This window comes from Camelus ferus, chromosome 30, assembly GCF_009834535.1.
Source record: "Camelus ferus isolate YT-003-E chromosome 30, BCGSAC_Cfer_1.0, whole genome shotgun sequence".
NCBI lineage: Eukaryota > Metazoa > Chordata > Mammalia > Artiodactyla > Camelidae > Camelus > Camelus ferus.
Window position 1 is genome coordinate 13,479,263 of NC_045725.1, and position 260,045 is coordinate 13,739,307.

General features: G+C 49.0%; 2 protein-coding genes across 6 annotated transcripts; both read right to left on the reverse strand.

The window, feature by feature from the left end:
• Window positions 1–7,979: 7,979 nt before the first annotated feature.
• LOXHD1 (lipoxygenase homology domains 1) lies at window positions 7,980–160,626 on the reverse strand. The gene is given in 47 exon segments (XM_032470447.1): window positions 7,980–9,128; window positions 14,307–14,465; window positions 15,799–15,818; window positions 15,820–15,932; window positions 17,698–17,868; window positions 29,868–30,053; window positions 31,588–31,762; window positions 32,626–32,743; window positions 39,913–40,040; window positions 43,136–43,321; window positions 44,265–44,473; window positions 46,586–46,721; window positions 46,845–47,054; window positions 51,046–51,200; window positions 54,519–54,681; window positions 55,814–55,930; window positions 60,510–60,691; window positions 61,737–61,833; window positions 61,835–61,902; window positions 63,081–63,159; window positions 63,161–63,210; window positions 67,199–67,303; window positions 68,166–68,335; window positions 75,470–75,603; window positions 77,930–78,084; window positions 78,483–78,636; window positions 78,638–78,970; window positions 81,334–81,494; window positions 85,182–85,374; window positions 87,733–87,929; window positions 89,804–89,880; window positions 95,653–95,813; window positions 97,280–97,434; window positions 101,919–102,054; window positions 102,473–102,559; window positions 103,574–103,600; window positions 103,602–103,735; window positions 104,267–104,402; window positions 107,075–107,200; window positions 107,202–107,326; window positions 109,823–109,946; window positions 117,368–117,516; window positions 125,328–125,426; window positions 144,769–144,953; window positions 146,839–146,919; window positions 153,485–153,599; window positions 160,450–160,626. Coding segments are annotated over 47 exon segments (6,852 nt in total). The 5' UTR covers window positions 160,580–160,626; the 3' UTR covers window positions 7,980–8,647.
• A 19,042-nt stretch (window positions 160,627–179,668) lies between these two features.
• ST8SIA5 (ST8 alpha-N-acetyl-neuraminide alpha-2,8-sialyltransferase 5) lies at window positions 179,669–234,361 on the reverse strand. 5 transcript variants are annotated; one of them, XM_014558452.2, is made up of 9 exons: window positions 233,020–234,361; window positions 213,977–214,084; window positions 199,362–199,454; window positions 192,935–193,021; window positions 189,839–189,983; window positions 185,910–186,022; window positions 185,634–185,753; window positions 185,073–185,165; window positions 179,669–183,975 (listed from the first exon to the last, which is right to left on the reverse strand). In XM_014558452.2, exons 1-9 carry the CDS (start codon window positions 233,148–233,150, stop codon window positions 183,507–183,509), a joined length of 1,359 nt encoding a protein of 452 aa, XP_014413938.2. In that variant the 5' UTR covers window positions 233,151–234,361; the 3' UTR covers window positions 179,669–183,506. The 5 variants fall into 5 exon arrangements, with proteins under 5 accessions (XP_014413938.2, XP_014413940.2, XP_014413939.2 ...); XM_014558454.2 differs by lacking the exon at window positions 213,977–214,084; XM_014558453.2 differs by lacking the exon at window positions 199,362–199,454.
• Between the last annotated feature and the right edge of the window lie 25,684 nt (window positions 234,362–260,045).

A 260,045-nucleotide genomic window follows, 5' to 3' on the forward strand; every position in this document is an offset into this window, starting at 1 on the left:
CCTGTCCTCCTCCCCTTTCTTCCCAGTTCATCCTTCCCTCTTGCCTCTTGACATCACTGCCTTTGCTGGTGGAGAAATCCACCCTCCACATGCAGCCCCCTGGGATGGTGCTGATGGGGGAGGGAGTAGAGGCCCAGATTCGCCACACTGCCTGGCCAGGCTGGGAGGAGTGGCTGGGCCGTGCAGGGTCCCTAAGCCCCAACTTTGCTCTGGCTGGACTGTGGGTCCCATTCCCTGGGCTTCCTGCCCAGCTTCCCCTCTGCCTCCACCCTGGAGCCGTGCTCACCTGCTTTCCGCAGAGGCAGCCTGCCAAGCTGCCATCAGGCAGGACCACCACGCTGCCGGGCCTGGCAGACACTGCCCCTGGGCAGGGCTCCTGGGTGGACATGCCTTAGCTGCTCTGTGGGGTCAGAGTGGGAAGTACCCTTTGCCCTGGCTGGCCTGTCCCCTGACCCCTCCTTACCCTGGCCTTCCCCTCCCCCAGCCCCACCCCTGGCCTTGGCCTTGGCTCATTTCTCAGCTCTGGAGCCAGCAATGCCAGGCCCTAGAGGGGGTAATTTGGTTGCCCCTGGTAAGTGAAAGGATTATCCTCAGTGTTGATTGTCCGTTTTTGTAATCCTCCTGCTGTTCTGTTCTGTTGTGCTGTGCAACATTTTGCTACATAGACTATTTTATAGCAGAAAGCTAGAAGAATATTTATTATGAATATTAAAGCAATAGTGCATCAATGAAAAGGCGGAGACATTAGGAATTGTGTAAATGCTTAGATTCACTTTTGGTGGATTTTTTGTACTTTATTTATAACTAATAAAAATGAACTGCATTGCTAACTACACCTCACTCGTGCAGGGTGTTTTATTTCTATACACACCCAGGAAACAGTCTGAGAAAGCCGCTCACGGACCTGGGTTCATCCAGGACACACGACCGTGCAGGTGTCCTCTATGTCCTTCACCTGTTTCCCTCTCCCTCCTCCTCCCCTCTTCATCTTCCCCACTCCTCCCCCTCCCACTTCTCTCCCTCCTCTTCCTCCTTCTTCTTATCTATCATTCTTTTTATCTCTTTATCTCTCAAAAAATCTATTCTTTGATTTGATGTTCTTTGTTGCCTTGAACCAACTGTCTAATTAACCTGTTTTCTAAACTTTCGTTCATGAATCTTAAAGCAGAAAGTTCCTATGTTGGATCGATTTCTAATATAACCTCCTGTGAGGCTCCTCGGTGTCTCTGAAGCTCAGAAGGATTTCGGTTTTTGACAGTTTCCCTGGATTTTTATGAAGGAATACCTTCATAAGAGCCCAAATTCAAACACTCTTTGCAGCATCTAGGGTCTGTTCTCAGAATAGCGTGGGCCAGTGAACTGGAAGATGGCTTTCTTTCATAAACTGCAAACAGAACCCATATTAATGAGCTCTTTTTTTAAGTCATAAACTTTATTTTTCAGAGTAGTTTTCGGTCTACAGAAAATTGGGCAGGAAGTGCAGATAGTTCCCATATGTTCTCTCCCCACCATCCAGTTTCCTCTATAATTAATGTCTTGCCTTTGAGGTACATTTGCTCCCAGTGATGAGCCAATATTGATATGTTATTAATAGCTGAAGTCCGTACTTCACATCAGGTTAATGAATGCTTAAATCCCTAGTTCTTGTTCAAGTGACGTGACCCAAAACGCGGTCTGTCATTTTCCATATAGTTCTGTCCGTGTCTCTGGCCCCAGGAACCAGGGTTCCCAGTCCTTGCTCCACCACTGGCTCCTGATTTGCCAACTGTAAACACGTGGGTGGTAATGTAGGCTCCTTCCCGCCAGCATCCACATGTCTCCACTCTGGGCCCTGCCTCCCTCTGATCTTGGCCAACTTCATCTCTGTTGGGGAGTGGCCTTTTGAGGCTGGAGGAGTGGCTCTCTTTCCTTGGATTTTGTGCCCCCCCCGCCAAACACAGTCTTCTCGATCTCTACCCCTCTGTCACCTCCTATCTCAGTGCCCAGGAGGACAGACTTCTCAGAAAGCACCCTGCTTTGTGCAGGCCCGTGATTCCTGGTCTCTGTAACCCCCAGGAGGTTACGGAGGACAGAGTCTGGCTGTGACTGCCAGGGCTCTCCAGGGAAACAGAACCTGTAGGATATATAATTGGATATTTATTTTAAGGAATAATTGGCTCACAAGATTATGGCAGCTGAGCGGTCCCATGATCTGCCATCTGCAAGCTGGAGACCCAGGAAAGCCGACAGTATAATTCAGTCTGAGTCCAGAAGACCTGAGAACCAGGGAACTAACGGTGAAAACCCCAGTCCATCTGGCAGGAGGAGACTGATGCTCAAGCTGGCAGGCAGGGAGCGGGCACCTTCTTCCTTCCTCTGCTTTGGGTTCTCTTCAGACCCTCCAGGGATTGGATGAATTGGTTGCTTGGAGAATAAGTTCTTGCCTCACACAGGAAAGGATTCAAGAGCGAGGCATAGTAAAGTGAAAGCAAGTTTATTTAGAAAGATACACGCTCCATAGACAGAGTGCGGTCTGTGTCAGAAGGCGAGAGAGAGCAACCACGAGGTGCAGAGCTGTTAGTTTTTATGGGCTTGGTAATTTCATATGCTAATGAGTAGGAGGGTTATTCTATTTTGAAAAAGGGGTGGGGATTTCCAAGAATTGGGTCCCCCCCTACTTTTTGACCATTTAAGGTCAGCCTAGGAACTGTCATGGCATCTGTGGGTGCGCCATGAGGCTCAAGGTCTACTGGAAGTCGAATCCTCCACCATCTTGGTTCTAACCAGTTTTTCCCGTCCTCAATGGCTGTGTCATTTCTTCAGTGGTTGTGCCCTACCCCTTTCCCTCCTGTCTCACACCCACACAGGCAAGGGCCAGCTACTTCACTGAGTCCACCAACTCAAATGCCCATCTCATCTGGAACACCCTCACAGACACACCCAGAAATTATGTTTCATCTGGGCGCCCTGTGGCCAGTCAAGGTGACACATACAGTTAACCAGACCCCATCCTCCCCTCACTCCCAGGCTTCGTGGAAGTCTCCCTGCCATGCTTTTCTGTCTCCAGCCTCCCACCCGAATGTGGCACTTGGCGTCTTGCCCTCCGCGTCTATCCCGCATTCTCCATTCCCGGGAAGCAGAGAACCAGAGCCTTCTCCTGCGAGGCACTGTCCTTCCCTACTCCCCTTTTGCCCTATTCACAGCCTCAGCCTGCACACATGCCCTCCTCTACCTGCCCTGCACCTCCCAGGTGGTGTTCTGTCTCGGAACCGCCCCCTGCTCCCCAACCTGCCTCAGCTGTGGTCCTTTCACCTTTAAACACCTCTGTCTTCCATCTAACATTTCATTTAAGGAAAACCCCTGCCCTTGGACTCCTTTGTGGCACCTGTTAGCAGAGTGACTTTATGCAAGTTACTTAAACTTTCTGTGCCTCAGTTTCTCCATCTATAAAATGGGGAAAATAATGGCACCGCTTCACAGGTATGGAGTCAGTGAGCTCACCTGTGTACAGCACCGTGTGGAGTACAGTCAGCACTCTGTAAATGTTAGTGATGAAGATAATGCTGATGATGGTTTTTTTTTTTTAAATTCCTGCTTTGCATAGTCTTTCTCCTCTTGTTCTCTCCTCCCTCTCCTTTTCCTAGAGTCTCCCAGGCACCATCCATGTCTGCTTTTCCCCTCTTGCCATCCCAGGCTGTGGTCAGCCACCAGCAGTTGGCTGGAGGCTGAGGCCTCAGAACCAAGCCTCCAGGATTCACTGCTTCATTGAACGTGCTTTCCACATTCAGCTGGGGATTCTAGAAGAAAAGGCACACTGAGGCCTCTAGGCTGGAAGCACAGAACTCGTCTTCTCTCCAGCATAGTAGTAACACTGCCTCCCTCACCATCCCAGTGACACTGCCCAAACTTCCCCTTTTAAATTTAGGGCTCAAGTGTTCTTCCCCTCCTTAAAAAGTCACTCACTCTGGCTTGGTGAGTTAAACCTCCTTTCCCATAGGCTCTGCTACTCTTTTTGTCCAAGCCTGAGGGCCCCCACTTTTCCCTGAAGCCCCCTCATCTCGCCCTCACTCGGGGGGCACTTGGGTGTCTGCAGTGGGTGATGCCTGGTACCACGCTCCGCCGAGGGTCTGGGAGTAATGGGGGTCCCTGTTCAGGACAAACACGCAGCACTGTGGGGCACCCATAGTACTTCTGACCTCTTCCCGTTTGGAACCCATATAATCAGAATTCAGAAGGGGTGTATCTGAACTGAGCTGAGTTTCCTTATATCAAAATCTTGGAAGAAAAATATTCTTCAGCCAAAGTGCTGAGGAAATAAGATTGAAGGCTTTTGTGTAAGCTGCTTAAGAGCAAAAGTGTTTCTTAGACTTGGGTGCAACCGCGCCTGTGTAAATAGCTCATGAGTGTAATTGCGAATGAGTGTCTTTTCTTTTCTGTAGACCCCGGGGATTTTTTTTTTTTTTTGAAAATACTTTGTTAGTAGTTATTCACAGCATTATAATTAAGGTTCTCTCCAAACATTCTTTAACGCAGACTTGCCTCCAAAGCAGGTGAGGAAAGATGGTGCTGATATAAAAACTTGTCATTCAAGAAGCCATCCTTATAAAAAAGAGCTTTCCGACAGTGTGAGCCATCAGTGCCAAGGGCGGTTTGGGGAAGCAATGAGCCGGTCTGGTGAGAACCGTAGGAAATAGAACAGAGATGGGGGTGGTGGGGGGTAGAAAGAGATCATTCTTTCCTTTGTTTTCCCCCTGGAGCCCTAGTGAGGGGTTTTGTCTTGGCTGGAGGAGACGTGACATCCAGCACCACTGCCACGGCTGCCAGGCCCCAGCAGTGACCAGGGGCCATGTCCGCAGGAGGGGCCTTAGGGAGAGAGGGGTTCAGGAAGCACCTTTCCGAGGGAAGGGGCTGGCTCACCTTCACCATGGCTGGTTGTTGAGTCTCAGCCTTGAAATTAGGATTGTTGTGATACAGAGCTTTGGGGGGAACTTTGGGTGAAAGAATAACTTTCTTCTAGAGCCAGGCCTGAGGGCGAGGCAAGCCAGGGGTCCTGGGTGCAACGCTGAAGGAAGCCCCACTCTCAAATGCCAGCCCTGCCTTTGCACAAGCCTGAGGTTGAGTGCCTCCTTTAAGTCTGCACCCTGGGCTGCCTGCTTGCTTCTCCCAATCCCAGCTTTCCTTCCGGCCCTGCCTAGAGGGGGATTCCTGTGACCGCCTGCAAGGGGAGACAGAAGTCGGGAGGTAGAGCCCAGCCCGGGCGGGGGATGGGGTGAGATGCGGAGCGAGCCCTCCCTGGGGGCTTCTCCAGGGTGTCCTGCATTCCTCCCTCAGGGGGGGAGGGCAGGCTGGGGGCAGCGGCAGGTGGGAGCAGCGGGCAGCAGGGACTCCCCCTCTCTCTGCTCTTCTCCCCAACACCCTGGTAAGGAGGTCTCCCCACTACACTTGCCTGCAGCCTGGGTGGAGGAAAAAGGACGGAAGCACTCCAAGGGAAAGGCAGTGTTCAGCCCAAAGCAGCAGGGCTGTGGGGATGGGACCTGCCACATGTGAACTCTGCGAGACTCCCAGCCCCCTCGCTATTCCCCCCTCCACCGCCAAGCACATCTCCCCCCAACCTCCTCCGCAGAGTGTGAAGGGCGGCAGACAGCCTAGGACAAGCTCAGCTTTGCCCTGTGGGACCCTCGGTGAGTCAGAGACCCGCTCTGGTCCTCAGTTCCCGCCCCTACAGGGCGGGGAAGCTGGACCAGCCCGGGGCCTCAGAATGTGGTGGGAGGGAGGGGTGGATGGCAGCGAGGAGACTTGGAGCATCAGGACAGCCCCAGCAGAGGCACAGCAGAGGGGACGGTGTGTGTGGCGTTGCTGGAGGGTAACGCTGAACACGGAGCTGTGGGCAACCCGCCCAAGTCTCAGGAACATGGGGGACCAGGCGGGGTGGGGGGTGCCCTGTGGGAGAGAAGGCACCCAGAAAGGACAACAGTTTTTGTAGGGCTTTCAAAGCAGGAGTTTCATTCAATCTTGAGTCCTTTGTGAGGAAAGCAGAGGAGGCAGGGCGGGTCAGGGATGGAACGCGAGTTGACTCAGGGGATGGGGTATGTCGCCAAGCCAGGCCTGCCTCATCCCAGTAAGAGCCAACCTGTACTGAGCACACCAGCAGCTGGCCGCCACAAGGGGCCTCTCCTGCCCCAATCTTGGCTGGACCAACAGGACAGTAGACGTTACCTTCTACAGGGAGATCACGTAGCACTGGCTGGAGGGCGTGGCAGAAAAAAAATTGATTTTGACTTTGAGCTGACAGACCTCCTGCAGGTAGGACAGAGGATGGAGAGCCTGAGATGGGGCCATGGTCTGAGGGCAGGACACTCAGAAAGAGCTGAGGGTGGGCTGGGAAGTATCCCTTCCTTCCTTCCTTTTGGTTGCCTTTTGGCCCCAGGCCAGTGACTGAGGTTTCAGTGGGGCTATTTGGAGAGGGGGATGTGCCCACCGCAGTTGAGGACACAGTGCTCTGCCTTGCCCAGAGAACTTGTGGGGATGAGGGGGTGGGCTGGCTGGCCGGCCGCTGATGACAGAGAAGGGTGTCCGAATGCCCTGAGTTTGTCAGAGCAAAGGACACCAGAGGAGCTAGACAAGAAGACAGAGTGAGGGTGAAGGGCCTGAGATGGAACCAATGCACACAAGCGCTTATGGGAGGAAGGCGCCTGTCCAGAAAGAGGGACACAGACCACGATAGCATCCCCTACCGGAAGCTGCCCCCTCACCTCTCCTCCCTCCCTGGAGAGGTGGGTAACGGGGTCAGCAAGCAGGGAAGCAGAAGGAAAATGCAGGGTGGAGACAAGAGGTGAGGCTGACCCTGCACTCACACACACACACACGCACTCACACGCACACACACATGTATGTGTGCACACTCACACTCACACCCTCAATCTTCCCTCACTATGGTTCTCGCCCGTGCTAGGGCTGAGCTGGGGTGTGGGGTGCGAGGAGACGCAACTCTGAGTAGGATGTTTTGAACTTTGTATTGGAGCAGAACATTCAAATTACAGAACTGAGATGGACTCTGTGACTTTAAAGTGACTACTGGACATTTTACTACCTAAGAGAGCCCAGAAGAGTTATGAGGCTGGCCTTAATTTTCATCCAGACACAGGGGAGGAACCAGCTCCAGAAAAGGATACAAATAAATCTGTTTAAGGATTACATTTCCCCCACACCACCTCAACCACCTTGAGTCCTGCTTGTTCAACATGATGGACACAGCCCTTCGGCGCAGGTGCTGAGTTAACTGCATTTTAACTCGCTTAATCCTCATAATGACCTACGAGGTTGGTATTATCATTCCTCCTATTTGAGAGATGAGGAGACTGAGGCCCGAGGGATGAGATAATGTGCCCAAGCTCTCTCAGCAGGGAAAAGGCAGAGCTGGGACTCAAGCCCAGACAGGCTGCCTCTGCACCTGCACTTTCTGCTGCAGCCTTTCTCCAATGGTCTTGGAGGCCACAAAGCTTCACTAAGTTTTCTGTCTGGGCCAGAGGGCTCGTGGTGACACAGCAGCAGCTCTGGTACTGGGTGTCCTCTTACAGGAAGACTTCCGAGCTTGACTTCCTGCTCAGTCACGGCTCGCCCTCCGCAGGAAAATCAGAAGTCACGGGTTGAGTCCTGTGGCACTCTTGCTGTGATCATCCCTCAGGGAGTGTGTGTGTGTGTGTGTGTGTGTGTGTGTGTACGTGTGTGTGTGGGTGCAGGCACATGAGAGTGTGGTTCTCCTGCTGCCTCTCCATCAGGGTCACATCCCTCTTGAGGGCAGAAATCACGTCTTTATTTTGTTCTGATTCCTGTCAGCTCTCAGTCCACATTGCCCACAGTGAGCCACAGGTGACACTTGCTAAAACAATGCCAATCCCCTTCCCGCCTCCCAGCCTGCTGCAGCAGGGACCAGGCTGTTCCAGGCACCAGCCCTCCGCCCCCTCCCCTCCAACCTCCATCACCTGCTCAGGTCTCCAGGTCTTAACTGTGTCATCATTGGCTGGGGCAGCCAGTGGGCACTTGGCAATGCGCTCTTTGTAAAGTGATGGAAAGAGTCGTGTACCCTTTCGCAGGCTCACAAGGCCCCCAGCTGAAACACTTCCTCCTGATGTTTTTCTCCATTTGCCACGGGATTCATTGAACTTGGGGGACAGGATGCATTTCTAAGTGAGCAGATGCCAAGATGAGTTCTTTGCAGGGTGTGGTTGGTAATAATTTAATTAGCCCAGCTTTTTTGGGAAAAAAGTGTTAATTAGTTTTTGCCTAAAATACATCATCTTGACGGTCTCTTCTTCCCCACTTCCATCCCCTGGGTGAAGCCCCAATTTCCCATCCACACCCGGCAGCAAGTCTCAGCCCAGTTCACTGCTGCTATTCAAAGAGAAAATGCCCAAAGTTATTTTTGTGCAGCCTCCGACTGTGACACATGTTGTTGGATTCCTGTCGATCCAGGAGACCCAGGAGTGGGCAGGACCCCACAAGCAGTCACCCACAGTGGCCTCTGAAGGACCACGGAGTTCTGGGCCCCCATCCCAGCTCCAGGAGGCTTTCAGGAAAGGACTGCTGAAAGCCAATGTCGGCGGGGGTGGGGGGGGGCAGGTGTGGGCGGGACAAGTTGGCAGGAGGGGAGAGGGAGGGCCTCCGGCCCTCAGACAGAAGGGAAGAGGTCTCGCCAGGTGAGCCCATCGCCCCGCTTCTTGTCCAGCCACCTGCCGCAGGTGAAGATGGTGGCCACGCCGGTGCTGGTGTTGGTGACCTCCACCTTCTCCACCAGCCAGCCCGAGCAGTGGCCGCTGCCGTCATGTTCCAGCCGGACCTTGCGCAGCTCGCCCAGCTCCAGCGTCTCCACGAAGAAGCGGTTGGTGCTGCCCCGCTCGAACAGGTTGCGCATTTTCTGCTTCAGCTCCCGCTTGCCCGTGTCGCCGTTGGCCCCGAAGATGGTCACGAAGACGTTGGCATCAGTGCCCGCCCCTGGCTCGTAGCCCGTTGTCACAATGACCTCGTACTTGACCGGCACCAGGCTCTGGACCTTGCTGGCAAAGCTCTCGGTCGTCTTGGTGACCTCGAAAACCTTGAAGTACTTCCTCTTCCTCTTGAGGGGGATGAGGCAGTCACAGTTAAAGAAGTACCTGGGGGAATGGGTGACAAGGCTCACACCCTCCCCCAGGACCCCGTTATCCACCATGATTCCTTCCCCAGTGACAGGGCATTGGGGCGGGAAATGTCTGCATAAAATGTGAGGATGGGTCTCGCTCATCTGAAAATTCTTTTCTCCTTGATTCTCCTTTTATTTTTCCTCTCACACTCCATATCTGATCCACCAACAAATCCCATTGAGCCCATCTTTAAAATAGATCAGAATCAGGCCTCTTGAAAGAGGCAGGCACCATCTCACCATCCTCCCTGCCGCCCAGCTGGTCCAAGTCACCACCATCTTCCACCTGGGTAGTGTCAGCTTCCTAACTGGTCCCCTGCTTCTCGCTACCTACAGTGAATTCTCATCCCAGCGACCCTACGGAGGTGTAAACCCAAGAATGTCATTCTTCTGCAGACAACTCTCCACTGGCTTCCCAGAATATATAAAAATCACCACCTTACAAAGGCCTTCAAGACCTGACATGATTTGACTCTCGTCCCAGCGTGTACCTTTCTGACCTGTCACCTTCCCTTCTCTAAGCTCACTCCACGTCAACCAGGCTGGTCCCCTCGGTCCTTCACAGGGACTGATGAGTATTTTTACCCAGTGTTGTCACCTCTGAGGAGCTATGGGATCCAGAACAACAATCCCAGGCAAAGGGCACTGTAAAGTGTATGCACCCAAATCCCTCGTACTTGGCTGAGTTGAACTATGAGTGTGTGTTTGTGTATGTGACACACATGCATGTGCTCGTGATCACACAATACAAAGGGGTAAGACCAAGTCCTCTACTGAAGAAGCTACTGCAAGCAGAAGCAAGTCTAGGGCCAAAAGAAATGGTCTTGGACCAAAAACTTCCTTCTCTACCCTTGACCCTCAGTGTTAGCTTCTGGGTCATGACAGTGAATCCAATAATTACCAGCGAAGGAGGCAGAGGGCACGGGAGGAAGCACTGCATAAGGGTGTAAGGAGCCTCAGTCCTGCCGCCTACCACCTACGTGACCTTGGACAAGTCCCATCCCCACCCTGACCTTGATTTTCCCGTTGGCAATGCGAGAGGTTTAGACTGAACAGCTGCTATGTTTTTTTCCCATCCAAATCGCTAATGGAAGGGAGTTTTTTTTTTTTAACAGCTTTGGAAGGGAGCAATCCTGGCACTGGCTAACGACTTCAGAAATGTAGCTCTGAAAGGGTGTGACCAGGAGTGCAAAATCAATTTTTGGCTGGAAATCCATAACAGCACAAAGAGCTTGGTTTTCTGTGTGCTCACTGATGCCTGGGCTCTGCACCCTTGCATCTCATGAACGCCTGCTGTAGACTTTATCCTCCCATTTCACAGAAGGAAAAATGATGTCTTGGGGAAGAGAAGTCACTGCCCAAGGTGACCCCGAGTTGGGACCCAGAGCCAGCCTGCCTGGCCACCTGAAGAGCTAGCCATTTAAAGACACTTCGCAGGAAATCCTTATTCTGTCTTGAAATCTCTCTTTCCCCAATTTATCACCTGGTAAATCTGGATTGTTGTTCCCTACTGCACTTAGAGGGAGATATGATTGCATTCTTTGCTTAAACACTCACTTTAAATGCATGCAAATGCCCCTAATATACATAATTCTACATCAGTGCCCGAATCATGTGATCACACGTATGTTTTTTCCAAACGCTTTCTTTTTCTTTTCCTTTTTTGCTTGGCTCTATCTCCTTTTTCTCCCTCCTTTCCCTTTCTGCATCCCGTCTTCACCTCAGATAACTCATGTAGCAGTTGCCGACGAATTTTGCCACATTTCCGTTCCTTTCACCCAACCCTGCACAGGTAGACCTGCACAGACAGACACACGTGGGCAGCAGGCGTTCCCTTTACAAAATGGCACAATATAATACGTGCTTTCCCATGTCTGGCTTTTCTCACTCAACAACACTTCCTGGGAACTGCTCCAAGTCTTCTGGGACATATTTAACTCGTTGTTTTTAATGGCTGAAACACATTCCCCAGTGTAGCTTGCTTCCTAATCGACATAATTACAAGGTCACCAAAATGTGGAACCTCAGGATATTGTGAAGTCGAGGACATTGTGGAGTCAAGACTCCAGCTGTGGAAGAACATGGCAGGCTGCTCCCACTGGCCATGGCGGGCAGGGTCATGAGCAAGGATAAAGGCAATGCAGATGATAACAAGCAAAACAATAAATATATTAAAAAACATGTACCCACAGGGGACAACTCCTAGGAGCCACGTAGAAGGTGCCTTAGAATCATGCAACCAAAGGATGGAAAAAGGGGGGTATTTACCTCCCCCCCAGAAAAAAAAATGTGTAGAATATGGTCACTCTTCTGTGAACAGAATGCCAGACAGAACGGGGTCACCAGATACTCAACATGGGAGTCTCTGACAGGTAGGGCTTTGGGACTTTGTACTTCTTTTTACACAAGGGAATTTTTACTTTCTTTTATGCACTTTTTTTGGCCTTATTGAATTTTTAAAGTGATTATGTTTACATATGATAGGTGGTGGAATAAAGCAATGATTCTGTTTTTGGTTTGAAAACAAGAAACAAAGCCTCTCTGTGTGTCCTTCTACGGAAACCCCGAGGATCTGAGTGACAAAGAAGGACTGCTCAGAAACGTTGTAGCAGAGCAGTCAGGACTGGAAACGCTTGGAAGATGAAAATTTGAGATTGTCATGTTTATAAGAGATTGAGATGAAATTAATTTGTATTTCATGGAAATCCAAATATTATGGCCAACGTGCTGGTTAGGCAGGAACGTATGTGGTGCTAGGTAAGTGGTCTTTATATGGCAGAATGTTAATGTACTAGAATGGTGATAGGTAAATAGCCACAATGCTGGGACCTGCCTGCAAGGTCCCCCCTCTGGATAGAGGTGATATTTCTGGGGGAGACAGGTTCTCATCCAGCAGAAACCATAGGCTTGAGACCAGCACAGGCAGGTAGACTGGAGTACGACTTCTGAGCACCGCCCCCCGCTTCCACCCAGGCTGGAACCCCTGCCATCCCTCCCAACTTCCCCAGACTAAGAGCATCCAGCTCCTCCCAGATGGAGAGAGTGAGGCACAGAGAGGTTCTGGGTTATCGCCCGAGGCCACACGGCTGACTGGGTGACAGCTCTAGCCTGAGGGGGTCCAGACTCCCTGTACCCCGCTCCCTTTTGGAAGAGCCCTGCTCTGCGCACACCCCTTTCTCCACTTGCAGCCCGAGCAACATGCTGACAACAGGCCACTCTCGAGAGAGTGCAGAGAAAGGTTCTTCACGGGGAGTGGCAGGTTCTTCCCGCCGGATGACAGACCCTACCACTCGGCCCCGGGACTGCGGGGTGGGAAGGCCTTCACTCCCCTTCCTCCTGATGCTGGAAGGTGCTGGGTGGCACTGAGGTCTTTGGCTCCCTCTGTCTCTCAGCCAACATTGTGGGTTTAAAGCTAACTCCAGTGATGGCTATTCTATTTTATTATCGTATGGTATTGTATTGTTTGTTTGGGGGGATTGCGGAGAAGCAGTGTCAGCAGCCTTGTCCCTTGCAGTTGGGAGGCAGTAAGGGCTGCAGAAGGGGCTCTGACCTGGCCCCGGCCTGCTGGGTGAGCTGGCGATCTTCCGGGCCCCTGTCTCCCAGCTCCCAAGTCCTCACCTGTCCTGCTTCTCATGGCCAAGCCCAATGACTTAAAGGATGTATTGTACCCCAGCTGGTTTTTCTCAAAAAAAGCAACAAATAACATTGCAGCCTGAGAGGTAAGTTGCTATGAACTGAACTGTGTCCTCCCAAATTCATACATGAGGGTCCTAACCCCAAATGTGATGGTATTTGAAGACGGAGGCTTTGGGAGTTAATTAGGTTTCCATGAGGTCAGGAGGCTGGGAAGCCGTGATGGGATTAGCATCCTTATAAGAAGAGGAGGAGCCGCCAGAGCGCTCTCTCCGTCTCCCTCTCCCTGTCTCCCTCTCCTCCTCCCTCTGCCATTCGAGGACACAGTGAGCTAAGAAGAATAGCCTCATCAGAACTCAGCCCTTCTGGCATCTTGACCTCCAACTTCCAGCCTCCAGGACTATAAGGAAAAAAGTCTGCTGTCTGAGCCACCCAGTAGGAGGTATTTGGTCATGGCAGCCTGAGATGGCTAAGCCACAAGTTCAGGTGTCAGGACCCTTTCCTGCTCAGCTCCCAAAGGGGAAGCCTGGTCAGAGGCAGCCACTTCCTGGAAGCCTGCAGGTCGCAGGTCGCGTGTGGACAGACATTGCTCTGAGAAGCTCCAGCTCCCGAGGGCTGGATCTGCAGCTGGGACCCGCCTGGTCCAGCAGAGCGGCTGCTTCTGTCCAGCGCGCTTAGCTTATCGTGAAAAGCATTGCCGGGAGCAGGGCCAGCCTGGGAGGGGCAGGAAGAGGGGCCAGGAGGGAAGGGCAGCGGTTCTGGGGGGATCGCCCAGCTGCCTCTCACTCGCTCTTTGGGCCCACCCTCCCTGAGGCACGTGTTGCCCTCAACTCCCCCTCGCTCCTCTCTTGATTCATTCATCGCATCTTTCCTGCCTTCCAGAGCCTCAGGGCTCTTTCTGACATCCAATGTGGTTACCAAGTGGTTTTAATTAGAAAAACTGCTGCCTGTGTGCTGTTACCCAGTTAACTAAGACCCCTAATCCTCCAGAAATGCCCAAGTCCCCAGAAAGCTCTGGTGGGGGAAACACAAATCTCCTTATCTGGGGTCCCCGGGCCGGCGGGCCATGGGAGTCCTCCAGCTGGCTCGTGTCCCTGCTCTGCCACCCGCATGGCGGGCTTTCACTCTGACTGCAGAGCAGCCGGCTTCAGAGCTGTGTCTCTTTGTCATTATGCAGTGATAACGGGGAAGGGAAGGAAAGACTCAGCTGTCTGGCGCTGTCTGACCGGCTCAGCACTCTTCCAAAGATGCATTCCCGGATTAAAAGGCTGGGGCACCCAAGGTCATCTGGTCCAGTCCCCTGCCTCTGGGCTAAGCCTCTGGTTCAGAAAGCTCGAGAGCTAGCACAGCTGCCTCCTCTCTTCCTCCCCTTCTTCATAGGCCTCCCGAGCGGGGTGACCTCAGCCTGGACGGGGACACCTCCCCGCACCCTGCCATCTTTTGCATGGTCGGGCCTCAGGTCCTTCCCAGGGAGGGCGTGGCACCTGCTGGGGGAGAGGGCGGGAGGCCCGGGACTTACACATTGCCATACTCCATCTCGGTGATGGTGATGGTCTTGACGTGCCAGACCAGCTCTCTCTTGGGGATGAACCGGTCCTCCCTGGCGAGGTGGCCCACGCAGAGGGAGGCAATGTCCCCCAAGTAGACGCTGTCAAACTCAAATGTGTCTGTGGTCCCCCTGCAGGACACAAAGGTACGGCCAGTGAGAGCTGCCCATGTTCACTGTAGGAGTAAGCATTTATTGAGTGCCTGCTGTATTCTAAGCACTGATCTGAGGACTAGAGATAGAATGACAAGCAAGATCTGATGTCAGGCCTCCTTTGCTTGAGGGGTTCGGCCTAATTTTGGAACAAGATACTTACAACCATTAAAAAGCCCTGCCTGCTGCCTGCTAATGTGGGATGGTGTTGGAGGAGGGTGAGGCCCTGGGCTCTGGGCCATGGGCTGGGGAGGGTGGTGAGATTCAGAGAGCAGAGTGAGGGGGAAGGGAAGCGTCCTTTGACATGACCTGACTTGGCAAAGTTACGGGATGGGGATAGTGGAGTTGGAGATGCAGACATTTCTGGGGGCAGTGCTGGCTTGGCTGGAGTTTGGGTTCAGTGAGGCAAACAGCAATGGAAAAGAAGTGGGTGGGGCAGCCTGTGGTGGTGCGTCAGCTCAGACCATCCTCACACAGAGGGAGTTTGTAATAGAAGGTGCAGTGGGGTTATGGGAAGGGGAGATGTGACATAAGCAGTTCTGGAGGGAGTGGGGAGATGAAGTGGGCATCTGAGTGGTTCCAAGGCAGCCCTGCTGTGCAGGAGGAGGTGAGATTTCCAGGGCGTGGCAGGCAGCCGGGGAGTGCTGACCCGAGGCACCTAAATTAGACTCAAATTTGATTTTCCTATAAAGCATCTTAGTGATCCTCCCCTCCCTTCCTCCTTCTAACTAGAACCGAATTCTATGCTGTCTTTAGAATTCTTTAGGGTGAATGTCTTCCTTTTCCATTAGGCCGTGAGCTCCTCGTCTGCACGGATGCAGGATAACATCTATGTGACTCTGGGTCCTGCCGACAGTAGGCTTGCTTTAGTTAATTAGTTAATTAATTGGCTTTTGTTGTAGTTTTCCATTGACTTTTTAAAAAGTGAAATACATTTGACATATATCATTGTGTAAACTTAAGGTGCACCACACGTTCATTTGAAACTTAGGCTTTGTACTATGATTGCCATTGTAGCCATAATTAGCACTTTTATCATTTTACATAATTATCCTTCCTGTCTAGTGGAATAATTAGGTTCCAGTCTCTTAGAGGGGGCTCTCTTTAAATGACAGTCCCCTCCCTTCCGTTTTCTAAATCTCCTGTTTCATCCCTAGGAGCTCGTGTGGGCTGGCACACAGCAGGTACTTAAGCCCTTGCTGGTTGGGCCCATTTGTACATTTATGGCCCCCACTAAAACGGTTGCTTCTTGGGGTCCCTCTCTTACCCACCCCACCCGTCACCGTTCCTTGACAGGCACCCATCTTCCTACTTCCTAAAAGCCCGCTGCCTAGGAGGAATTTTCCACGAGAAACTCTTTGGATCGGTTCTTCCTGCCCTCCAGGATGAGCCAGACGTTCTCCCTGGTTTCGCCTCCGTTGCCGGTTTCTATGGCGATCTCGTAGGCTGCGTGGAGAAGGGGGGAGAGGGTCAGCGGGGGGAGGGGGGATGTGCCCAGCCCCGGGGCAGGAGCAGACTGGCCACACCCTCCAGGTCCTGCCCCTGGTCTCAGACTGCAGCCTGAGGGGTGGAGGGGTGGGGAGGGGGTTAAAATCACTACCGTCCAGGCACTATGAATAGAACCTGCCCTAATCTGGGGGTCTAGAGTGATGTCCCCATTTTATTTATAGAAGCAACCTCTTTGCCTGGCGAAACATGGGAGCTGCTGGGAGTGAGGCACCAACCGCCACTGCCTCCTGAAATGTTCTGTTTGACGCCATGGGGACTGCCAAAGGATAGAAGCTTCAAGAACATAAATATACAGTGGAATTTTTAAAAACAGAGCTGTCTGGTCGAGCAGGGAGCCCTCATCCCTGGGGAGCTGACCATCAGGCTGGACTGTATTTGGGCTGGAAATGTTGCAGATAAGGCTGACTGAGCAGCCCTCAGACGCTTCTAGTGGGGTGGTGGTGGGGAGAAGGAGGAGGCTGTAGAGAGGGAGGAATTGAGGGAGGAATTGGTCCTGATGAAGGGTGTCCCACGGAGAGAGCTTTTTGTCCAAGTGTGTTTGTGTGTGAATGCATGTGTGTGCGTGTGTGCGTGCATGGGGGTGTGCGTGCACGTGTGTGCGCAGGTATATGCTCCCATACCAGTGCTCACTACCTCGTGGAGTAGCCAAGTCCATCGCTGGCATGGCGGAAAAGGTTGAGTGGCTTTCCACCAAAGATCCACGTTTCCCTTCCATCGCACAGGGCATGGCAGGGAGGGGCGGTCCAGCCTGGTACTACATTTCCCAGGAGCCCCTGTATCTAGGTGGAGCCACATGACTAACAGAATGTGAGTTAAGCTGTCAAGAAGGGAGGGGAGTGCTTTCTCCATGCTCTCTTTTCCTCTGCAAGAAATGTGGGAGCCACGTGTTGAAGATGGCAGACACAGATGAGAACATCTTCGGCCCCTGAATCGCAGCACGAAAGGCCTCCTGACAAACACCCACACTGGACTGGTTGTCACATGAGTGAGAAACAAATTTTGTTGTTTTAGCCATTGAGGTTGGGGGGTTTATGTATTACTGCAGCTAGTGTTAGCTTAATAACTAAGGCTGGAAAATCCTTCCTTTACATCGGGCTCTGCTTTTAACAAGCCTTCCTCAAAATTGTTGGACTCAGATACTGGTATCTGTTTTAAATAAACACTTCCCTGGTGCTTGACGGCCATCCACCTTAGGGATCAATTACTCTTTCCCTGTAAATATCCCCTGAGGAAGGAACCAGAGAGAAAGTGGTTCATGGAGATGCTGGCTCCTCTTGCACATTCTGTTTCCAGAAAGGCTTGATTTGGCGGCTGTTGCCATAGACATCAACTGGAGAGATTCCATGGCAAAATCAACCAGAGAGAGCATCCCATCAGACTGCCCAGTGCAGCCCTCAGGGCAGGGAGAGCTTGTCCCCTGCGGGTTTCCTGCTACCTAATTAGTCCCTGTGATTTGGGGCCAGGAGCTGGCGCCAGTATTTTGACTGTTCCAGCTTCACAAAGCAACATTTAGGGTGTTTCCTTATGCACCTCTCCAATATTATGTTTTTCATTGGGCATCTGATTCCCCTCTGGCTCTGAGTTCCTTCTGTAGCTTTTCCAACATCCTTCCCCACCTCCCGCCTGAGCTAACTCTCGTTTAACTCTAAATATTTTCAGCCCAGACTGAATCTAAGCTGAGCCCACCGGTCTCCGCACGTACTGGTCTCCTCCAGCTCATCGCGGATTTCATTGTTGGCACAGGCAAAGTCGCGGACCGTCTGCCTGTCGCCCTCACTCTTGGAGAGCCAGCAGTCGCACTGGAAATGGAAGGTCTCATCGCGGGAGTTGTCCTTCACGTCCACATAGCTCAGGTGCCAGCCAGGAAATATCCCTGCAGGAGAGAGACCACGCGGACTGACAGCTGAATGGGTTCTCCCTTGGCTTTCAGACTTCTGCTCCCTGCCACCCACTGGCTGTGTGGACCTGGACAAGTTCTCTGTCCTCTCTGGATCTTTGTCTTGTTGATGGAATGAGGGGTTGAATTAGATGAATTCTCAGATACCTCCAGCCCAGAGGATATAATTCTCTTTGCCATAACTTGGGCTCATGAACCCGAAGAGGATTTGTGTATGTTCTCTAATATGCATATATCCATCCATAAAAACGTCCGCAAGGCGACCCCACCCGGTTGTATGTACATGCTCTTCTCTCGCATCTGCCCCCTTGTGCGACAGTCCTATTGTCCCCACCCAAAAGCCATTCTCTAGGTTGAGACACAAGTCTAGATCTTGCCATTGGTCTCGAGAGTTATAAGCACAAAGAAACACACAAAGATGGACACATATGCAGCCTCCCAGACTGTAGGGAGTGGATATTAAGGCTCATGAACAGAGCACACACATGGGCGGTCTTGGTGTAGCTTCACTTCCGGTTTAGAAAGTACTTCATATGTTTTAAAACATAGATCTTTACTGAAAATAAAAACCAGTGAGTCCTAAAACAATTAAGTTAAATTTTAACTCAACATTTCTGTTGAGTTAAAAGTGGTGAATTATTTTATCAACAAACTTCTTTTGCATGCATATTCTAAGTTTTATTTAAATTCAAAATGCAAAAAAAAAAAAAACAAATGGTTAATAATAAATGTAAATAACAGACTCAGAAGCAAGCTGTCTGAATTCACACCCAGAGCTGACACACACATGCTGTATGACCTTGGGCAAGTCACTTAGCCCCCTTGTGCCTCATCTTTCCAGAGTTACATAGAATATAAGTTCCAAAAGATTAAGAGATGATGGAAAATATTTGACCAGCAAGAGTTTGGATATTTGTTGAAGTGAATAAATGAGGGCATTAAATTGTTCAAGTGTTTTGATTCTATTAGATACATTTAAATGCTGGAGAGGCTGTGGAAAAAAGGGAACCCTCCTACACTGCTGAGGGGAATGCATTTTGGTGCAGCCACTGTGGAAAACAGTATAGAGATTCCTCAAAAGACTAGGAATAGACTTACCATATGACCCAGTAATCTTGCTCCTGGGCATATATCCAGAAGGAACCCTACTTCAAAATGACACCTGCACCCCAATGTTCATAGCAGCACTATTTACAATAGCCAAGACATGGAGACAGCCTAAATGTCCATCAACAGATGACTGGATTAAAAAGTTGTGGTATATTTCTACAATGGAATACTATTCAGCCACAAAAATGACAACATAACGCCATTTGCAGCAACATGGATGCCCCTGGAGAATGTCATTCTAAATGAAGTAAGCCAGAAAGAGAAAGAAAAATACCATATGAGATCGCTCGTATGTGCAATCTAAAACAACAACAAAACAAACGAACATAAATACAAAACAGAAACAGACTCATAGGCATAGAATACAAACTTGTGGTTGCCAATGGGGAAGGGACAGACTGGGAGTTCAAACTTTGTAGATACTGACAGGCATATGCAGAATAGATAAACAAGATTATACTGTATAGCACAGGGAAATATATACAAGATCTTGTGGTAGCTCACAGCAAAAAAAAAAAATGTGACAATGAATATATGTATGTTCATGTATAACTGAAAATTTGTGCTGTACATTGGAATTTGACACAACATTGTAAAATGACTATGACTCAATAAGAAATGTTTAAAAAGTGTTTAATTTAAAATGTCAATACTTGTGACAGACTTTAAAAGAACTCAATATTTTTATTTGTCTGCATTAGGGCCAGTTTCATCTGTAAGTTTGTAAACTGGCTGCTTTCTGAGACAGTTCCTAATAGCATCATATGCTGATTAAATTGCTGAAAAAGCCTTGATGTATTCAGTCTAAGGTAAGACCTGCTGAGGCAGGTTTTGACAGAGGAACAGAGGAAGGAAGAGGCAAGTGAAGAGGGAGGCAGAGAAAGAGAAGACAAATTCCAGGCATAAATAGTCTTTAAAGCTTCCCAGGTGATTCCAATGTATAGCCAAGGCTGAGAACTTGAGCCTGCTTCACAATTACCTGGAGGGCTCTTTAAAACACAGATTGCTGGGACCCTCCCCAAGAGATTCTGATTCAGTAGGTTTTTAGTGGGGTCCAAGAATTTCCATCTCTAATCCATTCCCAGGTGATGCTGGTGCTGCTGTCCCAGAGCCACATCTTGGGAACTACTGCTTAATGTATCAGGAACAGAGTCATCTCTTCTGACTCCAGGATGATGGCCTTTCATCCTGTCATCACAGCAGAGCAATAACAATCAATGGGGATCAATGAGAATTGGAGTGTGTGAGTGTGTGCCTGAGTGTTAGTGGAGGGGGATGACATTAACTGGAGAGAATGGGTCATCGTGAGATCATTTCTATTGCTGGAATGTGCTATTCACCCTGCTCTACATCCTAGGCAGGCTTTCACTCCTGAATTATACTTCCTGGGCTCCAGGCAGGGTGGCGACAGAGGAAAGCAGGGAGCTGAGGGGAAGGGTGGACTCTGTGCTGGCTTTAACTTTATCCACAAGTGATTCAGTGCCCCAGTGCAGGGGGTGAAGACAACCAGAGAAGGAGCCTACGTGGCTCAGATCACCCTGGTGCTTGGTGACAGGTTGCTCCTTCCCCCTGTGTCCCGTCCCCCTTTCCCATGTTCTCTGAAGGCACAGCATTGTCTCACTCAATCTTCGATTCTCTTTGCAAGTTAGATTCCGCCAAGAAACCTATTCCATGGTAAATAGCAGGCTACCCCCAACCACTTTGAGACTAAAGCAGCTTCATCCTCAGCTTCATGCTCACTGCTCATTTAGTTGCCTTGTTTTGGAAATGTTGGAAGTGATTAACAGGGGTTCTACCATGACTTTCTCCACTAAGAACCTATTAAACAAGGAAACAGGCCTGTTCTGGGCAGGCTGATGGCATGTGGCTGGTTTTTTAAGGTGAAGACAGCAGAGAAGTAAACAGACCCACAGTTACAGCATGGCTAGCTGTGCGGCCAGCACCAGCTGGATGGTCTCCACCACAAACCAATAGGGAACCATTTGAATCTCCCACTGTTAGAGAATCCAACTCTTTACAAAATCTGTTGTAATTTGTTCAGTATTGTAAAAGCTATCTGGGTAACTGGAATTAAAGGGAAGAGCTAATCATTTATCACGATTTTCTTTGAGCTATATTTCACAGTAATTAAATAGCCTGAGGGACAATTTTTTAACAAAAGAATTCTAGCTAATAAGTGGCTAAGAGATAACAGTTATAAAATTATTTGTAACCCTAATTGATCATCACCAGGTGAAGCTATTAGATGAAGAGTGATGGGGGTACTTTACAATGGAGAAATCAAGAAGACAGCCCCTGGATCCACCATTTAATGTCAATGTCAGTAAGCGTGATATGGCTGTGATGTAATATGAAGTACACAGATCCCATTTTAAAGTAGGCCTGATACCATCTATAAAGTCGTCTTGCCAAAGAAACTTGAGCCTGAATCTAATCAACCCTTTAGAACTGACTTCCAGATTGCAGGAAATATGGGGAATAAGGAAGCAATGACGCTACAAAGAAGCAAACAGATCCAGAGTGTGGAAATTTTATATATCACTGGACCCAGTTCCTTCCACAAGTCAATGGCATGAAAAAGAAATAAAGGGATTAAGTACTGCTCTGCCTTAAAGGAGACTAAAGAAGCATAACAGCTAAATATAGTATGTGGACCTTGTTTGCATCCTGATTCAAATAAAACCAAAAGTACAAGACATTCTTAATGTCTTATTAAGGAAATTTGCAGATGGAATGAAAATTGGATGGCATAAATAAATCATTGTTAAGTGAGACAACGGCATTGAGATGTCACAAGAAAATATCCACTTTTAAAAGAGAAATATACCATATGTTTAGGTGAAATGACACGAGGTTTAGGATTTTATTTTATATCTTTCAGCAACCAAAAAGAAACTAGGAAAGGAAAAAAAAGGTTAAAAGGGTAAATAAAGCAGGTAAGACAATTGTAATTGTTGAATCTATGTGACAGGTATGTGGAAGTTTATTAAACTAGTCCCTTTATTTTTGTGCATGTTTACATTTTTCATAAAAAAGAACTATTGGATAAACAAAAAAAAAGATGGAAAGGTAGATTTAAGGAAAGAGAAGATTGCTATGCTACTGTTAATTAAACATTTGTAACCTCTCAATACAGCATTTGTTCAAGCATCCACAACTTTTTTGTGGAATACTCTCAAACAAAATATATTTGTCCTTATAAATTTCTGTGCAAGGGAAGCATAGTGCAGATTGAATATTTTAAAACTAAATATTTAAAAATGTGTCATGAAGAGAAGTTAAGAACATGTTTAACTGTCTTAACTTATATTAACATCTAAAGTTTCATCTCTGGAGAATAAGTTACTATAAAGAGAAAGTTAGACATAGAACTTTGTTCCTCTCTGGACCTTAGCATCCCAACCACTTGAGCTCAGTGAGGACAAAGAAATCTTTCTTTCCCTGACAATGATAGGATCCTGCTTTCAGATCCAAAGTCTGGTTGGAGAGAAGATCACTTATTTGCTTACAAAGGGAAGAGGATAACATCAGTGACTCAAGAACCATTATGAGGTCAAGGCAACCAGAGAATCTTGGGCTATCCAAGGGATAAATCAAGCTCTTTGAAGAGCGTGATATCTAAACCATAGCAACAAATGATGGCTGGACCTGCTTAGAGCTGTCCGTGGTGCTGAGCAGTTTCCTGTTTCTTTCAGGGTTTTGACAGTGATGAAGTAGAAAGATTTGGCTGTAGCGTTTTCCCAAAGAAGAAAAATGCATCAAGAAAGCTGAGAAAGTCTAGATATATGTACAGAGTAAAGAGGGTGGAGGAAACTGGTATTAGAGGACCTGCTCATGACCCTGAGGTTCATGGCCAGATCTCAATTTTTGAAAGTAAGAAGACACAAGGGAAAACTCTGATTAGGAGAAATCCGGGTTCCCTCTGACTGAGGCATAAAAAGACAGGGATAATCTCAGGGACTGAAACAGGGTATAAATAAATCCTGTATTAAGTTCCTACTATATTATAGGCAATGTTATAGGCATTAGGAAAAGAGCAATGAATATGACAGAATGGTACGCATGGAGCTGATAGTTAAGTAAGAGACAGAGAACAAGTATGTCGTTGCAAACATGGTGATTTTTTTGGGAGGGGGTTTAAGTAAGGTAAGGCAATAGGAAGAAATTTCAGTGAGGGGGTGAGTACATAAGAGAGCTTGTTAATCATAAACAGGGAGATGTAATCATGGCAGGGTGCATGTTGGGAGTTAAGTCACAAGGAAGAAGTCTCAGTGGCTGGAGTGAAATGACAAGCATACAGTGGAAACAGAAGCTAGTCTATGATGCCTTTTAGCTCTAAATTTATCCTCTTTTTCCTGCTTAGAAGAATAGCTGGCTTTTGAGCCCCAGTTACCACTGAACTGCCTGCAGGGCTATGGAGACCCCAGCTGCAAAGGTTAAGAGCAATGAATCTGTCAAGCAAATCTCTACTTGACACCACCCCAAGAATTATAACCTTGGATCACCTTGCCTCACTGTACTTTAAGCTGCTGCAGTTAATCCCACTGACCTTAGGCTGTCTGATGGGACTGGACTCTGATTTGGTGTGTTTTATCTTGGCCCAATGGCCTTGAATATTTTTCCAACCAGCAGCAAGTCCTTAGGCAGATTCTTTGCTGCAAAGAGGTGACTGAATTGGAGCCCTCAGGAAGTCTTCATTATTCCCCAGAAGGACCTTCCCTACTGTGTTAGGTTTTTAGGGATTCTGTAACAAATTGCCATAAACTTGGCTTAAAACAACAGAAATTTATTCCCTCACAGCCCTGGAGGGTAGAAGTCTGAGAACAAGGTATCAGTAGGGCTATGGCCCTTCTGAAGTCTCCAAAGAAGAATACTCCTGGCCTTTTCCTAGCTTTGGGTTGTGGCAATCCTTGGCAGTCAATGTCTGTGAGATGCTATCTCTAGTTCCAGTCTCTGACTCTATCTTCACATGACCTTCTTCTCTATATGTCTCTTTGTGTCCTCTCATCTTCTTATAAGGACAGAAGTCATTGGATTTAGGAAACACCCTAAATCCAGGGATGATTTCATCTCAAGATCCTTAACTAATTAAGCTCACATTCTGAGGTTCCAGCTGGACAAGAATTCAGGGGGAACATTATTCAGCCCACTAAATCCGCCCTTAGAGAATGACAAATGCTTTAATAAGAGTGTCTGATAGGATGTGCTGCATCTGGAGACTTATAAAACTCTTAGAGAGGAGAAAGGGATCTCCATGGAAGTCTGGAAAAGAATGGCATTCTGGAGACATCCATTTAGGATCCAGAGGCTGCTACAAGGTGATGTTTGACATAAATTTAGTCATTTGGTCACATAATTATTAAATACCTACTAAGTGCAAGGCACTGAGAACCCAAAATTGAATCAGACAAGGTCTCTACCCTTTAGAGACTCAAAATCTGCCATTTGTTAATTGGCAAGACAATTATAATCCAGCATGGTGAGTGCTACAAATAGAGATATAAACAGTTCAAGAGTGCCAAGTAGGGGGCATCTAATTCCATTTCATGAAAAAAAAGTGGTAGTTAATATGGATTTTGAAGGATGCATAACAATTTATCGGGGGAAGGAAATTTCAGGTGCAAAAGTCATCCCCTGGGTATCTATTTATAAATGATTGTTAGCTCAGCCAAAAGAAAAAGTAAGTTATTTCATGCCAGGTAAAATTTAAACAAGGGCTGGCCTCAAGGTTTAGAGAGCTAGGAAAGAGAAGAAAGTGAAGAGAAAAGAAAACCTTTTTAATGGAAGTTCACCTTAGAGATTTCTCATTACTACAAATTCATATGCACCACACCATTCTCCAGAAGGATTGAAGCAGTCAAGAATAAAAAGGTAATTCCACCTTATAAAAAGGACCAGTGAACAGAGAGGGTGAGGCTAGGTGAGAAAAGTTCTTTGACATTTTGTCTGCTGGCGAGGTGTGGGGGGCAGGTGGGGAGTACTTAGCAGGCAAGAACATTTTTGCCTTGTAAACATGAATCCATAAATGACAGAAGGTTTTCTTTCCCCCTGTTACAGTGACTTAAATGTTTGGCTGCATAACAAATTTCTCATCAAGGGATTCTGGGAATTTGCTAGGGAGAAATAAACATTTTAAATAGTTTAAATTGCTTTGCTATTTGGAAACAAATGTGGTTTCATATTTCCTTTATTAAATTTTTGCTCAGGAAACTATGGCATCAGGAACCAACACACCACATCTTGGGATTTCATGGCCAGTGAACAATCCTCAATGTTATGTAGTTCCCCAGACAGGGTCCATCTCCCCAAACACATTCCCTTTTGGAAATAAATAATGTTGAGGCAACTCATTTTCCTCCCCTTTTCCTCTTCCTCCTTTTTATTCCCTTCTATTACCTAATCTCAAATGCTGGAATTCTCAGGAATCTGCTCTCAGTCACTCTTATTCTACAAGTTTCCTTCTTATAGTACTTTAATAAGTCCTCCGCCTTAAAATTTTCTAGAATCTTTTCATATTTTCTCCATTCCCCACTGCTACCATCATTGTACAAGGCATCATTATCTCCCATTATCTCCTAGCCAGTCTTTTGATATTTGTTTTATTTCCATCTAACCTATCCTCCACAGACACTACAATAATCTTTCCCATGTGACTACCATTCCTGAGATCCTCTGATGGCTTCTCAGGACAGCTGGGATAAAGTCCCAATCATTGATATGGCTTATGATATCTTGCATGGCCTGGTTCCTGTCTACTTTCTAGCTCCCATCCCCATTCCCTATTTTGCAGTCATTTGGAATTCTTCTTTCATTTTGGCACATATCAATATTTCTATTTTGGGGCTTTTATATTTACTATTCACTCTGCCTCAAAAATGCTTCTCCATTTTTAGCAAACACCACACATCATTTTATGTCTATCCTTCAGGTCTTATTAATGTCTACTTCTTCAGATCTTAGTTTAAATATCATTTCTTCAAAGTCAGATACAGTTGAACCTCATTATTTGCATATTCATATCTGCAAATTCACCTACTTGCTAAAATTTATTTGTAACCCTAAAATCAATACTCATAGTGCTTTCTCAGTCATTCATGGACATGTGGAGAGTGGCAAAAATTTGAGCTTCCTGATGCACATGTTGCCAGCGGAGGTTAAACAAAACGATGTTCTACTTTCTTGTTTCAGTTCTCACACTATAAACAAGGGTCCCTTTTGTGGTCTATTTAGTGCTTTTTGTGTGTGTGTGTGATTTTGCTGCTTAAAATGCCCCCTAAGCATAGTGTTGAAGAGCTGTCTAGTGTTTCTAAGTGCAAAAGGCTGTGATGTGCCTTACAGAGAACATAGATTTGTTACATAACCTTCCTCTAGGCATGAGCTTTAGTGTTGTTGGCTATGAATTCACTGTTAATAAATCAACAATATATATTAGATGAAATGTCTTTAAACAGGAACACACATAAAAGAAGGCTATGTATTGATTGGCTGATGAAAATGCTGTGACTAGAAGCTCGCAGGAACCTAACTTTGTGTTTTCCCCAGGAGCAATGGTTCAGTGTTTGCAGCAACTTTATAGACCATAACTCCTGAGAATAATGAGAATCAACTGCATTTGATTTATTGACTGAAATCAATATAAAAATTAGGGACTGTTAGGACTGCAGGAGTAGAGGAGCTGAATGGCTCATGTTGTCTGGGGAGAGGACATGTCAGACAGGAGGAGAAAAAAAAGAAAAGGGGAAACATAGACATCACTAAAGACAAACATTAACTTTGACTTCTGAAATGTTACTTCTTGACTTTCAGGAACATTTTTCTCAAGTATGTGAGCCTTTGCTTTCCTAGACAGTTTGGAAGGAGGGGTACAACATGGAGCAGGAATCCCCAAGAGGACTTTCTAAGTTTGTGATGAGAAAAAGTCTGGGATGGAAGGAGAAGGCAGACAGTTAAGGTATGGCAGCAACAGAAGAAGTCATCCAAGGGTCAAAGAACTAGTAAAATTTCAAATGTTTAGTCAGGTGGAGTTGGATAAGATGGAGCTGGAGATAGCAGCCTCTGAAGGCTGGAGACAGAGATGAGCTCTGATCTCGGATCAGCAATTCTCTCTTTTTATTGCCATGAACTGAGGGTGGGCTGTATGATAATTTGTACCATCTTACCAAGCTCGAGGGGTCTATAACAGGCCTGAAAACAGACGGGTCCCAGGGTGTGAACCCTGGAAACAGGCAGCAGCGTCCAGGGTTGAGAAAAATCAGAGAAGTAAGTACCCTGGACAGCTACATGGCTCCAAAGACTGTTCAGTGTTTCTGCACAACTGGGGTCTTTAACACAGGCATCCTCAGTCTTCCTGGCCATCCCCTCCACCCTCACCAGCCCCGTGAGTGAAACATTCATATTAGAAATGACCCTGACATTGTCCTCCTTTCTTGGAAAAGGGAGGGTAGTCATCAGGATCTACATGAAGTTCCTCCCTACCTAATTTTCTGGCCTGGCCAGGAGGTGATCAGGGACCTCTGACCCCATCAATGTGGTTGAACCCTGAGGGGATTGTTCAGACTGGCTGGGAATAATATTTCTTCCTTCCCATTGTTCTAATCCCTTTGCTTCTCTGTTGCTTCTGAGGTACGGGCTGTGGAAGAACAGAATTAAAGACCTGGTATCTCTCAGCTCTCTCTTGGGGGTAAGGGAGTAGAGTTTCAACTAGGTTAAGATTTAGCAAGTTTCCACTGTGCCAGAAGCTCTTTAGCAGGCAGTTATGAAGATAAATATGAATGAGGCATGGCCCCTTCCCTCAAGAGTTATACTTTGTGTGTCAGTAGCCCAGCAGAGAGTTGGAAGCCCAGAGGTAAAACATGTTTCCTTCTGATAAAGGCAAGGGCACATTTCTTGGGAATACACTTCCTAAACAATGGTTTGCCTCTGGTGAGAACATTATAACAGGAAACGGTACGCATGGATGTTCATGTAGACAGACCCCATCCGCACCCACCCTCATCAATCTGATCTGTCAAATCCTTCTAATTAGGTTTCTAGTGACACACACAATGGGGCTCAGTGATCTTACTGAGCCACTGGCAGCCCGATCCAACACTGAAGTAATTGTCTGGATGTAGTGATCTACTTGTTGAGTGTCATGGGCAGTGGCTCATCCTGATCTTATGAACTTTCTAGGGCAGAAGACGATCTTAATAAATCTGACTCCTATTACTAAGCCAGACTTTCAACCACCAGCCAAGCTGCTACTAGTTCTAAAACAACCATAACGGATTACAAGAGAGAGAGAAAGAACTCAAGGGTCTTTGTTTTGTTTCCTTCTTGGGAAAGAGGAGAGATTCATTAGGGATATTTTGAGAATGTTGTGCAAGCACGTTTCTTTTCATAGACTTACAATGGCACCTGAATGGACAGGTGAGGAAGAAGCATCTCCTTCCACTGCACCTTTTTCTGGATAAGACACCCTCCCCTTACACTCTGGTAATAAACATCTATGAGGGACAGAGTGGACAGAGATAGAAGAAGCTGCCCTCATTGCCTTGTCTTCTTTTTTTGACCAGTTGGCACAGTGGCTGGGTGAGGGTGCAAAATGGGACTGGCAGGATGGGCTGGCACCCAGCATGGTGTACCAGAACGGGCATCAGATCTGGCACCAGAAGACCCAGATCTGAGTGTTGGCTGTGTCCCTATCTTTCTGTGTCTCCCTCTTGTGGTCCTGAGTAAGACAGTCAAACCTCACAGGGCTGCAATACTCCTTGGTTGTAAAAAAGAGAGATAATAAAGTGCTTTTGTGGTAGTAATTCACAAGGTTGTTGTACGGATCGAATGTTTGTGTCTTTAATACTTAACAGAGCACTAGGTGACTGCTGTAAATGTTTGCTTAATGAATAACTGAATGGGTGCACTGAGATTTGAAAACTGAGGGCTGTGTGAGTCTTCATTATGGCCTTACTTTGAAGACTGAGTACTTTCTCTGTGTTTAATCAGAGCTGATCCCATGATATGAGGAAAAACTCAGCTGTTTAACCCATGCTAAAGCCGCCAAGTCAGGCTCCATCAGTCACCGTGGCAGATATACTGGTCCCCTGTGAGGATGTGGAAGAAGTAAGGACAAACGCAATACTCGACACCTCTGGGCCACTTGTGCTGGACTCAGAAAAGCCTGGAGAAGCCTTTGAGCAAATAGCTTTGTCGAGGTTCATTTCAACGGAAGACAAGAGGGTGAGTTAGAACAGCATAAATTAAGAAACTAATGTGTCTCAAGGAGATGAAATTTAGTATTTAACAACTCTTCTCTAATCACATAACATATAACTTAAAGGCCCAAAGCCAGGAAAAAATGGTCAGAGTGGCCCAAAGACAACAAAAGGACAATGAGAGAAACTCTGAACATGAACTTCATCACAGTTACAGGTGCGACAAAGCATTCCTTAGATATTTTGAAGTTTAAAATAAATTTCTCACTTGGCTTATGTCCTATCCCATCACTTACATTTGTAAGTGAATTCGACTAATTTTAAACTTGTTATTATAAACCAACAAGCATAATTTTTATTGAAAATCCATGGAAAGTGAATTTGGTGATATAATCTTAATTTTTCCCTAATTTTTATGTCTGAACTAAGAAGAATTAATGCCCTGACATCACAGAAAATTAAAAGCCACTCATTACCCCAAGGTGGTGGGCAGGGAGCAGGAGGAACTAAAATTTGTCCAGAAACATTGGCTTTTCTAACTGATGGAAGCATCAAAATGGTGACAATCAACTGTTTAGGTTCCCTGCCACGCTGGGAGATGGGGAGAGGCTCAGGAGGAGAACTGGGGCCTGCCCTCCCACCCCAACCCTGACCTTGACCTTGAGCCCGAGCTACCTTTGTTGTCATGCCAGACCCGCAGCTTGCAGAGGTGGCCCAGGCTCAGCATGTCGGGGAAGTTGAACGTGTCGGTGTTGTTCCGCTCAAACTTGTTCCAGTTGGCCGACTGCTTCAGGGCCAGGGTCCCGCTGTCCCCGTTCTCGCCAAAGATGATGATGAACACGTTGGCATCCGTGCCCGCTCCTGGGAGAGCACAAGGCAAGGGCTCTGGGTGCCGCCCGCTCTGAATCACAGCCTTCTTGCTCTGGCCTCACTCCCAGGACCCTGGGAGGAGCCAGGGGTGCACACGGGCAACTTCAGAGTGAACGAGGCCGGGGTGAGGTGGGAAAGGGCTGGTCAGTGTCTCCAATTCTATTCTCTCTCTTATCTCTGTGCCTTGTAAATGCTGTCGGGCTGACTGGAGTCCTGGTTAGCAAGTATGAATGGTTTGGTACAAGGATTTACCTAGTGCTGGGAAATACTTAAAGGTGTGCCGTGTAGACTGGCTTTACAGTTTAGAAATAAACCCCCTCCTGCACAATGTGAAAGCCCCTTGTTCCCAAATCTGCCTCTGGTTGACATTCTACACAGGACCTTCACACGATGTGCTTAAGCCAAACAGAGGTATTGACCCCAATGAAAAGAAAAGGCTTCTGGGAGAGGTGACCCCTTGAAGCTTTGCTGATATGCACGCCCTGCAGTTATCAATGAACTTATTATTTCCTGAGAGCACATCATGAAGGGATGAGGGGCTTGAAAACATGTGAACACTGGAACTTTAGGCAAAGAGAGTGAAGGCTTCACTCTGAGGAGAAAAGGAAGAAGAGAGGGGCCGAAAAGAAACTTTGGCAGCTGGACTGACCCCATGCATGAGGTGCTACCATGAGAGCTTTGTCTCTTTGGCTGAATGCTTCTCTGTTGAAAATGTAAGCTCCCAGAGCCATCATGGTACTCCTTCCCCAGCCATTAATAAGTAGTGTGAGCGAGTTTGTCAGACTCGTAACAGCTCCTGGAGAACAGGCTTGGTGTAGGGGAGGGGAGGAAGGAGGCACTGCTTCCCTCTGAGCTGCAGGTCTCTGTGTTGCTAGTACGTTTGCTTAGAAGGCCCTTCCTCTGCTGTCCCATGTGCTTCACTGGCTTCTGTTCGTCCTTCTGGGCCGGACTTTGGCTCCACCTCTGGGAAGCCCTCCGTGACCCTTGCCCCTGATCTCCAGCCTGATAAGGCGCCCTCCTCTGGGTTCCCTAGCACCCGTGCCGACCCCTGTCAGAGCCTCACTGTCATTGCTCCACTCGGATGTCAGACACACACGGGCTCAGGAACTTATCTCCAGCCTAAGAGCCCAGGCCAAAGTTGGCCCACAGGAGATGGTGGCCAAGCGCAGGGATGTGGGAAGGAATCCAAGGGCATCTGAGATGTCCGGCACCTAGGTGAGGGGTGTCAGGAGGACAGAGGGCCTCTGAGCCAAGCTCCTGCACCGTTTTCAAAAGCACTGACCATACTGCTCAGTGACGTTCTCCCCACTTCCCTGATGCTGGAAGGACAGAGCCAAGTCACTGGGAGGACACTTGGTCAGGTAGAAGGTGACACACTGTGGAAAGGAGCTGAATTGACTAAGTTTTGGAAGGCCATCCAGAGAGCAATACCTTGACCAGAGCTCGGGGCCTGAGCCAGAATATGATGAGGAGCGGGGTCAGTGGGAGGCGGGCACAGGAGAAGGGAAGGACCTCCCTGACTCACCCAGGATGTTACTGGTCTTCACCGAGACGGTGTAGGAGGTCCACTCCATCATCTCCTCCCCGTCGATGACAGCGCACATCTCACACACCAGGGTCTTCTTGCCCTTCCGCTGGGACAGCCAGTCTCCGTAGTAGAACATGGTCAGCTCTCCAGTGTTCATGTTCTTCAGGAGGATCTGGGTGAGAGGGGCCAGTACAGGAACCCCCTCCTTCACCTCTACCGGCTGCCCACCCACTAATGCAATCCCCTGGTCTGAACCCCAGGGACCCACAATCCTAGCCCCAAGACAAGTTCTTCCAACTTAGACCTGAGGCAGGAGGACAGGGCCCTCTCCAGGACAAAGACCCTGCCCCGTGGGCCTGTCACAGGGTCTGAAGCCCCCACTGTGACTAGTTTGGGAATTTGGAAACAAACAATTCTTCTAAATATGTTTCTGAGAGGTGCCTATCACTGTGCACAAGAAATGTTTGCTGAATGAATGACCAAAAAACAGAACAACCAAAACACTGTCAGCCACAGACCCCTGGAAACAGTGTACTGAAGTCTGCCAGATTGTCCTTGGCGGGAGGACCATACTGTTGGCTCAGGAAAAATCTGCTCAAGGCTGAACAGGAGCGTAGGAGCCTGAGGGGATGCAGGACAGATGGCTTTTGGTGGACAAGGGATGAGACGATGACCCAAGATGGAAAAAGAGGCAGCCACCTGTGGTCACAGCGGCACTGAACCCCAGCACAGGAGTTACCACTGTTCCCCCAGACTTGATTCCTCCAGGAAGCCTACCTGGTCTCTGCCCACACTGCACTAGCAGGGCACACTGTATTCTCTGCCAGTTACTCAATTTTGACTGGAGGCAAATAAATAAAACTATGTTCCCTGATTAATTCACACGAAGGGCATATGGGATTCTGTGGGCCAGGTATGAGTAATAACCCTCTAAGGTGACATTTGCACTTTAACAAGGTCCACTGACAACCCAAATGAGCAGGAATAAGGGGCGGGCAGTGGGTGGAAGGGAGGGCGAGGGCCCAGCCACATTACCCTCTCCAGGAACCACTCGGGCCGGCTGCCCAGGCCGTCAATTCGGATCCGCATCTTGGTGAATGGAGCAATGTCCAGGATTTCCATGATGAACGTGTCATTCTGCTCCCGCTCAAATCTGGGGGTGGAGAGGCAGGGCATGAAGAAGGGAAGCTGGTCATTGGAGCGGGGTTGGTGAGGCCAGGCTGGAGACCAGATACGAGGGGAGGAGAGAAGAGGAGGCTTTTACTGAGTCCCTCTCAGCTCCCAGTGACTCCCCAATAGCCTGTCTCTTGCATCCCAGATGTGTCCCTAGACCACTGGGTTAAGTGAGTTTGGCTGGTAGAAATGGTCCTGAATCAAGAGCTACCAGTTCTGGGTCCTAATCTCATTCTGCTAACGTAGAATAGTCCCAGCAACTCTCGGGAACTTGGTTTCCTCATCTGTCGTCTGGAGGAAATTACACTAGCCCTGCAATCTCATAAAACTGTCACAAGGGCCGAATGGATGTGAAATCAACTTAAAATGTAAAAAGAATTCCACACCTGTAAAGCTTTAATTGAGACTCTCTGAGTGGCATGGCTGCCATGAATAGTGGGGCAGGTTGTGCACTGCACAACTCTAGATAGTGCTGTTCACATTTTTCTATACACAATATGCACACCTGAATGCAGTGACCCTCGCTCAGGGACTGCTACTAATAACTTTAAAATGGCAGGTAAATTGAAGGTAATGGTGGTTTTGTTGCCGTTACTATTTTTCTACCGAATGAACTCGTCAGCTCAGAGATGCTCTATCTTTATTTCTTACTGCTCTTCCCACAGTGCTGCATGCATAATACAACCTTCAATGCTGACATTGCCTGACTGCTGACTGATTCCAAATGCTGCTGCTGCTAAGCCCCTGGGGCTAACGCAGGTATCACTGAAGATATGACACTGTGTGGCAATTGTTACGCTTCCTTGAGTACAAGACATATTTTTAAAGCAGAAGCCACAGCCAGTGGGGGCTGGGACTGCAAATGCTGCAAATCAAGAACAAACTGTGGCTGGTCTTCAAGGCAGCGGTGGAACAGAGGCCTAATCCCTTTTGATAACTTGCTTATATGCACTTTATGATTATTAGATGCAAAAACGCTCTCCCAGAAGTCTGCCCTAAATCCTTCCTGCTCTGATTTAAGCCATCTATCCCTCTGGTCACGTGAAAACTGGAAGGTGGCACTCACAAATTCCCTTGTCAAGCTCATATCACATAGTGAGATTCTCTCCTATAATCTTTCAACTCATTGATTCCTTACTCTTGCCAGGTGAATAATTTTACAGATCAAAGGAACTTTAGAATTCTTCGCTTTGTATTTCTTTTTAATTTTCACCCTTTGAATATAGCCAAGTATCTCCATTTTATGGAGAGTTTATGGTGGGGCAGGTGTTTGGAAAGAGGGAGAGAGAAATAAGGTTTTCTTCTAGAACACTGAAGACTGGATTACGTTTGCCACCTCACCCTTCATTACAGGCTAAACCCCCATTACTCCTGGATAGACCTCCTCTCCTCAGGGTAAAAGGCCCACACCCAAAAGGGAACCCCCTCATTGGCCCTTCATCCCTCCATGATGTACCGGCCCTATCTTTCCTGCTGCCCCAGGCCCTTTCAAGACACCTCAGTTGACTCGTACGAGGGCTCCCACATTGAGGGGCCACTGTTGGAGAAATGGTCAACCTCCGATTCAGGTCCCCTTGCCTCTGGCTCAGAAGGGCAGGGGTGTCGAGGGGGCCCAAGCTTCACCCTGTCCATTTCCCCAGAGGAGCTCAGGGCTGAGGAGGTGATGTTGGGAGAGAGCAGCCTTTGGCTGCCCCTCACTCCCTCTCTGTTCCATTTCCTCCTTTTCCCCACCACCTCTCAAAGGCCATCCTTGGGAAAGGGTCCCGCACCTACTCCCTCACTGGTTTCTGTGGCTGAGAACAGTCTGAGGCCAGTCAGGGCCAGAGCCTTAGACTGGAAGGGCAAGGATTGAATGGAAGACTTTTAGACATTGCTGAGAGGCAGGGGAGGGTTTGTGGGGAAGGAGTCTGGGAAAGGGCTGGCTGGAAGATGGGGAAGAGAGGTGTGGGGTCCAAAGCCAGCCTCCCTGGGGCAGCTGCTCAGGCACTTTGCCTCTGTGGCATCTTAGAGGCATAGCTGGGGCTCCTGGAGTTGGCCGCGGTCAGAGGCTCAGCTGTAGCTTCACATTAAACCAAGCTCCTTCACTGTGGCTTCTCTGTCCCAGGGGCCACTGAGCCTACGCTTGGTCCTGTGGCAACTTGGGGCAGCAGCTCTTCCTCTCTTAGGACAGCAATGGCCAGTCCTTAATCAGCCGGCCCCAGCTCTGCCCAACAGAGCTGATGGTTTAATTGCCAGTACTTTGGCCAACCTCAGCGCCTCTGCTGTCTCCTCTCCCCAGTCCCTTCTCCCCAGTCCCTGGCAACAGCCAGCAGACCTCTCTTCTCTGGGCCCGAAGTGCTCGTCATTGGATCGCTAGGCGGTGACAAAGATGAGCAAATCACAGCCACACTCAGCAGCTCAGAGAAATCTGAAAAACCTAACATCGAGGCCAGAGTGAACACAGAGAATACCTGCCACCTGATAATCCTGTAATCCAGGCTAACTTGAGGCACACCTAGGATGGGGATAAAACAATAAAGGAAAAAAAAAGGACATGTTTACCTTAAAAGCCAAGATAATGGTTACCTCTGGGGGCAGGGAGGTAGAGTGATGTGGCAGTGTTCAGTTTCTTGGCCTAGGGGGCACATGTGTAAGTTTTTGCTCTATAAATATTTACGATTTATGTACATATATGCGTTATGCATGCTCTGTAGATGACTGGATAACTGGGCGTAAATAAATAAAATTGTATTCTCTGATTAATTCATGCCAAAGAGCATATTGAATTCCACAGGTCAGATATGGAGCTATATATAAAATAAAAGTGAAATGTTCCTGGAACTTTTGACTGTTCTCACAGCAGGGTTTTCAGATCCAGGCTGTGGGTCGTAGCCCCAGGGCTAGGCTGGAAAATGTCCTCCCCCAAGGCAGGCCTTAATGCGATCACAAGGGGGAGGCAAAGAGAGATTTGGCACATAGACTGAAAAGGACGCCATGTGAAGTCGGGCAGAGAGAGACTAGAAAATGCTGGCCTTGAAGGTTGGAGAGATGAAGCCACAGCCAAGGAGGGCTGGCAGCCACCAGAAGCTGGAAGGGACATGGGGATGGATTCTCCCTTAGAGTCTCCAGAGGGAGTGTGGCTGTGCTGACACCTTGATTAAGGCCCAGTGATGCTGACTTCAGATTTCTCACCTCCAGAAATGGGAGAGAATGTTTCTATTGTTTTAAGCAACTAGGTTTGAGGTACATTTTTATCATAATCTCAGGAAATTAATACAGTCCCAAGCGGCATGAATGGTGCGCTCTGGGACTGTAAAGGGGGCAGATGAGGGCAAACTGCCCAGGAACCAGCACAGAGAGAACTCCAGGGGCTGGAGAGCAGCGGGATGACTGACTCAGTGCGGGGATAGGTGTACCCAGGTGCTGATGTGACTAGGGGGTAAAAGACAGAGCCTGTGGGCCCTGGCTCCTCTGATCTGGCTCCTCAGGGACCATTAGGACCATGGAACCTGGTGCCTGCCCCCATGAGAGGGGGGCAACAGGGAGGAGCTGCATCCACCCGCATCTATATCTCACGAGCAGCCCTGCCATGGTTTGGGGGTGGGTCAAAGGCAAAGTCATAGCCAACAGATCCGAATCTCTACCATCCTCAGATGCCATGATCAGGCCCAGTGCATGTTCGAATCTGCCAGTGTCCTCTTCAAGGGAGGCCTCTAAGCTGAGGATGATGTATCGGGGGCATCACCCAGCAGTGGGTGCTAGGACTTTCCAACTGTCTGACCCTTCAAAGGCACCCGTCTCTGGAACTCAGCCGCCTTGCCTCTTCTCGAAGACTGCCATCACTCTTTCTCAGTCCTGAGACCTCCCTCCAAGCCTGATCAACTACAAGAGCCTCCCCACCAACTCCCCTGCCCATGAAGTCCCCAAAGATGATCCCTTTCCATCTTCAGAGCTTTACTGCCAAGCAGGCAGTGTGAGATCTAAGTGATAAAGAGATGAAAGGAAGATTCAAAACTTCCAAGCTTATCACAGCCCAGGCCACACCACTGGTGAAACAGCTCCCAGTTGCCTCCTGCAAGGACAACTGGAAAGCCCTTGGGCTCTGCCCTCTGCTTGTGTTCTCTTGAGCTCGGTCTCTTCTCGTCTTCTTTGCACGAAGTGTTAGTGGAAGCCACGGGGCCATCCAGTTGGGCAAACCCAGTGGAACTCCGAGAACCTGCTTTGCTTCCAGACCAAAGAATTTCCCAATTAATGGGGTCTCCGCTGGGCCTTGGAATAATTCCTTACAGGCACTTACTTCCCTCTAGAGAAAAGCCACATCTACTTGTCTAAAAATAGCCTTGACATCCAGTGGACACTAATTGCCTCAAATTCCACTGTTAGAGACTCATTCCTTGGATAAGCATTACCTTTTGAAGGCATCATTTTTTTCTAATGCCACATTAATTCACCAGCATCTCAGTGTGAATTAATTTACCAGAACAGTTTCCCCCAGAGTGGCAAGGTGAGAACTTGGGGACTTTAGCTGGGGAGTGGGGTTGAATAAATTGCTATTGAACTTGGCCTCTGGGCATAGCGCTTCACAACAGGGGCATTTTAGCAGGCAAACCTACACAATGTCTTCCGTGTGATACATGCACGTTTCTACCTCCATTCTGGTCACATAGCAGATCTTGGGAAAGGACTTCCAGTGGGTCTTACTCTCCGAGCCCCCAGGTCAAAATACTGACACCTATAACAAGGATTCCAAGACACGGGCCAAACCTCGGGCCACCTGCAAATGCAATAAAGCAAACTATGCATTGGGTAAGAGTCCTGAGCTTGCCAACTGGAGTAATAAAGAAATGATGGCTCCCCTCACAAAATAAGTCTTTATTCACAAAAATGAAATTCTTTAACTAACAAGGTGCCTTGAAGCATATACAATATGGTGTGACTTTAAAGCAACATTTTTGGAATTTATATACTACCAGAGAGGAGGTGTCAATCTCTCCCACCAGCAATTACGTCTGTGCGGCACGTCTATAAAATAAGGTGGAATGCAGGCATGGGATAATTAATCTGGGAAATTTCAGGAATTGGGGGTTGGGGTGGAGATTAGGGTCAAAGAACAGAGGTGGAGACTGTGAAACTGAAAATGCAAATGGACCACAGATGAAGGCAGAATTCTGACCCATCACCTCTGCAGCAACCGTCCCAGGAGGCCAGAGCACAGCCTCGCCAGCAGTGGGCGCACGATGGGCAGGACTTGGTCAATAACTGCCAGCTTCCCTGTATTGCCCCCACTTCCAACTCAGGACCAACCAGAGAAATTCAAATACGCTCCCCAGTCCAATCACATGAGATGCTCCGAATCTAGTTAGTTCTCCTTCAGCTTCACCACCGATGCTGCACTCAGAAGCTTTCCCAGGCTCCTGACGGCCTTTGGACTCTGCCCCACCGAGGGATGGTGCCTCACACCCTTGCTGTAAGCAAGCTGTCAAGAAACAGCCTCTGTTTGTTCTCTGTTGGCCTTCGTTTATTTCCACTGTTGCATGAGTTCAAATCTCAGCTCCCCTGCACTACCTGTGTGACCTTGGGAAAGTTACTTCACCTTTCTGAGTCTCTGGCAGCTTATTTGTAGAGAGCATACTACAGGGGGCGTTGTGAGTTATTATATGTTTAAAAAGCATTTACAACAGTGCCTAGCATGGAGTAGGTGCTCACTGAATGACAGTCATTATTATAATCACCATCATTCCTGTTGCTGGGGGGAGAATTCCAGGAGGAAACAGAAGCTGTACGAGAGAGCAGAAGTGCTAAGAAAGACAGGGAAAACTGTCCTCACCAGATGCCCCAGGCACGAGCTGCACAAGGTGAACAGAGCTCCCGCTCTCACGAACTCCTCTGTCCACGGGAAGGAACCTCTGCCCGGTCCCTGAGAGCTTCAGCGCCCTCATCCCCATCCCTACCGTCACCCTCGCCATTCTCACCTGCAACGCCAGGGTCAGGCACAGTGAGGACTCAGAGATGAAGCGTCTCTGGGTCCCGCCTTCCAGCCCGGGGAGGCAGCAGTGCAGCTCAGAGACAAGTGGCTTAGGGGGATGTTAGAAATCCTAGGCTTGGGCTCTGAATCGCTCCCCTGTGGTGTTAAGTCATCAGAGTCCAAGGACGGTTTGGGGGACAATGGCTGAACATAGGAAACCAGTCAAAACCCAGACTAAGTTGGGGATCCAATGAAAGGTGCAGACAGGAAGTACTCCAAGAGGTCCAGCTGCATCGCCATTACTGATAACCAGCATAAGAAGCAGTAGAATCTAATGCTTAAGCCTGGGGCCACCTGGGTGCAGCTCCCAGTGCCATAGCTTACCAGCTATGGGGCCTCGAACAGCATGTCTTCGTCCTGCTGTGCCTCAGTTTTCTTACCTATAAAATAGGGATGGTAATCATGGTCCTCATAACATTGCAGGGAGGACTAGATGTGTCAGTATATTCAGAGGGGTTAGGAAAAGGCCTGGCACCAAATAAGCCCACACTGGTTTTCGTGCTCCTGCTGCGGTTCCCTCAGGTGTGAGGCTTTGTGAGTTCCGGCATCTTCCCTGCCTGGTTGTACTCTGTCTCCAGTGTCTGCGACAGTGCCTGACAGATACCAGGTGTTCAATCGTTTTTTTTTTAACATTAAAAAAATTCTTTTAGCTTTTTTCCGCAATCATTTTGAACTTGCAGGCAAGTTGCAAAAATTGAACAGGGTTTCTGTGTTCCCTTCACCCGGCTTCCCCTAAAGTGAACAGGTTACAATACCACCGTGCAATGAATGACAGCAGGACATTCACAGTGTTGATACAATACAATACAGACCTTACAATAAACAGTTTTGAGTGATGGAAGGTATGAAGGAAAGGGGGAAGGAAGGAGGGAATGCTATGGGCTGAGGTGATCAAGAAAGGCTTCCTGGAGGAGGTAGATTTGAACTTAGCGCTTGAAACAGAGAGGTCTTGAGACAGAGTGGATGAAGGGCACTCCAGGAGGGAGGAGTCACGTGGACAATGGCATAGAGGCTGGGAGGCCTCAGGGTACGAGGGGAGAATGGGGAGAGCAGCCTGGTTGAAGCAGGATGGGGCTGGAGGGTGAAGGATTGGGTGTGGAGAGAGGGCTAAGGGCAGAGCCCCCCTTGTCCCCCTCCCACGATACCTGGCCTTCTTTTTGTCCAGCTGCACTTCCTCTGTGCTGCCATTGATGCCGTAGAGGGTCATAAAGATGTTGGAATCAGTGCCACCACCGACCACGTCACCCGTCCACACCGTCATTTCGTAGAGCACCTGCCACGAGAAGGACGTGGGTCCTGAGCCTTGGCCTCCATCACCAGCCCCCCCAGCCTGCCTCACCTTCACCCTCCAAGCTGCAATGCTCTGAAGAAAGCCCTCCCCCTAATCAACTGGATGTCCGGGGAGCAAGTGCCAGGTCTTATCACTGTCTTTGCCCTTGGCTGTGCTCAGTTCGGTGCTGGAGAGGAGCTCAGTTTCTCTCTCTCTTTATTCTTTTACACTTAAAGAAAAATTGAAGTATAGTCAGTTACTATGTGTCAATTTCTGGTGAACAGCATAATGTTTCAGTCAGACATAGACATACATATATTCATTTTCATGTTCTTTTTCATTATAGGTTACTACAAGATATTGAATATAATTCCTTGTGCCATACAGAAGAAACTTGTTGTTTATCTATTTTATATATAGTAGTTAAAATATTTGCAAATCTCGAACTCTTAATTTATCCCTTCCCACCCCCACCCCCCCAGTGACCAGAAATTTGTTTACTATGTCTATGAGTCTGAGTTCAGTGTCTGATCGAGGACACACATGCAATAAAAATACGACTGAAAGTCCCAGGATTCACCACTTTCTTTGTCCGTCGAATCCCAACCTAAGCCCACGTACTCCAGCAGCATGTGTTAGCCAGGCAGTGGCTTTGGGAGCCATCCAGAGAACCATTCAATCCCAGATCTGCCCCTCGCTAGCTGTTGAACCACGGCAGGTGCCCCATCGTCTCCAGCCACTGTTTCCTCCACAGTGAAACAGAGACAAACACTCTGCAGAGTTGTGAGAGCTTCAGACACTTGACTTGGTGCCTGGCACCGGGCCTGGCATCCAGGAGCAGCAATAATTACGGCTGACCAGCCCTCCTTCATGCCGCAGTCAGCACCCACCCTGCATGCTGGGGAGTGGAGCGTGCATCGGGGCTGATGTTCGAAGGCCCTCTGCCTCCATCCACTTGTGAAATGGGACAACTGCCTATTAAATGTGGTTTTCACTGTAGATTGGAATTTTGCTCCTTTGCCTGAGGTCTGCTCCAAAGAGGATGTATTCCCTTTGTCTCGGCCAGAGGGGGAGGGGGCAGCCTGCTCCCCCCGGGACGGTGCCCTCACTGAGGCCCCTGCCTTGGTTCTCCCTTCCACAGGCAGCCTCGTGGCAAGAGGGACCCTCTTCACCCCTGATCTGGGCTGTCTTCCGGTTCTGGTTTCTCACTCCATGGCGTCTCACCAGGTGTGCAAGGACTAGCAATTAGGTCTCAAGGGTTCAGGAGATGTTTGCACACACGGCCAGGGAGGTGCCTGGCTGACCGTCCCCTCTGCACATCCCCGGCCCTTTCCACCTCCTGTGTCTGCTGCACTGTGATATCACTCGTGCTGGGTCCCCACCACCCAGATGCCTTTGAACTCAGAACCCAAGTTATTCATGGCAGTGATCATGACCCCAACATTGCGGCTTTTCAAGCAGCACTTAGAATCTTCCCCATGACACTGCCAGGCTAGAAGCAGCATTCCTGGAGGGCATGTTTGCCGAGGGAGTGATGGAAGAGCACCTTGCTTTGCCAGGAAAATCCTCTTAGACCACCTAACAAGGCATTCGTGATGGGCACGGAGCTATTGGAAATGAAAGCAGAAATCTGATGCTTTTTTATCCAGCAGACATAAGAAACAGAATGATCAAAATGAGTGCCCGAGACCCCGTGGAGACTGGCACCTCAAGGCTCGTCTCTCCAGACTCCTGTGTTCTCTGTGTCCACCTTTCTCTCCTTTACACAGACATCTCTTTTTGTGTCATAGGCGTGTTTCCAGAAAGAGACACATTAACAGGGCTTTTGTAGTGCCGGTGTGATATCAGACGTCCTGGGGAGGTGGTCAGTCCAAAGAACCCTATGGTTCTTTGTAAAGTAACAGACCTGTGTTCTTTTGTAACATGAATAACTGCGGTATGGGTCTGAATTTCCACAGACTAAAGAGCTCAGGGGGAGATGCTGATACACCGAGTGGGGTGTGCATGTGCGCTGGGTGGGGGGCGTGAACACACGCCCATGTGCATGCAGGGAACCGGGTCAGGACAGGGGTCGCTGGATGAATGGTGGCCACCCACACTGACCGTCTGGCCACAGGTGGAGATGGCTGAGGAAGGGAGGGGCATCCATGCTGTGGAAAGTTCTGCTCTCTAGCTCTCAAGCAGGGAGGGGCAGGCATCCACGCTCCCGCCTGGCAAGATTTTCAGAGCCCGTATCTCAGCCCGTCCTTTGTTTCCACATACAATACAGGCAGGTCACCTCAGGTTCAGGGTTATTTCTTCTCACCTTTGTGGGACAGCTTCTGACCTAAGTCCAGCAGCACACTGGTTTGGATTTAGGAACAGAGATGAGGGCAGGGGCCTTCTGTGGACCCCACAGCGTTTCAGAGAGAAAGAGAGGCCTGCAAGGTGATGTGACACAGAGGCCCTGGGCCACCAGCTGGCCACGTGTCCTTGGGCCCCAGCATCCAGGCATCCTGCCTCCTGTCTGGCACCAACCTGTGAGTTTATACAACTTGTCCCAGGCCATTTGGCCAGTTAGAGGTGGAGCCAGAACAGGGGCACAGAGCTCCTGCCTTCCAGCCTCTTCCACTTAAGGGGGATCTTGTGCAGACAGCACTCTCTGCACTATGAGACCCAGAGGCTCTCAGCATCCCAAATGCCATCTGTCCTCATCACCAGCCGACTGGTGTCGATGGAGCATCCTTTGGAGAATAATGACTGCACGTCTATGTAGAGCCTGCAAAGCTTTTCACGGACTGTTCATGATCTCGTTTGTTCTCACCAAGATTTTATATGCAACAGGATAGGGAAGCATTATTTCCATGTGCTCTATGGGAAGACCAAGGCCCAGAGAGGCCAGATGACTTGCCCAAGGTCACACAGCAGCAGATAAGAAAAGACGCTAGTCTCCTGGCTCCTAGCAAAGTGAGTCTGGCTGGTATACTGAGCTGCAGCCCTCACCAACGCCCCAGTGATGAGTCTCCTGCCTCTCTCACCACCATCTCCCCTGCTGCTCGCCCACCCCAACCTGCACTGCCCTTTGCCATGCAGCGCACACACACAGGCGCCCTCCATACCTTCACCCCGATGTTCACCACCATGGCGTCCAGGAGGTCGAAGACACGGGAGGTGACGCCATCTCCGCGGTCCTTGGCGAGCCAGCAGTTGCAGTGCAATGTGTACTTGGTTCCCTGGGTGGGCACAGCCAGACACAGCTCCTCCACCAGCCAGCAGCTCTCGGGGGAGGCCCCGTCATGGCCCAGCTAGAGCGGACACACCAGGGCCGTGAGGATGTGGGCACTGCTGGGAAAGAAGCCCTGCTCAGCGTCCCTCCCTCAGTGTTTCCTTCTCATGTTCTGCGCACTCACTCTCTCATGAAGGTGAAGAGATTTTGCAGATATAATTTTTAACGTCTTTTTTTAAGTTCATTTATTTATTTTTAAGTGGAGGTACTGGGGATTGAACCCAGGACCTCGTGCATGCTAAGCATGCGCTCTACCACTGAGCCATACTTCCCTCCCTGTGGATATAATTAAGGTCTCTAGTCAGATGACTTTGAGTTAATTAAAAGATTATTCTAGGTAAGCCTGGCCTAATTAGGTGAACCCTTTAAAAGACGATCTAGATGTCAGAGATGAGATTCGAAACGGAGGAGATCCTCTCTGAATGGCTTTGAAGAACCAGACTGCCATGTGTTGGGGAAGGTCACATGGCAGGGAAAGCAGGCAGCCTCTGGACCTGGAGGCCTTGGTCCTACAACCACAGGACATGGATTCCCCCAACAACCACTGAGCTTGGGACAGGACCCCATGCCTCAGATGAGACTCCAGCCCTGGCAGCAACTTGATTTCAGCCCAGTGAGACCTCGAGAAGAGGACTTGGCTAACCCTCGCCTGGCCTCCCGACTCAGGACACTGTGAGATAAGATACTTATGTAGTCTCATGTCACTAAGCAGTCATTTGTTACACAGCGATAGAAGACTAATACACAAGGGGCCCCCACTGGATGGGGGTAAAATGGACCCAGAGGGGCAGGTGACTCATCCAAGGTCATCCAGCTTGTTAAAGGCAGAGGCCAGGAGTTCTTCCTCTGCTGCCTGCGCTGAGCAGGGGTCAGGTCGGGCCCCCCTGCCCTCCCCCCACGTCCTGGTCAGCTCCTTCCTTCCCTCGGGATGGTCACTGTCCCGAGACCCTGGGGCCCAGCACCTCTATTTTCTTGATGATGCCCACATCCAAGCCCGCGACGTAGAACTCCTCCACGGAGCCACAGCTGAAGCCCCTCTTCCCTCGGGGAAAGTCCAGCCAGATGCGGTTACTGCGCTTATCCTCCTCCCCGATGAGTAGAATGAAGGCCCGGCTGTCGGTAGCTGCGTCCTTGTGCTTCCCCGTGGTGACTGACACATAGTAGGGAATAACTGCAAGAGATCAAGGGTACCCCACCTCAAGAAGGGCCAGGTGGACCAGGGCGGGTGCGTAGACTTGGAAATGACCTCTGGAGGCACTGATCGCAGCTCCCTGCCTCCGAGACAAAGTGCAAGAGAGCTTTCAGACTGGCAAGCTATGGTTGGCGTCTACCCTCCAAGGAGGGAGGGAGTTAATAACTCCCAAGTGAAAATTAAAGAGAGCAGAACTGCTACATCTAAAAGCCCATGGGGGAGGGTACAGCTCAGTGGTATAGCATGTGCTTAGCATGCACAAGGTCCTGGGTTCAATCCCCAGTAGCTCCGTCAAAAATAAATAAATAAGCCTAATTACCAACCCCCCCAAATAAATAAAGGTTTTTTTAAAAAGTAAAAAAACATAAGTAAAAACCCTGTGGACCAATTATCTTAGTTGTACCTAGCACTCCCATGTAAAGCAGGGTAAGGGTAATAACCTCTACCCAAGTACAGGGGTTAGATGCCTGGAAAGCTTACCGTGGTCAGCAAAAATGGGGTTGGCAAAAGCAAGGTCTCATGGAAAGTGGGAACTTAGGGAAGAACAATAAAATAGTATTATATATGTAACATGGTGAATGGAAGTTCTAGAAGGCATTCATTTCTAAAATAAACCAGGTAAATCAGCATTAAAAACTTGCTTGGGTAATACATCATAGAGCTAGGGGTAGTCATGATATGTCAGATGTCGGGAAAATTTCCCTTGAAAGGGTCTGACTCAACTGGGAGGAGCACCTTTCTGCCCTTTATCCTTCCATTCATTCTGCTTGGAATGTGGATGTGATGTCTGGAGCTCCAGCAGTCATCTTGGAACCATGGACAACCTTTAGGATGGAAGCCATTTGTAAGATTGCCAGAGTGATCAGGTTGAAAGAGCCTAGATCCCCGACTTCACTGGAGCTGCTGTATGGGTCCTAACTGCTTCTCTTTGAACTTTTATGAGAAAAGAAAAATCCCTCATTTGTTTAAGCCACTATCTTTAGGTCTCTGTTACTTGCAGTTACTAACTGAAACCCTTGGAATTTGAAACCCTTCTCTTGGCTCATCTTCCTGAACAGCTTGGGAGCTACTGCCCTAGTGTAGTGGGTATTAGGTTATATAATCTGTAGCCCTTTGATAAGTTTCCAGACTAGAACTTCTTGGCTGGAATTACCCGCATTGTTTTCTACTAATGGCCTCATTTCATCTTTACAAGGAGAGTACCAGCAGCCCTTCCACAATTGATCATGGTGCTCAATTAAGGAGAAGCACTTTCTTGTGGGTCCTGTCTAAGCAGGTAGAGTATGAAAAGATTGGCACTCTCTGCTCAAACCCACAGACCCACCATGTTGTCTCCTGGAGAAAACTATTATGGTTGATGTGCACTTATATCTAAGAGAACTAAACAGAAAAGCAGTGGACTTAATTGTTCTAATCCATGAACATGGGATATCTTTCCATTTCTTTGTATTATCAAGTTTATAGTTTTCAGAGTATAGGTTTTCAAGTGATTATCAGGCTCACTCACACATGCCACTGTGGGATGTGGCAGTGCCATGAACTGGTCAGATGCCCAGACCTGGGCTGGGGCCAGATCATCTGAGTTCAGCTTATGGCTCTGACACTGACTAGCTGTGTGATCTTGGACAAGTTACTCAGCATCTCTGTGCCTTGGTTTCCTCCACCATAAAACAAGTTTGCCGAATTTAAACCTGGCAACAACTCAGGCAATTAAAAGTCATGGACTATTTCTTTACCATAGTCCTCCTGACTTCCTTTTCCTCTCTATAAAAAGAATTCTCCCTCCCTCGCTGTGCAGGGACTTGCATGAAGTTTCCATGGGTGCAAACCTCAAATTGCAATTCTCTACTGATCCCGAATAAACCCATTTTTCCTGGAGAAATAACTGGCAGTCTGTTTCAGGTCAACATCTCTCACCCCACAGGGTTGTCATGGGGATGGAAACAGGCAATAGGTGTGAAAAGTGTGTAAATTACAGAGCATTAAATGTAAGTCAAGTGATGGTGAGGTGAACACATGGCTGTCCAAGAACAGCTTAAACACATTTCCCTGCGCCCATGCCTCCTCTGATGAGCTCGCTGCTGGGCTTACCCGGGCCCTCCTGAACGTAGTCAGCCATGGGCCCCGTCACGGTGGCGACGTCGATGTCCGCCATCTTGGAGCTCAGCGTGATTTCCCAGAAGTCGGCGGGGCTGCTGCAGTTGCTGCTCCGGTCCCCGGTGTACTCCTGTCGGGAAGGGCACACCCAGGCCCATGTCACCCCTGGCACCCTGTGTTCCACGGAGCCACCCAGGTATGAGGATGACAGCGGGTCATGGCGGAACCAAGCGCCCGGCTGCCTTTCACGCACCTTCTCATAGAAGAGCCTCTCGAGCCGCCCGTCCTCCTTCTTCAGGGACAGCCAGCGCCCACACAGGAACAGGAACTCATCCTCGTTGGTGTCGTTCCAGATCTCCACCTTCTCCACGTACCAGTCGGCGCACCACTTGGTGTTGTCGTGGCGGAGCTTGATCTTGTAGATGACGCCCAGGTCGGCAGCCTCAATGATGAAGGTGTCGGCCTGGGGAGCCCGGACGTGGAGACTGGGGAGGGGGTGCTCCCCACCCCCACCCACTCCAACCCCATCCATCCAGGGTCATCCACCCCCTCAACTGTTGTGTTGAACACAGCTTCCTAGCTGGGAGTGGGGAGCCCCCCCGGCCCAAACCCCCTAACAGAGAGATACTGGTGTTCCAAGGCCTCACAACGGCTCCAGTTTGCAGTCCAGCTCCTCTTGGGGTAACCTCTGTGAGTGTTTGGAAGATGGACCCTGCCGAGTGCTGTGAATGGGGGTGAACAAGCAAGGGTGCTCCGCCCAGTCCTGGTACCTGGACATCCTAAGTTATGCTGAGTATTGGCATGAGTTCAGGCGGGAGGCTGGAGGGTAAGAGCCATGAAGAGGTGAAGTCTTTCTGAATAATGAGAGGGGTCTGGGAATTCCCAGGGGGAAGCTGGCAGTGGGAGGAGCCGGGCCGCAGGAGAGCAGGCAGAGAGGAGCGGGGCTGTGGTGGAGGCAAGGCTGGGGACAGCGCAGGGGACAACACCTGGACTGTGGGTTCATGAAGGTTTTGGTGTGGGGTGTGACATAAGGCCCTCCTCTGTGTCCCTGATTATATCTTTAGTGAAGTGACCCTTGAGTACTTGCATTGTTTCAGGATTGCTTAGTGAGATACGGAGCTCCAGGCCTTGGGGGAAGTGGGTCAAAACCCAGGTTGAATGCAGCAGGCAGGAGCCTAGGGAGGCAGAGGAGGGACAGGTGACCCTGAGTGACACTCACTTTCCCTCCAAAAGATATGCTAAGTCACTATGCTGAGTGCTAGGAACCCAGGGAGGACAGGATGCTCTCTGCCGTTCCTTGGAACAGCGCAGGTGGTGGGAGCAGCCACCTGCCTGGGGACTAGAGGCAGGGCTCGTGAGACATGCCAGGTGGCAGCATTAAGCTGAAGGCTGGGGGCTGGGCCTTCCAGGCAGCCGTGGCAGGTCAGGCTGCCGGCTGAGGAAACCGCAGGTGAATGGCATGATGCTGACGGCAGGTGTGGACCTGCGAGGCCTTGGGGCGCCAGCGAGTGGCTGAGTCCATTAAAGCAAAAAAAAGCACACCCTATTACATGGCAATTCCACTTTGCATCTGGGGGTAACCTTCATATGTGCACAAGGATGTGTGCTGAGGATAATTTTACAGTGGAAAATTGGGACTCACCTAGGTGCCCAGTGCTTGGGGAATGGCAAATAACTGTGGCAATGCTGCGTACGGAATATCACAAAGAACAAGCCAGCAACCTGTACTTGACTCTCCTGACAGAGGATTTTGAAAGTATCCCATCGTCTGCAAGCTGAGGAAGTAATCATATAAGGTGATGCCTTTTATGTGAAAAGTTAAAACCACAGAGCAGCACTGTGTATTTCCTCTGGGCATATGTGCATGGATGCAGAGAAGAGGCTCAGAAAGACTTGGAGACAGAAAAGAGTGGGGGGCATTGGAAACTGGGGCCCAGGGGTCTGCAGGGGATAGTCCTGCGCAGGCTGGCCAGGCAGGCAGTGAAGGATCGTGAATCCCATGAAGGGCTCAGGCCAAATCTGGGATCGGTGGGGATCCCTGATGTGTTGGAGAGAGAGAGTGAGTCCACCACCTTTGGAGAGATTAATTGGGGAAGCCTGGAGGGTGGATTGGATTTCAAGGGACTGGAGAAGGGAAACCAGGCTGGTTCAATAAACAAGGTGAGATAAGAAAGGGCTGAGTGGTGGCGGAGCTGATGGAGATGATTCGAGGGTTATTCAGAAGAGAGACTCTCCAATACCTGCTGATTGCTTGGATACGGGTGTTGGAGGGTGATGCTGACAGGGAGAGGGGTATTGAGGGCGACTCCTGGATTCTGGAGCAGATGGTTAGAGAAGTGAAAGCTTTTAGACGCTTAGCAGTGAACTTAAAGTCCTACATCATCAGCAACTGAGCAGGAAGTAGCTCCATCTCCCAGGAAGGGATGGAAAACTGAAGGCAAGGAGAAGAAAGCGACAGGGCACAGTGGGGCAAAGACTTTCCTGATGTCACAATTGCTAAAAGAGAAAAAAAATCTGAATCTGAGCACAGAGGAGCATGGATTGCATCAGCTTCATTTATACTTTCATTCATTTACTCACTCAACAAATATTTATTGTGCCTACTCTGTGCCAGGCTCTGCGGATTTAGCCACGAACAAATGTCCGCCTATCAGCTGTGTGGCGCACACTGCCGTCTGATAGTGCATTTTCCAGGTACTGTGACAAAGGCAGAGGAAAGGTGGGCTCTTCCAAGCCTCAGCGACAGCCGGCACTAACAAGGAGCTAACTACATGCCAGGCATGGTTCTAGGCACTTCATAGGTTTAAATTCAGTGAACTTACTTTATGGCGGAGGAAACCGAGGCACAGAGATGCTGAGTAACTTGTCCAAAATCACACAGCTAGTCAGTGTCAGAGCCAGGAGCTGAACTCAGATGGTCTGGCCCCAGCCCAGGTCTGGGCATCTGACCAGCGCATGGCAGTGCCACGTCCCACAGGGGCGTGTGTGAGTGAGCCTGATAATCACGTCCCTACTTTAGGATCAGGGACACCACATGAGTCTCTTGACCTCTTTGGAATTCTATTTCTCCAAAATGAACAGACCTCCTATTAGGTACCTTACAAGTGTGGCAAATAATTGTATCTTGTGTGTGTGTGTGTGTGTGTGTGTGTGTGTGTGTGTGTGTGTTGTTAATTATTTCTCCCTGATACAAAGTGCTCTTATATCTCTTGTCCAGTTTTTCAGTCTGGGGGTCTCAGTAGCAATCACATTACTATCCACACTGCAGAAGCCGTAAACCAAAGCTGAAGGTAAACTGGATGATGGAGCAAAGGCAGCCCTGGGGCCTGACTCTCGTGGGACCTCGTGGCCAGGCTGAGACTCCTTCCAGGTGGCCTGGCTCATAGGGTCACCCGCCCGCTGCAGACCCGTGTAGATGACATCTGCTTTCTTTATCTCAGAGCTATTTCCTTCCTCATCAAATGGTAGATGTCTTGACACTAAGGGGTCATGCCCAGCAGAGGCTCAGGCTTAAGGAGACCCCTGATAAACACCTGCTGGTTGGTGCAGAATCCCCACGTGCGCACGGCCACGGGCAAGCCCACAGGCTGGGTTAGGAGCCAGTCACCTTGCTCTGATCCCCATGGACACAGCGCTGCCTGTGGGGGGTCTCTGGCAGATTTAGGTGACCAGAGAGGAGGCAGGGAGGCTGAGGAGTGGTGAAGCGGGGACGGCAGAGGGGCCCGGGGGAGAAGATCTGGCAGGGAGAGGGAGGCCAAACTGGCGGGAAGGGAAGTTTGGACGGATACCTTCCTTTTTGTAAAACTAGTTAGGTCAAAGCTGGCAGGGCCTTGGACACCAGCCAGTTGTGTGGTTTTCAAGGCTTTTTGTAGCCACAGAGCTCCCTTGCTTCACAGAAGGCTTGCCTGACACCCCAATACACAGGCCAGGCCAAAGTGGGCCCACGTGGGAGGAGTGGGGTGCCTGTCTGGCGCCCCCACCCCTCTGTGGCTCCTGTGGACCCTGTGCTGCCCGGGGCTCTGCACAACATAGTTTAGCTGATTCACATCAGGCTCTTTATTTCACAGCTAAGGAAACTGAGGCCAGAGAGGCTCAGTCATATAAGAAATGGACGGCAGAATCTGGCCTCCCAACCCCCGTCTCAAGCCTCTGTTGCTGCAGCCCCTACGTGCTCTGTGCTCCTGACCGGCCCGCAGTGAGCTGGACTCTCCAAACACAACCCAGATCCATACAGCCAGCAACCCGGGGCTCAGACGGCCTCCTGCTTGCTCAGGCCCCAGCCCCACCTCACATGCAGGACCCAGCGCTCGTGCACAGGCTGCATGAGGCAAATGCCCACATGAGGGTGCATGAAATCTCACAAAGTTCCCAGACAGCCTGGGGGGACCAGAAAGGCTGGTCCTGGGATGATAGGACCCAGAGGAGGCGCGGGGTAACTTGGTGGCCCCGCCTACCGTTCCTTTCTCGAACTTGTTGGTGCGGTTCTCTGACTTGCTGAGGTATCGCTCCCCGGTGTCCCCGAGGTCCCCGTAGATGGTGATGTAGACCCTGGCGTCTGTCCCTGCCCCAGGAACATTTCCTGTGAAGATCTGCACCGAGTACAGCACAACTGGGCGGGCAGTGGGACAGACAGCAGACAGAAGGACAGACAAAGGGAAGAAGGGGTGGCACCATTTAGGTTTGGGGAACTGGATTTGTGGGAGGTATGAAGCTTGCGGCTCAGTCTTCGAGGAGAACTTAGGGTTCTCCTTTTGTCCACTCGATTACGAGCATTCTGCTACAAGTCTGAGTGGATTCATCATTGGGAAGTTGGCCCATCTGATCTGGACACAGGTGGCCTTGAAGAGACCCAAGGGAGGGAGACTTTTCCAGCCTCCCTCAAACCATCCACCCCTCCAGCCGCCTACAGCATCCAGGGCTGGGGGGAGACTCAGGAAACTGTCACACGTGCACACCGTGGTCACTCAATCCACCTGCCATGCCACACTAACAAGAATCTGCCTTCCCATTTGAGGGTGGCAGGCCTCAACGCCAGATCCTTCTGAACGGTTTATGGAAAAAAATCAAATATTTCTGAAACACTAGCTTCCCCTCGGTGTCCATTTCCTTATTTTCATTTATTTGTCAACCCGCCACCATCCAGCGCCTGCCCCCAGGGAAACCCCTCTCACCAAAGCCAGCGCCACTCTCTCTTTTGTCTCCCATGGCCTTTGGAAAGGGCTCAATAAATACTGATGGGACAGTTGTTAACAATTAGTAAGGAAAATTAAAACGAACATGGGCATGTTTTTGTTTTGCTGCTGTGGACGCATCAGGAAAGAGTAAAGTAGCTTCGTCCTCAGCCTCCAGCCCAGGGGGAAAGGCAAGTCTCTGCTTTTAGGAAACTTAAGAAGTCTTCGTCCCCTCTCCATATTCCTTTGTCCTGGGAGCTTTGGAGTTTCAGGTGAGGAAGAGGGGCCTTCGCTGCATTGCCCGCAAGGGGAGGGATCAACGCTGTGGCTTGGAGGTAAAAGGTGGAAGTGGCCCAAATAGGAGGAAGCCCCGGTTCCCCAGCCTGGGAGCAGTTTCCCCAGCCAGCTCCAGAACCCCTCCCTCACCTGCACACAGAAACCCAGTAAGGAGACGGCTGCCTGGCTTATCAGGGGACTTGAAGCAAGGAGGCCTCAAGGCTGAAGAGAGGGTCATTTGACAAAGCCAGGGTCCATGGAGAAGCGTTTCTGGCCACCCAGAGAAGTGGCATCTGCTTGTCGGCAGACAGCAAGCAGCAGCAGCGCCACCATGTGGCAGGAGGCCACAGGTGTAGCTGGTACCCACCCTGGACTAGAGCCTCAGGATTCTCATAGGACCCTAGAAAAGGAGACCCTCCTTCCCTGCAATGAGGGAGATGGGCTTCCTTACCAAACCCTTGCAAGCGGGCTCAGGACCATGTATGATTAAATTTAGGAGAGTAAGGTGATGTAAGCTGTTCATACCCAAGGGTATGGAACACATTCATGCCCACAACATGGTGCTTATTATTTGCCTCCTTTTCTGTTGAATTCCATGGCATTATTCTCTCTTGCTCTCTTTCTGCCTCTCTGGACACTTCCTGAGCCACTGAACAGGTTCCTAATGGTCTGCCCACCCCTGGATGCCGCCATCTCCGGGTTCCATCCACTTCCCGCCACAGCTCTCATCCTGGGTGCCGACCTCTTTGTGTTCCCCGAGGCTGTGTCTCCAACCCAGTTCCCTCCTGTGCCCTGGATCCACACCTGCATCACTGAGGGGACATGTCCACCTTGACTAAGACACAGGTCACAGACTCACATCCAAATCTGAACTCTGTCCCCTCTTCACCCCCTTTTGCATCCTCCCCATCTCAGTCACCCCACTCAGTGCTCTGCTGCCCCAACCTCCTTGGTGTACCATGAGAGCCGCTCTCACCCGCCTGTCCCCTCCAGGGCAGGAACCAGCCAAAGGCACAGTGCACCCCCTCCCACCTCACTCAGCTCAGTGCAGAATCCAGCCAGCATTTCACCTGTGCGTTAATAATGAAAATCTCTTTGTTATCTAAAAGAGTCAACATTACCCAAGCCTATCTGGCTAATACCGGTGCAAAGTAATATTAGGAATCTTGTCACAGTTTGTACACCACAGGGGACTGTTCTCATCCTCCTCATCTTGTCTCCCCATCCATTTCCTGGCTGTGCATTCAGCCCTGCTCCACACCTGGGCGGGACCTTTTCCAGGAGCCCTTATCCCAGGGTGGGGTGCTGTGTCACCAGGGTTGTGATTAAATGGCCTTCCCGCTCCTCTTCGCCCACCGCCACCACTCTCTCCAATTCCGTGGGAATTAGGGAAACTTACTCAGCTTCTGGGAGCTGAGCAATGCGGTTGTTCAGTCAAATCCAGCTATTTCTGGATCCTCCTCCCTCCCCGTCCCACCAAGGCCACCCAGCTCTCAGTGGAAAGACGGTTCCCTAGAAACGCCACCGAGCACAGAGTGGTCTGTGGTGTGTGACTAACACAGAGCAGTCAGTGCACTGCTGGGATGACTTTCCCGGGCGTCCTCTGGGATCCAAGCAGAAAAGAGAATTACCCCCCAGATTCAACAGCAAAGCAAATTTGGAGAAAGGGAGATGGGCAGGGAAAGGCACATTTCTGAGGCAATCTTTTTTTTTTAAATCTCTAAGCAAGTGGCAATTCAGATGAAAGGAAATGTGAGAGCTATGGCGGGGGCTTAACTAAGGCTGAAGACGGAGCCGGGAGCGATAAATCCCACCCGACAGGAGACGGGAAAACAGGGGCTCGTCAGATGGGTTAGAAGAGACAACCAGAAAATGGTGGTTCAGAAGCAAAGGAATGAGGGCAAGAAGTGTGGTCAGGCTGGTGCAGATACTGCAAAATAAACCTCGTCAGTGAGGAACGGGCAAGGGGAACTGGCACAGACAGAAGAGAAACCCGTGACCTTGGCCGCGGAAGCTGCAGCCAGCCCCTGAGAACAAATACACCTCAGTTCCAGTTACATGTAAGTCCAGGATGCCTTTTGATTCACTCCCAGTTGGGACAGCTGGATCCAGCAAGAGCAGAGAGGACCAGGCCCTGCAGATTAGTAGCCAAATTAACCAAACAAAGGGAGAGAACAAGGGCCGGTGTAGGCCAGGCACAGGAGAGCACATATTTGGATGTATGATCAATCGTCAGACCAGGAAAGGATCTGAGCGCAAACCTCAGAGTGAGATAAATGGGACATTGCAGAATAGCCCTGCCGTTTATTAGCTGAGTGAACTTCAGCAGGTTATGTAACTTCTGTGAGCCTCAGTTGCCCTCTCTACGGAGTGAAAATAATAATAAACTCGGCCCCTGGGTGCAAAGGCTCCACCCTGCACAGGGCAGGTGCCCCGCAAGCTGCTGCTGACGGAGAGGAAGGCGATTGCACCACACTTACTGTCCAGAGGCTCCTCCACTTCCTTGTAGACTTGCCGTAAGGACCCGTCTTTCATGTACTTCTCAGTGAAGATGTCGTAAGGGACCAGTTCTCGAATGGTCTTCTTGTCATCCTCCGAGGTGGCAAGCCAGCGATCACAAGGGAAGGTCAAGGTCTCCGTGCCCTGGAGGGAGGAGGAAAGAGGCAGCTGAGCCCTTAATGTGGACACTGCCAACTTCACTCGCTCATCACCATGTCAACATTCACAGGGACCAAGGGCAAGGGTGATGGAGCCCCACTGACAGTGCAAAAGCCACAGGGGAGCCCTCCCAACCCTGCCCCGATTCTGGCAGACCCAGTCTTACTTAAAGGACTTCCCCACCCCATCAACGGTAGGCTCATGAAGGTGGAGCTCCCCAGGTCACTTAAAAATAGATACACAAACCCCATCCCGGAGACACAGACTCAGCAGGCGAGGGGAGGAGGCTCTGTATTTTTAAATTGCTCCCAACTCACACATACCACGGCCGTAACTGAGAGCTGCCTCCCAGGTTTAGAATCCTGTGGTTTTGGACTGTTTTCCTAAGTCATTTGGGTGTATTTCTTTCTCAGAGTTGCCCTTGAGTCACAGGAAGGGCACTCATTAGTAGCATGGCCTTGGGGGTGGGGAGCAGAGACATGGGATTCCCAACCCTCCTCTGTCTCTGGATTTGTGCCCAGGAGTGGGATTGCTGGATCATACTGGTAAGTCTATTTTCAGTTTTTAAAGGAACCCCAAGGCTGTCCGCCATAGTAGCTGCACCAAATTACATTCCCACCAACAGTGTAGGAGGGTTCCCTTAATTTTTTTAATGATGCTCATTCTGACTGGTGTGAGGTCATACATACTTCACTGTAGTTTTGATTTGCATTTCTCTAATAATTAGCAATATTGAGCATCTTTTCATGTGCCTGTTGGCCATCTGGATTTCTTCTTTGGAGAAATGTCTAGTTAGGTCTTCTACCCATTTTTTGATTGGGTTGCTTGCTTGTTTTTTTTTTTTTTTTTTTTTGATATTAAGCTCTATAAGCTGTTTGTACAGTTTGGAAACTAGTCCCTCATCACAGACCCTCCTCCTTGATCCATAAACCATGTTCTAAAAGATCCTGCCTTGGTCCTGAGTTAGTTTCTGCACTCTGAGTGAACAGGGTACATTTTCCTTAGATGATTTTTATCTCAACATTTATAAGGCGGCAAGTTCTTATAAGGAATCTGCTGTGAATCCCTTCTAGAAAGGGGCAAAAGAAACAGCAGGACAGATCAGTCAGAAACTCACATCTTTATCTGGGAGGAGCCTGCGGATGTCCACGTGGGAGCAGTGCCACCCAGGATTTATGCCTGTATTGTTATGGCCAATCCGAATTTTTTCAATGATTTCTCCCACGTCTTCTAACTTTGGAAAGGAGAAAAAACACCAGATGTCGGCTGAAGGGTCCAGGAAAGCGCACCCTCAGCAAAACCCTGCCTCCCCAGGGCATCCACCCTTGAGTCTCTTTGAATTTCCTGGGGCCACTTTCTCCCAGTAAGTCCCTCCTGTCCAGTCAAGCCAGCCCCGCTCTACCCTACGCATGCCACACTCATACCTCCCTCCCTTTCTCCCCACTTAAAATCAGCCTAGATTTCAGAATTCAGTTTAATCAGCCTCAGGGAGACTATCTCGCCTTTTCAGGGTGGAGTCCAGCTCCCTGTCTTTTACCACTTACCATGAAGTAGCTGCTTGAGAACTGGCTTGGGTATCAGAAGATGAGTCCTGGTACCACCCATGCCCTGTCTTGCCAGCCTGCCCTTCTCCTTGGCCCCTAAGAACCCCCTCCATCTCCAGCCACTCCTTTTCTGTATCAGTCAAATTCCAGTCCCTCAACCTTGCCATTCTCTTGCCACAGGGCCTTTGCATATGCTCTCTCTGCCCCTTCTCTTTCCTCTTCTTTGCCTAAACCAGTGTTTGCTCAACCTCATGGTTCAGGTTTCAGGCTCAAAGATCACTGCTTCAGGGAACCCCCTTGACCACCTTGAGAAAGTTAAATCTCTTTCTGGTAGCTCCGGCAGCATCATACAGTCCCCTTCCCCAGCACTCCTCACAGTCAGAAGTGTGCGTTTACTTGTGAGGTACTTTCTCCTCCACCACTGAAAGCCACAAGGGCAGGCACCACATCTGTTTTTGCTCACCACTGTATCCCCAAAGCCCAGAACAGAGCCTGTGATCCAGGTAGTCAGTTGGCAGAAAGGATGAAAGAATAAGTGTTTCCTCATCTGTTAAATGGATGTGACAAGGTCAGCTGGGTTCTCTCACACCCAGGGTTGAACCTTAACCACCATGGTGTCTGTGAAAGTCAGTCCTCTTGCATGAAAATGCTGATACGTCAGTGCCAAAGTGAGTCCCTGAAATTCAGGAGCTGTCACCTCTTGTCTCTCTTGCCTGAAGCCTATGGGCACAAGGCACAGGGGAGGGACTCAGCAAGGAATGACCGATCCCCTGATCCTTCCCTCGGAGCCCTCTAAGGAAACGGTGAGGTGGACAGACACAAGGCAAGGCGTCCACTCAGCTGGGACCTGCCACCATGGCTCTCTGCCGGGCTGTCCTCCGTCATCCCACCAGGTCCCACTCCAGGGCCTCTGGGAGCCTCTGGGGCCTCTCCCAGTGAGTTCTCCTGTGTCATGTTCTCCTCTGAAATGGTGCTGGCGTTCCGGTTCACACTCTGCTCATCCCTATGGGGATCCAGGCAATGACAGACAGGAAACAGATGAGGAAGTCAGGGCAAAGGGAAAAGAGGGCAGGGAAATACGGTAATAGCTAGGTGCCCTGGCTCATGGGTGGTCCATGGAATGCATGTCTTGAGGTTCACTTTGACTTTGGGGGCGAAGAGGGGTGTGCAGACTTGAGTTCCCTGGCAGCTCCTCTGCACGGCTACCTGCCCGGCCTGCTCCATCAAGTTCTCAGTACTGCAAGGAGAAGGCACAGCCAGCTCCGGGTGGATACAGGCCCCTGATGAGTGACTGGCGTCTGAACAATTGATTGAGTCGTTCATGAAATGTGAAGCCGCTATAACCCTAGACAAAGGTGACCTGGGAACGAACTGGAACAGCTCCCCCAGTGCTTTCCTCTCTCCCCACAGACCACCCACACTCAGCAGCCAAGGGGGGCCCATTAGCACTGCTTGAGGAACCTCCCCTGCTCCCATCCACATCCTCGTCATTCCCAGTGGCAGCCCTACTAGCCTGTGTGATCTAGGCCATCACTTGAACTTCCAGGCCTCAACTGCCTCATCTGTCAAATGGGGAGAGTAACATCTGGCTCAGCTGAAGGCGGGGGTGTAGGCAGGGCAACCTCTCGAGGTCAAGTTCTGGCTCTAAGATTGCAGATGTGCTTCCGTGGCCAACGATTCTCTCCTTGGAAGTAGCTGGCGTGGTGCCCCTTTGCTGGAGACACTGTGACTTGCCAAGATGCTGCAGCTGCTGTCGCCTCTGCTGCCCCAGCCCCTCCTGGCCAGCTCGGCCATGCTTTGTCAGAGAAGTGCTGTCCCCTGAGAGCCCTGGGCTTTCTGAATTATTAAACAGACATCCCTGACTTCACCAGGCCTCAGTCTCTCACAGCAGGAGAAACAGAGATGCTTCACAGAACGGAGATGCTTCTCAGAACCCATCTCTCCCTCTGTCCAGGGGCCTCTCTTCCTCCTTCCCTGTCCCACCTCTGGGGTTCGAGTTGTGTGGACCTCAACTTCAATGGTACTTTTTTCACCTGAATCATCCAGTCACTCAGTCGCGAGCCATGACCCCTCAGAGAGCAAGGAGGCCTTTAGGGGACGGCTGGCTGTGGATGGCAGACCTCGGAGCTGAACCCTGATGTCTTCAGAGTCAGTGGGAACCTTGGGGTTCTCCTGAGAGGTGAAAGGGTTAAGCAGGGAAGGCTCTGGAACTGAACAGCTTGAGTCCCAAATTGCGGTTCTGCCGTTCGCTAATTCTGACACCGTGAGCAACTTTCCCAGGCTTCCTGCGCCATTTCCACCAGAAGATGGGACAATTATACTACCTAACGCTTGGAATGGTGATGAGGGTTAGATGAGCTGATCCACATGAAATGCCTAGAACAAGTCGGCACATGGGAAGCGCTCAGCAAATTTTGCTATTACTGTTATTTCTCCAGCCAATCCCTGTGTCTGAGGATGAGGCCGTGGCGGGGAGCAGGGAGGCGTGCTGGCTGGTGACTTAGAGGCCGAGCAGAGCCAGAGCCCAGGGTCATGGGCTCACAGTCCACCTCTTACCTGAAGATCAGTGGGAAAAGAGAAATGGAGACACAGGGACACAAAGCGATCTCATTTGTTCCTAAACTCTCCTACCCCGCCTCCACACCCAGATAGATTTGAAAAGAAAAAAAAAAAAAAAAAGGCAACAAATTACTGGCAATTTATAGCTGCCTGTTGGCGGGTTTCATTGATAAAACTCGCCGGAAGTCGCGCTGGGGTGTAATCACGGCTCGGGCCGCTGCCGGCATCTGGCTGGGATGACTCAGGCGCCGTGACATCTTTGGTGGGTGAGGCGTTGCTTTCTGTAGGTCGATGAATCACCCTTGAATTTTCCCTGTTAAAAAACTCCACCAAGGTGGCAACCTTCCCACAAGCGATGACTGTTTCCAAGAAGGAGAGGAGGGAGCAGGGAGTCCCCAGGACAGACGCTGGCTGAGGAAGAAGCAAGGGGCTCTGGGCTTTGTCTCCTACCAGAAAACAAGGGGCGTGTTTCCAAAGGCCCCCACTGCCTGGCATGTCCAGGCTCCCCGGGCTCCCAGCTCCTGTCCTCAGAGTCGTCCCCCTTCAGTCCTGCTGTGTCCGGTCCTCTATCCAAGTCACATCACTCTCCTTCTGTCCCCTCTGACCAAGTGTCAAACCACATGCTGCGTTTACATCCACCTCCAGCCCTTGGCTACCACGGTCCCCTTGCTAGGCATGCCTTCCCTCCTGGTTCTTGCTTATGCCCGCTTTCAGGGTCAGCTCAAGGCCACCGCTTCCCGGGAGCCTTCTCCCTTCTCTGAACACCCACAGCAGCCCAGTCAGCCTCACCGTTTGCCCCCTTCATGATAGGCTGGTCTACTGCAGGGGCTAGGAGCACATATTCTGAGTCAATCTGCCTGGCTTTGAATCCTGCCTTAGCTGTGTGATTTTATGTAAGCTACTACACTCTCTGTGCCTCAGTTTCCCCATCTTTAAACAGGGATAATTACAGGGCAGTTCTGCTATGAGGGCTAAGTGAGTTAATACAGGTAAAGCCCTATGACTGCACCTTCTTACCCTCATGTCATATTGTGATGATCACCACACTCTCTCATTAGCCTCATAGGAGGCCTGGGGTTCCCCAGCTGGACTGCAGGCCCCTTGCAGGCATAGTCTGGGTCCTTTTCTTCTCTTGCGTCTCCCACCCAACTGGGCACACAGTGGAGTGCACAGGGATGCACTGGACTAAGTGTACAGAATACCAAGCTGCCACGACCTAATTCCACAGTAAGCATGGAACAGCAAAATCCCCAGGTCGGGGCTGCGGGGGGACCCGAGGAACATAAGGGATGCTCTTCTGCATCGGGTTGTTTGGCCACAGCTTGGCAGATGAGGGGAGACACAGTTATCTGATGACCAAGTCTGGAAGCCAGCTCTCCTCATGGATACTTGTCTGTTGTTAGTAGCCCTGGAGATGCCCCAGTGGAACTGGAATTGTGTATCTAGTCTCCCCAAGCCCTGCCCACTCATTACTGCCTTTGATCTGGACACTAGCCCTGCAGGGACAGGGTGAGGTTCACGGTCCTCCTGGAGACTCGGATGTGCTGAGGCTCAGAGAGGTTGGATGAACCGCCCGTCTCTCACTCACTGCAGCCATCAAGTGAAAGGTGCATGCTGGGCTCTGGATGAAGGGCTTCTCCTCCTCCCCGTCTTCTGCCTGCCCCCTCCCCCAAGTCCTGGCTTCCCCAGCAGCCTGCTGAGCCCAGGTACCTCCACTATGAAGCGGGAGGCGGACTTCCTCTCAAAGAACAGCTTCTGCTCCCTCTTGTTGGTGCACAGATACTTCTGCTGGGTGCGCACGGCATCACAGCCATAGATGACGAGGAAGATGTTGGCGTCTGTCCCAGCAGCAAAGACGTCGCTGGTGTACAAGGTGATCTCGTAAGGGACAACTAAGGGTTGGGGGCAGAGAGCAAAGTCAGAGAGGACGTGAAAACAGGAAATAAATGCAGGCAAGGTAAATTTCTTCACCAGCTGGCCCCTTGGCCAGGGAGCTGCTAACCAGGTACCTGAAACTTCACGCGGCTGCCTAGCAACCACAGGGTAGGGGAAGATGTCCTGTCCTGCCTAGCGCCCTCAGACCAAGGGTCTCTGTGCCTCTCACATCACAGAGCTAGTAAAGCAGACTGGCCGGAAGCACGGGCTCTAACCTGATTACCTTTGTGACCTGGGCAAGTCACTTACAAGCCTCGGTTTCCTCATTTGTAAAGTATTCCCAGTGTGGTCCTTAGCTGTAGACACTCTATACACAGGAGCATTATATTTCAGGGAACAACTGCCAATCGGATTAGCCAGTCTACAGTGTGAGAATCCTTTCTCTTCTCTCCCCAACCCCTGCTCCCAGCCTCTCACTCACTCCACACTGGCCCCCCTGCACCCCCCAACACTGGACTTCCTGATGACATTAGTGGAAGGGAAGTGTCAAGACTTCACCAAATTATTCTGCTTCCTCCTTTTCTTTAGCTGGTAAGGCAATTACATTGATCTTCTTTGCAAGTTCTTTTTTTCCCTAATCAGGATAAGATCATATAGAGATATGTTAATGACGGAGGGAGGACTGGTGAGGGGGATTGATAACGACCCCTCACTGTTAGACCTTTATCTTCCCTGTTTTGGGTCTTACAACCATCCTGAATTACTATCTCTATTTTGTAGAAGAGGAAACTGAAACTCCAGACAAGTCAGGATCTCTGCCTGTTGTCACCAGCTGGTTTGGGGTAGAATTTGGAATACATCTCCTATTTCCTTTCCCTGACTCCAGGGCTCTGTGTACAGCCAGCAAAGGGCCTAAGGAATTTATAAAAGACGAATGAGACTCCAATCACCAAGGTGAGTCCTGGCCAAAGGTCAACAGTGGATGAGGGATTGGGACCAAGCTGGGGTGGTGGGTGATGGGGTCCAGGAGGAGGTCCAGGCTCGCCATGCAAGATTCCTTACATGGTGTGTACCGCCTTGTCTGAAGCTCTGCGTGGAAGAGGTCCCTGACGATGGCCCCATCATCTTCATTCTTGGCCAGCCAGCGGCCACAGGGGAACAGTCATGCACTTTCCAAGAGATGGGGCGTCCACCTCTACCCAGTCTACAAACCAGCCTGGAGCCTTGCCTGGAGGGAAGGAGACATGGAAACCATCAAAAACCTCTACACAGATGGTTTCCTCTGCATAACCTCAGGGACTCCAAGCATCCTTCCTTACTTGACAGCTGGTGCCCACAGCTCCACTGTGAACATGCCATCCCTTTTGCTTACAGCACGGCTTACATCATTCCTGTTAAAACACGCACCCAGTTGAAGCTGGGTCACACTCCAGGCTCTTGTCAGAGAAATTAGCAAGAACCAAAGAGCAAGGGGACGAGATGACAGGAAGCAGAGTCTGATGGAAGAGAAGTAAGCCCTTGTCCAGACTTCCTCTCAAAGAACAGCTTCTGCTCCCTCTTGTTGGTACACAGATACTTCTGCTGGGTGTGCAGGGTGGAAGGCAGTCCAAAAAAGGGTGGGAGGTAGCCCCAAAAGGGAGCCCAGAGATGACAGGGAGAGCCCGCATTAACGAGGACTCTATAATTTCACCCAGTGATGGGTGACACGCTGAACTCCCTGGCCCCAGTTCGTGATGCATGAAGGGGAGGGAAATCAGGGAAGGACTGACGATCCTCCTTGGGGAAACGAGCGCTCAGTCCCGGGGCAGAAGGCAGGCCTCCTTCCTCAGGCTTAGCAAACATAGCTTGAAGACCAAGAAAACGAGTCCTACTTTACTGAGTAAGAACAAACTTGGGCAACTCCTTTGTCTGGCTGCAGTGTCAGTGGGTTCTGGGAAGGACTGGCTCCATCAGTGGTTTTCAAAGTGGGGTCCCCAGACCAGTAGCTTCAGCATCACTTGTGAGAAACTCTTAGGTCCCACCCCAGGATCTACTGAATCAAAGACTGTGGGGGTGGAGCCCAGAAATCTGTGTTGTAACAAGCCTCCCTCGTGGTTCTGATACACACTCAAATTTGAGAATCACTGTTCAGGGATTCTCAAATCTGGCTGCACAGTAAAGTTTCTGAGGGTGGGGGTTTGGGAAAAGCTTTAAAAATCGCCAGTGTCTTGGCCCCACCCTGACCAATGAGACCAGAATCTCTGTGTGCAGCAGGGGTTCCACCAGGCTGAAGGGACCAAGGAAACCGTATCAGTACGGAAGGCAGGTGACATCCACATCTATCTCAGATTCTTTCCCAGACACCCTCAGGGACCTGTCCATGGTCCTCATGTTCTTAGCTGGGAACAGAGGGGAGGGAAGTCAAACCTGAGTTGTCATGGCCAATCCTGACTTTCCACAGGTCTCCCAGGTCCAGGGTCTCCACTGTGAAGATTTCGATGCTGTCTCCTCTCAAACTTGTCGCTGTTGGTCTTGGAGGATTTCAGGAGGGTCATTCCTGCCGACCACATGAGACCTTCAAACATAAGTCTGATCACTTCTTTTTTTGTTTGTTTTAATTCTCGGCGTGGAGGGTAAGTAACTAGAATTTGTTTCCTTGTTTATTTTTAATGGAGGAATTGGGGATTGAATCCAGGACCTTGTGTACGCTAAGCACGCACTCTACCACTGAGCTATACCCTCCCCTTCTGACCACCTCTTTTGGTCTCTCCTCATAATGACCAAATTTCTGAACTTTCATCATATTTAGACTGTGCAATTACCATCCACTGGGCATTTTTGGCACTTTGTGTGTGTGTGTGCCCTTTTATTGAGCTTTGCAATAACCCTTTGATGTATGTATTTTTATTTCCAGTTTGCATCTGAAAAAAGGAGACTCACTCAGAAATTAAGTGTCTTATTCAAGATCATCCAGGAGAAAATGGTGGAGTGCAAGTCACACACTTCAGTGACAGAGTCATCCTCCCATGATCCCGGGGGAAACAGGGGTTCCCCTGTTGGGATGGGGTACGTGGGAATTCTCTGGAGACTCTTCCTTGGATGACAGGAGGTCCCCCACAAGCCTGGTCCGTCCTGGGACTCTGGCTGCGGTGTCGGTCTGAAATTTAAGGTTGTCTCAGGGTCCCTCGCCATCCCCTCCTGCCTCAGCATGCACCACATTGCCTTCAAGTCAGTCTCCTTAACCCTGTAAGTCCCAGCCCTTGTAGGAAGTCTTCTGGTAATCATAGACTCACTGTAGACTGGTTTCAGTCCACAAAGAGTCAGACAGACCTTGGTTCAATCATCTGGGTAGCCTTGGGCAAATTATTTAATTCTCTGAGAGCTGGTTTCTTCAAATGTCAAAAGGGGTGGTCTTGGTGCCTTCCTCATAGAGTTGTTGTGAGTCTTTACTAAGACAGTGACTGTCAAATGTTCGAGAATGTGCCTAACACATAGAAATCCCTTGGCAAATAACAGCAGTTGTTAGGGCCCCTCAATTTCATTGACCGTGGTTCAGTAACTACTCCAATGACATACATTTGTAAGTTTTGACCAAGTTCACTCATTATATCTGCATTATCTAACCTATTAAATAATAATAATAAATGTTTTATTGAGTGTCATTTTGTCTCAAATATTTTACAGTGTTCAGTTTCATTAAATGCACAACTCTATGAGGCATGCACTAGTTTAATCTCCATTTTACAAGTAGAGCAAACTAAGGCACAGAGAGGTTAAACAACTTGCCCAAGGTCACACAGCTAAATGGTAGAGCAGAAGTTTAAACCAATCAGTCAAGCCTGAGTCCCTGCGCTATCACCACACCACTGTATTAGCAAGTGGGCACCCCAAAGTCGGGGATTAAGCTCCTTCATTCTACAGCAATTCTTGGCACAAAGCTGCAGACCCACAGGATTTTGAGTACATACATGATGACCACTTGAGGGAATGGTTCTTCCCTCTGAACTCTGCAGAATGGCTGGACAGGTGGTCCAAGTGGATGGCTGATGCCAACATTACATGCCCTCTTCTCTGACTACCCTGACCAAGATTCCTAGAATGACTCCAAGATTCCTTGAGCATCTCATATTGAGAGTACCATGGAACCTACTGACTGAATCTCATTGGAGGTTGGGAAGAGCCACCATTGCCCAGGTGGTTACTGAGGCAGACATAGAGATGCTTCTGTCCTTTGGAACAGAAGAAGCAAGCTGGCAGAAGAGACCACTCACTGTCTGGACTGAGGAGCCCCTTCATTACAGTTTTGAAAGGCAAACAGAGTGACATCCTCAAGGAAGGGCACAGGAAATGGTGAAAACTTTCAGAAAGACCTGGACAAAGAATCAGCCACCATTACCAGGGGGAGAGGATATTGAAGGGAAGATAATTCTCATGGCTTCCAAACACTTGTAGGTGGGAGAGGTGGCAATGAGGGCAGGAGAGAGGGCAGGGCTCTCTGCCATCAGAGTGCAGTAGGACTGACTAAGAGTTTAGGAAGAAACTCTTACAAGAATCAACATTCACAACCAAGGTAGACAAGTCACATCACCCAGAGATTTTTAAGAAAAATGGAATTGCCTTTCTCTGATGGGGCTGGTTGCAGTGCAGTCTTTCAAGAGTCAGAGGTGTGCAGCAGCACCCAATGGAGAAAGGCTAGCCTCCTTAATAATGGCGGGGAAAATGGATCTCTACACGTAAAATGATTAATTTGCGTCCATATCTCACTCCATACACAAAAATCAACTCAAAATGCATTACAGATTCAAACGTAAGACCTGCAATTGTAACTCCTAGAATAAAACGTAAGGGAAACACATCATGACATTGGTCTTGACAATGACTTCGCGAACAGGACACCAAAAGCATAGGCAACAAAAACTCAAATTAACAAGTGGAACTACATTAAACTAAAAAATTTCTGCACAGCAAAGGCAACAATCAACAGAGTGAAAAGGCAACCGGCAGAATGGGAGAACGTATTTGCAAACCGTGTACCTATGAGAGTTTAATCACCAAAACGTACAAGGAACTCCTACAACTCAAAAGCAAAATAACTCATAACCCAATTTAAAATGGGCTAGGGATTTAAACAGACATTTCTCCAAAGAAGACATAAAAATGTCCAACAGAGCATGAAAAAAATGCTCATTGTCACTAATCATGAGGGAAATGCAAATCAAAACTACAATGAGATGTCATCTCACACACGTCAGGAGGCTACTCTCAGAAAAACAAAAGACAAGTGTTAGTGACGATGTAGAGAAGTTGGAACCCTTGCACACAGTTGGTGGGAATGCAAAATGGCGCAGTTGCTATGGAAAACAGTATAAAATTTCCTCAAAAAATTAAAAATAGAACCACCATATGAACCCACAATCCCACTTCTGGGTATATATCCAAAAGATTTGAAATCAGGTTCTTGAAAAGATATTAGCACTCCCATGCTCATTACAGCACTGCTCACAATAGCTAAGATGGGGGGGGGAACCTAATGTCCACTGACAGATGAATGGATAAAGAAAATACAGTATACACATACAGTGAAATATTAATCAGCCTTTAAAAAGGAGAGTCTCCAATATGCAAAAATGTGGATGGTCCTTAAGGACATCATGCTAAGTGTAATAAGTCAGACACAGAAAGACGAATACAGCATGACTTCATTTAAATGAAGTATCAAAGAGACATAAATCAAAGCCTGGAATGGTGGTTACCAGGAGCTAAGGATAGGAGGAAATGAGTTTTTAATCAACTGGCATAAAGTTTCAGGTTAATAAGCTCTGGAGATCTGGGGTACAACACATACCTATAGTCAACAATAATGTATTGTACATTTTGTCTACTGAAATAAATGCACAGCCTAAAAGTTGAAAGTTATGTTTTATTCGGCAGGAGGACTCGAGCTGGGATGACAGCCTCTCAGATCGCTCTGAGAAACTGCTTCAAAGAGGCAGAGGAGGAGCTAGGATTTGTAGGAGGCTTACAACAAAGACCAGGTCAGGCAGTCAGAACATTAAAAGATTACTTGTTAACTGAAGAAAACCAGACATCTCAAGTTAAAGAATTTAGCACTTTTCTATGTATGGGAGGCAGCAAACGTTTGGGATCATTGAGTTCATTCCTTTGACAAGCATCTAGCTATCTAGGGCCAGTGTCCTGTCCTTTCTTACTGAGTCCCAGCAAAGCACACCGCAGAGGCCAGGCTGTAGGCTTGTCTTCACTGGGGGGTGGCTGCAGCGGCTGATGACTTGATGGCTTCAGCATTCTTTGTTTACTGATATGGCTTGCAGTATTTTTTGCTCACAATTTAAAATTTGGTGAGAAGATAAGTTGCATGTTAAATGTTCTTCCCACAATAAAATAAAATAAAACAATAAAGGGAATTTTTTTTTAACGTTTTCTTAATAGAGAGAGACAGAGGCATGACCAGGATTTCCTTGGAAAGTTCCACTGAATCTCCTAGTCTCCCTGGAAAGGAAAGTCTCAGTCCTGTATTGCTTTCTTACCAGTGTCATCTTGAGTGCCAAAGAGCGTGATGAAGACGTTGGCATCTGTGCCCGAGTTCTTCTTGTCCCCAGTCTTTATGGTCACTGAGAATGTGGTAGATTTATCTGCCGGGAGAAGAGCGTGAAGTGAGTGGTAGATTGCACCTCCTGTGAAGGGAGGAGGCAGAAAACTTCCTGAGCACTTTTCCATGCTCACGCTGACCATTTCTATAAGTCCCTTTACTGCAGCATGCGCTGTTCTGCAGTTGCCTTTAGTCTGGAAAATTTCTGAAGGCAGAGATGAGGCCCCCCACATCCAGCTCACATAGGAAACCCTCAGTCAATAAAGTTGTAGGATACTTAGGGAAGACTTGGGGTGACTGTGAGGTTCAGAAGCTCACCAACCAGGAGCCCTGGCCTCACTCCTCCAGGGTGGGAAGTTTTAAGGATGCAAGTTTCAAGGAAGGGAGCTCAAGCATCATTGAACTATTGAAAGTCCATTCTTTCCCTTGACAGAAATATATTGAATCTATAATGTGCCCAGAAGAGAGGACACAAGACTAAGTCAGAACCAGCTATAACCCATTCTGTCCTATTCTGTCCTATTATTCTATTCTATTCTTTCTTTTCCATTCCATTCCATTCCATTCCATTCCATTCCATTTTATTCTATCCCATTCCATTCCATTCCATTTTATTCTATCCCATTCCATTCCATTCCATTTTATTCTATCCCATTCCATTCCATTCTGTTCCATTCTGTTCCATTCCAGTCCTGGCAATAACTTCATGCCAAGTCATGTACTTTACACCCAGCCTTACGCCCCCTTCATCTCCTCATTCTTGCCACGGAGAGGCGACTGGATAAACTGCCAGAGAAGGAAGTGCCCAGAGGCCCCAGGGGGAGGGAAGATGGAGACCTGGGGGAGTGGGGAGAGACAGAGGGGAGGGATGCTGGAGGAAAGAAATCAGCTCTCATTTAGAAAACCTTTCTGCTCCAGGGCCAAGTTGTCGAGGGGGTTGCTGTCACCACCTCCCCCGCCCTCCTCATCCTCGCTTGGTGGCAGCACATAGGACTCGTCTACTGGCAACAGCTCCCTGGACAGCTGGCCGTCATCCTCCTCCACCGCCAGCCAGCGCTGGCATGGAAAGTAGTACCTGTGAGGATGGGGATGAGGAAAGGTTGGGACGGTCTCCTTGCTTATTGTGTTTGTTTTATGAGGGGGTGGTAGTTGGGTTTATTCATTTATTTCTCTTTGGAGGAAGTACTGGGGATTGAACCCAGGACCACGTGCACGTCAAGCATGCGCTCTACTACTTGAGCTATACCCTTCCCACCGCTGGGGAGGGCTCTTTGGAAAGGTCTCCTGAAGGAGTGGTCTTGGGCTGAGAAATGAAAGGACTTCATGGGGCCCAAATGCCCTGTCTCCCCAACCCCACCTCCGGCATTGTTCTCCCATCCTACCGAGCCTGGGAATCAGCCCCATTAGAGCCACTTGCCTGGGACAGACAACACACATGAGGTGTGGTTTCCAGAAAACCTGTTGAAAATGGCTGTGCAACAGTACCTGGGCACAGCAGACCCTCAGTCAGGGTCATGTTGGAGGGACCTGGAAGAAGAGGGGCTTCTGGGGACTGTTCCTGCCTTTTCTAGAATCAATCTGTTAGCCAGAGCAGAGAGTATTGTACACAGCAGGTGCTTAATACCTAAGGATTGAATTTATGAGTTTTAATGGAATGACCCAATGATGCTTCTGGAAGGCACAAAGAGTATGGCCTAGGAGCTGGCACAGGAGACAGCTGGTACCATCCGGAAGGGAGGTTAGAGTCAGACTCCTCACTGTAGAGGCTGACCCAGCACAATGGCAGGAGACTGCAGTGACAAAGGACTCGCCTGCAGAGCCAAACTGGGTTTGAATCCTGGCTCCGCCACCTACTGTCATGTGAACTTGAACAAGTTTCTTTACCTCTTTGTGTAAGGGTTGCCAGACTTAGCCAATAAAATCACAGGACTCCTAGTTAAATTTGAATTCTAGGTAAGCAACGAATGATGTTTCAGTATAAGTGTATCCCATCCAATATTTGGGACATACTTATACTAAAATATTATTTGTTGTTTATCTGACATTCAAATTTAATTGGCCATTCTGCATTTTATTAGGTAACTCTCTGTGGAAAGAGGATAAAATTGCCTTTTGTATAGGTAGTTGTGAGAATTACATGAGTTAAAACATTTTTAAGTGCTTAAAAAATGTCTGGCTCTTGGTGTGCGCTCTTGGTTAAGAATTTACTAATACTGTTGTGCTTGTTATTATCACTATTATATTTCCTTTCTTTCTCTTCAGCCCATGCCTGGGATCTCGGGAAACTATGGGCTGGACAGTTCCCACGGGATCCCTAAGCTTCCAGAACAACTCAGCAGGTCTGGGAATGCAGCTTGTCTCTAAGTTGGGGCTGTTCCACCCCATCTGCACCCCTTCTCCACCACTGTCCAGATGCATAAGCTGCATTCAGGGACTGGTCGAGGTCTGGAGAGGTGGGAGCATCTCTGTCTGGGCTCCATATCCCCCCACAGTCCTTACTGCCTTCCCGTGTCAGCACGTTAGAGCAGCAGCACCAGAGAGCGCCCCCCACAGGCTCGATAGGACACAGAGAAGCAACCGTGCATTTAATTAGTTGTGGATTTAAAGGGTGGGAGGAACTCAACCTAGGGAGATATAAACTAAATTGCTATGAAATTAGTGTTTAAGTGAAAAATGAATATTGTTCCACTTCTCAGCCTTTAAATGCCTGAATGGGAAAGTTAAATTTTTGTTCAATCAAATAATTTATGAATACTAGTCTTTTGTTCTAAATTACAGCCAATTAAGGGAGAGAGAGAGAGAAATAAAGAAAGGAGTGGAGTCGGGACGGAGGCAGAGACAATGAGAGTGTGGGAGGTTGGAGGATAAGGACAGAGGGAGAGAGATGCATAAAGAAAGAGTTGGGAGACTTATTCCGGGAAAGAGAAAAAAGTCAGGAAGACCAAAGAGGGAGGGGACAAGCCGTCCCACACCTGTGAAGAGCGCATGCGTGCGGGGAATCAGGGGCTGGCTTCTTGGTGCCCCCATCCCTGCCATCCCTGAAACACCTGCACTGAGACATTAAAGCCCCTCTGCGTGGCCCCAGCTGCAGCCTCCCAGGCAGCTCACCTCTGGATCCAGCTCCCTGGGCAGGAGGGCAGGAGCCAGGACCGGCCTGAGTGCTGGGCATCCAGCCTCTATCTCCACAGCTCCAGCAGGCACCTGCTGGGTGCAGAGGACTGAGCCCCTTCCCCTTTCTCCCACAGGAGTAAATCCTGCTCAAGCAGGTCTGGGGACAGGAGTCAGTGGGGATGTTTTTAGGAGCAAAGGAGAAGAGAGACATTCGGGTCTTCTGGGTAGGTAGGCTCACCACTCCACTTAAGCAAGGGCTGTGGAAGGAAGAGCCAGGGCTTGGATCAGCAGGAGGTTTAAACTGAGCATTGAAACAAAGCTTGGGGCCACCAAAAGTACGAGTTTCACTTAAACATGAAACTGGAATGAACGGATTGCAAAACTGACATTTGTAAAATGTACATAACACATGGCCTTTCCCATTTTGTGCATAGAGACTGGAGCACGTCAAATATAAGTCTACTGGCGATACTGGCAGAGCAGTGTGGCAACAGACTGTGGCTCTGAGACCCGGGAACTTTGGGCCTGTGCCCCTTTTCTCCCCCTAACATGCTGCGTGGCCCCTGGGCCCGAGTTTCATCACTAAGAAGACTGGATGAAACCATTTGTGAGGTCTTTCCTGTCTCAACATTCTAGGACCCCCAAGACCCTGGAGGAGTGAGGGCTTCCAGAGAATACTTTCTTGTTAGATGAAACTTATGGGGGAAAATATCCACCAAATTCTTGTTCAACCCTTGCTTAAAAGCCCACCCAACATGTCTGCCAAATGTAATGAAATTCAAGACTAGTTATCTGTCTTGAATGATTAGGGATCTTATGGGACCCCCATCAATTAGAACAAGAACCTACGTCTTAAGGCTGAAAACAGAGGTGCAGAAATCACAGAATATCAGACTGAATGTGGACAAAAAACACCAGATACCTCTCTGAGTTTTGTGGCATTTTCCTCTTCCTCTTTGAAACTGAGTGATTCGATTGTGTTGCAGATCAAAAGAGCAGCTAGTTGAGTATTAGAGGAGGAAGGAAGATGAGGCACAAGGGAGGGGGTGAGACAGAATGACTTAATAAAGATGCACTAACTGAAGATCACAGACCCCCAAGTATCCCACCGTTTCTGTCATGTGTTCCAAAATCCAAACATTAAAGGCTCATAGCTTTGGATATGAGAAGGACTTGGAATTTTTAACTCCTTGCTAATGTACTTAGAAGCTCTGAGCTGGACGGGCTCTCTAAGAGCCAGGGCATGCTTTGACACATCTCCTTCCACTACAGGGATGAGCGTGGAAACATACACTGAGGGAAAGCCTCCACCGGCCTGAACCTCTGAGTGATCACAGGCGCGAGGTCCCCTGATGCCCAGCCCTGGGCAGGCGTTATGAGCAAGAAATAAGCTTCTGCGGTGTGAGGCCACTGACATTTTAGGCTGCTTGCTATTTTGCAGAACTTCGCCTATTTTGACTGATATGACTTGAGATGTCAATAAATGGACACTCAATGAATGTTCTCAAATACATGGTCACTGAAGTGATGAGAACAGAAGAGGTTGCCAGGAGCGTTTATTTCATTGTCTGTCTCCCTTGTTAGGCAAACCATATGCCCCATGAGCTCAGGGTCTCCTCACTCGCCGCCGTGTCCACAATCCCTGACATATATGAGCTCCCACAAGTATCAACAGAATCAGAAGGCGTCACCTCTCCATGGTGAACAGCTTTCATTTCCATCTTCATCATTCCTGCCATAACTCTTACATTTTTTAATCAGCTGCCATCCTTTTATTGAAGATGCACTTCCTTTTCTCTAACAATCCCCTTAGAATGTGATACCTCAAGCCAAGCCAAGGCTCCAAGAATTGTCTGAGCAGAGCAGAGGAGAGGAGGAGGACCAGTATCAACTTGTTCCAAATGTGATGTGGCTGTCAATACGAAAATCAATCTGACACTTTTTTAAACCATCATTTTCTCAGAGTGGCCTGGGGTGGGTGGATCCTCCCAGGCTAGAGGAGGCAGGGCGAAGTCCACAGATAAATTTTCCCAACCTTGCAATTTTCTCCCCGCCCAATGGACGAAAGGGATCCTTTTATGAGAGGATGTGAGTCTGGGTGTGAAGCCCCAGTCAACCAGTGAGAGACCTCAGATCCCAGGAAAGCCCACTCAAAAGCCATCCACAGCTGCAAAACACCATTGAAAAGGCTTTCCACGTCATTTGATCGCCTCCTGCCAGCTTGGAGCTCCTCTTAAGGACCTCAGGCACTTTCTATTTGGAAAAAAGGGTTTTTTTGACAATTGAATTAGTTTTACATCAATTAGCCTTCTGCACCCCTTTCTGCTCCTGGTATTTCCCCCTCACACTCAGCTGCTCTCCAGAGCAGTCTTGGCGGCCAGAAGGGCTGGAGGTGGTCCTGTGGTGGCTCTGCTGGGTGCTATCCATCTCTGGACATCAGAGCCTCTGCGACACTCTGAGCTCTCCCTGGGTGACCCCACAGTGGTGTCAGGGGCTCCAGACATCACATCCCCTCCTAAGCCCTTCTGCTCAGGCCAGCATCTCCTGCGGATGCCGGACAGCACCTGACCAGGGGATGCTGAGGATGGAGAGGTGGGGTCTGACTCCACTTCTGACAGAGGCAGTGATGGACTGGGGGTGGGGCGTGAACAGCAGAGAGGAGTAAAGGGCATCCGGTCCGCATGGAGGCAGGTAACTGGGTCCAGGGTAGTCGAGGGATGAAGTCAGTGTTAACTTATCCTTTTGGCTGCAAAGGCCTTATTAAGGCCCCAGGGGAAGATGGTACTCTACAGGAGAGAGCAGATTCACTACTCAGATTCTGTTTCCTCTGAATGTCCATAATTTTATGTCTACACCCCAGAGGAGGCTTTGCTCAGAGTCGCTCTCAGCTTGCAAACGGTTGGAGCCAGCTCATCACAGGGCCCTCACTGCTGCTCCAATACCAAGGAAGCGAAGAAGAGTCATCACACAGCACTGACAAGGAAGCGTAGCGAAAGAAGAGGAGGAGAGCGAGGAGTGGAGGAAGGAAGCAAAAAGAGAAGCAGAAGGGAAGAGGAGAGAGGAGTAACGAGAAGGTTCCATTCACAAGAGTAATAAACATATACATCACTTGAGCATAAACACAACAAGAATGTGCAGTCTGTGTGTAGAAAATGCACTACTGAGATCCCTCAAGGAACACTTGGGTCGATGGAAATGTGTGCCGGTGGGGGGCACTTCATACTCTAAATAAGCAATTCTCCGCAAAACAATCACAATTCCAACAGGATTTTTTTTCAAATCATTTAATATCTTGATTTGAAAAAAGGTAAGATTAGCTAACATTCTTAAAAAATCATGAAAGAGAACATGTACTGACAAATGTTGAGATAGATTATAAAGCTATGATAATTTAAAAATTGTTGGGCTGGCCCAGAAATGCCAAGTCAACAGAACAGAGTTAACTGACGCTAATCAAGCTGAGAGGGGAAGCTGGGGATGTTGACAGTTTGTCCCTGTCTTCACACTCTTTGCAGCACGTTATCCTGTCCCAGCCTAAATGCCTTAGGTTTTGAGAACATCTGGAGACGTTTTAAGTTGGGCTGGCATCTTTAAGCCCATCTTCAAGATGGAGCAACTTGTCAGGGTGGGAGGGTATAGCTCAGTGGTAGAGTGTGTGCTTAGCATGCACAAGGTCCTGGGTTCAATTCCCAGTACCTCCCTTAAAAAAAATAAAACAAATAAATAAATAAAACCTAATTACCTCCTCCCCCAACAAAAAAACCCCCAGCAATTTAAGATGGAGCAACTTGTCCAGGGTGACTAAGGGCAGAGGATCCACCCCAGGTCAGGACTCTACTTCCCAGCCATGGGCTTGGCGCACAGCCCTTTAGAGCCATCACGGTGACCTTATGGAAATCCATGACATCATGTGTGAGCTGTGCCTGAGTCCCCATCTGGAACATATCTGGGCTAGTGGGGCAGGGTGGAGGTGGGAGATGGGGTGAGCCCCATCAGTCCTTGCCCTGCACAGGGTTGAGCCCAAGAAGAGGTCATGTTCCTAGAGACATGTTTAATTCAACAAATACTTATTTATCGAGTGCTGGATACATTCCAGGCACTGGCAGGCCCTCCGCAGCTCCATAACCCACTCAAGATCTTGCCTACATTCCCCTCTGCCTCCCTTGGCCCCTCCCACCACAGCTCCGGGCCTTCATGTCTATTGCCCCTTGGCCCCTCTTGCCTAAAAGGCAGCGTGGCCTAATGGTGGAAACACACCAGCTTCATCACTGATGGTCTAGAGTTCTGGTCCTTGCTCTGGCACAAATTCACCCTAGGGCTGCAGCTTCACCTCCCGGGTGTGGTTCCTTTGTCTGTCAGGAGGACAATGTTCCCTTCCCACCCCAGCTCCTGGTGGTAGCTGTGAATCTGGAGCAGGGCCAGCAAACCATGACCCATGGGTCAAATCTGGCCCATCACCTGCTTCTGTATATCCCCCAAGCAAAGTGTAGATTTTATATTTTTAAGTGGTTGAAAAAAATCTGAAGAACAGTATTACTTTGTGACATGTGAAAATTACATGAAATTCAAGTTTTGAGGTCCATAAATTAAGTTTCGGTGGAACACAGCCACACCTACTCACTTAGGTATCATTCATGGCTGCTTTTCTGCAGGAAAGGCAAGGCTGAGCAGTTGTAACAGAGACCAAATGGCCTTGAAAGCCTGACATATTTGCTATCTGGCCTTTCCAGAGCAAGTTTGCTTATCCCTGGTCTAGAACATTAAAACTATGTCCTAGAAGTCACTTCATACATGGAGAGACTTATGGGTACGAAGTCTGGGCATGGAGACAGGACCACAGCAGGGACAGAAAACCCGACCTTCTGAAATGATGCAGGTCAAGAACCGGATTGGATGTTCTACCAGACTGTCACCTGTCAGGGCACGCAGCTGTAGGGGCTGTCCAAGGAGAGGGACGGGAGGGAGGAACGCGCCCCCAGCCAGCTCCATGGGCCAAACCCACGTCAAAGCCCCCCCACCCCTTCCCTCACTCATCACAGCCACCCCACCCCACCCTACTTTCCATGGCTCTCCCTCCCTCCCCTCCAGTCCCACTCACGTGATCTCATTGTTCATGTCGGTGATGTCAATTCTGTCCAGGAACCAGCCTGGTCTGTTGCCTGAGTTGTCATGGCGAATCCGAACCTTGGTCAGGGCCCCCAGGTCAATGGCATAGATGGTGAAGGTGTCTGTCTGAGAAGGGTCAGAGTAGCACTCAGGGGATGGCAGCCTTCCCCACCTTGCCATCAGCTTCACCCTCCCAGGACCTGGGGCAGCCTGAGGCCGGCTGTAAGACCCTAAGTCATTAAGGTGGGGGGCATGGAAAATGCAGCCAGTTGTCTTGTGTTTGCACTACTGGTTTCTGTTTTTGTTCTTGTTTTTGAGTTATCATAAACATACAATATTGTATTAGTTTCAAGTGCACAACATAGTGGTTCAATATTTTTATACATTATGAAATGATCACCACATAAGACCAGTTACCATCGTCATCACAGAGGTGTTACAACATTAATGACTATACTCCCTATGTGTATTACATCTCTGTGACTTATTTATTTTATAGATGAAAGTGTGTGCCTCTAATTCCCTTCATCAGTTGCACTATTGTCTTTTCACCCACCCCTGCCAGGGGGTCCTCCTGTGTCCCGGAAAGTGGAGGGAGGAGTAGGAGGCTAATGAAGGTGACCATGAGAGGGGGCAGAGGAGAAGACACGTTGGCTGGACCATTGCATTTGTGTCGTGGGGTATGTGTGCCTGTTGCTTGGGTGTGCACTGAGACCATGTGCTTGTGTGCACATATGTGCATAAACTCTTCCAACCACCAATTTTGATTAAATACTTACTACGAGCCAAAGTGCAAACCCCAACTGATTGACAGAATTCAAAGTGTAAGAGTTGGACTTGCTCACCATTCAGGTGGGAAGAGAGAATGTTTATGACCCAAGTGTATGCATGTGCACTGGACGAGACAGATGACACCAGGACCAGACAGATGACACCAGGACCCGATAAGTAAATGGGGTCATCTTGGCTATAACTTTTCAAACTATTTATATTGAAAAGCATTCCAAATCTACAGGAGATTTACAGAAATAGAAGAATGAAATTTTGTACACCCTTCACTTAGATTTTGCAACACTTGCTTTCTCTCTCATTCTTTCACTCTTGCTCATTCTCTATTTTTTTTCTGAATCATTTGAAAATGTATGGCAGGTATCATGCCTCCTCACTCCTAAATTCTTCAGCGTAGATTTTCTAAGAGCAAGGACATTCTCATAAAATCACAGTACAATTACCAAATTCAGGAACCTTAACATCAACACAATACTATCTAACATACAGTCCATAGTCAAATTTTATCAACTGTAACAGCAACATCCTTTATAACAATTTTCTTCCAACACCAACCATCATAGAGGCCATAATTTTTAAAGGAAAGGACTGAAACACAGAAATAAACCCTGATCCTCAAGTCATGGGAAGGTAATGTTAAAAGAAAAAGCAGGGGACATCTGAAATAAACCAAGCAATGAGTCCAGAAGTATTTTTGTGTTGTTGTTGTTTTCAAGTTTTTTGGGGGAGGATAGTAGGTAATTAGGTTTTTATTTCTTTATTTTAATGGAGGCACTAGGGATTGAACCCAGGACCTAGTGCATTGCTAAGCACCACTGAGCTATACCCTTCCCCCTTCAGAAGTATTTTTAGTGGGTTTGGTTTATTTCTGTTCTGGGTTGAAGAGGGAATCTGGCTTTGGTTCTCTGGCAGAAATGGGAAAGGTGAGATGGAGGACAGTCTTTTGGCCAGAGGACATTGTAAAATCTCAAAAGACAAGGATGACAGCTATATTTTTCCATGCTTTTCCTACTCTACCTGGAGGAGGGAGGTGCACGCATTTCTTTTAATTCTCAAAGCCTTCGGGGCTCCCACTGCCGCAGGATGTAGATTCGGCTTCTCAGCCTGTCTTTCAAGCCTCTCGTGCCCCTTCCCATCCCTTAAATCGGTCCCAGTAAGCTTCCCAGAGGCAGCACCCTCCATGGCTTGGCATTAACTACAGCATAGCAAATAGCCCCACTGTCCTCCAACTGGCCTTCCACGCTTCCACCCCCATGTCTTTGTTATGCAATCCCATCTTCAGAAAATACCTCTCGCTGTCATCTTGGACACCCACACCATACTCATCCACCAAGGCCCAGTTCACACCTCTCCTTCCTGCCAAGTTCTCCCCAAAGCACCATCTTACAGTTAGCACATCCTCTTTGAATCGCTGCTCCAGCCACTCAGTACCTGAGCATCTGCACCAAAACTGTCTGCAGTTAGTTCCTGCGGGCTTCCTGGTGCCGGACGCCCACTTGTACCTTTCTTATAAACTCGACCACAAAGTGCCAGGGCTTCCAGAGGAGGTGATTTCTTTATACTTGGTTGGCTTCAGCAGGGCACACTACTGGACTGGGGCTGCCTCGGGAATCATCATCTGAGTCCCACCCGCCACCCAAGGGCCAGAGAGCCCACACCCTACCTGCCCCTGCTCAAACTTGTTGGACTTGTCTGACTTCTTCAGGGGCCGCTCGCCCGTGTCCCCGTATTCCTCGCCATAGATGGTCAGGAAGACGTTGGCATCGGTACCGGCCTTGGGCACATTCCCTGTGATCACCTGGACCTCGTAGGTGTTGGCTGGGGACATAGGAAGATGCAGCATTGAGGACCCCGGGGCTCAGCCCCTTGTGTCCAGCGAGATGGTGGGAGCAGTAAGGAACTACGGGTACACCTATATCTATGCTAACCTGGAACCCAACCTGCTCCTCCCCCCTACCCAAGACACCCCTTGACTATGAAGCCCAAGAGGCTGAGAGTCATGGCAAAACTCGCCCTCAGCAGCCCTCCTGCTGATGTCCCCTGACACTGAGTAACAGCGAGTTCCATCAGGGCTCCTCCCCAGCGCCTCGGGACCAGGGCCGCTGGAACCCAACAGAGAACGGGCATTTCAGACCCAGGTCAGGAGAGCTGTGGGGCCCCTCCCCCTCCCCCTCCCTGGGCCCCCCAGGGGCCCGCTGACCCCTCCCCAGGCTTACGCTCAGGACCCCCTCGGCCCGCGGGCACCAGCTCCACGACCAGTTCATTGTCCTCCTTGCCGCGGGCCAGCCAGCGGTGGGCTTCGAACTTGTACTCCTGGATCACCTCCTGCATCCCAGGCCCCAGCTCATCCTCCTCCTCCTCCTCCTCCTCCGTCTCGTGTCTCCTCCTCCTCCTCCTCCGAGGACTCCTCTGATGAGGACTCCTCCTCCTCGTCCCCCTCCTCCTCGTCGTCGCTGCCCTTCTTCTTCTTCTTCTTCTTCTTCTTCTTCCTCTGCAGCTTGGCCTTCAGACGCTCCTTCCTGAGCAGTTGCCGCAGCTTGTCCCTCTCCTTCTTCTTCCGCGCCTCCTCCTCGGCCGTGAGGCTCGCCTCGCGCACCGCCAGGTGCCGCAGCCACACGGTGTCCACGAACCAGCTGGGCCCGAAGCCCTCGCCCGTGTGGCCGAGCCGGATCTTGAAGACCTCGCCCACGTCCGCCGCCTCCAGCTGGGCAGAGCGCGGGGCGGTGGCTGGGGTGGCCCGGGCCACCTCCCCGTGCCCTCTCCTCCCACCACGGGGCTGGGCGCCGCCTGTGCGCGGAGCCGCGGGATGGAGGGGCGCGGGACCTCTGAGCCCAAAGCCTCCCCGGCCCCTTCTCCCCGGCACGTCCAGCCTGGCTTCTCCGCCAGCCATCAGGACCTCTGGCTGGCGCCACCCTCCACCCAAACTTCCCTTTTAAACCCCTGTGATGCTCAGGATGGTCTCAATCCCCCTATCCTTTACACACACACACACACACACACACACACACACACACACACACACACACACTCTAATCACGCACATCACACTCATTCCTATTTTTCTCATTTCCATATCTTTGTTCATGCGGTTCCCTCCCCCAGAAGGCCATTATCCCCTCCTCTACTTTAACCAAAACCTATTCATTTCAATTTCTGAACTTTCTTACTACTTTTTTTCAGTTTGTGCTTTTCTGTGTTCTCTTTCCAAACATTTTTTCAGCATTAATCGTATCTAACTTTTGTAGTAAGCCAAAAAAAAATGTTATTTTTTCAAAAAGAAAAGTGCCATTCACACCCCCAGAGGCCCCGGGCCCGTCCCCTGCACCAGGCCTCTCGCGTCTGAGAGCTGGGAGGGGGCCCAGGGCTGGGATGGGGTCCTGGCCTGGCCTGCATGGCCTCTTTGCTTGCAGGCGCTAGTGTCTGCCCACTCAGGGGGCAATTCCTGAGGGCAGGGACCACTCCTTCTTGCCTTTCTCCCCCACTGGGCCTAGCGCACAGCTGCCTCAAAGGGTGGTGTCAGTGGATTTCACTTTCCTTCAGAGGATCAGGTCCTCAACCTCTGATCTGTCATTCTGTTCTGAGCCTCACATTAAGCGGAAATCTAGACCCCGCAGAGCCCAGAGGACAGTTCGCATGGAGTCCCTGCCTTTGGGCCACTCTTAGAACTCCCTGTGCTGACAGGCCCTTGTCTGGGGTTTGACACTCCCCAAAGCCCAGTGTCACCAGTTCTCTCACCTGTGTGCTGGAGAGACTGAGGCCTGGGGCTGTCCCCATGATTGGAGCCCACTTTCCCACCCTGGAGGCCAGACCTAGATGAAAACTCAGGTGTTCTGACTCCCTGTTCATGAAGTTACAATGCAGGCAAAACCACCTTTGTGAGACAATTATTAGCCAGAATGGAGCCCAGGACCCCAGAAAGGGGGACATATTCTTCTCAACTATGTAGGGGATGGGCTCTGGGTACGGGAAGCCCCTTCCTCAGCAGGTTCCACCTCCTCTCCTGCATTTCCCAGGTCACAGCATCCTTGCAATCAATCTCTCCAGGGGGGCTCGCTTGCCGTCCCCTCTCCCTGCATCTCTGCCCAGGTGGAAATGCATCCACCACCACGTCCAGCCACGTGGTCAGTTGGCATCTGCAAGATGCTCTGCTCTGTTCCACCTCCACGACTGGTCAGTTTCCCAAGCACTTTCCCTGACGTTGACTATTTTGATTCTTCCAGGGACCATGAAACAGGCCAGGCAGGTGTCACGAAGCTAGGTTTGAACTGCTGAAGAAGCTAAGGCTCAGAGAGTTCCTTCACCTGCTCAGCAGTGTAACGAGGCGGGTGGACTCCATGAGGCTCCCCCAGTGCCAGCGTTCCATACACCTGTGACCCTGGCCCAGCTCAGCCAGGACCCTCTCTGTGGGGCACTGGGTTAGGACTCTCTGGTGAGGGCCAAACTGCTTATGGCGCACAGACACTCACAGAGCACCCAGCATGAACATAATTCCTGCATACACATATCTGCAGACAGACACACGTACACACACACTCATATCCCACAGAAAACATTCATGTCCCCCCAAGGGCATCCTCCTCTCCTGCCAACAACATGCTCATATTCTTACCTCATTTTCTCATCTCTCAAAGGGAAGTGAGGAGGCCAGAGCACTCAGAACACAGCTAGGAGACCCCAAGCCTCCCAGCATCCTGCCTGCGAGGCATGGCCCTCCCCTTGGGCTGAGTGAGCTGTAGCATCTGGGGCCACAAGGCTCGGAGTGGATGGAGTATCCATGGACCTTGCACCATATTTTGCTAAACCAGAATCAGCCACTCCCGTGGTTCTCAGTGTTGGCAGCACATTAGTATCACTGGTAGCGCTCTCAGAAACGCACCCAGAAAACATCTCCCACCACGGAGGTTCTGATTCAACTGACCCAGGAGTAGACCAGGCAGCACTTTGTCCTTAAAGCTCCCCAGGTGATTCAAATAAGAAGCCAGAGCTGAGAACCAACCCCTCCATTTTCAGACATCGCTGGGCCCCCTCTTGGCACCCCTGCTGCCTTGCCCCCCACCACACACACACCTGGAATGTGTCCTTGGATGCCCGATCAAAAACTTTCGAGCGGCTGGAGAGGAAGAGCACTTCTGTCTTGCCTTCCTCGCCGTAGATCTGCAGGTAGACCCGGGCCGTGGTGCTTGCACCGCCCACATCCCCCGTCCAAATCTCAACCTCATAGTGGATCACTGCGTGGGCACACGGGGGAGAAATGGGACATTTAGTGATAAGAACAGTAGTAATGACAGTTACAGAGCAAACATTTCCTGAGCCTGCACCTTGTATCTGGTGCTTCTTAGGCATTATCTCATCCAGTCCTCCCACGAGGTCATGAATGAGTACTATCATTTCCATTTTGCAGACTGACAAACTGAGGCTTAGAGGAATTGAGTAGGGGGTGGAAGTGGCAAAGCCAAGTAATTAGACTCCAAAGCTCAGTTACCCACTACATGTATCCTCTGGAACCAGGCATGAGGAGCAGTCAGTACACAAGCTGGCACTCTCTGTTCTGTGCCTACCCCTGGGCAGGCACCCCAAGGCAGAAAGAAGCAAAAGGCTGTGTGTTTGGTTTTTTTCCTTATTTTCAGCAGGGGACAAGGGATCGAAATTACAGTTTTCGTCTAAGTATATGCACCTTTCAGATGAAATCAACAGATACAGCTACCCAGGGAGAACCGTCTGTGTTTTGAACCAGCGCTTTATGCAGCTGTTAAGAGGGTGGACATGTGTTATAAGTATTCACCACGAGAGGGCGCTTCCCATTGGAGAGCAAATGTCTCCCAGAACTCTGGGACCATATTTTTTCAAAGTGACTGTTACAAGACTTGCCCTCTCAGCAATGCTGTAGGACAAAATCGTAGTTTTTTTTCAAGTGAAGGCTGTTATTTTCATCAAGATGAGGGATCCCCCATTACCAAAGCAAGGTGAGAAACTGAAGGCTGAACACAAGAGGACTGGCTGAGAGCCTGAAGACACTGAACTAGAGATAACGGGCTCAGGAGGGAGTGAGGGTGGACTAGTAAAAGCTGGCATTCTGAATGGAGAGAACCCCAAGCCCCGTCCCCTTTCTGGGTTCTCGGAACAATAGGTAGTCAGGATTATGCAGAATTCTCTGAGCATTCAGAGAACAAGAGCCAGCTATTGAAAATGAACATATAGTAGCTGAAATAAAACATTCTGAAGCAAGGATAGAGTCAAGGACAGCTATAAAGAACAAAAAGGAAATTTCCCAAAAACAAGTGGCAAATGACAAAGGGAAGAGAACCAGAGGAAGTCGGACATCTAAGAGCTCAGTTCTAAAGAAAACAGTGGAGATAGAGAGTTGGAAATTGTCAAAGAAATAATACAAAAAAAAAAAAAGTCCCAGAACTAAAAACAATGCTTCTAGATTGAAGGAGCCTGTGAGTTCCCAGAACAATGGATGAGACTAAAATCACAAAAGGCAGTGAGGATATCACGAAATTTCAGAAAGCCAGGGATAAAAGCAGGATCCTCCAGGCTTTTAGAGAGAAAACCCCTAAAGGGTTGGACAGCAGAATGGTCTCAGGCTTCTTAACTGCAACCTTAGGAGCTGGAAGATGGTGGAATCATTCCTTCTAAGCTCTAAGGGAAAAGAGGTTCTAACTCGAATTCTCTAACAAGCCAAATCATGGATCAATGGTGACAGTAGACTAAAGACATCAAAGACATTCAGGGTCTCTACACTCCTCTTCCATGCACCTTTTCCCAGGAAACTACCAGTGAAGAATGTGTTCTACCAAAATGAGGGGGCAAAGCAAAGAAGAGCAAGATATGAAATCCAGGTAACAGGAGATCCAACCCAGAAGAGGGGAGAATGGAATTTCCAAAAAGAGGGTCCAAAGGAGGTCTCAAAAGGACAGGTTCATGGCAGCCTACAGAGCAGGCCAGACTTTCCCTTGAGGCAGGGACTGGGGGAGAAGGAGGTGGAGAGGAAACCAGCAGAACTCCTGTTGGGTTTTGAACATATGGAAAGAAGTTTAGTTCTACTGGAGAAAGGGAGATAAGATGGGGTTATGAAAGAACTGCATCCCACCCTAATGGTTGGATTCATATGTTGGATCCCTAAGCCTGGGTATCTCAGAATGTGACTATTTGAAGACAGGATCCTTACAGAGATGATTAAGTTAAAATGAGGCTATCAAGGTGGGTCCCAATCCAATATGACTGGTGTCCCTATAAGAAGAGATTGGGACACAGACGTGCACAGGCACACAGCAAAGACCTTGTGAGAGACGGTGAGAAGGTGGCCATCTCCAAGCCAAGGAGAGAGGTCACAGGAGAAACCCAGCCTGCTGACACCTCCACCTTGGACTCCCAGCCTCCAGAGCTGGGAGAAAACAAATTTTTGTTACTTAAGCCACCTACTCTGTGGTATTTTGTTATGGTAGCCCTAGCAGACTAAGATAGAGATGGGGATACGAATGGGTATTTAGAAATACAGATGGGTATATAGAAAACTACACCGATGAATCAATGAGGCTATTATCAACTCCAGAAAAAAACCAAAAAGTTGTATAAAGATGAAATATAATTATTATAAGTAGCTGTCTCAGGAGTGAATGATATTTAAGTCGTTATAATACTGTACAAATCAAATATTGATTGCTGAAGGCTGGAAGGAGGGGAAACATCTGTGTGCACGTGTGTGTGTGTGAGAAAAGCTAAATCCTCCTCTTGCATAATAGGAAGTCACTATTAATGTCTATGATGGAAAAATCAAGAAATTGATAAATATATTATTGAAAATATGGAGATCCATTTCAGAGGAAAAGGGAAAGTCATTAAAAAGTTGTTACCTCTGTGAGACAGGAGGTAGCTGAGGAACTGCTTCTTTTTTATCTTTATCTTGTTAACTAGTTCCTGTATCACTCTGATGGAGACCGAGTTTTAACTTATAAAGAGCGGGAAAGAGTTGATTCTTCACAATGGCAGGTACCATTGCCAAGTGTGTGAATGTGACACAGCCCTCAAGGAATTTACAGGTTAGTTGGGGAGAGAAAATGCACGCAATGAAAAGACACAGGGAGCTCTGGAAGAGGAAAAGGTGGGTTTGTACTGGGGTCCTTTCTCAGCAAGTTTCCTGCGCACGTGAGCCTCAGATGGCTGCTTTCGGGGTAGATGTAGAAATGCAAAGGGGAGGGAAGGGACAGTGTGCCAGGTTTTGGTCCCACCGTCTTTCTAACCCTCTAAATAACCTCTTGTTTCCTGACCCCTTCCTAATCTATGACGCTCACATCCTGTGCAATGGTGGCCAGATCGCCTTGATCTTCACCTCCACTCAGAGATGTCACCACCCTGTCCAAGAAAGTCCCTGACCCCCATGCCATTGCTAACCCCCATCCCACTTCATTCTCCTCATAGCTCTTACTTGGCATTATATTATGTATTCATTGTTTGCCTCCCCTGGTGGGATGTAAAGTCCATGAGGACAAAGATTTGGTCTGTTTTGCTCATGGTTGCCTCTGCAAAGCCTAGGGCAGTGCTGGCACAGAAGAATATTCAACAAACACTTATCGAATAAGAGAATGAACAAACAGCTTATCTCCTCAGCCAGTCTGCCCTGGGGGAAGACTTTTTCCCAAACTCCTCTGTACACAGGGCTGAGAAGGTTTATTTTTTAATAAAGTCATTTGCTGCCTTGATCCCAGAAAACAATGTTTCATCCATTGAGTCCTCAGTTTCCTCGTCTGTAAAATGAGCCCCCTCTCCCTTCCAGAGCCATGTACCAGGGGCAGCTGGAAGCTTCCCCTTTGAGACAGGATCCAAGTTGCCCACAGCCCCTCCTCCTTCCCCACCAACCCACCCCACCAGGAGCATTGTTGACCATCCCACCCCGGCCACCTCGGCCTCCATACGTTTCTGGATCTCCACAACCTCACTGGGGTACAGCTCCACCTCCAGGTGCCCGTCTGCCTGGTCCTTGTCCAGCCAGCGGTTGGCAGGGAAGGTGTACTGCTTGCCTTGGCGGGGCACGCGGATCTGGACGCTGCCCAGGAACCAGCTGGCGTGCAAGCCCGTGTTGTCATGCCCAATCACCAGCCGGTTGATCTGGAAGGTGGGACGCCGGTGAGCAAGGAGTCGGTAGGTTCAAACCTCCATCCCTCCATCCCTCCATCCCTCCATCCCTACTCCCCAGACAGCAGCACCAACCGTTCTCCCTCTCCTCAACACAGTCTTCTGTTCCTCGTTCGTTCCTCAGGACAGGCACACTCACCAGGAGAAGACTGGGTCCCAGTCCTGTCTACCATCAGCCAACAGGGGGAGGAGGGTACTCCTCCTGCCTGGAGGCTCTGTTGCCTTCTTTTTAATCCAACTCATCTCCTGGGAGAGTTGGGAGAAGCAAGTGAGGGAACAGGTGTGGTGACATGAGCTTTAAAAGCTCCAGTACGCTCTGCGTGTTAGGTGGTGTGCTGCATCAGAAGTGGGGCTGTACAGGCAAACATTCAAGTGTCAACCATCCGCCTCTGAGAGCTGCGTTCATGATTTGGCTTTGCTTTGTTTTAAACAATGGACTATCCTACGTATTTCTGCATTTCTTCCTTGACATCCCCATCCTACAGGAGACAGAATATGCAGACAGCCTCCTAGGGTTCTGGCCTTCTGGGTCCAATTCCTCCTCTCTTAGAACTAAGGTGCATTTTCCCCCAGTAACACTCCAGTTGCTTCGCTAGTTTACAGTTTAGCATCGTTGCCCACGGGCAACATAGATGAGTGCATAGGTGATTGTGTTACCATCCTTAAATGTACCTAGCTCTCAATGTTCAAATTACTTTGATTTTTTTTTTTTGAAAGGCTGCATGCAAGGCAGATCTAACACCAGATGGAAGTATCAGGTGGCCTTTAAGATCCCTTCCAGCCCCTCAGATACTCTCTCTGATGGTTTGGAGGGGGAATGCTAGCTGTGAGTCTGGCGCCCAAAGGCCAGATTTAGAAAGTTGTCCGTGTGAGCCCTGCTCTCGCTCTTACATGTGCTAAGTGCCCTTGGCAGCTGGTAATGGACACACTGTCACAGCTGAGTGCATGTACCTAATCCTTGGAGTTGCCGGAAGGAAACCAGCTATGTTTACAAACACAGCCCGAGAGCTTTTTGGGCGCGTGCCAAGGGATATGGGAGAGCTCTGTTGTCTTTCTGTGGCCCTGGGACTGTGACCAAGTGAAGACAGGCACAGGTGTTTCTACCTGACATGACGAAAGTTCCTTAATGGCAGGGACTCTGTGTCAGTTCCACGACACCTAGCACCCTACGCGGAGCAGCTGTTCAGTCAATGACAGCGAGTGTTCTACTGGACACTTAGTGCGTGCACGTGCGTGTTACTAACGTAGTTAATGCTAATGACAATCCCACTAGGATCCCTTTCGATACAAATGAGGCAGAGATTGAGTAATCTACACACGGCAGGTAAGTGGAAACACTGGGTGTCAGGCTCAGGCCGCCAGCAGCCGGAGCCCACACTCCCAACCTCTTGGCCACACTGTTTGTTGAGGGGGTTTCAGAAACACAAGAAGGGCCCATGCACCCTCCCCCTCCCCTCAGGCGGCTCATTTATTTGCCGGCTGCTGCCAGAAATCCTCAGCAAAGGCAACAGCCTTTCACTCTACAATTCTTAATTCAGCTTAAAATGCAAATACATTTTGATCGAGGAAAATCTTGATCTAAGCTCATTACCTTCAAGGTATAAATAACTGACGTGGGATTGTTCCCTGGAGCGTATTTTGAGGGGGCACCTGAAATAAGGTGAGGCTCACCAAGAGGGGAGGGGAGGGGTCAGGAAAGGGGAGTGGTCAACGTCTCAGTCTCCCTGAGAGGGTCAGGTGGTAACACACAGCCCAGCCCAGATATTTCTAGAAAAGTTTCCAACAGCTGAGTGAAGGCAGTCAGACCCAGGCTTCTCCAGGTGAAGGACCCAGACGTGATGGAGGGAGACCCTGGGGCCCCACCCTCTGAGGCCGAGTGTCTCGGGTGTGGCCTGGACACGCACACTGAAACAGACTTCCCAGGCGTCACTCTGAGACACACTTCGGTTTGGAATTGGGAAGTGTCTTCAGCCCCTCTTTATATTTCTTCCTTCTCTTTTCCTTCCCTGCACACCAGTGTACAGGAACCAAGCACATTGGTCCTGGCCACGGAGGTAAAGGAAATGTTGGGACTTCAGCCACTAAGAATATGCATTCTAGCCCAAAGAGAGACTAGAAGCTTGACCACTGTTCACATGTCTTTTGCTGCTCTAGGTCATCACTGGGAAACAGCGTACCTCACTAACCCCGAAGTAGGCATTTTTTTCCCTGCAAAATAGGTTCACCAATGTGTACGTGTGTGTGTGTGTATGTGTGTGTGTGAACCCATGTGCAAATACACACCAGGGAACGGGTGAGATTATGTCACATGGTCCCAGGAAGGACACTTACGGTTCCAATATTCAGGGTCTCCAGGGTGAACTCGTCCACCCGGCCACGTTCAAAATAGTCCTTCAGGTTGTTGTCAGAGACAAGGAGAACTTGCTTGATGGTGTCAGATTTGTCCCCATAGAGCTTGATGTAGACTCTGGAATCTGTGCTGGCCCCAGGGACGTCCCCCGTCTTCAAGCTGATGTGATAGCGGAAGTCTGAACAACCAGAGGGGGGAGGCAGGAAGGGCAGGGGGTTAGCGCAGGGAGTGGGAGGGGGTGTGGGGCAGGAGGACATGGGCAGCCAGGGCGGGGACAGTAGGCGGGGACAGTAGGCAGGGACACTAGGCTGGGGGTCAGGAGCCCAGGCTCGTGCTCTCTTTAAGTAGCCCTGTGACTGGAGGGGGGTGGTCCTGCCATCTCTGTGGAGTCCACTCACCTGCAAAATCAAAATTCTAATCCCTGCTTGACCTGCCCCACAGGGTACAGATGTGCTGGGGAAAGGAAGGCATGACACAAATACTAAGATTTAAAACAAACACCTCTTGCAATTTCTTGTCCGATGAACAAAGAAACTGAGGCAAAGGGACCATCAACCCTTGCAGAACGGTGTTTAGCGTGTTATGTGCACGGTGTTAGTGCTGAGTGTTCTGACCTCGGTTTAACAGGTGAGGAATCTGAGCCTCAGAAGATGATGTATTTGGCACAAGATGGAAACACTTAAGAAACAGCCAGCCACGAGCGAAATCCTAATGTGCACCCAAAGGCCCCATTTCTTAACCCAAAAGCCATTCAGGTGTTATTCCATCATATTACCCAGAAAAGTCTGTGTCATCTGTCCACAGGGAGGATAAAAATACCTGGTAAAGGCAAGTCCTGGGATACCCTAAGCCATGACCCTGAGTCCTATGGGTTTGTTCCAGGGCATGGGTCTTGGGAATGAGGAGGGAAGCACTGAGAAGCAAGTGATGCCAATTCCAAGGCTTGCCCAGCCAGTCACGGCTGTCTTGGGGCCTTCCTGCCAGCAAGAAAGACTCAGAGAAAAGCACCTTCCTTGGAGGCAGCCCTGCAGACTGGCCTGGCCCTGGGAGAGGCCAGAGCTGTGGGTCTGGTCCAGATCAGCTACTCCAGGGACAATGGAGGGCACTGAGGAAGTGGCTTTTGTCCTTCTTGCTGTAAAGATGCAGCAGAAACTGAGAAAACGACCTCTTCCTTACACCACTTTCCATCTAAATCCTTTCTAAGGCTCTGACTTGGGGAGCAGGGAGCCTGAAGGGCCCCGTTCACGTGGGGAAGCAGGGCTGGCTGGAGCGGGAAGAGCCATGCAAGAAGACAGAGCTCCCTGGGCGCTGGTCCCGGCTCCATCAGCAGCTGCAGACCTGGCTGGACTACAGGGTCCCCTTGCTACAGGCATGAGTCACTTGTCCAGTGAAGGCATTGGTTCATCTCCTCAGGACTGTCGCAGCTCGTAAATTCTGTAATTCTGCATCCAGAGACTGGATTCTCTAGTTCCAACTCTGCAGTTTGCACTCTGACCTTAGGAAGCTATTTAGCTGTGCCAGCTCGGTGTCCCCATCTGACAGATGGGCTCTGCCTCCCTTCTGGGGGGGACTGCCGGGCTTGCATGAGATAATGAGTGATAAATATGAGGTGCTAGTGTTTTCGGTATTTGTCTGACTTTCATGATCAAGGCACTGGAAGAAATATCAACAGTAAGGAAGACTGTAAGTTACTGCATAGCCCCTTTGGTGAGGGTTTTATCCTCACAGGGCCCTGAATGATGGGTGCCCCCAGCGCTGGGCAACGCTGGCCGGTGTTACTGCTCTTGCTACGCTCACTGACAGAGGTTCAGGTGCATTCGGGGCCCCTTGCACACACGTGGCCATAAAGAGACCGTGTGCGCAGATCAGACAGACAGAGATTGCCAGATCCTCCCTCAGAACCTCTTCCTCCGCACCCTCCCCAGTGCTGCCTCCATGGAGTGCAGTGAAGGACGTGTGCTTTCTCCAAGGGCTGGCTTCCCAGTAGCCGAGGGAGGGCGTCCGTCCTGCCCAGGGCACAACCCCCCCCTCCTGTTTCTCAGGACGACTTACTCTTCAATGTCGCGTTGCTGTCACTGGGCAGCAACTCTCGGACCAGCTGCCCGTCATCCTTATCCTTGTCCAGCCACCTGGGGGCAGACGAGGGGTGTTAGCTCTTCAAGTAGGGCAGCCCATCAACCAGCCATCACTCAAGTCATACAGCATCACCAGGAGGCCAGAGCTTTGAATTCAGCAAAGGAAAATGGTGCCACCAGAGCTCAGAATAAGAGACCCCAACCCAGACTGGAGAGGGAGAGCTCCCCTGTGGAAGTGATTTTTGGCTGAGACTAGAATGACAAGGAGTTAACCAGGAGAGGGGGAGGCACGTTCAGAGGGAACAGCACACAGGGACGGAAGGCCAGTGTGGATGGAATGGAGCGAGTGAATGCTGGAGTGCTGGCAGATGAGGCTGGAGCAGGGGCAGGGTCACTTGATGTGGGACTTCAGCAATCATGGAAAAAGTTTGTTCTAAAAGCCATGAACACCTATGTCATCATTATCATCAAAAAACCCCACCTCTTTTTCCGGAAGTCTACCGTGTGCACGGCAGTGTGCTGAGGGCTCAGGGATGGGGAGAAGGCAGAGAGACACTCTGATCAATAAGACGCAGCCCAGCCCTTAGAGAACCTATGGTCTAGTCAAGAAGACAAGGCAGGCTCGCTGAGGCACCGGAGACCAAGACAAGGATGGATGCTGCGCCAAAGTAAGGTCAATAGAAATTTAGAGAAATGAGAAAGACTCCTGGGGAAGGGGCTCTCCTCTGAGTCCTCAAGGATGAATGAGGTTTGCCAGCAAAGAGAAGCTGGGCCTGGACCCTGCAGGGCTGGGATTTGACGGCTGCGACTCATCGGGACATCGGGGTAGACAATGGCCCCTGCCCTCTGCTGGTCATCCACAAGGGGGAAAGACAGCGGACCAGTGTGCCTGAAAAGCACAGTTCCCGCTGAGCACAGAGACTCGGGTGAAGAAATCAGACAACCGTGCCAGCATGAGTTGTCCAGGTCCCAGCCCTCGAGATGGTCTGTGATATGGGGTGATGGCAGCAGAAGACGGCCCCTCAGTGTTCTCCAGGGCCACAGGGAAACCAAGATACTTGCCTCTTGACCAGAGCATCTCCCCATTTGCCTGTGTTGGTGACTGTCTTTGCAGCCCACTCCTTTTACACTCCCGAGAGGGAGGCAATTCCGCGGCCACAGAACCTATCAAAGAAGCCAAGGCATCGCCCCACCGAAGCCTTCCCCACCTGGAGCTCAGGCCTCCCTACACCACAATCCCCTCTTCCAGTATCCTGCCCCCTCCCCAGGGTCAATGCAGGCAACTCTGCGCTCTCCCCCAATCCCTGCATTCTCCCCTTCCCTCCCCAAGCACATGACCTTACATGCCCACAGGACCTTGCTGTCAGCCAGCTGTTAGCTAACACTCACTACTACACATAGAACAGATTAGCGACAAGGATCTACTGTACAACACAGAGAACTGTATTCAGTATCTTGTAGTAACCTATGATGGAAAAGAATCTGAAATATATATATATACATATATATATAACTGAATCACTTCACTGTGCACCTGAAACTAATACAATATTGTAAATCAACTATATTTCAATTTAAAAAAATGTTAGCCGACAACTAAGTTGTTACACTTCCCGTGAGCTCTGGTGCTGTGAACTGAGAACACCGAAAAAGGCTTGGGATTCTAAGACATGAAGATACAATTGCAGAATTCTTGGCTTTGATGACAGGGGCTGGGAGAGAGACCTGGGAGTGAGGGAGTGCTGGCTAGAGCCCCTCAAATCAACCTCTGATTGTCGTGCTGGGGTCACTGAGGCACGTCCCACAGACATGAAGACTGCAGGAGGAGAAGGCTGTGAGGCAGCCCTGGCCACGCATTCACTGGGGTGAGGAGGACGGAAAATCGGTGGCCCCCTTGGCCACTGCAAAACCCCATCTGCGCTCTCTTCTTTCTCCCCAGCACTTCTCCATCTCCAGGCCCTCCCCAGCGGAAAAAGGAAAGCATGACTTGTCATTTTAGTTGCCACCCAAATACTTGCAAGGTATTAATAGATATTTCCAAATATAGCCATTTTCCTGCAGCTTCAAACACGTCGGCCCAGTTTCAGAGGGACATGTTGCCAAATGGCTGAGCTAGTCTGCTGGTGATTTTATTGCTCTTCCCCTGGGTCACAAGAATGTGCAAGTATGCATGTGTGTGCACACACGGAACACGCACGTACACTGCATACATACGCAGGTAGACACACACCTACCACAGCCAAGATGCTCACCACTCCCTGATCCTGGCAGAGAAGTTCTGATTAATACGTCTGCTTTGTGCACTCACCACACAACTCAGCAAGGCAGAAGAATCCATTTTCTAGAAACTCTGTGACCTCTTAAGTGTTTGGGGGCAGGGAGGGCTCTGGGGTGTGTCAGGGGCTTCAGCTCCCAGTCAGCCCTACAATCAGTGGCGTTGGCATCTCCTGGATCTTTAGCAGACTTTGCTCCATTCACAGTGCAGTCCGATTACTCCCTCACAATCACCGTAAGACATTTGCTGGTTGGGAAGGCACGGAAGACCAGTGAAGTGAAGAGATTTGCTCAAAGTCACACAGCAGGTGCGCGGCCGGATTCCTGGTTCCTGCACCGTGTTCGGGGCGGTGCAGGCAGTGTGGACACTCCAACTTCTTCCTCATCCCCTTTTCGGGCTGCCCCTCCTCTTCCTGACCTGTCCCGGGCTTGGTCCTCATTTTCTTCATCCACACTCCCCCTAAAGGATCTCCTCTATTTTCCTGACTTTTCTTTGCATATATATTTTTTAATTGAAGTATAGTCAGTTTACAGTATTGTGTGAACTTCTGGTGTACAGCACAGTGCTTCAGTCATACATGAACATACATATATTCATTTTCATATTCTTTTTCACCATAAGTTACTACAAGATACTGAATATAGTTCCCTGTGCTGTACAGTATGAACCTGTTGTTTATTTTATATATATATATATATATATATATATATATATATATATATATATATATATTAGTTAGTACCAAGTAAATCTTGAACTCCCAATTTATCCCTTCCCACTCCCTTCCCCCACAGTAACCATGTTTGTTTTCTATGTCTGTGAGTCTGTTTCTGTTTTGTAAATAAGTTCGTGTGTCATTCCACCTCTATGCTCTTGTTTCCTGAATGTATTTCTCAAGGCCTGGCTTGGCCTACTGGATGCACAATCATCTCAAAATTAACCTACACCAACTCGACCTGCAGAGTCCAGCCCATGCCCACCCCGCCCCCAGTCCTTCCTCCCGAGGCTTCCCACTTCAGTGGAGAGCAAGACCTCCACCCACCTACACAAGGCAGAGCCCTGGGGCCTCCCATTCTCCTCCCTCTTAGTGGCAAGTCCTATGAACTCTACCTCCAGGATCCACCAGTGGTGTAGCCCTTCCCCTCCCGTTCATTGCCACCACCTAGGGCCAGGCTGCCCAGTTACAGGTTGAACTGTGTCCCCCTCTCAAAAATCTGTTGAAGCCTTAACCCTAGCACTGCAGAATGTGACTTTATTCGGAAACAATCCTCATAGAGATAATCGGGTGGCTTGTACCAAAATGGCTTGTATCCTTATAACAAGGGGAGAGATCTGGACACAGACAGACACCTGCAGAGGGAAGGCCATGTGAAGACCCAGGGAGAAGACGGCCATCTCCAAGCCCAGGAACGCCTGTGGTCACCGCAGGCTGAGAGGCTTGGAGCAGACCCTGTTCAGAGCTCCGTGGGGGGAGCACAGCCCTGCCAACCCCTGGAGTTTAGATTTCTGGCCTCCAGAACCGTGAGGCCAAATTCTGCTGTTTCAGCCACTCGGTTTGCGGTATGCTGTCCCAGCGGCCGCAGCAAGCTCATACGTACCGTCATGGACCCACAACACCCTGACTGCTCTGTTTCCCCTCTGGACCCCTTACCGCCTGTCCTCCGCCCAGAGCTAGAGTGAACTTTCTGAAATGGAAGCACCCCCCAACGCTGGAGCCCCCCCCAGCCCTCCTGATGCAGGCCTCTGTCCACCTCTGACCCCACCTGGTGGCTCTCTCCTTTGTCCACCTGCTTTGGTCTCAGTGGAGTTCTAGAACCCTCAAGCTCTTTCCCCTGGCACTCCCCTCTTCCTTGTACAAAAAGTCAGCCTGAGCATCCTCTGTGAAGACAGACCTCACCCACCCTCTCCCCATCAAACCCACCCATCTCAGTGTGGCAGCATCCAGCAGCCTCTGCCACCACTGCGCGTTCCCCGCATCCCACTCCTCACAGTGGGTGCCTGTCACTTTCTTAGTGTATTCACTTGCCCCTTGTTTAGTTCTCCTCTAGACCCCAAATGTCCCAGGACAGGGAGCACGTGTATAGTAAATGCTTCAGAAATATCTTTTGAGTGTATGGGAATAAAACCAGGCAGGCTGTTCCATCCAGCATCCCAGCCAGGCAGCCTCTGGGTCCAGCAGGGAGCAAACAGGTCCGTGTGGACTTGAGGACAGACCAGGACTCTCCCACCCCACCCTTCACCCTGCTCCTCCCCCATGTGCCAGGCACCCCTCGCCAGCCTCTGTGAGCCACCTCCTCAGTCCCATGCCTCACGCCACTTCTCCAGCCTGGATGACGCATCCTCTCTTCTCTTCATCGTCCCTCCACTCTCTGGTCTTTCTTCCCGGCTCAGGTCCTGTTCCACCTCTTTCTGGAAGCCTTCCATGGCTCCCCAACCCTTGCTCTGAGCCTCTGTCTGTCTGTTAGTACCACTCATTTGGAACCACCCGAATCATCACTTATCTTTTCGATGTAATCCTGTTAGTACTAACAGTGGCTATACTTTGGAGACTGTAGATGCCTTGGTCATGGTCAAAATCATTTCACAATCATCATCCCATGCGATCGCCCCAGTGGCCCTCCATGGCTGGGAAACTGCACTTACTTGGATGGGAGGGGTGGTAAGCAAATTAGCAGCAGTAAATGCATCCACACACAAGTGTGCACAAGGGTGTTTGTGTGGCTGATTAGAGAAAGAGCAATTCATTCCCTGCCGGGCTGTTGGGCAGTCTGCCCCATCCACTCCGAGGAGGGCTGTCTTTGGGCAAGAAGCCTGGTCCAGCTTGAATGAAGTGAGCTTGCACCTCGTCCACGGGGGCAGGGCTCAGCCTGGACCTGGGATTGGCAGAATCCAGCTGGTGCAAAGCCCCAAGTTAAGTGTGCACCTCCCATTCATGGCTGCAGGTGAATGGGAATGGCCAACTGGATGGCACAAAAAAATGCTGGTGTTGCCTCTCATTCTAAAAACGTCACTGTCAGGAACATTTGGTAGAGCCCAAACTGGCTGTGAAAGAAATCCAAATGCTTAGGGAAAAAGAGAAAAGAAATTTTACCTTATGAGTAAGCTGGGGAAAGGAAATGAAAACAAAGTAAGATATTAAAAGGAAGAAGATGTGGTGGAAAGCCATCCAAATGGAAAAAAAAAAGCAGCTTTAATTCAAAAATTTAATTCAGCATGTAACTAACCCTCTGAAGTAGCTCTCAGTTAAATTCTGAATATGAGTTGTCATATTTTATCATTAAAAAAAATCAACATTTTGGTACTGAATAGCCGTGGTAGCACCACACTGGGACACCCGGTGCTGGTGGTGCATCACCTGTGTGTGCGTATATGGCAGGGCGGGGATGTGTGACCCAGGTCTAAATGCCACCAGCAGGGCCACTTCATTCTTGCATCGACTACATCCTTAAGCTACCGTTTTGCTCCCTGGTCCTGGAGGAGGGCTGAGACTTCCCAAAACTAAGGCCCAGAACCTCAGCTGGAGAAGGTAAAAGCAGGCAGGGCTCGTGTACCTGTGACATGGGAACTCCACGTTGTCGCTCTCCGGCTGCCCCTCTTCTCTCACCAGCACACGCACCAGGAACCAGCCGCTGCCGCTGCCTTTGCCATCGTGTCTGATTCTCACCCGCCTCACCTTCCGCATGGTGACGGACTCGATGGTGAACTCGTCGGCCTTCAGGGGGATAAGACAGCAAAGGCCAGTTGGATGGTGGCTCCCCTGGGACCCAAACGCCAAGGAAAGACACAGACCCAGAAATCATAAAAGCTGTAGCTGATGGGTTGGGCTATTGGTCTTTCCCAGGTGGGCCAGGGGCTCCCTATAAAGGACAGTTTACCCCCTCTCCCAATTTCTCCCACGGACTATCATTCAATGTCAAGTTCCCAACATTTGATATCTGTTATTATTTGGTTAAACTATGGCCATTCCCTAGGATCTCCCTTTAAAAGGCAGATCCCCTGGGGAGGATCAACACATTAAGCTGTCATCAATCACTAACCATTTATCTTGAATTAACTCCTTGGTTAATCTCCTTGAGCTCCTTGCTACAGCAGGATGCTGACCTCCTTTTGAGAAGGGGAATGATTAGAACTGACTGGGGGGAACCAGTGATCTTGTTAATTTTACAGTTTTGCACACCAGTGAAGCAGCAGAATCTACGTGAGCAAACCTGGGGCCCTCCAGGGACAGGAACACAAGGGTGGGCTTGGTGAATGAAGGAGTCAGAAGATGTGGAAAGAAAAGGGTAAGAAAGGGTGGAGAGAGACCTCCACTCTCATTCCAGGGCTTACCCTTCCCTCCCCAAGGAAGGGGTGGCGGAGGAAGGAGAGGACCGAGGCTTATAAGCCAGCATTCTGCAAATCCCCTTCCCCAGCGAGCAACCTTGGGCCGTTCATCATGCAACTATGATTCTTTACTGAGCGCCTACTGTGTGCTACGGGCCATCTCTAATTCTCACAACAGCCAGCCACAGGTAGGCATCCTTTCCCCCATTTTAGACACAAGGAAACTGAGGCTCAGGGCATGGAGGGATCGGCCCTGATCGGGCTGGCCACACTCAGCCTCCCCAGTAAACCCATTTGATGGTTGGGGAAACCAAAGGGAACCCCCAGAACATTTGGAATGAGGCCAGGAGCAGAACCCAGTTCTCTCACTTCCATGTTTAGTGTCTTTTCTCGTTTCTCTTTTAAAAAGGAAACAAGCAAGTTCCTTCCAGTGGTCAAGCCTAATGGAGAAGGCAACGTTCCCAAGCTGGCCCTCAGTGTCCCAGCTCTCTGCAAACCTGCGTCCTCCAGTCCACATGTAAGGTGCTTAGTCTCCTTCCCCGCCTGCTCACCCCGAGGGAAGAAAGGTGCTGCTCCTAACCCCCAGGGGTCCTCCTGCTCTGCTCTCTTCTCAAAGCCCGAGGTGGGGAGGGGACCGTGACCTCACTAGGGTGGCTCTCCAGCTCCCGGCTGGATAGTCCTAGGAGCCTGGTGAGTGTCATGCATGTCAGTTCCCTGTTGCCTCACCCAGAGCCCGCCTCTCTGATGGCTGAGGTCCCAGTACCAGTGGTCATTTCTACCTGGAGCAGGGAAGACAAGGGAATGGGAGAAAGGGGTGGGGAGTGGGGCCCGGGGGGGCGCACTGCTGCAACTTACGTTGCCCTTCTCAAATAGGTCGGTGTTATTCCTGCAGTTGTAAAGTAGTCGCTCCCCCGTGTCCCCCACGTCACCAAAAAGGCAGAGGTAGACGTTGGCATCGGTTCCCGCACCTTCGAGCTCCCCCGTGCACACAATCACGCGGTACCTTGCCACTGGCGGGCAGAAAGAGGGACATCACTGGCTGACAGCCCCCCACTCTCAGCAGCCCTGGCCCTGCTGCCCCCTCTTCAAAGCACTGCCTCCTCCTCTCCCGCCAGCTCTCATCTGGGCTGACCTTGCTCCTTTCCCCAGCGGTCCCACACCACTCAAGGTTCATCTCATCTGAATATCCCTTGTCCCAGACAGACAAGAGGTTCCCAATCATTTTTTGTGAAGCACCTGTTCAAGTTTTTTGCACCTTTTAATACTGAGGTTGTGCCTTTCTCTGATTGATTTTTGTTCTTTGTGTACCCTAGATACAAGTCTTTTGCTGGATAAAGGGATAGCAAATATATTCTCCCACTGTATGGCTTAACTTTTTACTTTCTTAATGATATCTCTTGATAAAAATAATTAATTTTTAAGAAAGATCAATATAGCAAAATCAACTGTATTTCTATTCTTGCAATAAACAATCTGAAAATAAAATTGAGAAGACATTTCCATTCAAAACAGCATCACAAAGAAGAAAATACTTATGAATAAATTTATGAAAACAAGTAGAAATCAATTATTAAGTCATGGGGATGTAATGCACAGCATGGCAACCATGGCTAAAAATACGGGCACTGCATATTTTAAAACTGCTAAGGGTGTAGATCTTAAAAGTTCTTACCACAAGAAGAAAATTATGTAACTCTGTATGGTGACGGATGTTAACTAGCCTTATTGTGGTGACCGTTTTGCAATATATACAAATATCAAATCATCATCTTGTACACTTGAAACTAAATATAACATTGTAAGTCTATTATACCTCAATAATTTTTTTTAAAAAGTGAAAAAAACTAAGCTCTGAAAACTAAAAAACTGCAAAACAAATTAAAGATGATTTAGATAAATGGAAAAGCACTTCATGTTCGTGGATTGGAAGACTTAACATTGTTAACATGGCAATACTCCCCAAACTGATCTACAGATGAAATGCAATCTCTAGCAGAATCCTGGCTGACTTCTTTGTAGAAACGGACAAGCTATCTCTAAAACACATAAGAAATTTCAAGGGACCCAGAATAGCCAAACAACAATGAAAAAGAATCATAAGAACTACAAGTGTTGACAAGGATGCAGAGAAATTGCAACTCTCATACACTGCTGATGGAGATGCAAAATGGTGCAGTTGTTTTGAAAAATATGATGGCGGTTTCTCATAAAGTTAAACAGAATTATCATATAACCAGCAATTCAACTCATAGGTTTATATCCAAGAGAGTTGAAAACATATGTCCACATGTAAACTTATACATGAATGTTCATAGCCACATTATTCATAAGAGCCAAAAAGGGGAAACAACCCAGATGTTCATCAACAGGTGAATGTGGTAAAACCATACAATGAAATATTATTCAGCAGTTAAAAGAAATGAAATACTGATATATGCTACAAGGTAAATGGACCTTAAAAGCACTGTGCTAAGTGAAAGAAACAGACAGAAAAAGTCATGTATTATATGATTCCACTTACATGAAATGTCCAGAAGAGGCAACTCTATAGCGACAAAAAACCAGATCATTGTTTTAAACAGATAGATAAAGACAGAGATGAGGAGTAAGGTAGGGGAATGGATGTGACTGTTAGAGGATATGGGGTTTCTTTGGGGGGCAATGAAATATTCTGGCATTTGATAATGGTCATAGATGCATGATTCCATCAATATACTAAATCACTAAATTCGACACTTTAAATAGATGAATTGTATGGGACATGCATTATACCAGAAGAAAGCTATTTTTTTAAATGGACACTACTCATCGGTGGTCCATCTAAAATGAAGATAAAGTACATGAGGAATGAGACAAATCACCAGTAAGTTTAATTCAATGCACAAATTATATTTTCAGTAATATGCTCATTTTTATTTGGAGATATAAAGATATCTGAAAATTAAGTTTAATCATTAAATACACGGGTTCATGAAGATGGTGTCTGTAGCAAAACCACTTGTTAGAAGAAAAGGTCAAGGATGACTGCTCATACACAGACTTGCCTGAGTGGAGCCGACAGAGGCAGCCACTGAAGCCAAGAAGGGGGGAAGGCCTCCTGCCCCCAACACGGCCTCTTCAAAGGGACAGTGCCCAAAATTCAACCATTGCTACCTTCTCCAATCAACTCTGTTAACACTCAAAAGCTAAATGTTTTAAACTTCTAGCCTGTGCAGCACTGAAGCTGATGCTTTTGTGTTAAGCTCCCAGTGATGGACTGTGTTAACAGTCAGAGGAACAAATAGCATGAATTGGAGTGAGTACTGAAACGTGGGTGCACAGAAGGGAAGAGAGAACACCAACCTCGTGTCATTCTGAATTCTGATGAAGTTCAGTTTTGCTTTTTCGGCTGCAACTGTCAGGCCATTCCCAGAAGCAAGCTGATGAGGGAATTCGGAAATCCCTATGCCTGGGGATTCCAGCCCCTTGTGTTCAGGAGCTTGAAGGTCCGTTTGGCTGGAAGTTATCAGGGGTCCCTCCCAGCCCACCTGCCATTGAGATTCCAAGCTCCTTCCTGGCAAGAAGACTGTGGACCATTAGAGATAATTATATTGTTGGCCATCAGCAGTGAAAGACTTTAAATAGACGGGTAAGTATAAGAGTTTTTTTTTCCTCTAGTAAGAGATTCTTGTACTTTAATCTTAAAATTACAGCTCAGCCTGATTAGCAAGTAGCTATGATTTTCAGCCCTTGAGTCCAGGGGGCTCTTGCCTGCTTATCAGTGGGATCCCGCCCATCACTTCCACTGGGTACCAGTGGAGAATGCTGACCTCGTTGGTTTTACCATCTCACATAGGTCCTAAGGGAAAGGCAAGGTGAAATAAATTGTGGGCCAGTAAGTATTTTGTCCCTGTCTCCTGATCTGCGTTGATCAGTGCAATCACTCCCAGAAGCCTCTTGGCTCTCAGGTATGGTGTTAATTGCTTGCTTGACTCGCCCTTATTTTTTAGGTAAGTTAGGAGTATACAGTTCAATCTTGGAGAATTGATTTTAAATTGTATTTACTCATTTTACATGAGTCCAAGACTCTCCACTTGCAGGATTTCCAGGAAGCCCTACACATTATTCACAATACCCTGGTACCAAGTGGTGAAGTGAGACATTGCCACCAGCTCTATTTGCTGTTACAAAGAAGCACCCAGACCAGAAAAGGAGATCTGAGGTCCTGTAGAGGTGAGTAAGGACAGGAGCATGTTCCAAGAGCAAGAGAAATTTATTGGACCAGAAAGAACAGTTGGGAAAGAGAAACTCAAGTCGGTATGGGTTCCAAAGTACTGCCAAGGGCCCCCAGAAGACATTAAACTGCCGTTATAGCCAGGACAGGCAGCCCCTCTGTTACTGACCTGAGTCCTCGGACTCTTTAATCAATAGAAATTGATAAGAGGCCAGAGATGAGAAATTCAGGCAAGGGTTTATTGCAGCAAAAGGAAGTGAAAGCAAGTAACAGGTGCCCTTGCTCGCTCTCCAAAGAGGGCAAGCTGGTTCCTTAAATTAGGTGAGGGTAGGGGAGGATGAGTGGGTTGGGCAGAGGGGAGGCTTAGGTGTTCTGACCACCCCTTTTGTGGTGCTGTGGGCAGGGATCACACACAGGACCCTGCTTTTGCTCCCAGTGTCTCAGAAATGGCGGTTGGTTTTGATCTTTTGTATCTTATTGTTCCTAACTGCCCTGACTGCACATGCGTGCAGCTGTCTTCAGTCACATGCAATTTCTTTGTGTTCTGTTGCTGTCAGTACACGCACTCTGGTAAAGGGTCCCAGGTCCCAGCCTATGTCACTTCAATCCAATACTAGTCACTAGAGATTCTTGTCTTTCATTGCAATGTTCATTAATAGTATCACCGAAGACAAAATCAAACAAAAAACAGCTGTGATGGCCCCACATCTCATACAGTTTTAAATGTTACAAGCATGTTTTTATGTGTGATCTATAGAAATGCTCTGCCTCCCCATCCCACCCTCACTGTGATCGCTCTTTATCTATCAAGTCCCTGCCCATAGAAGACCTAGCACCAATGTCTGAGCAAAGTTTCTCCCAACTTCCTCAGCAGGACGTTTCTCTCACCACTGTGGCTCCACAGCATTCATTCAAGTCCTGCCACTTCCACCTTCACAATATTTCTTGAATTTATCTTCTCCTCTGTAGTCCACCCGGTCCCTGCCCAATTTCAGGACCACTTTTTCTCTCCCCTGGACGATTTATTAAAGGTTTGTCCCTAAAATCCATCCTCCACACATCCACAAGTCCTTGACAGACTAGGAGAAGTGAGGAGAGGAAGGAGCTGGATGGGGTTCAAGTTCAAGGGTGCTGTGGGTCATCAAGGTCATGAGGGGCCTGAGAGGGCAGGAGCCCGGGTCAGAGGCAGGGACTGAGTCAGCTCATGGGCCAGACCCCCATCGGCACATTAAGTAGGAGTTCCACCGCCTCCCCCAGGATGGAGAGCCAGTCAGTACTCACTGCCCATTATCCTCCGTACTGTCGGACCCTCAGCAGTCATTTCCCTAACGATCTCGTTGTCGTCCTCATTGGCATCCAGCCAGCGATTGCAATTGAAGTTATACTTGTCCTTGGTCAGCGTGTTCATCAGGGTCATCTGGAATGAAGTCCCGGGGTGAGCAGGTGGGTGCACCAGAGATACACATCCATGCCCTGGGGTCACTGATTCACTAGTTCATCTCAAGGAGGCCAAGGCCATCCCCTAGAGATGACTCTTATGGAAGGTGGGGTGCCAGATTAATATTTATGCCTCTGGTCCCCCGGAAACTCACACTTGCCCAGCAGCCAGGTGACTGGGGCACCATTCAAGTTTCCTGACAACCTGAGCATCTTCTTAGTCTACTCGGGAAGTCCTGCCCCAGCATGAAGCCCCTGTGTCCTGTGTCCAAATTCAGGTCTCACCGTAACCCTTCCCCACTCATACTCCCAACAGATAAAGGCAAACTTTACATTAGAAAAGGACCATTCTAGTTCCTCTCCCAACCACCTCCCAGCCTCAAGACGGTACATCTCACCCTTTCTAAATGCCATCCAGAACCAGGACTCCTTTTGTCATGCCATGCCCGAATCTTATAAAACCTGCCGAGATCTGGGAGCTCAATCTATGGTGAGAAATAACAAGGCTTGAGTGGACAGAACCAAGTGAAACGTGTTTATCCTCAGAGCTGACCCCTTGCCAGGAGGGCACCCACTTTGGGCTGCTTCTTCAGCATCAAGGGTGGGTTTGCTTCCAACCACCCTCATATGCCCTGTCTTCGATTGCCCCTTGTAACCAGTGGCACATGAGGGCGAGACAGCCATGTAGAGCTAGGGTTCAGTCTGGGCTGGCAAAGCTGACCAAAAATAACTGACCCACAGTAGGATCCAGACTAAAGAAAATCTTCCAAGCCATAAACTTTCCATTACAAAATCCATATGGCAGCCCTGCAAATTGGCACAGGCCCACGGCCCCAGGACTCCGCCGGGCACTGAAACAGACAAAAAGATCAATACAGCAGTCGTGCCCTTTCCCTAGGGGTTCAAAGTCTAGCCGGGAAGACAAATACATAAAAAGCAATGAACTGAGGATGTGTAATAGACAGGCCGACAGGGTGCTCTGAGAAGAGAGCTGCAAATCACAAATTATTCTTACCTAAAGGTCAGAGCAGAACTTCTGTTGGCAAAACAAGCCTGCTCTACTTACATACATACTGAAAATTTAAAGCTGAATTTCTTTTAAAATGTGCTAAAGTATATACTTTCTGTTAAATTTGCTCGCCAGTCTCTAATTCAGTCCAGATTGGCCAGTTTGGCACTGACTGTGCTCAGGTTCTCTGTTCCACAATGATTCCCCAAGGCACCGGGCTCCCGGAGGTCCAAAACCATCCCATACTTGCTGCTCTCCCTGGGCTCGGTTCTGGACTGTTTGATTCAAGCAAAGGGCCAGATCTAAACCGCACCCCATTGATAAATTGCCTGTAGATTAAACGTGGCACTCCCTGCCAGGGCCTGGGGTCTCTGTTTCACCTTTTTGTCTTCAGCCTTGATCCAAACTTGGCTTAGAAAACCAGAATCCCATGATAAATGCTTCTTACACCCCTTCCTCCTCCCCTCCCATCATCACACTTCCCTCCTACCCTAAATTTCTCAATTATGCCGGGCTTTGAACCACTTGTTGTTGGGATTCAGGAGAATCTCATCTGTCCGCCCCTTCTGCCCATAAATCTGGATGAAGATAGGAGAGTTGGTACCAGCTTTCTTCAAGTCGGTTGTCCAGACCCACAGGGACCACGGGAATTCTGCAGAGACAGGTCAAGTTGCACCATTAACTTCAAAAAGTAAAGAGTTTTTCATGCTACCAGTGAGAAAGAAAAGCAAATCAAAGATGATCAGGACTGAAATGCAGGTTATACACAAGTGTGTCCCATCCTCAGAACCCCATTATAACAAGTACCAAATTTGGGAATCCTAGGATTCCTTGCTATTTGGAAGAGGATGTCTTAACATTCCTTTTAATAAAGGTGAGGGTCTATTAGTATGTTTTAAATAGGAGAAAGAGTTGACTCCACCCACCCTATGTCCAGTATATCATGAGTGCACTGTGTTCAGCCGTTCAGTTTAACACCCAGCCCATCACAGCAGCTAATCCAATTTAGGGCCGTTGGAGTATCAGCCTTGGTGCCAAGTGTGTAACTTCTGTGTGACCTGTACTTCAGAGAAATGAGCTTCCTGGGGACCCCTTCCCTTCCCTTCCAGAGCAGAACTGAGAAGCAGGAATGCCCATGGGTTTGACATCCTGGCCTCGGCTGGCTCTGGGCCCCTCAACCTACTTTTTAGCCGCTTCTTCCTGAGAGACACCATCTCGTACAGCTGCCTCTCGATCAGCCCATCCACCTTCTTCTCATCCAGCCAGTTGCTGCAAGGGAAGGTCTGCTGGATGCCAGTGAAGGGGCACAGAATCACCACCTGCGGGAGCAGATCGTGTCTCCTGCAGCAGGTCCCATGGCTGGGACATCCTTGCAACGTTCAACAGCGTCCTCAGCCCCACCTTTAGGGTCGTCTGCCTTAGCACCCTCAAGGAATGGCACTTTTCTTCCCACTGCCTGTCTCTTTAAATCTGAGATCAAGAAATACCTCCTTTAAGAAATCTTCCCAAGTAGGTATCATCCATGCTCCAATCTACTAGCCCAAATCTCAAGCATTTTTCTGTACACACACACCCTCTTTGAACACCATATTTCTTCATGCACATCGTAAAATCTCAGATCGAACCAAATTAACTAGAATACTAAATTTATCCCTTATATTTGTCTTATAGGAAAAAGGTCAATCACAGAAAAGGTCATTAATATCTATAATTTAGATGTATCTGACATAGAACTAGTATCAAGCATATATAAAGAACTCTTATAATTCAATAATAGAAGACAAAAATTTTAAATAAGCAAAAGATACCTCACAAAAGAAGATATACGAAGGGCCAATAAGCACATTATAAAAGTTGTTCAACATAAAAATTGCTCATCAGAGGCTTGTAGATTACACCCATAATTAAACTCCACTACATACCCATTAGAGTATCTAAAACGTAAACTTGGCAAGAAATTTCTATAGACGTTAAAGGGGCATGAATAGGGTAACCTATCCCTGAGGGAGAAGATTAAAGTGGACAACTTTGCCCTAGCAGATAGCAAGACTCAGTAAAAAAAAGGTACAAAATGAAGACAGTGAGTTACGCATTAGTACGTTAATAAATCAGTAAATGGAACCGACTAGAAAGCTCAGAGGCAAATTATACATTTTGGGAATTTGATGTATGACATTGGCCTTTTCAGAACAGTGGGGAAAGAATTACTATTTAGTAAATCGGTGCTTCCCAGGCTTCCTTAATGATAAGAATTATCTAAAGCATTTGTAAATATCCAGATTACCCGGAAATTCTGACTCAGTACATTTGGGCTGGAGCCTAGGAATCTATTTTTGAAAAGAAATTCCAGGTGATTCTCAACTTGACTCAAGTTTTAAAAGCCCTTCAATAAATGCTGCTGGGACATTTGGATATCTACACAGAAAAAATAAAACTGAATCCCCACCTCATACAGAAATCAATTTTCTGGTAATTTAAGATGTAAATATATAAATGGGAAAACCAAACTTTATAAATTTTGGAAGAGGATATAGGAAAATGTCCATATAGCTTTAAGGGAAGTAAAATTTCTTTCAGTGATACAAAACACATTAACCATAAAGGAAAAGATCAGACAGATTGCTTTCAAATTAAATCTTCTCTCCCTCAAAGAATATTGTCAACAAGCTATGAGAAGATATTTGAACACATCCTATCAACAAAGGATTAATATCCAGATTCAGTAAGGACCCCTAAAAATAAATCCAGCAATAGATTAGTCAATAGAAAAATCAACAAAAGACATGAACAGGCATTTTACAAAAAGGAAACATGAATGGCCAATTAAAACAGCCAAGAGATGCTCAACTTCACTAGCAATCATGAAAATAAAAATTAAAACCACAATAAGATCACTTTACAATTGGTGATGATTTAAAATTCAGGCAATATCTGGTGCTGACAAGGATGTACGGAACAGAATGTCTCTCACACACAGGCTGACAGGGGAATAAAATGGTGCAACTACTCTGGAAAACAGACTGGAAAACTCCAGAAGTATAATTATTCTGCAAGGCTGAAGATTACCTTACCCCATGAGCTGGAACTTCCATTCTGAGAAGCGCCTGCACCTTTATACAAAGATGCATATACAGGAATTTCATGGTAGCATTGTTTATAACAGCAAAAAAAAAAAAAAAAAAAAAAAAGAAAGAAAGAAAGAAACATCCCCCAAATGTCCAGCGACAGAATGGACAAGTAAGGTGTAATTGATGCAGGCAATGGCATGGATGGAAAATGGAACATTCCACAGCTTCTGTTACCAATTCGGACCATCTCCAGAGCATAACGTTGAGAGAAAATGGCTAGTTACAAACAACTATACACGTGGACAAAATTCGTAATAGTGTATGGTCTTTGGGAAGGACGTAATGAGAGTTATAATCCATGCATGATTGTGGAAGGACACAGAGGAGTTTCAAAAGCCTTGGAAATGTTCTGTTTCTTAAGTTGAGTGATAGACAAAATTGATGTTTGCTTTTTATCCTTCTCTGTATTTTCCTTTTATTATGTGCGTTGTTTAAAGCATAAGTATTCCACATACATACATATTTTTATCCTGGTCCTGATATTTTATTTTATCTTTTATTTTATTTTTTCACAATACAAACATATATTTAAAAATATTTGTCGACTGAGAGATTTATAAGCTCGAGTGGAACACCACACCAGGAATCAAGATAGTCTATAACCCGCAACCGAGTCCCTCTGGATAAGCTACCCTGTGTTTGGCTGCTGGTTGCATGTACAGAACAGCCCCCATTCCTGACCATCAGTAAGACCAGATAGACAGGCATGTAGCCATCCAAAAGGCCCCATGAAAGGGACTTCCCATGTGCTCTGTAACTGGTCCAAAGGAAGCAGGAAGTAAGGATTCAGATTAGAGTTTGCATTTGCAAGTTAAAGGAGAGAGGGGTGGAATCAGGGAAGCGGCCTCCGCAGCCTCCCTTACCTTCTCACAGTACCAGCCTCTGTTGACGCCCACGTTGCCGTGTCCGATGGAGACCCTGCCCAGGGGGCTGAGCAGGGCAGCCAGCTCGATGTGGAAGATGTCTGTGCGGCCACGGTCAAACACTCCAGCCCTCCAGGAAGATCTTCCCGCTGTTCTTATTCCCTCTGGCCCCGTACATGACCAGGTAGATTTTGGACTTGGTCCCAGCCCCCTGGACATCCCCGGTGAAGACGGTCACAATATAGGAGATGGCTGGTGTGGAAACAACAGGGGAAAAGGGAAGCAGAGGCTTCAATGCAAGCTGATTACAATGTCCTACCCACCTTCTCCCCTACCTGGCTACACCGCCCTAGGCACCCCCCTCTTCCATACATCCTTCATTCCCCCAAGTCCTCCTGCCCCAGATGACAGCCAGTGCCCCTCTCCAGTTCACTTTATCTTTTTGACTTTGTGTGGCAGTGTGTCTGAGTCTAGGAAGGAACTACAGGTTAACAGGAAGCTGCCAGCCCCAATTACAGGAAACTCCCAAAGAGAAGGAAGAGCTTGGGTTGACTCTAAGAATAGTACTTGTTATTAATGCTAATTACCAGGTGCATATTATTAGTAGCTGCTGGATGAGTTCTATTATGTCTCATTTAATTATAATAGTCAACTCGACTACCAGGGGTTTATGTTCCTGGGCTCTGATTCATTTAGCTTGCTTCTTTCACTCATAGCTTAAAAACCTCACTCGTATCAGACGGCACAGAGTCCTTCTTTACCCGGGATGACAAAAAGTCGAGGGAGGAATAGAATGCTGTGGGTTGGGCCATTTGGGGTTCTGGTCAGTCAGAGGACAAGGAGTTCTGGGATAGAGCCAGCGAGGGGAGCTCAAACTCTGAGATGAGACACAGTAAAGGAAAACATTAAAGACAAACATTTGAACAGGAAACTACCGGAAATTCTGCTAAGGTCTGGCCCTTTTTTTTTTTTCACTCTGTCCTGGAGTCTAAGGCAAGTGGTACTTTAAGCCTTGTTAATTTCCCCCGCCTCCCTTTCATCCTGCCCCTGCCCCTGCCCTCATCCCCTGACTCCAGAGAAATAAAAATCCCCAATGTCTTCGGAATAGAACACATGCAACTACACGGATGTATCATTCGTTCAGACATTTGCACCTTCCTTTGTTTAACAAACATTTACTGAGTGCTTACTGTATGTCAGGCCTTGGGAGGATGTGAAGGAAAAAAGAAACAGCCCCGGCCCTAACAGAGTGGGTCTCCAGCTTTATTTTTCCACAACACGTGGACAGACTGGTACTCTCACACATGACATGGCCGTAGTTTCGGACCGTCTGGTTCCTCCTCCTCCTCCTCCTCCTCCTCTATCGCTGGAAGCAAGTAATAGTAACATAGTTGAAGGGAGCGCATGAAACCCACTCTAGTGTATGTTTCTACGAAAATCCATTTGCAAACTCTAGTTACAGATGACTTGTGACACACCCACGATGGTCAGACCGGGCCCAGGGCACACAAAGCCAAGGCTGAAGAGTGCTGGAGCGGAGGAGAATTCAGTTTCCTGAGCAATAAATAGCAATCAAGTCCTGCCCTAAATGTCTGGAGCAAAAGAAGGGAGAGACTGTCCTGTCTGGAGTGTGGCAGTGATGGGGGATGGTTTAGAGGAAATGACTGGAAGAAGGGATTTAAGAAACAAAAAGAAGAGAAATGGCAGTACAGGCTGAGGGGAGGCATGTTGCAAAGAGAAGGGAAGAGAAAGAGTGAGGCTAGCAGCTAAGGGGAGGGGAGAGGGGAGGTGTGCGGATGAGGTGGGAGGAGAGTGGAGGGGGCAAAAGTAAGTACAGACAGAGTAGAAGGCATGCAGATGAGGGGAGGGAGCTGGAGGGTGGGTGGAAGTGGTGGGAGAAGGTGTTGAAAGATGCTGCTGGGGGGAGGGTATAGCTCAGTGGTAGTAGCACATGCTTGCACGCACAAGGTCCTGGGTTCAATCCCCAGTCATAAACAAACAAACAAATAAATAAGATGCTGCTGAAATGGCCAACTGGGGCTCCATCGTGGAGCCATTTTTATCTTATGCCCCCGATCATGGGCTCCTTCTCCAGGCAGTGGGGAGCCATGGGAGGTTCTGCGGCGGAGCACGCTCTCAGCGGTGCCCATTCATGGACATCAATTTTCTGGAACATACCATGCTATGCTGGGAGTTTCAGGGTTTCCATGGAATTCACACAGGAGAGAGATGTCAGAGGCAGACTAAATCTTGGATCAGCTGTGTGACCTTGCACAGGTCTCTGAGCTTGTGACTCAGTTTCCTCACCTGTGAAATGGAAACAATAACCTTCCCCACCTTCTAGGGTTGTTGTGAAGATGAGAGGAGGTGAAGTGGGTCAGTGGCCTAGAGAGAGCCTGGCATAAAGTAAGCACTCAGCAGTAAGAAGAGTTAAGAGTGAATCGACATCCTTATAAATGTCCACATGGGTCAGGAGTTCACATCCTAGCCCCACCCTACAGATAACTTTCCTTGCCCTGGGAAGTTAGTGTCTGCTCAGGGGCACCTCTCCATCTCCTTTGGCATCAGCAGAGGCCCAGACTCCAGCCCAGGGGGGACAGAACACTTTCAGGGACAGGAGAAATGTTGTCTGAAGACACGGCTGGTTCCCAGTTGATTGCAGGCCTCCAGACCCGCAGATGAGAACACCGACCCTCAGGCAGAAAGTGAAATATTAGCCCACAGGGGGTCCCCTTCCTTCAGGTCTACCTGTGGTCTCAGCTCCGCCCACTAAGATGTCCCTCTGGATTTTGCCATCATCTTCATCCAAGGCCAGCCAGCGGTTAAGAGGGAAATCATACTTTCTTTTGTTCCCAATATCTTCAATGACAATCTGGGAAGGAGAAGAGAAGGAAAGAAGATTAAATGTCATTGAAGGCACACCTGATGACCGCATCCTATTCCTCCATCACTTGAGTGTACGCTAAGGGTATGCTCTCAGCGTCTTAGTGGCCCAAGGAAAGCTTATTACAAGAACACACCTGTTGTCAGAAACCTTGCTAAGCACTGAGAGTCACAGGGGTGACGACAATCACCTCCTTCCTGAATTACTGAGCCTTTGTTCCCCTACTCTGTGGCAGATCATTAAAAACAAAAAACTGAATGCAAGAAACTTGGCAGGGTGTGCCCTGTGAGCCTGGGACGCCGGAACGGGCAGCCTGGGTTTGCAGACGGCACCAAGATCATCATCCTCCTCACCTGGTGAAGGCTGGGATTCCGACCTTGCTGAGAAGCAGAGCCCATGCCAAGGGCACTACAGGCCCTGAATCTGGCACACAGAACCCCGGGACCGGGCGATCAGGTCGGAAAATGTCAGCCCCTGACAGTGAGGCTGGGGAGCTGGGCATCTCTGAAGCTGCCGTGGGGGACTGACATGTGAGCGAGGCTGGGGAGGCTGAGAGAAGTGTGTGTTCTAGAGCTCACCAAGGAGCCGGGGGGCCCTCCCCAAATGTCCCAGGAACACCCACTGAAAACTCACTCTAAGTGGGATCGTCAATAACCAGACCGACTCCTCCAGCCATAACTGGAGGGCAGAAGCAACTGGCAACAGAAAGAGGGAGTTGAAAAGAAAAAAAATCTGCCCAGGTGTGCCCAGGGCTGCCCGACAGAGGGGGGCTCTGATTCCCAGTGAAAGACTCACTTCCTAAGACCAAAGTGTTTGCAGTGTGGAAACAAGGCACACCCTGGCCTGCCTGAAGGCATCTCACCTTGTTCTGTAACCCAGCGCTCATTGAGGAAACTTCTGGACTCAGAGCTGGCCTCCTGAGGACACCACTCACCAGGGAGGGGCCAGTGGTCTGAGCCAGTGAACAGGACCAGCCATCCCACCAGGCTTCTCTCCCCAGATAAATCAGCATTCAGGCTCTGGTTTATAAATCAGCCCCTTGTAAGTTTGGTTGGTGTGAGTCACCCTCTAGGGCTTGCTGATATGATCGAGTCTCTTGTTCTTTCAGAGCTGAGTGCCTGGAAGCCACTGTGGCACTGTCCAGAGGGCACTCTGTCACGGAAGGCAGTTCATCCTCTGCCAACTTATCTGTCTGCACATGTCTCTGTGGCTTTCATCTCCCAGGTGGGGTGGGGGAGATCAGGGAGCCGCTGACAAGGATCTGGGCTACACCTCTTTACTCTGACCCTCACAGCGTTGGGAAAGCAAGGTGAAGAAAGAAAGGACTTAATCTATTAGATAAGCTGTCACATCTCCCAATAAACCTAAATAAACAGATTCACCATTTCTGTCTTTAAATGTTCGCAGACTGGTGTGCCAGCCATGACTCCGAGAGCAAAAGACAACCACCCTCACAGTTCACAGAGAGATGGCTTCCATAAAGGGCCTTCTCCTGGCCTGGCGTCTGATGGAAACTCCTGGCTTGAGAAATTTAGCTAATCTGAAAAATAAAATGTGTTACCATTAAATCTCTCTAGAGGACAAAGCTAGCCAGCACAGCTGAACTGCCAAGGAAAGAGACGACATGCGAATGAGTATTTGAGTAACAACTAAGACTTTAAAAATTAGACTTTCCGAAATGCCAAATCACAAAGAAAGGCCAAAACTTAAACGCTAGTGTAGAAAGCATACAGGTCCATGAAATAGTTCTGGAACTTTTCTGGATGTATACTGAAGTATGTAAACCATTATTTATGACATCTCTTGGTCCCAAGGTCTGCAGGATGAGGCTGGGGGAAGCTGGCTCCCGGAGGGTAGGACATTTTGGGACACACCTGGTAGCGAAGGAGCTGAGACATGAGAGGCGGCGCGAGTGATGCCAGCACCCAGCACAGAAAGACTGTGCCGGGGGCGGGGCGGAGGGCGCTCCCAAGAGCATCCTGGCCTCTGCTGATGTGGGTCCTGGTGCTTGGGACATTACTAAGGGCCCCTCGGGGGAGAGCAAGCAGCTTTCCCACTTCTGTTCACAGTTGCCCAGACACCCCTGGTTTTTCATACTGTTCCTTTGAAGAATTCAAGACATCTCAGCAATGGTTTTTTACCTTCACCTTGAATGACAGAAGCACACACCTGGAGTGTGTGGGGGAGAGACAGACAGACAGACAGAAGTAATAACCTAACGAAAAGCAAGAGCCATTGTCTCCCCGAGGAATGCTCTCCACCTGCAGACAAGCCCACAGGCTGGGAAACCAGGGGTCGTGAGCCCTTGGGAGGTGAGAAGGCGAGAAGGGAGCCTGTCCACAGTGGAGCTGCTCTGCTCTGCTCTGCAGCACAGTTACAAGGTGAGACCACCTGCTACAAAAAGCCAGGGAGGACAAACCACCCCGGAAGAAGAGGAGGAAAAGATGAAGTTGCCAAGAGCAGGGGTTCTTTCTTTCCTGTTCTTTCCAGATGGTTCACAGACACACCCAAACGATCTGGCATCTCCTCCCGCGCGGGGCAAACATGTCTGTGTGAACACATGGAGTTGGTCTTGGAGTCAATACATTGTAGATCAATGTAGAATGTCAACTCTGACTCACGGCAGCGCTCCTGCCTTGGTATGGGAATCACTTCCACCAACTTTACGTAACCTGATTGAAGCAGAGGCCCGTTCTGCGCAGAAGAAATGAACCCCACACACATAGGGCAGCTTGGAGAGAGGTTGAAGGGCCTCCTCCCTCCCGCCTAATGTGCCGAGATGCCAGAAATGCAGACAATCTGAGTGGTCCACAGTGATCCTTCTCTGAACCAGCCATGGGGCAGGAAGTGAACGTAAGACAAATCCCTGTTTCCAGTCTTCCTTTTAAAAATGCTTATATGAGCCACTACATATAAAAATAGATTTTAAGAGTTTCTTCTATACAGCGTAGGAAACTATCTTCAATATCTTGTAATAACCTTTAATGAAAATGAATATGAAACAGAATATATGTATGTGTATGCATGACTGGGACACTGTGCTGTATATCAGAAATTGACACATTGTAACTGACTGTACTTCAATTAACAAGAAACTAAAAGATGAAAGAAAAATGTATATATGTTATCCAGTAAAGGTGGCCCTTGACACATAAGCAGCCATCACCACATTCCAGAAACCACTGCTGAACTGTGGTTTCCCTTTAGAGTTCTTAGATCACAGGAAAGGGATGGGTAAGTTTTGATACGGGGAAAAAAGGTGGGAAAGACTCTGGAGCTTAGGAATCCACTTTGAAATCTCAGCACCCAGGGGTCAGCAGGGAAGACCTGGGCTCATGGAAGAATGAGGGAGTGTTCTATGGGGGGACTGAAGCTCAGAAAGAAGGGAGGGTGGTCTCCTCCTCCTGTCACAGGGCTGTCCTTCCCCACACGCTCTGTGTCTCACTCATCACATTGAAATACTGTGTCAATTGATAGGTGGCATGCCACAAATAGAAACTGACTGTAAATGACAGCATTTGAATGGTGACACCCTTAAGGCTCTAGCTCCTTCCTCCGCACTTCATCCCTCTCCTCTGAGCCTGCCCACACATCCACTCCCTCATCACTGCCTCAGGCTGCCTCATTCAGTAAAGACCTTTGATGGCTTGTTCTGACCAAGACCTGTGATGGCCCCGCCCTCACCCAACGCCCTAACATTACTTCTCAGTTCTCTGAGTCCTGTGCCCTGGCCCAGAGTTATTCAGCGTCCCTGCGCCACCTTCCAGCTGCCCCTCATCTGTCAGTCCTTTTGCCCAAAGGAGTTCTCCTCCCTGCCCCACCCCCAGCAAAACCCTCCCCGTCTTCACGATCCAGCTCCAACGGACCCTCCCTGAAGCACCCTCCGATGCCCACAGGCACAGGTCCCCACAACGATGTCTATTTGTGCCTCATACAACACTCATCCTGCTTTGCACTCAAGTTGGAGTGATTCTGTTTTCTGATTTTCAAACTGACAGCCCTGGTTCGATCAACTTTGGGACCCCCTAGGACAGAATGGTCATTCATTGAAAACTGGACTTTTCCTGAAGTTTCACAACATTGTAAACTGACTATAACCCAATAAAATAAAATTTTAAAAACAGTTTTGCAGTATAAGGTCACAGTAACTACTTAAGAACCTGTCTCATCTCTTTTGGAAGCAGAGCCACAGTCACTGTAACAGCTGCGGGTGCAGTGCGGGGCCTACGGTGTGACAGCCACTCAGTGAGTGTTTGCTGGACGTTGAGGGTAATTGGTGACCTGAGGCCATGGTGGGCTTCCTGAGGTCCCTGAAATCAGCTCCACCAGCCTCCGTCTCCTCTCCTGTCAAAGCCAGTGGTGCTGGTGGAACTTACACTCCCCCAGCACGCAGTAGGTGACCCATCTGATTCTGGACTTTCTAACACATGGCACAGTGGAGAGAATGCTGCCTCAGAGTCCAGGGGACCTGGGGCAGGTGCCCGTCCTGCCACTGAGGGGCTGCGGGGCCGTGGGCAAGTCTGTCTACTGAAGCAGATGGACCAAGGGTGAGGCCCACTGGCAACGTCATGTTCCATCTTGTGGCTGTTGCCCCTCTGACGTGGTCGGTGACCTGAACTGATCATCTGAGTCCATCACAATTCTAGGGCTCACCAGACATGAGGATCCAAGCCATGTGAAAGCCTGGAAGAGGGAGCATGCCAGCCCCGCTGAGAGGGTGAAGAATGGGGTGTCAGAGGTGTCGGTCACCCCGAGCACCACCAGCTGGGGCTGAGGAACATACATGGCAATTGACTAAGGAAAGAGGGAGATGACCCATGAAGGAACTAATTACACTAGCTTTTAGATTTATCCCACCAAGCCCTCACACGTTAACATGGAAGGAGCAGTTGTCACTTGACATCCAAGGCAGCCAGCCCAGCAACGTGGAGAATGGGAGCTCTTGCGGTCCAAGTGGCAAATCTGGACATGCAGCCAATTTAACAGCCCCTTCAGTTGGTGCCTCCGGGGAGCTGAGGGCCAGCAGATCAATCAGAGTGAGTGGAGGAGGGGCACACGGAGGCCCAGCCACAGGGAGGCAGGAGGCTGGGGCTCGTGTGCGTGGTGTCGTCCCAAAGTGGCGAGAGATGGCCCTAGGTTCCCCCTCTCCTCTGCTTTCAGCTTGTGCCCACCCTGCCTGGGACCTAAAACCCTCCTTCCTCCTTTCTCATTATAATTCTTCCCCCGGGAATATATCTAGTAAACCCAGGTGTGCTGCCCTGCAAAATGCTGTCATTATTTTTATGTCTTATCCCCAGGGAGCATTTTGGTTTGACTTTGATTTAGTTAAATGAACAGGCTGTTAGGGATTCTCCAGAAGCCAATGAACCTTTGGAGGGATACCTACCTTGGCACTGGGGGGACCGGCAGGGACCTGCCTACCAGGCCCTGAACTCACCTTATGCAAAATACTGGTCCAAAGAGAAGAAGCAATCTCACATTGAGAGTAGCCAGCTTGGCCTTCAGGTTTGAAAAAGTGTCTGACTAGCAAACAATAAGGAGAGGAAAAGAAGAGGAAGGAGGGAGGAAGGAAGCATCATTCTAAAGAAGCAGAAGAGAACTCTGAATAAAGGATACAGAGAAAGAGTTAAGAAACTGCTATGCTAAACAGAATACAAGAAGATACAGTCTTTGTGAAATAGCAGTAAACATCTTTAAGCATAGAAGGGGCTGCAGTGAAAAGGCAGTAAGATGATATGAAAAGAGAACTAGATTACTAGGTATCAAGAAAAACAAAAGTCTAGAGCAGCAAACATATCAAAGGTCTTACAGCTCTGCACGCCCTATAACCAGCTCCTAGGAATTCATTGTAGGAAATAATCATAGATGTGCGTAAAGATAAGAGACAAGAATGTTTGTCACAGCGCTATTTACAGTGTCAATCATTTTAAGGGGAAAAAATTGAAATGTTCAACAAAGGGCACTTGGTTTGATAATTCATACTATATCTGAGCAATGAAACACAATACTATTATAGTCATGAAAAATTGCATTGTGAAATATCAGTGTCATTCTATTTAAATAGCTTGGGGAAATATGCATATTATATTTGAAACTGGAAACAAAGCAGTTTGTAAGACATTGTATTTATTATGATCCCATTATTTTTAAATGATATATGTATATTAATTCACAGAAAAATGCCTGGAAGATACGTATCAAAACATGAACACTGTTATCTTCGGGTAGTGAAACCCTGGTGGTTCAGATTATCTTATTCTTGCTTATTTGTATTTCTTAAATTTTTTACAGTGAGTATGTATTACTTTTGTAAGAAGAAAAAAATATTTAAAAGAAACATTCAGAATTAAAATTCTCGTTCAGAGGAGAAGGAAATGGAACTGATGATATGGAAAAGCAAATCAATCATGAGGTGAGGGAATTTTACAAGTTCTTGTGGAATGCGGAAAAAATAGAGACGAAAGGAATAAAAGACAAGCTGAGAGCTTTGGAAAACAGAATGGAGATCCAATAAATGGACAGTTGGTGTTCCTGAAGACGAGACCAGAACAAAGCCATCCAAGCAAGAATTCAGTATATAATAGGAGACCTCTTTTCTGAGCTATAAATAAATAAATAACAAATATCCTATGCATCAGAGAAAAGACTCATCATGTTTCAGAGAAGTTAAGAAGGAAGGAAGGAAAGAAAGAAGGAAGGAAGGAAGGGATGGGGTGGAGAAGAGAGAGAAGGGGAGGGAAGGGGTGGAAGGAGAGGGGAGATAGATGAATTAACAAAGACCCTACACCTAGACATTATCTGGCAAGACTTTTGAATTACAAATAAAAAGAAAAAAATCCTACAAGCATCCTGTCTGGGAAAGAAACCCACAAAATAAGTTGTCCAGGAAGAAAAATAAAGTTGGCGTCGATATCAAATTTCAGATGGTAATGGAACAAGATTTACACGCACTCTATATCACTTGAGCTATACCCTCCCCCTTTCTTCTTCATTCTTAATTTGTCCCAGGCAGGTGAAATTACAAGGACCCATGGTGTAGAAATTTGAGGTACAAAGCAACAGCCCAAGATAAGTCAGGAGAAAGCTTATGATTAGGGTGACATGAATGCTACAAGCAGGCTGGGTTATAAACATTCGTGGGAGGGGGAGGTTCTGGTGGCCAGAGTCAGGGGATGCTTCGTGGTAGAGTCTTAGGAAGATCAGACCCTCACTGGGTGCAGATGAGAGTGGTGAGCTTTCTTGGAAGGTGATAACGTAGGCAAAGCCTTGAAGGCTGGGAGGAGGGCAGAGTGGTTGGCCAGCAGGCTTAGGTAGAAGAGTGGAGGCAGACAGATCTAAAAAGGGAAGTTAGAGGAATTAGATTTCCCCCTCCCGGGCCACAGGGACCACAGACAGGCAGCTGAACCCACCTTGGACAGGAACCAACCTGGAGACCCGCCCTTGTTGTTGTGGCCAATATTGATCTTCATGAGCTGCCCCAGATCTGGGGCATCCAGTAGGAACTTGTCTTCAGCTCCCTTTTCAAAGTTGTCCTTTTCGTTCTCCAGCCGACGCTCGCCTGTATGCACAGACCCACGAGAAGGTTACAAAGGAGACCAGAGGAGGTGAGAGAACCAGCTCCAAACTTTCATGGGCAACCTGCTGAAGGTTGGTCTCAAAGTCAACACCAGTGGAGGCTGTGTGGGTGGGGACAGGCCGTATGTGGGCACTCTCTGTACTTCCATGCCATTTTGCTGTGAACCTAAAACAGCTCCAGTTTTACTAATTTTAAAAAAGTCAAGAAGGGTAGCTTCACCCCAAGATCTACAGGCTCCTTAAATCCCTCTAGCCTGCAGTCAAGGCTGAGGCTTGCCTTGCGTGTGGCTTGTGCCTAAGACCCATGACTGGGCTTCTGATTTCTGCCTTACCCCAGAGTCCCCACCCTAGTAAACGGATTTGCCCCTCCATCCCGGAACTTGAGGCCCTGCCTTGCTCTGCCAGTTGCTTGTCCTGAACTAGGAGCACACCCATGGTCGTTGTTCCAGGGATGGTTGGCTGGGACCCTGACATCAATCAGCCAACAGGCTTCCTTGGGCCTGACTCCTTTTCTGGAAAACAGTGATGGGAACAGTCATCAGGAAAAAAAAAAAATAGACAAAATATGATCATATGTAGTGTCTCATGGATGATCAAAACACGTATTGCTGCTAATCCTTTTTGCCATGGAAAATTAAAAAGAAACTCATTAAGTGACATGTGACTCATTAAAACAGTTCTTATTTGTTAAAAAAAAAAAACCATCATGAGATGTTACGGGGTGTTTAGCATCCTTTTTGTCCCCTCATTTACTCCTCGCCACAATCCAAGAGGAAGCGATTGTAATTGTTTCGCAGATGAAGAAACTGAGACTTGGAGAATTTTAACAACTTGCCAAGAGTCACACAGATGTTAAGCACATAGCTAGGACCTGATCTAACTTGTTCCTTCCACTTTGCAGTTTTCTGTTACGATGTTCCAACATCCACTGGTCATATTAGCCCTTACAGTCCCAACTAAGCATTAGCTTTTTGTTTATGCTGTCCTGTCTTTTCTAAAATTTGAGTCTTTAAATTTTCTAAATGTCAAATGGCCACAATTCAAACATGGAAAATCATATTAGCTGTCCACTGTACCCACCACCTGGATGTAGGAGGTACAACAGCAACATTTTGTATAATTTGCTTAGGCCCTTCTCTCTCTCTCTTTTTAAATAGACTTTATTTTTTTTAGAGCAGTTTCAGGTTCACAGCAGAATTGAGTATAAAATACAGAGAGTTTGCACATAGCCCTCCCCACCCACACATACACACTCCCCTACCCTCGACATCGCTCACCAGTGTGGCATATTTGGCCCTTCTTTTTTTTTTAACGGAAATGAAACCCAACAGGTAGGTCGAAAGTCTTAGGTCTATCCCTTCCCCTGCTACTCTCTCCCCAAAAGAAACACTATTGTCAATTGGTATCCAGTAGTTCCTGAGAATTTCTTTGCATATGTATGTATCCATAAAGAAAATATACTATTTTTGCATGTTTTAGAATTTTACATAAACAACATCATAGTGCACATGCTCTGTCTCAGGTTCCTTATCTGTGCAATGGGGGTGATGAGAGCATCGCCTCCTAGGGGCTGTTATGAGGATTAACTGAACGAATGTGCGCAAAGCCCTCGGGGCAGCGCCTGGAGCGTGGTGAGGGGCTGTGTTCACGGCTGGGGTCTTCACTGTTGCTGCTGTTACAACCATCTTATCACTATCATCACACACCCTGTGCAACTTACTTTTTTTTCAGTTAATATCATGCTTTTGAGATTATTTTGTAGATGCTAGTAACAGAATTGATCCAACAGCTGTACAATAGTCACTGAATGAAGAAAACACTATTAGGTATGCATTTTTTTGCTGATGGACATCCAGGCTATTTCTGGTTGACTGTGCTTGTCAATAGCACTGAAATGAACTATTTTGTACCTTCCTTCTGCCCCACATTTGTAAGAACTGAACCAATAGGCACCTACAGAGTTGCTGACTCCTGAACTGTGTTCATCTTGAATGAATTAGATGCTGCAAACCTGCCTTCCAAAATGGTTGTCAACTACCACCAGCAGTGTCTGCAGGTTCCCAGTCCCCACAATCATTACTAACACATAGATTTAAATTTTTTTCTTTCAGTGTGTGTACAATGGTGTCTCATTATGGTTTTAATTTGCATTCCCTTGATTACTTGAAAATGTTGAAAGATTATTTGGAAGATGTTCATATATGTACATATATTTTGAGAGATTGGTTCAAATGTATATTGGCCATCGAGGACTTGCTCTTCCATAATTTTTCTGTTCATATACTTTACTATGTTTTTCTATTGTCTTTCTTTAATCTCTGATGTCTTTTCTCAGACAGTTTTCTTGTTTTCATGGATTTCATCAAAATTTCCCTTTATTGTTGGTGGTTTTAGTGAATTGTTCAAGAAACTTCATCCTAAATCGAGATTTTGAAAAAGACACTCGCTTAAAAGTTTCTCCTAAAAATTTCATAGTTTGCTTTTTCACATTTAAATCTCTCGACCATCTGGAACTTATTTTTGTGTATGGCAAAAGGTAAAAAGATCTACTTTTATCTTTTCTCATATGGTTAGACAATTGCTTAAATACCAGCAACTGAATATTTCATCCTTTTCCCTCTGATTTACAATGCCACGGTCTGTGTGCTTCTAGACTCTTTATTCTGTTGCTTCATTTGTTTATCCTTCTTTCATATCACACTGTTTTAATTTTTAGAGATCGGACTGTCTTAATATCTGGCAAGGTAAATATCCTCATATTATTAATATTGTCAATATTATTTCTGTTATTCAAAAGTGGCAATACTTGGCAATACTTAGCCCTTTGCAGATGTGAATTTTAATAGCTTAAGCTTTGGGGTGTTGCCTTTTGGGAATTTGACTGACATTGTGTTGCATTTATAGAATAACCTGAGGAATTTGAGCATCTTAATCAATTACGTCTTTTTTCATCCTTGAGCATGATATATCTTTCCATTTATTTGGGTATATTTGTATGTCCTTAAGTAAAAATTTTTATTTTTTCCAAAATGCTCTTTTGTTAGATTTTTTTCTTAAACACCTTATAATTGCTGTTGTAAATCATATATTTTAGATTAAATGTTTGCTTGCTGTTTTTATTGATATTTGTATATTAATCTTGTATCCAGCTTCCTTTATTAAAACTTTCTCATTAGTTCTAATAATTTTTAAATTCTCTTGGATTTTACAGATGATCATTAGTTTTTATGAAAATTAAAGTTTGTTTCTAAGAGGGGTCAGAGATTGGATTCTAATTTTACTGACTTATCAAAGAATGTTGTCTCTGTGATATCAATTCATTTGCATTTGTTTAAGACTTGTTTTGTGGTTTAGTATGAGGTGATTATGTGCTTGAAAAGAATGCGTATTCTCTACCAGTTGGATGCAGGAATCTACATTAGATCAAGGTTATTAACTGTGTTGTTAAAATCTGCACGTAAATACTAAATTTTTATCCATTTGACTTATCAGTTATTGAGAGTACTGTATTAAAATCTTCCACTATGATTATGTACTTGTCAAGTTTCTCCAAGAATTTTGTTAATTTCTGCTTCACATATTTTGAAAATATGTTGTTCAATCTATATAAGTTCAGAATTATTATATCTTCCAGGTTAATTGCTCTTTTTGTCATTGTCTAATATACTTATTTCTTTTTTTTAATTTTTAAAAAGTTTTTTAATTGAGGTATAGTCAGTTTACAATGTTGTGTCAATTTCTGGTGTACAGCATAATGTTTCAGTCATACATATACACACATATACATTTGTTTTCATATTCTTTTCCATTATAGGTTACTACAAAATATTGAATAGAGTTCCCTGTGCTATACAGAAGAAACTTGCTGTATATCTATTTTATATATTGTAGTTAGTATCTGCAAATCTCAAACTCCCAATTTATCCCTTCCCACTCCTTTGCCCCGGTAACCATAAGTTTGTGTTCTTTGTCTGAGAATCTGTTTCTGTTTTATAAATAAGTTCATTTGTGTCCTCATTTTTTTTTTTTTTAGATTTCACATATGAGTGATATCATATAGTATTTTTCTTTCTCTCTCTGTCTTATTTCACTTAGAATGACAATCTCCAGGTCCATTCATATTGCTGCAAATGGCATTATTTTATTCTTTTTATGGCTGAGTAGTACTCCATTGTATAAATATACCACATCTTCTTTATCCAGTCATCTGTCGATGGACATTTAGGTTGTTTCCATGCCTTAGCTATTGTAAATAGTACTGCTGTGAACATTGGGGTGCATGTACCTTTTGAATTAGAATTCCCTCCAGATATATGCAGGAGTGGGATTGCTGGATCACATGATAAGAATATTTATTTCTGATGAAGTGTTTTGTTTTAAAGTTTAACTTGATGGATATTTATATAGCTATACCAGCTTCTTTCCTGTTTTTGACATGTTTCTGATATACTTTATTCCATCTTATTTACTCTCAGCCTTTCTGTATCATATATTTAAGTTATATTTTATTTCTTTTAATTTAATATGAGGCTATTCTTTAGCTGATGAGTTTAGTTTATTTCTATTTATTGTATTATTCATACATTTATTTTTTGCTATTAGCCATGCTTTTTCTTTCCTCATTTCCTGACTTCTATTGAATTGATTGAGTCTTTATTCCCCTTTAATTCCCTCTACTGGTTTAGAAATTATACATTTCTCTTTCGGGGTGATTACTGTTACAATTTCAATATGCATGCTTGACTTATTAAAGTCTAAAGTTAATCAATATCTCTACTCTCCTAGGAATGAGCAATGGGCTAGAGCCAAGAACTTTATTATGTTCTAACTCTCATTATCTCCTTTCTTTCTCAAAGATTAGTGTTTTGGGTCCACATTTTCTCATGTCTTGATAATAATCATTATCAGTACTGTTTTATATAGTCAATGCTTGCTTAAACTTGTTACAGAATTATCATTTGGGGGGCTTACCTTTGTTTCCTGCATCTCACTCCTTTCTCCTGGGTACAATTTCCTTTTTTTTAAAGTATATCCTTCAATGGTTATTTAAGCATATGTCTGTGAGTAGTAAGACCTATTTCTCTTTGTTTACATGGAAATTCATTCATTTTGGCTTCACTCTGAATGATAACCTACAGAATTCTAGGTTGATGTATATCATTGCTCAGAAGATTGAAGATATTATTCCATGACCTTATATCCTCTATAGGTTGCTGATGGGAATTTGTTATCAATTTAATTATTGTTTTTGCAGAAGATAATCCACCCAATCTGGTTACTTTTAAGAGCTTTCTGTTGGCCTTTGGCTCCATCACAATGTGTCTAGATGTCAATCAGTTATTATTTATCCTGTTCAATATTTCTGCTACTTAAATCTGAAGATTCATATCTTCGCTTAATTCTGAAAAATGTGATCAGCCAGCATCTCTTCAAATGCTTCCTCTCACCTATTCTATATATTCTGTTCCTGAAACTCCTGTTCAACATGCCAGAACTTATTCCCTTCCGCATGTCTCATGACCCCTCATTGATATTTTCCAACCCTTTATGTCTCTGCTACATCTGCCTATATTGTTTATATTTCTCTTACAGTTCACTAATTCTCTATTCAACGGTTTCTAATTGTGTTGTTTAACTTATCCATTACGTGTTTATATTTAGTAACTGTGTTTTCATTTCCTGTATTTCTGTTTGCTATATTTTTCACAGTGCCTTGTTCTTTTCCTCAATTGTTCCTTTCATGTTTATAGTCAGTTTAAACATACCTAAGTTACAGCCTTGCTCTTCAGATGAAATTCTGGAGGACTTAATCTTATTGCTTGTTGCGTCTACTGGTGTTTAGTCATGGTGGATTGTGTCCTTGAGTGTTCTGTGGTTTTGGAAAGTGAACTCATCTCTAGTGCTTTATCTGTGGGAATCCCATAAAGTCTTGCAAATGTTTCTTTCAAGCACCAAAGGGTACTGGCATGGAACCAATTTTCTGTACCTGGGGGGAGTGTAAAATCAGACCTCAAGCCTACATGTGTGCAAGACGAAAGTATCCATTTTTCAGCAATTGTGTTTTTAATCTAGGGTTCTTACAAAGGTAAGTTTACTGTACTGATGAGCAGTTGTTTTCCTAGCCTATTTTTTCTCACTGAACCTTTAGGTATCTTGGCTTTATATGTGGTTCTAATATTGTTTGTATATCTTGCCTCATACAGTGCCAAGATCTCATTTTCTGACCCCAAAAGTATATGGAAATCCATCCTGTGGACTGTTGAACATGAAAGCTCCCTTCTTTCAAGATCCACAGCATCAATTCATAACTAATACTTTGGTCCTGAGTTCTGTCTTCATTCCTGACACTGGAGAGTTCTCTTTTTTTTCCTTTTAATCCCAGCAATGCATTTTTAATTACTTAATATATTGTGTCCAAAATTCATGTCTCTATAGCTTTTCTGACTCTGATACTATTCTCTTCAATTAGCAGAAGCAGGAGAGAGCCACTTGTCTCAGTTTTGTTGGCCTGAACTGCTTTCCAGCACCTGCAGCCGTGTCTGTGCCCCTAGTTTATGCTCCACCTATGAAGCCAAGCCTAAGTTATTCCCTGGCCCCAGTCTTGTCTGCTCCAAACCACTGCATTGAATCTGGCCATGACCAGTCACATCTCAAAATATAATTCAAGATAGGCATGGAGGTTAGGGAGATAGAGTAAGTGAAAATGAGCCCCCTGGAGATGTGGAGATTGGGTCTGTTCTAGGAGAAAGAACAATTTTAAATCAACCCCAAACCAATCACAACTTATTCTGAAAACACATCACACACATAAATTTGACAAGATGGGTACCATGCTGCCTGGGGAGGGCCATGCATGGCAAATCACATCACAAGAAGAAAAGAGGTGTTCAACAGAAGAGCCTAGAGGAGACTGGAGTTGCCTTCCTCTGCCAGGAGGGTGAGGAACAGTCCACTTAAGAATCAGTTCTCACAAATGATAAGAGCTGGAGAGGCTGTGGAGAAAAGGGAACCCTCCTACACCTTTGGTGGGAATGTAGTTTGGTGCAGCCATTATGGAAAACAGTATAGAGATTCCTCAAAAGACTAAAAACAGACTTACCATATGATCCAGCAATCCCACTCCTGGGCATATATCCAGAGGGAACTTTAATTTAAAAAGATACATGCACCCCAATGTTCATAGCAGTATTATTTACAATAGCCAACACATGGAAACAACCTAAATGTTCATCGACAATGATTGGGTAAAGAAGCTGTAGTATATTTATACAATGGAATACCACTCAGCCGTAAAATAGAATAAAGTAACACCATTTGCAGCAACATGGATGGAGCTGGAGATCGTCATTCTAAGTGAAGTGAGCCAGAAAGAGAAAGAAAAATGCCATATGAGATCACTTATATGTGGAATCTAAAAAAAAAGACTAACTTATTTACAAAACAGAAACACACTCGCATACATAGAAAGCAAACTTACGGTTACCAGTGGGGGAAGAGGATGGGAAAGGATAAATTGGGAGTTCAAGATTTGCAGATACTAATATATATAAAATAGATTAAAAAAAAGTTCATACTGCATAGCACAGGGAACTATATTCAAGATCTTGTAGTCACTTATGGTGAAAAAGAATATGAAAATGAATACATGTATGTTCATGTATGACCGAAGCATTATGCTGTACACCAGAAATTGACACAACACTGTAAACTGACTATACTTCAATAAAAATATATATGTACAAAAAAAATCAGTTCTGCACATGGCTTGTGAAGAAAGGATTTCAGATCCATTACCTGTGTCTCCATACTCGCCAAAGATATTGATGCAGACGTCAGCATCAGTCCCTGCACCAAGGACGTCGCCAGTGTACACCTTGACTTCATACTTGTTACCTGGAAATGAAGGCAGAGAAAGCCTCAGCTCATCAGCGTCCTGAGGAGGGAAGAGCAGAGGCCCCAGAGTGGCTCCCACACTATTCACGCTTCCCTCCAGCAATGCATGTACTATCACCATTACCGTCAATAACTGAGCAAGAAACAAGTCGCCTGACATTGGTTCCAAGTGTTCATCGCCGAACTGCACGCATAGCGCTAATCAGGAGTAGCAGGGACTTTTGTTTCCATCTACCAACGTGTTGCCTTGGGATGCATGAATCAACCCAAATGCAAGGTGCCACCCCGAGCCGAACCAACCCACCAGTGCATCTCCCCTGGATACTGAAATGACTCCAGCTGGGCCCCCTGCCTCTACTCTGTCTTCTCCAATCTGTTCTCTACCCTGCATCAGAGTACAAAAATTCATTGGGGAAAATTGATTATGCAAATTAAAATCAAATTTATATGTAAATTGTCAAGGCAGTAGCCAATGCAGTGACCAGAGGAGCCAATGATAGACAGCAAACACATGTTCCGGCGTTGCTTCGTTTACAGACCTGTACCTGCTTCCTGTGTCTTTGCTCCATTTATTGAACAGAATTCTATTCTCTGTAACCCCAAACTGCCTCAGCCTTGGCCATGGCCTCAAGGAGGGAAGGGGCTCAATGCAAACCTGACAACACGATGATCCCCACCCAGGTCTCCCCACCCAGAGCCTGCCTCAGCGTGGGAGCAAAAGGCTGGGCTTGATAAGTGGAGCAAAGCAGAGATTCCTGGAGAGTTCCTTTGGGTGCCAACAATTCCAAGGGCTGAGACAGCTTTCTCTTCCCTTTCCTCTTCTTGCAATGGCTTTCTATTTCTCGTGTACTAGCATTTTTCTTTTTCAGATGTCTTATGCCCAGTATGTGAAGCTGTAAAAATTAGAGCTGTTTTAACTGAGGCCCAAGTCCCAGCCTCTGTTCCCACATCCTCCCTGGAGCCTCCCCTGAGGTCCCAGCCCCCGGGGCTCGTTCAGCTCTGAGCTTCTTGGCTCTGCCACCTTGTCTGTGTCAATGATTCCCAAGTTTCACCATCTACCCCTTGTGCAGTGTGCTGCTTCCTGCAGGGGAGACTCCTAAGTTCCTTAAGAACTTAAAATCGACCTGGGAAAAGGACTTCCTTCTCTCATATAGTCTCCCCCACATCCCCCAGCCCAGTGCTGGGCCCAAATTAAAGTCCCACTGAGTATGTTGAAAAGCTAATTGAATTTCCTGAAGCACAAAGTCCCTGGAAGTTACTTAAAGCCAAGGACTGAGGTGTGAGGTGGGGAGATGAAAAAGAAAAACTGATTTCATCCCTTCCCATCTCGAGTCGTGACCAGCAGTCCGGGGCTGCCCTCTAGAGATGAGACAGTGCAGAATCCTGCAGGGGACCCACAGAGGACACCTGCCCGCATGGCCCTGAAGGCTGACCTTTGACCTGCTGAGAACCTTGAGCCGAGAGGGACAAATGTCCTCCATTTTCACTTGGTGAAACCCGTGCAGGGGGATCCCCAGGGGGAGGGAAGACCCTCCCATCTTCGCCCCCAGCTGAACGCTCCAGAAGAACAGTCATTCTCAGATTCCCACCCCCTCTTACTTCACCACAAAGACACCTCTAAGACAGGACCCAGAACCAGGGCCTTTACAAGAGGCCAGAGCCCGGCAAACCCTGGGCTGAAACTTGGGCCACATCCAGGCTCCCTGGGGAGGCTGTCGACAAGGCAGATTTCCATGTTCCCTCCCAGAGGCCCTGCGTCGCACGGCTCAGCCAGCAGCTCTGCTCTCGGTCATCCTCCGAGTGGCAGAGGCCCCCACCAGGGGCTGCTTCTTCCCATCTCGGGCTGGTCTGTGAGAACCACTCATTTGGGTTCAAGTCCTTTCTCAGGTCCAGTCCGGGGCTCACTTCACACAGAGGTAGGACCCCTCGGCAGGGGGTCTGGATGCCCTTGGCAGGCAATACCAGGGGAGCATGTAGATCGGGAGAGGCTGTGAAGGCCGCTGCTGAGCATCAGGCAGTCAGGGGGGCGACGGGACCCCAGAGGGGACTGGGCAGAGTGAAGCAGCAGAAAGGATGAGGGGGATGGGGGGGGTCTGTGGAAGGAGTAGCAGGCAGTCTGAATCATTCCAGAAGGCAGAATTTGAATCAGCGGAGTGAATTATAAAGAGGGAAGTTTTGGCTCCCCAAAAGAAACATTTTCTAGTATCAAGGGCCGTCCCACAAAGGCCTGGGATGCCCTTGGGGGAAGTGAGTTTCCCATCCGCAGCCGCATCGAGGCAGCCACGCTGTGCCGAGCACACGGTGCAGCGCCATCTGTCAGGGATGCTGTGGAGAAAACGGCAGGGGAGCGGAAACTTGACAACACTAGGGGTGCCTTGGACCTGTGATTCCGTGACATTTGACCAGGAAAGGCAGCCTTGCAGACTGTAGAGAGGGGCCCGGAGCACCAGGAAGCATTGCAGAAGACGGGGAGGTACCCGAGGCGCCTGCAGACCGCACCTGGGAAGCAGGAGCCCACGCGGGGCTTCAGGGACACACCTAAGCCCCGTCCCAGAAAAGTCCAGAGAAGCAGAGCAGCAGGGCCAAAGGGAGGCAGCGTGGGACACAAGCCAAGGGTCAGGGACCGAGAGGCCAGACGGAGCTTCCAGGCCTTTCCAGGTGAGGTGACAAGGGGCCCCTGCCCAGAGATCAGTAAGCCAGGTGAACGGAATCCCAGAGGAAGTCGATTCTGGAACAAGGCTGGACTGTCTTCCAAACTCCGTGGCACTTTCGGCAGCAAGATGAGGCCCTGGTCCCCATGCAGTTGGCCAGGTGGAGAGCAGGGTCCCCTGTCTCAGAAGACCTTTGATCACACGGAGGAGGGCCTAAAAATGCCTTGTAACCCACTTTTTAAAAGACCCCAAGGACAATGAGGCTTATTTTATTACTGTTTTCTCTGCTTTGCCCCCAAACTTCCTCTCCAAGCAGAACCACACTGTATCTGATTTGCCATTTTCCAAACAAGGTCTAGGGCCCAGGGCCTGTCCTAGGTCGTGATGAAGTGTGTATATTGATGGAAGAATGAGGCTGAATGAAGGCAGGGTTCCCTTCCCTCCCAGGTGGCCAACGAGCAGCGCAGTACAGCCAGCCTTCCTCTCCAGTGGTCACAAGAGAGAGAGCCCCCCAATTTCCTGTGATCAGAGCTTCAACAAATGCATGCTCGCTGTTCCGGTCACAGGGGGTGGTTCAGCCCAAGGGAGCGGGCAAGGGCCAGTAAAAACCCCTGCCCCAGAGGCCAAGGGAGAAGGCAGACGAGAAGAAAGGTGGAAAGCAGAGGCCAGGGCTGGCCATCTTCTCGGGCAAATAGCACTAAACCTCCACGCAGGCCTTGCAGCTCACGGGATGCTTTCACGTCCCTGAGGACATCTGATCCGGGCAACGTGACAACATTGCACGTGGCAACCACCTCGTGAGGCAGGCAGGGCCGGTACTGCCATCGTTCTCCTTGACAGAGGAGGAAACTGAGGCTCAGAGAGCAAGGTGGCTTGGCCGAGGACACTACAGCTGCTAAATGATGCCAGCAGGGCTCAAAGCCAGGTCTCCTGTCTCCAGATACAGGGCTATTTCCAGAGTAGCTCATGGGTTCCCATGCTCTTGGCCAGGGGTCAGCAACATTTTTTCTGTAAGTACCAGACAATCAGTATTCTAGGCCTGGGGGGCCGCTTGGTGTCTGTTGTCAATGCTCAGGACCAAAGCAGCCGTACACAGTACTGTGTAAACACCGTGTAAGCAAAGTGCCCAGCTGCCATCCAGGGAAACTATTTATGGACATAAACATTTGAACTTCACATAACTTTCCTGTGTCATGAAATATTACTCTTGTTTTGATTTCTTTTCAACCCTTTCAATAAGTAAAGGCCTTTCTAAGCGCACAGTCCACACAGGGGCAGGTGGCAGGCGGGGTCTGGCCATCCCCTGCCCTCTGTTTTCTTGTGCTCTCAGGCACTGTCCTGTGTGTTTCCAGACAGATACCTGCAGGGGAGTCAGCCGCTGGTTGCAGGATAGTCACAGCACATCCTAACCACTGGATGAGCGGCCCAGGGCTCTGAAGACTGGCAGACAATTGACCTTTCTCTATTGGGGTGGTGGGGCTGAGAAGGAGGGGGTCCTGTGCTCAGCGTGGGCAGGCAGGGCCACTGTTCCCTGCCCCCACGATGCTGTGGGACTGGGCTGAGTCTGATGTTCCCTTGAGTCCAATGGAAAAGGGGGCCTGGTCTGAGGTTTCCTGAAGGTGGGGACAGATGGCAGGTCCAGTTCTGCAAACTTGCGCATTGTGCCTTCAGCTCATTGCCCTCTTGAGAGCGAACAAGGAGCAGAGATGGAAAAAGAAAGGAAGGTCAAGTGAAGGGGCTAGTGAAGAGTTCATCGCCCTTCCTGAAGAAGCACGGGAGAAAGAGGGACCAGAGATGGCCCACCCCAGCCCTAGGGTTGGCCTGTGGTTTACTCACTTGGCATAGTAACTGTTATAAATTTCTCCCTACAACTGACTTCCCTCTGGCCTTCCAACAGGGCTACCTTTAGCCCCTACAGTGCTTTGTGCAAGTTAGATAAAGTGTTCCCTCCCTCAAGACACTTTACTGCCATCTGTTGGATAACTGTTGCAATAAACGCACCAATCTACAGCCTCTATGGTGTGAAAGAATCTCCTGACACAGCCACACTTGGGCAGTGCACAGCCTACACATCGGAACCCAGCAACCCTACCTTTCAGGTTTGAGCCTCCCTCCACTAAAGGTCAGTGTGAGCTCAAAGAGGCCAAACAAAGCATTGAAGCGTTGATCTGAATATACAACAACAGATATAGATCAGGGATTAAGCTAATTACACGGTGCCTTCCAAAGCCAAACAGAATTGAGCTGGGGTCCTGTACAGTTAGCATTATTTGCAGCCTAAAGATAGATTCTGCCTCAAGGCCACAGCATAGCGTTGTCTGTGTCCTTCCTGTCCTGCCCAGGGGATACACAAGCCCAGCCTTGCCCTTGCCCATTTTTCCCTCTGCATGCCCCATGGCAGAGGCACCAGGCTGCTCCTTCCAAACGGCAAATCTGTCCCCTGCAGACCGGCCGGAAGCTGCCTGCATGAGCTTCCAGAAAAGGCAGGCACTGGCAGGCCCCGGCTGCCTCCTCTGCCGGGTGCGCCCGCCGCCCCCACGGCTCCCCCACGCTCTGTCTAGAACAGTCAGCACATGGCAGTGACTTGACGGGGCACATCGCCAGAGAGCAGCCCTGGGCGGCAGGGGCAGGCACAGCCCTGAGGGGGCCGGAAGCTCCAAATCATGATGCTGCGGTTGCAGCTGAGCCCAGCTGTGCCCAAGAGCAGAAGTCAAGCAAAGACCCTCATAACTAAGCCCCTGTTCCACCTGCCAAGAAAGAGACCATCTCCCACCCAACATGGTTTGAGCTTCTCTGAAGTTCGCATGGTCCAGGCTTTTTCAGGGAGCGGAGAATCATGAATGAGCTGACGGAATGGAGTTTCTTTCCCTGGCCTTTCATCCATCCCCAGATCCTGTTTAATTAGAACGAGGCTTTGTGTATTTTGGCAGGTGAGAGGTGGAGGGGAGGTTATTGGAGCGAGGATGACTAGCCTTGATTTTACCACATCCCCAACCAAATCTGCCACATCCACACCCTGACACCCAGCATCTCCGCTCACCGAGACCAGGACGCCAAGACACAGAAGTGGGAACTCACAGGCGCTGCGCGGGAGGAGATGAAAATGGCAGGGAGAGAGATTCAGTGGGGATGCCCTGGGGGTGGGGGACCAGGGCGAATGTTCTCACCGAGCCGGGAACGCCCCAAACGACTCAAGTCTGCACGGGCGTGGGGAGGGCGTGGTCCACAGAATCCAAGCAAGGGCGGCGAGGCTCCCTGCTGGGAGCTGGGTCATGACCGCTGATCAGTGAATGACCTCCCAGCCCGCGGACTGAGTTCTCCCTCCCCGACGTGCTGCCCCCAGTAGGTTTCCTCTTCCTTCCCTCGGGTCCAGAGACCCAAATCTCACACCTAGATTCATCCTGTTCTTTAGATGGGACTGGGGTGTCTCTGCTCTCTCGAGAATGCCGTCCACCTTGCTTCCCCTGCAGACACACCCACTAGTCAAGAAAATAAGAGCCAACAGTGTTTGCTGAGCACCTCCTATGGGCCAGCACACCCATCATCTCACGTAATCCTCACGGTGACCACTCTCACCATTTACTGACCAGGCAATCAAAGGAAGCAGGAGGTTGAGACACTTAATCGAGTTTTCACAGATGGAAAGGGTAAACCCAGACCCGGACTCGGGGGATCTGGCGAGAAGGCTCTCTCTTAGCTGTCATTCCACCCACCCTGCCAGGTCTAGCACAAACCCTAGTTTCTCTCCGAAGGGCCCCACCTCCCAAGCCCTCAGTGCTCCCTTCCAGAATTCCCGGGGACTGTGTCATTTCTTTGTCACTTAACATGTGCTAGAACACAGGCCGTGGGTTGAACTCAGCTGAGCCTGATTACACAGCAGCATTAAAACATCACTCAGTCATTAATAGCCGCTCCTGGGTGATAATCAAGAAAAAACACTCTGTTCCTTTCTTCGCCCCCAAATAAATATACAGCTAGTATATTTCCTAAGAAACTAACATCAGCCTAATGTCATCAGGCGTTTCAACAGTATGGAGTAGATAAACTTTCGCTCCTCCTCGTGATCACCTCCCCCCATTCCAATTCATTGCTAAGCCCCATGGAGCTATTTCCACACGCCCGCCAAACTCTGGTCTGCCCTGGCCCCTCGGCTTCCACTGCTCTGCAGAGGTCCTTCCCTTCCCACCCGCCTTGCCCCTCACCTGGCACCCCACAAACTCAGCAACTGCGGCTCCCTTTCTTGCTTTCTTCTCTTTCCAACCCAGATTCAACTCCACTGCTGGAGTTTATCCTCCCACAGTGCTGGGAACCCAGCGCTGCCAGGACGCTGGCTGCCGGAGGTGAGTACTATGTGTCAAAAGAATTAACATTCTGCAAACCCCTTGAACCAACCATTCAGTCCCTGTGCATAACAATTAGTTTATGCTGGGAAATAACTGTGTTCACAGATTGCCTAACAAGATGTCTATCACAGCATTGTTAATAATAACAAAAAATTGAGAACAACCTAAATATATCCCAAATGGGGGATTGTTGGCATGAATTATGATCTTCACCCATTCATGGACTACCATGCAGCAGCTTTTTAAAATAATAGTTTAGAATATTAGTCAATGCTACAATATAATATTAAGTAAAAACCTGGTTACAAAATTGACTATATCGCATTTTCATCAATATGTAGTGTTTAACACATTCATAAACAGAAAGAACAGGAAGGAGAGTCACAAAATGTTAACAGAGGTGTCTCTGAAGCTAGCCTACACAGCGATTAAGCTCAAGGCTCTGGGTTTATTTTTGGCTCCATCACTCATAAGGAAGTTACTTAACTTCTTTGTGCCTCCATTTCCTTCACCTGTAAAATGGGGATAATAACACCTCCTTAATGGGGTTGTTGCAAAGATTAGACAGACAGACATACAGACAGATAGAAGATAAATAAGAATGATGCCTGACATGGAGAAAATGCACAATAAATATTAGCTATTATCATCTTTGGGTGATAGTATTATGGAAGATTTTATTCTTTTTCTTGCTTATTTATATTTTTGAACTTTTTTTTACAACAGCCATATTTTTCCCTTGTAATTGAAAACTAAAGATTGAAGTCACATAAAGTCAAAACTTGAATAAGTCAAAACTTGAATAAGTCAAGCCCTCTGGGGTCCAGAAGAAGCTGATGAGAAGTCCTCTTGATCTGTAAAATCCACCTGAAGGACATTTGCACACGTGAGAAACACTCTTGCACCTTCAAAGTGGCTTTGGCACCAGAAACCTTTGAGCTAGTCAGAGTGGCTACAAGGCTGGAGGGAGGATTGAGGACTGGATGGAGGAAGAGAGAAAACAGAAGCAAGGACCACCAGGCCAACAGGCAGCCCCAGGTAGATGGGAACCTCTCTCTGACTTCTGCTGGGCTCACTCTGGCCAACACTTGGAGCTCAGGGGAGGGGTCCAGCAGGAAACCATTGGTGGCTGTATTGGACACCCAGAGTTGGATCACGGCCAAAGTAGTATCTGTATCATAAGTTCACGTTCTCTTGCATACAGGATGCAGCTCTGAGAAAGTACGATTTCCACAAATAGAAACAAAGGTTATTATAAACACCTATTTGAAAATCAAGAATGGGGCAAATATACAAAGTCATGCATTCCCATAAAAGTTCTGGCTGCTAGGTTGGAGGAGAATATGGCTGGCAGTGGTCCAGGGGGTGGAGAGGGGTGCTGAGACCACAGCTTTGTGATTGAGACACTGTGCCACCAGGATCCATCAGTTCCTAAAGTGCCCTCATCCTGTTTGAAAGCCTGGTTAACTCCTTCTCACCCATGAAGTCTCAGCTTAAGCATCACCTCCTCTGTGAAGCCCTTCTGATTCCTCCTCCCTCAGTGCCTTGCATTGACCTGGGTGATCCCTCACCTAGAGCATTCTATCCCTTTGCACGGTGATTATTTACTGGCCTGACTTTCTCCCCTCTAGACTCTAAGCTCCTACGGAGAAAAGCCCTTACATCTTTACCCTGAGGCCAAAATCTGGGGCAAAGAAGATTCCCAGTAAATGCCCACTGAGTCACTGAATGACACTGGAGGAGCAGGGGCGGCATCTCAAGCCCAGGGCTCGAGTTCTGTCCATAGTTCCACTGTGTTGCTCAACCTCCCTGGGCTTCCGTTTTCTTCTCTATAAAATGGAAGATGGGTAGATGAGGTCCTTTTTGGTCCTGACATGATCTGAAACTCTTCACCCGGTCCTCATTCAAAGCAGTTCTCTTCTTCCCACTCTTTCCGGAGACGCTTTTCTGCAGTGAGAGGCGGCAGCAGACGGGGTGGGTGGGAAGCCACTGTGAGGTTCAGAGGAGGAGAGCTCTGCGGGGCCAGCCCAGCCCTCCCCACCCCGGAGCCCTCGTGGCTGTGAGTCCGTGGTTCCAGGACCACCACCGTAGGGTTCTCAGGAACCATGACTCCCACGCAGCAGCCACCACTAACAGAGCTCAGAGGGCCCAGGGGAACATTTGAGCCAGGTTAGGGGATGTCAGGGAGAAGGACGGGGGCTGGGAAGAGCAGTGCTCCCTGCAGGCTTCGGCTACAGTCAAGGTCATGAGCCTACATCCAGTAGTCTAGGCCTGCCGGATTCTGGAGGGGATCCTGGCACTTTGTGGTTCCAAAGTCCTTTCTGATTTTGAGAGGCCAGGATCTTGAGTCTGTGCATCTCAGAATCAGAGCAAGCCTAGATGCAGAGGAAGGAGGGGGAGAGACATCAGCTTTGTACCAACAGCAACGCCAGACTGGCGTCGTTTACTGAGCACTTACTCTCTGACCTGCACTGCACCGAGTCCTTTATGTTCGGTCCCCAGTCCTTGTGAAGTGGGAATTAGTGGTATCCCCATTTCCAGATGAGGAAAGAGAGGTACAAAGCATAAGGCCTCTGCTCGTGCTTAACTGGCAGAGATGGAGAGTCAGGTTTTGAGCTCAGACAGTGGGGGTCCAGAGACCGAGCTCGTGGTGGGGAGAGGGGCATGGCAGGATAAAAAGCAGCTGTGGGAGGAAATGGGGAGGAGGTACCCGCGGCAGAAGGTAGGGGCCAAAAGCCAACTCCTGTTGCCCTGGCGGAGAACGGCTGGTCCCTTCTTTGTTGGGTTGTGAAGGTAAACTCTCTACCAGTCCTGAAAAGACCCAAGAGGCCGCCTAGTGCACCCACTCCATGGAGGAAGAAACTGAGGTCATCACCACTGGGTGGCAAAGCCAGAAATCGAACTCAGGGTGTACAGCCCCATGTGCTTTCTGACCCTCAGAGCTATTCTTTTGAATCAATGATTTAATCACTCTATTGTATCCTCCAATAGAATCTGGGCGCAAGTCAGGGCTGCCGGTTTATTTAGCAGAGCTCTCACGGCAGGTGTGTTTTGCATCAATCACCCAGGCTGCTTTCATTCTGTATTTGTTCGTGCACCATGCAGTTCTCCAGCTGGTCCATAATCCACCGCGGGTCAGCCCACCCTGCACAGGCCCGTCACACGTCAGTCACCATCCCTTCCTTGTCCTGTTCCTTCTGCAAATGCCCCCTGAGCCCTGTGCCCAACCCGGTCTTGCCAAGACCCGGTGCACATCTGGAGCTGTGTGATAATCACCATGTGGCTCAGTGTGGGCCGGAGCGAAATCATAACCCAGTTACCCGGTCCCCAGGCACCCGGCAGCTTTCAGCCCCCAGCGCTGGCTGTCCCATTTGGTATAGCAAAAAAAAAAAAAAAAAAAAGGAAAAAAAAAAAGCCAATCCATTTGCTCCAGACCGGGAAGCAAAGAGAACGTCACCCGCCCTCCCCACCGCCTGCACACTCCGGCCCACCTGCCCAAGCTGTGGCTCCTTCTTGTGGGCTCTCTCTCCTCCAACAACCAGCCCCTCAGTCTCTTTGGAGCATAACGCAAAACTGGCTGCAGCCGTAGTTATTATTAATCCACCAAAGAAGACTAAACGCTCCCTAGAAGAAGGCTTGTCCCTAAGGAACAGGTCCCAGCTGGGAGCAGTGGGAGTGCCTGGACATTCTGAATACAAGGGCCCTCTCGGCCGTCGGTGAGGCCCAGGTCTGAAGCCCTGATGAGCTGTCGGGCCTGGGCTCTGCCAGCTCCCGGGTGTGCCAGCCCCCGGGCCAGCTGGAACTCAGCTCCTGGCTCCGGGGCCCGTCTCACTGCCAAGCTGGCAGCACTCCCCCGAAGTGATGTGGGCTCAGTGCTAATTTAAGCCACGTGATCAACTCAGTGCTTTTCAAGGTAGGAGGGTTTGTGGGTTGGCACTGAGATGGGTTCAATTACTTGGCCAGGAGGCAGGAAATGACATCACACAGGCAGAGAGAAGGCCAGGCAGGGTCTGCCCTAAACAAGTTTTGCTGGTGCCTCACCTCTGGGTGACAGTCCCCTGCCCAAGCTCCTTCAAGATCCAACAGCTGGGTCACCCCAAATCTACCCAGAGAGACCACTCCATCTTATTCACCTTGTCTACCCCAGATGTCCCCAGCCAGATCTTATGATACTGTCCCCCTTCCCACCTCCAGCTTCAGGGATGTGCCCTGAGCCTCCCTGGGGCCAGAGAGGTGTGGGTATCCTTGTGTTCTCAGCCTGTGTAACTCTACAGCGTGCTTATCAACCTCATCTGGGTGCTGGACCCCACGAATGTCACACCAAATGTGCCAACAGCAAGGGGCGGGGGGTGAGGTGTATAATCGGTGGGCAGGAGACACCTGGAGCCAGGTGAGTGAGCCGAGAGATGCTTAGCTAGCTTAGCTAGCAGAGTGCCAGAGAAGTCCATCCCTGCACGGGACCTCAGAGAACATCCGGGTTTTCTGGGAAGATGAGGAGACAGCTGAGGGAGGACAGGTAACTTGCCTCAGGTGCACAGTTACCAAGGAACAAGCCTGGAAGCCAGCCCTCTGGCCCCCAGTAGCACTCTCTCCACCCATCTCTGCTGCTGGTCTTCGTGAGTGGGTATATCTGCACACGATGCCCACCGCACACCCATGATCTTCACCCACGCCCCAAGGCCCCAGCGACCAAGTGCACAAGCACAGCTGAAAGGGGCACCCTCAGAGGGACCCAAGCTTGGCTGGAGCCCAAAGAGGCAAATAGCGGCCCTGAGACAGTTTCTCAGCCGTTTATCCATCTCAAAACACCTGAGGGTTACAACACACCCCATCAGCCACGGTGGTTCGTTCTGGCTGCGATTTGGCCAGAATGTGTGTGACCCTCAGGGAGCGGGTGGGAAAGTTCCTCGTCTCTGTGCATGAGATTCCTCGCACATCCCTTGACTGCCATTGGGGTGGGAGGACCCCACTGAGCATCACTGCACTACTGCGCAAGGCAGAGACTTCAATTTCCCCAGAGTTGGCAAGGGGAGCAAAACCCAAGACAAGGGAGCAGGCGATGCTTTCTGGAAAGGCTGAGGCTTTAGACCTGATGGGGTCTGGGTGCATAGAGAAAACTGAAGGAGAGGGTGAAAGAGAGCAGATGAGGCAGAAGAGGAGCAGGTGATGAAGTTTCCTTTGACCTTGGCATGTATTTTTGTGGTTGATTCAGTTTTTCTCTCTAACTGACTTGAGACACACGCTTGGGAGCAAGGAGAACTGCCCCCCCTCTCCCCCTCCAGGTAGCAGGCAGGCACGCCCGGGGCTCTGGGGAGAGCAGTCCCCGTGGGTCCTTGTTGGATGGGGATGGGGTCTGAACTCCGGAAACTGCTCTCAGGGGGTCTGGCTTCCGCTCCACTGTCTGGGAGCAGGTGGGGAGAGGGTGTCTCATCCTGTCCCTCAGGCTCCAGTCCCATTTCCCATGGGTCCCTTGAAACCGCCTCGTGGTTTATTAGTGCTGGGGAGAACAGCATTCTGAGCACCGCCTGCCAGACGCTAGAGCCAACGCAGGCTGAGCAAACAGGCTGAGAAGTGGGAGCTGCCAGCCTGAGACCAGGAAACAGAGGAGGCTATTCAGGGTCATGGACGCTCACCTTGAGCGTCTTCGCTGCAGGTGCAAAGTGGGGGTAAAAATAGACCTTACCTCCTAGGGGTGCTATGAATTTTAAGTAAGACACTAATTGTAAAGTATATGCGCATGAAGACACAGGCTACAGAAGGATATTGTCCGAAGGTCACATAACTAATAGGTGGCATTGCTGAGATTTGAACCTAGGACTCTGGGACTTGGAACTGGAGATCTGAAGTGCCCTCCACCTTCTCGGTGGGTACCTTGTACTGTGGTAATCTGTGTCATCCATTGGACTGTGAGCACCTTGAGGGCAAAGACTGTGTCTTTATCCCAGACCTGGGATCTGAGGGCAGCTCAGGGGGACATCACTGATGGCAGCTGTTGATGATGATACGTCAGTCCGAGGCCTGGGAAGATGCGCTTAGATTCTGGCCAAGGGCTTTCATCCAGTGTGTAAATATTCATGCGGCTACTCTGCCCCTCTGGGTTCTGAGTGTCAAGAGGGTGAGCGATTCCAGACAGGATGAAAGAAATCCTCTAGGAAAGGAGTCAGGCATCCACGGCAATGTGGGCAGGGTGCAAAGAAGCAGATGGCAGGAAGGAAAATTTTGGAACAAACTCAATAGCCGAGACTGTTTCCAGGAATAATCAATGCAGATATGCTGAAAAAGCAGCTGTCAACTTTCCCCAGGCCCCAGAAGATGCCAGGACCCCTGACACCCATTCTAAGAAGGAAATGAGCATAGACATGGCTGTTAACTCCCTGTTCAGGCTGCATGATGTCTGAGATGCTTAATTAGGAGGTGTGATGTCTGCCTGGACCACTTCATTGAGATGTGGTGAGGAGCCAGCCAAGACGGGGACACCCACACCTGCTGACTCACGTGGGGATGAGTCAGAAGAATCCGTGAGGTTCCTCCAGCAGCTTTGAAGACCTGGGCAAGGACTGAGGATTCGGGGTAGAGACAGCATTTTCATCTTTTCTTCCAGGGGAATAAGAGCCTTTTGACTACAAAGTCAATATGGTATAGTGTCACTGTTAAAAACAGTTAATGAGAATTTAGGATGCATTAAAAGAAGCAGAACATCAAGGGACCCTGAATAGCCAAAACAATCTTTAAAAAGAAGAACAAAGTTAGAGGTCCCACACACCCTGATTCCAAAACTCCTATAAAACTACAGTAATCAAAACAGTGTGGCACTGGCATAAGGACAGACATTTAGATCAATGGAACAGAATAGAGAGCCCAGAAATAAACCCTTGTGTATACATATGGTCAAAGGATTTTCAACAAACAGTGTTAAGATCATTCAACAGGGAAAGGACAGTCTTTTCCACAAATGGTGCCGAGAAAACTAGATATCTGCATGCAAAAGAATGAATTTGGGCCCTTACCTTTCAGCATATACAAAAATTAATTCAAAATGGATCAATAACCAAAATGTAAAAGCTAAAGCAGTAGCACTCTTAGAGGAAAACGTGGGACAAAACTTCATGACATTGGATTTGGCAGTGACTTCTCGAATACGACACCCAAAGCATAGGCAACAAAAGAAACACTAGATAAATGAAACTTCAGAAAAATTAAAACCTTTTGTGCATCAGCAGACACAAACAACACAAAAGGCAGCCCACAGAATGGGAGAAAATATTCGTAAACCACATTTGATAAGGGTTTAATATCCAGAAATAGATTCTGGATAGATCCCTACCACTTTACAACAAGAAAAATAAAATCTGATTTTTCAAATGGGCAAAGGACTTGAATGGACGTTTCTCCAAAAAGATAAACAAATGACCGATAAGCACATGAAGAGATGCTCAACATCACTTGTCACCAGGAAACACAAATTGAAACCACAGCGAGACACCACCTCAAAACGATTGGATGGTTATTATCAAGAATAACCAAATAGCGGGAAGGTATAGCTCAGGGGTAGAGCACATGCTTAGCATGCACAAGGTACTGGGTTCAATCCCCAGTACTGCCATCAAATATTAAAGAAATAAACCTAATTACCTCCTCCTCTTCCCCCCTAAAAGAACTGAAAAATTTGAAAAATAAAACTAAAATAGTTGAACAACAACAACAAAAAAGACCTGCAGTCATTCATGGAAAAATGAAGAATTTTCGCCTTTCTCTTAAAAAAAAAAAAGAACCAAACAAAAACCCCAGAAGATAAGTATTGATGAGCATGTGGGAAAGCTAGGACGCTTGTGCACTGCTGGCAGGAATGCAAAGTGGTGCAGCTGCCGTAGAAAGAGCACGGCTGTTCCTCAAAGACTTAAACAGAGAATTACTATATTAACTCTCCACTTCCGGGTATATATATATAGAGACTTGAAAGCAGAAACTCGAAAAGGTATTTGTATACAATGTTCACAGCAGCATTATTCACAATAGCCACAAGGTGGAAGCAACCCAAATGTCCATTGACAGACAGAGAGAGAAATAAAATGCAGTCTATACGTACAATGGAATACTATTCGGTCTTTACAAAGAAATGAAGCTGACGCGTGCTACAACGTGGAGGAACCTTGAAGGTACTTCGCTAAGTGAAATAGGGCAATGGATTCAGGGAGGCCCTGTGTTCTGATGAGCCCCGGTCTGAACACAGGGTTCTAGCTTGGAAGGCAGGCTGGAGATGGGGCAAGAGGAGGGGCTGAGGAACCTGGGGGTGCCATCCTGAGAGGAGAGGGCTGTCTTCCCACCGCCCAAGGGCTGATGTGATAACACCCTGCGTTGTGTCGGGAGGTCTGAGTCAGACAAGCAAATGTCTCAGGGAGACTGTACCAGGTTTAATTTCAGGTAGGTCTTTCTGACAACCAGTGCCACTTAGCCATGGAATAGCTTGCACGGGAAGGTTGGGAGGTGTCCCCCACCCAAGGGAGGCTGGATTTAAACCAGGGCGGGAGGAGCAGCCCGTGGAGATCCTGTGGAAGGACTCCTGTTGACAGTAGGCGATCGGGCCAGCTGACCTCTGTGAGCCCCTCGCCGTGATCCCTCAGGCTCTGATCCCTGAGGTGCCAGGCTGACTGCCCTTGACCTTGCCTGGCCCAAGGGGTAGACGGAAGGCACATTCCACCAGGAATTAGGAGCCCTGCCTTCTAGTCCCAGCTCCATCTGTGATTGGCTGTCTGATCTTGGATGAGTCGGCACCTCTGGGGCCTCTGTTTACTTACCTTTGTAACTAACACCCGCCCGCCCTCCCTCACCCCTCACCCCCAGAGGTGCAGTCAGGACAAAGTGAAGCAAACTCTCAAGAAGAGGAGAACCCAAACACCTCACCAGCCCTCCCCGCCTGCCTCCTGGCCTCTGCCTTCCCTTCCTCTGAGATCAGGGCTGGTCGTGTTTCTGCGGGTGTAACTTGCACACCACTGGTACACGCGATGCTAGTGGTGTTACATGAGGGTTATCTAATGTTGTATGTTAATTTTAATATGTGCTAATTATACCCAGTATCAGTGGCAAAGAATAAGAGTGAAGTTTTTTTTACAATAGTGATACTGACTTCCTTTTTAAAATAAACTTACAAGTTAATGTAAGTGATAAAAAGTGAGGAACAAGTAAATAATAAAGAAAGTGATATTTGAAGAAAGTAGAAGTCTTGAAGGTGGAATGTGAGTGGCTGGGATTTGAGAACCCCAGATGGACTGGGGGGACATAACCGCCTAGGTCCCAAGGCCCCAGGGACATGCCCCGAGGCCTGGTGATCAGACGCAAAGAAAACCAAAAGGCAAAGCCATTTCGGTTGGTCCTGCTGCCTGGTTTCCTTCAGGTGCCAGATCCAGTGATCTTACCCACCCTTGACAGCTAAGAAACAGAACTCGGTTCTAGGATCCTCCGTCCACACCATGATGAGTTGATTGACTTCGACATCTTTCTTTTGGAACCTGCTGTCTCTGCGCATCCTCATGTCTGCCTTCTCCCCAGTGGCTCCGTGAAGGAAGAGGGCAGCCCTGACCCAGCCGTTCACCTCGAGGTGGAGGGAACATGTTGAGTCCCTCCCTAAAAGTACACTTGAAGAGAAGACCAGAGGGCAAATGTCAGGTCTGTGCCACGCGGCCGGGGTGATGTTCCTGCCCAGGGCAGCAGCCCCAGCGCTCTGCAGCTCACCTTCTGCACCAAGTAGGTCAGGCTCCCCTCACGCATGTGTCTTTAAGCAAGATAGGTGAGATCCCCTGCAGAGGAACCATCTAGAAACCTGATGGAGGTCCAGTCCCCTCCACCTTGCTACTATCTGTTGATCCCCTCAGTCAAAGGGTCAGTCAGTCAGCCTGGAACATCTACCCTCCCTGAGGAGCAGAGATGAAAGAAGATTCCAGCCGATTATCAACCGGAACTTTGGGAGAGGACCCTTGGGGGTGGGGAGATGGGAACCAGGAGAGGGGGATGGAATATACACTGAAAATATCCCCTTTTCTCTCTCCTCCTCCTGACTGGGTCCACATACCACTTTTTTTAAAGAGCTTTTTTTAAATGGAGATACTGGGGATTGAACCCAGGACCCTGTGCATGCTAAGCATGTACCCTACCATTGAGCTATACCCACCCCCTGCCCAAACCCCACATTTTGAAATATTTTTACCTATCAAACTGCATGGAAATAATTATCTTCCCTATTTTGATAATCAAAAACCTCCAAACATCAAATTAGTATAATTCCAGGTAAAAAGCAAAGACACTTAACCTTTTGTTTACCAGTGCAGTCCCTGGAATATTTGAAGATCATGTTTTTCATTCCCTCTCCCAGAATCTAGCCTGGAAATACTAAAAACCCAATGCCCTCCAGCCCATAAAGGGGCAGGGGGCCCGGTCAGGCAGCCTGGCTCAGAGACTTTAAGAAAACACTGCCCTGGACAGTTCTTGTGGAAAGTCAGGGAACCACTGAGTTACATCAATTTTTTTATCAATGGTGATTTTCAGAAGCTCTTCTAACAGTGGGGCCCTGGATTCTCATATGATCAGAGCAGAAGGGAGGATAAGGAGCTAAAAGGAGGGGAAAGAGCAAGACAGGGGAAACTAAGAGAACAAAAGAAGAAGACGGCAAGTTTAAAATTTGCTAAGGATTGATACTGATAAAGAGACTGGATCAAGAATTAAAGTGCTTGAGGTCTGTAGGAGAATCAGTGAAATTTACCCCAATCAAAAAGACAGGCGCAGGGGGCGTGGGCAGGCAATTCACACACACACAGATACACACTCCCAAAGGGCCAATAAACATATGAAAATATTCAACCTCACCAGTAACCAAAGAGAAAACACTGAAAAGCCCCTTCTCCTACCCAACTGGAAAGGTAAACAGTGCTTCCAGCTATCGGCAAGGGCAAGGGAAGTGGCCACTCTTACACAGCTGGTGGGACTGAGCACTGATGGACCCTTTCCAGGACAATTTGGACAATGCCCATCAAAAGCCTCAACCATATGTACTCTGTTTGACTTAGAAATTCCACTTAGGAGTTTATCTTAAGGAAAGAATCATTAATCTGTGTGAAGACTTAGGTGTATTGTTTATAATAGTATTATTTATAATAACAAAAAAATTTAAAGGGGAAACAATAACAACATCCAACTACAAAGGATTCAATGAATAAATGATGGCACCTCCCTACACCAGAATGCTACACAGCCATGACAAGTCGGGGTGTTGAGTGACATTCCATGACATAGAAATAAATATGCTCCAGCAGGGGATGTTGTTCCAGCCCATTCTTTCAAATTACATATGCATAGAAAAGACCAGAAATAAGTGCACAAAAATGTCACCAGTGATGTTTTTCCAGGTGATAGAATTATAGATATTCTTTTTTATGTTTGCGTGTCTGAATCTTCTAAATTTTCTGCACTGGTCAAATTTGGCTTTTGTAATAAAAGATTGATAACATATCTTTTTAAAAAAAGAATCAGTGAAGTTGCAAGTTATTATGATGAGGACCACAGAGGAAAGGGACAAGAGTTCAAGGTCAGCTGGGAGGTGGGAGATCAGAGGTAGAGAAATTGAAAGAAAGCCTTTCCCCTTTGATGGACCATGACTCTACCCAAGCAGGGTATTATGATGATGGTACCCACAGGTGATGTTCCCGTTTTGGGAAAGGCAAATATGTTCAATAATGAGGTCAAAACTTTAGGGAACAAAGGTGTGATCAAATGGGACCTGGGATACAGTGTATGTTTTCATGTGCTTTGTTTCCCTGCCTCCTGTTGTTCCTGTAGATCTAAAATGTCTTAATGTAAGGCTTTGGACCAGAGATGCATTTGAAATAAGTTGTTTCACTCCTCATAAAATCAGGAGGAGTCGTGGGCAGCACTGATGAAGCTCTGGAAGCTGCGGGTTCTGATTCACACCTACCATGTGTAACTCACCTTCCTTGGGCATCAGAAGAAAAGAAAGGGGATGGGAAGACAGGGAAAGATGCCTTTAGACTCAGAGGGAGCTCTCTGTAGATACATGCTCCTCCTCAACAAGAGCTGATGAAAGCACAGGGTGTGCTCAGGACTGTGCCCGTTCCTCTACCATGCCTCCAGGTCCTCTTGCATCTCCCGCTTCCTTGAGCTCCCAGAACTTGCTCTTGGGAAGGTCACAAGGAAGAACTGGGGCTTCACCTGAGCCCTAGCCAACAGGAAGACCCTGGAGGGGTGGCAAGGGGCAATGGGGCTGCCCAGAACGAGACAGAAGCCTGGGTGAGCCCAGCGCAGGCAGGGAGGGAGGGCGGGGAGGCTAGCCTGGGCACTGACCTCTGGGCATGTCCATGGGGTTGAAGCTGGCCAGCAGGTCACGGCACCACTGGCGGTCACCCTCCACCTTGCTCAGCCAGTTGTTGCAGTTGAAGTAGTAACGGAGGTGAGGCCGCTTCATGTCGGTCACGATCACATGGTTTAGGTACCAGCTGGCATTCAAGCCTGTGTTGTCGTGCTCGATCCTGGGGCAGAAGCAGACGCCCACGTGGTCACTGGCAGCGAGGACACGCCCCTTCCATACTGAAATACTCAAATGTTTACTCCAAAGAGAGGTTCAATCACTTTGCTTTTGTTACTTTATCTCTCATACCTCAGTTTTCTCATCTATAAAATGGGGATACCTTGCAAGGTGGATGTGCGTATTAATGCTTATTGCATTGTTACATTGGCTGCAGGAAATACTGCCTTCCACGGAAAAATCTAGGATCGCCAAGGCTTGCAGTGGGACCATTTTGAGCTTCCCTTCTCTCCTGGACCCCCAGACCCCCCACATACTTAGTCTCACCACCCAGAGGACCCCCCACTGCCACACAGGCCGGTGTTGCCCCACAGAAATATCGTGAGCTTCTCGTACGAGCCACATGGTAATTTTAGGTTTTCTAGCAGCTACCTTGAAAAAGAAGCAAAGACATTGGTGACATTAATTTTAATAATAAATTTCATTTGGCCCACTTATCATTCCAACAGGTAACTATGCAAACATTTATTAATGGGATATTTTACATCCTTTATCTTGGACTAATTTTTCAAAAATCTAGTGTGTTTTTGCACACATAGCACCTCTGCTTTGGACTAGCCCCATTTCGAGTGATCAGTAGCCACGTGGGGCCAGGGGCTACTGTACTGAGCAGCAGAGATCCAGACTCTTCAAAACTGGCCCCCATTAACTTCTCCCACTTCCTATGGTCCTCTTCGTCCTTGGCAGTCCCAGTTTCCTTTCTGAGGTCTAGTTACTTCCCAAGAACTTGACCCTGAGATAACCTCACTTTGCAACAAGCATCCAGTCCCTGCCCATCACGTGAAGCCTTACAGTCTTAACAGGACAAGTACAGCTCAAGTCAGCACACACCCAGCGGATGGATGACACGTGATATACACAGGATGCGTGCCTCTGCCTGGCACAGAGCCTGGCGCGTAGTAGGACCTCAGCTTAGTGTTGCCTTTCCCACACACTGCCACCCTCTTCCCTGCTCATAAGCCCCTTCCCCACACAACCAGTGCCAGGGCCCACAAACGTCCCTTTTTCCCCAGTAAAGAGAGTTCATGGTCCTATATTTTCTAGTGGGAGGAAGGGAAACCAGGGCTGAACGGAGGCAGCATTTGACTCCTGTCCAAGCCCCCTAGTCTGGGTACAATCAGACCGTAGATGAATTTGACATAGTGACAAATGGGCATGAACTTGAATGGGGGTGGGTAGTAGGAAGAAGGGGGCAAAAGAGGGCAATTGAAGGCTCTTCCCTGGCAACCAGGCTGGTAGAGTTATCCCTCCCCAGACACGCACAAAAACTCCCCGAGAGAGAGCGGGATCGGGGGGGGGGGGTCTGTCGACAGGAATCCTGCGACGTGGCCTGGCATCTCTGACTCTCACCGGGTGCTGCCTGTACGTCAGTTACTACTCTAAGCACCAATTCATTGAGTCCTCACTAACCCGAGGAGCTGGGCACCATTATTGCAGATGAGGAAACTGTGGCTTGGAAATGAAATCTGCCCAAAGCCCCCAAGCTGGTAAATGGCTTTACCATTTACCAAATGGTTGGCAAAGGGCAGAAATCTGAACCAAGCCAATCTAGACTCAGAGTCCATTAACCACCATTCTAGGGTTTCTCAGAGCTTATTTCCCAAGTGTGTGAAAATTTATCTCAAATTGTCTTAATCCAAAGAAGTGAATCTCTAATGGGCAAGTTTAGAGCACCATGACTCATAGTAAGAGAGAAAGATCTGGCCTTTGGTCGCCCCTCAGATGATGCCAGGAGAGTAATCAACACCCAGAAAATGTCAATAGTGATGTCAGTGCCTAATCTACTTGCCTTCATCTCACCCCACCCAGGTCAGGGGCCGGATTCTCACCTGATTTTGTAGATGAGGCCCACGTTGTTGGTCCTCACCCGGAACACATCGACATTAGCTTTCTCAAAGGCAGACTCGCTCCTACAGTGAAGGTGCGCACAGTTAACACAGATCAGCACTTGGCTCCCAGGCCTGGGAGGAGAGCCAAGGGCTGGCATCCCACCTTCTTCCTCCACCGTCCCACTCTAGGAGGTGCTGCTGGCAGCCAGTCCCATTCTTAGATTCTTTTCTGGCGTAGTTCAGAGAGGTGGAAAGCAAGGATGGCTAGTATTCATTCCTTGCTTTCATACCCAGGTTCTCATGGGCTCCTTGCTGTGCATCATTAAGACAAGCTTGGCAGATAACGTTAGCCCCATTTTACAAACAAGTAAATTGCTACTTGGTAGCAGAGCTGGAACCAGAACCTGACTCCCCAAAGTCATGATCCAATGCTGTGTGGTGGCTCTGGGCTGGGAGAGTGGAGGAGGAAGGAAGGTGTGATGAATGCCCTGGTGCTCTTGGGTCTGCAGGCCAGCTGGCCTCTCCTCCTCACTTGCCATTGCTCTTGCTGGGGAGAGGTGCAATGGCAGCCCCAAGTGGATGCAAACCTTGGGTGGTGGTCCGTGGTCCTGCCACTCCAACAAGAAAAGAAACACTCAACCCAAACCAGCAACCAAGGAGGTGGGGGCAGTGAGGGAATGCATATCTGGCATCCCACAGATGGTGCAAACAGAAGCAAGTACACCTGAGGTGCTCAAGCAAGTCCAGACTCAGGAGCAACTTAGAATCCATCAGCTTAGACACAGAAAGCCTGGAGCATGGAGTCCTCCGTGAGTGGAAGCCTGAATCTCATGTGGACGTCTGCTCTGTCCTCTGTGTGGGCCAGGACACTGGCCACGCAAGCCCAGGGCTGCTCACAGCTCTTCCTAACCCCACGATGAAGTGCTCACCAGGCTGAGCCGTAGACCCCCCTCCATGCCCCCGGCCAGGGCTCTCAGCACACAGCCCAGGGAAAAAGAAAAACACAGAAGACATGTCTATTTATTGGACATCATGTGTTTCAAAATAAAGAAGGAGATGAGGGGCCTTCTTCCCAAGGCAACAAGGCTCAGATTCTTCAGTAACAGAAGGCTTTTAAGATTCTACAGACCCAGAAGCTGTGATTCTGCAAATGGACCCACTTTGGCAAACAGTCTGCCCTGGGGAGAAGTTTCCTTATGGGGGCTCATCATGAGACATGGGGCCCAGGGCCCTTCTAGAGCAGTGCAGAGCTCATGACATCAGGTGAAAAGGTACACTGAAGCAGCGGGTCAGGGACAAGGGCCCCTCAACCTGCCCACAGGGTGAAGTCCAAGCACAGAGGAGAAAGAGGAGAGAGGGGTGGGAACTCCTGGGTTTGGCTGGAGAGGAAGGGCCCGCCCCCCAGGCTGGCTGCAAGAACCAGTCAGAATCTCATTTCCAACATGAGTAACAACGTGGTCCGCATTCTGTTTCAAAGTCGAAGAAGTTGTTAATTGCTTGGAAAACACGTGGACGTCCATTCTGTGCATCAGGATTGCATGAATGGGAAATAAGGAAATGAATAAGAGGTATTTTGTCTTTCAGTATATGAGACAAGGAAATGGATTTTTAGAATAGACTCAACATCATATAAATACATCATATACATATCCTAAAAAACAGTTACCCTGGGAAGATATATGGCGGAATATTATGCAGCCATTAAAAATCTTATTATGAAAGAATATTTAGTGAAACAGAAACAGATTTATGAACTAGGCTTGAAACAAAAAGCAGCTTAAAAAGAGAATGTACAAACAGAATAACCAATACAAACAGGATGCCAACTTCATTTAACAGTAAGGAGCCAAAGGATGTATACAAAGACATCATGTCTGCGTGGTAAGACTATAATGAAATGCTGGTTATTTATTCTTGTCTGTATCTCTTTTTCTTTTTCCTTTTTTTTTTTTTTAAGTTTTCTGAAGGGAGCACATTTTGTTTTTGTAATGATGAGAAAAATCACAGTCCCCTATTTCAGCAGCCCCCACTCCATCCGGCAGCTGCCTGTGGTGACTCCTTTGGAATGAGTTTGAGGATCCCGGCTTCATCTGCCGGGGGGTGGGGGCGTGGAATTTAGGGAAATAACCAACACCAACGCGTAGGGGAAGAGGAGGGTGATTTGGAAAGGAAAAGACAAGGTGTGATTTGGAAGGAAATCAGCTGGCTTTCTGGGCTGCTCTGACAAGAGTTCCGGCTCCAACAGCTGCATTCAGCAAGGGGAACCCCATGCCTTCAGAAAGGCCCCGTGCGCACAACCAGGTGGAATGTGGATTCGTACTTTCCAGAGTGTTTGTTAAGTAACCAACCATGCTGCTCTACAACAGTCACTTAAAAACAAAATTTTTAAAGAGAAATGGGAAAAAGGGAAACCAGGAGAGAAGGATCCACCAGGATGGGCAGAGGGCACGCTCCGTGCTGTCTCAGGACCACACTGGAGCATCCAGGATGTGACGCGATTGTCTGCAGTGTTTACAGGATGGAGACCAACGTCTTGGCAGACAAGAGCAGGGCCTTCTGCACCTCAGGGGTCTCTCTTCAGAGGGGAGAAAGCCAAGGACTGCAGAGACAGGACTATACTGACTCCCTCCTCTCAGGGAGGGGCCAGGACAATCCCAGATGAACCCTAACCCCACCCCACTCAGTGATCAGACTCCAAAATCCCCCCTTCTGGAAGGTCAGAATGCACATGCCGGTGGGTGTCAGAAACCTGACTGGACGTGGGGTGGAATCAGCAAAGGACAGAGGGTTGGTGGTCAAAGGAAACTACTTCACATGTCTCTGTAGAAGCCTGCAGGTTTTCCACAGCTCCTGCTCGATCCTCAAAACCCAGTGCAGTACATCGCCCCCTGCCCACGCCTGCCACCCCAAGGGGACCCCACCGGGACCCCACCCACGAGAGCCTTTCCAGGCTGCACAGGGCATTTTAGCCACCAGCCAGGCAGAGCCAGTAGGCTAAAATCCCAGGATTCTCCGACACTCTTAGATGGTGAATTCTCATCAGGAGGACCGTGTTCCAGAACATACATGAGATCCCATCCTTTTGCCATATCCTGAACGTGTGGCTCAGTGTGGGCGTGGCCCTGGGTAGCCAGGAAGGGGGCTTCCCCTGGAGTCCAAGGCTGTTGGCATGTGACTGGTGTGGGGGGCGGGGCAGAGGTCAGCTGATTGGGAAATCGAAGTGAATATGTCACATTCTTAGCTGCCTAAGAGAGGGTCTGATGGTACCGAGGAGTGTAGACTCCAGACCGTGAGGGTGAGAACAATCAGCTTTTTTAACATCAGGCACTGAAGGTTTTCTTGCAAGAGGAATTATTTTTGTATTAGAGGGGAAAATAAATCCTGAAAAGTCCCATGGGAGTAGAAGGGGAAAACCTGAGGCAGAGGAGATAAGACACAAGGAAGAGGGGAACTAAGGGGAGAGGGAGGAACGAGGACGTGGGAGAGGGAGGAACGAGGACGTGGGAGAGGCAGGAGAGAAAGGTGGGGTGAGAGACTTAGCCAAACAATGCGGAGAAAGGGGTCAGGGAGAAATTCCAAGAAGGGTGGTTGCTTAATTTTAAGACTGGTGGGGCAGGAGGGGCATCTAGTTAATATTCCATTTTAAACTTGTCCTGCTTTCATGTGAATTCTCTCTGATGCCCTGAGCTATCTGACGTCTGATGCAGTTTGCACGTGTGTGCACGTGTGAGTGTGTGTGCGCATGCATGTAGGTGCGTGTGTCTGTGGATCTCAAACAAGGAAAAAGAGCTAAATTCCAGGTGACACATGGGTGTGGGTGTGGGTCTGGGGTGACACAATGTGACGAAGAGGGAACAGCAGCAGACAGCGAGAGGAGAGGAGGTTTCCAGAGCAGTGGGCATTCTGAGCCAGACCCCAGGGACCACTTCTGGACTAACTGCATCTAAATCCCACAGAGCACGGGGACCCCCGCAGACACCTGCACCTGGGTTCCGCAGGCAACCTGGACTTTCTCGAAAAGCAACACTCCCTTCCCAGACCCGAGGTCTCCATCTTAAACTGGAAGGGTCTCGGATGGTGAGGACTGTGTGTATGCAATTCTCTTGGTAGACAATTTGTCTGGTCTTCCAGCAGCCAGACTCTGGTCCTCACCTGCCCTGTTTATCCTGCTCGCCACCTTCAGGTTGATCCTTCCTGGCTGCATAGTATGTCGAGCTGCCACTGACCGGCTTTCAAGCAAGACCTTCTACAGAGTGGTCCTCCCCTGCCTTTCCCACCTTCTTCCTCTCTGCCCCTCCATGCAGCTGGCAGGTCCCCTCCCAGTTCCCTTAGGCTGCAGTGCCCATTGTGGCCTCAAGCCATTTCCCTTCACCTAAAGTACCTTCTTTCTGCCCCTCCCTTACCGGAGTCCTTTCCACCACTTAAGGTCCAAGATTACATGTCCTTCCCTCTGAAGTCCTATTCTAGCTACACTGATACCAAGTCATTTAATAAGCTCTATCTGCAAAGAACCAGAAGAGATGCTAGAGGCCCAGAGCAGACCTCCCTTCATCTTCTGGTTCCACAGGGCATCTCTCCATGCATCACCTCTCCAGCCTCTCCAGGACATCCAGTTGATGCTGCAAAAAGTGCCTGCAAACCTGCAACCAGCCCTCCCCATGTGCTCCTGCAGGCAGAGCCCTCTGGCCAGCAGGATTGGGGTCCTGGCCAGACCTGTGCCCCTGCTGCCCAGCCTGGAGCAAGGCACAGATACAAGATAGACCCCTACCAGCAGACGCACAGAGGAACTGGGGAGACGTTGGTTCCTATATGCAAAGCTAGCTCAGAGAAGCTGGCTGCTTCGCGTGGTTTCAGCCCTGCCTGGAGACCTCCCGGCCCTGCCCGCTCCTTCATGCCTGAGACCCCTCTACCATGATGCAGTCTTTCCTTCCCACTGAGAAGGAAGGTTGGAACTCACACTCCCAGGAAAAGGGGACTCAGTGACAAACCTTTACATGGAGTTATAAAAGCTGACTCTGGGGACCTTCCTCAGAGGGTGTCTTGACAAAGGAAAAAGGTGACGGGGAGAGTCTGAAGCTATTAGACGCATGAGAGAAGGAAAGACAGTGAGGAACCACCACGAAAGGAGAAATGGTTCTTTTTGTTTAAAAAAAAAAAAAAAAGACAGACTGAGGACTCTGGAAACCAACTGGCCAGCTCCCAGGGGTCTAGTGGCTTCTCCCTGCAGGGGTGCCCTCTGGGGAGGACACATGGCAAAGAGGATGGCTATTTCATGTATTCTCTTTACCGTGCCCACATCACTGGAGGAAAGGACTTCCACAAGCCAGGCACTCTGCAGTGTGAGCAGCACGAGAAGGCGGGTACCCTGTGCTGCAGAAATGGACAGAACAGGACGTTACACCGGCCTCGTCGCTGCGGCATTTACACCAGAGACTGCATTCGGGGAAACGAGCTCCACTGAGCCTGGTCAGTCTGCAGAGTTTGTGGCGCTATTGGCCTGGGGACCCCATCTTTCTACCGCTTCCTCTGCCAGCCCTGGAGGTGCCAGGCCATACACCCCAGAGGCCCATGGGGCAGTCTCCCGCACACCCTCCAGGGCCACGCAGTCATGTGCTCCAGGAAATGTCTGCATCAAGACCCTGTGGCTAGAGGACCAGCTTTCCCATCAAAAGCTCCATGATTCGGAGCTGCTCGCCACTCCTCTCTTGGCCCCAGTTTCCTCATGAACAGTCTGGAAGAGATTTAGTGGTTTTCAAATTTTCTTTGGCTGCAGAAAGAATCCTTGGTGCAAATAGAATCTGATTCAGAAACTCAGGGGCCGAGATAACCATAAGTTGAATTGCTGCAGAGGAAGAAAGGAAAGAAGGGAGGGTACGGGGGTGGGAGCCGGAACCAACTGGTCAATCCCGTTTCATTCATCGCAGAGTGAAAACCAGCGGCCCAGACCCCCAGTGAGGCCCCCGGATGTCTGGTCCCGCTGCTTTGCTGCTGTGTGTGGTAACTGTGTGCGCACCTGGTGATGCGGGCAGAGGGTGGAAAAGAAGAGAAAGCAGCGTCTGCTCTCAGTGGTCACAGTGCAACAGGGGACACAAGCACACACACACACACGCACATCTACACAAACACACGCACTGGCTTGAGTGTGTGTTAGCGGGCAGGCAGGTTCCACGTGATGTCAGTCCCCGGGTAGGACGTGGGTGCAGAGCGTTTAAGCTCAGGGCTCCCTCACATGCTTGAGCTTGTCTCCTCTTCCCAAAAGCTCCATTAGTTCAGGTTTATCACTTCCAGGTGACATATGAGGAAGCCAAGGCCCTGGATGCAAAGAGACTGGGTCAAAGGTATATGGCAACTAAATGGTAAAGCTGGCCCTAGACCACATTTCTTGATCCTGAGTGTTTATTCTCCCATCTCAAGGGACATCTCTGAATTCTTGGGAAATCTGAGATCCAAAGGAGGCATTACTGTCCACAAAACATTAAGAGAGGAGCTAAGGGAGGTTGGCAGAAAATCACTGCGAGAGACCTGGCTGCCACGTGGTCTGGGGTCAGCAAGGCCTGTGGACACACGTGTCTTCTCCCATAGGATCCAGAACGGTATCAACCCCGACTAACAGCCAGGACCCCACCAAGGCTGAGCTGGTACTCACTTGCTGGTAAGATGGAGCTTGGGAGAGAGCCCATTCTCTCCAAAAATGGTGATGAAGACGTTGGCATCTGTCCCTGCACCACGAACATTGCCCGTGGCTGTGACCACCTCGTACACTGGAGGAGGAAAGAAGGAAAGCTAGAGTCCTCTATGGGCTTGGGGAAGCCAGAGCTCCTGCTGGCTCCACAGGGGATGCCCAGCCGCAAAGGACTCTACGAACCCCTGCAGCAACCCACAAGCCTCTGAACAAGGCTCAGACCCACAAGTCCTGCTGTGAGACCAACATCTCCCACTTAACGCTGCACACTCACGTTACAGGTGAGGAACCTGCAGGCGAGGGGACAAGCCCAGGTCACACTCTACACAATGTCAACACCAGAGCACAGCCCAAGGCCTCCCGATGACTGCCTGTGATCTTTCCAGCACAGCACACGGATGCCGTCCCAGACAAGACCTTCTTCAGAGCCTGCCCCTGACTCTCATCTTCCTCTCTGCCCTCTACACAATGCTGCTTTGCAGCCCTCACTTCCCGTGACCTCCAGGACATTGCCATGGCAACCATTCAGGCTAAGCCATCCTACAGCTGGGGATGCAGAGCTTTGCCAGTGAGTCCCTTTTTGGCAGGGGCACTGATTTCCCTCCCTTTGTCCCCTTGAAGCTTGCTCTTTTTTTTTTTTTTTTAACTGAAGTACAGTCAGTTACAATGTGTCCATTTCTGGTGCACAACACAATGTCCCAGTCATGCATATACATACATATATTTGTTTTCATATTCTTTTTCATCAAAGGTTATTACAAAATATTGAATATAGTTCCCTGTGCTATATAGAAGAAATTTGGGTTTTTAATCTATTTTTATATATAGTGGCTAACATTTGCAAATCTCAAACTCGCAAATTTATCTCTTCCCACCCTCTTTCCCCTGGTAACCATAAGATTGTTTACTATGTCTGCAACTCGGTTTCTTTTGTAGATGAGTTCATTAGTGTCCTCTTTTTTTAGATTCCACATGTGAGTGATATCATATGGTATTTTTCTTCCTCTTTCTGGCTTACATCACTTAGAATGGCAATCTCAAAGTCCATCCATGTTGCTGCAAATGGCATTATTTAATTCTTTTTATGGCTGAGTAGTATTCCACTGTATAAATATACCACAACTTCTTTATCCAGTCATCTGTTGATAGACATTTAGATTGTTTCCATGTCTTAGCTATTGTAATTAGTGTTTCTATAAATATTGGGGTCTATGTATTTTTTTGAATTAGAGTTCCCTCCAGATATATTCCCAAGAGTGGGATTGCTGGATCATATGGTGGGTTTATTTTTAATTCTTTGAGGAATCTCCATACTGTTTTCTGAAGCTTGTTCTGTGTGCTCTTGATGTCTTTTTTTTTAATGTCCCTGGTTCTGATAAATTTCCCTTCAAGAGGGAAAAAGGAAGCAGGATATTTGTGCGACTCCCTGTCTCTCATGATAATCAAAGCCTTAATTCTTCTCAGTCTACACCACAGGGCTTTCTGACCTTCAGATAACTCCTAGAGCCCTCCCTGAGATAATTCCAGGACGTGAAGTGTTGCCCGTACAGTTTGCACATATACAAAGACATTTCCAAACCAAGTGTCCACAGGAAGATGACCAGCATGGTGGAAATTCTAGAATTATACATCACATGAGAGAAGACACAGAGATACTTGGTTTAGAGAAAAGAAGTCTGGAGTACAGGAGAGGGATGAAGAAACTACCTCAATAGTTGATCCAAGGGTACATGGCTACTTCTTAAATAGGACACTAACCATTAAAATATGATAAACTAGGCTTTAATTAAAATTAAGACCACCATGAGAATGAAAAGGCAAGCCAAAGACTAGAAGATATTTGAAATGTACATACAAGCATACCTTGTTTTATCATCCTTTGCTTTATTGTGCTTCACAGACGCTGTGTTTTTTACAAATTGAAGGTTTGTGGCAACCCTGCATTGAGCAAGTCTGTCAGCACCATTTTTCCAAGAGCATTTGCTCACTCTTGTCTCTGTGTCAGATTTGGGTACTTCTCACATTTCAAACTTTTTCATTATTATTATATTTGTTATGATGATCTGTGATCAGTAATCTTTGATGTTACTATTGCAAAAGAAGATTATGACTTGCCAAAGACTCAGATAATAGTATTTTTTTAGCAATAATGTATTTTTAAATTAAGATACGTACACTTTTTTAGATATAATGCTATTGTACGCTTAATAGACTACAGTATAGTGGTAAACATAATTTTTACAGGCACTGGGAAACCAAAAAGTTCGTGTGACTCGAATTTTACTTTTTATTGCAATATTTGTTTCATTGCAGTGCTCTGGAACCAAATGCACAATATCGCCAAGGTCTGCCTGTCCTGTATCCAACAAAAGACTTACCCAGAAGATGTAAAGAATCCATGCAAATCACTAAGAAAGAAGGACCACACAATTGTTTTAATGGACAACAATTTGTTTTAAAGATAAATATACATTTACCATATGACCCAGAAATTCCACTTTTGGGTATTTACCCAAGAGAAGGAAGAACATAGCCACACAAAGACCTGCACACCAATGTTCACAGAAGCTGTATTCACAATAGCCTTGAACTGGAAAAAACCTAAATGCCCATCAACAGGTGAATGGATAAACGAAGTGTGGTATAGCCATGCGATGGAATACAGCTCGGTGACAAAAAGGAATGAACAGATGACACACATAAGACGGGTAAGTCTCAAGCCCATTCTGCTGAGCAAAAGAAGTCAGACACAAATGCCAGGTATATGAAATTTAATCTATTGTAACAGAAAGCGGAACATGGTTGCCTAAGGTTGGAGTTAGGGGAAATTGACTCGGAAAGGGCAAACAGAACTTCTTTTTTTAAATTTTTTTAGGGGGAGGTAATTCTGTTTATTATATTATTTTCATGGAGGTACTGGAGATTGAACCCAGGACCTCGTGCATGCCAAAGCACACACTCTACCACTGCGCTCCATCCTCTCCCCTCACACGGAACTTTTGAGGGATAATTTAAATGCTCTCTATATACACGGTGCTAGTGGTTACACAGATGTACACATCTGGCAATACTCATCAAAGAGCACATTTAAAGTGGATTCATTTTCTTGTAGATTATATTTCAATGAAGTTGCAAAATGGACAAAAGACTCAAATAGGCATGTCATCAAAGAGGATCTCCAAATGGCCAATAAACATGGAAAAAGGCTCTTCATCACTCTTCACAAGGGAAATGCGAACTAAAATTACAGTGAGACCCTACTATACACCCCCCAGAATGGCTAAAATTAAAAAGACTGACAAATACTAAGCACTGGCAAGAATGTGGAGCCACTGACGCTCACAAACATTGCTGGTGGGAGTATAAATTTGTACAAGCACTGATAATTAGACACAAGCCCACCCTGTGACTCAGTGCTTCTACTTCTAATTATAAATTATAAATCCAGGAGAAATGAGTACGTGTGACCATCCAAAGATGTGCACAGATCTGTAGCAGCTTTATTCATAGTAACTAAAAGCCAGAAATAACCCCAAAGTCCATCAACAAAAGAATAGTTAAATAAATGGTGATATATTTATAAAATGCAGTAGTAACAAATTAAAAAAAAGAACAAAGTATATAACGTGTCACAACATGGATAAATCTCTCAGATATAACGTTGAGTGAAAGAGAAGCTAGACACACGAGAAAAGCCTATATATGGCAGTTAGCCCATTTATATGAAGTTCAAGAATAAAAAAACTGATGTACAGTGATAGAATCAGGAGAGCTATTACCTCTGGGAAGGAGAGCGAAGGAATTTTCTGGAGGTTAGAAATGCTTTGTGCCCTGTTCTGAAAGGTGGTTATGCTAGCATGCATATATGTAAAAAGTCATCACACTGTACCTTTATGAGTTTTGTGCTGCACACACATATATATATTTCCTCAATGCTAAAATTTTAATTTAAGAAGTTCAGATAGCTGAAGAACTATCTTATGGAAGACAAATATCTCACAGAAGACACAAAATTTGGTTTGGAGTGTCCCAACTAATAAAATCCCCTGGTCAGCACAAAGAATTGTTAACAATAACCAGGGTTGCTCCCAGCACAGAGCATGACAAATAGGAGAGGCTCAATAATTATACGGATGAATGAGAAAATAAATGAATGAATAAAACAATCAATGAAATGGATATGGACTATGGAAATAAATTGACCAGGATTTGAATCTCAATTCTACTATCACTGGCTGCATGATTTCAGCTAAATTTCTTACTGAGTTTCATTTTCCTCATCGCTGAAGTAGAAATAATTTCTTCCTTGATGGGTTAAGGGTTAAATTAAATAAAGCAAAGTTTTCAACTTTCATACTCATTGACTTAGCATTTTCACTTCTGGGAATTCATCTTACAGACACTCTCACAGTTGGATGAAATACATGCGTTCCGTAAGAGGTGGACTGTTACCATCATCACCACCATCATCGTCACCACCATCCTCTCCACTGTTGTCATCATCAGCACCATTATCATCATCATCACCGCTGCCATCATCTCCATTGACAACATCCCCAAGGAAGCTGGCTTGGGAAATTGTGTTCCAACAGATGCTGGACAATGCCCTGTCTGGGATGTAGGAGAGGAAAGGTCTCCAGGGATAGAAGCTTATGCAGGATGGCCTCTGAGGTCCTTTTGGAGCCCAGATTCTGGTGGGAGTCACTATCTTCCTTTCATGGACCTTGTGTTAGTCAGGAGATAGACCAGTGCCCCAGGCTCAGCCTAGCCTCAGAGTATCAAGAGAGCCTCTCTCCTCCCTCGGGCTGTTGGCAAACTCCAGTGTAGCCAGGAGGTGACCTGAGGAACAGAGAAGAAAATCTAGACTTTTCTCCTCTTCCCTCTTCTTCTCCCCATCACATTCACCAAGATTCTCCATGTAATGCAAGAACCCAGGGATCAGAGGGAGCAGGAGACACACTGTTGTAGAACTGGGAGGGTAACAGTGACGGTGCAGTGAAGCTCAGCATGGGACGACTGGCCACAGCATCCACATTTACCGCCCAGTCTGCAGCTGACTGCACAGTCAGCGGGTCCGTGTCCCTTAGAAATGTCAGCGTGGCGCCCACCTCGGCTTGCTCTTCTCCAGCTAATTTTAGCACAGTCATGATTGGACAGTACAAGAGCGAGGACCAGCCAGCCCAGACTAACGCTGCTAGTTAACAGCTTTGTGATCCTGCACACATTACTTAACTTCACTGTGCCTCAGTTTCCTCACCTGAGAAAGAAGATGTTGAGACCCCAACCCATTGGGTTGTTGTGAAGGTTAAACTGGTTCATACTGAGTAAAGTGCTCGGCGAGGTGCCTGGTGCCCGACATACAATGTGCTAATGGGCAGCATCGTGACATGAAGTGGGGACTTGTCCTGGGAACGGACAGGTGAAGCTCTTGTCCCTCCTACTTGTGACCTTCCCAGAGCCTCAGTCCTTCATCTGAGACTAACCTCACCTGCCTTGACTGTTTCCAGGGATCTTCAGGATTAAAAGTGAGAATGGAAGTGAAAAGGCTCTGAGAAGGGTGCAAAGAAGACTATATGGTGACATACAGTCACACTGAGGCGGGCAGAGCCCATGAACAGAGGTAGAAGGGCTGGCAGCTATGAGAGGTTCTAGAATGTTCCATCAGCAGCCCTGTGGGCTGGGGAGAATCACCCCAAAGTGGAGCGTATTTGTCATGGGTGCTGACCCCATGTCTAGACTCAATGCCCCTCCCCCACCTGACAGAGCTCGGAGCATGCGTGCTGAGAAGAGGTGGCAATGCCCCTCCTTCCTCCCCCCACTCCCACCTCCACCCCAGGAGGCGCCTGGGACACCGTGCTGGGAAAGGGGCCTCTGCAGAGCCACTGCCTTCATGGTGCCACGGCAGTGGCCGCCTTCTCTGAGCCTGGGTCTGTGCTGGGAGCTGGGTGAGGTGTGGGGACAAATAAAGGAGGCCCCACCCTCAAGGAGTTCAGTGTGGCTTAGGCGACAAGCCCAACTCACCAGACGCTCATGAAGCAATGGAACCACGAAAAATCAGATTTAATCAAGGAACTCCCCGTGGCTGGGAATTAAGGTGGGTGACTGGCCCATGGACATTCATCTCACGTTTGGGGAATGAGTGGGTGAATATGGTGCTTACAGGAAGCCAGTTAGAGGAAGCGCTGAGAATTTAAACCCTATCAGGGACCAGGCAGGCAGCGCTGATGAGTAAAACAGACCTCTGAGTGATAAAGCCCGCTGCCTATAGGCATTCACAATCAAATACATTTTTTTTAATTGTAAAAGCAAAAAAGGAAACAAATAAATAAAAAAAAAAAGCCATCAAAACAAGCAAACACCCTCTGCAAGTCAAAACTGCCTCCCAGGACCCCAGTTCGCCCTTTCTGTGGTTTACCTGGCGAGAAGGTGGAGCATTTCAAAGCAGCTCCCATACACCTCAGAGGAAGGTGAGACTCAAAGGACAGGGCTCTGGGTCCAAAGCACCAACTGCCCCCCCCCCACGGGGGCCACAGCATCATCTTGCAAAGCCCTGGGACCCCATTTCCACCAGCCATCGTGGGCAGCAGCCCCCAGCCCCGGTTGGGCACACAGTGAGGGTCCAGGTCTCCCCCCACAAGCCCCTTCGCAGCCTGAGGCGTCCCCCACCACAGAGACCAGGCTGGAACGTGGCTCCTGGGATGTGTAGGACCTGGAGAGTGTGGCACTGTGGGTCCAGCTGACTCTGTGCCACTAAGGCCCTGTGACCCTGGGCACAGTGACCCCAGGAGGATGTAGTACGGACACAACAGAAAACCCACGAGAAAAGGGTTAGGTGGGAACCTAAAATTCCTCCCTCAAAGCAAGAGACAGGATCTTCTGCCCCTGCCCATGCCCCCCCGGCCCCACCCCGCAGGCCAGGCCCCGCACACCTCTGGCCTTGTAGTACTCATGCTCCAGCTCCCCCTCGTCGTCCTCCGAGGCATAGTTCAGCAGCTCCTCCTCATACAGGGCCAGGAAGTTGATGTCTTTCTTTCTCCTCTTTTTCTTCTGGGGCATCATTTTGCCGGCTGCCCCTTCCCGTCACTCACTGGCTCACCGTGCCCACCTCCGCGCACCTCCGCGGACCTGCGGCCCAGCTCCCCCTGAGCTCCTGTGCACACGTCGGGGTGGGCCAGCGCCCACACGCGCCCACAGCGCTGCCCTGCTTCCCTCTCCTCGCTGGCCCCTGAGCAGAACCTCCCCACCTGTCCCTGGTGCCTTTCTCTGGCACCTTCTCGCCCACCACCTCCTCTGCACCTGCCCTGGGGTTCTCCTTGGGCCTCGTGACTTATTTATGGGGACTGAGAACAGGCTGTCCTCTACCCCGCCCCTCCCCACCCACCCACCTGCTCCCTTCATAGAGAATCAGGTGACATTGAGCCTTTGGCATCTGTTTCCCACCTGGCCTCACAGCAGGGCCCGCCCCCCATCCCACACCCAGGAGCAGGTGGGGCCTCCCCCCTAAAGATGCCCCTAGCCTCACAGCCTTGAGGGCCAGTAAAAGATGTCCCCAGGGGCCTGGGGCCTTCCTGAGGATGTCAGGGCCCCGAATTAGCTGGGCTCCCAGGTCTCAGAGGCCTCTCTTTCTCTCCATTATTCATGACCTCTGCTCATCTTACGGGGCAGGCAAGGTTCTTACTGGATCCTTCTCATTCTCTCTGCCTCCATCTCCTCGAGACTGCTGGCTCTGAAAGTGGCCGTCCGGCCAGGACAGACCTGCTGTTCTGACGAGCTCGCAGACAACCCACAGAGCATTTTCTGAACTGTGAGTTCCTGGTGTTGCCAGCCAGAGCCAACTGGGGACCCTGGGCAAGGCCACCGAGTCCTAGGTGACCGCCAAGCCCCGACAGGCCGGCAAGGTTAACCAGCATCTATTCTAACAAACGCTCCCCATCTGCCTGTACTACCCACTATGCTTGCAGGCAAACAGGAGAAACCCTTACAGCCTGACCCGGATGCCGACCCCACCTGGCCCTGACCATCTTCCCCGCAGCCCCACATGAGGTATCTGAGTCAGAGCAACAGAACCAGAGGCCTCCCTTCACCCTCCATCAGCAAGAAGTTCCCCTCAGGGCCACTAGACTCCTCTTTCTTTTTTATTTTGATTTTATTAAGATTTCTTACAACCCAAGTTGTAAGATTTCTGTGTGAATCCTGAAATGCTAGAAATTTTCAGTCCCTTTGGAACTCCCCTCCCTGTCCGGGCAGTGTGAGGTCAGACAGAACTGGTCTGACTACCGCCTCCTGGCTGTGTGGCCTGGACTAGCCTGTCTCCCCACCTATAGAAGGGGGAGCATGACTTGTGAAAGCCTTTTGAGCACTTGGAGAAAGCGCTCAGAAGCAGAAGCCTCTGGAACACAGCAGAAGCTTCATGACTGCTCATCAGGATTTTTCTCTTTCTTATTTTTGCATGGGGGCGGGGGAGATCCTTGGTTATCATCTCAGATTGTCCCAGAAACCCTCCTTAGGGTCCCGTACACCAGGACCAGTCCCTGGTGTCCTCCTTCCTCTGTGGGGCCCGACCCACAGTAACGCATCAGAGATGCTAATGAACAGATGAAACATCCTCTCAATTTCCTGGGAGGACGGTCTTCCTAGGCCTTGTCGCCCCTCCCCCACCTCTCAGCCATGAGCTCTGTGGGGGCAGCGGTCATGCTCCCTTGTCCACTGTTCAACTCCCAGTAGCTACAATACACATGGCACATAGTGGCCTCCGTGTGCATCCGTTCCGTGAATGGATGGGTGCAGGAATGAACAAATTGCAGGCAGATCTAGAAAGTGGCTACTAGAAAAACAGAATGGGCTGAAAAGAAGACACATTTTAAATGATATATTGGTAAAATCAGTGTTCCAGAACCAACACCTTTCTGAGCACATGTGGCCCGGAGAAGAGGACGTTTCAAGGGTCCACAGATGCAAATGGCTGTCTAGATCGAGGCTGAAAGGGCAGACTTACAACCACAGGTGGTGATTACAGAAAGGCAGGTTTCATCTCAGTCCAGGACGGGAGAGTGAGGACTGCCCGGGGGACAGTGTCACGAAAGATCTGAGGGCTGGATGGCACTGCTTGTCTGCCTACAGCAGGGGGCGCTCCAGCGGCCTCTGTGGGTTTGGACCTAACAGACTCCCGCAGGTAGCTGGGACATTCTAGGACACTGAAAGGCAGGTGCTGGTGGACGGTGGAGGAACCATGACAGGTCACCAGCTAGTGGTCACCACGATGGGCCAGCTCTAGGCTCTGCTGCAAAACCCAGACCAGACAGGGAGCTCTGTCCCCAGACCACTGGGGACAAAGAGGAGGGCAGGAGAGCGTCCACCTGCCATGCCTGGGCCTCCAGCCTGAAGCTGAATTCGGAGAGGAGGAGAGGTCTGGTCCGCAGCAGCCACAAGACTTTCACCAGTTCCTCCCTGTTCACCTCCGTGTCTCATCACCTCTGTCCAGAGCTGCGCCCTTAGTCCCAGCACCCAGGACGCCCAGGCACCACCTCCGCTTCTCTGTTCCGGGTCTCCTACCCTCCCAGATGCTCTCTGTCAAGGTCAATGTTTCCTCAAGTGGGATTCCAGGACCACACGGATTAGACTCTGCGGAAGAACTCAACAAAATGCCAATTTCTGGTCCCTTACCCCGAACCACTGAATCAAAATCTCTGACGGTGAAGCCGGGAATCTAAATTTCAACGACACCCTCTCCTCCCAGGGGTTTTATATGTGCTGAAATGTGGAGCCATAGTGAACTCACTCACTTGATCAGCTCACCTGGGCTAGGGGGGCGGCTTAACAACCTTCCATCGCAGGGGTGCACAGCCCTGGCTGCATACTGGGGTCGCCTGGAGAGGTTTTAAATGCTGATGCCTGGGTTCTCCCACAGATCCTGATTCACTCAGTCTGGGGTGAAGCCAGGGCAGCGGGAGTTTTCAAAGCTCCCAGGTGCCAGGAGGTCTGAGCAGCGGTCAGCACTCACATCCCTCCCCAGAGCCTGAGGCAGCTTTGTTTCTTGAAGCCACCGAGTCCCTACCAGGGGAAGGCATCTCTGGCTCTAAAGATCAACTTCATCTCCTCCCCTGTTCTGCTGAGGGACAGCTCAAAGCGTCCCCTCAAAGTCTGAGTGAAGACTAGGAACAGTCTAAGTGCGGGAGACGCGCGCCCCCTGCTGGCACCCTGTGGTTGGATCTCTGTTGTTAATTTTATATTGAGTTGGGTTTTTTTTTACTTTTAACATTTATTATTTTTTAAATTGAAGTATAGTCAGTTTACAATGTTGTGTCTATTTCTGGTGTACACGCATAATGTTTCAGTCATACATGTACATACATATATTCATTTTCATATTCTTCATTGTAGGTTACTACAAGATTGAATATAGCTCTCTGTGCTGTACAGAAGAAACTTGTTGTTTATCTATTTTATATATAGTGGTTAGTATGTGCAAATCTCGAACTCTCAATTTATCCCTTCTCACCCTTTTTTCCCCCTGGTAACCATATGTTTGTTTTCTATGTCTGTGAGTTTGTTTCTGTTTTGTAAACAAATTCGTTTGTCTTTTTATTTTTTTTTTTAGATTCCACATATGAGTGATCTCATATGGCATTTTTCTTTCTCTTTCTGGCTTACTTCACTTTCAGAATGACGATCTCCAGCTCCATCCATGTTGCTGTAAATGGCATTATTTTATTCTTTTCATGGCTGAGTAGTATTCCATTGTATAAATATACCTCATCTTTATCCAGTCATCTGTCAATGGACATTTAGGTTGTTTCCATGTCTTGGCTGTTGTAAATAGTGCTGCTATGAACACTGGGGTGCATGTATCTTTTCGAATTATAGTTCCCTCCAGATATATGCCCAGGTGCGGGATTGCTGGATCATATAGTAATTATTTTCAGTCTATTGAGGAATCTCCATACTGTTTTCCATAATGGCTGCACCAAACTACATTCTCACCAGCAGTGTGGGAGGGTTCCTTTTTCCCACACCCTTTCCAGCATTTATTGTTTGTGGTCTTTTAATGATGGCCATTCTGACTGGTGTGAGGTGATATCTCATTGTAGTTTTGATTTGCATTTCTCTGATAAGTAGCAATATTGAGCATTTTTTCATGGTCTGCTGGCCCTTTGTAATACACTGAGTTCTTTAGGAGGAGGGAGACCTTAATTACCAGGGACATATTGTTTTGCATGAGGATCTATTCAGAGAAAAAAATGAAATAAAGTGATCATTTTATATGAGAGCCTATTCAGAGAAAAAACAATGTGTTTATTGGAATTTTTTTTCAGAAAATTGAAATCAAAATTTTTTAGAGAATACCCTGGCATCAGAACACAATGGGTAAGAGAGCAGAGTCGGAAATAATATGGAGCGTTGATGGGCACACGGAGCAACTAGAGCTCTCACGCTGCTGGTGGCGGTGTAAACTGGGACCACCACCTTGCAGAAAAGTTTGGCTCCTTCTTATAAAGCTAACCAGACACCTACCACACAACCTAGAAGTTCCACTCCTGGGTATTTACCTAAGAGAAGTGAAAATATATGTCTGCAGAGAAGCAGCATTCGAATGTTCCTAGAAGCTTTACTCATAATAGCCAAAAACTAGAAACAACTCAGATGCCCGCTGACTGGCCAAGGCGACTCAGTCAAAAAAGAAAGAAGAGGTGGCACATGACACAACACGGAGGGTCTTGAAAGCGTCATTCAGAGTGAAAAAAAAACCCATCAGAAAAAGCAACATGCTGTCTGATTACACGTACGTGACGTTCTAGAAGTGGGAGGGGGCTGATTGTAGCGGGGGATGAGGGGCAGTGCTTGGCCTCAGGCTCCTGGCTCTCCCTGGCCTGCCCCATCTGCTGTCCTTCCGCGGTGACAGCTTCTCTGGGCCAGGCCCCTGGTGCAGTCCTGGCTACTGACCCCATCCCCACCCCAACTGAGGCTCTTTGGTGGGAGGACCCTGCACGTGATTGGCTGGGAAAAGGAGCTCAGGGCATGATTTGCAGACCCACTTCTCATCCCGGGCAGAGCCATGGTCAGTGTCAGCCACTTCCTCCAGTCTGGACTTAGCATGGGGCTCTGAACTCTGTCGTGTACTCACGCACACTAAACCTGACACAAAGGGCAGACAGGGTAACTATTGGCACCTTAATCTTCTGATTAAAGGAGAAGCCTGTTTATTCCACTGACCATTGGCACATGTGCACAAATACATGCCTGCACACACGTGCTCTCACACACTCACACGCGAAATGATCTCATTGCCCCAGTGCCCTCCCCCTTCAAGTACACACCCCCTGCAGCTGTATCAATGCTCCTAAAAGTTGCCTTTGGTCATGTCATTCTCCAGTTCAAAAACCTTCATTTACACCTCACGGCAGCCAGATTTTGTCAGCCAGAATTCAGGACTGCAAGCAACAGAAACTAACACTGGCTAGTTTAAGTAGAAAAAATATTTATTTAAAAGTTAATGAGGAGAAGAACGGTTTCAGGATTTCCCAGGGGCTGCACCCTGGGAAGATGCCTGAGGTTGTGGGGTTGGGTAAGGACCCCGCTGCCACCAGTGCTGGACCAGAGGGGACTCTGTGGCTTTGTATTAATTCAGAGTCTGGGGTTTATGTGTCTGATTGGTTGAGCCTGAGTCATGTGCCCACATCTTGCCAAAAAGGAGGCTGGGAAAGTGAGGATTTGGCATTTTCAACGCTTCCATCGGGAGCTGTTCTCTTCTCAAACTTGAGGAGGGCATTCAGGTGCTGGGTTGCCAAAAGAACAACACATGCCCTTGACTCCAATTCCAGCTCCTGGAGCTGACACTGGAGGTCTCCCTTAGGAAGCCCACACTGCAGTTAAACTGCAGAAGGTCTGTTTTTTAAACATGCTTTTCTTCTGCGAGCCTTAGTCCCCTCTGACACTGGAGCTGTAGTGTGCATTTCTGCCAGCTCTTGCGACATAACAAACGGCCACCAAAACCTCAGTGGCAGAAGCGTTATTCACATGTGTCTGGGGCTCTGCTGGGGTGACTCACCTACCCTGGGCTCAACAGCAGCTCTGAATGAAGCCACAGGACCAGCTGGACGTGGCCGGGGCAGGCCTGCGTTACGTGGATTCATCTGGGGCCAGGCAGAAGGTGCGGCAGCTGCCCGGGGAAAGCTCTTCTCATGGTCCTGGCCAAAGGGCGACCTAGACAATGCAGGCACACTTGAGGCCTTTACTTGTATCATACCTGCTGACATCCTTGGCCAAGCGAAGCAACACACGTCTGAGCCCAGAGTCAAGGACTGTAAAGTTACATCGCAAAGGATGTGGACACAGCGAGGGGGTGAAGAAGGAGGGCAAAAACTCGGTCTGCCCCATCACGTCTCTCTTCCTCCAGACTGCAGCTCCTCCCCAGTACGTCCTGTGTATCCCCAGTGCCTGCCAGAGTGTGAATGTGACTCTCAAGAACTGGTGAGTGAGTGAGTTACAGTTGTGTGTTGGGGGTGCGTGGAGAGCATAGACAAGGGCAAAGACCCTAAGAGCAAGTAGCAGCATCTCTGGCTCCTGCCTGTGGCTCCCCGCCCACCACATGTCCCTAAGTTCTCACTCAAGGGACCAGCTGGTCTGCTATCTCAAAATGAACCACGTCCTATTCTGGGAGCAGAGGGGAGCGATGCAGTGATGTGAGGCTGGAGGTTTTCCTGTTTCACTGAGATGTTAGTTCCCGCAGACATTTTAGGCAAACCTTGTCCCTGCTTCCTGGGGTATTAGAAAAAGCATGGCTTCAACCACTTCTGCCCCCATCCCCCTTCCCCAATCCACTCTGCTCAGAGCAGCCGGAGGGATTTTACTTAAAAATAAATCAGATCGGGTCGTTCCCCTATATATATGCTCTGATGGCTTCCCATGCCCTTAGAATGCAATCCTGGTCCCCCCTCAAGGCCCCCAGGCTCTCACTTCCCCATCCTTCCCCCTTCTCCCTCCCCATTCTGCAGCCATGCTGGCTCCACCCACTCCTCTTCCAGTCTGGATCAAAAAGCACACCCCCCTACACACTGTCAAAGGCAAAAACCCTTAGACCCTTCCTCTCTGTCCCCAGCGCCACCTTCTTAATCCCCACCTTCCTCCTCTCTCCCTGGGACCAAGTGCCCTTGCCAGGTGCCCAGCGAATCTCCATCATCCTCACTGTCCTCCTGCCAGACCACTTTTTCAGAAAACTCATGTGATCACATTATTCCCTGGTTGCCCCATCTCCTAGAAACAAAGTACCAATTTGTTAGCTTTATTTACCAGGCCCCCCAAATCTGACGCTTCTACTACTCCAGCCCGGCCCCAGTCCCCTGCACCCCACCCCACCGCACCCGACCACACTCACCAAACCCATTCCTTATGACTGTCTTATTCTAATCCTTCTGTCTGTGATGCTCTGGCCCCTCCTCTGACGGGCAAGGGCCAGTAAAACAATATCTGGTCACTGGTCCTCCCCTTTGCTCGCATCTCAGTGTGGCACACAGCTCATGCCTTGTAGTGACTTCCTACCTGGTGCATCGACGTGGCGATGACAAAACACCTTTATTTTTGTGTGGTAAGAACCATCCTTCCCTGGACGCTAGATAAAGTCTTGCACAGAGCCCTGACTTTTCTGGTCACCATCAGGTTGCTCTAAGTGGCAAATGCACCCCCCTTAGGATGGACAGTTCTTAATTCCGCCTCAGCTTCTGCCCCAGCAGTGCACCCCACAGCCTCCCACTGCCCTGGTCCCCTCACCCTGGCGGGCCACCGTCTTTCACAGAAATCCCTTTTTAAATGACCCCTGGATGACCTCTCTTCCACACATCCCTGCCTGGGCTGTATCAGAACTTCCCCGACTCAGCGGACTCTGCTGTCTTGGGCCACTGTACCTCCGCCAGCGCCCATAAGAGTGGGGCTCCAGTGCTCCGTACCCCAGCTGCAGGGTGTCCATCACGTGCTCTCCAGGTGGTCCCTTGGAAGTCTGCCTCCCCAAGCCTGGGGTTAAGTGGTAACACTGAGCTCCCGCCCCACTCCTCTACCTTGAGAGTGGGGCTCACAGTCTCTACACTGGAAATCCTTCTCAAAAACTGACTAGCCTGTCAACTCTCTGCCACCTCTTTTAGAATCTTCCATCTGCACAAAGGGCCCAAGAACAGTTTAACCAGCTTTGAGTTAATTTGTCTAAAAATTGTGTGCATGGTCTAGCATACATGGTGTCCACTGTGGGTCAGTGCCTCGGCTGAAATTTCCAATGTGAGTATTTTGTCTCTCTGGCTGATCTCACTCCTCCACCGAGCACGCCCGTCCTCAGGGGGGGCTGGTGTCTTAGCCTTCTGTGTCTCTGCTGCGGAACTGCCACTCCTGACGGCTCCCGTCCCCGCCCCCACCCCCATCCAACACATCCCGGAACCTGTTCCGTGGCCTGTTCCTGGCCTGCTTGTTCTGTTTATCTCATTGGGAGCCCTCAGCTCTGTCCCTTTGCTCCATCCCAGACCTCGTCACCATCAGTTAGTCTCCTAACTGGTCCCCAGCAATTCCATGCTCCACATCACAGAAGGGGGCAATTTCCTTTTTTTTTCCCTTTTCTTCAAATGTATTTTTAATTGACATATAGCTGCGCTTATTTCGTTAGTTTTGGGTATATTACGTAGTGATCTGACATTGGCATACATTTTGAAATGATCACCATGATAAGTCTAGCAACCATCTGTCCCCCTACAAAGTTATCACAATATTATTGACCAAATTCCTTATGCTGTATATTACACCCCATGACTTATTTATTATGTAACTGGAGGTTTATCCCTCTTCGTCCCTTTCACCTATTTTGTCCACCCCGTACCCCTCCCTTCTGGCATCACCTGTATGTTCTCTGTATCTCTGAGTCTGTTTTCATTTTGTTTTGTTTTGTTTTAGATTCCATGTATAAGTGAGATCATGCAGTATTTGTCTTTATCTGACTGACTTATTTCACTTAGCATAATACCCTCTAGATCCATCCATGCTGCCACAAATGGCAAGATTTTTATTTTTCATGGCTGAGTAGTATTCCATTATATATTTATATCCATGTCTATAATCTTCTTTGTCCATTCACCTACCCTTAAGTTGTTTCCATATCTAAGATATTGTAAATAATGCTGCAATAAACATACAAGTGCATGTATCTTTTTGAATTAGTGGTTTGGTTTTCTTCTGATAAATATTCAGAACTCTTGGATCATATGGAAGTTCAAGTTTTCTCTTTTTTTTGAGGAAACTCCATACTGTTTCCCCATAGTGGCTGCACCAATTTACAATACCCCCCCCAGCAGTGCACGGGGGCACTCTTTTCTCCACATCCTCATCAAAGCTTCTTATTTGTTGCTTTTCTAGATGATACCAAGCTGACCAGAGTGAGTGATATCTCACAGTGGTTTTGATTTGCATTTCCCTGTTGATTAGTGATGTTGCACACCTTTTCATGTATATGTTAGCCACCTGTATGTCTTCTTTGGGAAAACAGCTATTCAGATCCTCAGCCCAGTTTTTAAACAGGGTGGGTTTTGTTTGTTTGTTTAAATCTTGGGGTTGTTGCCAGCCCATTGGCGGGTGGAACCATGTCCCCACTGGTAAGTTCCCAGCTCTTATAGGCTAGAGGCAGGACTCCACAGTGGAACTTGCCAGCACCAGTGTTTTCACAGTGGAACGAGCTCCCCAAAGTGGCTGCTGCAACCATCTCCTTCCCCTGGGGGAGTCCAAGTTGCCTCCTTCCTGTCCGGGATGCTTTCTAAGATCAGCAAGTGGGATCTGACCATCTCCTGTCAAATTACTGCCTCTGTCCTGGGACTCAGATTATGTGAGATTCTGTGTGTGCCCTTTGAGAGTGGAGTCTCTGTTTCCTACAGCCTTCTGGCTCTCCCACCTGCAAGCCCCATTGGCCTTCAAAGCCAGATGTTCTGGGGGCTTATCTCCCCAGTGCAGGATTGGGCTGGGGAGCCTGGTGTGAAACTTGGACCCCTCGCTCCCTGGGGAGAAGCTTAGCAATTGTGATTATCGTCCCCCCAGTTTGTGGGTCACCCACCCAGGGTGGGTGCACCTCCTCTCTGCCCCCTCCTCCTCACCTCATTGTTCCGTCTTTGTATTTTAGCTGTAGAAAATCTTTTCTGCTGGTCTTCTGGTCACACTCATAGATAGTTGCTCTGTAAATTGTTGTAATTTTGTGCCTGTTGGGGGAGGTGAGCTCAGGGTCTTCCCACCTGCTAGCTTAGATGCACCTCTCAGGAATCTTTTCCATGTAAAGCTGACCATGTCCTCTTCTTCCTTAAAACCGTTCAAGGACTGCTTGATTCTTCTAGAATCAAAATCAAAAATCATCCACATAGCCCACTTCTTCCCCACAGGTAATCCAGCCCTCCAGACTCATCCCCCAGCATGTTCCTCCTCCCTTCCTTGGCAAAAGCCTTCCTCCAGGGTCCCAAGCTCTCTCCCCACCCTCTACCTGAACTTGCTTCCCCCACAGCTTGACATTCACCTTTCACCTGGTTGACCCTCCTCACCCACCATCTCAATGGCCTCTTCTCAGGGAGCCCTCTTTGTGCTTAATCTCAGGTCTGGGAGGTTTGCTGACCCTCTTGCAGCCCTGTATGCTCCTTTGAAGCAGAGTCTATAATTAAACATTGAACAGCGAAGTTTTTTTATTTCCTCTATTTCTCTAACCAGACTCTATGTCCCATAAAAGCAGAGCTGGCATGGGCATTTGCTCATCTTTGTATTCCCAAACCCTCTATCAGCCTGGCTCCAAGTAGGGGCTCAAGAAATACTTGTTTGAATAAATCAATGAAGTGACAAACAGCACGCATTTAAGTGTTTATTAAATCAATGAATGAACTCCATTCAACTCCTGTCCCCCAGCTCATTGGTTCATTCATTCATTCATTCATTCATTCAAAAACATGTATTGAAGTCCTATTTCCCTGACCCTCCACTCTTCCCCTTACCATGATAGCCTAGAGTCCAGTGTCCAGGTCTCAGGATTAATCCTTGAACAGTATCCTTACATGACATAGTTGCTTGCTTGAGTGGTTGGCATTTTACAACAGTAATGAGAAAGGTTTGGCTTTCAGCTGGCCTGGAAATCCTTGTTAGGTGAAAGGTGAGCTGGGACCCAGGCTCAGCCGGAGACCCCGCACGCAGAGACCGCTTAAACAGCTCCAAAGAGAAAATGGCAGAAGTGTGGTCACCACTGAGACGGAGTTGGGGACATAAGAGCAGGAGGTGGGCTGGGGACACATGAAGTGTCCCCACTGGGAGGCCGGCCAGTGGGTTAGCCAGAGGACATTAACACGACATTTAAGGTTGTGTGGAAGTGTTTTCCATTCCCTTCTCATCTCCTCCCACCTCGTTCCAGAACGCATTATATGATCACTGAAATCAAGGGAAGGTCTGCATCTAACCCGGTGGCTAAGGGACATAAAACAGAAACATGCTCAGAAACTCAGAAGTCTGACCAGGGGGATAATGAAAATGCCAGCCTCTGGAAGATGGCAGAAATCGTGGGGAAGGATTTGGGTGCCCCCAAAATGCTGATTTGGGGAATCCACGCAGTCTTATCTACATCTCATGGGGCAGGCCAGACCCAACCAGGCGGTTGGTGCATGAATTTTTTTTTTAATTGTTTAAAATAATCCTATTTTAAACACCCTTACGGAGATTGGCATTAAAAAACCTTTTTACTTAAATAAGAGCAAAATTAATGCTCAGATTCCTTTGCTGTGACTCCAGACCTTGACAGAGCTAGTTTGTTTAAAGAGAGGCAGGTCTGTGTAGCTGATGGGTCTGCTTCCTGGTGAGAGCACATCTCAGACCCCACCTGCTCCAGCCCTCCAGCCCTCAGGGACCCTCCGTGGAAGCCGTCAGTCCCCTCTCCGTCTCCTCCTGGCCCCTGTATGCTGTCAATTCAGCACTTGACCCGACTTGGTCTGGATCCTGTCTTGAGCCCTTCCTGTGAGCCCACCCACTGCTGGGCTTAGATTTTTACTCCTGCCAGACACAGACAGGCCAATGCTGCCCAAAGACAGGCCCCAGGCAGCCACGCCTTCCTCACAAGGGCTGGCAGGCTCCCCACACTGAGCTGTGCTGCACCACCCTGGCCCAGCCCTGTCCCCAAACGCACACACGCACACATGGCCACAACCAGAGTCTTTGCCAGATGAACAATTTGACTGGTTTTATTGGGTAGAAATTGAGTGCTTCTCGAACACAGTGACAGATACAAATTACCCTGATTATGTTCTTAGGCGTAAGTTACAGTCACCACTTCAGGAACACTCAAGGACAGCCACACACAAGCTAGAATTATGCTGCAGGAGTTTGCGTGAACCCCGTTCCTGAACAAAATTTGCATGAAAATAAGATGGCCACTGCAGCCCCACTCCCCGAAGCTTTGGAAGGGCACAGAGCATTTCTCTCCAGGGCAAATGGAGGGAGTAAATCAATCAGAGCAAGAGAGGGATTTTTTTTTAAGCGATGCTCCAGCTCCATGCCCAGACCGACTTTCTCTCCATTCCAGCAAACGACATCACAGTCTCCCAACTCTTGTCCAATGGGAAAGGCTCCGCCGAGCACAGTGCAGATATGGCTCTTGGGAGGGGAAAGCAAGGGAGGGATGGGGCTGAGAAGCCCATGGAGGTCACGTCCACGTGGCCACTTTGTCCTCACACACAGGAGGCCTCTCAGCTGCCTGCATGTGGGCTCCTGGAAACTGACACCAAGCCGTGGATGAAGCCACGCGCAGGCACAGGGCAGTGAGCATGTGGCTACAGGGCCAGGGTTTCCACAGCTCCCCTGCGGATGCCCATTGTCCTGGCTTCATTTTGGGAGCAAAGTGGCAGGGGGTTGATTCCAAGTGGTAACACTGAACAACCCATTGTATCCTCCTTGAGTTAAAAGTGTTAGCTTAAAAAACACATATACATTTGCATATATTTCACAGTTCGAACATACGGCCTTGAAGGAGAGTTATGGCTTTCTGAAGGGAGGTCAATTGGGTCCAGAAAGGCAATTTGCAGGCCACCAAGACTATGCTGCATCCCTAAAAGATGTGTGCAGAGCGCGGGGGGACCAGCTGCCCCCCAGACCTTGGGAAGAGGGGCTTGCTCAGAAGCCAGCCACAGTGGGGGCCGAGGGTCCTGCTGGAGAAGGCGCAGGAAGGCGGGCAGGAGCTGTCACTTGGGACCCCACCAGTTTCCCCCAAATGGCCACAGCACTGGGGGCTGCACTGCTGAGTCTGCCACCAACCCCTTCCCCACTCCTGCTTTGCTTAGTAGGCCTGTGGTCTTGGGTGACCCTCTGCCAAGTTTATCTGCCACCCTCCCACCCCACAAGGCACAGCCCCTACTGCTCTGGCTCTGGGCTCCCAGAAGGGAACGAACACCAAAAAGGGCCAACCACACAGACTCTGGGCAGGGCGTGTGGCCAGGGGTAAGGCCCAGGCCTGAACCAGACTCCAGCCAGCCTGACAAACTAGAGAGAAGAAAACAGGAGGGCCTCAGGGATGAGAGCAAGACACAGCCACCCACCCCAACCCGGGGGAGCTCGGACACCCTGGGGGAGCTTGGACACCAACCAGGGTTCCACCACCAATCCGTGTGACCCAGGGCACGCCTGTCATCTTCCCGGGCCTCAGTCCAGTCGTGATGCCACTCTCTGCCTCCCCCTCCCCCTAGGACTGCAGTGAGGGCTGGTAAGAAAGTGGATGGTGAAGGTGTTTAGAAAGTAGAAGTGTTCACTTTCAAAAGAATATGAAAAATAATCATATTCTTAAATTCACAAATAAATCCAGGCCTGAGTCACGGCAGAGCCTGCCCCGGCCCCAGCTGAGATCCTGAGCCCCCCTCCCCCATGCAATAAAGACACCGCAGGTGAAGACAGAGGTGCGGGAAAAAGGCACCCCCCACCACCGACCACGCTGCATGTCCCCTTTAAGGTGGGAAGGTGGAAGGGGTGCCCCTCCCCCTCCTCTCCCTTTTTCCTCAAGGGAGGGGCAGCAAATGTCAGATGGAAACTAAGTCTAAAAGTGAGTTTACCCATCTCATGAATCCTGTATTATCAGATAATGAACTAGTTCACATACTTGAACTTCGAGATAACTGAGGGCTAATCCTTTAAGCACCAAGATTTCTGTGAATGTCTTTTAGGTGTTTGGGGATGGAAATATTTCCAAAGTAGATAAAATGCTTCTCTGCCCTGCTGAGCACAGCAGACTGAACGCTGTTTGAACAGTTTCGTACCTGTGTGTGGTTGTGGACGCCGTAAGACAGGCTGACCTGAAATGTTTTGTTGCCCTTGGGGTTGTTACTACATATTTGCCCCTCCACTAAATAGCCTCAGATCACTTGGTATTTTCTGAGACGTACAGTTTTGGTCTTTTGAATGCCGTTAATATTAGTCTATTAGCTGCCACATCTTGCTCTGTCTAGCACCTATTATCATTTCTCTTAATTTGCTTTATTATTAGAAACCAGAATCAAGTTCACTAGAATTGAATTTAAAATTAAAGTGAATGCCATGAGGGATTTGCTGTTAGCAAAATGTTTGGTCTTTGATAGAGAGCTTAATAGCATTATTTCAGGGGCTCAAAATCAATTTCCCTTCACCTGGGTCCCCAGCTCCCTGGGGCTGAGCGAATTTGCTGGGTAAGTGGCCCTGGGGAGTGGGGTGTGATTTGACCTTGTTTCAGCAAAACAGTAACTATTTTCTCCTTTAACAAATTCTCGGGATGTTCAAGTGCTCTCATAAACTTTGTGGCGGCAGCATGCGGAGTTGTGAGCTGCCACGGGGACCACCCTGCTGGGGACATCTTCAGAAGTAAGGGGCAGGGGATTTGCCTCCAATTAGAGGCAGAAGAGACTGAAGCAGGGTCCAGGCACTGGCTAGTTCGTTTCAACTTGAGCCTTTTCCAACAGCAAGTGGGACAGGAAGGAAGAGCATAATGCAGTGGGGTGTGAACACCCTTGGGTCACGTCAGCCCATTTCTATGGGCCGGTTCCTCATCACTGCCTCCCTTGTTTGTGTTCCACGGGTGTGATGGGGTGGGCAGAGTCCAGCTCCCTGCCTCCCCACCACAGAGGGCCGGGAACTCCCTATGTTAGAGAACAGTGTGGCGCTCTGATCACACGCCTGCACCGGTCACAGGGCCACCCTCACCTGGTCACAGGCTGGTCCCAAGCTCCACAGACTCCCAGCCCCTTAGCTCTCATCCCAAAATGCATCCTAATCCCAGGAGCAGGTGAATTCTCAGTTTGGGCACACTCTGAACCTCCTAACCCTGGGAGAAGAAACCTATGCAACTTTGCTTTAAAGATGTCCATAGTGTTTATTTAAATGTTTAAAATGTTCAGGAAAAGAGCTGTTGGGTCCCTTTAAAAAAGTCTCAATCCTGAACCAGATGCTCTCAACCCCTAACCCGGAAACAAATGCAGCAGAGCAGGGCTGAGCTAGTTGCAAGATCACGGAGAGCAGCGGGAGGGTCGTCCTGGGTCCAGCATCAGCGTGACCTGGGAGCTGGAGAGGAGGCTCCACGCCAGGGTCACCAACTCAGACTCCGGGGAGGGGCCCAGGGACCAATGAGCTCCCCATGTGACTACTGACGCAGGTTCAAGTTTGAGGGTTGCTGACCTAGAGGAGCAGTTCTCAACCTCAGCCTCGTGGCAGAACCATCTGGAAGGTGTGAAAAGCCCTCATACGCAGATCGCACCTCAGGCTAACTGGGTCAGAACATCCAGGGATGGAGTCCAGGCACGAACAGTTCTTAAAAGTTCCTCACATGACGCCACTGTACAGTTAAGGCAGACGCTCCACCTCAGGGCAATCAGCCTCCAGCACTGTGCGACAGTCACTTGAGATTTTTTAAAAAATATGGGGTCCCATTCCCAGGCCAAGTGAATCAGATTCTCTGGGACCTTTATAAAGATCCCCAGGTGAAGCCAATGCGCGTACAAAGTTGAGAACTACAGTTCTACTGGAAATAAAACTTTTTACCCCAAAGCTGAGTAAGTCTTTTAGTTGAAGGAAATGAGTTACTTGGTTGCCAAGGGAACCATCCCCCTACTGGAAAGAGAGACAGTCACTGATTTCTGGCTTTTGTGCCAAGATCTAAGTCACAGTAATGGGTCCTCATTCTTTCTCAAAAAAGAAGGTTCACAGAAGAGATTATGCAGGGGAAATAACTGAAGACTTATTGAAGATGAGCAAGGCTGTTGCCTCTCAGGACCCTGGCTGGCCAGGACAGCTGAGTCAAACTGAGCAAAGCAATACCAGGTCTGCTCTGACCCTCAGCAAATGTGCTGACGTCACCAGAAGCCAGGGACCAACCGAGGGCCCGGGACAACAGCTCTGGGCAAAAATTAAAATCAGAGTCCTAGTATGGGGACCCCGAAAACAGTTAACGTCATTTAAGAACAGCTTATACCTAAGTGATTCTATAGGAAATAAACCAGTCCACAAAAAGACAGAAGCTATGATTCCACTCATATGAGGCATGTAGAGGGGCCAAATCCACAGAGACAGAATGCCAGGAGCTGGGGGAGGGGGAGGGGGGACTTATCCTTTAATGGGTAAAGAGTTTTAGTTTTGCAACTGAAAAAAGCGTTCTGGAGATGGACTGCACAGCAATGTGAATGTACCTAACACTACTGAACTGTACACTTAAAAATAGTTAAGATGGTACATTTTACATATATATTTTGCCACAATTAAAAAAATAAAGGGAAAAAAAAAGAAATCTCTGACCGTGTCAAGGCCAAAACAGATTTCCTAAAGGTTATAGATTCTTGAGCAGTTAATTTTTGTTGCTAATTTAACAGCAGATTATATTTTATACTCATATTTCTTGAAAATGCAGAAATTGGGTTGTGTGCCAGAGTCTTGTTTTTTGCTGTTTCATCACTGAAGACTCCAGGCTGATTTTCCAGCCGGACATCATCACTCACCTGGTGGTGCCGCTGACCCACAGGCAGTGCAGAGCCCGGGTATCCAGCAGATGTGGGCTCCGAGACCACCTGGAGATGTTACAATGCTGACTGCCCGGTATCACCACTCCTCCCCCAGGTTCCTAGGCCAGAGGCTGGGTTTTAACAAGCACTCAGGAAATTCTGGTATAGGTGATCTACAGTCTGCACTTTGGAGAACACACTGCTTTATCCGGGTGCCTTATAGGATCTAATCTATCTCCATAGACTGGCCTGGCTTGATCAGCCCTCCAAAGAACAGGAAAGGGCACACCGTGGGCATCGGCACACCCGGGGCCTGGCCTCTCCTGGCCATAACCCACACCAGCCTCCTCCTGGAGGGGTGCCCTGGCTGCAGGCAGAGAGGCCAGGGGGTGCACTGAACTCAGAGTAGCACCATTCCTTCCCCCCAGGGAGACCCCCAAGCGCCTGGACTTCCTTCCAGTGGGCATCAGAAGATATTTTGCAAAGCTCAGCGCATCTGTTTCCAAGCCAATAAATAAAGCACTTTCTACTCCTTCTTGACACATTGGCCAGTCCCTCCAACGCTGCTACCCAGCCTGCACTTCAGCACAGCGACCTATGATCCTGACAAACCTCCATGGTTTTGAGGGAGGGAAGGGAAAAAAAGACCATATCTTTCTCTCTTTTGTTTAAACTAGAGAGAAAGAGTTGGTTAGCAGGCAAGAAGCAGATGAGCAAGAAGATTACAAAGGGAGGGAACAAAAAGAAGGTAGCAGAGACTGGGGGTTGGGGCCGGCAACCATCGCAACAGGGACATTTCAGGCTCCTGCGGCCCAAGCTCCCCAAGGCAGGTGGGGGCAGCTTTGTGAAGCTCAGTGCTTCCCACACAGAAGGTACCAGGCAAAAACACCATCAAAGGAGGATGTTCTTAAACTGACAATTACCCCAGGTTGTTAGGTTCTTACTGGGGTCTCCCAAACCACTGGAACCCACCAGCCAACCAGAGACCCCACTGCTATGGTTAACACGTGGCTCTGTGCTGATGCTGGGGACGCCAGCATGAGCCAGAGGCAGTGCCTTCCCTTGGGGAAAGGACAGACTCGGCCAAGGGCACAGGGGCAGCCATGCAGTGTGCTGTGAGGATGTTCTAACGGAGGTTAGTGACGGCTGCTGCAGAGGCACAATGCAGGGAGTACCCAGCCCACAAAGGGGAAGAGGCGGGGACCATAAGCTGACGTCTGCAAAAGCAGTGGGGCAAAGCGGAGGGAGGAGGTGGGCATGTGGGCCCATTCCAGGCATTTCCAACAGCTTGTGCAAAGGCACAGTGCCTGGAGGAGTACTGGGGGACAGTGGTGGCAGGAGGGTCTCTGGGAGGGTGAATGAGCCAGCCTGGGACATGCCCTGCACAACTGGGTATGGAATCTGGACTATGTGGTATAAAAAGGCAGCGGGCTCTACCAAAGGCATTTCCAGAAGGTAATTATCTGGAACAGAATGATCAGTCAGAAAGGCCCAAGTTTGGGCAGTGGCAGAGGGAATATAGGTAGGGAATGAACTCAAGGGATATTTATGAGTTGAGCTTGAAGATTTGGTGAGCAAATAATCACAGAAGGTGAAGAAGGAAGAGCCAAGGGTGACCCAGGTTTGGGGCTGAGAGGTCAGTGACGCAGTAGAGCCGTTCCCAGGGTTGACCAGGAAAGACAAGAGGTGTCTAATTTGTGCCAGCACCGTGCTAGGCATTGTGCAGCCCTGTTCCACAGCTGGTGAGGCTGGTGACCAGGTTCGACCTCAGATGATGAATAAGATCCTCCAGGGGCTTTGGCAGCTCCCCCTGAGGTCACTAGTAAGTGGGGGGGGGGGGTGTGACTTTGAGCCCAGACTGTCCTTTTCACTGTACCAGTTGAGGGCATGTCGAGGTTTGAGATGCTGAGCAGGTATGATGTTGATGTGGCCATGGTGAGCGTGTTTCTGATGCTTCAAGGGAGACTGGCCTCCAGGTAAGGGGTGTAAGATGCAAGAACGGGAGAGACTTGAGGCTATGAACAGATGCAATTTCTGCAGGAACGCTCCTAGTGAGAGAAGAGAACCCTGAGGAAGCTTCACAGATGAATCAACAGAGGAGCCTAAGCAGGAGCATTCAGAGAGAGGGGAGGAGAGTCGGGCGGAGGGGGGTAAGTGGTTTGTTACCAAAAAAAAAAAAAAAAAAAATGGAAAGGAGGACTCAAAAGATCAGTGAGGCCACTCCCGTCACGTGTCACATGGATGTTAAGGATGAAGCCTGAGATAGAACCACTGCTTTGGCAATTACAGTCCTTCTGCCAACCTTCTGAATTCAGGGCTGAACTTGTTCCTCTCGTGGTGACTATCCCTGAGCCCGGACTTGCCAGCACTCAGCTCAGCTCAGCTCCTATCTGTGCTTGGGGGACTCAGTTCAGCACCTGGACATGCCCACCAGACCGGAAGCTCCAGGAGGGCCAGGGCTACAACCTGCAGATCACTAGTTCAACGGCAGCTAGCAAAAAAACAAGTGCTCAGTAACGATTTACTGAATGCCTGGCTGAAGCCAGCTCCGTGCTCTCTCTCAGTTGTCAGCAAGCCCCGCCCCTGCCTCCTCCCCACACTCACAGAGTCAAGGCCGATGGATGGGCTCTCTGCTCTCTGCAGTGGGCAGAGCTGCCGCAGCAGCACTGCTGAAACGGTCTCAGAGGCCACATCTGACCTTCAGCCACCTTCCTTTCTGCTTGGCTAAGCATCGAATTGTTTCCTCGTTTTGCTGCCTTTCAAGCCTAGAGCAGTGGGTATAGTACAAAGGAAGACACAATGGTTGTTTTGTTTTGGGGAATCAATTTCCCTTATGTAAGAGTTTAACTGGTCGACTGCACTGCACGGTGGGATGCGGACAGGACTGCGAGAAACATGGCGTGGCTTCCGGAGTCAATGCCCAGGTCTCTCTGAGCCTCAGAAAATCTGCTTTTCCCACAAACACTGGCTGCAGGAGAAAGAGTGTGGCCTGGAAGTCAGGAGACCGAGTACCTGTTGAGCCCCTGGGTGGCCATGTGGCCTTGGGCAAGCCCCTCAACATGCCATCATGTAACATGTACACTTTCTGTGAAATGGGTAGACGGTCTCAGCTCCCCTCTATACGCTGCACTCAGAGTGGGTTAGTGCTGCTGCCAGGGGCAGGGCTGGGTGGGTAGGGGAATACCTACAAGCAGAGACTACCCCCGGGACCCTTGACAGCCTCCCAGAGCACTGTCCCTAGAGCAGGGCCCGGCACCACCCTGAAGTGGCTTCTCAGTCAGGTTCCCACTGGCCTAGCCCTGGTGACACTGGCTGGAAGCGGCTAAGAGAGAAATTTGGAGCACAGGCTTTGTGAGTCTACAGACCTGGGTGTGGTTTCCCTCGCTGGGTGCCTGATTGTGGGCAAGCCACTGAAACGCTCTGAGCCTCAGTCTCCCCACATGCCCAATGGAGCCTTCTTACCCAAGGGGTTTTGTGATGATCACAGAAGACAGTGCCACGGAAGTCCCCAGTGGAGGGCGTGACACTGAATGAGCGCGCGGTAAATCTTAGCTATTATAGCAACAGACGTTATTTATGGCTTAATTCCATACATCATGAATAGTTCCAAAAATAATAAAATCAGAGATTGCAGAGATCCTAGGGATCTTTTCTAAGCCTCTAGTTGTAGAGATGAGGAAACTGAGACCCTAAAGGAGAGGGAGGGACTTGCCCTAAGACCCACAGGCTGAAATAGGACTGTAAACCAGGATTCCAACGCTTACATAGGGTGGATGGTTAACCCCCCCTCCCAGCCCCCACGAAGGCCCTGTCTGGGGCAGACACCAGCCCACCACACCGTCGGCTACAGGTGTCTGGTGTCTGGCTCACTGAGGCTCTTGCCCCCAAACACAGCCCCATCTGGAACATAAACTTTACCCAGAGGGCTGCCGGTAGAGGGTTCTGTCCACAGCAGGCACTCAGTAGAGCCCCTGGCACGACTTGATCCAGGTCACTCCCTGTTCTCAGCCTGTTTTCTTAAGGAAGACAAAATGGTGTTTAAGAACCTTCCAGTTCTGAAAATCTGTAGTTTCAAGAACCAGGCTCAATTAACCACAAACAAGTGGTGGGAAACCTCAGTTAACTGGAATCCTTCCCAGACGTTCCTTCCTTGGGAGAAACAGGCAGAGCCCAAGAAAGCATAACCATGCCCCGTCCTTCGTAGTGTCTCCCGGTTCGCCGAGCCCTTGGGCCCTCTTTGTCTCACTGGCTACTTCCTTGCTTTGCAGACGAACAGACAGGCTCAGAGCAGCCCAAGGTTTCCCTGGTCGGGACCAGAGCTCAGAACCAAGGTCAGTACCTAGGACAGTGCTGTGCATGGAGCTCTCGTTCCATAATGGCCCGCCAACAGGACACACAAGCAAGATGAAGGGGTTTTGCCCTGGGTGGGGAGCCGGGAGGCCCCAGACAGGGCTTGTGCCCTCCTCTGTCTCTCGCTGGCTGAGCCTGTTGCTCTGCCTGTAAAATGAGGTGATCAGACGAAAGGTCCCACTCCCTGCTGGGCTCTCTCAGCCCCTCCTCCTCCTTCTCTCAGAGAACCCAGCACGCGGGGCCAGAATTTGTCTACAGTCTGCCCTCCACTCTCAGAAGACAGAGATACTGGCTTTATCTGTCATCAGATCTTCCCAAGCCCAGCCCCAAACCAGAGCAGAAAAGGTTCCTGGAAATGTTTATGGGAGGGAAGGGAGAAAGGAGGAAGGGAGGGAGAGAGAAGTGGGAGGGAGGAGGGAGGCTGAGACACCCCAGTATTAACGATGTACGATTCCACAAAGCTAAGTTCTAAGGCAGTTCACCAACGGTGTGTATGAGGCACAGCCACATCCCTGGTGGATATTCCACAGGGAAAGCAAAGGGACATGAAATGACACGTGAACCCCCTTCAGCCCAGGCACAGCTAACTTCCCAAAGCTCAGGCCCCGTGGGTCCATGCGTGTGAAGGCCACCAGGCTGGGAAGTCCCTCCTTTCCGGCAGAACCTCAGTGATGCTGGTGTCGGAGGCCAGGGCTCACCTTCATCCGCCAAGCTTGCCAGTCACACATCAGCGCTTTCCAATCCGGAGTCTTAAGGTTCCAATTCAGGAACACGATACAGCAGGATTCTGCGGTATTCAGGAACACACAGAGGGACGGCTCTTATAAATAACTCCTGGTTAGAACAGAGCTGAAAATAAGGAGACGGAAGAGGAAGCAAGTCGCTAAGCACTTACTGAGTCGGTAACACTGGCTTGAAAATCTTAGTGCAAATGGCTGGTCTGGTTTATTTCCTTCTCACCAAAAGCTCAAACGCAGGATTGAACCTGGAGGCCCCAAGACGTGTGTGTGCGCATATGTGTGTGTGGATGTGTTTGAAAGGGCGGGGCTCTCCTCGGCTGATGGGGTCTCAGCGAAGGTCCTAACACGCAGGCCTTATATCAGATCTCACAGCATCACTTAATGGACTCAGTGGGTTGATGGAGCCTTGGTCGAAAGTTCCTGGACTTCTCTGAGCCACTGTCCTCAGGGGAAGGTCTGACTGCTGGGCTGGCTCTGAGGTTCAAGACAGCAATTCATGGCAGAAGACTCAGGAACCCCAAAGTATGGATTAAATCTTAACCGTGCTCACACATCTGTTCTCTTTTCCGTTCTGCGTAGCGCCTTCCTTTAACTGCAAAGAGGCCACTACAGTTTGTGTTCACTCAGATGCCAAAACTGAGCGTCAGTGTGCTTGATTCACTTGCAATCCCCAGGGCCCGATCTCGAGGTGCGGCCCAGGAACGTGCTACCCACCGGCAGGGCGGCCGCTCAGCAAGGAGCTGGCTCCGCTCTGCCCCCATCCCTGCCTCCCCGCCCGAAGCCAGGCCCGAAGCTGAGTGTCCGGGGAAGCGCCAGCCTTAGCGCCAGGCCCAGGCCCTGGCCCGGCCCTGCGGGCAGGTGGGCGAGGAGGAGCGAGGTTCCATTTGCCGGGCGGGCGGGCAGCCTGCGGCGCCCTCAGCAGCAGCTGCAGGTGCCCGTGTGCACACGCAGGATGCCGCGGCTGTGCAGGTGCAGGAAGTTGAAGATCTCGGAGGGCATGGCGTGGAAGCCCGGGCGGGGCTTCACGTTGTCGTAGTAGTGGTGGGTGATGTAGAGCCCCGAGGGGTTCATGGGGAAGGCCCAGAAGCCGAACAGGTGCACCTCCTCGCAGAGCTCGAGCGCCGCGGTGGCCAGGATGAGGCCGGTGCTGATGCGCTTGGCGCGCACCCCCAGGCTGAGCCAGTAGCGCGACACGTTGACCAGGTACTGCGGGTGGAAGTAGTAGACGGCCTGCGGCGACTCGAAGTCGTCCAGCACGTACTTGACGCGGATGGACACGTCGGTGTTGCGCGTGTTGTAGAAGGCGGGCAGCAGCACCGACGCGTTCTCGTACACCTGCAGCACGCGGTAGAAGGGCCGCCGCCACTTCTCCAGCTTGTGGAACCTGGCGGGGGGCGCAGGGTGAGAGGGCGCCTCGGGGCCCTGGCTTCCCCACCCCTGACCCTGAGGTCTTTTCCAAGGACTTAGGGGACTCTCAAGGCCACCCCCCCGCCTTTCATCTCAGTCACTCAGCCCCTGGAATGTCCGCCTTCCCCAGGCCAGTAATATTTCTGTAAGTGGGTGCAGGAGAGGGCGATCTAGACCCAAAGGGACAAAGAGCTAGCGTGTGGCTGCGGCGGGAGTGCGATACCTAACCCAGATGGATGAGAGAGTCCCCGCGGGCCCAGAGGGGAAACGATGAGGGAGTGGAAGCTTTTCCTAGAGCCCCCAGGACACTCACCTGCACTGCCGTCCCCAAGATCCCCAATGAAGGACACCAACTAACTTCCTGCAGCCCCTCACTCACCTTTCTCTTTACATTAACCAGACCTCCGGGTTGGCTCATCTCACACCTCTCTGAATGCCCCTCATTCTGCCTACTCTGTAAATGTTCCTGGGCTCTGACCCCATCTACCAGCTCCCCCTCCTCTCACCCAGCATCTGACCTGAAGGTGAGACCATGCCCAGGATGCAGTTTTAACACATCAACCCCCTTCCCCGAGGCCTCCTAGATAGACCCCAGGAAAGAGGGGAGCTGGGAGTGGGGCTGAGATCTTTGCATGAGGCTTCTCCCCAGTGCCGACGGGACATGCTGTGTAGGGGGCTGCCTGACCCCGTCACACACTGGAAAGCTCTCTGGTCCATCTCTAGGTGAAGATAGTCTAGACCAGTATTGTCTAAAAGAAATACAACGCAGGCCACAAGTATAATTTTAAATGTTCTGGCAAGCACACTTAAATTAATAGAAAATAAGTGGGTGAAATTAATTTTGACAATCTGTTTTATTTAACCTGACATACCCCAAACACTATCATTTCAACATGTAATCAATATAAAAACTTAATGAGTTATGGCCCATCCTCTTTTCCATATTGTCTTTTAAATCGAATGTGTGTTTTGCATTTGCAGATGGCGCATCTCAATCTAGATAGCTACCTTTCAGTGCCCAGGGGCCACTGGCTACCATACTGGACACACAAGTATAGAAAGAGGGCCACTGACCTCTCTGTGATGATGCTGGGGTTCACGGTGACCACGTCCGTCTTCACCCCTACATCCATGGTGTACTTCTCAGAGATGGGGGGTAGGTTGCACCTGCAGAAGAAACAAGGCAGCCTGACTATGTGTGATCAGTCATTCTAGATGGAGATGGGGAGCTGGGGTGTGGGGACGAAAGGGATGGTGATCATATGGGCAGAGGGACACAGAGGAAGCCAGCTGGGTGGAATCTTTGTGGCCTGGACATGGAGGGCCCTTCCCTCACCAGCCCTGGGTGGCTCAATGGTTGTTGTGAGATCCCACTGCAGCCTCAACCCAAGTCTCTTTGCTTTATGCTCTTATTTGCAACCCACCGTCTTTACCCAGGCTAAGGAGGAAAGTGAGGATCCCCAAAGAGAAAGGGGGTTCTACATAAGGAGGAAGAAATACAAGGACCAGCACCTAGCTTAGATAAGGCCAGGGGGAAGCTCAAATTGGTGTCAGCCACAAGGCTACCCTGGTTCCCAGCAGTGCTTTCAGAAGAGTAGAACCCAACCAGAGAGGTGGCTGCCCAGACGACCTCACCAACAGATCTGCACGGCCCGTGAGTCCTCAGCGTCTGCACATCTGTTACGCCATTTGCGCCCATCCTGCAGATGTGGAGACTGAGGACCTGAGAGCTTCAACCACTTGCGAGGGACAGAGCTGGAGGGGGAAGGGACAACCCAGAGGATGAGGGTCTGCAGAGGTGGAGGACAGGGAGTAATCACACAAAGGGGTGGGGCACCAACAAGGGGGCGGGCGTGGAGGGGGAGGGCGGCGGTGTAGAGGCAGCAGGTGCAGACGCAGGGCGATTCTTACCGAAAGACGAAGTCGGCGCTGTTGATCTCCCTCCCGCAGCGGCTGTTCTTAAGGATGCCGCCGTTGCCCACCACCGCACACTTCTTAAACTGGGACCGGTAGTAGGGCATGTCCTGGGGAGACAGGGACACAGCTGTCAGAGGCAACACTACCCCTGCCCTCCACAGGCACTCTCACCTCTGTGTCCACATCCATCTCCACTCCTCGTGGCTCCACAAGACAACCTCGTAGGAGAGAAAAGTGTTTAGTCTGCTTTGCAGATGAGAAGAGAGGTCAGAAGACTCATTTTTAGTTCCACGGGCAATTAAGAATAAGCTGGAACCAAAGCCAGGCCCCACAGCCTTTTCCTGGGGTTTCCAGAAAGCAGAGAGTACAGGTTATGGCTAGCCCTGCTTGCCTTTGGTTTTCCCAATGTCTGGAAGCTCGGTGTCTTTGTGACTTCTCATATACCTGTTTTAATGACTAACACAAACCTTCTGGGGACGATGACAACAGAGACGGGGGCAGGGCCAGCCAGGACCTGGCTCTTACCCCTTTCAGCTCAGGGGGAGGTACAGACCCTCCCTCTGCTCCATAGGAAGGGCAGAGACCTGGGACAGCAAGGTCATATAGACTGGGACAGATGCCAGGACTTGGCAGCAGCAGGGACAAGGGATCAGGGGTGAGCCTACAAGGCCACATCAGGAGAGCAGAGAGAGGCTGGGACACCGGGACCTCTGCAAAGAAAGCGCCTTGAGCTTGGGGAGCCCAGGACTTACCCTGGTGACGATGGCACCCACAGGGGCACTGGGAGTGAGCATCCCACAGCACTCTGACCTGGTCACACATTGGCTGGCAGGGTTACCTTGGCCTGGGCACTGGCCGCCTACAGAGGCTCCCTGGTCATGCTTTCCAGGGGACCATAAGCAAGTAGACAGGAAAAAGCAAATACTGGCCTGATCAGGAGAACTGGTTCTGTCATGTCCGCAGTCTCGGCCTAGTGGGCAACCTGAGGCAGGTGGGATCAGGCAGGCTTAGGGCAGGAGCACAGACCTGGAGTCAAGGGTAGGGTGACCAACCTTCCCACTTTGCCCAGGACTGGGGCACTTTGCCCTGGGATGCAGGACGTACATCTGGCCAAACCGGGAAAGTCCGCGGGGCAAACCGGGCCCCCAAGTCTAGAGACCCAATTCAATCCTGGTTTTGCCCCATAATGAGCTGAGGGAACTAGGGACAGGTTTTTTCAAGTTCTGGTAACTCAGTTTTGTAAATATTGTAAAATTTGTTACAAATAAAAATTTTGTAATTTGTGAAATAATGATAGTAATGTGTATTTCCTGCGATTCAATGAGATGATGTAAAGCAGGTTCTCAACTTGGTACCGTCAGTATTTTGGACCAGATCACTCCTTGTTGTGGGGGCTGACTGTGCACTGTAGGATGTTCACCAGCATCCCTGGCTTCTCCCCACTAGATGCCAAGAGTACCGCCCTGTCATGATAACCAAAAGCATCTCCAGACATTGCCAAATGTCCCCACCCCCAGCCCCATGTTGAGGAGCATGGGTGTGGATGAAAAGCCCACCCAGTGCAGTGCTTGGCCCAGAGGGATCTCCACGAGGGACCAGGTGGTTATCACTGGATGGCCCTGAAGGGCCCCTCCGTCTCTGACACCCAGAGGCTGCCGGGCAGCCTTCCTCCTAGCTCACGCCAGCTGGCCAGCCCTGCTTGATCGGTGGCCCCAGTCAGCACCTGGGGCTTCCGTTGGGACCATCTGCCAGATGAGAATCATGAAACCCCACTACAATGGAGTCATCAGGAATTAGGCTAAATCTAAGGGAGATGCTGCACCTATCTCTGGGAGACCATCCTTCTCCGTGGCACATTTTCCCTGGACCGGGGACCAGGACAGGGAAAAGATGGGCATCTCATGGCCAGTGGGGTAAACTGCGCTGTTTAACTTTTACCAGAGAAAGAGAAAAAACAAAGTCCTCTTCAGAGAGATCATAAAGGGCTTTTGTGTTCACTGTCAGTGTTTCCCACACTTCTATAAATCAAAAACTACCTGGGCACTTTCTGAAAATATAAATTCTTGGCTCCATACCAGAACCACAGAATCAGAATCTTCAGGGTAGGGGAGGTAGGAGCCAGAGAAGCTCTTTTTTTTTAAACAAAGCCAAAGAAATACCTTAGGAAACTTCGGGAAACACTTCTGTGTCACATGCTCTAATTCAGGGGGTGGCAAGTTGCGGGCCACATCTGACCTACCACCCTATTTCTGTACAGCTGGCAAGTTAAGAACACATTTCGCATTTTTTTCAGAGTCAGCAAAAATCAAGAGAAGAATATTTTGTGCTGTGTAAAACATATAAAATTCACATTTCAGTGTCTAATAGGAACTGAAGTGTTATGGGGAACCAGCCACACTCATTAGCTCGTTCATGTCTGCGGCCGCTTCACGCTAGAACGGTAAAGGTGAGTGCTGGTGACAGAGGCCATATGGTTGCCTGTTTGCCAACCCTGGCTCTCCCTCCCTGGGCCTCAGCGGTCCCTACCCACAGCCCTCCTTGGATCCATAGGTCATAATTGAGCTGTGTGTCACCCACTGGCATGACATGCGTGAGATGCAAGTTCACCTGCTGTCACCAGCCTCAACGTTCCAGGCCTTGCAAGACCCACCTTGTAAAGATGGCTCGGACCCCACTGTACCCCAGCACTGCCATGGGAGAGTACGTTTGACACCTCTCCACCTCCAGCTCTTCCCTGGTGCCCCCCAGGCCCAAACACACCAGAGCATCCAGAGCGAGTAACAAGAATATAGCGAAATTCTGGGCTTGGTGTCATTAAACACTCCTCCAAAGCAGGGCACCCCACGCCCTCATTATTTCATCCAGCGAGACCTGGACACACCCCACCTCAACAGTTCTACAAACTGGACCCACTAAGCTCTGCCCTGGGCCCCACACTCCCCAGGAGGTGTTTATAAACGCCTTGAGTGGGGAGGGTACAGCTCAAGTGGTAGAGCGCGTGCTTAGCATGCATGAGGTCCTGGGTTCAGTCCCCAGCTCCTCCTCCAAAAAAATATAAATAAACCTAATTACCTCCCCACCCCAAAAAATAATTATAAATAAAATAAAATAAAAATAAACACTTTATTGAAACCTTCCTCCTCTTCAGATGGTAACCATCAGAATCAGCTGAAAACGCAGGCTCCAGGATCCTTCTCTGAGCATCTGATACAGCGATCAGAAGTGAGTGCGGGCGCCTGAGTTATGTGACCTGAACACTTTGCTCATGTGGGTCATTCATCCTGTGGTCCTTCTGACCAGGGAGCCGCCGGGCCGGCCCTGAATGAACAGCCTACCGCTAGACTTCTTATCGGTGAAGGAAAAAACAATATTAAGTGTTATCTTGTCTAAGTCTCTGATTTTTTAGATTTTCTGTTCTAAGCAGCCAAACCTATTCCTAGTCCAAACCCTAGTGCTCCAGACAAGGAGATGGAGGCCTTAAAACACAAGAGGACTGCCCAAGGTCATCCAACACGAGATCTACCTTTCAGGGCCTTGCTTTGTACAGTTTGCGATTTCTTGTGCACACAACCTTTGCGTGTGTTTTTGCTCTTGTGCCTCCCTTGGGTGGGGGACAAATGATTAATCATCCTCCCAGAGTTTCAGGATGTTCTCTGCAAGCAAGGCAATAAACCAAAACTTTACAACCACTTTCTTGCCAAAAGTTACTCAAATAACAGCCAGCTGGCACTCACTGTGCTCAGATAGAACCCCCGGAACCCCAGAGGGCAGTCCACCAAGCCTAAGGGAATGGCCAGCCAGGGCCAGAACAGCGGGACGCAGGATCACGGCAGAGTGATGCCAAGCTGCATGGACATGGCCCCAGAGGGCACCGCTGGGTCAGCTCCACTGCCCCACCCAGACCGCCCCGCCCAAAGCAGCACCTTGGGGAACATGCGGAAGATTTCCTGGTTGATGTGGTAGATGCCGCTGGTGTCCACCTCATACTTGAGCTTCGTCCCCAGGGGAGTGTTCTTCTGGGTGGTGAAGAGGAAGGAGGGGGCATTGCAGCACCTGGACAGAGTGGACCTGCCAGGCAGGAGACAGACAGGGACAGATCAGTGACCCCGGGCAGAGCAGAGCCTCTCAGAAAACAGAGGGGTCACGGAACTGAGTCCCGCCAGGGAGGCCAGGGGGCACCATCCTTTCCCACCCAGCCCTTTCCACCCCACACCTCTGCCCATGCTGTCCCCTGCCTCCAACAGTCCTCCCAATGCCCAAGCTTTTCAGGATCCAGTCAGGTTGCCCTCCGTGAGCTCCCAGCTGCCCCGTCCCCATTGGCCACACTGGCCTCTGAAGGCCTGGAGCACAGACTGGGCAGCACTCACTTCAGCATCTGCCAATTCCCACCCACTCACCCCCACCCCCAATCCCCACCCCCCTGCCTGAATGAAAGCTCCCGGTGGCAGGGCCCCTCCCTCTCTGGACCCTGCACAACATTAGACACACGGATGGTCAACAACCAGCTCCTGCCAACTGCAGGCTGAAACAGGCCTCACGTGAGCGTTCACAAGAGCCGCTACGGGTCCTACTGCCTCCCAGAAACATGCCCCTTGTCCAGCTCTTACAGAAAACCCAGGGGTGAGAGCGCTTCCTTCGTTCTTGGCCCCCATACCTGACTCGCAACTAGGCTTACTTACCCTGCCTGATGGGGTCAAAAAGCAAGACACACAGAAATGTGCCATTTCAATCCTTTAGAGACTGTCTTAGGAATAGGGGAGAGTCAGAAATTGGGAAGGTGGGTTGATACTGGATGATTTCCTGCAGAAAGTGGAACCCGGTTTCTGAAGGAAGGAAGGAAGGAAGGAAAGAAAAAAGATCCCTGTGGTTTTCACTGACAGAAACACTCAAGTATGAGCTACAGGGGGGTTAAAGCTCAGACAATACAAGCAGACTTAAAAAACACAGCGTCCAAGGGAGAATGTGGCTGATGAGGCCGGCCTGGGCACCAGCCAGACCGGAGAAGACTGATTTCTCTTCTCTGCAGCCGGTGTCCCACCCGGCAGTGCATTCTTTGAGGTGTGCCTGTGAGGCTCAGTGATGGAGTCGGGTAACACTCTGTAAGTCTGTGACTCCAGGTTCCAAAGCCGGAAGGTTACACACATTAATTTTTGTGACTTTATCTCTTGCAGGGACTTCACTGGGGCACTCAGCTGGCAGCTGGCCATGGAGAGCAGTCTTTCCTGGGGAGGGCTGGGTTTTAGAATGTGATTGAGTCTTTCCAGAGGGAAGGTGAGAGGCCTGGCCAGGAGGGGGCCATGGGTCAGCAATACAAACCTGCATCTGGCCCATTTAGCTTTGCTAGTCCAAAAACTCCATCTTTTCAGCCCCCTGGAGAGTACCACATTGAGGGAGACTGACTCATACTAACCAAACTCACAAGTGACTGATATATAAACCAGAAAGCCAACGTGGCCATCTCAAGCAACCAGGGAAGGGAGAGTCTCCCTTACAGGATTCCTTCCCTGTAACTGGGATGCTCATGCCTGTGTTCTAGCACATTCCTCCAACCCCACCCTCAGTTCAATGCACCAGGTTCTCGCACCTTTATTAAGAATCTCATCATCATTCAATGAGCTTGTCATGAAAGCAAAGGTGGACGACCAACTGGCCTTGAAGCTTTTCCCATTTAGAGTATAGCAAGACCTGATGTCACCTGTCTTTCCCACACTTGAAACCATTCTGTCACCCCAGAAGGGTCTCAGCTCCCCCAGAGTCGCTCCCTGGGTAGTGCTGGCTGATCCCTGCCAAAGGCTCCCACGCGTACCCCAGTTTTTCTCTTGCCGCATCTTCCTGTGGCTTCATGGCTTCCTTAGATACGTGAATCCCACTGATGAGGCTCTGGTCCAGCTCTCAGCCTGGACATCCTTTGGCGTCTCACTGACCTCATTCACGCTGAGTGAGTGCTTATCAGCCACACACTCAGGACACTCCAGTCTCCCCGCCATGCACTGTCCGCATTAATGCTTCTCTCCAAAGACGGATTTGGGGCTGTATCTGCAGCACAGATCTTGGACCTGTTCCCCACGTCCTCCTTCTATGATGGGTGAGTCTCTGCAGTCTCACAGAGCCCTCTGGTTTGGAGCTGCTGGCACATTTCTCAAACATGCCACTGAAAACTACTCTCTGCCTCTAGACTTGACCCAGAATTGCAGCAAACTGGAACAAGTGACTTATAAAGAAAGTGCAAAATACCTAGTGTTATTTGCTGTTCACAGCTTCCCGTGTAGGATTTCTGCACACAGATGGCTCCTCAGTACATTCAACCTACGACCTGAGTGGCTGAAATCCCATTTATACTCACCCCCAGGATCCTGTCAATTCCATTAGATAAGGTTTACCTGCACTAAAATCATACCACAAACTCACAGAATTTTGGAGTGGCGAGGACCCTACAGTTCACCATGAATCACTAACAGTGTGGCGACCTGCTAGTTGCTTAGCTTTCAAAGGCAAAACTCTAAGATACAGATCTTGCCTCCTGGGAGCTTATCATCTGTCAGTTTCGATTAAGAAGTAATCGACAGCAGGGCTCAGATGTCTGGTCTACGCTGTGGGCACCCAAGTGCCCTGAGAAGGAGAGGACTGCTGACTTAGAGCAGCTGCCCCAGGAGCAGGGTGGGGAGCACGGCAAGGCCATGAAAGATGCTTAATGTGCCTTAATACACGGGCCTGCTGGAGACCTCAAGGACATCACCTTACTGTCAGGGGCTGTACTGCTAATGACAGCACCGACCGGTGCAGGGCTACTGCCAGGACCAAGGGCAGGAATGTGGGTGACAGCACCCAGCAAGGTGCCAGCCTCAGCCTGTGTGCTGAGCCAGAACCTCCCCAACCCCCAGATTCCAAAGCCCCATCAGGACCAGCTCCAGGGAGGATGCCCCTGGGGACTGGGCTCCGTAGGACAAGGAAAAGCTACAAGAGGTGGCCCGAGGACCACACAAGGGGGACGGCTGGGAGGACAGGTGAGTCATAGATACTTGAACTGGTTGGCTTCAGAGATGTTCATTGCCCATTTGCACATCTGGAGGCTCCTCCACCTGTCGAACAGCTCCGACTGCTTCACCCTTGGGAGTGGAGGACAGAGAGTATATGAAAAAGTAAATACAAATAAACAAAAACAAAGCAAAACAAACAAAGAGAGTGTGTGAAGGGCCAGGCCGGGCAGTGCCGTCATCCCCAGACACGCTTCCTTCCTGCTCCCCTTTAAGTCAAGTCCCAGGCTGGTCCTCAGTTAACCTGTAGTTTCTAATTTGCTATGTTTGTGATCTCTAGCATCTGGGGCCTTGTGAGTTCCTAGAGATAACAAACCACTCTCCTGCAAGCATGCCTCCTCCACACACAACAGCCAATCCAGAGCCCCACCCTCGACCACCTCCTTTATGAACTGAGCCACTAGCCCCCTGCCCTAACCAGCCCAGGGCCAGGGATCAGACAACCAGCGGTGGTCCTTATGCCTCAGAGCCCAACAAAATTATTCAAACTAGCCAATCCTAAACATTTGTACTCCACCTTGTCCATTCCTTCCCATGAAAACCAAAATGAAGGGTCTCACCCATGCTTTCCCCTCACCCCTCCAGCCTCCTGACCAATCCTGGTGCTTCCCCATGAGTCCCTGCATGGTGTGCAGCGCCTCCTGTCTCTAGGGATCTGTGAACATAAGAACGTCTTCCTTCACGATAGTCATTTGTGTGTCTCACTATATGTGATCAAAATAAATCCCAGTACATTTTAAAACCTCCTTCCTTACATTCCCAGCCCCCAAGGGCCTACACAGTTCTCCCAGGAGCAGCTGCCTATAGAGGGCCTAAGACCACTTCCCTAACGGAAGGCCTGGAGATCACCCCGCACGGCGCTCAGCACACAGTAGGGCTCATTACAAGGGCACGCCCTTCTCCTTCCCTCTTTTCAAGAGCAGGTCACTATTTCCAGTGACAGATATGAAGTGATGAGAAGTCTGAGACGTGCTCCTTTTGTCTCAACAAACCATCTGCAAGACTTTATGCCAGTTGGGTTTAGACATCTCAGCATCATGATATCCCAAAGCACTTCCTGGAAAGGGAATGTCCAAATCATGTAGGATTCTCGCATTCACTGAAACCAGCAAAAAGGATTGGATCACGGAACCCTTTCCCCTTTGAGCAATGCCTCTGGCTGGAGTTCTCAGGCATGCTGGGAGATACTAGATGGATTGCAAGTTCCTTAAAAGCAGAGCCATGACTTTTCTCTCCTGACTTCCCACAGTCCCCCTATCCTACGGTCAGGCATTCTACAGCTTTCCAGGGTCACCCAGCTGTGTCCCAGTTCAAAGCTGGCTGGCCTCGGGCACTGGTGCAGACAGGTGCTCTTTAAAGGAGGTCATTCTGGTGTGGTCATGAGTAGGGAAGTGAACAGATGCCAGGAGCTGGGTGTTACCAAAAAACTACCATAACTGTGGTTCTTACTCTGGGATCCACCGAAGGTCTTAAGAGAATCCATGAACCCTCTGAATTATAGGCAGAGTCCCATGTCTATCCACCTACGTGCACATCTTAGGGAAAATTTGAAGCTTTCTGTAAAAACTGCAAATACCCCAAAAAGGCAAATACTTAACTGTAAAGTAAGATCTGTGTCCCCTTTATAAAAGAAGGAAAGCTTACCATTGATGACAACTTAGATGAATCTGGTGGACATAACCCTAAGTGAAATAAGCTAGTCACAGAAGATCAAATATCGCGGGATTCCACGCATAGGAGGCATCCAAAATAGTCAATTTCATAGAAACAGAGCAGAATGACCATTACCGGGAGCTTGGGGAGGGGGAAATGAAGAGTTGCTGTTTGACAGGTTCACGGTTTCAGTTACGTAAGACGAGTAAGCTTAGGGATCCACTGTGCAACCCAGTGCCTGTAATTAATAATACTCCATTGCAGACTTACAATTTTGTTAAGAGGGCAGGTCTCGTGTAACAATTCTTACCACAATTGAAAAAAAAACTACCCAGATACATAATGCCTCGTCAGAGTGGTGAGTGCTATGAAGAAAAATGAAGCAGGAGTCTACAAGGATATATTGTACAACCCATCCTTTGGGGGAATTTAGTTAAAGATGGGTAGAAGCAAAATGAAGAAGTAAACTAAGAAAGAAGCAGCTATGGGTGAATCCAACCTCAGGAGGCAGAGAAGGGCAGTCTCGGGACAACGGCGTGTGACCCATCGAGAGAGCAGCCTGTCCAGGTTGGAGCGAGAGGCGGAAGGGAAACCCTGGGGGGAACGCCTGCTGGATGGAGAGGCAGGAAAAAAAAACACAGGACGTAACAGAGACAGAGAGCTCAAGAGGGAAAAGATGATCAGAAGCTCCAGGGAAAAGGGGGAAAAATGTACAAGGAGGTGGGATCCACTCTTTTCTGATCTTCAAATTTTCAAGTCAGCCTCTAGAGAAAACCCCCAAAAAGCTTGCTGTGGTTACAAATAGAACGTCAGTGGTACCAGCCTTGGCATTCTAAAGGTAAACTCACGGATGACAGAAGCCAGAGGCTGGATCGAAAAAGTTGGGGTAATTTTAATAGCCTCATCTTACAAAGTACAGGATCAAGAGGTAACCGCCAATATCTGGTAGAACAAGAAATAGGATACTTAGGCGATCTATAGATAGAAGAACTAAAAATAGCAGTACCCCTCACCGGAAATAGCGGGGAGGGTCTGGGCGGGTAAAGGAGCTGAATTCTCACCCACCAACGCAGGACATCCGTGAACGCTCAACGTGGCGAGCGTAGTACTGAGAGGTCAGGAGGTAATTACTGGAAGAAACAGCCAAGAGATGAAAGGAGCAGGATGGAGGAGACAGGGTAGGCCAGGGGGCGGCCGCTCTTTTATTACTACAAGCTTTGGTAATAATAAATTTAATAGTAATAATAGATTTTCTCTAGCCATGCCCAGGAGATGGTGATCATCTCATTCTCCTGCTTCTTTCTCCCCCTTTTCTTCCATGGCCTCTTGTGTTCCCACCTGGGTCTTGTCCACTCTCTTATTCATCTAACAAATGCGTCCTGAGCATGCGCAGGGTCAGACAGCAAGACTCAGAGAAGCCTGGGCACAAAGGGGCCTCCCAGCCCGGAGAGCCCTGCCCAGCCAGCCTGGCTCCCAGCCTCTGTCCTGGTCTCAGGAGCGGGCTCTGTGCAGGGCTCACCGCCCCAGAAAGACGGGGAAGGGGCGGCAGGAGAGGCCCCGGGCTCAGATCCCAGGCACGGCCTCCATCTGGGTGTGAGCAAAGAAGACATAGGATGATGAAAATTAATCGTAAATAATTTTTACAAATATTAGGGACAATGCGCTTTCATAACAAATCATCAGAATAACTCCCCGTGCATCTGACACTGTCAGGGAAGGAGGCCTTTTCCGTGCGGGAGTTTTCTGGCTGACTGATTTGTTCCCACTGATCGGAGCAATTTTGGATCAGAATCATTCCCGGATGAATCACACACCTCCTGGTCTCCTCATACAGAATGTTAGCTGACATCCATGCACTGAAGGGCCCCCGAGCACGTCCGTCCAGCCCGCTCCATTCACAGATGGAGATTTAACCTTTTCCCGATGACTCAGGGGCTCCTCCGTGAGCACCGGCCCTGGCTCTGGGCCAAAGCACAAGGAAGCCCACGGGTGCCGAGGCGGCATCAGAACCACTCGGAGCAGAGGTCATAAACGATGGGCACAAATGGCCAGGGGAAATGAGGTTCTCATCACACCCAAGAGTCGAGATTTAGGCTTGAAACAAAGGGCCAGGTAACCTCTAATATGGTCCCTAAATAGAAGCTGTGATAAGGACTATTAGGGGCTGGATTGTATGTCCCTCAAAATTCATATACTGAAGCCATAAACCCCAATATCTCAGAATGTGACTCTTTTTGGAAATAAGGTCTTTAAAGAGGCGGTTAGGCTACAATGACCTCACTAGGGTGGGCCCTAATCCAACATGACTGATGTCCTTGTAAGAAGGGGAAACTGGGACATAGCCAGGTGCAGAAGGAAGACCCTGGGGAGACAGAGGGAGAAGACGGCCACGTACCAGCCTAGGAGAGAGGCCTCGGGAGAAATGAACCCTGCCGACACCTTGATCTTAGACTTCCAGTCTCCAGAACTGTGAGAAAACAAAGTCCCGTTGTTTAAGCCCCCGGTCTGGGGTGCTTTGTTATGGTGGCCCTAGCTGACCCACACAGGGACTCACACTAACACCGAGAAAAGGGATGGGGCGGAGGGGGTGAGAGAAGGAGGGCCGGTTTGTAGGGTCCCTCAGTTACTTCACTGCAGTAGCCATGAAGAAACCGCCTGTAATCTATAATTCAAAAAATTGATCATTTACCCTTTGAAAACTCTAAGGTATGGTCTCCACGAGAGTGCTCTGGCCTTCCAGAGTGAGACACGGAAGGGCCTTAGAATTCTGAGAAGAGATGAAGGCTCTCCTGACTGAGGTCTGGGCAGCCGTCTCTGTCACTAAGTCACAGCCGCCCGGTGGAGTGTATCGAACGCCCATCACATCATACTCCCCGCCACCACCTGCCTGAAACCCTTCCCACGTTCCCACTGCCCTCGGATACAGACAAAAATCTAAATTCCGGTCTGCATTGCAAAGCTCCACACGGTCCAGCCCCACCTGCCCCTCCAGCGCCATGGCTTGTTTCCCCTTGACGCTGCACCCAGAGCCTGGGATGCAGCGGGCTCCCTCCCAGCACGGGTCTCTGTACAAACCGTCCCCTCCGTCTGGAACCCTCTCCGCCCAGCGAACTCCTCCCTCCCTCCACGGCGCGCTCAGCCCAGGGCGGGTGGGACTGATGGAGGGTGAGCTGCCTCTCGTGCTCCCCCTGCTCACAGACCCCAGGTCAGAAAAGGGACCGTGATCAACGCGGCTGATCCCCGCTGGACGTTTGCCCTTATCCCCAGAGCTTGCCTGCACCACTCTGCCCATGGAGTCTGTGAATGACAGCCAGAAAAGCTGCTGCTGCCGGTTCCAGAAATGTAAGAAAGGGGAGGGAAGAGATGGGGGGCGCACATGAACCTTGACTGTGCTGCTGCAGATGTGCACGTGCGGCTACTTCCACACGTTACTGCAGCTAGTCTTTACTGCCACCCTTAAAAGTAGGCCACAGTGACCCCGTTTGTATAAGTAAGGAAAGGCTCAGAGAGGTTAAGTAACTTGTATAACGATGCAGAGCTGCTAAGGCCCAGAGTGGGCTTTGGATCCCAAGTCTGTCTGACCCCAAGCCTCAGGCTCGCTCAGCGACCCACGTGAGCTGGAAATCAAATCTAACGGCTGAGAGAGGAGTGGCTCCTGCCTGTGGGCCGTGGACGGCAGTCCTGGGGATCCTGTCAGGAGCCCATGAGTCCACAGAAGCCCCCACACCCCCTGGCTCTGAATCAGCTCTGTTTCTTCCACCTCCAGACGCACCATTGTCCCTTGAACAACATGTGGCTTGTCATCCTCCCTCCACGTCCAAGATTTCCCCGCAACGGCAGATTCAACCCCCACCCCCGGCCTCTGCAGCACCACTGACGTACTCCTTGAAAAACACCTGCATGTAAGTGGGCCCGTGCAGTTCAAACCCACATTGTTCAAGGGTCAATGGTAACGGCTTTCAAAGAAACACACGTCCTTTTGTGATAAACACGACACAAATTCCTCTAAACTCACAGCAGCCCTGCGAGGGAGGCACACACAGCACACTGACGTGGTTAGCCTGTAATAAGCGCTTCCTCGCCTGGACTGTGAAGGAGCCACGGTGATATACTGTTGAGTGCGGAGGGGGGAGCACAGTTCTCTTGTTATTTGTGTAAAAATAAAAAGGTAATAGATACCCACACGTAGGTGCCGGTTGGCACAGACTCTCTGGAAGGATGCTCAAGGATACGTGGGTTGCCTCTGAGGAAAACTGGGGGGGGGGGGGGCTGTGGGAAGGGAACTTCCTACTGTATACCTTTTGGCAACACTTGAATGCTTTCTCCTTTAAATAATCAAAAATTTAAAATTTTTTTTACCAAATAAAATTTTTAAAGGCGCTAGCAAGAGGGCAATGCTTCAGCCTGTACCACAAAGTACTGAATTTCAGGTGAGACGCTCCCATGCCCTCTTCGATCTCCATACAAGACGGGCCCAGTGATGACAATCGTGGAAACTGATAACTGAGCCGGAGACTGAAACGCCCAGTCACCAGAGGTGACCTTGCAAACTTGGCATTTTTCATAAAACATGCACAGTCATCCCTGCGTCCGGCCCTCCAAGGGCTCTCCAAACGCCAGAGGCCCCGAGAAGCAGACCTAATTCTTGCTCTGTTGTGATCCACCAAGTTTCCCGTCTCCTTGGGTGCGCCCAGCCCCGGCCCTGTTTCTGCCCGTCCCCACGTGCACCACCGGGCGCCCACCACCCACCCGCACTCACATGGAGAGCACCTTCACTTCCAAGATCTCGTGCCTCAGCTCCAGGCATCGCGTGGAGTTGTACTCGAAAGGGCCCTCGTAAAATTCAAAGTACCTGGGAACCAACAGGAACAGAGGTTACTGTGCAGAGAAGCGGCCAGACTTTCAGGGACTCTCGTTGGGAAGATGACGGTGGGGATGGGTGTTTGGTCAAATTAATAGAGCAAACCAGCCCACCCCAGCAGATGGCTGATAGGAGCCTGTCTCCAGGACCGCTGGGGCCCTCTAGCTTGATCACTGGATGGCTGATTACCCACAGCACCCCCCCTACCCGGGAGCATTTAGGGCATGAACCCATTTCAGTAAATCATGTCATTCGAAGCAGGTCTGGTTCCACGTGGGGGCCGAGAGGGAGAGAGAAGATGCTCTGGGCATGTTCTCATGAGCGCTCTTCCTGTGACCAGTCATTGATGGAGGCAGCCCTGGGAGTCAGGGCATGGAGGCTCCCAGCCTTCAGCCGGTCCTGCTCTTTCCTGCTCTTTTCTCCTTTCCTCTCCTCTTGGGAAAAGTGTCACACGACAACAGCCACAAGCAGAGCTGAAAAAGCACAAGGTGCTTTTCCTACTGTAAAGACCATTTCTGTTCCCATGAGCTCATTGATGCCCATGCTCACGCTGTGACGAGGTGAGACTGAGATTTCTCCCCATTTGGCAGCTGAGAAAACTGAGGCTAAACAGACGGCACTCCAGGTCTCGCTGTCAGGGCTGCGGAGCCAAGCCGTCTCCCACACCAGCTGGCTCCGGGCGTGTTAGAGCCACCCCCAGCAGAAGGGGGCCCCCACGCAGAGGCCAGATGCTCCCTCTCCTCCAAGCTCACTCTACCTGGAAGCATTCTTTTTTTTTTTTTAAGTACAGTTGATTTACAGTTTTATGTTAGTTTCAGGTATTCAGCCTGGCAATTCAATATTTTTGCAGATCATATTCCATTGTAGGTGATTACAAGGTAACGGGCACAATTCCCTGGGCTATACCGTATATCCCTGTGGCTTATCTATTTTATGTATAGTCATTTGTATCTGTTAATGCCGTATTCCTAATTTATCCCTCCCCCCACCCCTCTTTCCCTTGGTAACCACAGGTTTATTTTCTATAGCTGTCAGTCTGTTTCCGCTTTGCACACACAGTCATTTGTAGTATTTTTAAGATTCCACTTCTAAGTGATATATAGTATTTGTCTTTCTCTGTCTGACTCATTTCGCTTAGCATGATCAATGTTTATAGCCAGTGTGCCAGACCAGTGGTCACCACAAGCATCCAGAACAGGCCCTGGGAGTTAACTCACTGGCTTAGAGCCATGTAGGTGGCAGGTGGCAGAGCTGGGACAGGAAACGATGTGTAGGCACAAGACTGCTCTTATCCAGTTACCTACAGGACAGCTGGTGTCCCCTGGAAAGGGCCCTCTGGCCTCCCACAGCCACACCAGCCCAGGGAACACCTGCCCAACTACAGAGTAGGTGGAAGGTTCCTGCCAAGACAACAGTGAGCCCCGCCATGGAGGCAGAAGGCGGCCTCCGGGGCAGAGGCCAGGGGTACCCTCTCCTCACGGACTCTCTTTCTGGAGGCTGCCGGAAGATGCTGCAGCAGATTAGGCTGGGAGGGTGGGATCCCATGACAGCCCAGAATCAAGGATCCTGCAGGGTCAAGCCTGTCTAAACTTGGGTCAATGGCCTGTGGACAGGTAGCCCTGGAGAATCAGAAGTGAGGTGGGGCCCCAGGGCTGCTGCTGGGCCCTGAGAGCCACAACCAGGGAGTTAACATAAAGGCAGTCCTCAAGCATTTCCCACAAACCTTCCCAAAACGCGGAAGCAGCTGTTTCGCGTATATCCTCACACGCCGAACTTTACCTGCACAAACTTAACGTATGTGCTGCTTTAGAAATACTAAGATATTTACCCAATAAATTGACTTCTCTTTAAAATATTTGTATTTCAAATAATTTTTAAAATATAATTTCATACTTAATACTTTAAAATACTGTATTTGTAAGTGTTTGCTCTGTAATTTTAACATAATAGTTAATTTTTAAATATTATAATTACATATTTAAGAAATTTTTTAGGGGTTTTTTTTTTTTTTTGGTCTTGTTTTGTTTTTTCTTTCTAATGGCATGGTTCTTGGAAACTGCAGTGGTGGCAGCACCTTCGAGATTATATCAGAGGTAGCAGCTTCCACGGTGGCCCAATTTCACAATGCAGTTTGGGGATGCATTCCTGGAAGCCAGCCTAGAGTCTTTCTTCAGCTTTCCCAATGAGTCTGTGCTAGCTATATCCTTAATAAATCTCTTTTTCAAAACAAAATAAGTAAATAAATCCCTTTTGCTTTGGCTAAAATGGATTCTGTTGTCTGCAACTGAGAACACGGTGTCAGTCTGGGGCCATAAGAAAGTCCATGACCTTGGCTGTAACTCATGTCATTTTTTCCAGTCACACAACGGTAGGTGAGGTCTGATGTCTTATCACAAAGATCATCGTTTGCAACCAGAGCCAATGACACTAACCCTTTTGGAATCCACTGGGTCATCTGAGGCCAGGATCTCAGGCTGCTACTAAGCTCCAAATTCTAAAGATGCAGAAAGATAATTAGGAAGAAGACTTAGCCTAGGCTTCTCAGGGAGTTGGGGGACTTGCAGACACGTCTAGGATATGCCTCTAAACCAGCTGTGTGGCTTGGGGCAAATCACTTCCCCTCCCTGGGCCTCTTTTTTCTCCTCCTTAAAACAATCTGTTTGAACTAGGTGGTATCTAAAGGCCACCGGCACTAAAATCCAGCCCCAAGCTTCCCTTGGCAGCTGCCACTCACTTACCAAGCCAGAGCAATACAATGAATTAACAATCCACAGACAGGAGGAAGACATTCTCAAAGGAAGTTAAGACCAAGCAGCATCTCCTTGTGATCAGCCAGCCCCTCCATCGCCTTCACAAGGCTGGGCCAGCCTTACCTCTGCCAGCCTCCACTCAGTCTCCCTTTTTCCTGAATCCTCAACATTACTCATATACTCATCACTGGGCGGTTCAATGATCCCAAAAGGTCTTGGGCAATGTATCTGGTGGCTTTCAGGCGGATAGGATTTCAGAATAAGGTTCACATCCCTTCTTTGCCCCTCATTAGCCAACTTAGGTCCATCACTTTCCTGAGCTTCAGTTTCCTTATTTGCAAAATCAGCATAAAAATGCAGTACACGTGTGATGGGGCTGAGATTAGGATATAGATGAGAATCTCAGAGAGAGCACCAGTGCAGTGCCTGGCACACGGGAAATGTCCATCCCCCTCTCCCCCTTTCTCCTGCCACTGAAGGACAAGCACTGCCAGCGGATGCCCAGGGAGCCAGGGACTTGCTTCTGGTCCCTCAGCAGGCTGATGGCAGAGCTGAGTCAGAGACGGATAACTCAGGAAGTTCTCCACCATCTGGATTGTCTGCCTTCCTCCTTCTGCTGCTATTAGTAAACCTCTCCCCTGCCACCCTGAGGATAAAGCCCACGCTGAGCTCTGCTTGGACGTGGGGATGTCCTTACTCACCCATCTCTGCTGCAGACTCCCTGGATTAACTATATGTTTCTCATGCTTTGATATCTGGGGCCCTACTGGCCCCGGAGAGACTGCCTCTCCCAAAGCTGGCCAATTCCTAGAGATGGTAACTAGGCTGTGAGCACACCTTTCATATGCAAACCAACCAATCCAGAGCTTACACTCTGCCACCAACACCTCCTCTCACACCCAAGACCACTTATCCGCTTGCCCGAATCATCCCAGGGCCAGCTTGAGAAAGCCTTCTGCCCCAAAGTCCACTGGAATTACTCAAACTAGCCAATCTTAAGCCTGTAAACTCTGCCTCATCCGTTTCTTCCACAGAAACCACAGTAAAGGCTCTCGGCCACTATTCCCTCCCCTCCCCTCCTTCTGCTTCTTTACTGCCTCTGGTGCTTCCCCATGTGGCCCTACACGGCACGGCACACTTCCGGTTTCTTGGCATCTGTTTCTTTGCTTTTGAGAGGCTGTGCTGCTCCATCTCAGTCCCTAAAGATGAATGACTTGAGGAAATAAGCCTGCAAGAAGCACTGCCACCTTGGGTCACCCCTTGATTCGGCTTCTGACGGGAGGCCAAAGGACTGCATTCTGGAGGAAGTCACAGAGATCCCTGTTTGGTCTGGATACCGACCATTATGCAGACGTACACACAATGTTTACTTTTTTTGTATGTAATGAAATGAGAAGATGCTCTCAAGATAATGTTGAGTGAAAAAAGCAAGTTATAAAACTATGATCTCCCCCCAAAATTATATATATAGATATATGGGAACGTGTGGGAAAAGGGGAGGACTGCAACAAAATATTAATAATACGCTTCTCTGAGTAATGGGATTATGAGTGATTTTAAAAATAGTTTTTATAAGTTTTGTAAGTTTTCTGTAATGGGTTATGACTCTTCTTATTGGAAGTCACTAACAAGTAAATGCCCTTTCATTTTAAATCAAGGATCTTTCTCTAAATATCTCAAGCTTTTCTTTGAGCTGCTAGAAGGTCGGGAGAAGCAGATTCTCCAAGATTCTTAACGCCATGAGTCTCTCAAGGTGAGTTAGGGACTGACTCTTCTTTCAATTCTGGAAAGACGATCTCTACCCAGCTCAAAGGGGAGGGGATGCTGGCGTCACGTTCGGGCACCTCACAGGTATAAATAGTCCCAGGCGGTCAGATCAGGAGCCCGGCACATCTCAGATGCCACTTGGCTTCCGGCGGCCAAGTCCGGTGCTGGCACCAGGCAGCATCCATCCTGCCCCAGTCTCTGTGCCCTCCAGGATGTGGGAGGCAGGGCTGGGGAGCACCGGCTGCCCACTCAGCAGGTGACGGCCCTCACTAAGGGAGAAGACAAATGCAGGCGTGACCGCAACGGTTCTGAACGCTGGGTCCCCTCCTCCCACGCAGGCTTGGGCTTCAGCTTTGCAGGTTGAGAAGGGTTCATTTCAACATGCACAGGGTCCAGTGTGCAGTCTGGAACTGTCATTCCGACCAGCCCTTCCACGTGAGCCTGCCCCATAGAGGGCTCCCCTGTCAGCCTGATGCTGCCTCAAGAGCTCCTTTAGGACCATGGGATCTTCCTCCAGGGCCACAATACTTTGAGCCTTAGCAGCCACTGGTTGGTCCAAGATGAAGCCAATACATTCAGCTTTCTATAGAACACGCCCCTTTCATCCCCAGATACTGATGGTGTTCAAGAAAACAGGAGCCCAGGGAGGTCCTGGGTGTCGAGCCAAGAGCACACCTATTTGACTCCCACCAGCCCCAGGAGCAGGGAGCTGAGCCAGCTCAGCAAAGTGAACCCCTGGGCTCCTGTCAAGCCTGGTGCAGAGTCTCAGAGAACGGAGTAGTTTATTTATTCCACACTGGGTAGGGACAGCATGGGTATGGCACCTCTGGGCAAATTAGGAAAGAGCACCTTTTTCTCCAGGTGAATTAAGCCACATGCCAGGCACGTGGCCAGTCAAGTCAGAGAGCTGGATTTCAGCTCCACTTGGCTAGATACCTTTGTGCAGTGCCCACCTTGCACAACTGTATGTGGCAGCCTGATACTGGATCCTTTAACTTTGCCTCGTTTAATCCTCCCAGCAGCCCTATGAAAGAGGCATTATTTCCCCATTTTATCCCAGAGACTCAGGCTATAAGAGGTAAAGTAACTTGTCTAAAGTCATTCAGTCAATGAATGGAGATACCAGAAAAGGAACCTCGGGTTTTCAAGAACCCAGAACCTTCATTCTTAGTCACCTCAGTGCACCCCCTCTCCCTGGCTCTGACAGCCACGATCATCTAGGGGGTTCTCAGTGAGCAGCCCCCTCCCCTCCCCGAGGCCAACAGCCCTGCAGAGAGCTCAGGGCTATTTTAGAGCCAGAACAGCTGTCATCTCAAGCTAGCCTGCTAACCGTCAGAGCAAACGCACAGAAATCAGAGTCTGAAAATCACAGCCTGACGACTCAAAAGACTGGAGTGTCTGCTCACATCGGGACAGGGAGAAGCGAGGCGGACTCAGCTGTTAACAACGGCAGGTCACAGCTGCCAGGAGACACCACCCCTCGGGCTGGTGGAGCGGCCTGGCTCAGACCCCTGCCTGGACCAGGCCCTCTCTGGGTCATGGTTTCTTCACGTGTCCACAGGAACCCCCAGAGCTGTTTGGAGAAATCAGAGCTGAAAGCTACACAGCCTGATGTTCGGAGCGCAGTGATTAATCTGCTCCTGCTGTGAACCTCACTGGAGTGCCACTCCTGGCACCGGGTGGGGGCTGGGGGGCCAGGGGCAAAGCCTCAGGCCGACACTCCTTCTCCCAGTATCTAGCACATCCCCTGCAAGAGGGCATACGCGGCGGCCTTATTTTCTGGGCCAGACCAGGGAGCCCTAAAAAGCTCCCCTTTGTAAAATTCGGCTAAGTGGCCTGAGGCCGCCATGCATCTAAACTGGCACTGGTCAAACTTCCACACACACACACGGTCCCTCTGCTCCTGGTGGCCTTCGACCACCCCCTACCCCAGCCGCCCAAGCCAAGAGCTGCACCCTAGTGGCCTCTTCCTACTTCATCTCCCACCCTGCCTCCCTCCTTCGAAGCCCTCTTCTCCATCCCAGTGACGGGCACGTGCGTCACTTTTCACTCTGCCTGGAATGCTCTTCCTGGCTGTGTGTTCCTAGTTATTACCTGCTCATCCATCAGAGGTCAGCCGAGGTGTCGGATTGCTTTGGCAGCCTTCCCTGCCTCCCCCGTCTCTGCCCACAGCCCCCGGGCACACCTCCAGCCCAGCCCTTCCGACACTGGATTACAGACAGCTCCTCCACTGCCTGTCCGTACCCCTCAGAGGACGGCTCTTCTCCTTTCACTCATTGAAGATTTACTGATCCACTACCAGGTGCCAGATACTGTTTGTGGCCAGGAAACAGTGGTGACCAAGCCAGACAAAACCCTCACCCTTGTGGACTTCCGTGAGAAGAGACAAAATATTCATTCAACACAGTGCCAAGCAGTGATGAGCTCCATGAAAGTAAAGCAGGACAGGGGAAGGGAGGGTGCCTGGAAGGGCGAAGGGAGGCCAAGGAAGGCTGCGGGGACAGCGGCAGCAGGGGCGGCGGGGAGGTGAGAGGGCTCGAGGTCAGAGAGGTGAGCAACGCTAGGTTAGGCTGGCCTTGTGGGCCACCCAATCCAGCAGAGCGTACAAGCAGGAGAATAACATGATGTGGTTTAAAAGTTCCCTTCTAGCTGCTGTAGGGAGAACAACTGTAAAGAGAGAGGAAACAGGGAGACCGGAGACGACGACGGCGGCGTGAGAAGGTGGTGGGCTGCAAAGCGGGTGGGGAGGAGACAGACCGGGAAACAGACTAGGGGTAGGACCAGCAGGACAAGCTGATGGCAACATTTAGAAAGTGAAAGAGAAGAGACAGAAGTCAACACCACATCTTAGGATTTTAGCTTGGACAACCAGTTGGATCATGGAGCCACTGAAGGAGGTGGAAATGATGGAGATGAATGGGTTTGGGTGCGAGTTCTCTGGCCATGTAAAGCTGGCTGTGACTCTCAGACACCCAAGAGCAGACAGGTGAGGAAGTCAAATACACACATCTGGAGCCCAGTACAGAGGTCACAGCTGGAGATACACATCCCAGAGTCGAGGGATGAAGGCCTCGGTAAGATCCCCAGGACAGAGAGCAAACAGAGGGGAGAAGGAAGAAGCCGGAGGGTAAGCCCGTGGTCAGCAACGACATCAGGCGGTGGCAGAAGAGAAGGAGCCAGCCATGGAGACTGGAAAGGAAGGCCTTGGGGAGGCAGGAAAACTGAGAGCTCTATAGCATGGACGACCAGAGCAGAGAGCGTTTCCAAGACAGAAGCATCAGCTCCGTCCAATGCTAATGGGGGCCAAGGAAGAGAAACATGGGGAAAGCCCCACAGATCTAGCAACCAGGAGGTCATCAGTGACCTTGAAAGAGCAGACTCAGGGATGCAGGGAGGCAGAAGTAGAAGATGCTGGAGGTGGAGAATTGGAAGGCTCAATGTGAAGGGGTGAGTGGGTGCAACGGGTTGAATGTGTGTTCCCCCCTAAATTCAGATGCTGAAATCCTAATCTCCAAGGTGATGGGATCAGGAGGTGGGGCCTTTGGGAGAGAATTAGGTTATGAGGGTGGAGCCCCCAGGAGTGGGATTAGTGCCCTTATAAAAGGAGGCTCTGGAGAGCTCCCTCGCCCCTTCCATCAGGTGAGGACACAGTGGAGAGGTGGCAGTCTGTCACCTGGAAGAGCATACTCACCAGCACCCGACCACTGCTGGGACCCTGCCCTCAGACTTCCAGCCTCCAGAACCATGAGAAATGAGTCTTATTTATAAATCTCCTGGTCTGAGGTATTTTGTTATCACCACCTGCACAGACTAAGACAGTGAGCGTGTGGAGAGCTGGTCTCGGGTGAGGCGGCGAGAATGGGACTCCCTGACGTGGGGAGGAATGGCTGGAGGAAGCAGACAGACTTACTTGTTCTGTGAGGTGCCAAAGGAGAAACCTAGGAGCCCCAGCTGAGCATGGAGGCGGGAGGTTCTCAGTCCACCTGGGGAAGCCTGTGCGGTGGAGGACAGCCTCCTTGTGAGGCTCTGGGAGCCCCACTGCCCACTGTCCCAACACGGTCTTCACGGCCACTGAGGAAGGGGGCACAGGCTATGCATGGCTACACGGAGTGGACAACTGGACAGCCTCGGGCCTCACCTCTGAGAGGCCCCTAAGTGACCCCCAGGTGGACACTGGTCCTCCCAGCCCGACCCCAGCCCCCTTTTCCTTTCCATTCTCCCTCCTTTCTGCAGCCTCCTGCCTTTGCTGAGTGACTGGGATATAATTCTTGACAGTGGTCCAGGAGGCAGGAAGCACGGGAGCCGTGAAGAAGGAGAGGAGGTGAACGGGTGATGGCGGCTGAAGGGAGAACAGAGGGATGGGGAGCTGCCCTGGGATGAGGAGCGGTGAGGCCCACGATCACCCAGTGTGGAAACCAGGCCCCGAGGGAGCGCCTCCTGTCCAGCTGTGAGCCCACTCAGGGGACCCCACATGTGACCAAACATGGTGGGAGCTTCACAGGGGAGGAAACTGAGGCACAGAAAGGTTCATGCAAGTGGTTATTGGCCCAAAAGACTCAATCCAGACTCAACTAAGGGCCACAAAGCTCAGGGGCCAGGGGAGCTCATGGAACGACACCACAGCAGCCTGCTGTGTCCTGCACCGGGGGCCCTCATGGCGCGTGTGGGAGGAAAGGGGGAGCCGCGCCACCTTGGATGGAGCCCAAGAGCTCTGGCTACTTACTCATGTCCTTTTCCGTAGAAGTGAAAACTGACCAGAAGGGCTTAGGCTACGCCAGCCCGCACCCACAACCCCACCCATCTCAGCTGCCACCAGACCTCTAAGTCCACCATGGCATAGTCTTTCCCTTGGGCTAACCTTGCCAGCAAGGGCTCCTCTTTGAAATGCCAAATCCCCAGCAGCAAAGGGAGGGAAGCATTTTTCAGTGATAATCAGAAAAGCACTGAGCATAGAGGCTGGCACTGGGGGAGGACACGGAAGATGAAAAATGGGAACGAGATAGGAGAGGAGAGGATGAGAGACCCTGAATCGGCTACGACGCTAAATGGCAACAGTGAGGCCACGTGTGCATGTAATCACCTACTTAAATCAATACGGCCATTTTATTATAGTCTAAGAGCCAGGACTGAGGGCAGGAACAGATGGTGTGAGAGCACTTGGCAAGGACAGAGAAGGAGACCTGACCCAACCCTACCCCGGATGGTCTGTCCGCAGCCCAGAAACAAAAGTCCCTCCGTCGCACGTGGCCCATTAGTGCTGGGACTCGGAGCCACGCCGCACGGGGTGTGTTCCAGTTCCCCCACCCACCGCCATCCGGAAGTGGGGACTCAGTATCTCATCTGTAAAATGGGGGCCATGACAGTACCCACCTCAGAGGTCTGAGGATTAAACGCAGTAATACGTGTCAGGTGCCCAGCGCCATGCCTGGCACCCAGGCAGCCCCCAGTAGCACCTGGCCACGGGCACCACCCGTCCGCATCCGAGCCAAGTCTCGCCCCTCTGCGGAAGCGCCTCTGACTTCCGCACTAGGTAGGCTCTCGGAACACTCACCATCTGTATCACCCAGTTTGTTCCCTAATTATGCACTGCCTTGAAACAATCAGAGAACAACTCAATACGGCATAATAAAGAGCTCAGCTGAATTCAGTCAAGTTCTTTCCATCTCTGAAGCATGACAATTCCATACCCCATATTGTCCAGTACATGCTAGACCTCAACCCAGAGAGAAGGGCTCTGGCTTTTTTTTTTTTTAATTTTTTTTCTTTTACGGAAGGAGATGATTATGTTTTTATTAATTTTCTCTGATGGAGCTTCTGGGGATTGAACTCAGGACCTCATGCATGCTAAGCACGCGTTTTACCATTGAGCTACCCCCGGCTCTGGCTTTGACACTCACTCAGCCCGCTCTTCTGCTGAGCAAAGAGGCTCTTGGGTCACTGGCTTGAGGCCCCGTCTTTACTCCTGTGTTTGACGCTACCCTTCCACATGGATAGTCCCCCGCACCTCAACCGGAAGCCCAGCAGCACAGGGGGAATGCTGTCCCGGGGACAGGCAGCTCAGGCGGGAGGCAGTCTGGGCCAGCTCGGCCCTAGACTTCAGAGAGAAGCATTTCTTGAGCTGTCTTTGCAAACTACCTCCTGACATTACATCCCAGACCGGGAGGGCCAAGGCTGTGTGGAACCTGGGAGAAGGGACCGATGAGGCCAGCCCGCCAGGCCATCTGTGGACGTGTGTGAAGCTGGAGAGTCCGGAGAGCCCTGAAGCTGCATGCACGGGGCGGTCCAGCCCGGTTCTCCAGGGCGGGAGGCTCCTGGGGGTTGGGGGATGCCCGAGCAAACACAGAGGGGCTCATGTGCACTTGCTGGAGAGTTCTCAGGTGTGTAATGATAGAAACAGCCCCTCCGTGCAGACACATCTCACAGAAGGTGGAGTTAAAGGGGCTATCGGGGAAGGCTTCAAGTAGGAGGCGGGGTAAGCAGTGGATACTGGCGGGAGGATAAGGACTTGGATGCGGAGCAGCATCCAGTTGGCAGAAACTGAATGAGCTGTTGCTACAAGCCAGGCTGACAGCACCTGGGGGACCCCTGCCTCAGCTGCCCTCAGCCCCTGTGGCTGGGGTTCCTTTCTCTGGGATGTCTTGAGGCAGCGGAGGCGATGCTGCCTGCCCACTTCGCAGGACAGAGCCCACCACGGGTGCTGTGCCTCCCTTGCCCTCCTGGCGGTGGGTGGGTGGGGGGTCAAAGCAATGAGTTGGTAGGACAAGCGCTCCCTGCCCCACATCCCCTCCCCATCATGGACCCTTCCAGAATTGCCAGGCTCAGTGGGGGGAGGAGGGGCAGTCAGTTACTGCAGAGGTATATCACCCACCCTCACTGCCATCTGTTTTTCTACATCCCCTCCCCTTCAGTCTCCCCTTTTCCACCCTGCCACCCAGAACCCTCAGACTACCTTACTACCTGCCCTTTTCAAGAGAAAACATTTGCTGATCATTCCATGCTGTGAATGAGTTTATGATTTCAAAGTGTTTCCCATCCCAGGGATTAGTCTTCAAAGACAGAGCCAGGAGAAAAGAAGGTTCAATCCAAAGGAATAAATCTCTAAAGGACACTGACACTGAAGTTTGCTTTCTTACCATTAGTCTTTACTATGTCCCTGCTTAATTAATTAGGTTTACTTTTAATAGAGGTACTGGGGATTGAACTCAGGACCTTGTGCATGCTAAGCAGGCATTCCAACACTGAGCTGTATCCTCCCCGCCCTTAATTCATTCTCTTATTCAGTTAACATTCACCGAGCAGGTGCCATCGTGGGCACCGGAAATTCAAAGACAGAAAAAGCACACTCACCGTCTAGGTGGGGAGACAGAAACAAAAACACAATCTGAACATGATGAGAAGAGTCTCCAAAGACATTCCTGCTCCTTCAACAGGAGCATTTGCTGATTAACAATTACTCCTACCTGCTCGCTAAAGGACGCTAATTGGACGACACTTTTAGACCTAGTCTGAAATTAGCAAAGCTCCATGTCAGTGTGTATTTTATAACTCACACACTTTCCAATTCAGCCTGGACTTCCCCCAGCTCACGTCCAAAGACCTGACCACAACCTTTATGAGCACCACCTAGCCTGGATTTTCTTTGTAGTCCCATTTGGAGTGTTCCAGACCGATCATTTATTTGCACTTTCTCCAAGTGGCTCCTGGCTGAATACACAATTATGAGTCATCGCTTTTTTGGCCCCTCTTTATCCTGTTATGTATGGTACCTCCTGACTTCCTTCCAACAGTGTTAATAATAAATGATGTCAAGTTGAACACACTTCAACACACCACACAGCTATAGATAGCAACGCATGGCATGCGCTGAATTATTCAGTCAGTGAATAATACCACAAAGTTCACCCTGTATTCCAGGCACGGAGACCTGTCGGCTGGGATGATGCACTTTCATTCTGGAGAGCCCTTTCCCCCAAGCCCTGTGCATCCGTTACCAGGAGCCGTCCTGCCCATTTTAAAGATGGCAGCAGCTGCCCCCATGCCGAAGAAAAGACTCTCCAACATACGGGTCAGTTCTGATCATGTTATGCATTATTTCCCACGTGTGGGAAATACATGTTGTGTTTTCTCACATATGTGGGAATCTGAGTTGGAAGTGTTCCAGGAGCACATGGCAGGTGTGGTCACCCCGCTTATTCCTTGACCAAGGGAGCTCTTGGTCAAATGGTGGCTCTCGGAAGGAAATCAGCTCAGGTGGTGGTGATGCTGCAGAAAGGGCCCGGACAGAGGTCAGCGGGTCTCTGACCCTGAGGGGTCCCAGGAAGCAGGGAAGGGGAGGCTGGCCTGAGTCGCCGAGAGAGGGAGACAGAATAAAGGGAAAGGGAGACGAGAGGAAGGAAACAGGGACTGAGACAGAAGAGTGGACCAAGAAAGGGTGGCAGAAAGAAAGGGAGAGGAAAGAACAGGTAGGTCGAGAGAGGTAGAGAAATTAGAGAGAAAACTGCAGGAAAAGGATAAAGAGACAAAAGCTGCTGGCAGTAGGAAAAATGAAAAAGAGATTTCATGCAGCGATCTCAGCCCCTGCCCAGGATATCTGCCCAGAATGGCCCAGAATAGCCTCCCGGGGCCTGTCCTGTCTTACTCAGTTGATCAGCATTTTCTAGCCAAAACCTCTCAGTGGGCCCTTCAGGGAAACCTTCCCAGGGAGACAGACACCTGCAGACTTACCTAGACCCCTCGCCACCCAAGTGGGCGGGTCACACAGCAGAAGGGCCAACACTGGAGATGCGACATATGGAACAGACAACTCTGGACTTGTCACTCGCACTGGATGACATCCCAGGGGCCAAGCGGCTGGCCAGGGCTCCCACTACACATATTTGGAAAGAACTGGGTTCCTAAAAAGCCAGAATAAGGCCCCGATCCCAGGCCACAGCCCCCGGCCACCCCCCGTGGCCACCCCCACACCCCAAGGCCTGTCTGTGGACACCTCCCCCACTGGCTTCTGACATTGGAGCCACATCTTTTCTTTTTCAAAGCACTGAACAAAATCACACATATTGAGGTCCCTGAAAAACACACTGCTTCTCTTCTGCGGGGTCAATTTGATGTTTTGGTGTCAAAATTAAGAGCAACGAAAACTCAAGCCTCTTTCCCAGGGAAATCGATCTGAGAGTTAGCCTGTACTGAGAAACGCAAAATTAAGGAACAGAAAAACTTAGCCCCAGGAAACCCTTAGCTGGCAGGTCCCAGCCTTAGCCAGCTCCAAGGAGAGAGAGCATGCCGCCTTGTCCGAAAAAAATTCCCACAGTGCCTGCCCCCACCCCACCTCGGCCCCCCACAATGAGTGTGCCCCACCTGAGAACATCCCATTTTCACTCGTTCTACAAATATTTCTTGAACTCCTACTCTTGACTATACTGAGTGCCCTTAATTACTGATTTTAGTTCCAAACACTACAGCAAATCAAGAAATATCCACGTGATGGTATGAATGTCAAATCTCAGCACTGTATGTTGATGAAAGGTTCTTCCCCAGCCAAGGTCAGCCTCGCCTGTGGGCAGAGGAGGGGCGGCCTGTGCAGTGGGAATTCAGAGAAGCAGGGAGCCCACGGCCCTCACCCACCACCCCGATGCCACCCCCTACACACCCACACACACCTGCGGGCTGATACCCAAAACCCTTCCAGCAGGGATGGAATGTTGCCCTCGTCTCAAATAGAGCCTTGAGAGCCTGAGACTCCCGCTCCAAGCCCCTACTCCAAAAGAGAGGGGTCAGTAAGACCCTGCTTTGTCTGGTTGGGTCCTAGCCCTCACCCCTCCTGTCAAAGGAGACAAGGTGGGATCCCAAGGTGCAGTGAGCTCTGGGCCACTGAGGGCAGCTTCTCTGAGGGCAGCTGCGGTGGGGGGGGACGGGGGGCAGCGGGGGGCAGGGGGCAGGGGCTGCGGGGTCACCCCGGGATGAGCGTCCCCCTCCCTGGTCGTTCGCCGGGGTCTGTACCTGGAGCTGGAGTCACTGCCGCTCTGCACTGCTGGGTCGTCCGTGACATTAAAGAGCCCCGTCCAATTGGCCAGCTGGTCGCCACTCTGCCAACCAAACTGGAGGCCTCTGGCAAGAGAACGAGGCAGTCGGTACTCACGCTCACGTGCTGGGTCAGCCTGTCACCAGAGAAAACATTCTGGTGTGTGCCAAGTGACACATCGCCTTTAGTGGAGACAAGAGTGATGTCCAACCAGAAGGAAGACGGTAACAAACCAAGGCGCTGTGCAGTCTTCCCTGCTCATCTACATCAGTGCCCCCTTTCACCTTTGCCAGGGCGGGGTTACCCATCGTGCACGCAGGGAAACTGAGGCTTGGCGACATCTGGGTCACCGAGCTCTCCAACTCCCTAGCTGGTGCATCCCGCAATTCCCACCTCTGGACACTCACACCGGAAGAGCTCTAGCTCGCCATCACTGCGACGTCCTCCGAGGTCAGACGCACGGCAACGCTTTTAATGAGATCTAGTTTTCCATCACGTAAGGACACTCCTCCTGGTTTACAATGATGGACTCAACACACGTGGTTCTTTCCGCTCCCTCCCCCAAACCGGACTGAAATAGCAGCAAAGGCATAAATAAGGGTCGGAGCATGAGGAGGAGGCACAGAAGGGGGGTAGCGGGAACATTTTGGAAGATGAAAAGCAGATGGGTAATTAATTGCCTTAGACCAGAGAAGGAAGGATACTAATTGCCTATAAGAAGCAAATCTATTCTCCAGGCACAACTCGGGAATTCGCGGTGCCAGGGGCCACTGAAGGTGGGACTGCAGGCAGGAGGACTGCTTTCGGTTTGTATGCAGAGCATCAGACACGCCCACCTCCACACACCCAAGCCCCCTTCCTTGAGCCTGAGCAGTCTGGGCCCTCCCTCTGCCCACCGTCAGATGTCAGGAGGCTTGCTCTCGGGGAAGCTGACCCAGAGAAACTCTGCACTGTCGTCCTCATACGTGGAGACACTAGACTGCAAACCACTGGGCTGACCTGAAAGCCGGCCTACTGAGCATGCCTGGTCCCAGCCACCCGGCCTCACGGAGGGAAACTGACCAGCGCAAAAGAAACGGCTACAGAGGAAAGGGCGGGGGGCTGCCCCATCACCCAAGCACGGGCTTTCTCAACCTGCGGCCACTGACATTTGAGCTGCACGTTCCTTGTTGTGGGGCTGTCCTGTGCACCCCTGGTTTAGCAGCACCCCTGGTCTCTCATCTCTGATGCCAGCCCCACCTCATCCCCTACCCTCTTGCTGTGATGACACAAAATGACTCCAGCCATTGCCAAGTGTCCTCTGGGGGGAATCGCCCCAGGTGAGAACCACAGCCCACCACACACAGCTCCAGTGCACCGTCTAGAGACGGGCTTGCCCTTAAATGGGAGTGTTAAACAGCTGTTAAAGACCCCGGCACGTTCGGTAGGCTTTAACTTGAAAGTAGACAATAAAACCAACAAAAATAAAACAATTAAACCCCTAAAATTCCTTTAATTAAGTCCTTTTAATAAACAGCCTCTACGCTAAGGGAACGGGGTGGTGACAGCTGGTGAAGCCAGGGCCCACCCAGATCGGCCACTAGGGAGGTGAGGGGCCTCAGTGATGCCCCCACATCCCTGCAGGCCTCTATTCCCACCTTTCAAGTCAGGAGAACTGTCTCAATGTCTCCAAAGTTCTTGATTCGAAATGTCACCAGGCTGAGCTTTGTCCCCGTTGGAAAGTTCAGAAATAACTCCCGCCTGTGAGTCAGGCCCGTTTCCAGCCATACGCTGGGCAGAGGAGGCCCTCGGGGCCCCGCGAGCAGAAGGCCAAATGCGAGGTGCTCGAGGAGGCTTTGCTGGTGACTCTGGTGCTCTTCTGCTCTCCAGCCTCCAGGGCAGAGCGGAGCTCCTCCAGGAGAGGAAACAGGCACCACTCACAGGATGGAACCTGAAGCCACAGCAAAATGCCCATCCAGTTCTTAGTGCATTTAAGGGACAGCAGCGTTCCACCTTGTCCTGGCTCAAGTTCTTTATGTTTATCTATCTATAATATAAACATTACATACTTATATATATCTATCATCTATGTATTGATAAATATATTGTATACATCTATAATATAAATACATTTATTTATTTACTTATCTGTTTAATTTATTTGAAGGGGTTACAATTCATTTCAAAGAGATATTACAAGGTAATATTGCAAGGTATTTCTCAGAGAGAATTTGAGTTTGGTTTACTAGGAAGGGAAACATTTATTGAGCACTGACCATGAACCAGGCCCACTGCATACGTGATCTTGAGTCCAGCTACAGCCTAACGTGGAAAGTCTCATTATCTGCCCTCATAGTCGATGAAATGTGCAGCTCAGAGAGGTTTGATAACTTGTCCAAGGTCACAAGGCTAACAAGTGGCCAACCCAAGATTTAAATCCGGTGCCTTTTGACTCTAAAAAACTTTCTTCCTAAAGGCCTATACCAGGCTGTCTAGAGGCCAAGAAAACAATCATATTTCCACCCGGGACTTTGCAAATTAGCTGGTTCACAAGCATATTCAAGCAATTCCCAGCCCAGCAGCTGGGAAAGTTATGAAACTCACAGGCTTCTTAGAAAGAGTCTGGCCAGCAGGAGTCTCATCCACCGAGTACACGGAGGGTCAGCTGGCAGCACCGCCACTCCCCCACCTAGACTGGCCCCCGTGAGACCCCAGGCGTCCCTTCACAAGACAGTCCCTCCCAAGGTTGCAGAAGTAAGAGACCACTAAGAAAACATCAATTACAATACTTCAGCGGGACCTATGTCACAGAAAGATGTGCACAGTAAATTAAGTGAAAAATACAAGTGAAAAAGGGGGATATTCATTAAGAATCCCATTTTTGTGTGGTTTTAAACCATAAAGCCAGTTCACTCTCAAAGGTGGGATTCAGGTTTATTCCTTCTTTCAGTTTAGAAACATGTGCTAATTTATCTCCTAAAAAACCTGATGGCATAATTTTCAAACCCAATATATTTTATACAGTAATTTAAATTCTGTTCCTGACCTAAGTATAGGAATTGTCCATTACTACCCAGTGAAACACCAGTGAGGAAAAGGGGTGTGGAGATATGAAAAAGGATAACAAAGGAAAAAGAAGCTTTATTCACTCGTTCATTTATTCAGCAAACATCTGTTGAGCATCTACTATGTGCCATGAAAATATTGGCAAACAAGACAGAAAATATTAGCAGTCAAGTGCTTAAAAGGGTGCTCTATTTTGTGTGTCTATTTTATTTTATTTTTAATTTATTTCAAAAGGGAGGAAAAGATTTGAAATACATATGGTGGGATGGTAACATCTGTTAACGTTGATAATTCTCAGTCATGACTACATGGCTGTCACGTTGCGGCCGAAACTCGAGAGCAAAGGCAGCTCTGCGGGGAGGCAGACAGCGAATGGAATGAGTGAAGCGAGGGCAGCAGGACTGAGAGTATCTGTCCCGCCTGCCCGGGTAGGTGCCCTGAGCCCCGGCCCGCTGCTGCCACCTGGGAACATGGGCCGTGTGTTGCCACTTTGTTCATTTTTCCAAGAGATGCTACAAATGCATTAATTTCCCAATCTGTAAATGCTGTGCATACCAAATGCAGCCTGGGGACCGCTACTGGCGACCCCTGACTTACATCCTCTTTCTCGACCCTGATCCTAGCCCTAAGGGGTAGGCAGTGTGCAACAGCCATCAAGGCTGAGGAAACCAAGGCAGAGAAGGGGAAGTTACCTCTCAGCCAGCTGGAGGCAAAGCTGGGCCCGGGAGCCAGGAGTCCTGACTCCCAGGTCAGTCTTCTTGCCACCAAAGTGCTGGATCCTCTCCCAGGAGTCAGCCCAGCCTGGGTCCTGCATCCTGAGGGCTGGGTCAGTGACCCTCAGACCTGCTCGCCGTCACAAGAGGCACCCACAGAGGAAAGCCCAGGGGAGGGCGGTTCCCAAGCCCTGCCTGTAATGGCTTTTTCCCTCCCCCTGGACCAAGCATGTATTAGGGATGCCAATGGCTGAGCCACTGGTATTACAAGATAACCCTGAGTCGGCTCTATCTGAGGGGAAAAAAGAAAAGAAGAAAGTCACTCACAAGGCATCAGGACCTAACTTTGGCGGGAGGGCAACCTACTGAATTTGTATTTGCCCTCCTCCATTCCAAGAAGGTAACTTGGCTTTTTCAACCTCTTACTTTAGGGCCATGTGGGTTGTGGGCGCTGAAAGCTTCCCAGCTCACTGAAGCAACTGTGTGAGGCCAACTCGGGACGGAGGGAGGGCCTTCAGGTCTGGGGACGGGCGGGTGGGTGGGAGTAGCAAGGCCATGGCTGAGCAGAAGACTCCTTGAGTCCAGGAGACCCACTACAGCAGTTTGGGGTTCTTCCCAATGTCCCCCTCCAAGTCAGCAGGGCCTCAGAAAGACTCCTGCCTGGTGCACCTCGGAAGGCTAGCCCCAGGGCTCCAGAAGCCTCCAGAAAGCAGTAAGTGGACTGGCTGAGGCCAGGGTGGCCAGGGGAGCCCCCCCAACTGTTTTGTTCCACACAAGGCTCCAGGGCCCTCATATGACCCTGTAGGGGACAGAGGAAAGGCACCTTCATTAAAAGAAAATGAGGAAATGAACCATATCTTTCACATGCAAGCTGGTAAAATAAAATGTCTAATCACCCTTCCATCATGAGTCAGCAGATCACTTATGTTGCACCGCAAAGCTGGCAGGAGAGCTCTCCTTTATCCATTGTATATGTATAGATATCAAATATTTCTCTTATTATTCTATATTTATTGAACAGCAGTGCCAGGCTGGGTGCTGGGGTCCCTCAGTGAACAAGGCCCCAGCCCAGTGACACAATTTCGACTAAGGAGACAGAAAAGCTAACAGGAGACGTAACAAGGTGTCATGGTGGAAGGTGCTGTGAAAAAAACAACGGGCAGTAAGGAGGGTAAGGAATTGAGGGGTGAGAAGCTGCTTCACACAGGTGGTCATCTCTCTGAGAAGGTGACATCTGAGCAGGACATGAAGGAGGTGATAAGGGAGCAGGTGGACCTGGGAAAGATTGGCCTCAGGCTGGCCCCGGCAGTGAGCGGCCTGAGGCATGAGTACCATGGCTTGTTCTGGGGCTGGCAGCGGCGATCCAAGGCAGGTGGCCGGTGATGCAATTCAGAGAAGCAGAGCCACCTTTCTATGGCCCCTCAAAGCCACCTGGGAGGGAGGTGACCAATGTTATCTTCTGAGCAAAGAACTCAGCTAGGCCCCCTAGGGGTCTGGCGGGGGTTGGCCCTCCCGGGAGCCCAGATCACCCTCCCCCACCTCCCACAGTCCGCCGTCCTCCAAGGTCCACAGAAGGCGCTGGGGTGGGTGGTCAGGAAGGCACCCTCAACAGAGGAGGTACAGGACCTCCCCACCCAGATCAAAGCGGAAATGCCTGCCAGCTGGGGAGCCTTTACAGGGGGGTTAACGGGCATAATTACCAGGTTCCACGTACTCCCTTGCTCATCCTCAATCCTCACTCACTAGTGACTCACAATATTTCCCTGACGGTAATGCCCCCACTCCCCCGAGAAGCACCCCAGGAAAGGGAAGTGCATTCATTCCCCAGGGTTTGCCTGGGGGGCCTTTCATTTGGGGCAACAGAAAAGATGCTGTAGGTGGGAGCGTCCTGAGGGACAGGAAGGGGGGCTCCCCAGGCTGACCGCCCCCAGGAGGGAAAGGAGGAGGCTGGTAGAGCAGGTGGGGGGCACTGGAGTGGGTGGGGGATCTGCAGGCGGGTAGCAGAGGGCTAGCACCCTTGAAAGCCTCCAGGCCGGGGACCCCCGGTGCCAGTAAGCATCCTGGATTCTAAGGTGGTCCATGGTCTGCAGCGGCCTCTCTGGCTAAGGAGAGGCCCAGGGGGAGTCCAAGTACTGACAATGCCAAGGTCCAGGAGTGGGGGGGCGCACACTGAGGCCCCAGCCATGGGCCAGACAAGCTTCAGGCACAACTCTGGGCCAACCTCGCCACCCGCCAGCTCCTGCACAACAGAGAAGCTGGGCTCCCCCAACCCCCAAACAGTCCTGCTCTGCAGCCTGGTGTTCTAGACCTCCACCAGAGTGGGAACCCTAGACCATCCAAAAATGTCACACCCCTTCCAACTACCCTTGGTTAAATTTCTGGCCAACATTTATTTCAAGGGGGAGCCGCCCTGCAGAAGGAGTGTGGGGGTCATGGGGATACACACCAGCCTTCCAGCTTCCTCGGCACTCAAGTCCCAAATGGCACACCACAGTAAGCATCCCTGATCTTAGACTTCCGGTCTCCAGAACTGTGTGACAGTGACATTCTGCTGTTAAAGCCTCCAGGCTGTGGTACTGTCAGCCTTTCACATCACCAGGTTCCGCATCCACAGGTGGCTGCAGCCGTGGATGTGGAATCCGTGGATATGGAGGGCTGACAGTAAGGGGCCTGAGCATCTGTGGATTTTGGTACTTTTTTCTTCCAATAACCCCAGCCCCCCTCTCTGCATGGCATCCCACACGCACCTCCTGGCCTACCTGCCTCATTTCCATCCCCCCCACCCCCAAGTCAAGGTCTCTGCAGGACCTGCAAGCCCCTCACAATGGGGCTGGCAAAGCCTGGCCTGTGCCATTCTCCTAAAGGGCCAGCCCCATGACCCACATCATCAGAGCTGGGAGAGAGAAGAGCATCTCGGCCAGCCACTCATACTGCGCAAGACTAAACCGAGACCAGAGAGGCCGTTGGCCTCAGAGCACCAGGAAATAAAGAGAAAGGAAAAAGCCCTTGGTGACTTCCACCACCTGCTCCTCCAGCCTCAGCACCCCAACCTGTCCCCCAGAGTCACCCCAAATCCAGCCTCAGAAGCCCACTAGTTCTCTGAAGCCTACATCAGGCCCCACCTGGCCACTCACCACCCTAATTGCCATCTCCTCTGAAACCTATAAGATGCCTAGTCTATGCCACAAAATTACGAATTTATTTATACAAGAGCTTATCTATTTTTCTTGTTTGCCTCTTTCAGTGCTCTGTAAGTTCCTTGAGGACACGTAGCACACCTAATAATTCTTTAGTAATATCTCGTCTCCCCCAGCACAAAGCTGAATGAATGTTTAATGGACACTGGCTATTAGGAAAAAGCTTTGGGATTCCCTTCCTGTGTATCATTCATCCAACGAATAATGTCAGGAACTGTGCCAGGTCCTGGGAATTCAGAGATGAATAGAATATCTCTTACAAGGGTCTTGCAAGCTGTGTGAAATTATTATATAAATTACGCATCCTCTCTGAGTATTAAATGGATGTATCTTCACTTAAATGAAGATGTGTCTGTTTAACAAGACTATTGTGAGGATTAAATGAAATAATCCTCACTTAGGATTATCTGCTTGGGTTACAGCCTGGCCCATGAATCCTTAATGAATGTTAATAATTCATATTATTCCCTGATGAATCCATCTGCTGCAGGTGTGTGTGTGGAGGGGGAGGGGGGTCCCACACATAGGGTTAAGAGCTAGAGTAGAGAATTATTGGAGAGGTTGTTAGATGAGAAGTGAGTGGGCCTGGATAAGTTAAAGAGGAGAAATCAGATCCTCTAAGAGGTAAAAATTTTCTTGGAAAGTACAAATGTCAAAAAGGGAAAAAACGAGAGAGCGAGCGAGCGCGGCAAGGGTGAGGCGTGACAGGGCAGCACTGTGTCCCTGAGGGGCAGCTGGGGAAGGGACAGGAAGTAATTAATACCCCCACCTAGTGCTGGCCAGACCCCGAGAGCCCAGGAGCAGGCCGAGAGTGAGGCGAGCAAGGCATCCAGGGCACAAAATCCAGGGCGGCCCCGCCCTCCGGCTCGCGTAAGCGCAGGGCGGACACCTCCTTAAACTCCGCCCCCGGTGCCCGGCTTGCTTCCCCCTAGTCCTGGCCCTACAGCGGGTGCTCCATCAAAACTTGCTCTGGGGCAGGGGTATAGCTCAGAGGTAGAGCACGTGATCGGGTGTGCAACGTCCTGGGTTCAATCCCCAGTGCTTCTCTTAAAGGGAGGGGGGCTGAAAAACCCTGCCCTGACCATAGTTGTTCTGCTACAGAAGCACAGAGCCCGGGAGGCAGTCAGCTCAGCCCCTCCTTCCTCTCTAGGATGTCCTCCATCTCCACCCCATTCCCAGAACCACCTGGATAGATCCTCCGGTCCCCAAGGTCCCCATCTCCTCTGTCTCCGGGTGATCGAACAGAAGGCTTTATCCTCGAGTAGAGGAGGAGCTGGATCAGCGGGGACAACCGTCGAAGGCCAAGGCGCACTTCAGATACAGCAGAGTCAGGCTGTACTTTCCTTGACCCAGTTTCACAAACTCAAGTGTCAGGCCTGCACCAGCCCTATGCAGGCATCCCAGATCTGCACCCTGGAGGAGCAGGAGAGAGGAAGGCTGGAGGGAAGACAGAGTATAGATGAGTCCTGTCTCCGGGAGGCAGGAGGAAGCAGCCCAGTGCGAAGCTGGGGACAGAATGTGGGTAAAGGCCCAGAGTCAGTTCAGACGAGATGTGTGTGAAAGACCTTTGGCCGACAGGAGTGAAGTTCTCCTTTAAGAGTGGGGCTTCAGGTGATCCTTTTGGGGGTTTGAGAGGTGGGATGCGCCATCTGCGCTAAGGGGATGAGATATAGTGGGCTCTTCAAGTTTTTGGAAAAGTCCTTTTAATAAAAGTTTGAGAACTCTGTTCTTTAGGGAAAAAAAAAAACAGCAGGGCTTCAGGCACAGGCTGATCATGCAGGTGAGACTTCTGTTTGGGGCGGGCGTAGAGGTGGAGACATTGAGGACTTCTATTTCTGGTAAAATGGCAAGCTGAACAACCCTCCGCCGCTGGTGCCCCTTCAGTAATGAAGGATTTCTTCCTGCCTGCTGGGGGTGCAGAGAGCTGACAGCCCCCAGCTCTCAGTCCCCTCTGGGAATCGCCTCGTGTGAGGAGAGCCAATCTGGCCAAGACCACAACCTCTTCAGAGGCAGCCACATCCAGTGACTGAAAATTCAACCCAGAGGTACAAAGGCCCGGCCTTCTCACCCTGACGAGGCCTCAACTCAGGCAGCTCTCCTGAGCTCCCCACAGGGTGATGAAGGCCTCCTCTGGGGCTGCTTTTCAGCTCAGTTTCTCCCTCTGCTCAATCCCACCCTTTTCCCTTCTGCAGGTGTTGACCTCAAGAACACTTCTGAATAAACATCCGATATTCTAATCTCTGGTGAAGAGTCTGCTTTCCAGGGAATCCAATCTACAACATCTCCCACTACAAAACACTAGAATACGACTGAAATATGTATAATAATTCAAAAAGATACATGCACCCTGATGATCATAGCAGCACTGTTTACAATAGCCAAGACATGGAAATGACCTAAATGTCCATCGACAGATGACTAGATAAAGAAGTTGTGGTATGTTTATACAATGGAATACCACTCAGCCATAAAAAAAAATAATAAAATAATGCCATTTGCAGCAAGAAAGAAAAATACCATATGATATCACTTACACGTGGAATCTAAAAAAAAAAAAAAACAAAAACAAAAACAAAACACAAATTAACTTACTTGCAAAGCAGGAACAGACTCACAGACACAGAAAACAAACTTATCACTATCAGGGAGGAAAGAGGGTGGAAAGAGATAAATTGGGAGCTCAAGATTTGCAGATACTAACTACTATATATAAAATAGATAAACAAGTTTATACTGTATAGCACAAGGAACTATATTATATATCTTATAGTAACCTATAATGAAAAGGAATGTGAAAAGGAATACATGTATGTACACGTATGATTGAGACATTATGCCATACACCAGAAATTATACAACATTGTAAACTGACTATATTTCAATAATTACAAAAAAGAAAAAGAAACCAACAACAAAAGAAGCAAAGCCCAAAGCTGATCATTTAATAAAGATCATTAAGAAACAGAAAAAGAAATAAATGTCAGGAATTAAAAAGAGGCCAAAACTTGAGATATAACAGAATATTATAAACTTTGTGCAAATAAATCTGAAATTTAAAAACTTTGGGAAAATATAATTTACAAAAAATTGATTGAAGAAATAGAAAAACCTAAATAGTCTCAAACCATTAAAAACCAGAATTAGTAATTTAAAGTCTTTCCACAAGGAAACCATTAAGTGCAGATGGCTGTACATGTGAATTCTACCAAACTTTCAAAAAAAGATGTCAAACTTGCATAAAGGCATTCCAGAGAACAGATAAAGAGGAAACATTCATAACTCATTTTACAAGACTGGTTTTAAAACTAGACAAAGACAGCATTAAAAAAAGAAAACTACATGCCAATATCATTCAAGAACATGATATACAACATTCTAAATTAAAATATTAGTCAACAAAATCCCACATCATAAAACACAAATAACGTAACATGAACAAGCTGGGTTTATCTCTAAAATTAAAAGTTTAACATCTATTAATGTAATTTACCACATCAAAGGAGTAAAGGAAAAAAAGCACATACCATCCAACAGATGTAGAAAAAGTATTTGATTAAAATTAATATCCAAACACAATGAAACAAACAAAAACAAAGCAAAACTTTTTAGCACACTCCACATGGGAATCTTCTTTACCTATTAGAAGAGATCTACAAAACAACAAAAATAACAGAACAACCAAGGACTCAGTGGTGACACTTTACCATCATTCCCTTTAAAATCAGGATTAATGACCCTATATACAAAAATTCATTCACAATGGATCATAGACCTCAACTTAAGAGCTAAAACTGTAAAACACCTAGAAGAAAACACAGGGGTAAATCTTTGTGACATTGGATATTGGACACAGGCAATGGTTTCTTAGATATGATACCTAAAAGTAGACGAACTGGAGTTCATCAGAATTAAAAACTTTCAGGTCACAAAGGACATCATCAAGAAAGTGAACAACCCATAAAATGAGAGAAACTTTTTTCAAATCATGCATCTGACAAGGGACTTATATTTGGAATCTATAAAGAACACAACTCAATAATGAAAAGACAAGTCATCCAATTTAAAAATGGGCAAAGAATCTGAATAGACATTCCTCCAAGGAATATATACGAATGGCTAATAATAAGCACATGAAAGGATACCCCACATCCCTAGCCAGCAGGGAAATGCAGTATTTAACCCACAATGAAATATCCCTTCATAACCAGTGAGATGACTATGATCAAAAAGATGAGTGTTTCCAAGTATGTGGTGAAACGGGAATCTTCATACACTGCTGGAGGGGATGCAAAATGGTGTAACCACTTTGGAAAACAGTCTGGCAATTCCTCAAATGGTCAAATATAGAATTATCATGATGGAACCAAAGGACCCTACTGTCATCAGTAACCACATGGTATTTGTAATTGCTTAACTATATTTTGTAATAGAAAAGAACAACTCTGATTCCGTATTAGATCACTTTCTTTGAGCTTCCAGTGCTGTTTCCTAGGCTTAGTCTTGCTGGTTCTGCACCTTTTGTAAAAGAATGTTGCCTGCAGCCTGAAATACACAGGAGAGCCTGTTCTCAAGGCTCTGCCCCTTAAGGATATTAGCACTTTTCCATTCATATAAAGATAACAAGTTGCAGAATAGAAAATAACATTTCTTTTGTTGGAGATTTACAGGGACACCATGATCTGACCCAGGTGGACAGCTGCAAGAACAAAGGATTCCAAGAACAAAGGATTCCTACACCAAGAAATTTGCAACAACCAAGCATACCCTCTCCCCTTTTTAGTATAGAAGGAGCCTGAATTCTGAATTGGGGGAGATGGTTCTCCGGGACATTAGTCTGCCATCTACTCAGTCTTCTGGCTTTCCGAATCGTCGCTCTTCCTTGCCCCAACATCTTATCTCCCGAGTTACTGGCTTGTCATGTGGTGAGAAGAATGAGTTTGGACTTGGTAACAATTTAAAGGGTTTTTCTACTTTTGCTGACCAGGACTGGGCTGGAAAGGAAGGGGAAACTCAGGTGATCTCCCCATCCCCCTCATTTTGCTCCCAACACCTGAGACAGCCTTTGGGTGTTTTGTGCATCTTGTTCATAACTCACCCCAACTGGGCGTGTCTGCAGTTATTTTTAGCCCCTCATGGTTTCTTTGTGTTCTTTTGTCCTTGCCCCTGCAGAAACTGCAGCAAGAGGTCTCAGGCCTCAGCCTGCCTAACATGCCAGAAGCATCTATTAACCTGACTTTAAACTGCACAAGCGTTTCTCTAAAGCACTTTTCCACAGACCCCTTTCCTGAGCACCTTTGCTCGAGGCACAGGAATATTAGAAAAGAGTTCCAAAGCTGGAGGTGAACATCGTACCCAGCAGAAGAGAGGGGACTGCTGCATCCACAAAAACAAGGACAACTTTGCAACACATTGTTACCCTGTCTGTGATCTCTATGGAAACCAGTGCCGCCCCTTAAACTCTTAGTATAAACCCCCGACCTTCTCTCCCCAGCAGGCTCACAGTCTTGGAGGCATTAGCCCACTTGACTTCCTTTGCCTGACAAAGAAATACAGCTGCCTTTTTTACTTCCTCCAGAACTCTGTCGAGCCTCAATTCAGTAAGTGGGGTACAGAGGCCGAGTTTTGGCGATAATGTGACCCAACAATTCCACTTGTAGGTATACACTCAAGAGAAATGAAAACACATGTCCACACAAAACCTTGTACACAAATGCTCATAGCAGCCTTATTCATAGTAGCAAAAATGTGGAGAGAACCCAAATTCCATCATTAGCGGATAAACAAAATGTGGTATGTCCATAAATAGAGTTAACTATTCGTCAGTAAAAAAAAATGAAGCACTTACACATGCCACAACATGGATGGACCTTGGAAACATTATGGTTAGTGAGAGATACCAGTCACACAGGGCCACATATTGTATGTTTCTATTTATATGAAATGAAATGTCCAGAAAATACAGATCTATAGAGACAGAAGGTAGATTAGTGTATATTTATTCATTCTTAGAGCTGGGAGGAATCAGGCTACTGGGGGTGATGACTAAGGGGTACAGGGTTTGTTTTGGGTGGTAAGGAAAATGTTCCAACATCGATTGTGGTCATGAATGCACAACTGTGAATGTACTAAAAGCCACCTAATTGTACACTTCAAATGGGTGAATTTTATGATTTCATTTCAATAAAGCTGTTCTTTTAAAAAAAAAAAAGTTAAGAAAAAGAAAACAGGATTAAGGCCAGGATATTCACCATGACAATTTTATTTATAGCCAAGGTCCTAGCCAGCACAGTATGATAAGAATAATAAATTAAGATACAAGGGTTGTAATGAAAGGGGGAAAAAAAGGTCTACATAGAAACCCCAGAAGACTCAACAGATAAATGATTATTACGTGTTTATTATTATTATCCTCCAGATTGCTGATTATAAAATCAAGATACAAAAGAAAAAAATCAAATTTCTATATACTAGCTACAAATAGTTAGAAAATATAATTTTTAAAAGATACTTTTTAAAATTAGGCAGCTAGAGATAAATCTTTTAAAATGTTTAAACTCTTTATGGAGAATTATAAAATTCCACTCAGAGACTTAAAGAAGGACATTCAAGGCCCTTGCCTCTCTGGTCATCCTCTGCAATTAAGTTTAAATGGCAGATTGAGACCAGATCACACAATGTCCTTTCTACCTTAAAAAAAAAAAGTTACCCTTTCCCTGCCCCTCTGTTAAAGTACAAGTAATTGAAGTCCTTAACACTCTAGAGGTATGAGTTTACGTGCAGATTTTAGCACAAAGGGGATCTGGAGCAGTGGAGGGCTTAAAGGAAGAGGGGACAATTTCCATGGCCCACATTCTAGCAAATCTTTTTTTTGCCCCAATCCTCCCCAAAATCGCCCTTGCCTCTACTGCCAAATCCAGGTAGGCCCTTTCTTACCTGATCCCTCTGCAGGGCAAGTCACGGGTAGGCGCTCAGCCTGGCGTCCTCATCCCCCGGTTCCCTTAACACTTTCCTCTCCTCACTCCCCTCCACCTCTCTGCAGCCTCAGCCTCCAGGCCAGCTCTCCTCTCCCCAGCCCTTGGGAGCAGGCACCCCTCAAGGCTCCCCCTTGGTGCCCCTGCCCATCACCCATTCACTCTGCTGTCTCCTGGGTGATTTCATCCAATTCCATCACACGGGCCAGTGGTTTTCTAACCAAGGGTTTCAACCAATAGGTTATAAAATCAATTTAGTGGCTTGCCCCAGAATTTCTTTTAAAACGTATTATGTTAAAATATACATAGCATAAAATTTACCATTTTAACCATTTTTAAATGTACAGTTCAGCGATACTAAGCACAGCCACATTACTGTGCAATCACCGTCATCATCGTCTGTCTCTAAGACTTTTTCATCTTCCCAAACTGAAACTCTGTACCCATTAAACACTTACTCCCTGTTCCTCCACCCTGCAGCCCCTGACAACCTTCTACTTTCTGTCTCTGAATTCGATTCCTTGTATGAGTGGAAGCATACAGTATTAGTCCTTTTGTGACTGGCTTACCTCACTTAGCATAATGTCTTCATGTTGTAGCACACATCAGAATTTCCTTCCTTTCTAAGGCTGAATTAATTTTTTAAATAAAAGGAAACACTTTCTTTAATGAAGTAGAATAGACAATGTTAAAGTGAATTTCTCATAATAAGGCCAAATATTGTATCACAAATTGTTTCAGATGAATGTGTACGTGAGTGTGTTCTGGATCCCTGGGTACAACATGTTTCTTACAGTGAACAACAATCATCAAAGCCAGAAAAACACTGATGCTTTGCTGTTCGGTGACTCCAAAATCTCCATTGTTAATCAGGCTCTTGGCCCCCCACATTCCCGAGCTCCTTTCTATCAAGCTGCTGGATTGCTCCAAGGGGATTGCCCCAACTGGATCTCCAAGTGTCTGAGCAGATCTAGACTCCAACTTGTTAGCCTCTTGCCTCCGTACGTGCTCCTCCTCACAGATTCCCCACTTAGGGCTACATGATCCAGCCCTGCCTGCCTCACCCCACCCCCAGCTGTAATACACGAATTACGATGAATTACTCAAGTCTCCCCTGAACTTTTCAACCATCGTTCAAGCCAGGTTTCATCCTCTCTCCTTTCCACCTCCTCCTGTTCCTATGGCTCATTCCCCTTTCCTTAAAACCCCCTTCAAATGCTTCCATACACCTTGAAGACATCCTGATTCTCTATGGCTCCCTCCTTCGTGGAGTCCCCTGCCCATACCTCCAGGGCGGCTTATGTGTGTGTTACGTGCCTTTCTGTCTCCCCCACAGGCTGTAAGCTCCCAGGGACCCTGGGCTGGGTCTTCTTGCACAGCACTGTGGTGTTGAGCGTGTAGAAAATCTCCCTTAAGTATTTGTTCAATCAAGAACAGACACAGAAGCCAAGAAACATCAAGGGCAAACTGCACAGCTTCGTTTCCTGCCTTTCCTCCTAATCCACATTCTCCAGGAGAGACCATGAGCCCACAAAGCCACCTGCACTGCCCCCCTTTCCTCTCTTCTCCTCCCCTGGGGCTGCCCTCCGACTCCCCTTCCTGGAAGTGCCTATTAAACCTCACAGGGAGAAGCCAGGAGCCAAAGAAAGAACACACACTGACTCTCGCCCCCACCTCTTTGTGGTGTGATCTGCCCCTGGTGCTCCCTGGAACAACTGGCCCTCTTTGTGCCCCTGAGCGCTTTGTGTCATGTCAAACAATGAAGGCTTTGCTGAATACATTCACCCCACTCAGCACAGAAGCAATGACCGGCCACCTGCATGAACCCCTGGCTCCAACGTGGATCTGCCCCCGGAGCCACGTTCTCCTCACTTTTGACCAGGCTGTGACAACAGCCTCCCACCCTCTCCCCTTCTCTAACCCTTCCTTATAAGGTGCAGGCAGCCATCCTGCCTAGTGGCTTTTATCACGTCGCCATTCTACTCAAGGACCACACGTGGCTCCCTATGGCCTAATGATCCAAGTTCAAACTGTCCTTCTCAATCCACAGAGCACTTCACTGAAGCCACTGACCCAATATTACATCTGTCTCCTCCTTCCCTACACAACTCCTTACCAGTGGGGTCCATGTCTTCCCTGTATCTCCTGCAATTACTACCCCTGGTCTGTGTGCACACACACCACTTACAATCATTTCTTCGTCAGCCAGTATTTTGAGAACTTCCTATGTGCCAGGTACCGTATTTGGCACTAAGGGTACAGTTGAGGACAAAACCAAGTGAAATGAAGATTTCAGTCTACAGCAGGGTTTCTCCCCCTCAGCACTGCTGACACATGGGGCTAGATAAAGCTTTTTTTCTGGGGACAGGCCATGCATCAGAGCATCTTTAGCCGCATCTCTGGCCTCTTCCTGCAAGATGCCAGATACTCTTCTCTCCCCACTGCAACAACCAAGAGTATTTCCAGACATTGCCTGGGGGGCAACGCTGCCCTCGATTGAGAACCACAGGCCTAGAGCTGCCCAGAGAGCTTGTTACAAATCATCTGGGGAGCTGGTTAAAAAGGCAGATGATGGGCAGAGAGTATGTCTCAGTGGTAGAGTGCATGCTTAACATGCACAAGGTCCTGGGTTCAATCCCCAGTACCTCCCTTATATAAGTAAATAAATAAACAAACCTAATTACCTAACCCCCAAAAAAGGAATCACTTTGAAAAAAAAAGGCAGGGGACTGGATCCCACCCCAGGGAGGGGCCCAGGAATCTGCATTTTAATGGCCAGGCAGGTGATTCAGATGCAAGGTGTTCCAGGACATGTGTTGGAGGAATGCTCAAGGCTCGTGTTTCTAGACAGGTGACAGACCAACAATGACATCAAGTCAATTCATCACAATTATGAAATGTGCAGGAAACAAGACAGGTGAACAGGTGCTATCTGTGCACCGATCTAGCAGCCACGACCTGGTTCAGGGTCAGGGCGGCCTCCACGAACAACTAACCAATGGTCAAGCTACGTGCGACAGCACAGGCAGGGTCAGCCTGGGAGAGCGGAGAGGAGGTGATGCCACATCTCTGCGCCTTTGCTCCTGCCCTCTTCAGTCCTGATTGGGCACTTCCTCTCCACCTGCCCAATCATCTCCTTCCTTCACCGGCCCATTCAGGTTCCACCTCCTCCAGGTAGCCTTCCTGAACAACTCCAACCCAGAATTGCCTCCCTCCTCAAACATTTTAACACTCACTTCCTATCTGATTGGTAGCCATTTTGTTTCCCCAAGTAGACTTCAAGCCCCCTGAACCCCAGGACCACATACATCATCTTCTTTAAAGACCCCACAGCGCCCTTCCAGCATTGGATACATGCAAGTTTTGTTTGCTTAATTGATTAGCCCAGTCCCTGGAGTGATGCCTGCAAGGTGGCCTCTGAGATTTAGTGGGTCAGGGTCTCTGTGTGAGAGCTGCCCTCAGCCTGAGGTGAGAGACTACTATGCCTGCTGACCTCGGGGCAGCTGGCCCATCCACCCAAATTCAGGGAGGGCTTGGCACGGCCAGTAACTAGTTAGAAGCTGAGATGCCGCTGGCCATGGGTACGGGTAGTCTCCCACTGTTGACCAGGCAGCCGGGATCCCGGCAGCCCCAGCAGCTCTGGGTAGGACCCAGAGCCACCCTGCTGAGCAGCAAGAGCAGCAGGCGGAGGCCGGCAGGGCTGCAGCAAGCAGGCCATTTGGGGCCCAGCTGTCCTCGCCCAGGGTCATCTCGGGGGGCGGCACTAACCAAAAGAGGCAGGCCCAAGGGGGCTGCAGCAAGCCTGCAGCCTCTCTGAAAATGTCCTTTAAAGCCACCAGCACCAAGCAGAGCTCATCAGCTGCCCTCAACCAGAGAAGAATGCTCTCTGGGAAGGTCAAGAGTAGTGGCTGGTTGGAAACAAACGTCCTGGGCAGGCGGCCTCACACTCCCCAGCTCTGGGACGCGGACCAGGAAATGGCTTTCCTACTATGAGTCGCAACGTCCCTCACCCACCCCTGTGTGTAGCCCAGACCAGGGGCACAAACGAATGATGTGGAATCCAAAGGATGAAAAGAGAACCACTGTTTTATTACTTGGAAGTTTACAGAAGACGACAGGATGTTTATAGCCAGGCATTTTGTTTTCTATCGGCCTCCAGGGGGAGGGGCCGTGATGGTAAGGACGACGCTAACAGCAAAGGAAAAACCTCCAGCAGAAAGGAGAGGTGGGCTCCTTCCAAAAGAAATGGGAGGAGCCTCGGGCAACCCTCTCCCCAAGCCCTGAAACCAGGCAGAGTAACTCGAGGCGTCCGCCCTCAGCCAGCAGGGCCGGCAGAAGAAAACGTTGGCATTTCCGTATATTTTCCGCACACACAGGGACGGAGGCTGTGTCCGAGTTTCTGAGTGACACCTCCTACTGCTCTTTCTCTTAATGGAGTTTGCCCGTGGATGAGGTGGGGTGAGAGGGGAGCCCAGGAAGGGTGAGTTAACTTCTGCTGCAGCTCTGACCTGCTGCATAAGGATGAGAAAGAACCATCGATTTCAGAAGGGATCAGGTTGTGAGTTTCACAGATCCAGTGGTTACTGGTTTATAAGAATTTATTATCTCTGTCGCATCGTCCTAGCCCACTGTCACCCCCACCTAACCCTGCACTCTTGGAGAGAAAATACGCTTTTTCCCCCAAGGGCCCCCACAAAAGTTCAGGACTCAAGAGGTAATCCTTTCCGGTTTTGAGCCCTCCACACCCGGCAGCCTCCCCTCTAACCAAATGGCCATGGCACTGTAAATTGGGGACACCGATCTGACCCGTGCGGCCGCTCAGAGCATTCAAAGGGATTTACCGTCAGCTTGGCAGCTCGGAATTCCAATCTGTCCCCCATATTTAGCAACAGAACATAGTTGCCGGGCTCCCCCGGCCATCGCTGGGCAGGAACTCGCCTCCGGCTGGGAGGAGAGGTGTGCTTTGGAGCGCGGTGTCCCGAACCTAAAGCGGCGGCGCCCGAGGTGAAGTGCAACCCCATGGCCGCTCACTCCGGGGACGCCGGCGCTCGTCCTTGGGCTCTGCGCACTCACACCCGCGCTCGGACTTCCTTACCTCTTGATGTAGTTCCTGCCATACAAGATCTGTTGCAGCAAGGTCACCAAGGCGAAGGCGCAAATGAAGATGAAGAGCAAAGTTCGGTTCCCTAACAAATCCCGGCTCGCCGAGGGGTCTGCGTAGCGCATCCTGCCCGCCACTCGCTCACGGCGGGGCGCGGCGGGCGCCGGGCGCCTGGGGGCCCCCGCAATCACGCGCCAGGCTGCGGGGCCCCCGGGGGCGCGCGGCCCACCAGGCGCCTCTCGGCGCGGTCAGGCACAAGGTGGGGGACTTCTCGCGGCAAAGTTTCCAGCTGGTGAAGCCCGCACAGGGGCATCCGAACGTCGCACGCGCCGCGGCGGCGGCACAACAGGGCCCGCCTCAAGGAGGTCGACCGCGGCCCCAGGCCTTCCCTCTGGATACCTTTACCTCCGAGTGCCCGTGCCCGGCAGCCTCTGATTTCCCTGCGGAGGGGCGACGCCAGGTGCCCCGAGCTCGGGCGGTCCCTCCTGCCGAGGTGACGGCCAATGGGGAGCGGGGTCCCGGCAAGGTCCGCCTGTGCGCCTAGAGCGCGGCGCACCGCCCCCTCCGGTCGGGCTCCGGATCGGTCGCCCAGCGCGGGTCCCGGCCCCGGCGGGCCACGTCTGATCCCCGGGCCCGCAGCGAGGGAGCACGAACGTTGGCCTTCAGTTCTGCAGATGGGAGGTGGGGGACAAAACACTGGGACAGTCTGGCTAACGACAGGCAGGCGGTAGAGAGGGGGAGGGGTGGAGCCGAAAGCGCCGGGTTTGCATCTTGGAATTTATTTTAAAAAGGAGGCAGGAAGGGAAGCCGCGGCTGCGGAGCTGGGCTGGCTGGATGGGAGTATTTGCATGCGGCGCGCAGGGCACTGAGTCACCGCCGTGGCCGCGTCCTCGCGCTCTCGGGGAGATTTCTCCGGAGAAAGCCTGGCAAGGTCAGCCGGGCAGCCCTTCAAGGACGGAGCGCGCGGCTCCCGCATGCTGATGGCCTGCGGGGCTGCCCGCCCGCGCCCGGGGCGCCCAACTCCTGCCGGGAGGAGATTCAGGGGCTCGCCGCCCCTGCCACGGGCCTCCTCCCCCTCTCCAACCGCAGCTCTCGGCCGTTCTTCAAAGACCTTGTTGTCACCGAGACACTGGGACCTTGTCTCATCTTTGGAACCACTCGTAAATCTTAGGTCAGGCAGCTGGCCGCCTTCGGGTACCACAGTCCCCCTAAGCTTTAGTAAAGTCACTAAGTCTAGAAAGGTCTGTGCTTCAAGAGTGCACACCAGGGAAAATAAACGCCAAAATGCAATGCCAAAGTCGTGCCTCTTCTGAAATCCTAACCCCTAAATGGGCTCCCCTCCACACCCCCACCCCCGCCCCGCACGCCCAGCGACAGCCCTGTCAGCCTGCCACCGCAGAATCTCCCACCCCCCTGGGAGTCACGTGCCCCCGGCGGTCACCACTGAGCCCTCGCTGGATGATTCTCGGATGTCCCTTCCCTGGATCCTCCAGCCAGTCTGGGAGGTTCTAGAATCAGGTCGGGGCTTCACCTACGAACTTAACAGAAACTGGAATCTCAGCATGAAAAAACTTTTAATGGGAAATTGTCCAGACTCCAATACTCTGGTGTCGTTGGCATTTAATAGTTTGCTCTTTGAGCTGGAAAGACGAAAGAACCCGCGGTTAAATCTCATGATTAGGGTTCCACCAATATGTTGGAATTTGCTTTAATTCATAAAAATTCACAAGGTGGAACTGGACCCTGGGCTATCTATGTATCAACTAAATACTATCAACGGGGTTGCCAGTATGCTCTCTAGCCACCTAAAGAAATAACAGGTAAACATTTAGACAGCCCGTTATTCTAATAATCGCCTTATCTGTTTGGTGTCTTAACACACAAAGTGCTTGCTCTTTAATATGTATTAATGAGTTAGCATCTCCTAACCCATTTTACAGTCAACAGGTGCAAAGTCGTTGCCCAAAGTAACTCACCTAGTGAGGCGTCTGGAATCAGAGATGGAGCTCTTAATCCCCTACACACATGCAGGGCTGGCTTCCAGGCAGTGGGACCAGCGCTGTAGCCCCTGTCCCCGAGCCTTGGCTTCATGTTCCACTTTTGCTGTCTTCAAATTCTTAATGTTTGAACAAGGAGGCCCAGTACTTGACTTTGCAATGGGCCGCATAAATTACGTAGCAGGTCCAGCTCACAGGTCAAGTTAACAGAGCACTCGTTCTTCCCCTAGTTGGCCCTCACCTGCAAAGGTCAGAAGGTCTGTCACCATCACTCCAGGCAAGGTGCTCTCTTGTTTCCTTTTCTTTCCTGCTTATTCTCCACCCCTCATCAGGTACCCACTCTGATAGCTGTCTTTGCACGCACACTTCCTTGGGAAAGCCAAATGTATCTATTTTAAAATAATAAATCCAAATCATTCTCAAAATGTACAGCTTGCTGAATGTTCACAAGTTGGATACACCACATAACCAGCACACAGATCAAGAAACAAAAACATTATCAATCCCCCAGGATCCCCTCCTGCTCCTTTCCACTTTCCAGCACTCAGGAGTAATCACAATGTGATTTCTAACACCAAAGATCAGGGCTTCGGTCCTTGCATTGTATACAGATGGAGTCATACATTGTATGTTCTTTCACAGCGGACTGCCTTTGCCCTCCATTGACGGTAAGTTTCATCCATGGTGTGGTGTGGTTGGTAGAATTCTAAGACGGTCCCCAAGATTCCTCATCCTCTCTTGGACTCGCATCCTCTCCCAGATGTCTTGTTGATCTAGCTGCTGATGCAAAGGCATTTTGCAGATGTCACTGAGGCCCAAATCAGTTGATTTAAAAGACGAGATTGTTCTCAGTGGGCCTGATCACATGAGCCCTTAACAAGGACGGGGCTCTTCCTGGAGAAAGAGGAATGAAGCGTGAGCGGGACTGACACAAGGGAAATTCCTCATGGTTGGTTTTGAAGACCGAAGGGTCCACATGGCAAAGGATGCTGATGGCCTCTAGGAGCTGGGATTGGCCCCTGGCTGACAAGCAGCAAGGAAATGGGGCCCACAGTCCTCCAGTTACAAAAAGGAGCCCCAATTCTGCCAATAACCTGAATGAACTTGGAAGAGGTTCTTGAGCTCCAGCACCTGCACCTGAACTTCAGCCTGTGAAGCCTTCAGCAGAGAACCCAGCTGCCCTAGGCCCAGATTTAAGACTTACATCTCTGTAAGCCGGTAAGTGTGTAGTTTTCAGCTGCTAAATTTATGGTAATTTGTTTCACAGCAATAGAATAGTTTAGATAGTTTATAGATAAAGAGTGTATAGTAGGCCATCATTGGACGGAATTGTAATAGAAACAAATCTGACTCCGTATTAGATCCGTTCCTTTGGCTTTAACCCTGCGCCCTGTTTTCTAGGCTTAGTCTTGCCAGCTCTGCACCTTTTGCAAAAGAATGTTGCCCTTAGCCTGAAATAGACAGGAGAGCCTGTTCTCAAGGCTCTGACCTTTAAGGATATTAACACTTTTGCACTTATATAAAGATAACAAGTTGCAGAATAGAAAATAACATTTGTTTTGTTGGAGGTTTTACAGAGGCACCATGACCTGTCCCACCTGGACGGCTGCAAGAACAAAGGATTCCTACAGCAAGAAGTCGGCTACAGCCAACCACAGCCCCTTCCCTTTTTAGTATAAAAGGAGCCTAAATTCTGACTTGAGAAAGACAGTTCTCCAGGACATTAGTCTGCCATTTTCTCAGTCTGCCAGCTGTCAAAATAAAGTCACTGTTCCTTGCCCCAACACCTCATCTCCCGATTTATTGGCCTGTTGTGCGGTGAGCAGAACGAGTTTGGACTCGGTAATAGTAGCACAACTTACTGACCCATTCTTCTGTGGATGGACATCTGTGTAGTCGAACCTTCCAGCACACGTCTTTGGGTGGATTTGTGTATGTCTATCTGCTGGGTGTCAGGACTTAGAAGTGAAGTTGCCGGGACATGGAGTTCTTATGTTCAGCTTTAGCAACTACTACTAAACAGTTTTCCAAAGGGGTAAGTTATTTTTTTCATAGGTAATTTATTCAGACTGGCCACGACCTAATAAGGCACTGGTCCCCACCTTAGCTGATACTAACATTAGCTAACTAGTCTTACAGCAAAAAGCCCACCAAACCAAGAGCCAAAATAGTCAAGGGAAAATAATGGCTTTAAGCCCTGGGCACTGACTCTCCTCAGTGGCCTGGCCACCTGCAATCAGCAGGAAGAAGATTGACGCTGACATAAACCACAGCTAGAACTTTGTGTCAGGATAGTGGGCCCCCAAGATCCAGCAGGTTCCACATCCTCCGATTCAGCCAACCAGGGATCGAAAATATTTGGGAAAAAAAATTCCAGAAGGTTCCAAAAAGTCAAATTTGAATTTGCTGTGCACCAGCAATCGTTCACATGGCATTTACAGTGTATTTACAACTATTTATGTATCATTTACATCATAGTGATATTAGTAATCTAGAGATGTGCACAGGTTATATGCAAACACTACACCATTTTATGGAAGGGACTTGCGCACCGGTGCGTTCTGGGGTCCACAGGGCTCCTGGAACCAATCATGAGGATACTGAGGGACGACTGTATTCCCTATGGGAGGTATTTGGATTGTTTGATGCTCTGCAAATGATTAGCAATTGTCCAGAGAGCCTCTGCGGACACTGCTCTTCTGATCCTAATGGGATTTTAAACCTGTCTCTGCAGGAAGTCAAAGAAGTCTTTTTCACATACACACAATCACAAGCATCAGTGGGAGTCAGAGACCGAAGATCTTGAGCCAGGGAGGTCTGCAGTCCCTGTGGTTCCTATTAATATGGAACTGGGTTCCATTTTGAAGCCAAATTGATATTCTGATTGTAGTCTTGCAGCAAACACTCAGAAGGCCCTGCAAACAAAAGAGTAAACACATGGAGAACTCATCGCTCTGCCAGATTCAGTGAACACCATTTTTATACCCTAATTGCCAGGAATGAGGACAGCTGCCTCATTGTTTAAAACGCACACTCAAGCACAGTTAAGCCAAGAACAAATGTCAACACTGGCACAGTCTGCTAAATTACTGATAACTGATGGGCATTACTCACACTGTGAACGTTGTCTCTAGTATCAGATGCAAAGTTTCCTTTTTTATAAAAGATTTTAGAGGTTGCTGCTGGTTTAAGAAAGCTGGGTTTTGTACCATACGGCCCAACTGCAACCTACCAGGTTATGTAAGTGACATTCCACCCATGTGTTGAAGGAGTTTGTGATAAGGACACACAGTTCTTGTGCCTCTACGTTTGTGTTAACAAGGCAGGCTTCAAGAGGCTGACTCCTGGCTTGGGGACACTTTACCTGTGATGAGGGTGTCCTGTGGCCACTGAGTAGAAATGCCCAGGGGATAGCCTCGTAATCCAGAGAGCCCGAGTTCACCACTTGCATGGGCTGCCACAGACACCGGACTGTACGCCATCAGTCTTGTTTTCAGTAAATTATTATTATAGAATAGGACTATAATTTAAAACCCTTGTTCAGTTCCCTTATGAAGCACCAGTTTTGTTCTGAATAACTCATTAAATAATTTTGAACGTGGATACAAAGTCATCTCCAATCTGAGAAACATCCTCTTTCTGTCTCAGCCCCACCTCCCAGGTGTCACTGAAAGAGAAACACACAACAAGGAAGTTGTAAGTTAAGTTTTATTCGAGGACCTTACAGAGAACTGTAACTCCGAGGAACTGCTCCAAAGGGGTAAAGGAGGAACCAGGACATATATGAAAAAAAATTTTTTTTTTTTGCTGGAAAAGACATGTAGTCAAACATCAAAAGATTACTACTGATCACAAAGAACAGACATCACGAGTTAATTATTTTTGTGCTTTTCTATATATGGGAAGATGCAAGAATCTGGGGTCATTTAAAATTTTTCCTTAGATATGCATCTTAACTATTTAGGGGCCAGGGTGCGCTGTCGGTGGTGGGCAGCTGCAGGGGCTGAAGGCTTAATCCTTGTAGAACTGATGTGGTGGGCAATGGTTTTTGTTGACACAAGTATTTCCTGCATTTGCCCCAGTTTATCCAATTTGCTTCAAAGGGTAGAGACAGTATTATTGTTATTCCATAAAAGCTTATGCATCCAGTGCGATGCACTGCAGTAAGATTCATTTCCACCTCGGGTATGTCCTATTCCCACACGTAGTCAGAAACAGCTACACGGTTTATAATAGGGTCACTCAGAACACATTTAGATGACTTAGTGGCCAAAGGGGACCCAGAGTGTCCTTTGCTCACCTTAAAACCTGAGCCCTGGGGTAGAAACACTGGGGTCAGATCCTGCCCTTGGAGGGAGGGCACTCACGAAATCAGCTGGATGTTTTTTGTTACGACCCGGCGTAGACCCCTAGACACGTTTTGCTGCTGGTCTGTATAATGCTTGCTAGAATTTCAAAAGAACGCCTATAAATATAGCTGCTCAGAAATGTTTAGTGTTCCTTGGGTACCTGAGAAGAGGAAAGGGATGAATGCTCCCCTGTGATCGTCCACTTCTAAAGCACCAGGGGAGGTTCCCAGCCCTCAAGCCATGGCCACAGCAGAACATGTGGCATTTAACTGCCATCCTGGGACCCAAAAGCTCCAGGCATTCCATGGACGTGGTGGAGTGTATATACCACGTGCTGGGTACTACGTGACGTGCCAGGGAAGGGAGGATCAGTAAGTCATAGTCTGTGTCCTTAAAGGAGCTCACAGTGCAGTGAAGACAAGGAGGATGTGTGTGCCTCTAACCCACAATGGGGTGGCAGGGGTGAGGAGGTGGGCAGAGGGTGGAATGGCTAGGGAAGTGTCCAGAGGAGGCGGCATTTCACCTGAATTGTGACAGGTAAGGATGGTCAGCCAGGTGAAGCACTGGGATGAGGTGTGCAGGGCAGAGGGAGCCACGCGGGCAGCAGCAGATATGTCAGAGCTGGCTCAGTGTGGCTGGAGATGAGGCTGGGGGGGTGGCCAGAGCCAGAGCATAGGACATTGGGACTTTATCTGTGGCACTCTTGCAAGATTTTAAGTGGGAGAATGATATGATCAGATTTGCATTTTAGATAAATCAGTCTGTGGGCTGGTGAACAGTTTGAGGGGGAAATGCCTGAAAAGGCACGGATGTGACAGCTTCTCTTCCATCCCTGACAGCTTCAGCACCCTCCCCACTGCCGCAGCCCCACACACACCCCAATGGCCGCAGCCCCACCATGGGTCTCTCCTTATTGCCCCAGTTTGAGAAGGCATTTTCTGCCTGCTTCCAAGGAGTAGCGGCATAGGATCACTTGCTCTCTGAAAAGTGTCACCATATGAAGTGCTTCACCATCCAGCTCATTTGATATTCATGGAGATCGGTTAAGCATTCTCGGGGCAGGTCCAGCGCACACTGGGACAGCCCAGCGCCTGTCTCTGATACGTTCTCCCCCCCACCCCACCTTCCAGGGTTCCTTCTGCTCCTCAGGTTCCTGGTGCAAAAACACTCTCTTCCCCCTCCCTTTTAAAACCCTGCTCTAGGGAAAGGCTCCAATAGCTTTCATTTAGGGCTCCCGATGGAGAGAAATTTAACGCAAAGCATCATCCATGCCTGTAATAAAAGCATGTCCCAGCGGAGCTGCACTCAGAGCACTGGAAGGAAACAGACAGGTGAGCAGCACCTTAATCACATCCTCCAAAGTTTCCAGTACTATCACATGGGGTGCAGTTTTCCGGAGGAACACATATCTGATGTTATAAAAGAAATTGGTGGAAATGGGACTCGTTTTAAAGAAAACTTCTTGTAGAGTTTCCTCATCAGTACTTGTATGTGAAAAACAGCAGGGCTGATGTATTCTGCCCGATCACCCTGAAAACGGAGCCTCGTCCACAAGTGCAGTCACAAGCAGGACGGCCTGGCCTTGCTAGGTGGTGGGTGTGCCCGGGTGGTCGTTATACAGGCCAAGTATAGGCAGGGCTGTGCACCAGGGGTCAGCAAGTGTTTTCTGAAAGGGCCAGATAATAAATTCTGGAGGTTTTGTGGGCCATACACCTTCTGTTGCATTCAGCTCTGCAGCTGCCTGAGACAGAAGCAAATCAGAGTGACCAGAGGTGGCCCGCAAGCTGTGGTTTGCTGCCCTGGGTCGGTATTATGTGATATGCAGAGCTCCATGCAGAAAGTCCTACACCACTGCCCTGAAGAGTCTACAAAAGGCATTCCCCTGTATTCAGGCATTATGTCTACAAAGGCCTGATAGATCATAACATGTTAATCCATTATCCTCCATCAACACGTTCACATAGATTCATTTATCCTTGGAGTGCAGCCTGGCGATCACAGGGTGACATCCCCGTGCACAAAGTGCCCTCTCACTCTGACCATCTGCATCACAAATGCATGCCCCTGGCCGTCAGGGACTACTGAGCGTGAATGTGGGCCACTTGGTGAGACTCCATCTCACTTCTGGAAATAATAAATCTTGTGTCTTGCAGGTCAGTGCATCAGTTAAGATCTTTGGACTAAAACAACAGGAAACAGAAATGTATTATCCTACATATCAGAACAACTAGAGGTGAGTGGGATCCACAATTGGCTAACCAGTATTTCTAGAACCCGGCTTCTTTCTAGCTTTTGCTCTACCATCCAAAGTATGGGCTTCTTCCGAAGCATGGCTGTCCTCATGGCCATATGATGGCTGCCAGCAATAACTAAGACATCTGCAGGACAGAGAGAGAGAGATAGAGGGAGAAAGAGACATCATCCCAACCTGGGACCAATAAATCACCAGAGGGATGCCATGCACGGGATTGGCTTACGCCTGGGTCCTTGAACCAATCACTGACAAGGTGATGGTGTTACCAGAGTTGGCTTAGTCTACTGAGAACTGAGGTCAGTTCCAGAAACCACATTGCTGCTACCCAGCTGGAGACAGTATGAGTGTGGGAGAGTCAACTCCATGTCTGCCATCACCCGGAGCAGCACTTTTTCCCACTTATGTTTCCCTTTTCCTCCTTTTAATGGAACCATTTCTGTGACCGAGTAGTGTTGATGGAAGAGAAATGAGACACGGGAAGATGTGCCCTTCCGACATCCCAGAAATGCCATCTCAGCCACGTACAGCACCACCGGCGCCCTGTCTCCTGCCCATCCCCCCAAACTCCAACACGTTACTGGTTTCCTGGTGCCAGCACCTGTGAACAGCACCGCCAAGCCCACAGCAAAAGAGAGAAGCCAGGGAACAGGTCGGCCAGCTTACAAGTGAGGGAACAGATTATGTTTGTTGTCTGAACGCCTTGGTGTTTGGCTGCAAAGGCTGACGGGCTGGAGAAAGTGGCTGGCGGCGTCCGGGCCTGTGGGAGGAGCTGTGGGGCGGGGGAGAGCTTGGGATGGGGAGTCAGAAGGTGATGTGATTTAGGCCACAGCTCTGTGAGCTCAGGAGAGACACCTCTAACCCACTGGTGTGGTCACATGTAAACTGGAAAATGTAATACCCACCCCTCAGAGTGGGAGTTTGTGGAGATTAAACGTCAAACTGTGAGAACACTTTGTAAACTACAAATCTGCACACCTCTAAACAGCGGTGTTTACTGTGGCCTGAGATGGAGGGAGAGAGTTCACAAATGTTGACTCTTAGTAAAGTGGTGAAGCTGGTCAGGTGTCTCCGATGGCTCCTCTCTTCCCCCATCAGTTCTTGACTACTCCCAGTGCTCAGGACCTGATCCCCCAGTATCCCTACCAGAGCCCAGACCAGGATCTGCCCCCTTCACTCTCCTCCCACCAGAGCTTACCTGCCTTGAGTCTCACTGTCTCATCTCAACACACACCCGAAGCCAGCCTAAGGAAGTATGGACTCGAGGAAAGAGCATGGTCCTAGGAGTCAAAACCCTGAATTCCAGGTCTGGCTCTGCCATTAACTGGCCACCTGAATCCAGGCTTGCTGAACCTACTGACAGTCTTGGACTTTTTAGCCCATAAAAGAAAAGAGAGCTCTGGTTACAAAAACTTTTTCCAACATCGAAACTCTGGCTTCAAAGCAAAAGGATGCCTTCTGTTCTCCACACTGCTCCCCAACCCAGCCATGTCCCTTCTCAGCCCAAATGGCAGCCCCGAGACACTATCATGAAAGGACAAGGGCCTCTGGGAGCATAGTTTGAAAACATTAGGCTAAATGATCCCCCGAGGTCCCATTCATCTTTCAAATTCTCTAACTCAGTCTCTGCTTTGAAGATAGACAACTTTATGCTAGTGTGAGAGGTAATGTAACACAGTACCCCTGCTATCAGAGACATCAACGTTTGCATAGGCATCCTGATAGCTGTATCATCTTCTAAGCTAACATATAAAGATGGAATTTCAGGTACCATGTGTGTGAAGGAGGTAGTTGGGAGACCCCCCTCCCCGGATCCCCTAAGATCATAGGATTTGGGTTGTCCATTCAGCTTTCAAGTAGGACCTAATCTTTTCAAGTAGTTAATGGCATTTTTCAGGCTGGTGAGTGACCTCTTGAAGCCTGTCAAAGGGTGGGTTCCCATCAGAAGCTTGGAGGACAAGAAAAGCCATCATGTCTTTCATGGGGGGAATAAAGAGTTAGAATCCAGCTCAGCTCTGAGGGACAGAAATCCCCTAAATGATAAGACTTAATAAAGATGTACAGTTTTTTTCTATTATATAACAGACATCCAACAGCAATCTAAGGCGAGGAGAGTAGCTGCATTCAAAAAAGTCTTTAAAGATCCAGGCTCTTTCTGGCTCATCACTCTAATACTCCAAGGAAGTAGCTCTTGTCCTCACATTCCAGAATGGATGCCAGAGCTCCAGCCATCAGATCTAGAGCCCAGTTAACAAGTTGGGGGAAGAGATAAAGAAAGGTGGGTCTTCCTCCCTTTAAGGACGTTATCTGACATAACACTTCCGCTCACATCTCATTGGCTAACTTGAGTCCTGTAGTCAACCTAAATGCAAAGGAGGCTGAAGAAAATCATCTTCTTGCTGGGAGAAGAAGAAAGGAGGACCTGTGACCACTAACGGGTTCCATGTCAGGAGCTAATCAGCCACAAGGAGGGGTCAACGATTCCTTGAATTTCAATGCTGGGATCTATACACTGACCCAGACTCTTGGGAATTTTCCCTGGATGTGTTTAGATTCTTAAACAAAACTTTTAATGTCATTTAAATACATGCAGATGAGAGCTGCATAAGTAATAGGGAGTGTGAACTTTAAAAATACATTTGTACTCAACTATATGCTACAAAGTTCCTATTTTCTTTTTAACCTTTTTAAAAAGTATAACATATGTACAGAAAAGTGCACAAATTATGGTGTATAGATCCATAAGTCATCACAAAGTGAAGACACCCAGGTAACTACCACTAAGGAAAAAAAAAGAAAGAAACCATCAGCCCCTAGAACCCTCCTCATGCTCCTCTGGGTCTAATCTGCCCATCTGGAATCCTTTCCTTTTCTCTGCTTTTCTTCCCAGTTCTACCCTAGCCCCATCTTCTTTTCTGCTCACCTCACTTCCCAGGCCTCCCAGGCACCCTGGGGGTGGTAATTTCTGGAGGCTGTTGTGCCTCCTAGCACAGTGGAAATAGCATGACCTTTGGAGCCAGACTCACCAAGATCTAGACCTCAGTCCCTCTGCTCACAGACTCTGTGAATCTGTTAGCAGAAAGAGAGACCCCCCAGACTGGCAAGCCCACCAAAAGTGTGGGTTCTTGCCTGCCAGTTGAGAAAATTCTCAGCAGAAGCAGAAGGACAAGGTGAAAGGTATTGCTCAAAAGAGAACAAGAGACTCGAGTCGGGGAGGCATAAGCCCAGGTGGCTGGGTGTGAGGACTCCCACTTTTGAGGTCTTGGCTGGGTCCTTCAATCTGTCTTCGTTGGTGCCTCTTGTCCTCTTTCCATTGGCTGCTCTTTTCCTGCTTGCTTTCCAGTTCGTTCTGCTCCATGGAACAAACACTCTGCGAAAACAAGGCCAGGTCACTAGGGACCCTCCATCAATGTGGTCAAGCTAGATTGAGCCAACGAGACCCTTAAACCATGTGGTCAGATAGACAGATTAGATCTAGTCAGGGCCTTCTGTCCCTTCAGGGTGGCTTTTTCTATGACTCAAGCATAGGTCCTCTAGGTCAGTTCATTTTAAACTTCTAAAAGGAGTCTCTAGTTAATGGGTCTGAGTTTCGGTTCCCTAGCTCCCTGCCTCCTTCAAATCCAGGCAAGAGACGTCACCTCTCTCACCCCTGCCCAGGCACTGTCCTGGGGTCAAATCTGCTGGTTCTCATACTCCCCACAGGCCCAAGTGCATGCTGGCACTCCACACGTGGTGGCCCACGTGACAGCCACTGCACTTCCATTTTTCTTCTTTTGGTTGGGACTTTCAAAAGCCCTGGGCGGCAACATGATTATTTCCATTTTACTGATTGGCACTGTGATGCCCGCGGAAGCAAAACGACTTGCCCAGCATCACACAGCAGGTCAGCGGCACAGGGAAGACCAGACCCTGGGCTCTGAGGCTGGGCCATGACCAGGAGCTGCAGCCTTCATGACACAAAGATGCTGAGAACGGGGACGGAGTTCAGACCTGCCTGCAAGCCATAGCCATCCAGGTGCTTTTTTTTGGTCCAGGGCTGCCTGGTTCTTTAACAGATTCACTGTCATCCTTCCCAGTACGTTTCCCAGCCTCGCCAGAAGTTTTCCTAAACAGACTCACAGATGCCAACCTTATGACACTTGCTAATAAAAACAGCTCCCTAAGCAGGATTGGGTTCCACAGTGGTGCCTAATAATATCTACAGACATGTGTGAGTCGATCACTGGTTGCACTGAGTGTATCAGACCCTCCCAGGACCAGACAGAACGCGGATCCTTCAGGGCCAAGGCGGTGTCTGCAGCCAGGGCAGGGGCAGGGCTGGAAACTGGGCACCTGGCGGGACGAGAGGGCAGTGAACCAAAGTCAGGTCCATCCTGGCCACATCAGCAAAGCTGGGCAGTTCATCCTCTGACAAACACAGTGACCCCGAAACAGGTGCCGGATGATCCATGGGCCCGGGTTTGGAAACCCACGGGAGCTTCAGAGGAAAACGCCTCACCTGTCCCAAGATGTTCAGACATTTATTTAGAAGGGGTCGGGTCTTTCCTTTTACTATAAACGTGAGATGGACAAGCAAGGAACCCTTGGAGAGGAGGCGCGGAGACATGTGCAGAGTGATGTGCAGAGGACGAGGACGAGAGCCAGCCCTGGGAGACGGTCTGGCCAAGCGCTGTGGCTTCTCCGGGGCGCTCTGGAGGCCTCTCCCCGTCTGCCCTCCGCCCCTTCGTCTGCTCTGCCCCGGCCCCTTCCCTTCTCCGCATCAGCAGTACTGGGTGCTCACTGCTTGCAGGGCGCTGTCCAGCGTGCTTCCCCGGCGTTCATTCATTTAATCTTGTCTTACGAGGTAGAGGCTGTTAATCACGCCCACACTCATGAGGACGCCGAGGCACGAAAGGGTAAGTAAGTTGTCCAAGGTGACCCAGTGAGTGAGAGGTGGGAACGGGATCTGAACCCAGGCCGTCTGGTTCTAGGGCCACCCTTCTGCTTCAGCCGAAGTCTGACTCTGACTGGCTCCCTGACCCCTGTGTTGTCTTCCAAGCCCTCAGGACCCCAAGGCCCAGGCGCAGGGTCTGTTGACTCAACGTCTGGTACTGCGGCTGGCTGCCTCCCCCTCACCTCGCCTCCTGCCACCATGCTGGAAGATTCCAACACCCATCTGAAAGATGCAGCTGCCAGCCAGCCTCGTAGGCCTTCGCCTCTCTGGACTCCTCCCCTCTCTGCCCTGCGGTCCCCAGTGCCGTGCAAGGTAGAAGAGAGGGCTGACTGAGAGCCTGGCCTCTGGGGTCACGCCACCTACATTCTACTGCCGACCCAGCCAGTTACCGGCTTTGTTCCCTTAGATAAGTTTCTTGACCTCTCTGAGCCTCAGTTTATTTATGGAATAGGCTAATAAGAGAAACCAGCTTCCAGAATTATGGTGAGGAGTGACAGTAGGCACACCAATTACTTAAAAGGGAGCCAGCCGCATGGAAATGAGTTAGGAAATCTTGGCACTTACTGTGACCACATCTTGTCACGCAGACTCTGAAACCATAAAATCAGAAATTCCACTTTCTAACCACAGTTTCCTGTTTTCCATTCTTACAGCTCTTCTGCCGCCAGTAGCCTACTCTGCTGTGTTAACGCCCCAAGGGCTGGAGTCCCCGTTCTCCAGTGTATTGGCCACTTCCTGGCTTCCTTCCTACTTCGTTCAGACCCCATGGTCAGTCACTTCGCTGACATCCACGCAGTTACCCACATTTTGCTCACACTTGGTCTGTGTCTGTGGGATTAGGTTCAGTGGTATATAATAGCAAACCCAGAATAACAGTTCTTAAAATCATTAGAGCCTATTTCTCTCTCACATAAAAGGAATCCAGAGGTGGTCAAGCCGGAGGTGGGATGGTGGCTCTAAGTGGATCAGGGACCCGTGCTCTTCCCTTGCTGTTGGCACATTGTCTCATAGTCCAAGATGGCTGTTTGAGCGCCAGCCACAGTGTCTACATTCCAGACAGCACAAGGGAGGAAGGAGGAGGAGGGGAGAACAAAAGGGAGAGCCCCGGCAGCCTATCCTCCTACTCTGGAGCCTTCCTCTTGTATCTTATAGCCGCACCTAGTTGCTACATACTTCCTGATCCAAATAAAAGGCAATGGGGGAGGACGGTCCCACTACTGTACTTGCCTGGCCTGTCCACGGCCAGTGATGACTTCACCACCCACTTCTGCTTCCAGGCTCTCCCCACTGCTGGAGAAAACAGCAGTCGTCCTGACAGGCAGCGGTGTGGACTTGTGGCTTCTGGCCCCACTGAACCCCTACACTCTGGACAAGGCCAAGTCCCTCTCTTTTTCATGCTTCATGGCAATTCTTTCAAGTATTTGATCACTCGCCTGAGACACTTCCCACCCCTATTCCTGGCAGAAGGTCTTGTCTCCGGTTCTCCTTCTTATCTGTCCCTCTCATGCCTCTGAAGCTGCTGCAGCTCCAACCAGGGGATGACTGCCACCCAGGCGACAGCATACCTGCTCTTTCCCTGAGCCGCACAACAGCGTTCAGCACAGTGCTCAGCACACATTCAGTGGAAACAAATGATGAGCACGAAGGCGCTGGTAACTGACGGCTCAATCTGTGCACGCTTTCGAGATGCTCTGTAACCAGAGCCCCCAGTGCCTCATCCATCGGAGGCCCCAGGCAGGCTGGCCGAGGCCATCTCAGGGACAGGGCCACCCAGCACCCTTCAGTCCCTCCTCTCAGCCCCCGATGGGCCTCGGAATGGAGAGAGCTCCCCCTGCAGGAAGCTCAGCATCGGGGTCCATCAGCCCCCTCCACCAGGATGCTGAGGGCAGCCCCCAGGCTCAGTCCCCGCTGGCACGTGGGCACAGGGCACACCATCCACCTCACAAAAGAGGGAAAGAACCTCGAGGGAGAAGGCCACGTTCAGGGGATGGTGTCATAGCCTTACAAAAAACCTGCCCCCTTTGCATTCTGACTGCTGGTAAGGAGCAGTCCGGGTGCTGACGTCCCTGGGTTTAGGGACTGACTGAGGTCACCACCCCACTCTTCAGTAAGCAGAGAGGAAGCGAGAGGAGAGCTGGCAGTCAAAGCCCTCTGCTCCCCCCTCCCGCCCAGAGCCTCGGATTCCAGCTGTGCCTGGCGCCCAGGGGCGAGGTGCTGCCCTGAGGCTCACATTGTTCTCAGGACCCCTGAGGTGCCCACTCTCCTCCACCTTCACTGGAACTAATGAGCGCTTGGGTCAGGAAATTGCTCAGTGGCTAAGGGTGCCTACTCAGTGTGAAAAGTCTGACTTAGGGGTTGTTATAAAAAGGAACGAAAATAACAGATGTGCCTCTCCATCTGCCTTTGCGTTCCCTGTTTCATTTATCACACGCGGCTCGCAATAGCTACTCATTTTCACATTTTCCCCAGTCACTTCCTCCCTCCAACGTGAATGACTCAAAATAACCACCGCCACATGGGGTCAGCCTCATCGCCGTGCAGAGCGGGCAGATGCTCCAGGATGTGGACCACGCCCAGGAGAAGCCTCAGGTGACCTTCCCCCATCACCATACCCATGGCCTCTCCTCCCGCAGCCAGAGGCAGCACTGAGGAAGGAGGCCTGGGACTCATCTCCCATTGCAGAGGCTGGGATGACTTTAGAAAGTTTCCTGAGGACAAGGTTGGCTAGGAGAGCAAGAGACAGCAGAACACAAACCACCTGGCATGGAAGGAACACCTGACCAGAGATAGGCCCTGGGTTCTCGTCCAATATATGCTATCAGCATGCTGTGTGGCTATGGGCAGGTTGCTTCCCCTCTCTGGGTCTCAGTCAGACTCACCATATATATAATAAAGGTACAAGGGCCCTTCTGCACTGGGTCCATCCCTGGAGAATCTCCAACATTCAGTCCAGCTTCCTAAATCTCCTCTCCACCCCTTACCAATTAGGCTTGCCAATACCTTAGTTAGCTGCCCATTTTACATCTTGCCTGGTCTAGTGCAGTAGACTCTGGGCTGTTCTTCCAGTCTCCCTGTCAGCTCCTATAGTCTGTTCTCATGGCCACCAGACTTCTTCTCAATGCTGATCTCATGTGCTGTTTAAAATCCATCAGTCACTCTCCAATAAGCCTTCAAGACTTGATTCAGTTGTCACCTCCCCTCACTTCACTCCTTCATGCCCACCTGCAGGCCAAGCTCACTGCCTCCCCCTCTGTGTGAAGCTGCCATACCTGAGCAGTCTGTGAGAGAGCTGAGGATGTGAAGCTGTGTCTCCTTCATTACTGCATCACCAACAGGCAGACCTAGGGGAAGTTACGTTCTGTCAATGCTTCCTGAACGTGATGGCAAATTTTATGTGTTAACTTGGCCAGGGCACAGCACCCAGATATTTGGTCAAACACTATTCTAGAAGTTTCAGTGAATGTATTTTTTAAGATGAGATTAACATTTAAATCAGTAGACTTTGAGTAAAGCTGATTATTCTTCATTGTGTGGGTGGGCCGCATCCAATCAGTTGACGGCCCTAAGAGAAAAAAGACTGACCTCCCCTGAGAAAGAGCAGATTCTGCCTCCAGACAGCCTTCAGACCTGAGCTACAACATCAGCTCTTCTCCGGGGCTCCAGTCTGCCAGCCTTCCCTGCAGATCATGGACTCCCCAACCTCTGCAGTCATAAGAGCCAATTCCTTAATCTCTCTCTTTCTCTCTAAACACACACACACACCATGTGTTCTATTTCTTTGGAAACCCTAATACAATGAGTGAATGATTCTATCCCCCTACTCCCCTCCACGCACACTTACCTGATACCTGTGGCTGAAGAAGGTGTGGGAGGAAGCGGAAGGGAAGTTGAGAGCTTTTCATATGTGTATTAGCTGCTTTTTATATTCTTCTTTATAAAGAGCCTGTTTAAATCTTTTGCCCTTCTCACAGCGCTGTCATTTGTCTTTTATATTGACTTGTAGGAAGTTTTCAAAACATATTCTGGATACATGCCCTTTGTCAGATATACATGGCTTGTGACTATCTCCCACTAGAATGTGATTTGTGTTTTCCTAATATTGTCTTTTGATTATTAGAAATTTAAAATTCTGATGAAGTTAAATCTATTTTTTTTTCTTTTATGATTAGGGACATTTGTGTTCTAAGAATTCTTTTTCCATCCCAAGATTGAAAAGGTATTTCCCTCTGTTTTCGTCTAGAAGGTTTATAGACTTAGATTTTTACATTTAAATTTATAACCCATCTCAAATTAATCTTTGTGTATGGTATGAGGTAGTGGTCAACGTTCATTTTTGTTCCATAAGGACATTCAGTTATTCCAATACTGTTTATTGAAAAGACTTTTTTCTCCCACTGAAATGCATTAGTGCTTTTATAGAAAATCAAGTTATATTATATGTATGGGTTTACTTCTGGATTTGATATTCTATTACATTGATCTATTTACCCATATGCCAGTAATATATGGTCACATCTGTTGTAACTGTACAGTATGTCTTGAAATCCGACTATATAAGTCCTCCAACTTCTGTCTTTAAGATTATTTTGCTTATTTTATGTCATTTTGCAATTTCATGTACATTTCTAGAATCAGCTTATTAATTTCAACAAACAGTCTGATGGAATTATAGTTGGGATGTCATCCACAGATGGCCAACAGGCACACGAAAAGATGCTCAACATCACTAATTATCAGAGGAATGCAAATCAAAACCAAAAGAGGTATCACCCCACACCAGTCAGAATGGCCATCATCAAAAAGTTTACAAATAATAAATGCTGGAGAGGGTGTGGAGAAAAGGGAACCCTCCTACACTGTTGGTGGGAATGTAAAATGGTGGAGCTACTATGGAAAACAGTATGGAGGTTACCTAAAAAACTAAAACTAGAGTTGCCATGTGATCCAGCAATCCCAGTCCTGGGCATATATCTGGAGGAAACTCTAATTTGAAAAGATACATGCACTCCAATTGTTCATAGAAGCACTATTGGCAGAGGAAGCAAATTAAATGTTCATTGACAGACGACTGGATAAAGAAGTATGGTGTATAAATATACAATGGACTATTACTCAGCCATAAAAATGAATGAAATACTGCCATTTGCAGCAACATGGATGGACCTAGAGATTATCATACTAAGTGAAATAAGTCAGACAAAGACAAATGTTATATGATATCATTTAAATGTGGAATCTAAAATATGATACAAATGAACTTATTTACAAAACAGAAACAGACTCACGGACATAGAAAATAAACTTACAATGACCAAAGAGGAAAGGGAGGGGGAAGGATAAATTAGGAGTCAGGGATTAACATATACACACTACTGTATATAAAATAGATAAACAACAAGGATTTGCTGTATAGCACAGGGAACTACATTCAGCATCTATAGTGGAAAAGAAATCTGAAAAAGAATATATGTGTATCTGAGATACATATGTGAATCACTTTGCTGTACACCTGAACTAACACAATATTGTAAATCAATTATACTTTGATTTTAAAAATTTAAATTAAAAATATTACTTGGGGTGTCATCTTAACAATATGACATCTGAAATACATTGTCATCCAATCTAGGAACATAGAGTACATATTCATGTATTCACACTTTGTTGAGTTTTTCTCAGCAATAATTTGTAGTTTTCCGCATAGAAGACTTCCCCATCTTTTGTTAAATTTCTTTCTAGGTCTTCTATACTTATGATGTTATTGTAAATGGCATTTTAAAAATAAACTATTTTTAGAACAGTTTTAACGAAAAATTGTGAAATAATGCAGTTCCTCTGTACCCCACACTCAGTTTCCCCTCTTGTCAACAACTTACATTAGTATGGTGCGTGTGTAATTGATACACTGGTATTAAGCAGAATCCAGAGTTTATCCAGATTTCCTTAGTCTTTTTTATCTTTTTTTAGATTTTATCAAGAAGTTTGAATAATTTTAACTTTTAATGTTTTACATTTCTAGAATTTGGTTTCTAAGAATATTTTGTTTTTTGAACATTGATATTTTGTTTGTTGTTAGTTTTCCCCCAATTTTTAAAATGAATATTTATCATATCATTAATTATATTTCTTTTATGAGGACGTGTCTTTACAATATGAAAGCAAATTTTATTAATATTGGAGGTGTTCCGTTGAAATCGGACACAACATCATTTTGTTAAGCAAATTTGTATTGAGAGTCAAAAATCAGAAATATGAAACTTGCCATCGCATTTCATAATTACAGTTCGGTCTGATGATTGTGAACGTTGTACACTGCATCTGAGTCTTCTTTATTGAGCCTTCTTTTTTTTTTCCTGCTTTAAAAAAGTCTATTTTAGAATGCACACTAATGTTTACCAGTTTCTTATTATGTCAAGGATTTTCCTCTTGTAAAAGAAATGAGGGGCATTTATAATTAGATGAAGAAGGTCTTAAGGGGATCCTGCTCTGAAATCACGCTACGCCTAACACTAGTCTTGAGGGAGTACGGGGCCAGATCTGGGTCTGTTCTCTGAGAAATGGGGGTGCTGTGTGTAAGAGAGAGAGAGGAGAGGAGAAGGAGGAATGGGACAGGTAAGAGAATACTACTCACAGTTAATAGACTGGAGTGTCTATGCAGTGAGTTGTCAGTGTGAAAGTATCAATTGCAGCCACTTAGAAGGACGGCTCGCCATTTCTAGCAAATCATCACACAGCATGAGAGTGAGTACGTGAGTCAGTGACGTCAGACCCTCCTTCAAAACCACAGGCTTCCACAGCAATGCTTCCAGAGACAGGCCCCAGGGCCCGACCCCACTTCACCCAGGTCACTCCATTTCATCTGCTCTTAAGATTTAATTTGAAAGAAAAACTTCACCAGAGGTGAAGAAAAGGGAGCAGGGACCAGAGGCTAGGAGGGAAAGCATTTGCAAACCATTAGCATGAAAGGTTAAGTCTAGGCTACAGAAGCTTGTGGCTTCCATTAAACCTTCGTCTCCAACTCTGAAAAAGAAGCGCACCGAGAGAGAAATAGCTTGACCACATATTAAAACGCATTCTAATGCCCCGATAATTAAAACAGTGTGGTAGTGATGTCTGAATGGATAGATTTCCAACAGAACAGAATAGAAAGTAACAGAAATAGGCCAACGCGCATTGAGCAACCTGGTAAAGCAACGAAGATGGATTATAAGATAAAAGAAACACAGATGCTCTGAATTATGAAATGAGCCTTCCCAGGGGGCAAATGAAAAAGTCTCCCGAAGTCTTGGAGGGGCAGGCTCCGAACGGGGTTTCTGCTTTTTCTCCCTCTACTCATGGTTTTGGGTTTGCCTGAGCTAAAATTAAGTCCAGCACTGGCTGTAATTGTGTGTTCCTTTCTAAATTCAGATAATTTGGGGCAGCTGGACAGCAGGCCGGGCTCTCACTTCATTAAGCCTCTGTTCACCAAAAAAGCTCTTCAAAGCCCCCGACTCTGGCCCTCCGGCCTCAGGCTCCACATCCCTCCCAAGGCGGGGCCCTGCTGTTCCTGGGCAATGATGCAGAATATATTCAAAGGCCAGAGGCCCTGCCAGCCCTCCCAGCCCTCACCCAGGCCGAGGCCCAGACACACATTAAAGAAGAAAGGAGCTCTACGCGTGGCTCCTGAGCCCCTGAATTCTGACTGTCCTGGGATTCAGCTCGGGCATCACGATTTTTTTTTCACTCCCCAGGTATTTTGAATGTGCGGCTACAGTTGAGACTAGCCACTTAAAATTTTAGAGTATCTTTCCTTCCATGAATGTTGGCAAATCATTCTCTGATGATGCACGATGAACTAAGAGAATACAAGTAAAAGGGCTTTTAAACGGCAGTGCCACCTAAATGTTACCCATCAGGGTCAGCAGAAGCGCAGGGTGGGCACAGCAGGGTGAACCTGACGAGGCTCTGAGTCTCGGGAGCCTCACGTCTTGGCTGATGCGCAGCGGCACATGTGGGCTGGGAGCAGGGCGAGGCTTTTGGTTCAGATGTTGGTTTCTGACTGAGCACCTCCTCCAGGTGTTTTCTTACAGTGCTACTGCTGCAGATCCCAGAAGCTGGCGCTCAGCTCTCACGGCGTTCTTAGGTGAGCAGGTTCCTGAGCAAAGCAGCATCCTTGCCGCCCAGCCTGAGTCTGAGGGTCAGAACTGCCTCTGTTCCCCTCTCCACAAGCCTCTGCCCACAGAAAACACAGGGAGATACTGTTTGTGAACGGCCGTCCTTTCCATTTCTGTGTCTTAATGTTAATGACACTGCTTAGCTGTTTATGTTATCTTGTGAGTCATCTTTTAAAAACCAATGTTTTGCAGCCAACATTGAATATGTTATGATTTTGTACATTTTCTATTTAACTTTGCATCCATTTAAACTTGGTATATCTAAAATACATATAAATATATATAAAAATATATCTAAAATATCTAAAAATATAAGCCCTTCACACTTACTTTTATTCATTAGTTCATTTATCAGTGTTTTTTTTTTTAGCTTTATCACACCAGTAGCCATTAGTAACCACAGTTTGTTTCATTCACCCATTAAATACAAATAAACCAGTGTTCAGTTATACGTTTCGTTCTTGCTTTCTAAATAATTTTGGCAGAAAACGATCACACATGCTAAATGAAGTTGAAATCTAGGTTCGTATTTTACAAAATTCATTCTGTTAGGAATAAAGCAGTTTCCTGATTTGTTGCTTTATCAGTCATCCCCCAATTTGCCCTCTGATCCTAAGTGAGCCTGAGTCGTAGCTAAACCTGAAGATTTGGACGCCAGGGCAAAGGGCCCCAAGGAGAAAGCTTCACAGACCTCCTGCTGTGGACTGGCATGTGCATGTCCCCCTCCCCAGAATTCGTCTTGTCGCCACTGTGATGCTACAGGGAGGCACTAAGGTCATGAGGGTGGAGCCCTCACTGATAGGACTAGGGCTCTTACAGGGGGACGAAGAGACCAGAGCTCTCTCTGTTAACAACGTGAGGACACGAGAAGTTGGCAGTCTGCAACCTAAGAACGGGTTCTCACCAGAACCTGATCTTGTTGGCACCCTGATTTCGGCTTCCAGCCTCTAAACTGTGAGAAATAAATTTCTGCTGTTTGTTAGCTGCCCAGTCTGTGGTACAGTGGTCCCCCGTTATCTTCGTGGGGTACGTCCCAAGACCCCCAGTGGATGCCTGAAACTACAGATGGTACCAAATCCTACAGACAGTTTTTTCCTATAAATACATACATACCTGTGATAAAGTTTAATTTATGAATTAGGCACAAGATGAGATTAACAGTAACATAAAGTAGAATAATTGTAACAACACACTGTAATAAAAGTTGTGAGTATGTGATCTCTGTCTCTCAGAACATACAAATTTAATGCCTTTTCCGTCTTAACCACGCATCCCACACTGTGGCTGTAACTTTTGCAATTTGAGGTCCGACAGCAAAACTAGCACAAATTTCTTTCTCCTTCTTCACACTTTCACAGACAGCAGATTCGTCCTTACAACTGCAGTATACAGGGTTTTTTTTTTTCTTTCCTGATTATTTTGAGAATCTTCACCTCTCCACTTAAGGGAACACTTTACGGCTTCTCTTTGGCATGTCCTAATTGCCGGCGTCACTGCTCTTGTACTTTGGGGCCATTATTAAGAAAAATATGGCTTATTTGAACACAAGCACCCTCTATGCCTTTCCCCTTTGCTGATTTTAATCTGTAGCCTTTGACCACAATAAGCCATAACCACGAGCGTAGCAGCTTTTCTGAGCCCTTGTATTTTGTTGAACCTCAAGGTGCCCTTGGGGACCTCTAATACATCAGCTTTTACAGTTTTGAACTGCTGTGACGTTTTGCTTTCTCGATAAATATTTACTTTCATACCTAGCCTCGTGTTCCTAATACTGTATTTTCCAAAAGAGGGACACCCCGAATCATATAATTTTAAAATTCTACAAAATCTGGATCTACCCTTGCTTGTGCACAAGTCTTCTCATTTCTTGGGTCTTTTCATACGGTAATATCTTCACTTGGCACCCTGAGCTCAGCTTCCAGCCTCCAAAACTGTGAGGAATAAATTTCTACTGTTTATTAGCTGTTTCAGGTGAATCCACCTGAAAATAGCCTCCATCCTTTGCGTCTCTGCCAGAACTGTGTCCTCCGAGACAGAGCAGTGACTCCGTCCTCACCGCTCACAACATTTTACACAGAACTCTGAGCACCTAGCACATTATAGCGGAATTTCTTCCATTACAGATGCCTTGCTGGACCAGGCAAGGACCAGCTCTGTCATCATTATTCCCTCAGGAAGGGAGAGGAGACAGGAGGAGCTGAGGCACCTGACAGAGGCAGAAAGAATTTGTATTTATCACTAGACAGACCCTGAACCTGCCACTTACTAGCTATGGGATGTTAGGCAAGTTTACCTCTTAATGCTTCAGTCCCCTTGACATCAATTGGATGAAATATCACTTGCCTGAAAGTTTGTTTTGAGGACTAACTGAGAAGATGGACATGAAGAGATGTAGCCAGCACTTTAGGTAAGAGGCTGGAATGAGGTGCCCTGAATTTGAAACTTTTTCTTCCTTAGTAGCTGTGTGACTCTGGACGAGTAATTTCACCTCCCCTCCTCAGTGTCTCCATTCCGTCATGGGGACGACAGCGCCTGCCTCGTGGGATCACTGTGACTGCATGAGCTGACCGGTGCCTGGGACGGAGTCGGGGTCAATACACATTAGCTATCATGAGACACTCAATGAAGGCTAATTCCCTTCCGTTTTCTGGCTTGCACAGCAGGAGTGAATTTGTTTATAGACTTCTGCATTTGTGTTTATTTCCTTTACATAAATATAATCCTGCTTGTCCTCCATCCCACCCCCACCCACGGAGCAGGCTGGAAACTCAGCCTCAAGTGTATGGAGAGCTTCTCCCCAGCTTCCCTACTCAAGAGACGCGGGGCTTCCAGTGGTTCCAAGGGTAGGTCTTCAGCCCCTGTGGGGACTCTGGAGAGTGGTTTTTTTGGACCCGAATGGGAATGGAGTTCTAACACACCTTATCTGTCCCTGGCAGTGCCACTCAGCTCCTTGGATAGCAGCCACAAAGGGGTACTGGGTCACCGTTCAAAATGCACCATCTCCCTCCGAGGCTTGGAAGACTGTCTTGGGGTGGGGAGAACCCGACTTCCCCAAACCCTGCAGAACCCGCAGCAGTATTCCCTCAGAGGCCTGAAGGATAGGCGTGGGGCGGCACAAATGCCCGGAGGCCAGTACCCACTGGGGTGAACAGCTAGTCTGGGGTGTGAGGGGAAGATGGAGTCTGGGGAGGGGAGAAGGAAAAGGAACCGGAGTTTCAGTGTTTATTTTTCCTGCCACCCCTATTTCTGACTGCAGCAGTGCTAGGATTCGCCCACGTAGTCAGGAGCATCTGAAAAGATGAATTCTCTCCACGCGCAGGTGACTGAGCCTCAGTGTGCTGCAACTTCCCACATCCTGCAGGTTCCTTCTCCTCCCCATTCTTTCCAAATACTTTCTACTTCCAGGCATTATGGTTCTGTACCTCAGAATCTCCCCTCCCCAGTTCCCTGCCCAAAGCTTTTAAAAACTGTCCATGCTGGACCCCCATTCTCCAGAAAGTGATTTGATTGGTCTGCGGTGGGGCAGGTAAATTCGTGGAAATCCCCAAGTGATTCTGACAGGCAGGCAGGGCTGGGGACCACCGGGTTGAGGCCTTGTGGATTTGGAGGAAATGAGTGAATTTACAGTGTCCTTTGATGCCGACCTGCCACTACCTCCCAGGCCTCGTGTGGGATGGTTACTGCTCCTGCCAGAGACAGCGGGGCCTGATGGGAAAGGCCTCGAGCTGGAAATCAGTTTGGAGTCCTGTTTGAGCTTTGGTGAACAAACAGCGTGTGGCTTGGTTTCCCTTTGGGGAAATGAGAGAGAGAGAGAGAGAAACAGACTTCTGCCCTGTATTCCTCATGGGATTACGGGATATAGCTCTTTGGGGGAAAAAGTTATATAAAAGGCTATTTCAGAAATACTCGTAAAGTCAGTGGCCCAGTACAGGCAATGTGTTTTAGTATCTTTAATACCTCTTTAGACAGCTCACAGCAAATTTTCCTCTAAGCTTTTAGGAGAACCTCAAATTGCGGGAGTGGAAGAGGGGGCTTGCCAAATCAATGAAACCAATAAAATTGTAATCTTGGTATCAGCTACAAAGTAAGAAAAGTGTAATAACCTTATTATATGCAAAATACATCCAATTAGAAAATACACTAAAACTGAGTGAAAAATATGAGTTCGTGTTGGCAAATGCCTTTGGTTTAATCATTTTATCAGTTTGCATTCCTTCACTAATCTTTTTTACTTTGGTTGCATTTGTGGTCATCCTTAGGGGGAAAAATATTAATATTGGGGCTTAATTCGGGGTTTGGCAGATGAGAGCCATTTATTCTCACCTGAGATTTAGTAATCAGATAACTTGTGGGTCACTTCAATAAATTAGAAGGGAGTGGAATAACGTACTTAGTAAGTGCTGGGTATGGCTCTGATAGCTTTACATATATTTTAAGTCTCAAAAATGACAAACCCAAAAAGAAAGTATTTTTATTATCCTCATTTTACACAAGAGAAAACTGGAATATAGGGTACTTATGTAATTCTGCTAAGATCACACTCATCAATGGCAGAAAGGGAGGTAGAATTCGAACCTAGGCAGTCCACACCTGTTCCTTGCATATATTTTTTGGTCTTTCATTTCATTAAGCATGCTAAGATGGCCATTTCATTGTGTGTCTCTAATAATTTCATTATCTGAAATCCTTGAAGGTTTTTGTTGTTTTATTATTTCTTCCCCTTGATCATTGTAAATTGTGAAGTATTTTTTGTTTTACTTTGAGCAGCTCATTTTCCTTGGAATTTTTTTTTTTTTTTCTGGGGTGAATGTAGGTTCTTCCAGACACTTGGAATAGAATGGTTAACAAAAGAGACAAAACTCCTAGCCCTCATGGAACTCACATTCTAGTGGAGTCGACGGGTGTGCCAAAGAATGTGGGCCAAGTGGCGGGGAAAGGGCGGCTAACGAAGCAAACTTACACCTGCATGTACATTTCCAGGGCAGAGAGGAGGAAATGAGTTCCTGAAGAAGACAGAAAACAAATTGTGTCATCACAAAAATCAAGGAATAAAAAGGACTGCGTCAAACACAGATGTTGAAATTAGTAAAAGTCAGGTTTGTGGAACTTGGCAATTATGTGCCCATCCTGACATCAGCAAGAATTAATTTCAGGAGTGTGATGGTAACTAAGATTCTGTCATGTCAGCTACTTGCCAGTACCCTTAAGAGTTTACTTCTGTTTTTATTCTGTTGCATCCACTTGACAAAACCCAGCTCTGAATAGGATTTACCAACGAGCCTGCTGAAGAGAAGTCCTCCAGACAGATGGATGCACTGTAAGTCTGCAGTGTCCAAC

Bases quoted from the DNA above. Each gene is read 5' to 3' on its own strand.
- ST8SIA5 (XM_014558452.2), bottom strand. From the start codon at position 233,150: ATGCGCTACGCAGACCCCTCGGCGAGCCGGGATTTGTTAGGGAACCGA. The intron at 193,022-199,361 runs GTGAGTGCGGGT...TCCACTCCCAAG, and splicing joins GAAGTGAAGGTGCTCTCCAT to GGTGAAGCAGTCGGAGCTGT. The intron at 185,166-185,633 runs GTGAGGTCGTCT...TTTCTTCTGCAG, and splicing joins CGGGCCGTGCAGATCTGTTG to GTGCAACCTACCCCCCATCT.